This window comes from Cydia amplana, chromosome 13, assembly GCF_948474715.1.
Source record: "Cydia amplana chromosome 13, ilCydAmpl1.1, whole genome shotgun sequence".
Lineage (NCBI taxonomy): Eukaryota > Metazoa > Arthropoda > Insecta > Lepidoptera > Tortricidae > Cydia > Cydia amplana.
The window spans coordinates 5646705-5893915 of NC_086081.1; the positions used below are offsets into that span (position 1 = coordinate 5646705).

General features: G+C 37.2%; 1 protein-coding gene across 3 annotated transcripts; it reads right to left on the reverse strand.

Annotated features, from left to right (window-relative positions):
- Positions 1 to 10661: 10661 nt before the first annotated feature.
- LOC134653408 (amyloid-beta-like protein) lies at positions 10662 to 218974 on the reverse strand. 3 transcript variants are annotated; one of them, XM_063508761.1, is made up of 18 exons: positions 218817 to 218971; positions 83933 to 83980; positions 28113 to 28274; positions 24910 to 25045; positions 24079 to 24297; positions 23480 to 23671; positions 22195 to 22349; positions 21254 to 21361; positions 20746 to 20871; positions 20257 to 20394; positions 19173 to 19319; positions 18702 to 18797; positions 17883 to 18065; positions 16645 to 16836; positions 16144 to 16239; positions 15506 to 15607; positions 14336 to 14485; positions 10662 to 12970 (listed from the first exon to the last, which is right to left on the reverse strand). In XM_063508761.1, the coding sequence occupies exons 1-18, from the start codon at positions 218880 to 218882 to the stop codon at positions 12860 to 12862; spliced, it is 2427 nt and encodes an 808-aa protein (XP_063364831.1). In that variant the 5' UTR covers positions 218883 to 218971; the 3' UTR covers positions 10662 to 12859. The 3 variants fall into 3 exon arrangements, with proteins under 3 accessions (XP_063364831.1, XP_063364830.1, XP_063364832.1); XM_063508760.1 differs by having other exon boundaries at positions 24079 to 24300; XM_063508762.1 differs by lacking the exon at positions 83933 to 83980 and having other exon boundaries at positions 24079 to 24300; positions 218817 to 218974.
- Between the last annotated feature and the right edge of the window lie 28237 nt (positions 218975 to 247211).

The following is a 247211-nucleotide window of genomic DNA, read 5'->3' on the forward strand; positions in this document are numbered from 1 at the left end:
ATGTACCACTAGTCAAACTGGTGATTACCAACCATTGCCAATAGATCAAGTGAAATTAGGTATAGAGCTAACTGAAACTGACAAACGTGCATTCTATAATTTACTAGACAGGTATAGGGATTGTTTTGCGTTGAATCTCAAGGAACTAGGAAGGACCGACTTATCAAAAATGCACATAACTTTAAATGACAATGTACCAGTAGTACATAATCCTTATAGAATGTCACAACTTGAACGCGAACAGTTGTCGAAAATAATCGAAGATCTGTTGTCAAACGATATTATACGGGAAAGTACGTCTTCCTATTCAAGCCCGGTAATATTGGTGAAAAAGAAAAATGGTGAGAAACGCTTGTGTATTGACTACAGAGCTTTGAATAGGAAAACTCTAAAGGACAAATATCCGTTGCCTCGAATTGAAGACCAGTTAGACAGTTTAGGAGGCAACGCTTATTTTTGTAGTCTCGACTTGGCGTCGGGATATTATCAGGTGCCAATGGATGAGGAAAGTAGGCATCTCACAGCGTTCGTTACACCTGACGGATTGTATGAGTTTAATCGCATGCCGGTTGGGTTGGCGAACGCTCCGAGTGTTTTTCAGAGAACTATTAATGCTATGCTGAGAGGTTTTGGTCGGAATTTGGCTTTGGCCTACATGGATGACTTATTAGTTGCTTCCAAAACCGTAAGCGAAGGTCTAGATAAATTGGAAAAGGTGTTTCAATTAATACGATCCGCTAAACTCACGTTAAATTTGAATAAGTGCCACTTTTTCCAGACCCGTATCGACTATCTGGGGTATGAGATTAGCTCAGAGGGGGTACGACCGGGTTTAGGCAAAATCCAAGCTGTACACGACTTTCCGGTACCGACAAACGTACATGAGGTTCGTCAATTTATTGGGCTCACGAGCTACTTCAGGCGCTTCATCAAAAACTTTTCAGTCATAGCGAGGCCATTGACGTCCCTTACAAAAAAAGACACGGTTTGGAATTTTGGTGAATCTCAAATTAACGCTTTTACGGAGCTTAAACAAAAGTTGACTAGTCGCCCAGTATTAGCATTGTACGATCCAAGTGCTGAATTAGAAATTCATACAGATGCTAGTAAGTTAGGCCTTGCAGCTATACTTATGCAACGTCACCCTACAGCGGGGCTGCAACCTATATCGTATTACAGCCGCCAGACCACTCCTGACGAGAGCAAATTACACTCCTATGAGTTAGAAACGCTGGCAGTGGTCTGTGCTTTGGATCGGTTTAGGGTATATGTACTCGGTAAGGCCTTTAAAGTAGTTACAGACTGTATTGCCATTCGTAGCACAATGACCAAACGTGATTTGATACCGAGAGTGGCGCGATGGTATATTCTTATGCAAGAGTACGACCTGGTTATAGAGCATAGGGAGGGTACTAAGATGCTTCATGTAGACGCTTTATCCCGAAACCCAATACAGTCCGAATCAAATGAAATTACGGAAGTAGTAGATATTTTATCAATTGACGATGATACATGGCTTCAAACAGTACAGCAACAGGACTCTGAAATACAACGTATTATGAACATACTGAGCGATCCAAATACTAAAGAGATTGTTGAGGTCCATAAAAATTTTACTCTGAAAAACGGACGTTTATATCGAATAATAAACAAGAACGAGGAAATAAATCTCAAATGGGTAGTCCCAAAAACAGTTCGATGGCAAATAGTTCGTATGAACCACGATGATTTAGGTCACGTAGGATTCGACAAAACTTACGAAAAAGTCAGTCGCGTGTATTGGTTCCCAAAAATGAGACGCTTCATCAAAAAGTATTGTAAGGCGTGTCTTAACTGTGCGCATAATAAAGTACCAGCTGGGCCCAAGGAAGGGTATCTTCATCCGATACCCAAAGTAAATAAACCGTTCGATACTTTGCATACAGACCACTGTGGCCCATTCCCCATGAGTACATCCAAAAATTGTTACATACTTTGTATAATTGACGCATTCACAAAGTTTATTTACATTAAAGCTGTGAAAAACACTAAAACTAGTACTACCATAAAAGTGTTCAATGAATATTTTTCTCTCTATGCCGTACCGCGACGAATTATCTCAGACCGTGGAACTAGTTTTACCAGTAAAGAATTTGCCGAGTTCCTGAAACAAAGAGGTGTCATGGAACATGTGTTAAATGCTGTCGCCAGTCCTCGCGCGAATGGACAAATCGAGAGATATAATCGTACAATTGTAGACTCGTTAACAGCCGTTAATCATGATAAACCGGATAACTTATGGGATTTAGCTGTACCTCAAGTTCAATGGGCAATAAATAACACGGTTAACAAGACGACAGGTCGCACGCCTGCTGAAGTGTTATTTAGTTTGAGGCCTACTGGGTGTTCAGATGGGGTCATGAATACTGTAGTATCAGAGTTTGAGCAACCTCAAGACATCGACAAGATAAGAGAAGAAGTTGCCCAAAATATAGAAGAAAGTCAAAAACAGCAGAAGGAACATTTTGACAAATCCCGGAAAAAACCTGAAATATACAAAGTAGGCGATTTAGTACGCGTTCAGAGAGAAGCTCGTGGTGAACCAGGGCAAAGTAAAAAGTTAGTTCAAAAATGCGCTGGTCCGTATAGGATCAGTAAAGTATTAGGTAACGACCGGTACGAAGTGGAGGATACTCCCATCACACGTAAACAAGGTGCTAAAGCGTACAAGGGAACTTATGCGGTAGATAAGTTGCACCCTTGGTTAGTTTTCAGTAATGATGTTATTTCTAGTGATTCAGAGTGAAGACAAAGGTTAAATTTAGAGCAATTGATGTTGAGTGAATTAATAGTTAATAAAAAAAAAGAGAAAAAAAACCACGAATGTGAAAACTTATTAGTTTCAGAGCTATTGTAAAGTTTTAATGTTTAGTAAACATAATTAATTACAGTTGTGATAATAACTTGGGAAACAAGAGACTGGTGTGAATAGTATATTATATTGCTAAGAATACTATCTGATTACTTTTGTGATGTGTGAATAGATTAGAGAAAGTCAATGTGTGATATATAATTAAAACGTTAAAATGTATGTTACTACAACAGATGCGTAGTTGTAACAATTTAATATTCAGCGAATAAGAGAGTTTTGTGATACTATTATAAACATGATAATGTCTAAAATGAGCCAGAGAATTTAGTGAATAAAAAAAAAAAGAGAAGTTTATTTTATAATTGTTTATAATACTGAAACCTAAGTGAATTTATATTGAAAAGTGTATTTTTGAATGTCTTTGATTATTTGATAAAAGAGCGAATCATTACAAAAGTCATGTAATGATGTGCCAGAGAATTTAGTGATAAGAAAAAAAAAAGTATAAATATAATTGTAATTCAGAAGTCTAAGTGACATGTGAATCAATATTGAAAAGTGAAAACTTCTGAATATCCTTGATTATTTGATATGAAAGAGCGAATCATTACAGAAGTCATGTAATGATGAAAATTAAGAGTGAGTTATGTATAAGTTATAAAGTGAGTCATTGTAGATGCAATGATGTAAGATAACAGTGAGTCAATGACATGAATGACATGCATTGATGTAGTCGTTAAGAGTGAGTCGTTACAGGTATTGGAGATATGCCTGTAGTGATGTAGTTGAGTTTTTTATTTTTTATGGTTTTCTATTGTTCATTATTTGGTTGTGCAGTATGCGTAATGTAGATTATTTCTGTTTAACTTTAAAAAAAAACGCAGAGTCGCGTTTTATGTCAGGATTAGCCGAGTATTAGCTTTTATATTTTCTGTACTCATTTCATTCTGTATTAATCCAGGCTTGACAATGTAACACCCTAATATTATATCTAGTATTTCTTAATAAACTGGATGATTAATACAGTGTACCAACATTAGGTTATGGTAATAATGACAGTTCGCGTAAGCCCGCCGAAACATCAGTTTTGGCGCGTAGAACGTATATATGTTGTCTGTGGTAATATATTTTCTGGCTGTCAAGCATTTTTGTAACACGAAGAGAGAAACGTTTGTAAAAGTTACCGATTAAAACCACTGAAGAAGTACTACGTTTTCATATTTCAAGCATCTTACGAAACCCCAGAAGAGGCTCACGAGGTGAGCTTTCACTAGTGATCAAACAAATGTTTCTTTTTCATTTTTTATTTTTAAGTTACAGTTACCTCGGTTATTATTTAGGTAATCCTAATGAGTGTTTTTGCAACAGCGAATGTTTTACGAAATGCAAGCGCATTCGTTAAAGTTTAAAAAACATTCCTGATTTTATATTAGCTCAATGCATTACCTATTAACTTCGCAGATAATTTGATAGAAGATATTGCTAGTGAAGTACCTAAGTCAAATTATTAATTTTTTTCTTCTCTGAGAAACAACTGAAGTCGGTATGAGTTAATACATGACTGTGTTATCTAATCTAATCTATCTATCTATCTAATACCTTTAAACGAGCAATTCTTGCATATTTATTTATTTATTTATATGTATACTTACCTATATATTTCGGGGATCTCGGGAACGACTCTAACGATTTCGATGAAATTTGCTAAATTGAGGTTTTTGGGGGCGAAAAATCGATCTAGCTAGGTTTTATCTCTGGGAAAACGCGCATTTTCGAGTTTTTATATGTTTTCCGAGCAAAACTCGGTCTCCCAGATTTTCATTTATTACGCAGCAGCAGGTACTTAGACAAGGTAAGTTATTATACATTTTGGAAATACTGACAGTTAACTGGAAATTCGTAAACCGTATTCCAAAAACAGTAAAGTCCAATATGTCCATTCGTCAGTTAAAGTGAATCTAGGAGAAAAACTGCAACTTCCAAAATTTTCGCTTAAAACGATTGAATATCCGTCTAGGATCTATATTTTCTATATTGCTTCAGTATTTGAGTTATATCACTCTATACGCTGAAGAAATTTATTTATTAAACAACATAATAACAGCATAGGTAGCTTCAGATCCACAGTGCAGGCTTCGTCATCATACAGAAAGCTCATCCACCTCATGCAGGTTTCGTCAAAATAAAATTCTCTTCTTTATTTATTAATTTACCCTTCGTAAGTCGGGTACAAAAATAAGTACGGCGAAGGGTCACCCAGGTACATCTGCATTGTGCCACAAAAGTGAGGCAACATCAACTCGGTACAAATAAAGTAAAACATCGCGGTTGCAAAACTGCTCCGCTGTATAACGGAGAATAATACTAAACCGCTTTCTCTACTAAAGCAGAACTAATAACCTTTCAACATAACATAACATATCAAACGATTAAAGACCCACGCCGAACTATAAAGATTCTACGTAAAAAGGCAATAGGTAGGTAGTACCGATACGCACAGTGCATGCAAGATTGTTATGCCTATGTTTAATACGACATATACATTATACAAGTACGTGATATAATAGATTTCTACAATTATACATATTATAATCACGATAACACATGTTTTTTGTGTGACACATATGACCCAGAAACGAGCTTTAAAACACTCAAATAAAAAAAGAAACTGATAAATTATTTTACATACTATGTTGACTTTTGTATGAGTTCTACATTTCCTGCTACCCAAAGGTTGTCTGGAAGAGATCGCTTTTTAGCGATAAGAACCCCTGTTGTTACCTGGTTCTATTTTCCTTTAAAATTTCTTTGTAGTTTTACATGTATGTTAAATGTATAATTATTGGTGGAATAAAGAATATTTACTTACATTACATAGACTTAGTGCTGCTCGCTTGCACCAATGCAATGAAAGTGTGCGCGAGATGAGATATAAGTAAGTACCTACTGCGAATAATATAAATCGACGTCAAATCAGGGTCAGACTTTTTTAAACTAGAATGGCGCTTGTAACTCTCGTTTACATTACAGAATTTGCCTTCTGAGTAGTTTCTACGTATGTACATCTTATACGAACCATCAAGGACATATCAAGTACCAAGATATACGGGCAGCGTAGTTAAGTATTTCGGTTTCGTAATTCGTACAATAGCGGGGCTCTGTGACGCAAAGGGTTACTTTCCCGTAAACTTGCACTTCCAGGCTGTAGCAATGAATGGCCTTCGTTTTATCATGCGGTACTAGAGTAAGACTGACTTTATTTACTTAAATAACTTGTAGAAGGACCGAAAATCTCACTGAAAACGTCATAAATATGAAGAGTTGTGACGAATAATAGGTAACTTAAAATTACACTGAACAAACATATTTTTCGTACTTTTTGTTGTGTCATACTTACTTATCAGCTCAAAAATTCCGTGTTCATTTTCAAAAATTATCATTGAATATAGATTTCAAACTCGATGTACCTATGTAATTAGGTATCTACCTACTCACACTGGAATCGAGAAAAGGTATGTGTATTTACTACACTGCAATGCCAATGGATATGCCAATGTTATTCTTTATCTTTAGGTATATTATTAACTATCAATTTACGAAACTAGCCATAATCTACAGGACTAGTTATTATAAACACTTTAAAGAAAGCAGGAAAGGTCAAAAATAAAGGTAGATTACATTATAAAGGTTAAAATAAGTATAGGTAGCTATTGAGAATGTTATCGCTACCTACACAGCACACTTAATTCTTCCCATGTCCCTCATTATTTTTAAACAAACAAGATGGCTGCCACATGTGACAAGTATGGAACAAACCACACACGACAATCTCGTAGCCATTCATATAGGAAAGTGGCATTACGTCGCCGTGACACGGCAGACGGGTCTTCATCCAAATGCTTCGCTGATGCGGGCCTAGATAAACCAGTATTTGCATGTTCTCCGATTCCACAAAGTTAAGGAGCTTAAGGCTCAAGTTACGCTGGGTTTTTCGTGATCTCGACTTGTGTTTGTGAGGGAATGATAACAAACGGCACAGTTCCGTGTCCATTAGCAATTCGCCATGGGCCATACAAATAATAAAAAGGACACAATCCGATAAAGTTAGAACGTATATACGTTTTTTGGAGTCGATTGTAAAGTTTAATTAATATTATGACAGGATGTTTTTGGCTAACTTGTGCCATCATTAATTTAAATTTTATGCTCTCCAGCGTTATCGTCACTGGTGTCACTTTAAATGTTTTATGGACTCGTGAAAAAGCCCTCGAGACCTACCTACTTACAAATAAGTTTCAGAATTTTTGTAAAAAATTATAAGAGCTATTTATTTGTTGTGAACGCAAGTTCAAGGTAACGTACCTTTTATTGACTTGATTTACGTGTTGACTCTGATGAAACAACGCAATAAAAGTATCTGTTTGCTCGAAATTGAGATATATCTCTAGATTCCGCACTCAAAAGTATCTGCCACAGTCTAATAATTAGATAATAGCGCATAGTCTGATACGCTACTTTTGATGCTGACTGTTTATCTAAACAGATAAAAAAAAAATTTAGTCTGGGGACCGATTTTTGAAATTCGACCGCTCGATTTCGTGTTTTTCGTTCAGTAATAACCCACTACTAGGCATGTAAATTCTACTAATATAATTGAAAACGAGTGGTCAATACCACTAGATTCCCAATGTCTATCGCTTCAATTTCAAAAATTACCATTTCGCCGTTTTCCACCGATTTTCGAGTGACAAAATCGAGCGATCGAAATTCAAAAATCGGCCCCCTGCATGGGTGAAGTAGGTTTTCAACATTTTGTACTGAAAACACTCATCTTCATGTTCACTGTTGAAATGCAAAACCATGTCGAACGCTGTGAATGTGGAATTCCTAAAGCTAAAGATATCATGAATACGCCTCCACGTGTCGTTTGCTTCTGAATTAACTCGAATGAAAATTACTGGAATTACAAGCATTGTATAACTTTTTGATTTTTATTAAATATAAAGTAGCGGGTTCAAGCCTCGTTTGACGCTCAATTATCCTAATGATTCCAGTTTGGAAAATAAATCTAAAAGAGGGTCAAAAGTTATGTTGTTACTAACCTACATTATGTAATAAAGGGTCAAAAGTTATGTTGTTACTAATAACCTACATTATGTAATAAAGGGTCAAAAGTTATGATGTTACTAACCTACATTATAAACATAAACACATTAACATTAACATTAGAAACAGAAACGACTAGAATAGAACCAATCTACACAACCAGGCTGTTGTTTTTTTAATATAAATATATTTCGTATTATATTTTGATAGCTTGGTTCACCGGTTGACAACGAAACGAGGATCCTTTATTCTCAACCTTCGGGAACAATTATTTCCAAATTCGTTATTCTTAGAAAACCTGTACAAACTTAAATAAAGTAGGTACTAGTCAAATCAGGTGACTTTGTTTTTTTATTGCTAAAACTAATAAGAATTTAAGAACTAGGTAGGTACTTAATTTCAAAGTGCATAGCCACTGTATGAATGAATTCCGCTCATTTTGTGTTCATGTAATTTTGCAGCTTGCTGTACATGCTCTTAGAAGAAAACAATTTAAGTTTGTAAAATCCTTATAGCTTTTTACTTTTTATTTATGTAACAAGGGAACAAGAAAAAAAGGTTCTGAGCACCCACTTGTAAAACAAAATATACCTAAAAAACCGGCCAAGTGCGAGTCGGACTTGCGCACGGAGGGTTCCGCACCATCAATGAAAAATAGAGCAAAACACTATTAGTTATTCTGTGGCAAAACAAGCAAAAAAAACGGTCACCCATCCAAGTACTGACCCCGCCCGACGTTGCTTAACTTCGGTCAAAAATCACATTTGTTGTATCCCCCACTGGAGCCCCACTTAAATCTTTATTTTATTCTGTTTTTAGTATTTGTTGTTATAGAGGCAACAGAAATACATCATCTGTGAAAATTTCAACTGTCTAGCTATCACGGTTCGTGAGATACAGCCTGGTGACAGACGGACGGACGGACGGACAGCAGAGTCTTAGTAATAGGGTCCCGTTTTTACCCTTTGGGTACGGAACCCTAAAAACTAAAGTTCGCCGTTCGTCCTCCTCTCAATATCAATGAAAACAGGTGCTCACTTTGTGTGGAAATTTTATTCGAAATGGCCCGTTTTCTTTGTTCTTGAGTGTACGTACGTTCAGTCACGTAGACGCGCCCCACTTCTTGTCTTTCCCTAGGCATAGTATACTTTACATACATACTTTCTTGCCTACCAATAAAATCGTACCTACCCATTAGTGTAGAAAAACGGAGTTTTGTTTTACTGGATGACTGTGTCATAGACTACGCAGTTTCCATGTTTTTCGGCTACACGAGATACTTGTTTTTGTTTAGGTATCACAGTAAAATGCGTCTGAAGCTGTTTACAGACCAAATGACGCATAATTACGTCTACGTCCCAAGAATGCGTGATTAGGACCGAAACGTCACAAGCTCGAACAAAAACACAACAATCAACTCGAACAAGCCTCCTTACCTTACGCTTTGCCACGCTTTGCCTTACGTAACAGGTTACCTGTTTTAATATTAAATTTTAACTAACAAAAAAAGTTGTTCCAAAACAGGGAATATTCCGAACTCGGTATAAGTTGTTAGGAGTAGCTAGTTTCCTAACTTTGCTTAAACAGTTATTAACAGGCAATTATTAAAATCTAATTAAGTTTATGGTGCTATGAAACCAGTTAGCATCTGCTGTTAACAGTGGCGCCATCTAGTTTAGATGTGATAAATTAAATTGTTACCAGACGAAGGAAGTTCCTATTAGCATTAGATACGTTTGGGAGTACAATTAATTCCGCCTAATTCCAATAGATGTCTCTAAAAGTCCAAATTAAAATTTCAGGTAGAATAGGTAGGTACATTGTATTCTAAATAAAGCGCCTTGAAATCGGTAGATGTCGCGAGACCGAATGATGAATCGGAAATTCGGAAGTATGGATTATTTAGTGACATCTATGTTCCTATTAGAAAACTTCAGTAAAGAGCACTTCCGTACCAAATATTCGAAAATTTCAACCAAGTCAATCTTAACAGTTTAGTCATCTACTCAACCCTGCACTAGATGACGATATCAAAGGGGTTTAAAAAATTTTACGTTGTAATGTTGGCGCCAACAACTTATATTGAAAGCCAAGATGTTTACTAATATTACGTCGGATTTCCAAAATTATCTAATTTCCACATGGAAAATAATCGGAAATTTCTAATATTTTTGTATCGGAAATTTCCACTTCCAAAATGAAAGTATCCTTCATTTCCTATGAAACTTTCCTGATATATCCGAGAATTTTCCCAACTTTTTGGAAACTATCCGCAACTTGCACACTGTTGTAAAGGTGCCAAAGCTGATGAGAGCTCGTTTCGTAGAGTAGGCACTGTACCTATGTAGTAAATGTTTGGGCCCAAAAATAGCCAAAAAATTGGTAATAATTGTTACAGAATCATAGCCAATTTAATAAAACTTATACCTTTTTGCGTACCTATATTTATTTGCTGGTAGGAATTAATATTCTCTTTGGACGTGTAGGTAAAGTACGAAAAAATCTAAGGTTAAAGTTATTCGGGTTATTCGGACTTACCGTAACTCGTGATTATAATATTTATAATTTGCCATGCCTTACGTCTCTTGTGTTGTCTTGAAGAAAACTGTTTTTTAGCGTCTACCGCCAATAACAACACCATTTTTTTAAATTTCTATTTATTGATTCAATTTGAACTTCGAACTCACAATAAAATGCAGCACAGTAAACACAAAAATCATCAAACCATTTATTATAATGTACTTATTTAAAATACATGAAAGTGACAAGGAAAGGTACAGAAACCAGGTATTCTACCAACATCAAATATTATTGACGAACCACGAATATACAATACTTGTTCAATTTAAAACACCCGATATTTAACGGTGACAGCTGGATTTTGAGCAAAAACTTTCCAATAAAAAAATATGTGGTCGACTTGTAAGTTCCAGTTTATTAAAAATACACAGCGATTGATGCGGGATTAACTTACGTTTTAAACAGTGAGTAACTTATGTAAATGCGGTAAGACAAGCCGCGGGCGCTTTGCCTACTCGCCGCGCGCGGCGCTGCCGTCGCCTCACACCCGGCCGTCCTGCTGCTACACTCGTCCTCGGACTATGCGGCGCGCATCGAGTAGCGCCGTGGCGCTTCTGATATGACTTCCTTATGTAGTAACGCCACTACGCCCGAAACGAATAGAAATAGTGTATATAAATTAGCTTATGTAACAAATAAGCTTAAATGTATATAATACTGAGGCAGAATTACATCTTAACTACGGCGTAACATTAAGTGTGGTACGTGGGATTAGACACGAGCGCAAGCCCTTACTTTAAACGGACGAATGCGATATATAATTATATTTTGCTTTATATCTATGTATCTGACGCTAAAACATCTATAATAATGTATTACTTTTTGTACATCTACTTATATAATAACCGTACATACACTTACTAAGCTTATTTGCTTCGCGACCGAGTACCCAAAGTGTGTACACAACCGTAGCCGAAAAATGCCGAATTATTCTAGATGCCTCTATGTTGTTGACTAGATAAACGAAGCTTCACTTTATGATTTCGCAAAATTGTTACAATAATCAAAAATTTCGAGCGGATGATTGGTCCGCCTATATAAACACACGTTGAGTACAGGGCGCTCGGGAACTGTGAGTATTGTCCCGCGGGCGAGCAGGAAGGGGAGAGCGGAGACTCGAAGGGTCCGAGGGAGACAGAGAGAGGACAAGACTAGAAGAGACACGGTGACTAGAAGGAGACTAGAGTGAGCTCTCGCCCGCGCCGGCTTGGCCGCCCGTCCCTTCGCTAAGTACACATATTATTAAAATATATCTTCGCACTTTATTACATAAAATTCACGTTATGTTCTACCTACGTTAAAAAAGTAAAGGAAAGCGGGCTTTAAGAGTAAGTAATTTAGGTTCGAATTTGTACGCGGAGCCTATTTACACAGCGTACCATGGACGTTTATTCCACTGACCCCGGTGACAATGTTCAACGGGAAAAAGACATTATTACTAAACTAATATTACGTGAAAACGGAAAAAATGAGATCAATCATGAAATGTATCAAGAAGTCTTAGAATTACAAAAGAAGATCTAAAGTAAGTTACTCATTGGACACTGTCGCCGAGGCTGCGGCCTCGAAAACTTAAATTTAAAACTCCACTACAAGGTGACACTTATGAGTATCTAGGACACTAGACAAAAACTTAGTCTAACCTTATGAAATAATAATAAATATTTTGGTGCAAAAATAACTACACATACCAAATGATACTCGATAATATCCTGTAAAATTGCGAGTAACCGCAAACCAATGTTCACTAAATCACGCAAGCTTTGCAATATCAACTCAAGTAACCAAAGAATAAAGCTGGTATTGATTAAATCCTACATCTCTCAAGTGAAAATCTCTTGTAAAATGAACCCTACTGTGATGTTGTTAAAGTTTACTTTACAAAAGCCGTCGTGTTGTTGTTGGATGAACCTCCCACCGGGCATAAAGTACTAAAGGGACACACACATTCATTCCATAAATAATTAAAGGGCAAAGATTTAGGTGTGAAGGGCGAAAAACCCTGTATAGGGATAACTAGCACACGCCACAACAAATCGGAAAATACGAAACACACTCGGCTCAACGAGACCTTGTATCGAGATATGTACAGGTCTGATCCTTGCAGTGGTTGAAACTGCGTTTACAATGCCATATTTAGCCGTCCGACCGCCTGACACGACGGCCCGTCTGAAACAAATGACAATCTAGTAGTCTTGTCGACAGACGTTTGACCGGTCGGATCAAGCGATCGGATCATAAATATGGCACGGGCTAAAACGTATAAGCTACTGATACGATCCACGAGACGGTGCGACCCGGGCGGGAGGGGATGTCGGCCGCTTACTCCTTGACCTCGAAGTACTTGTAGGTCGGGTTCTCGTAGCCGTTGATCTGCATGTTGGCCACGTGCCGCTCCTCGGGGGTCGGGGCCACGGCGCCGGTCTGCTCCACCTGCAGGAACATTAGTATCTGTGGTCAATCATGTTGTGCCGGTGTCAGTCTGTATGGACGTATGTTTTAAGATAAGAAGGCTCAAATTTAATTGCAGTCATGTCAAATGAGATAACGAGGACAGACGGGTAACATTACCAATATATAGACAAAGGAAATGATTCGACTGACAGTACTTTACGATTTAGAATTTAAAGAAAATAACATTGAGAAAGAGATTCAACCAAAGATAAAAACGGCCGATGATAGAAGTTGGTGCGTAAAGTGATCGTAATTCCACAAGTCACAAGGATAGACAATATTCTGAGGATAAGTGGAAACTACCGAGCAAGGGAGGCCTGCATGCTGTTCTGTGATATGTGAGCAACCTGTAGTGTGTAGCGTGTAGACTAGGGTGGAGTGAAAGTGCCCAAATTTTTTTTTCTTTTTTTTTAATTTCCTGTATCATTAATCGATGATCCTAAGTAAAACCTCTATTCATACCAAAAATCAGACATCTAGGACTTAATCTTCAGGTGGCGCACCTTGAAGGTAGTTTACAAAAAACTTTAATTTTTACGCTTAAGTGGCTCCCACTATTCGAAGTCGATTCACGATTTAACTTTATAAACGCGGTGTTTTTAATTATATCGAAGTGTCATCTCATATATGAATCGGTTTTATTTGAAGTAAATACAATTAATTGCTTGTGGCGAAGAAGTGAAAATTGAAAGTAAAGTGTTACAAAATGGCAAAAACTCGAAAAGATTTGAGGCGTCCTGTGTTTGGCGATCCACAAAAATTAAGTGGTAATATGTTGCCGACGTATAGTGATGTGATTAAATATTACTTATGGCACAGAAACCATCTACTCGAGTTGAATAATGGAAAAGATCCTTCAGTCAAAGATATTTGTCTACACTGTAGACCAGGGATGTTGCGGATGCAGATTTTTTGACATCCGCGGATGCGGATGCGGATGCGGATATTTAAAGGCTCACATCCGCGGATGCGGATGCGGATGCGGATGTCAAGATTAGGTACTTAGAAAACGTCAAATATTACATTTTTAGTATTTTTTTATTTAAAAAAAACGAAACGTTTAGTATTTGAGCAAGAATATAGGAGCGTTATATTTAATAAAAGGTAACTTGGCCGACTTTTCTGGATCTAGACGATTTCGTTATAGGTAATGACGAAATTACATAGCACTTTCGCCGCCGCTAAGACGTTCCTGTACCGACTTGTCCGACATCCGCATCCGCATAAGCTCCGCATCGATTTTATGCGGATGCGGATGCAGATGCGGATGTTGAAAATAATGCGGAAGGTCCGCGGTTGCGGATGCGGATGCGGATGTTCGCAACATCCCTGCTGTAGACTAACCTGCACGAAGCCCTGCGGGGCTTGCCGGTCGCGGCGGCGCGCCACGGCCAGCGCGACGGCCGCCGCGGCCGCCAGCGCGGCGCCGCCCACGCACAGCGCCGGGTACAGCGCGCCGCTGCCGCCGTTGCCCGAGCTGCGGATCGTGTATCCCTGCGAACACAACACGATATTATTACTCTGTAGATCTATGGTGTTATTTATTAATCAAAAATACACAAAACACACAAACACAAAGAAGAGATAATAAAATTAATACCTTAAATCTAAACCTTAAAACCTAAAGGGACTAAAAACTAAAATACTACTAAATATAAAACACCTCTCCCAAATCCCCTGCTTCTGGCATAGACCCCAGAATGCTGGCGGCATTACCTCTCTGCACAGCCAGACTCAACCTCTGCGCAAAGAAGGAGCCCGCTCTGAGGTCCCCCGAGACACCTATCAAACGTTCCGACACCTTTTTAATAAATTTTTTGGTGTCGGACGACCAAGGACCCATAGTTTCCATAGCAAGCGCCGCAAACTCATACTCATTCATTAAGAAAGAGTATTTGCGGCGCTTCACTGTTTGGGCTTGGTCAGCGGCAGTCCCAGGTTTCCGATCTATGGTTGATTATTCACTTCAGGTAAATTCGACTTCGAGAAGGATGTTAATCACTGAATTAGATTAGGTACATTAGACTCGGCCGGTCGACGTCCCGAATACTTTGATCTGTCTTTCGATCCGCCGATTTAAATTTCAGCAGTGATTTGTCCCACAGATATTTTGACCTTTTAAACATTGTAATAAACAGACAGTTGAAACGGTTATAGTTTGTAGCTTTCTAGTAGACCCCGAAGGCTTATCCTATTGTCTATTGTTCAGTAAAACCGCACGTGCTACTTACCTGCAAAAAAGGGTCCTAAGTATTCTATTTGGCACCTGAGCGCGGGCTAGTCCAACGCTCAAAAAACCAGTGTAGGTGCGCTCTCCGATAACGCGCCTTTGTTACGCATCTCGACGACACATTTTAGACTGGTTCTGTAGCGTTCGACTCGCCGGCACTCAGTAACCGAAGTACCGATTTTTTATGCAGGTGGTTGTGGCACGTGGCACGAGCGGTTTTTCTTAACAATAGACAATAGGATTAGCCTTCGGGGTCTATTAGAAAGCTACAAACTATAACTTACAGGTTGAGAATGCGACACCTCGTGCTTGAGCGCGTGCGCCTGCGGCGGCGGCGCGTGCTCCTCCGCCTGTTCCAACGCTGCCCGCAGTCCCTCGCCTTCCGTCTGCGAACATCGATTAGGTAATCAGAATTAATTTGATTTCCAAATGATTAACATAGACTTTAACCAGAATGAAAAGACAATAAAGATTTGGAAATTACATTATGCAACATATAGAGCGCTGCTTGAGAGCTCTCGTACACGGCCACGGAACACACTCATTTGTTTTAACTTGGTTTTATCACTGTATTTAAGCGTGTATCTACGCTCAGAGCGTTGTGGGGCCAAGGCGTTACCTACTTGTGTGCTGAACTTACAATAGGCATGACGAACTAATGTAGTATCTTCCTGTCGCTTGCCTGTGATCTGACTGCGGCACTCTAACTTCTCATGAGCTCTAATTTTTCGTAACTAGCTAAGTAGGTTACTATGAATGATTTAATTAAGAACAAGTGTAGAGCAGGATAGCCAAATGGTAAGGCCACGGAGACCGAACGCGCCCGCAGTTTTTGACACACCTAGCACCTACTGGAGTAGGTACTAAGGACGGAATAGAAGGGATAGGGTGGAGCTTAAGTTAAAATTTCTCTATTTCGTACCTCGCTAGTGGATCGTCGGCTGGATGTCTCGCCCACAACGTCGGTCTCGCCAGTCTCGACCTCGGGTACCTCCGTGACCGTGCTGGTAATGACCTCCTGCAAAATAAATTGTAAGTATCGTAGTTCACTGCTGAGTGACATAGATCAGTCCGCTAATAGTGGTCGGTGCAACTGGACTAGCCCTAACCATAGAGAAATATAGTAAGACAAAAGTGCTCACTCCATACATCAGTTTAGACTATTAATTTCAGTGTCTACATCTAGCATCGAGTAGCGGAACTATCAGTACTGCTACTTGACAATAGATGTAGCACCGACCGGAAAGTCTTATGCTGTTGAGATAAGACTTTCCGGTCGGTGCTACATCTATTGGCAAGTAGCAGTACTGATAGTTCCGCTACTCGATGCTAGATGCCAATAGTCTTTTTGGTACTAAAACTGATGTATGGAGTGAGCACTCTATGTATTTTTTTCTCTATGCCCTAACACTGGTAAACTTACAGTAGTGGTTGTCTCCTGTGTGTAGGCAGCACGGGTGGTGATGTCGTGGACAGAGACGGACGACGCGGCCGGGGCGTGCGAGGAGGACGGCAGCGGCGCCTGCGTGGTGGGCGCGAGGGTAGTCTCCTCCGAGTCGACGACCTCGCTCGCTTCGTCGTCGGTCTCTTCTATCTCTTTCACGCCGTTGGAGGTCTGGAAAATTGAATTGGTTGCCGTTTAATGGATGTAGATGGTCAATAAAATCTTGTCAGTAGCAATGTACTGCAAATTAAAGTAGGGTAACACCATGTAACACTCAAAGAGCAGAATTGCGCTAAGAAAAGCAGCAATGGACATCGAACCAAAACGTGTTTATTTTTCCGCCCTTCATACGTCAGTTCGAGTGAATTATCATAACCTCAAATTTTAGTAATGTTTACCGTCAACGAGCATGATTGTACATTGTAGGCACCTTAGCTTGAGGTCATGCATAATCTTGGTATTTAATGGTGACAGCAGGAATATCTCTTCAAATAGAAACAATTCAGAATGTAAACAATAAGATGATGGCTGTCATTCACGATCCACATTAGATAACACAAAGATGACACGCGATTTTGGAATTATTCGAACACAGTGTTGCTAACCCGCGATTTTTCAAATTTGCCGCCTTTTACTACTGACAAGATTTGGTTGATCCAGTATAGATGGTCAATCAAATCTTGTCAGTAGAAAAAGGCGGCAAATTTGAAAAATGTAGGCGCGAAAGGATATTCCTATAGAAAATTTGAATTTCGCGCCTTTTTTTACTGACAAGATTTGGTTGACCAAGTATAGTTGCTAATGTACAGAACAAAATTAACAAATGCTGGACGTAGTTCTTCTGAGCGTCTGCATATGATCAGATGGGACAAATCCAGTTTATTTACTGGGGAAAGTGCAATCACGGTGGATGTGTTTCTAACCCTTATTTCGCCATATCTACTTGTACTCTATTGTAGGCACGTCACTCGTTTAAATTGACTTAATGCATGTACGTCTACTGTCTACTGCCAAATTTGGGTGGTCTTTTTATAGGCCCCTGTACGGATATGATGGTCGTTCTTGTCTACGTGACAGCGTGATAAAACGGTGTCCGTCACTTTCTTTCCCACGGTGTTAAACAGTGACAGTTATTTTATCACGTGGATAAAGATGGATAAAGCTATCCATAATAGGCTGGCTGGGCGGCTAGAGGATATTTAAGTGTCGGTACTAACCCTAGCCCTTTCTTCTTGAATATCTTGTCGCTGACGGGTGCGCTGGTCTCTCTTGGCGCTCAGCTGTTCCCTGGCGGCTTGTTCCCTTTGCACTTCGGCCTCGATGCGGTCCAGAAGCAGCTCTTCGGCCTCGGGGGTCATTGACATAAGAGATACGGCCATGTCGTCTTTGGATTGCATGGACTATGGGAAAACAAAAAAAAAATTATAAATCGCCAAATATGTTTAACTAAAAGAGTAAGGGTAGTTTTATAAATTCATTCTGTCTACAATCTGTAGACAATTTGGGTTTTCAGTTGCTTTAGCTATACGGTTCTATTGTTACATTAACAACTTAAATTAAAAGCGAAACCTTGCTTGCTTCCCAATTCTTCCAAGCACTTATATCATTCGCTTTTTAGGGTTCCGTACCCAAAAGGGTAAAAACGGGACCCTATTACTAAGACTCCGCTGTCCGTCCGTCTGTCACCAGGCTGTATCTCACGAACCGTGATAGCTAGACAGTTGAAATTTTCACAGATGATGTATTTCTGTTGCCGCTATAACAACAAATACTAAAAACAGAATAAAATAAAGATTTAAGTGGGGCTCCCATACAACAAACGTGATTTTTGACCGAAGTTAAGCAACGTCGGGCGGAGTCAGTACTTGGATGGATGACCGTTTTTTTGCTTGTTTTGCTCTATTTTTTGTTGATGGTGCGGAACCCTCCGTGCGCGAGTATGACTCGCACTTGGCCGGTTTTTTCAACTTCTGAATCCTCGGGTCTGGTGCTGGTTAGTTTGTATACAGTAAAAATAGGTAGAACATGAGACTAACCTGAACGTAATCCTCAATTGCAGTGCCAATGTTGTTGTACAGATGTGGGCGTCGGCGCAGGGAGGATAAAGCGCGTTGCAGGGCTCGGTCGGCGTCCTGGAAAAAGTATTTTGTTTATTGTAATTTTATTTTCTTAGGCCGTGGCCTATGATCGCGGTCGTTAAAAAGGTCGATGTCTATACAATGTAATAATGATGTACCAAGACTGTCCAAGACATATACCAAAGTCTTGTTAACTAACAATTTACTCGTATGATAGCTGATAGCACACATTACCTACATAACAAAGCAGTACACAGTGTGTAACGGTTAACCGCAGTAAAACATTTTTCACAAACTTTTTGGCACCCCGAGTCTCGAACACGACCTCTCGAGTCGAGGCAGCAGACGATTAGTTTCTATAAAGTTTGGGCACAGCTAGTATGCAGCTTTGTTATGCAGTGATTGTTAGTATAGTAGTTGTAGCTTGACCTGTAGCCTGTCGGCGGCGCTGGCGCGCTCGGCGGCGGCGGCCTCGCGGCCCGCGGCGGCGGCGCGGCGCCACGCGGCCAGCGCGCCGCTGCGCTCGGCCGCCAGCGCGCGCACGAGGCGCTGCAGGCACTTCTGGACGCGGTGGGCCTGTCAACGTTCAAGGTTGAGTCGTTTGAAGGTTAGATTAGTGCTGGTTTGAGCGGAGCAAATTAGACGCTGATTTGCGTACGTATTCAACTGCGGAAAAATGCGATGCATAAACCAAACTATGTTAAAATGTCAAAACAAGACCAAGTGCGGGTAGTTCGAAAAACTCGCGCGGTTAGACGATGCTGATGTCAACTTAAGCCAGTCTTCTCCGAGACCACGGGGACAACGCCGTCCTCGAAACGTCCGAGGTAAATCTTAAAACTTAGATACGCGATTAAGTCCCGTTGTATAATTTAATAATGTCAAAACAAGTATTTTCACACCGACTGTTTTTATTTTATATGGGCTAAAACTGTCAGATTTACCTGCCCACTGTGTCTACATAATACATTATAGGTATATATATATATTATATTATTGTTAGAGATCCACAGTGCAGGATGAAGTCAAAGGCACTAATTAGAAAGCAAATCACCAATGGGGTAGAATTAATATAAGCGCGGAATACAGAAACTGGTCGACGTTTTTCTACGCAATGCACATTTACAAAAAAAGTGCGGGAATTCAAGAACAGTGGTGATGGCATCGCGTCCGCAACCACGTGTAACGCTGATGAAACTGTTTCGATTGATCAAGTTGGCAGGAGTCGATAAGTATACCAGTGGGGAGACACTCCAGACTTCGGGCAAACTCGGCTCCGTTCGGCTCAGCATTGCTCCGAGCAATTATTAGGGTTGAAACAACTTGACGTCCCTTTGCGTGCACGACCACAGATAAGATAATGACTTGAATTTTGACAACCCTAAATAACCTAAAAGGATAGTGCCATAAGTTAGAAAGGGATATCATGATTCGACCCTGAATCGCTGTCAAACTTCGGTTTTGTAGGAAGTGTACTTTCTGTACGGTAATACTATTATGTGATTATACTTACATTGGGTGGCGTGTCTCGCAATGAGCGCGTGTAGCAGGCAAGAGCGGTGCGCCGGCGCTGTGCGAGATGCGCTAAGACACGCTGCTGATGCAGGGCTGCAAGCCGACGGCGCTCGGCCACGCCTTCTTCCTCGAGAGCCTGCAAAGGCATCAGCAGGTATTTTTAAATGGAGAATGCAAGTGTAAGACTAAATAATAAATTAAAAAGAAGCACGCATTGTGATTCATTATTTGCCACCTTACCCTTTTAGTAGTATTTTTAGAAATAGAAAATATGTATTCGTAAGCACAAACATAGAATATAAAAAAAGAGAAAAAACGTAGGAAGGAGTGCCATATCTCAGCGTGATGCTGGCGACTTCCAGCGCTAATCTTCCGATGCGACCATCCGGTGAAACAATCACGACAAACAAAAACAATAAAAAAAAGAAGAATCATACAATAGACAGAAACAAAGTTAGATATGATGATTAGTTCACGTAATAAATACCTGCACGTTAGCCTGGAACTTAGCGGTCATGCGTTGCCGGAAAGTCTGCGCGGAGCTGGGGTCCGAAGTCATCATCTGCTGGTATCGCTCTTCAAGTTCAGACCACTCCTTCATCACTTTGGTGATCTGATAAAATTAGGATAACTTTGCAATATAACGGTATCGAAGTGCAACTGCTAAGTGGCAGGGAACATTTATAGCAGGGTCTAACTAAACATACTCAGTCAGATAAGTAGGTATGTAGGTCATACTCAAACACATACTATGAGATGCAGAAACCAACACTGATATCGCGAAAAAAATTAACTGTCCGTCAGGAAACATCTACAGCGATTTTAATAAGGTTTGTCTCTTAAATGGTTCGGTTATGACGATCTAGGTACAATATAATACTCAGTTGGAAGAAAAAATTGCGTTCGTAATAGACTCTGTATACAAGACAAGTGGAAAATTTTCCTGATAATCCCTTGAAACCATTGTATACAACTCTTTGTAAAGACCAGCCTACCTTTTCACGATGGGTCTCCTCAAGGCGCTGCTGAGCATCCTTGTAGCTTTGGTGTTCGGTGCGCGGATCGAAGTGAGAGAAGTACGGGTCAGATGTTGCCGTAGACGCCTGGAATATTACATCGTATGGATAAGTTTAAGAAATTTCTGATACAGTTAAACATGGAACTCATTAAATAAGCGAACTGTAATTGTAACCGAATAGATATACAGCAGCGGTCGGCAACCCGCGGCCCGCGGGCCGCATGCGGCCCGTGAACCTGTCACTTGCGGTCCGCGAGCCTCCCTGGCTATTTTGTATGTAATATTGACAAACGACTAGGCATAAATATTAACAAAGTGCGGCCCGCGTCAACTTCGTTAACTACTATGTGGCCCTTGGCTGCTAAAAGGTTGCTGACCCCTGATATACAGTAACAAGTTCTAGTGTTAAGTACATGGGGGTGTTTTTTTTGTTGTCCCCTACACTTTTTTTTCAAATTTGGGATTTTTTATATTATTTCTACTCAGAATCACGAGCTCTTTCTATCCTAATAGAAGAAAAAAAGTGTCCCAAAATTTCCATACATTTTTCGATCTTTCCATTTCGCGACCGCCATACAAAGTCTATATGAAAAATGGTGACGTAATGGAAACAAAAACCTTAGGACACTTTTTTTCTCCTATTAGGATAGAAAGAGCTTGTGATCTGAGTAGAAATAACATAAAAAATCCCAAATTTGAAAAAAAAATTGTAGGGGACAACAAAAAAAAAACGCCCACATAACAGTTTCTATTGTCTATCGACACTATTAAAAGACAATTCATAAACTGATGTCCAGGGTGCTTGGTGATTCAGGCCGAGGCTAGGCGTTGGCTCCAGGGATGTTGTGTACCAAGTAGACTATTTATTGAGGGGTTCGCAACCCTAATCCTATTAGTTGTCTCTAGACAAGTTCTTACCGTGGTGGTGGTAGTGGTAGTAGTAGTAGTGGGGGTGGTGGATGGTGCGGACGAGGACTCGGGCCGTGGCCAGGCGTTGTCGTCACCGTCTGTATAATCATCGTCCTCATTGTCATCGTCTCTAGATAGATCCGCGTCTTCATCTTCATCCATGTCTGAAACAGTATTGGGACGGAATGAGATTTAATTAAATATTGTTATGCCGGACAGCAGATTATTATTAGCGCGTGACTATAAACTCGACAGAAGTTAGCGAATGCGCTGATCCAGTTAAGATAATGTTTGAATCGCCGTAGATAAAGTAAAATGTAAAATTATGATTGCACGAATGTATATAAGCACTAGTTAACACGGAATAAATTAGTATAAGTTTATCCGCCAAAGATAACTTATCACCCGGCCGCTGTCGCTAAAATTGTGTATTATATCATTAATTTGGCCCAGAAATGGAAGGTAGTGAGTGTGTTAAAGCTTACACAACTTTCCTGAGATTAACTTTATCTACTGAATTCATAATACAAGCGGACCATTCGCATTACATTTTTTATAATTACTTTTTATATATTATAGTTTGATATAACGTTATTTCGAATAACGTAATGAATGGCATACTACCGTAATACCTAATTAACGGTACACATAATGTTATTATTGGTATAATGGTCATAATCATAAGGTATATTTACACTTCGTCTAATATACATTGCCATAATTATTACATACTCTAAAGCATATTATTTGTTATAACAAGTGATGTCGTATAATTATTTGTGTGGCATAATAGTTGCATGACATAAATGGGTTAGGTTAGGTTGGAACTGCGACTCCACAAAAACAAATAAGTACCTAGCAAAAGGAGGGTTAGGTTAGGTTAGAACTTTGACCCTCCGTAAAATGAAATACCTAGCAAAAAAGTGGTTTAGGTTAGGTTTGAACTTCGGCCCCCGCAGAATCGAAATCCATGAAAAAATTGGTTAGGTTAGGTTAGAACTGCGACCCCCCTAGAATAAAATATGTAGCAAAAGAAGTAATATGTAAATTTTTATGTTATTATTAAATGATATATGACAAAAAAATTATACAATATATGTATTTATACTTGATAAAATTGTATAAAGTATTACGTTATACAAAAATATAATATAACAAATGTCATTATAGCACATGTGTATATGTTATTTAAAAATTATATTACAATAGGCATTATATCAATGACAGTTTAGATGAAATTACAATATAACAAAGGAAATGTATAATAAAAATTACACTTTAACTATAAACTCACCGTCATCAGCATCGTCATCATCGTCATCGCTCAGGTTCAGAGTGTCGTCATCGTCATCATCATCAAGCGCGTCATCGTCGTCCAACAAGTCATCGTCCCGCTCGTCCATGGCCGCTGAGGCCGCCAGCATCTCCTCGCCTCCCGGGCTCACGGGCACGCCGACGTCCATGGGCTTATGCATTTTCACGTTCTCTGTAATAGAAAAAGAAGATATTACAAGCGAAATAGCAAGACAAAATTCAGTCTCAAATTTATTGATACTTAAAATATTTTTTATTTGCAATTGCAATGCAATGCAATTGAAAGGTCACACTACCTTACCATGGATAATTAGACCTTTTGTTGCTTAAACTACATTTGCACGAAACCTAGACAACTTAGAAGGTTTCATCAGATTGTGGAGAACAATAGTTAGTTATTTTATAATAATAAAATGCTTAGAACAACAAAAAATAAACGAGAATCAAGCTGATTTGGCATTGTGAAATTCCTTAGTCGCGGTCGCGTTCCAATGGGCGCAGCCAGCAGCAGCTTTTGTTGTGGATCTGGTCGAACAGGATGACAGTCGTGGTAGGTAGTCAAAGAAACAAGGATCTTACCCTTGAAGTGCTTCGGGCAGCACACAAACTCGACTCCAGAGAACAAGCTGATCCCACAAGGCAGGAGCATAGCGAAGGTCCTCAGGCGGAGACCACGCTGCGCGCAGGCGCGGCCTGCAGTGGCGTTCCAGCGGGCGAACTGCCAGCAGCGGCTCTGGTTGTGAATGTGGTCGAAGAGACAGCTCTCCGGAACCAGCAGAGCATCCGATTGGAATGGACCTTCTGCCACCAAATTGGTAGTTAACAAAGTCCAACGCACAATGTTAGTTAACAATATGTTACTTGATTATTAAACGTTATGCGTATTTATGATTGCAAACTATATCACGTAAATGTTGTCTATGATTTTTATCTTAGCATGCAATCTTTAAGTCTCTTTTAATGATTACTCCTAGAGTTCGTCTAAACTAACTTTTCACGGACTATGAAGTGACAAAGTGTGGACGTGCTACTGCAAAGTCTGTGTAGATAGTTCAAATCACTCTTCTCAGTAGGCAATATTAGTATTATCGAACCACCTAAACTATGAAGGTTTTCGCGATTTATTTTATAGATTTGGTATCCATAAATTACAGAGGTCTAAAGTCTATTTTTTTATTCGGTAGACTGAAATGACAGTTAATAGTATGAACATGAAATGTCATTTCATACTATTAACTGTCATTTCAGTCTACCGAATAAAAAAATAGACTTTACGTTATTCCAATTTTCTATTTATTATTTTATTTATTAGTGATAAATCACTTCAGTCATCATCCTAATTCCAAAGATCAGGTAAAATTACTTATTTAGAGCAAAATAAAATTGATTGATTGATAAAGCATCACGTACCAAGACAACGGAAAGGCTTGACCCATCTGGTGACCTTGCACTTGGCGGCGTTGCCGGAGCCCAGCTTGCACCAGTTGCTGACCTTCACGTAGTGGGACGCCTCCACGATGTTCGTGATGTCGTGGCTTGGGTACACCTGGAATTGAAGAATGATGATTGAGAACACAAATCAGCTGTATGACTCATTTTTATTAATCAGTATATAGACACTCCTTTAGAACCAAAACAATAGTCACTTCACTACCTTTAAGGTGCAGTGGGTTCAGCCAGCGGAGTTATTGAAAATTCGTCGCGCTTGTTTAGATCATAATACTATTGCCATAAAAAGTGGCTTTCCAACACAAAAGCGCCCTTACGCTTCAAGTGCAATACGGACGTTTCCATCAGAAATACCAATAGAAATAAAAAGGTCCTTATTGGAGATGAAGCATAAGGACCTTTCACCGATGGAAAGCCACAAATATGAACAGTCTTGAGGCATTTCTCTAGTAACAATGATATCCGCGATCCCGGGCACGCACGGCCGTCCGCTCAGTGCTCAGCCAGCTATTTCGGAGAAGGATCTGAACTCACTTCACCTAAAGGTTACGTCTTCGGATTTCGACAGCAGCAGCAGCGAGAATCAGGCTACGTCACGATGCAATGGCAAGGATATCCCATTATCGCAATTTTATCAAAAACTAAAACCTGAACGCGAATGCTTTGAAGTTGATTCCGATTTTATAAATAGAAATTCAGTGACCCGTTTTAATATTTGTCCGTCTAGGGTGTTTTGTATTTAAATGGAAACAGAATTGATTGAAATTTATTGCTGTTTTCGTTTTGCTACAATATCCCGATTATTCAAAATTAAAGTTATTCTAAAATATGCAGCTTAACAGAAAATGCCCGTATTAATCCTGCGGGCTCAGCACGGTTCCATTTTATATCGACTATCACTATGCCCGTCACTTTCGCACTTACATACTTGTTAGAACGTGACAGGCGTGGTGATAGATATGGGAGAAAGGGATTATATGCGGTAAAACACCAAAATAAAATAAATACATTATTACTTTATTAAAAGATATACCTACTTAACAAGAGACACAAGGGTTCATGAAAATCTTTTTGTTACATTTTTTCCAGAAAAAGGCTCTGAACCCGATAAAAAAGACGTTTAGTAAAAATCCAGTCTTGTTGAAATCATGAGGTAAATTAATGCAAAAAGTTATGAACTCTAGTTAAAACTCGCAACGGGGTCAACTCGTTATTCAAGTTGTTTCGACTAAAGGCTTCCAGTTCTGAGGTTTAAACACAATTTACTCGGCCCAGGTAGAGGGGTTTTTACAAACTTTTATCCTTTAAATTAAAGTTTGGCCTGTGATGTTTCTAGTCGACGGGAGAACTTGGAGAACGATGCTCCTTTGTTTCTTGACGGGATAAAATGAACTTTATTTATCCGTTACGATAAAAATCAAAGGCTTGCAACTCTTGTAAGAATATCGAGAGTACACTTTGTTCTTTATCCTAGACACTTGGTAGTTGTAACCAAAGACATTCTTGTTACATTATACCTATACATACTTGTTACGAAATAATCAAAGGCTTCAAGAAGAGTACACTTTGTTCTTCATGTAGACACTTGTTAGTTGTAATGGAAGACATTTTTGTTAGGTAACTAGAATCTTAAAGGGTTTAACGGTTTACCTAAAAAGCTAAAAAAAGCCTAAGGGTGGAATCACATCTGTCAGCATCGAGCCGCATTTTATATATGAGAAATCGCTCGTTAGTATGAAGATGCGTACGCATCGGAAAGCTGAAAGCATGCGTACGCATCTTCATACTAACGAGCAATTTCTCATATATAAAATGTGGCTCGATGCTGACAGATGTGATTCCACCCTAATGTGCTAATGCTAACCGTTGTTAATAGCTGAATGTAAAAAAACTTTGCCCGAGATTCTTATACTTGGTCAACCAGATCTTGACAGTAGAAAAAGGCGGCAAATTTGAAAAATGTAGGCGCGAAGGGATATCGTCCCATAGAAAATTTGAATTTCGCGCCTTTTTAAACTGACAAGATTTGGTTGACCAGCTATATTTAGGTATATAGTGCATTCGCTTCTGACGGATTTATTGTTTTTACTACATCGTGTTGCCTTATGCAATATATAAATAAATACACATTGTTCTTACTATTGTTGATAGAAGCTATTGTTTCCAAAGCTACTTGTATAAACCCGAATATTTCATGCGGCTCAAACTTCGAGCTCGTTAGTTGACGTCGAGTAGACTTGATTGGATTTAGACAGAAACCATCGAGTTGGAAGCTCCCACAGCGGAGGAGTCGATAGTTTGCATCCACCGCGCTCCAGTTACGCTTACATTTCTCCCAAACTACCTAATACTTGAGAAATTACTAATGTTGTAATACTAGAGTCTGTGCGGAAAGAAAAGAGTCGTAGATTGTATTGGGCCCAATACATTCCACGACTCTTCTCTTTCCACAGAAACTCTATATATTATGGGTAGCGTGGGTAGCTTATGCGCTTCACGAAGTCACATTAACTTAAATCCTTTAGGGTGCCGTACCTCAAAAGAAAAAAACGGAAACCTTAATAGGATCACTTTGTTGTCCGTAAGTCCGTCCAATTGTCTGTCTGTCAAGACCCTTTATCTCGGGAACTCGTGGTATAACAAAAATTGCAACGATACTAGTAACTATCAAAAATATTTTTTGATAAGTACACACTTTTATTGCCGACTGTACTTTGTATGTATATCAAGTACGTGTCAAGACCTTTCAAATGAGCCTAAACTCAATGTGTTTGTCTTCCCATCGAAGAGTTCCGTTTGCTACCTTCCGACTGCATCATCAGATCAGCTCCATGTTAGCATTTATTATTGCATTCTCATCGCAAATACGGAAGTATGTAAAATTTCAACTCAATCAGACACCGGGAAGTGGTTCAAATTTAAGTTACAAGATTTGAAGCACCATAAATACAAAGGGATATACGCAGTGAAGCTATATAAGGGACGTTATCTATGAAAAGGGACCTTATTGTCGATGGCGCTTACGCCATTATTAACGCTGCTCCGATATAAATAAAATGCCGCGCGACGCTGTGCGGCGTAAGCGCCATCGACAATAAGGTCCCTTTACATAGATAATTCCCCATTAAAGTGTGTAATAAAAGTGTGTAAAAAGCACACCTCACCTTCTTGCAGTAGTCGAGAATCTCCATCTTGTCCTTCAAGCAGTTGTGCGGTTTGGTGGTGAGATCGGGCGTCCACCGGCCAGCAGCGGACATGTACTGCGGGTGGTACGTCGAGCTGGCCTCGCAGAGGACCGCCACTTGCGGCTCCGCCCCGCTGCTTGCCTGCAACAAGGGACATATAGTTTGTAGCTTTCTAGTAGACCCCGAAGGCTTATCCTATTGTCTATTGTTCAGTAAAACCGCACGTGCTACTTACCTGCAAAAAAGGGTCCTAATTATTCTATTCGGCACCTGAGCGCGGGCTAGTCCAACGCTCAAAAAACCAGTGTAGGTGCTCTCTCCGATAACGCGCCTTTGTTACGCATCTCGATGACACATTTTAGACTGGTTCTGTAGCGTTCGACTCGCCGGCACTCAGTAACCGAAGTACCGATTTTTTATGCAGGTGGTTGTGGCACGTGGCACGAGCGGTTTTTCTTAACAATAGACAATAGGATTAGCCTTCGGGGTCTATTAGAAAGCTACAAACTATACTATCGTAAACTACCAGTTTTCTAATTCAGTCATGCGGTAGAATGAGATAGCAATATCACTTGCTCCCTCTAACGCATAAATGCGTCCCTTGGAGTGGCCGGTGAGTGGCCGGCGCTGGCCCATCGTGTAGAGGAGCCATTACATATTGAGGGGGGATTTAAGTCTTCTTGAGGCAGAGGTAGGGTTGGAGCCGGTGTAGCTTTATTTGACGTTCATAAGCGCATTGTAATATGCCTATGCCTACTTAAATAAACTATCTTTCATCTTATCTTCTATCTTTATTTTAGTCTAGCCAACCGTTTCTGTGAAGCGCCAAATTTGTAAAATACAGGTGTAAAAGTTTTATCGTTGGTAGAAATTTAGAATTGTCATCCTTTCTCACTTGGCTGTCCCATCCCGCGAATTCGGGTGACATAGATTTTTTGTTTAGCATGGTTAAAAATATTATACAATATGAGTAGGTATAATAATACCTACTCATATTTGCGCCAATAGTTCTTCAATAGCAAAGCGAAAAACTGCAACTTCAATCGTTTTGAAAATATACGAAAGATACGTAACAAAATACCTAAAGACCAATTGACTGATGCAAATAATAAATCAATAAGGCCAATAAATGATATGGATAAATGTATGTATCAGCTCATTACTGGCGTCAATACATTTTAAGAGATGCGTGACGTATTTTTTACATAAATAGGTAATTTTATCAATAATAAGTAGGTATTTTTAATATTATTATTCTTTATTGTCCACCATAAAGTAAAAATATTTATACACAGAAAGCGAGATACAAGTTTAAGACTAGCTAACAACACAGGCGGTCTTATCGCTAAAAAGCGATCTTTTCCAGACAAACTGTAATAATACCTTTACCTTTACAATATTCAAGGAACTTATGTTAACATAATTCGTCAGCCCACTTCCAACATTTCGAGAAACTTCCGTAGGTAAGTAGTTGTCAAGAATCCAAACTACTCGACTGAATGGACCCAAAGTTGGTGCATAAGTTAGTATGACAGAAATGCCTGATTGGTCTAGACTCTAGACTAGGGGAAGTCCGATTACCTTGCAGTTTTCGAATAAAGGAAATGCTACCGGAGAGGTCACTCACCGGGCAACGGGTTGTCTGGAGTGCCACTACTTATTGCAACAATTTTGCTTGGCAGGTTTATAGTTATTGCTCCAGTGGAATAATATACAAATTTCTATTTTCTACAATGTATACAAAGGCGAAACTTTTCATAGCACGAAATCAAAATATCTTAAAATTTCACTTGTAGGTACTTCTATCCAAAATTTCGTAAAACTTTTTACAGTACATATTGGGCTATACTTTTCCGCACTAGTGCGTAAAATAGCACTTTTCGTGCGTATGTCGCAACTTTAAAGTGCCATATCTACTGTAAAACGTTGTTCGATACACGTGCGAATAGGTAATTCGCAACTCGTGTCGATTTAAAACACTCCCTTCGGTCGTGTTTTAAATTATCGCCACTCGTTTCAAATTTCCTCTTTTTCGCACTTGTATCGAAGATAACTATTCTAGCCCACTTGTATCGAAAATAACTATACTAGCCCACTTTTAAAATTTTATTATGGTAGGCACATAATAGGAAAAAGATTTAGAGACAAATTTTCAGTTATAAATTCGTCGTGTGTCTACAAAAAACTTTTTATTTCAACTGCTAATTGGCAAACGAATGATTTTTTTTAATGGAAATAGCAGCGTTGCTTGGCAATTTTACGAGGCCATTTAAGTTTTTCTACTTCGCCGTATGCTTGCAAGACCAGTGTTTCAATACTTTCCAGAAGTACAAGATTTTAGCAAAAAGGTTTGAAAAATTAAAGCAGTGCAGCAGTTTATATTATAATTATATTGTACTAGTCACATTGTGTGAACAAAGGGAAAAGCTAATGGCCGAACCTTGTTGCATTTGTAGCACTTAAGAAAATATTTTAGTAGTAAAACTATACAGCGAAAACAAATTTTTGTTCTATTTAACATATGAATCTCTTCAACGTATTTACTAAACTTAAAAGAAATGCAGGTGTATAATAAATAATTACCTAATGTTTAATATAGTAACGTTTGATGTAGAGTAAACAAAATACTGTAAATTAGTTTGTTTATCTTCAATGTAATACATTTTCGATATTGCTTATTTATTGAAGATCCGAGTATTACCATGTCTACCTAAGCTATTTTCTGTAAACATTTTCAATAGCGTGCTCAAACCTAATCCTCCACGAACCTTTTTCCACATGCTCCGTACTCAAAGTACGTTGAACCCGATAAATTCAAAGTACATTTGATGCAGTCACATGATCCAGCAAATAAAGCCGGCAAACAGATTGATCGAGTACGAAAAAGGAATCGAGTTTTACAGGCGGCACGGATTGGAAAAAAATAGGAAAAGAAAATGGGAATAGGAAACAGGCAAATACCTTGTGGAGCCTAGAAACTAGATAGGTGTTGTGTGTTGGAAAGTTCTTTGTCAGTTTTAATGATAAAGCCGATGTGCAGTGCAAAAAAGGATGCTGATAGCAATATATTTCGGTACAACCGCTGCAAAAATATGAATGCACGCCAATACAAAGCAAACAATACATATTGTATTGTTGTACAGGACACGGACGATGCGAGTGCCGTACCTATGTACAATTATACAGGTAAATAACTTCTACTTTGTGATTGACAGTGGGTTTTATACATTTTGTTTTTTTTTACCGTATAGGCTTCAAGACATCGTACATAGTTCCCAAATTAAAAAAAAATCCCGCCGAAATCCAGGTGCGACTTAAATTTTATTCGACAGAACATAAGATAAACTCGACAACGAAATAGCAAGTTTTGGGTAAATACAGCAAATTAGCCAAGTAGTGGCTGGCGGAGCGAAAAGTCCTTAATTAACAGAGTCGTTCTGCCGGTAAGCGAGTTCGCTAAATGGGCTGACTGGCTTGGGATCGACTGAACAAGGCTGATTTCGAAAATCTTTGCACAAAAACAGTCGCAGATAAGTGTAGGTACCTACGGTAAATTGTGTTTTATTTGGTGCGTAAAGCACGTGCAAAATTTTAAAGTACATAAACGTGAAGATCCGAATATGACAAGTTTGTTAATTAGGTACAAATGTGTATAATTTTTAACAAATGTAATAGTTAAAGTTAGGTAAGTATATTGTTCATGTTCAATGCGTAATTCATCAAACACTTGAACTAGATGTACTTAATCATTGAACGAGTAAGATACACTATAAACATTACATTTGTGGTGATGATGATGATTGTATTTTATTACTAACAAATTTTGTAAATTCACGGTCACGCGGTCTAACGATCGGCCATCGGCTGCAGCGCTGACAGCCATATGTAGGTACCTACCTATATTACACACGCCGCCCGTAGGCGCACTGAGTCCCTAGAGACAGATGGTTGTTATTCTTGCTGTCAATATAAAATATTTAATTCCGCTAGTTTTGATTTCGCTCATTCTCCTTCCCAATTTTATTATTTGAAGTATATTAAAGGCACGTTTACCTTCCACTTCTACACATTCTAAGATTGAAATAAACTCGGATTGTAATTTGCAACAGTCAATAACCATTATAAACGATTCTGCGAGGTTCTAAGGTCTGTTAAAAATTGCAGTTTCTAAATGACACCATAAAACAAAAGCCACATCAACAGTTGCGAGCTCGCGCAGGGTGCTAAGTGCAAACTCGAGTCGCAACACGAACTTCGCGCGTCCGACGTTACACATAATGCCTCTTAGCTCGCCGACTGTCCCGCAACTTCGGAGTTATGGGTAAATAAACATATAGGTAGTTGGATACAGTCGCCATTAGACATATCGGAGCGGCCGAGGTGCTCAAAAATATCTGAACACGCACTCTAACGCCTTGACAATAGAGGCGTGTTCGGATATTTGTCGGCCGCTCCTATATATCTGATAGCGACTGTACCACACATAGACAACCAAAAATTAAATATCTGTAGGTACCTACTTGATGAAAGGATACTGAAACCAAATGTACTTATGGTTGTGAATTACATACTGCCCATAAACTGGTCCCGATGTAGTTTTGGGTAAGTAAATCAAAATAATGCCAAATAATTTTGCGTAATAAGTATAACCCAGAAAACAACCTAAAACGCTCCAAAGAAATCAATTCAATCAAAAATTCCATAATATTCAACGCAAGCTGTTATCGTGTATTTGTCTCTTTCTGTGATAGTCATCTAATTCTCATAACGACTCTTTGTCTTCTGTTCTAAATACATATCACTGTTGTATAATCAACTTGATTTCCATTTTCAGTAGCTCCCAGCAACAGTGAGTATTCTCAATATTAATCCACTACAGTAATAAACAGTGGAGAGATGAACACTTTAGAAACGCAATATTCCATTACGCCCGTGCTCAAGAACCAATCCTTAATAAACTCAAAATGGAACTCCAAACTATGCCTAATACGATCTCGAATGCGAACTGCCGTCAGTCTCTAACGAGGCAACTTGTAGTTATGTCTGTGTTGCAGTTATTGCTGTGGTTGTAATGTACTCGTAGGTATAGAACAATTGGAATCGTGCCGCTATATACCACCGCACTAGAACTAACTATTACAACGCCTACAATTGCCGGCGAAACAATAGGTAAATTGAATTTAAAGCCGCAAAAAGTCTAATTAAAGTAGACAATAATTACTTGGAGAGTTTATTTGGATATTCTGGGAATTTTCGAAACCAAAGCATACAGCGTTTATGGAGTGTCATACAGCGCTTTTTTGCTGCTTGAGATTACAACTTATTTGAGTTCATTCGTTTTATTATGAAGAGCTTAATATTTCCAGGCATTGTGATAAATCACATCACGATTGCTGCGTAAATAAGCTGGGCGAAATTAATCGGCGCTGATGATAGCCAATTATTACTCAATCTGTCTTCATTATGTCCAATGTTGAGAGCCAACGTTTTGGCTTGTACTGTGAAACCGTCAACTTTGCTCTGATGTCCGTCAAATGTTGCCACCCATCAAACATTTATCATTATCAAGAGAAAATGAGAGAACTGTGTTAACCATTATAATTACCTATAATGAAAACCACAGATGGATACTTATCCTAGAACTGTCAAAGTGATTTCGTAAATGAAACGGCACTGGAAAAAGGACAAATATCAAGTTTACGAGAGCATCTACAATTGTTTACAATAAAAGGAGGCTTAGCAGCTTAACGTAGTAAGTACGCGAAAAAACCCCAAGGGGACTTTCATAGACAAGTCTTATTCTCAGAACGTTTTCTATTTTAATTCCCAGTTTGTCAAATCAAGTGATCACTGATCACTAAAGTGTTTGTTGGTACAGTTATCGACTCGATAAAGTACAGCTTGCTCATCCTCAACAGTACTCCAAGATTTAATATTAACGCAAACAGTGGCCGCACACACTTGTGGCGATATTGCGAAACTTGGAGAACGGAGACTTCACACGATTCCTAAACGAATGTACTTCAAACTTTCCTAGTTTCGGTCAAGTTAATGTTATTGCGACGGCAATAAATAAGAGATTGATATATCAAGGTGATGAGTAATGTCGTCATCATATTATCAGTTTGTCTATACATATAGGTACAACCAAGATTGTAACATCACGAGGAGGCTATTTGTTGCACTGGAAGAGAATGTAGGTATTTTTGATAATTTTATTATGGTTTAGTCTTCTAAATCAAGACAATTCTGTTTTAGGTAGTTCGTCATTCCCAATTGGCCTAAAAAAAGTAAAGGCATGCTTTTATAAAATATTGCAATACCTCTCGCCTAAGCCAACTAAAAATCGATCTCGTACCGTCAAAGTGATTTTGATAATAATTTGTGAATGTTATATAAGCGAATTAGGTGATAACATGATTTTTAGGGTTCCATACTCCGTACCCAAAGGGTAAAACCGGGACCCTATTACTAAGACTCCACTGTCCGTTTGTCACCAGGCTGTATAGACAGTTGAAATTTTCACAGATGATGCCGCTATAACAACAAATACTAAAAAGTACGGAACCCTCGGCGGGCGAGTCCGACTCGTCCGATTTTTTTTCCATTGCATCCAAATTTATCGAAATTTTATTTTATACTCGGGACGTCCTCATTTTTCTTTAACGTGACCCGTCTATGTCAACATAAAACCTATCGAAGGTTATATTAGAGGTTAATATGGCGTACAATTAATTATAATAACCCGCCAACAAACCAGGGCACGTAAAAGCGCGTTTACAACGTCGTTCGCCCCCAAGATTAATGGTAACATTGATAAATACAAGCATAAATTGATAAGCTTGAGACGCATGGAGGGAAGCAGATTTTTACTTTTTGTCCACTGTTGAAGTAGGTAACGTAATGTTTTTCGAGTACAGTCACAGTTTGAAAAGTTTTAAGCACACATAGTATAAAGTGTCATTCAATGGAACTTGCTAACTATGTAAACAAAAGTTACTAGTAATTTGACATTCAGTGTCAATTTTAGTATGGCGGTTTGTTTACATAGTTAGCAAGTTCTATTGAATGACACTTTAGTGTTTGAATGTTCTATAGACCTAAAAAAAAGAAAAAGCTTACGCGAAATCAGGCATCGAGAATCGTCTTTCTGCTTTCTCTCATAGGGCCCATTTAGACGGCGCGCGAACTCGTATACGATTTTAGTTACATTGCGGACCATTGAGGTTACGTCAATTCAGCCGACCGATCAAATGACGCAATGTAATGAAACTCGCATGCGAGTTCTCGCACCGTCTAAATGAGCCCTTACGATCTGACGGTGAATCTTGTCTCTATGATAAACAAAATATAAAGAACGCAAGTGAATTTGTCTAACTTCACTTATCTTCCTGGGGTTTAGTTAGTCAAAAGATAAAATCACCTAGGCAAATTCCTAGATGTAATCTAAAGGCACTTTGTCTTATAGTTGCCTTATGCTAACAGTAGAAGTGTCTAAAGTGTCTTTAAGATTATCCTTAAACTGAACCGAGTTTGTTGCGGGTCCCATATTGGGATACCCTTCTCCAATTGAGGGGGGACTTAAATCTTCTCGGGGCAGAGGTGTAGGGTTGGAGCCGGTCTACCTAGCTTTATTTGACGTTCATAAGCGCATTGTAATTATGCCTACTTGAATAAACTATCTTTTATCTTATCTTATATTATCTGAATATACAATAGGTACCAAAAAAAATCTTACTCTGAGTGTGCGACCGCCGTAAGGCTTTTACGATAAGAAGGCAACATGCATCGAGTATTTATGACGTGCATGTATGTTGCGGCTATTTAATATAATGACTCTTATATTAGCGGCTTAGAAACTTCATGCATTTTATTAAGGCTTTCATAGTTAATAGGTACCTACTTATTTTAAAATAGGTTTTTTTGTTTAAAGCTTTACCATATTGTACCTACATAAGTAACGATCTATTTTACAACATCGTTTTATCGTAGTTGTGAATGCAACGACTTTTAATGATAAACTGATTTTCATTTGATATGGGTATCTCTTTTGGGTGGACAAAATACCTACAACTTATATTTTAGGAAATCACGTAAGTCGACTAAAGACTGATAAAAACTAGACACTTAGTATGAAAAAATCTGGTTAAAGTGATTTGATATTAAAGATATTAACTTAAAGTAACAGCGCAATAAATACAATATTCTTATGTTGCCGAATATAATTATGTGAGAATGTATGTTTAACAATAAAATCCAAACTCACGCGAACGGAACGACTTCTGCAAGCTTTGGCAAGCTTCATACTGCTGTAGTTCGATAAAGTACTTGAACATGCAAGCAGCAAGGTGTTACAGCTACCTACCCTACAGTAAAATAGCACCTTGTCAAAATAACATTATGCCCTGTCTAGACGTTCCGCATTGGATTTGCCTGCACTCGAATCTAAATAACCATTCCATTTCGAAGTGCCGTCGGTATTTCGGTTTATAAGTTTTGGTTCATATTTTAGTACCTACTTCGAATGGAGCTATATAAATTGTAAACTAGTTAGATTGTACAAGGTACGTAATGGTTTGTTACAACTTTAAGAGTAAAGACTTCTACAACGTTAGGTTTTATATTTTTAAAATTGTTATAAAACGCGAACACCAGTTTCTGGATGTCTTTTGCTGGTTTGCGTTTGAGAGTGAGGCTTACACAACATTTTGAACATTGTTATAAAACTCTCTAAACAGTGTCGATGTAGTTTTAAATATAAAAGACAAAACCGTCTTTTAAGTAAACATTTTAAGGTTTACTTTTTTAGGTGTTTAATGAAGAGTTTTGCTCATTGACTACTTCTTATAGACTCCGTATTTTGAAGCGTCCACGTATGCAACATACATAATTTTTATATTACCTGCAGCAGCGCATGTTAACTTTCATGATGCTCGCTATGATGCACTTCTTGCGTCACTTTCATCTGCCATATGAAGGAAATAAATGTAACACGAATGATTGGGCAAAAATTCGGCATTAAGATTTCAACCAAACTACATTTTGAGTCTTCGCCTTAATTAATTAAGTCCTAACCTTGGACGCAACGCCGGTTTTGCGGTCGCCATTTGTCTTAAAATATGGTGTATTTATTCTGCAAATCTGTGGTGTCGCTGCAGTAAAGAGTGTCCTAAGCGGCGATTATAGCAACTGTTGCAGCCGTTTCGTGCTGATATTACTAAAACTTTACTAAATATGCTATAAGTTACAAGATATAACCACTAAAATGGAAGTTTGTAAATTAATATACTCCTGTTGCTAAAAGTCAGCTAGTTGAGAATACATTTAATTAATATGAAAAGCGGATTTCCTTTTTTTAATAAAATTATACATACTATACAGAGTGAGTCTTTTATATAACTGACGTATTTATTGTATTGCTTTCAACATAGCTTCAGTGGTACTCCAAAATGGTACTTAAATCTGCCATTTTATACCTACCCATTTTTAGGAGAAAAAGCATGTTATTACCAAATATTAAACATAAACAGTCCTTGTTTGCTTGATTCAATCAAACTTTCACGATTTTCACATTTAGAATAGTTGTGTTTCGTATTACGTGTCGGGATTGTAACGTATTTTCTTTCTTTTTCCTTTGCAACACACTTCCATTTTCGCATTTCCGCCCCCAACTACCCAAATTAACGAAGTTAACATCACCAAGAAGGCTAGGAAATAAAACCTTTTTAACGGCATTCAACAGTCAAGGCCGGTGGGCTAGAGCTCGCTGTAGAACTCTCTGGAACCTTGTAGAACACTTTAACGGTTGCCAACTGGCAGCCGGAATGCTTCGGCAGCCCTGTTGAATAAAATAGTGCCGCATTTTACGGGCTATGTTAAAAGTCAACAGTTTTAACTGCATTGCAACACAGGGAACTTAACTTGCAAAAGTAACAACGACACGGCTACCGTTTAGGTACAGATCATTTCTCAATTTGACGACTTTTTGGAATACTAAGAAAACGAATTCTTAAGGGGCCCACAGATTACCAGTTCGCCGGACGATATCAGCCTGTCAGTTGTTCGGAATTTGATTCGAACTGGTAATCTGTGGGCCCTTTTAGGTACCTAGGTACATATTAAATTTACATTTTATGTAGGGCTATGTTATCTATCTATACATATAATAAAGCTGAAGAGGGTCGAAAGTCTGTACATGGAAGATATTCGAAAAAAAGTTGGCTGAGGATACTTAGAATCGATAACAGAACACGTTCCAACAGTTTTTAGAATTTTTGTCTGTTTGTCTGTTTATCTGTTTATCTGTTTATCTGTTTGTCTGTTTATTCGACCGCGCATCACGCGAAAACGGCTGAACGGATTTAGATGAAAACTTAACTAATCTGTCGAGAAAACCCCCGGCCTTATTTTAGGCTATAAAAATTCAACCCCTAAAAGGGGGGGCAGCCACCACACTCGATTGAGTTAAGTTTGCACCTGAATCTTATGGCGCTAACTAAGGAAAGAGGTGCAAACTTTTTTGTTGTGTACTTTGAAAAAGGAACATTTTTCTCAGTCAATGTCAAACATCTTTGTAAATACATATTAACTCACATTTACATACGGGTCTATCGCGGGTCTATTGACAATAATTAACATTATGTGTAGTGGGTGGTTTAAAAATGTGATGTCTACCCCAAACTTTTTCATACATTCATTTTCGTCAGGTAGTTGCACAAATCTCTGTTTTGACATTTTGCTGGGATATCAGTTAGCCGCTACCACGACCAGTGAAACCTGTGTCGAAACGTCGGTAAATAAAGGTAATAAAATAAATTTCGAGTTAGACCCGTTTATAAATGTGTCTATCACACATTAACCTACATTAATACTACGAGTATTGTTTACATGGAGCTCGGCCTTTGGCTTTCGCATTAGACATCCACATCAAAATTTCACGTAAACCATTGCGGGTGTGTCCCTGACGTAGGAAGCCTCTCAATTTTTTTTTCTATCAAAAAAATTTCGCGCTCGCTACGCTCGCGTTTTTAATACGATTTTAAGGGTTAACCCTACTTTGATAAAGGTGACATTCTGGGCACCCTACCGAGCGACTACTAACTACGACTTAAGCACTGACATCCTGGACGCTTCGGGCCTTAGGCCCTACGCGGAGCTCGGCCTTCGCATTTAGACACGTATACTATTGTTCTGTGTTTAAGCACTGACAGCCTGGACGCTTCGGCCCTACATGGAGCTCGGCCTTCGGCTTTCGCATTAGACATCCACACCAAAATTTCATGTAAACCATTGCGGCTGTGTCCCTGCATAGCCTCTCAATTTTTTTTTCTGTCAAAAAAATTTCGCGCTCGCTACGCTCGCGTTTTTTATACAATTTTAAGGGTTAAGCCTACTTTGATAAAGGTGGCATTCTGGGCACCCTACCGAGCGACTACTAGGTACTACGACTTAAGCACTGACATCCTGGACGCTTCGGGCCTTGGGCCCTACGCGGAGCTCGGCCTTCGGCCTCCGCATTTAGACACATACCATTGTTCTGTGTTTAAGCACTGACAGCCTGGACGCTTCGGGCCTTCGGCCCTACATGGAGCTCGGCCTTCGGCTTTCGCATTAGATATTCACTGACATATAGTCCTCTCTCTCCTCTTTTATATTAAAAAAAATTCGCGCTCGCTGCGCTCGCGTTTTTAATACGACTTTAAGGGCTAAGACTACTTTTATAAAGGTGGCATTCTGGGCACCCTACCGAGCGACTACGACTTAGGCCAAATTTTTTAATTACGTTTTTAATTTAAGTGTTATTAATTATGTTTAGACTATAACAATAAGAATAAGGTTCCTCTCTCTGCGGCCCTGACCACCGGTAGCTTGGGCCTTGCCCCGCTGCCGGCGGCACCCTAGGTTAGGTTTTTTTATAATGTGTTTATATATGTATTTTTTATTGTTTTGTAAGTGTTTTTATATTTTACTTTTATATTAATATTATAAATAACCTAACTTATGATGAAAAATAAACAAAGTTAAAGAATAAGAATAATATTTATATCCTTTTAATTGTATCCATCTGTCAACTTTACTTCAAGTTCCGCCTCCAATTAGGGATGAATTAGCTTACTGACACAGACCGAATTCAACGCGGGCGGAGCCGCGGGCACAGCTAGTGTACAATAAAGTGATTACTACTACTAAATTGTACATATCTTATTACCTATAGACATGAAGCTACTGGGCACAAATTAAATTAGATGTTAATTAACAAAGCTAGGACTTAAGCAGGCAGGCGAATTAAAATCCACCTAACTTTCCTTTTTATGTTAATGCATGTAGATGGCGCCACCACTCGTGAGGCTGACACGGGCTAGGGTCGCTGTCAGCACTTTATAGGAAATAATGAAACCGCGCTGATAATTAATTTATTCAAGATATTATCAAAAGAAGAGAGGAGACGATTGATGACAAAAAACTGGGACAATTAAGTACAAGTAAGTACTTTTTATTAGTCTGAGGGTGTTGTTTTTTTCATCGAAGTTATTTTTTTTTACGTCTCTCCCCCTTAATGTTCAAAAACTTGCCTTGATCTGATCTGTATCAAGTACTTACTTGCCTATCTATAGTCGTATTTTTCCTATTTTTCAAAAGCCTTGCTTATTGCTTGCCCTTTACTTTGATTTTTTTACTATAAAAGGTATTTAAAGCTTCAACATAAGGATTGATTTGATATTCCACGCCATGCATTTTGCTTTTGCATGCATATTTTATACATATAATCGATACCTATTAAAAAATATTCGATAAGATTCTCATAACTTCTTCCACTTAGGTAAAGGCAGCGGAAAAGATAAAAGGGTACTTCAAACCCGTTCCACAGGCGGATGAACGAATTAAAAAAGAAACCTTAATGAAGTGACAGCCCTACAGCATCACTTGGCAAGTCTAGTGGCGCGCCGCACTTAATGTTCGTAAAACTCTTTTACTTTGTCTCCGGTTACTACCGTTTTATATATGCAATTAATTTAAGTCGTACGTATTTGTTCAAATGGATTTACCTGCTGCAGGAACTGTTTTTCAGTATACTAAATTGCATAACCAGTTTTAAAAATTGCTATCCATCTATAAAATCGATGATAAAACCTGTGCTATGCAATACTAGGTATATAGCGAGAAACGTTAGGATTGATGTTATTATAGTTATCATGTATTTTTAGTGTCCGACCGAAGGTTCGGTTTCGGTTTCGGCCAGTTTCGGCCAAAAAATCATGTTTCGGCTGTAGTTTCGGTTTCGGCCAAAAAACGGCCGAACCTTTCGGCCGGGCCGAAACTTACGAAATGGTACTTCGGACAAAGACCAAAAGTTGGGGAATAAGTAGGACAACAATATTAATACCTACATATACTGATTCATGTATATTAGGTACAGACATTAATTGGTTTATTATAAAACACAATTCCACTAATGAGGACGCCACTGGACGGTTGACGCAGTCTTAAGAGGCTGTCAATACCTATAAGTGAATGAGATAGCACTGTCGCATGTTACTGGGCCCTGGGCAAGATAATAATAAGAAAACTAGCCTCACTTTTTACCTCAATTTACCATTGGTTTGTGTTCCACATGTCCTCTACTTCAGCTTAGCCTTTGGCCTCGCTGCGCCATGCTCGGCCTGCGGTCTCGCTTTTGAATACAATGGACATTGGTTGGAGTCTGTGCTCAACTACTTATCCTGAAGCCTTAAGCACGGCTTTGAGTTCGCATGAAAGTTCGCCTCAATGGGGCACTTCGGACTTTTCGGCCCAGGTGAAGATCGGTACCCGGCCTTGCGATATTGTTAACAAAAAATTTCGCGCTCGCTGCGCTCGCGTTTTTGGTTGACCCTGTGTCTACATGTTAGCTTGACTGGTGAATGAATATAGTTAGACCAAGAAAATTCTGCAATGATTTTGATAGCATACGTCATAATTTCATAAAAGTTTTGACGTTTAAAATAACACTTGCACTGCGTGTGTTATCAACTTATCAAAATCGTTGCAGAATTATCTTGGTCTACCTCTAGTAATTTTCATAAAAAACTGCTTAAGTAACATCAATTTCAAGGACATTGGGTGTTGACAGCCCCATAATATGTGTGTAAAAGCGGTTTTATGACATTTTTTCAACGATTTTAACAAGTCTACAAAAGTTTCGGTTTCGGTTTGGGTTTCGGCCGAAACTAGAGCCAAAGCCGAATATTCGGTTTCGGTTTCGGTTTCGGCAAAAAAACATGTTTCGGTCGGACACTATGTATTTTATCGCTTATTTTTATACTTATTTTTTTTTTTAAATACTTAAATGAATATTAATCTAAAACTTAATTCGATGGATAACGGCATTTCAAGCTTTTTTTAGACACAAATAAAATGTGTGCACAAATGAGTCCATACAAAATGTAATGAATTGGCAACCCTAGAACCTCACTTGGCAAGTCTAGACTCTAGAGGCGCAGCACTTAATACTCGCAGCTGTCCTTACACTCAATTCTACTTTTTACTTACCATACTAAGCATGGAATTTACGGGAACAATATTTTTCAAGAGTTCAAATTAGCATCCGAACAAATTGTGCACGTTTTATGAAAATCCTCGGAAATAAAAGAGATTAAGAGATTCATTTCTTCAAAGGAATGTCACATGCTTTCGTGCACAGACATACATTTCTTTTTTACATGTTGTTTCAGTAGTCAAGTTAAGCGGTACATTGCAGATATTTATATTGAAAGAAGCAAGAATATGTTATGTACATAGTGTCTTTTCGCGTTCAGTATTATGTATTATCAGTACATATTTTACCAATCAATCAGCCATTTATTTGCAATAATAAATACTGTAACAAAAGGTGTTAGAACTATTCAGGTACAGTCACCACACGGGATTGTTACGCCATTCCTAGAGTACTAACTAAATTGGTTGTTCCATACTTACGCTATGGAATGTCCAATTTAGTAAGAATCCTAAATGGCGTAACAATCACGGAGCGTGACTGTACAATGTGTATTTTGCTTGCAAGCAAGTGTGCAAATATAATTTCAAACTCTAAGCATAACTTAAATAATAAACCTCTCTCTACAAGACACAGGTGCTTGAATATCGATCGTAGTGAGCGTTTTCGATATGTAGTGAATGTTTTCGTAACTCTCCTACGGATTTTTCGCCACGATATTATAGACGGAGCTGTGTACGGTGTAGGTAGCTCTCGCTACAAAAGGTGGAAATAAGCTAAGGGAGTTCAGTAAAAGCGAAAAGTTTAATTTTAACCTATTTCAGTAAATACATAGTAACGGTATTCGGGCCAAGCTAAATTTGCCTTCTTCTTCTTCTTCTTCTTCTTCTCAGCATATTTGCGTCCACTGCTGAACATATGCCTCTTTCATGGATTTCCATGTTGTTCTGTACGCGGCGGTTCTATGCCAGGTCGGCCCTGCCGTCTTTCTAATGTCGTCCGACCATCTGGCTCGTGGTTTTCCGTCACTCCGGCTTCCCAGTCGAGGTCTCCAGAGCAGTACTCGCTGGCGCCATCGGTCGTCATCCCTTCGACAGATATGGCCGGCCCATTCCCACTTCAGTTGCGCAATTCATTGGCAAATTTGCCTTAACAGTGTCAAAACGTCAACTTCCTATGAACATATGACGTTTATAATGACACGCTACACTATTTCTGTCACCTATATAAAATACTTATATAACATCTTAGAAAACTTTTTTCAACTCGTTGATAATATCGAATCTTATATTAATAACATTTCCATGTCCCTAAAGATAAAAGTTTCTGCAAATCCAGTTTGCAAATTAACCTATTAATCTAATAATCAAAATAATTTAGCTTAAATATAGTTGCAAGAAAACACAACTTTTGTATCTCATTTAAACTCTTAGAAGTTTTCCCCGGCATTTTCAACTTAGATAGTTCAACTAACCAGGTTTCATTTTCCAGCTCAGACGTTTAAAAGGCTTTGTAAGATAATACGCATTAGATTTAAAATTGCAAATTACTTTGTGAAAGACATTGTTTGTTCTGCAAAGAAGTAAAAAATGTGGCTGGAATTTGCACAATTTTGTACAAATTTGAATAATATATTCTCTTACATAAAATATGTATAGGGGCACGAACTTTGTATGTAGGTATTACGTGTTTATTCCGTCCTACACACACTTTCTGCTTTAATTAAATTAGCTAGAATGCACGAATGTTTATAACATGCGTAAATATACATTTTATTTTGTACCCTTGTAATATGTGACTCGTTTTCTTTGTTCTTGATAAAATACTATCTATAACTTTAATTTACAAGAGTCAAAATCTCAAAATGCTAATATTGGACATCATTGAAAATTCCTCCGTAAACCGGAATACGCCTCGAATTCGTGGATTTTTTACATATTTCACTGGAACCTAATGATATTAAATTCCTACGGCTCGTCGGTAAATTAATCGGATTGGGTCGTAAATCTATCGGTAGCACACCACATTACGGCGGATTAAACAGATTTAAATATGCGATATATCGGTAAACAGATTGAACTACCGTATTGGATGCACTTTTATTGCATATCGTGAACTTACACACAATACACACACTCGTTTAAAAGTGACAGCCACTATGACAGATAAAACAGATGAATAGTTGTTGCGTGAGTCCAAAGAGACTCCACTCCAACCACGCTAAGTTTGCATTTGTACCAACTCTTAAGTGACAATGTATGGCCACGCTATACTTCACGTAAAATTTGGCAAGCGACTAGCGTGTATACGGTTTCTATTTATCAGTAGAGTGTCATTCAATAGAACTTGCTAACTATGTAAACAAACCGCCATACTAAAATTGACACTGAATGTCAATTTACTAGTAACTTTTGTTTACATAGTTAGCAAGTTCTATTGAATGACACTTTAGGTATAACGATGAGGTCAAAGTTATGATAATTTTAATAGCGTAAGAGCCTACTACTACTGCCTAATACTGAACCTTTAGGGTTTTGAGGATTCGTCGTGATGACAACTTCGTGTTACCCTTTAGAGACATATACGTTCCTTATTTTGATGATAACGGATCCCAAGCGACTTTCATAGTTCCGGCGGAGCCACGCGTATTGTTATTAAAATTTTAGTAGATAGTTTATTCAAGAAAAAACTCTAATTATATATGAAAGAAATCTAGTTATATATGTATGTGTGTGTTATTTTAGTTCGAAAAGTCTACCTGTTTTGAAATAAATACCTATAAATTCCTTACTAAAACTTACTCAGTTCAAGAGAATCAACTACGCTCAAACAAGAGCACCGTTAACCAAAACGGCTTCATAACAAGGCCACGTACTTCTCATAGTTACAGCAAGTAAACACTAATAATTAGAAATGCCCCGAATAGTGGTTTTGGCCGAATACCGAATACCGAATATTCGGCCCCTCTCTCGGCCGAATACTGAATATTCGGCGACCGAATATTCGGCATGACAAGCGAACATTTTGAGTCACAATTATTATGAAAACTGATCGCCAACAAATCTCAACGTTAGATGACGTTAGCTAAGATATATTTTTGTTGACAAAATCAATGAATAGAGTCAAACAAATCAGACTCATGATAAAAATAAAATGTTTTTCAACCAACAAATGCTCAAAAAATGGTCTTCGTATTTAACAACTTTCCAAGAACACATTCTAAATATACATCCATAGTTTTTGGTTATTTTTATTCTGCAATTTTTCTTTTTAAGTAGATGCAACAGATATTCGGTATTCGGCCGAATAGTAGGCAACATTCGGCCGAATACCGAATATTCGGCAAAGTGGCTGAATAGGCCGAATACCGAATAGTTGCCGAATATTCGTGGCATCTCTACTAATAATGGCCGGCAAACAATTAGTGCCGTTGGCGTGTTCAAGCAGCAATAACCTCAACTAATTTGTATTCCCGGCTCGAGTGGCAATTTATTCACAACTTCCTTCAACATGCTTCGATAGCCTATTAATAATGAGAAAATAAGGGCGTCACTTCATTTTGGTAGGTACAAATGATATCAGTAATAATCAGGCCTCGGAGTTTTTTTAGCACGGTAAGACTAAGGAGAGCTATGGAGTCTTTGTTAACATTAAAATTAAGTTCATACTCATACTCATCCTCATTAATTAAGTACAAGTAAATTATGTACAGCTCTAGACCTAATAAATATCAGCGATCATCACAATAACGAAATACGTAACTATATATTCATGACATAATGTGACATCTGATTTACTCATACACATATTTAGGTAAAGAGGTTTAATCATAAGTGGCCTATCACTTAAAAAAGTACTTAAGACATGCAACCTATGATTATAAACATTGGTAATACGTATTCGACATATTAAAACGATATTCCATAGATATTAAAACTGTTTATTATTCATTAAGGTTGATATAGAGCTACAATATTTTAGAATAGTTATGCGTTACTCTTCCTTACGTCTACAAAACAGTTCGTTCACACATAATGGGCAGTATAAACGTCGTAAGTCGCATTCATGGGCATCATTTACAAGACACCAATAGTGACGGCAGCAATCTTCACAATATCCAGTTGATTTCATCCCTTCATCTTTAAGAGATATAGCCTCACGAGGTAGTCCTTTGACAGTGCATTAAGTGCATTATCTAAAGCGGCCAGTGACAACGTATAGTTCCTTATCTTAACAGTAATTATAGTATGTAGGTACGTTAAGTACTTAAATAAAATATTGGAGCGATGACACTGCAATATGGGTAATATAATAATATTAACATACACATATACATATTATTACTTTTTTATAATATAACATTTAATTAAATATATGTAAACAGAATTAATTACATATAAGTAGTCTAAGTATTTATAAAACGATTCGGACGAACTTAATTAATGAGGATGAGTATGAGTATGAATTTAATTTTAATGTTAACAAAGACTCCATAGCTCTCCTTAGTCTTACCGTGCTAAAAAAACTCCGAGGCCTGGTAATAATAATAAGTTTACAGTACATATGGGGCTACTTTTCCGCACTAGTGCGTAAAATAGCACTTTTCGTGCGTATGTCGAAATTTTAAAGTGCCATATGTACTGTAAAACGTTGTTCGATACACGTGCGAATAGGTAATTCGCAACTCGTGTCGATTTAAAACACTCCCTTCGGTCGTGTTTTAATTTATCGCCACTCGTTTCGAATATCCTCTTTTTCGCACTTGTATCGAAAATAACTATTTCTGATCATTGTATTTTCTAATGGTGTTATTCATTAGAAAAGGACAAAAGAGTATGTTCATTATTCGGTATTTCTATAAGATTCCCACGATACAGGCTGTGCCTAGTGTGGGGATCACTGTACTGTTTTTATTGATACTTCTGTATTTCCTGAAATAAATACGAGGGGTGTTCAAAATATTCTCGGTATGAGAATTAAAACAAACAAGTACGAAAAGTTTGATATTTTTATTTTTCAATATACTCCCCCCCTATGTTCATACACTTAAAAGATCGATCAATTATTTTTTTTAATCCTGCATAAAAATATTTTTTATCTTTGGTGTAAAAATGCTCCTCCACTGCCGCCTTCAATGCTTCATCATCGGAAAATTTATTTCCACGCAGATCCTTTTTAAGATTGGGGAACAAAAAGAAGTCGCTGGGGGCTAAGTCCGGACTATACGGTGGGTGAGTAACAGTTTCAAACCCACATTCAACAATAGCTGCCTTGGCAATATGAACAGTATGGACGGGGGCGTTGTCATGCAGAAGCATAACACCTTTGGTTAACTTTCCTCGCCTCTTTTCTTTGATTGCATCCTTTAATTGACGTAGAATGTTAGCGTAGTACTGTCCTGTGATATTTACACCTTTTTCTTTATAATCGATCAGTAATACTCCTTCAAAATCCCAAAATATCGTGGCCATGACCTTGCCAGCTGAAGGGATGACCTTGAACTTCTTGGGATGAGCTGAACCCTTAATGTGCCACTGCATGGACTCTTGTTTACTCTCTGGGTCATAATGATGAACCCAGGTTTCATCTCCAGTAACTATTCTTTGCAGCACCTCATCAGGATTTTCACCGCACAGGTCAATAAAATCGGAACAACAAGCTACACGCATGTCTTTTTGAAGCCGAGTCAGCATTCGCGGAACCCATCTTGCACTTACTTTTGACATATTAAGATGGTCATGGATAATATCATGTACGGTACCAATAGAGAGATTGGTTACTTGTGCTATAGATTTTACCTTCACTCGACCATCTTCCAATATAAGTTTTTCCACTTTATCAATATTTTCTTGTGAAGTAGCTACTACAGGCCGGCCAGGTCTAGGGTCGTCTTCAACACTCTCCCTTCCACGTTTAAACTCGCTTGACCACTTTTGAATGGTAGATAAAGAAGGAGCAGACTCACGGTAAACACAATCCATTTCCTCTTTTATGGTTTTTTGATTTTTACCCTGTTTTGTCAAGAATTTTATCACGCATCGATGTTCTAATTTAGTTAACATTGTCAATTCCCACATGATGTTCATGTTTGTTCAGCAATTGCAGAAAAACAAAAGAACATCTCGGTTCGAATTATACTTTTTTTTAATGTCAATGAATAAACCTTAGCGGCCAGTAACGAAAGAAATTTTAGAAGAGGTTGTAAGATATCAATACCGAGAATATTTTGAACGCCCCTCGTATATTTTGTTTTTTTGTTTTTTTTTTTCATTTAGTAATTAAGATTAAGATTAGAGGTATCTAACACGCTCACTGTGGCGTGAGGGTCAATTCGACCCGTTGAAAGTATTCTTTGTTAAAAGTTACAATAATTACCGCGGCAAATTTTATTTTCAGTCATATTTATAAATCGGTTTTAGTAACTAACTATACTAGTACTTTATGGATTTAAAATTTTATTATTATGAGTCATAATGACATTATATTACGATCTTCATCTTATCCCACTAATTCATTCTGAAATCAAATAGTCAAATAATGAATTATTTTTAGCACTTCAAATTCTCATGAATCTCAATGGAGCTGGCTTTCGGTCAACATTACTTTTTACACTGCAGAGTAAAAAACTGATTTAAACCCAATTTTAACTGAGTCTGTCTCGCTGTGCTCGCTGGGCAAGGAACGTAGTTTATCTTCGTTTAAACGTCGACTGCGAAAAAGCTGTTTAAGTTAAACTTTAAACTCGGGACGTTCCTAGTCATTCATAAAGTAAATTCTAGTTTGGTTTGAAGAGGGTACTGCGGCCGGAGGCGCAAAAAGGGACTGTGCCGGAACAGTGATCGATGGAGGCTTAGCTAGATTGTAAAAATTATGACAGCGGTAGTCTGAAATTATGAAATTATTCTGTCATTCAGTGCGGTAATTAATGTTCAATTCATCAGCATTTAAATATTATCATGATATATTTATAACGATGATACCGTCAACGTATATTGATCTTCGACCGGCGCAGTGAACTACAATAGAAAAATTTACTCGGGAAAAATCTAAAAGAAAAGACGAAACTAACATTTATAATACTGTATTTAAAATAAATTAAGTGGCTCTTTCGAGACCTGGCTCCTTCATGCCACTTCTACCTGTCCTTGGATGTAAACTCTTAAGTACTGTATGTACATACTCATGTTAAATTCGGTGAAATTCCACAGTATTCATAACCATGCAGTTAACAATAATCAGAATAAGCCTCCGGACATCCACAAAAACGTCCCAGCCACGGAAATGATGTCCACAAAAATGAGCATAGCCCTTTCGCGAAAGTAATAAAGATAAGATACTATACAAGCATTACCAGTTTGATTCAATAACGCGAAATCTCAAGCTTATCGCAAACCATACCGTGGTTAGGGTTCCGGTATCCGCCCGGGTAAGGACCCGGATTAACACTTGAGAGATTTATTTACCCTACAAGACGTCCCGTGCCGGCTCCTTTACCCTTTCAAGTGTGGTACACACGAGTGTAGTTTGTAAATTTCAAGGATGTGATGTATACCATATTTTATTACAATTACAAATCACTATATACATAATGATGAGGTGACAAAGGCCAATTTAGCACAAATTCAAGTATTAAAATCTATCTTTATTTAAGTTGAAGAAGTTATAGACAAGCGGTGTCAGCCAGAATGTCAATTAGCCAGTCTTGTTCGAGACCACTGGCACTGGCACGTGTCGTTCTCGGTATTTTGTAGGTAATTTCAATGCTTAAGTATAGGCAATTAAGATGAAAAATTATAATTATAATACTAGATAAGCCTATCTGGGTTAGGTGCCGCGTAGGACGCTGCCAGTAGGTAACTTAATACAAGACTAGAATTACAAAGTCTGTTAAATTGCGTGAAAGATAACTTTTACGTAGGTTATTATAATTACAAAGATAATAAATAACAAATGAAAACAATGAAAGATAAAGAATGGATGTACAAAAATAAAGTTCAAAACTAAATCACTGGATCACTCGTGTAAAAATACTGGTATTAAATAGACTTACTCACCTACTATTAACATGGATCATGAACATACTTAACGAGAACAAGAACGAAAAGTTAAAGTAACTATAACTACTTTAGAATTAGGTCAAATAAACCTCGAAGATTTTGATCACTTCCTTGTCCTCAACTTCCTCTTGTGTGTAAAAACCTTTACCCTTACTCCGTATCTGCCGGTTAATGGAACTTTTTGTCATTTTAATCACGTCTCCGCCGGAGGGGATTTTGTTCTGAATATTCCGGTTAAATTAATTGGATCTAGCGTCCTTCATAACATTCTTCTCGTTTCGACAATTAAATTAACAATCAGGCTTTATTGCAATATACGATTATCGATACAATCGGCTTTGATTACGACGAAATACTTTGAACAAAACCCCGAGAACATGAATCAAATAATTCGTTACTTTAACCAGGCGTGTCTCACTCCGCGATTTCCACGCTTTGCTACAGGTAGCTAAAAGTACATCCGTTCGGCCCCAATTTTGGGGAAGGCCATAAGCCGCGTGTGGCGCTGTCGCCACCTAGCGGCCATATCTGTACTGATCGTAACAGATGCGTTTTGTTAGAGAGTGAGTCTTCTGTACTTAGTACTATTATTTATTCTGTGCTTTAACCAAAGATTTATTGATTGTATTAAGATATGTAACCTCAATGTAATGCCGTTATTCATAAACGTTTGTAAAATCTAACAAACTGTTGATAATCGTTTGTCCAATTCGTCATTTTGATATTTATGTTTGTTAGAAAGAAATGAAAATCAAGAGAGGTTTAAAATTTAACACCATTAAAATTAGCTGTCAAATTTGTAAGAAGAGAGCACGAATTTGTCATCTATAAACTTTAAAGGGTTCTTGTGTATTGTTTATCTATAACTAGGAGGAAAATCTAATTTCAATATGAATATGAAGTTTGAGGCCTGTCTATCAAGTGCCAGTTAGTGCTATCATTCATAAGATCGTAAACAAACAATAATGTGGTTTCAAAATAATAGATTCTCATATTTCTGATATAAACATTAACTAGTTTGATTAAAATGATTAAATGGTATGTATTATTTTACACACTGCATATAAAATTAATTATGTGCGATACAAGATAAACACAATAGACTAGATTTGATAGTTTTAGTCACGAAACTACGACAATAATTCGATTTAAAGGCTATTACAGCATATCATGATGATATTAACTGAGAACAATGGCCGGGAGCAGCATTCGAATAAAAATAATCTCATCTTGGATTGATACGAATATCAGTGCATCTCGTCCATACTCATAAACAGGTGCAAGCAAGATGCACCGAGAACAATATTAAATCATGGCAAATCAATATCAAAACTAAATGTATTTTCTTGAAATCGGAATGCCGCTGGGCGATACCGGCAGCGGACAGGCTATATCGGTTTTACGTTCATTATTTTACAGATGATTAAAGCTTGATGGAGATTACCGTTCAATTTACTTTAAAACAATATTGCAATCGAATTTCCGATGCGGCTTAAATGTACACATTTAAATGTAAAAAATAAATAAATAAAACTCAGCTCATATAACCCAGCGGCGTTCCCTCGGTATTTTTAATTAAAAATAATTAATTTACTAACGCATAAAAACCAGCATTTTTAAATGGAAATATTATTTCTCTCTTTCCGCAAACTGAAAATATCTACGGTTGTAGGACCAAATTAAAGACTAGGGAAAATTCGAAAGTAGCTACAGATTACTGATAGTAGGTAATTTGTTTAGCAATTAATTAAATATGTATGATTAACTTAATTGTGGTATATTTCTCTATTTAAAAAGTTTACACTTGGATGGTGTAAAGTAAAACAGGTGGTGGTAGCTTAGCCCGCGGCCGCCTGCACTACCAAGAGTGTCAAATGGGGCTCGCCGACGCCGAACCCTTAAACATTTGTTAATTTTTTTTTCAGTTGCATAGAATACGTTAGATATTCTCGGGAAAAAAATTGGCAAGGGTGTATTGTCTCTTTTCTTTACTTTGGAAAAGTGTGGGTTCAGTTTATTTTACTGTAACAAAACTATTTTATATTTTTGCTGTGTGTACATTGTATACCTTCGAGGTGTTGTGTAAATATGTAAGGAATCATGCTTTGCTATCAGTGTATCGCACAAAATATAGGGATGCTACCTAATGATTAAAAATTACAAATGAGTAGGCAAGTCACCACCTGTTTTACACAATTTTGAGACTGATTGTCACGGCCGGTGTCCCCTAGTCTCCTCCCATAGCCCATTATCCAGTCCATCCAATATTCAAATCTATAGCCCATGACATGACCTTAGTTCCCATCGCAGCACAAAAGTGCTGCACTGCAATAGTCTGCACCTGGCGGGGACCATCTCCGTATGTATCACATTGTGCGTTCGGGGATGGTATCCGCCACGTGTATCCCTTGCTTTTAGATTAAAGTTTCCTAAAGGGCCTCTGCGCTGTTGGCTTCGGCCCCACGCACGCCTCCTAAAGGTCCGGGACCCCACGGTCCCGAGACATGGAAAAGACACAAATAATAATAATAAATACCTATATTTTATAAATTAACAATATCATATCATACTTCAACCAGTAATTATAAATGTGACCGTGACACCAGCCCGTATTTGTGCGTAACACGGTCGTATTGATTTTAGAGGCGCGCGCATCTTTGCCCCCACCCATAGGGAGGGGTAAAAAAGGAGGGTTCGGAATCGAACCTTTTTATGGGGGCACAGGAATCTGAGGTTAATGCTGTGTGTCAGCTACTGACAAAGTGAGATGTCTGGAGTTTTTAAAATTATCTTTATGTTTGTGGAAGCTGATGTGTTATATGATTAATTAAATAATTTTTTGAAATTTACATTTTTTGTTTTGTACTAAAGCGCGACTTAGGGCGATTGTGCACTACAATGAAGTTTACTGTCCGGCAGTCCGAGTTTTTACGGTCCGATATGGCACGCCATTAAATGTATATAGTAGCTTGTGCACTAGACGTAATTTTACCGTCCGACATTTTACTTTTCCCCATTCCGGACAGTTTTTTTCCGGTCCGAGATGACAGCCATGAAAAACGTGTTTATGCTTGTGCACTGCGTCTGGAATTCATGGCTTGGCCGAGCGGGGGCGGGCCTCTCTTTTAGTAAAAAGACGGACAAGTGCACAAGCCAATCATCCGTTTTTTTCATGACACTGCGCCGCACCCGCGAGTAAAAAGACGGACAAGTGCACAAGCCAATCATCCGTTTTTTTCAAGGCAAAACTTACCATGAAAACTCGGACTGCCGGACAGTAAAATTCATTGTAGTGCACAATCGCCCTTAGGTTGTGTTTAAGTCACGGCTAACTGTCACGGTTTGACATTGACTGCTAGTTTAGTGAAGATTGCTAACCCGCCGATAAGCAATATATGTATGCCATACCGCTGGTATACAGTTAGTTATAAGTGAAAAGTAATTATGTGCGTACCTATTTTGTTAATGCAAATTAATTTGTATATTCAGTCACTTTCATTCTTTTTTTTATGGAACGCTAACGATAGCTGCCTATTAATAGATAGTTACAATACATTATAAATTAAAACTTCTATTTTTATTATATTTTTTACGTCGGCTGTCATAAATAGTCATAATTCAACAAAAATCAGTAAATTTTTTGAACCTTAATTACAGACAAAATTATGCTAAGTAAAAAAGCATTTTTTTTTTAATTCTTTTATTTATTTATTATTTAACCGTTTTATACTTCCCACGATTTTTTTGTTGACTCTAAAACACAAAAGCATAAATGCGAGCGCGACACACATTCTTACTAAATCAGTAGGTTCTCTCTCAAATTATATATTCCTTGGCGGCCGTCAAGTTAAGCCAAAAACTTAAAATTTAAAATCAAAGATACAAAGATTAAATAAAGGTTAAAATGTCTGCAAAATTGAAGGAAAATGCTTATTGGAGACACCGGCCATTCCTATTACAATAGGTGCCGTGCCCGTCATCCTTTGGTCACAGATCACTTCCATAAAATGGATCATAATAAGACTATACTCGCGGTGGTATTTGATAGTCGAATTTAAACTGTTGTGAGACATACTAACATTGAATAATTTTACGGCATTTGATACGTACGGGTCTCGGTAGCTCGGTACATTTGTGCTCCCAGTACCTACATAAATACATTGTTTAATTTGAGAGTGCAAACTACAAACTAATTGCCGTTGCGTCTACGTGAGGATCATAAACAGATCCAGATTCTAATTTCCCTTTCTTGTTACCGAAAATTAGAGACTGAGTTTAGAACTAAATATCTCCACAATTTTAGTACAGGCCAAAATTCCGATTATGACTACGACATATCCTTGGTGCATGCGAAATGAAGTGAAAGTTGTGCGTGCATAGTGCATCTCGCACGGCAATTATCAAGGTCGTATCGAAACCAGTTCAAAACCATAAGAAGCGGTTAAATCCGAGTCGGGCTCACGGAGTCTGCAAGACATAATCTCCGTCCTCAACATTACCATTCCTCACCCCGAGGCCCGCGAACCTATTCCTTCCGCCTGGCGCCCACCCTTCCATCCATCGCTTATTACCTATTTCAACCTTAATTTATTCAATGATAAGGCCTATTTTACTTTGCATAAACTGTTTTATAAATAAGCTACGGCCACAGAATAAATTTGGAAAAAATGGGCATTATTTTCTTTATTTATTGCGAGACACTGTTATTTATAAGTCCATCTTGGGAGCGAATACGGCTATTAGCTGGCTTTTTCTCGATTGGAGAAGGAAGATATCGTAAAGCCAAAAAATAATACGTTTTTAGATAAAGGTAAGTAAGTACTTATTATTTACAAGGTTTCGTAATGTCTTATAACTGTCACGCTTATTAGAGCATTTAGTAACTGGAGACGCTATTTCTGTCACTTTCTGTATATAAAAGTCTGCCGATTTTTGCGGGGGAGGGACACGTCAAATGTATGGCTATTTGTACGTAACGTATAAAGTTTCAGATACACGTCAGTCCAAACAAACGTTTGCACAATTGTGCAAGATTTTCGATAGAGGGATAAGCTCTTAAAGGCGACTCCGGTTATTAAATGCTCTAAGCTGTCATGAGAACACTCGTTAAACCTATTTAGCCTTGGAGGATATAATCAAACGGAGACGCCATGTCTGTAATTTTCTGTACAAAACAGTCTGCCGATTTTTGCGGGGGAGGGGAACGTCAAATGTATGCGTAACGTAAAAATAGCCATGTCAGATAAACGTCAGTCCATACATTGTGTATGACCGTTGGCCGCCTATTTTCGACAGAGGGGAAAGCCTGTTAATGGCTACTCCGTTTAGTTGTATCCTCCAAGTATTTAGCGCTAATCAGAATTATGAAACGGTTTTGCGACATCTACATACTATGAAAACTATGCTATGAGCTACGGCGTAGCACAAAGCTCGTAGCTTGGCAGTGATTGAGTAGTAAAATTAAACTTATTTGGAAATTATACATAACATATTAATTTTTATGAATGTCCTGTTGTCGCGCTTGCTCGAAAGAGATTTCAAAGTATTTTTGAATACTGTTTAACAAATAATGTCAAAATATTTAATTTGGAATGACGGTTTTTTCTGCTTTACACAAGCACACTGTGCCTAGGACATTTGTCAAAAGTATGGTAGTGTTTTTTTTTTACATTAAGTTGTTTTTTTCTAATAACCTACACACTACACATGTCCCGTGTTTGTATAGTAAGTGGAATTTACGCTGATTTAAACTTTCACGATTTTTACTCATTATTATTCACAGCGACGGGACTTAATCCCGTAAGTTTTAAATGTAAGTGGAATTTAGGCATGTAATCACGCAAAGCCCAGTTCTACATTATTTAAATAAGAGCCATCCATCCCATATTTTGATAAATTCGTGTTATGAATACCAACCTGACGCTTAATGAATATTGAACAAACTTGAGCAATTATATAAAACCTCTGCTTAGAGTGCTCGAGGATACTTCGTAAAATAATATTTGTTTTTGAGAATTATTAAGAAAACCTGTTAAATATATCAATCTACGTAAATATTCTAGAACAATAATGTAATTATGCAATAACCTAACCATAACAGCTAACCATAACATTGAGGTAGGTACCTACTTTAATTTTGATTTACCCATAGGTTAATATTTATTAATTATGTACTTATTTAAGATTACAATGTATTATGCACGTGTATTATTTTCAATTTCAATATAATTTATTCCACATATAATAGTTTGGAGATGGAGGAGCACATTTTAGTTTAATATCCTACTGGGTTCTCTATCACACAATCCTAGCTCTTTCTAATTTAGTTAATATGTAAATATTTCCAATATTTTTCTGTAGCACGAAATAACAATTCTTTTGTAACACAAAGAAGAGTAGGCGTAAGTCTTCTTATACTCGTAAACTGGTAAAATGATGCCAAAAAGAATATTTACATCTACGAAATTGCTAGATTTTTTGACGGTTTAATTTTTCGAAGCTGTATTCAAGCCAGCCTAATAGCTGTTCAGTAAATACAGCGTCATTTAACACAGCCGCGGAGCGATTAAATCTAGATTTTACATGTAAAGCCTAAATTTATAGCCGGATCTGATCTGATACAGGCGATATATCGCGTTAATTGAATTGCCTTCTGCCACGTAGCTGTGGAGGTAGTGCTTAGTTATTCACACATACTTACCTACTGGATGTAGCATTTATTATCCCGGTTTGACGGGTGCAATTTGGTTTGACATTTACACATTGGGGCCTATTTACACATTGATTAGTGTTTATCGCGAGTTTATGTATTTGCTACTTACGTTTAGTGGCAAATGTCATAAAAGTAACTAACTTAATATTACCCAGACCGAATCGTACCCGGCTCGTTGAGCTTGGGGCCCTTTGGTCCTCATTATTTCCGCTGCGTTACCCGTCTGAACCGCAATGGAGACCTACTGAACCAGATCAAAGATCGCAGCTTCTTTCTATGTCACAATCTTTAAATACCTACGTCATTTAGTACTAGCACCCTAGGATTTTTCACCACACCAACTGGTAAAGACTCTCTTGATTGTTCAAAAACTGAAAGCAAAGTTGCATTTTATTCACATGTGAGGCAAAGTAATCAAATGCAAATTTTGAGTTGTTTTCTTATTTTTGCTGGTAGAATTGAATTTTAAATGATGGTTTTGAATGATAAATATTTAACAACATTAATTTGGATTTGATTTGGTTTGAATTTGTTTGATATCTTACAGTTAATATTTTCTTCGGGTTGGTGAGGTGAAAAATGTTATGTTTCACTCGGGGCAAATTTTGTTTAACCTCGTGCTTTGAAATCCTCGCAACGCTCAAGATTCCATTTTTCGAACCACTCGCATCGCTCGTGGTTCAATTTTGGAATCTTTCGCTTGCTCCGGCATCAATATTAGCCCAACAACAACTTTGCTCCCTTGTAAAACAAATAACTATTGATCTACTTTTAATATGTAACTACTTGACACCATTTTTTCGACTTCAAGAGAAAGGTAAATAGCGTGTTCTATCTATTATAGATGACAAAGTGGGTTACATTCGCCAACATTGTAGGGACAGTATACTGATTGATTTGTATTATTCACGGGAGCTCGTATCACGGCACATCTAACGTCAGACCAGATTTACGATCGCCATATTGCTTTCAGTGTATTGTGCCTTTATCGCTGCTACAATCTCGTGTATCAGAGAGCAATTGGACGAAGTGGGGGCTTTAATAATAATAATAATAATTTATTTATAAACATCATATTACAGTGATTGCCTTAAAGACTAGAAACTCTGCTTCCTAAATAGGTATAACCTGTACTTTAGGGTAAACAGCGCTCGAAGTGGGGGCTTTAAAGAAAATAACTGTGTTAATATTATATTATAATAATATATCTTCTTGTGTATAATTTAAAAAAAAAACAATAATTTATAAGATTTTAACTAGCGACCCGCCCTGGCTTCGCACGGGTTAGCAAATTATACATAAACCTTCCTCTTGAATCACTCTATTTAAAAAAAAACACGCATCAAAATCCGTTGCGTAGTTTTAAAGATCTAAGCATACATAGGGACAGACAGACAGCGGGCAACTTTGTTTTATATTATGTATAGTTCGTTTTTTTTTGCATTAGAAAGAACTTGAAAGAAGGTAAGCGATTTTGACATGTCTTTTAATTGAAAAACACTTTTTAAAAATCAATAACTATTACTTAAGAAAGCAGAAGACTATAAAAGATCGTATTACATTCATAATTGTTACATATTTACCGTAGCTTATTTTTAAAATGTGTTTTTCAATTAAAAGACACATCATAAGATTGTTTACCTTATTTCTAATGCTAAAAAAACGAACTATAGTGATTAAAGAACGCATCGTGACATATATTTCGCAAATGGTCCTTTGAGCCGAAAATCTCCAGCTTAAAATTGGTCACGTGCAATCAGTACGGATATGATGGTCGTTCTTATCTACGTGACAGCGTGATAAGTATTTTATTTTTCATGTGGATAAAACCGTCCATAATACGCCTGCTGTACCAGATATAATGGGCGCATTTGTCTACGTGACAGCGTGATAATGGCAGGGTCTGTCTCTTTCAATTGCGTGGTGTTAAAAAGTGACACTTATTTTATCATGTACATAAAGCCAACCATAATACGCCTGCAGCATGTGAGAATGTCTAGTGAAATTGCAATGTACCTTATATATTATGTCAAAGTCAAAATAAAAATACGTTTCGATTTTCAAACATTGGCAATATCGGCTGTATTCGAACTTTAAGATATATAAGATATATATGTTTGTGCAAAGTATCAAAAAGATAGCTGATAAAAATTGTTGCTGTCTAATTTATGAAAGTTAGTAAAATAGTTGTGGTGATGCTTTAAACTAAATAAACAAAGCAGCTTCAAATAAATTGATTATTTCGTCAGTGATAATTTAAATTAATGAAATTTCTTCTCCTATTTAAAGTGCCTAATACATACGTACATATACACACAAATTTCTTACACGTGGTTTATACAGCAGGCGTCCTAACTGGAAAGGTCTCACGGGTACCATAAATTCGTTTATATTTAGCCATCTTATCTGCAAAATGTAACGAACGATATTAGACTCTTTATCAATGTGATAAGAGCCTAGTCGTGCCTACGATAAATTGGTCTCAAGGAGGGTTTGAATCGATATAGGTATGTTGTGGATCTTGCAGCAAACTGTCACTAAACTATCAAGTATCTATCAGTCCTATCGTTGCGAGTAAAACGTTTCCGAACACAAATATTAATGATTCCTATTTCTACTTGTTTACAAATATTCATAAAACTAAAAGCAACAGGTTTTCAGGAGTATTACATTCGATTTTATTCTAATTTTAAAGAATTTACGTAACGTTTTTTTGTGTTTGTTGTGGAATAACAAAAGAGTGTATTTTACGCTTAGCGCCCATTTTAAGCAAATACTATATTATTGATTGAATCATAGCAAAGACAAAATATTAAATGGTATTATACAGGGTGCTTCCTGTAACATGAGCAATAAATTAAACTAAAGGCTGTACTCCTCAAACTGACCAACATTAGATCAGCAAGTTTTAAAAATTATGAATCCTTTAGACTTCCACTTTTTCATACAAAAGTTGCTGAACAAATGTTGGTCAGTTTGAGGAGTACAGCCTACAGTTTAATTTATTGCTCCTGTTACAGGAAGCATCCTGTATACCTATGACCGTCCGTTATCCCTTCTCTTTATAATTTAACACGCAACGACTCGATAGTACTCGTAGTACATTACGCATACCAAACAACATTCTTCGGTAACCCACTACAACCACTAGGGCCACTAGCATTCCACAATGTGGCAGCATTAAGGATTCACGCATGCACTGCAGTGCGGGGCCAAGTTTGCGCAGTGGGAGCCGCAGGGGCACGTGCGCCGACTAGGAACTAAGAATTTGGTGCGCTCACGAAAATCTGACTAAAGTTCATTAAAATCTCATTTTGGAACGGAGCAGATTGAATTTAGTGCTGGAGCTAGGAACATGATAAACAACTTATGGAAGCGAGCTAAATGGATCATTTAAAGGATAACATTTTTTTTTAGCCAAAGTAATGTTATAACAAGCTTTAATTAAAACTAGAACAAAATACACGTTAGCTTTTCGATAGTGAGTTAAAAGATATACGCTAATAAGTGTTACTACAAACTTAATCTACATATATATATATATATATATATTTTATAGTATGTAATGATGTAACATTAATCAAGGTATAGATTTTAGTTATTTTTTAGGTTAGATGGAAGAGATCTCTCATAGGGATAAAAGTACTTTCTAATGTATATTATCTTCTGTTATTCACCCTTGTTTATGTACTTACAGTAAAAACAGTAAAAAACTTACTATTTACTAACTTAAATTATGAGTTACATTGCAAAATTATTTTTAAAAAATTTCATTGTATCAGTTCATGAAACAATGAACGAATTGATATATCTCTATTAAGATATTCAAGTAAAAATCGAGGAACTAATTCTCGGACTGCAATGCGGACTACAATTGGCACGGATGCATGTTTAGAATGCTAATTTTACGCGAGAAACATAATATGAACCATTACAACAACCACATTCATTCACATACTATCTATATCTTAACATTACCTACAATTAAATAATATATCACAGAAGAAAACTGCTACAGAAAAATATTATCTTGTCCCCAGAAAATGAATGAATCGTGGCACATAATTATTGCGTGGCATTTCAGAGCTACGCCATGAACAACATATTAATGACCTTACCAACCTTTCATACCCAATACACCGTAAAATTCATAGGTTAGTAAGCACGAGGCGAAGCGTGTGACCAGTTATTAAACCGGCCAGGCGCCATATCGACTTCACTTTCCCACCCCTACAACTCTCTACTTATTGTCCTGAAAGGTAGACCTTATTTTATATACAACACGATTGCTTTTGAAATAAAACGTTTGGGAAAAATGGGAGGTTAGCAACCTAAGCTATGGATACGTGATGCGAATGTGCTAAGCGTATCGTGTTAAAATTGAGCGGGGTTACTTTGATATAACGCAAACACAGACATAATATTTGGCAGACATAATCTTTTTTTTTTGTATGCATATAAATGGAACCGCCTACATGTGTCCATCCCACGTTGTTTGTCCAAAAGAAATCTTATATACAACTAATACATCTTAAACATCAACATGCTTATATTAATTAACAGCGAAAAACATTTTTGCAGATGATGACATCCCCCGTCCAACAAAACTTCACTCACATGGAATAAATATATGTACATGATTTGTCGAATATTTGCGTAAAGTGGCGTCGAGAAAAAGTACGCAAATTTGTTTCCAGGCGATAAATCTCCTCCAATAGGTGTTTGCGTAACTTATTTTGCGTATTTAGGCGATTCGCAGCATGAAGTCGGTGTATATGAGAATTAATGTAGGATTTATATTCCATTGTGCCACTTTGTGTCGCTGTCACAAAGAGAGGGAAAATATAGCTGTCAGCAGAATATACTTAAAACATTTACAGTGACAGTAAAAGTATTATACTCTAACAGGTAAATTTCTACGACAAAGTGCCGTTTCACATATCAACAGGGCTCGAACAATTCATGCGGATGACGTAAAAATTACGTAATTTTGCACACATGATGATGTTTCTATTTAAACTTCCGTGTGACATGTCGCACGAAGTAACAAAATAATCGGGAGTAAATCCATGAAATTTATATCCTAGTAAATATGACATTTTATAACGTCTTTTTATACATAAGTAAAAAAAAATTCGAGCTACATATAATTGTGAAGATACAATAGCTAAACAATTACAAACATAATTTATTGTTCATCTGAATGACAATGTCAGTCAAAGAGGCGTTATGTACTCGGCTAATTTCAAGTGACGATATCATTAAAAAGACTGATAAATGATAAGTGGTCATTGTTTGTGAAAATACTATTTGAAATCATCCTATGAGTGGCTTGACGTCATCTGCATGAATTGTTCGAGCCCTGTATATCAATAATAAATGCATATTTTATTGGGGATCTAATTATTTTAGTTCAAATAGAAACAACAACTATAAACTTGCGATTAAGTACATCAAGAAAATTCAACGTTCAATAAATTCATGACACTAATTTTAAGAGTGACGTCAATTAAGATAATTTAACAGGACTTGGCTGCGGCACTTCCAAAGCTGAATGCATTTTCGCAAATCAGCATGAGCTTACCAAAGGTCTACTTTGTTGAATTTTGTGTAGTTCGCGAGCTCTGACCAGAATTCGCTGAAATTCAACTCCTAATTAAGAAAGTCCGGAATCATGAGGGTTTACTTTGAGAAGTACTGTTCGTGCCGTCGTTACTTGAGCATTAACCCTTTCACTGCGAGAATGTACACGGACGCATGTACTCTGCTATCTATGTGTGAACCACTGATATGATAAAACACGCCATCATAAATGTAATGTTCTTTAATTATAAATGCGTGTATTATATATAATTAAAATATTTATTCAAAAATATGTTATAATTTATTAATTTTATTATAAGTCCCTGATAAACAAACTAATAATAATCACTGACAAATATGTAATATCGATTGGTTTTTCATTTAGATTCATTAATTTACTTTGTAACTTCAGGTCCCAATTGTTACTCCCGTCAATATTACAAACGTCAAATACAATTGACGCCAAAACAAGTGATTCCAAATACAATACCAATACCTAACTTAAATGAATTTGAAATTGAAATCATGAGATTTCAACTTACTTGAGTTACAACTGTGACTCCCTACATTTGGTTAAAATTTACTAAACTGGCTTTCATTCATGAAACGCGCTTGCAAAATAATAAATTATTTGATGATAGCTTTATTTGATGATATTTGTTTCTATATTTTTAATTATTATTGAATTTTTAATGTTTTAATGTTCTTAATATAATAAATGTGTAAGTGTTTTCGTCCAGCACTGTATACTTGGCATATGGCATTAAATAAATAAGATCATAAAAAATCATGTTCTTTAATTTTAAATCTCACTCTAATACTACAAAGATCATAAATCTCATGAAATTATTCAGCGAGAAAAAATGCTCGCTACCCAAAACAGAGAGTCTACGAGTATCCAATTGCGTTTTTTTATTTTACAACTTATCGCAATAAAGATAAGATTCAAAATCCCTTGAAATTAAACGGTCGCCACCGGTTAGGTAACCGTTTTAATAAAACGGCCGCGGCTCCCGACCTGTCAAACTGTCATCGGCAGGGTCACGTCAAATTACGATACATTTACTGAAGTTTGCTACGAGCTAGTTTGGAAACTGTGTATACGTGTTTACATAAAAGGTTCCTATGGTAAAGGTAGGAGTATTCTAAGTGCTGTTAAGGTCAATGGGATAAAAAATATGTGGACGAGAATTTCTTTGTCATGCGCGTAAGAGCCTTAATATCCTTTTAGCACGCATTTGGATGTGTATGATGTATATGTAAATACCTATATATGGCATACTGAGTATCTTTTACTCGAACAAACCTCATCATCCTCGCGTTGTCCCGGCATTTTACCACGGATCTTGGGAGCCTGCCCTAGTAGCACGGTCGCATTTTTATCATTTATCACCATGCCTGTCACGTTCTAACAAGTATGTAAGTGCGAAAGTGACGGGCTTAGTGATAGTGGATAAAAAATGGAACCGTGCTGAGCCCGCTGGGGTCCGCTTGGCAACTAATTCCAGGAATTGGCACTAGTTTTTACGAAAGCGACTGCCATCTGACCTCCCAACCCAGAGGGTAAACTAGGCCCTTATTGGGATTAGTCCGGTTTCCTCACGATGTTTTCCTTCACCGAAAAGCGACTGGTTTAATATCAAATTGACTGAATTTGAAATGACGTAATTTATGAATAGCCCCTAGGTACGCGACAATTTACTTATAGCATTAAAAATACAAGCTTACGTATAAGTATTTACGGGTTCACAACAAACGCCGTTTTCAGAAATCATCTTATCTGATTGTTATTGACCGCCATTTCAATGTTACAGTAATTACCTGAAACAAAACGTAAATATAATTAATATTAAATATTTATCATAAGTAAAACGATTAAATTATTAGTAGGGCATTTCTATTTAAAGTTGTACCATGACTCACTTGACGAGTTGAAAATATATTTTGGATTATTTGGTACTTTTTCATGTAATTCTATGAGTAAATATTCTAGTTTACCAAACACTAAAGAGAATCGTCATATTTTTAGGATAAACCAGTTAAAATTAATATTTATTAGGATGAGGGAGGTTTTTTGTGGTCCGTTTGGTTACAAATGGTTTTTGATGTAGTAAATAAACGACATACTTGATGCAAATGTTTTTATGTTCAAAGCTTAGAACTGTTAATAAACAAACTAAAAACAATCATCATTGACCGATTAAGAACAAACATTTACCATAAAAGGGAATTTTAGGTGGTTTGGTTACGAGGTGACCCCAAATCGTACCTTATTTTTAGGTTTATTAAATAGTTATTGGTATTACTGCCATGTGACGAATAACAATCATTAGAATTATCAAAACATGTGATTATTGTCAAAAAAATTAAATATTTTAGCTTTTAAACATTAAATAAACAATAATAAATACTTTTGAAAACAAGGGGACATTTCCAAATGGACACCCATGTAACTTAATGGACAAAGTAAAGACGAGATCACAATAATCAAAAATTTACACAAATACTCAGTGAATAATAAAGGACTACAATATATGTACTAAAATCAGTAGATAGAGTTTTAAACATAAAATAACTCAATATTACTTCATAAAATATTACTTATTAATTGCACATGAATTAAATAAGTACAGACAAAGTCACGGTAAAAACTACATATACTCAATGTGCGTGCGACTTTACCGTGTCCGTTTGGTTACATTTTTCTAGTCCGGCTATATGTTACGCTTCAAATTGTTACCAAACGGACGTAACGATTTGTCTGGGCCAGAATTAAATATATTAAATATAATACAAAACTAACCACAATATTCAACTTATTTACTTGAAAAATAACTGTATGAGACATAGTTTTATTTAGTAACCAACCCGGACTATGTCCGATTCGCGATTTCGGCGGGACAACGGTTTTATCGAATTTAGACCCTATTATTGATGTTTTTAAAGCTGTTTTTCATCAATTACACATTTTTCAACATTTAAACTATGCCAGGAATGCATTACTTGGTGTTGCCTTCATAGAAAAAATATGTGTAAAAGTCCATCAAAGGTTGAAGTCGGTGAAGGGGACAGTACTACGGGGTGATTTTATCATATCTAAAAACCTGATTTTAAGTAAGAAAAAAGTGATTTATAGAGCATTAAACTTGATAAATGATGTGTCCATATAATATATTTCAATAAAAAACATCATTTGCCCAGTTAAAAAATTCGTCTTAAGAGTAAATCGCAAAAAATGTAAGGGGACATGCGAAAAACTCGAGGGTACAACTTTAAATAGAAATGCCCAGTATTACTTATAGGTAGTCACATTATGTGTTAGGCAATGACTTATTTGTATTTTTAGGGTTCCGTACCTCAAAAGGAAAAAAAACTGAACCTTTATAGGATGATAAGATCACTCGTGCGCACCTATAGATGACAGGAAAACCTATGAAATGTGCAGGTAAGCGTGAGTCGGACTTAATGTACAGAACCCTTGGATCCCACTTGGCTGGTTTTTAGTGTAGGTAGTAGGTACCGCACAAAACTGTTCGCGGTACACTTATGGGATCACTTCGGTCTTGCAAATCAGTTAAATGTGTTTTTCTCAGAGACCGTTTGACGTAGATAGGAGATAGCTAAAATTTGGAACAGTTATAGCAATTACCACCACTAACATTATTAATAAGTCAAAACCGCTTACTAATTATTTTCATTAGGCATAGCAGATATCAAATCGATGTCAATCGTAAAATTCGAATGCTCCGTCTGTAGAAGGATAATTATTTTAAAATTACTAGCAAATAGGTCGCAGTAGCCTTCAATCTTTATGCGAATCTTCACTATCAGCCTTGAGGCTCGTCCTCGTCCTATATAGCATTTAATAGTGTTTGAGCGAAGTTTCAAGGAGCCACATTCGTTTTGTGAGCGTGCACTTTAATTGGAGGTAAAGGCACTCACTGGCACTCAGAGGTTAACTCAGTTACGGGTACCTTTACCTTACATTACGGTTGCAAGTGATATTTAAAGCTACTGTGTGTTCCTATTGCTACAGCGAGAGCGGGTGAGTGATTCTTGTGTATCCAGTATTATGTGACCCAAGACCAGGGGCGCTACCGCCAAAATCGAAATTCGCAAATTGCGAGCATCTGTCTCTGTGTCTCTAATTACGCCTTCATTGGAGTAAAAGAGAAAGATCCCCGCAATTTGCAAAAATCGGTTTTCGCGGTAGCCCCTCAGTAACAACGAGTGTACAAAAGTTTTCTAAAGCATATTGTCTCCATATGAAATTCATGGGTTAAGTACACATTATTCAATTATTTACGCCTAAATATTTTCTTCAGTGCTCATTTAGATAAAACCTATAAAAATGTTGCAAAATACTCAAAAAAGGGCTCGACTCAGTACCTACTTGGAAGTTTTTAAGCGCAGAGTCGAGTTCTTCAAATTTGGACTTGAACAGTCTGTCTGGTCTTGGTGGCTTTCCGTCGTGAACTGGTATTATTCTGTCGTGTCGTTGTCATGTATAATTTTGAATTTAAATGTCCGTTGTTCCAAATATGCATGTCAGGCAGCCAGTCAGTCAGCTGGTCTATGTCAGGTCGCCACGGAGGTTGGAAGCCACGACAGGACTCAAAAGACTCGAGTCCTACCAACACTGTCTTACTCGTACATAATAATTATGTTACACGCTGATTCGGTTGAGACTTGAGAGCTCTACTCGCCTGAACTTGGCAAGCGATTGCAACAATGCCCCAGGTAATGTGATATGTGCTGTCTAATGAAGGAAGAGGTTATAATGAAGAGACATTCATAAAATATCAATGCAAAATACATATAAAATGCGCCTTTAATAGAACCTGCACATAGGTGGATAATTTTTTGTTGGAGAATAATTTTGACAAATAAGTACCTACCTAATAAGCAATAACTTGAAAAAAAAAACGAGTGATGATACGTCAATTCAGTTGACTCCTGAATGACGGGATCAGTTACAGTTAAGTAACCAGCCCGCATACGGCATAGCCATCGTGCATCGTGCTAATCGCTTACGCTCCGTAGGTAGCGATCGAAACGCAACAGTCACCGTTGCACTAATGTGGAAGAGTGATAGCTAGAGACAGAGCGTTTCGTTGTGGAAGCGATAGCGATTGTCAACTTGGCTAGGCCGACAGGACGTGGGTTTTAATCCAGCTTGAGTTAATATTTCTTTCATGTATTTCCGTTTAACTCTTTAACTCGACATTAACAAATTAACCAAGGAAAGAGAATCCACGCGTCTTTGACTCTCCATTATCCTTAAGATTTTGGTTAGGTAAAAGAGGCAAAAAGACGATCAAAAGTCCTGACCTACATACCTATTAACCCGTTAATATAAAATCACAATAAACGCTTCGAAGTTTTATCCAAGCGTATAGGTATGTACTTGATTTTTATTATTCAAATATTCGCATATTACTTGTAAATATAAATCCCCCTATACTAAAATATAATATACAAGTATTGTCCCAGCGAACAGAACGACTAGGTATGTAATATCGGCAAACTCATTCAAATTTATAACCTAAATCAAATAAAGCGCACTAAAGTACGGGTTTGAACTGGTTTTCCAATGTAACATAAGGTTGTTATGCGTTACACGCCAGTTATAGCACCATGCATTTTACTTCAATTAACGAATCAACAAACCGTTATTAAAAAATCTATTGAAGCATGAATGTGAATAACGATGTTCAAATGCTGTGACGACCGAAATAAAATTTGAAAAAGAATTATTGGATTAATAAATGTATGAAAACTAGTATTTGGCTTACTTTCATATTTTTTACAGACTGTTAAAACTTCACTTCTTTTATTTACCTCTATTTAAGCAAATTTGTAACTAACATGCGTCGATAACTAGGCTACGGCCGATATTGGTATACTTAAAAGATTTCTGTCGAAAATAAAGTTCTTAATAAATACTTTTATTGCAGTCTGTACATTGCTTTGCCAATTTCCTTGCAGTTTCTATTACTTAGTCGAATCATAAAGCCCAAACTCGACGAATGAGTATGATTCATACAAGAAACAAAACAATAACTTACCCAATAAATAAACAATTTCCTTTAAAAACAATTGTTCTCCTAATGCTAAGAGTTATTATTTCCTCTCAGACGAGCGTCTGTTGGAACTTGGAGTCTAGTCTAGACAACAAAGATTTATGATATTGCAGTAATAATGTCGTTAACTGAACCTTGCTAATGGCAAAAACAATTTTACAATGCACTTTGTCTTAAAGTACTTTTTAATATGGATCGACATAGCCACAAGAAGCAAAACATAACTAAGCATACGCATGCGGGAAAGTAGGTAAGTACCTAACTTTAATACGTTGTTTAATGTACAGTCAGTAGCAGAAGTTACTAAGCGTGCCAGGTGTTCAAAATGATCTTGACACGACTTTATTGTTAAGACAATAAGAGCGTGTACGATTTTGAACACCTCGCCCGCTTAGCAACTTCTGTTGCTGACTGTACACGCGGCAACCCAATGAGCCCAATGGCTAAAATATTTTACAGATGGCGTGGCGCCAGCATAGGTTCTACCTGTCAAACGAAAACTGTCAAATTGTTAACCTTTAGAATTTGTATGGCAATTTCCATAAAAAGATTTGTTTCCATCGCTCTTTTATATATAAACAACATACGCAAACTCGATATATAATAACAATATCCTATTATCGGTATCGTGCAAACCCCTTTCACCTTTACCTTATACATTATAATTCGAGTAGCTGAATTGTATGTTTTACAAAGCAATTTGCTAAAGCCATTAATTTCAGGATTAGGTCTCAGCTTAGGGCTTGTAGTCATTATTCAGCGTACCTGTAGGTCTGAAACGGATTGCCCCGTCTACTCCAAACCCGTTTTACATTCAGTTCGTAAGGCATCTTTGAGAAATTATTAACTAAGGGCCACTTGCACCATTCACCAACCTGGGGTTAAACGGTTAAACTTGGAGTTACCAGTACAATTTGACACTGGGTTAACGGTTTAACAGCTTAGTGGAATGGTGCAAGTCTAAGAGATTGACTGTAGGAGAAAAATTTTGGAAACAGTTATTTTCCTATGGACTTTGCAGTGCAAATTCTCTTTTTGTAGAATGATTCTCTTGAAATAATTAATTTAATTATATTTCTGATTACACTAAAGTGGACATAAGGCATCCTCGTAACGACCTAGCTGTTCTCTTAACTCAAATAGGTCCCCAGCAGGGGCCTAGCTACCTAGTAACAAACATTTATAGAAAACTCCCATCTAAAATTACGTTATTTAAATTGGAATGATGAGGTGAGGTGTCATTTCGTCACATCTATCATGCCAATACATTTTTATTTTTCGACTGACATTTGCCGATAAACGATTATCATACTACGATTCAGCTACGGCTCCGGCCCAAGAACGTTTTTGTTCTACCCTGATATACCAAAAACCTCACATCAACGTAGCTTTACAGATATCATTTCGGTTACAACAGATATTGCTAAACAATAGGCCCGATGGTCCGATTTGCGCTACCGAGCGCTATCGCGTTTAACATCCTAAATAGATTTGATTTATTCCGCAACAAAGCTTATTGAACCAGATTTCGTACCGTGTAGATTGCGGTGGATATTATTTACCGCTAAACAATAGGCCGTTGCTGGTTCCCCGCTAATCGAGCCATTGGCGTTGACTGCTTCCCTACTCATGAAACGGTTACTACTCGTCTGAATGCTCAACCAGTAAAATAATTAGACTACTATAATTGTAACGACTAACCACCTCAACATAATAGGATGTCAGAGATATCAAACACCCACTTAAAAAATACATTTATCCTTTGTAGAACCACCATATATGTTGGGGATTAATGTCGGCCAATAAAATAGCTGTTTGCATCATCCTCATCATCATCATCATCATCATCATATCAGCCTTTTATCGCCCACTGCTGAGCATAGGCCTCTCTTCGAGTACGCCACTTATCCCGGTCCTGAGCCAATCTCATCCACAAGTAACCCGCAATCGTCCAAATATCGTTCACCCAACGAGCCAACGGACTGCAGGCACTCCTTTCGTCTGTAAGCGGCCACCATTCCGTTAACATTTTGGCCCACCTGCCATCACTCTGCCTGGCGACATGTCCCGCCCAGCTCCATTTAAGTTTGGTAATTACGTATCCGATGTTGCATCATCCTAGAGTGTCAAAAGTGGAGAATCCTAGAGGAGCTATATAATGGGCTGAAATCCTCGATACACCGAGGTCACTTCGAAAAGCCTTCGTAGTCGCTAGGTATATAAGGACTTAACAACTGCGGTGACCTCTTGGCAAGGGTATAGGAGGATTCTGCTTTTCTGGATGGAGTTTAACTGGCTATACCTATCCCTAGTTTTAACATACGTGCCATGGATATTTTTTCGTAACTTATTTGCTAGGAAACCCAAAGTCCATAAAGGCCCAGATGAAGCAGAGTGCGAATTTCGTTACATTGCGACTACTGAAGTAACATGAATGCGAGTTCACGCACCGTCTAAATGAGCCTTAACACATTTACTTGCCAGCGCGAGCTACGCGCTACGAACGTAGCCGATGATACACGTATTTTCCGCCTTGTAGAGAAAAGGGTCCACGAGCAGAGAACACTGCACTTAGCGGATCGCTGGCACTGAATGTGTTAACTACGAGGTCAGAGTTAAGCTGGTCGGCTTAACGCAGCCGTAGAAAAGTTCTTATGAATTGTAGCTTGCTATCGCTTTTCCGCCCGCCATTAATGTAGCTAATAGCTAATAATATCACGCGTTTGGTTAACGCTGCTATAAAGCAAAAATACTATAAATATTATTTATAGCATTTTTGCTTGCTTATTGATGTTTTAAGTCGTTAAAATATTATATTGATAAAATCTTGTGGGGTAGAACTTGCAGTTTTATTACTTTCGCAAAAAATCATTTTAAATTGTTTTGCTTCATAGAGGCCCTTATACATTGTTGCTGAAATTTACTAATGTAATACTGTAGGTAATAAGAATTCTGAGCACCTTATTCTTCACATTTGACCCCAACAACCCAACTGGAATGTTGTTTAAACTAAATTTATAACTATCAAATACTGCTGGCATATTCTAAAATGTTTAAATTGTTCAAATCATTATTTTCATTTCAAAAACATCGAATCGGCGAGGCTTGAAACAATAACAAAACTAACCGCCGCAATGGTCGTTTTATTCGAAAACCTAAAAATGTAACATTGGGAAGGAAATGTAAGCTAAATAAACTATCGTAATAAAACTAAAGCTTCCGCAAATACAATCCGAATAATCGAAATAAATCCAACGATCGCAAACACATTAAGGCGCAATAGATTGCTCGCAATTAGCGCCGGTGCGAGCAATGCGAGCAAAACGGCGATGCAATTTCCGAACGAGTGCTGGTGAAGTCTCGTATCGCTATAGCTAGCTAGTTGCAGCTTGGTGGATCCGAGCTACTAAAACAATGTTAAAGTAATGGTAGCTTATGTCAACAGTCTAGATTCAAATTATATTTAAATGTATTACTATTTAGCTAGAATAGCTTATATTTAAGTACATATATACCTAGTTTGTACGTATTATTTCAAAAATAAAAAAATACTTTTTTGGCTCTACGACTTTCGAATGAGTGTGGGTGTAGTTTCGTGTCGACAGAGCTAGCTGCAGCTTGGTGGATCCAACAAAAACAATGTTGTGAAAGTAATGACTTGTGTAATCCTTTGGAATTCAACTTGTATTTTAGAGTTTTTCCGATCAAGTGCGAAGTCTGATCGTATCGGTAATTGGAGATGAGATAAATTCATTTAGAACAATGTGAAAAAAGCAAAGGTATAATTCGCGTGAACCTTCTTCTCTCCTTGTCTTTATCCCTATTCGGGGTCGGCCCCTAATTCGCGTGAACCTTATGGATTTAAAATGTATTTCAACCCAACAAACTAAAAAGGGTAATTTTTAAGAATGTGTACCTACGTATTTTTTTTTAAGATTCGCCCATGGACCGCAACACCAGGGGGGTTGTAAGTGCGTCCCTGGTACCTACCTATTTAAGATGGGATTAGGCCCGGAAATACCACATAACTTGGCATGCCCTGCATCCCTCGAAAAAATTACTTTGTACCTAACTTACGGAAATAATTTAAAAATACCTTATACCTCTTCTACTATCTAATCGACATCCTACGTTTATATATAGAATGCACTTCTCTTAAAAATGTTCTGCTATTTCTCGCAAAGAAAAGGTACAAACTGTATGAGCAAAGGCGGAATGCATAATTCCCCAAATCACGCATTTATAATCATAGCGTTGCCATAAAAATGTGTGCGCAACCACGAAATATATGATAATACGAACCAAACGCTGCTTTTATGACATATGCTAGTGGAATAAAGTGGTTTGTTTAAATAAAACATCACACGGAAATTGAAACGGTCGACGATAAAACTATAATCGTTACAATTTTCCAGCGTTTATTCGTCAATTTGGATTTTACGGATTAATTTCGGTGATGACTTCATTGCGCAAAAATAGGAATATACATGTGACAAATCGAATTGTTTTATTTTATTTAGGTTAGGATGGCCGGTACCACCGTGGCCGGGTGGTTAGCGCGTAAGTTGAAGACGCCGGTTCGATTCCGGCCTCGGCTACCGGATTTACCGGGATTCGGCTTGGTCACTTTTTTTTAAATACCACATCGGTGGCGAATAAGCATACGGGCCGCCTGATGGTTTAGTATGTATGTATATGACATCTATTTCAGTTTATAAGGTATAGTAAGAACATTACATTCAAAAACAATTGCAATGGGTCACCTTAAATGGGATTTTTTTCTTTAAAGTGTACTATTGATTATCTGCTTTTCATTACAATTATATTACTTATAGGAGTAACAGTTCTATGAACTATATTGTTTAAAAATAAAAGACCAAAGAAAGCTTTGCAGCAATTTAAAAGGAGTGTGCTAATTAAGAAAGTTAAGGTACCTATTCATTTCATTCGTTAGTTCAGTTTTCATTTAAACTTTAAACTTAATTTAATTTCTACGGCTGAAGCCGCTAGCACTGATCAAGTGATCAGGTACCTATAGTTAATTACCAATTAATTTGAAATCCAAGATTATAACACGCCTGTGATCGAGCTTTCATCGTTAGTCAACGTGATCGTCACTTTCTAACAAGTACAGGAGGTACAATACCTACCTAAAGGTTGTCTGGAAGAGATCGCTCTTTAGCGATAAGACCGCCTGTTGTTTACCTCTGTCTTCATGTATTATTTGTGTTTCCATGTACATTTATTTTGAGGTTGTGTATTGTATTGTACAATCACCCTAATCACTGTTTTTAAGTACCTACATCGTAGAAGTACACACACTAAAATAAAAATATTAAAGAAAATGCGAAGGTTATCTGCTTTTAGGCATTTATAAAGAGAAGGCAGTGTGAAAATGTAAGCGCAGAGAGTAAATGTGGACCCGATGATCACTTGCACCTCCATTTTTAGGGTTCCGTAGCCAAATGGCAAAAAACGGAACCCTTATAGATTCGTCATGTCTGTCTGTCTGTCTGTCTGTCCGTCCGTATGTCACAGCCACTTTTCTCCGAAACTATAAGAACTATACTGTTGAAACTTGGTAAGTAGATGTATTCTGTGAACCGCATTAAGATTTTCACACAAAAATAGAAAAAAAACAATACATTTTGAGGGTTCCCCATATTTAGAACTGAAACTCAAAAATTTCATAATTATTGATTATCTAGCGACATTCATAATTATTGTCGCCGTAACAAGGTACGAAATGGGTCGGAAATTCAATTTCAAGTGCAAGAGCAAGTGGCGGAAATTTCCAAAAAGTTGGAAACAAGGAACACTTTCATTTTGAAAATGAAAAAGTTCAAATCCTATACAAAAATATGAGAAGTGTCCGATACATTTCGCAATTTTGGAAACTTTTCGACGGCACGTAGTAACCGTAACTCTTGAATCAAAAAACCTGAACTCAGTCGTATACTGTCGGAGCATTGTCAGAAAAATTGGTACGACCATAAACCGAATGATTGAAACGTACAATCGAGTGCAAGCCCATCGATTGAGCCGTGCACCCGATGAGAGCCTGTGTTTTATTTCCCCGATTTTATTGGGTTCCGAGCCACTGCTAACGCGGTATCGAATGCCATCATACTATGCCAAATATTCACTACAAAACACAACCTTACTGTATTGACATAAAAGTTATGGTTGCGTTAAAAAAATCATTCGTGGTTTCGACAGTTTGCCTTACAATAAAATATATCTGTATGACGGGAAAAGCTCAATTTGATGAAAAATATGGACTGGAGTCCAGATTCAAGCTATATTTTATTTTGAAGCGATATTGCTCAAGTAGAAATTCCATGTTTTCAAATTTCTGAAACAAAACAAAAGCGTTCTAATAAAAGGAACAAACAGTAGCGTAGTAGCCTGACTTTTTTTTACAAAACAACACACCTCGTGTTGAAGGAACATACTTTATGCGACAGAGAGTAAAATAATGATTCGTGTTGATTTGCTGTTCATCGGGTTTCTTATTAGTAAGAGATCCGGCATATATGGTCGACCTTCACCGATATGTCTGACGGATGAAACTTGGGGTGTCGTTGGATAGGTCTTTAAAAATAAATAGGGGTCTGCAAACAACATTTTTTGATAAAGTGAATCATTTCGGAAATAATAATTTAGAAAGAACAAAAAACGGTTATTCCTTCTAACTTTTGAAAAATCGATCCAAAAAATATGAAAACAAAAATCATAAAAATAGTGCTAAAAAAACTCATTCAAACAAAATTAAAACAAACTAGATAAGTTAAGCCGTTTATGAGTTATCGCTAAAAGTCTTCCCTTCTTATTTTATTTAAAAGCCTGGCAACCCTTATTTGTGACTGGATTTTCGCAGGCAACCCTATGCCACTGTATTCGCAATAAAAATACCATCATTTTGATGTATAATTCAAGCGTCAGACAGATGAGTGCAATTATCGATAAAAACTCACCTGTTTAAACACGGCAACCACATAATAGTGACCGGAAAAAGATAGGCAACCTAGTTGATTTAGGTATGTTGTACAAGTTGTATACTTTCCATTGGAACTTATTTCGTTTGTCAGACAGATCGGTGCCATTTGAAGAAAAAAAATTTTTTCAAAAAATAATTAAAAATAGTCTTGACCATATTTCTTTAGGCAACCCTATTTATTTATGTTCAGGAACATATTTTCTTTCATAATATGTAAGTTTCGTCCGTCAGACATATCGGTGAAGGTCGACCATATATCCGGATCTTAGACTATATTAATCGAAGGAAGTATTAATTATTTTAGGTAAGTAATGTCAATGCTCTGTTTCACTTCGGTGATTTCGGGGATTTAGGCCGTTTATAGTCTATAGACGAAGGTTTAAAAAAATGTAATGCTGAGAAAATATGATAAACAGTTTTTTTTACGAAAATCAAAACACTGTAATTTACTGTATTTTTAAACTTGAACGATATATTTTATAGAATTAATTTAATAAAAATAAAAAGATTTTAAACCCAAAACGTCTGGAAATTCGTAAAACAATCTAAAAAGTTACCTACGAAATGGAAAACATAAATAATCAAACGGAATATTAATTGAGTTCCCGAGAGAAAACTGATGAAAATTTACGAACTATTAAACCAAACGACTGAGAATGGTTACAACCACTCTAGCGACCTCGTCTACCATAACAGACCTTATTTCTTGTTGTACAAAACTGAATATTCATTGAAGCACGTGGACACTCATTTTACGAACGTCACTGGTCAAATAATCCACAACTTTAAAATAGCTGTTCTGATTTTGAACCTTAAAACAAATATTTTCTAAGTTGCTATTTCAATAACGCCAGAATAGTCCAGGAGTTGCCGGGGCTAGCCGTTTCCGCTCCTCGCCGTGAGAGGGCGGGCCAGGTCAATTAGTAGCTAAAATTGCAGGGGATGACTAAACTTGTGTCCGGTTAACCTTTAGTAGTGCTAAATGTTTCGTTGTGTATCATTTGCATTTTTCTGGATAAGCTGGCTGAATTTGCTTAACTCACTCAGTGCCTGAGCGATGTTAGTTTTTTCTAATACTGCATTCAAATGTCGATTTGCCCTCTACCTAAACTTTTTGCGTAATAAGCTCATAAGGCATCCTAATAATACCTGATCACCACCAGCTGACGCAAGTGTAATCCACCCTTATAATTATAACCAACTACATTTTTCATCACGTAGGCTTCAACCGGGGTATGACTTTTTTACATGTTTGGGTAACTCCCGCTCCTTCAGCCAACAACGCATCGTCAGCTGACCGTCTCAAGGTTTCATTACATCTGCCTCAACTACTTATCGCCCAGGAAAAATAACAAATAACCAATAATCTATTTACAGAAAAAGGGTAAAGATTAATCTTTACCCTTTTTCTGTAAATAGATTATTGGTTATTTGTTTAGGTACTGTTTGTTTAAATCTGTTGGAAATAGTGAATGTAATTACATATATTAGTGTAAAATATTATTTCACTATTTCCAACAGATTTAAACAAACAGTACCTATGCAAAAGTTACAAAAAGTTAGTAATAATAGTTATGACTAACGAAAATCAGACCTGATTCGGGGTCTATTGTCGTATCTTTTGAAATCAAACAATGGGAAAAACGCCGCGAAGAAATCTTTGTAAAATAGTTGATAAAGAATCTGAGCGCCCGAATCGTTATCCAAATGACCTCTGTTTAAGCCCTCACAAACTTGCAATGTCAAAAAAAACGCCCGGAGTTATTGGTTGGAACTATATAATAAATTACCTGAACATCTCAAAAAGGAATCAAGATTGACATTGTTTCGTGCTCAAGTGAAAGACCTATTATTAACAAAGACTATGTATAGCATAAAATTTAAGAATTTAATGAAGTGTAAATGTTACAAATTATGACATGCATGCACCTTAGTTTAATAATTAATTTTTGACTAGTCGCACTTGTTAGTAGTAGGTACCTATAGATATTGTGTACATTATGTATATTTTAAATGTACCTATTACCATGTGTGACGAATAAACTATTATCTATCTATCTATCTAAACACCATACCAGCCTTGTCACGGAGATAGGCTGTCAGTTGTTCCGAAGCGCACACAACTAATGTAGGGCAAACTTGTATCACTCAGCGAAGGAGGCCAAACCGCCACGGAGCATATCGCAAGTTCCAGTTACTCGACAATGGGATGTTTTCTATTCTAGTGGAGGAAATAAGCTGCTTACTCGCAGAGAGTGTGACATGTCCTAGATATGCGTAAAGGGGTCCAAAATCCTTCCTAACTTATGTCTAAAACACTAGCTGATACCTTTCTCATTCAAATTTTCTAAATGGATATCAGCTACCAGGCTGCTGCCTGGTACACAATAAGTGCTCTTAAAGAGTAATTTCAGGAGTGCTAAAGTAAATAAAGAAAAGAAATTAATGAATGTGGCATCCTCTAGATTTACGAGTATTCATAAAGGCCTTATTTATGAGGTTTTCGAGCTAAATTATACGCGAAATGGCCGTGAAGCAGTGTTCTTAAATATAGATTATTTGCGAACAAAATTACGATCACAGTTTACAATAATTATATCTCGGCAGAATTTTATTTTTATAAACAGTGGGCGTTTTGAACTTGCGCTAGGCTTGAAACCAAGAAAGATACTCACATTGCTAAAGACAGATTATTAATCAACTCTTATCTTAAATATAATAGAATCAAAACGTTGATGTCTAAAAGCAAATGAATAAGAAGTATTGGGAATTAGGTTGAAAACTATTTATTCGGTGTCCAACCATGAAATGCAATATATAGGTCATTTAATACTGCGGTAACCCCATCAAATACATTTGATGGGGTTACCGCAAAGTATAGTTTGCTTTTTTTAACTCACTCAATATATTTTTTCTCTCTGCACCAATTGAAGGTATCTCTGTTTGGCCCTATGGTTGACTGGTAGAGAATGCCATTTGGCATTAAGTCCGCCATTTGTACATTGTTGTATATATTTTGTGCAGTAAAGTTTAAATAAATAAATAAATAAATACATTTCCCCAATCGTTACACTGGGCCCGATTCGGATTTTGTAATAGACATCTATTAGATATCTTTTAGACATCGCCAAGATACGATAACGATATGTTTAAGATATAACCTGTCAAATTTGACATTTCCGCGATTCTGGAGATACTCTTGAACGATTTCCACGAGATATACTTAGAGTTCTAATTCACATCTAATAGATATCTAACACGATCTATCGTAAATGTGACATTGGTTGCCCGAATTGCGCTGCAAAAGAGAACTAGTTGAAATCTAAACTATAACGTATCTAGAATGGATCTAGTACGTGTCGTCTCTTGTGAAGATCTTGAAGTTCGAATACGGCAGACTATCTAATTCTGGATGCCACTTTAAGTGAACATGTCTAGAAGCTGACTGCCGTTCGGCCTAATAGATACCTACTATTAATTTGAATCACGTTTAATTATCAAAAATGTAAAATTATAAAAAAAACAGATTAAGCAACAACAAAAACATGGCGCTAGTGCAGGGTGGAGGTAGACGGGCTAGGTATGGCTGCACCGTTATTGAGACCGAAGAAATCTTGGATGGGTTTGAATTTGTGCCTACTATTAATAGCTGAATTATGGGATTGAATTTCTCTTACTCTCAGACTTGATTATATAATCCATAACTTGCAAAGCCTTTGTTTCGCACAGTGGGGTTGAAATATTCTACAGACCACATAGTTTACACTTACACTCTATTCCCTTGTAATAAAGGCAAAAATAGTGTAGCAATTTACGTTGACCGTACGTCACCGTGGCGTGTAAAACCCCATTACGGAGAGTACTTACGTACACGACGGATCACGAACGCCCCCTGCGCCGGCTCCCGACGTAATTACACAGGACATGCACATACAAAGTGCGCGTCCAAGGACTGGGTTTTTTACATGATTCATAGATTATCTTGAATTTTTCTGCTTAAGAAACTTTAATGTTTAAACTCGTATTTTCACTGTGAATTGGAAAATAAAAGGCTGGTGACCATGAATTTGACACCCCTCCTTATGTTTAGGGAGGTCAAATCGCGTGAGATTTTTCTTGTAATTGTTGGTACTTATCTCAATTAGACCTCTACTTCCGTTCATTGCGTTCTCCCTTTTAACGAAATTATTCTAGCAACGTAGGTATGTTATAACATGTTAATAATATTAGGTACTCCTAAGGCTTTCAGAAACCTTAAATGGAATATACGATATCGTATTAAACGAAAACTGTTTTATTTTTTAGTATTGTAAAATAGTGGCCCTAACACGTCTTTTTGGAACAACTATATATCACTACATAGTATAAAACAAAGTCGCTTCCCGCTGTCTGTCTGTATGTCTGTCTGTCTGTAGGCTTAGATCTTTAAAACTACGCAACAGATTTTGATGCGGTTTTTTTTAAATAAATAGAGTGATTCAAGAGGAAGGTTTATGTATAATTTGTGACACCGCGGGGTCCCGTTGTCTCCCATAAAGTTTTAAGTCATAATGTATTGTTTGTTAATGTATTACTCATAAAACTGAAACCGTTAACATTTCAGGATTTTCGTTAGGTTATCCTTTAGATAGGTTAGGTTAGGTTAGGTTTGTTTCATAGCAATCCTGAAAAGTGACGCGTTTCTGAACCAAATGAATTATGACTAATGAAAATGCGGGCAAACAATACATTATGGCTTAAAACTATTTTCACCTCAGCAGCTTGAACAAGGGTACTTTGCTACTTAAAAACAGTGAGCAAAATCGCATTTTGCTCACTGAGTGAGACAAAATGAGCAAAATGCGATTTTGCTCACTCAGTGAGCAAAATACGATTTTGCTCACTGTTTTTAAGTATCAAAGTACCCTTGTTCGAGCTGCTGAGGTGAAAACTTAATTGTTGGTATATCTTAAGAAAACATGAGTGAATAGGTAAGTGATGAAGAAGGAATAAATTTTTCGGGTTCTCTAATATGTTCTCACTGCTGAGGTGAAAAGTTTTGTGAACTACACGAGATCAAAGTTATTTACATCTCGTGCGCTTTTGAGTCCCTTACTACGCTCAAGATTCTAAATTAGATTCACTCGCTACGCTCGTGAATCTATTATAGAATCTTTCGCTTGCACGGGACTCAAAATAAGCACTCGAAAAAATATCAAACTTTGATCTCTTGTTGTACAAATAACTATTGGGAAACAATAGAGACCCATACACCGCACATATGTTATGTTCATTGCAAACCAGCATCGCGATCTCGCCAACATGTAGTTTCCCGTGATTGGCCAGATTAAGAGGCACGTTTAAACCGCAGCCCACCATTTGCAAGCGTCATTATCGGAAATTGCCTGTTCCTATGTCATTGCGTCAAATTTATTGAGCTTTTACCATAGAGGTACAATAATATAGAGATGAAACGAGGGAGGGGTCAAATGACCGAACGAGATACACTTATACAACTTTCAGTAGGAGTAGCAGAGAAAGCGGTACTATTGCTTGTCCTTGTCACAGTCTTACTTTTTGTTTGTTCCCCACCATAAATTTAATATGGTTTATGGTGGGCAACAAATAACCCGACCGAATTGTGTAGATTGTTTTTGGTATATTGTCAGAAATGTGAAAACGTGTTTTTAATATTGTCGCACTCCGTATGTTTTGTCCCTCAGGCGGCACGCGGACACCACTTCTATAGGATGCTACCTTCTATGGCCTTTACCGACCCTGGTGAAAATCGCTTGCGCTTCGCCATCGAATCGCTGTGTCTCTCTATCACTTTCTTCCATATTAGTGCGTTTCGTTCGCTACGGAGCGTTAGCGATTGGTACGTTGTATACGGGGCCAGATTACGTTGGTCCACGATTAAAAAAATATTAAAAGCTACGAAGTGATTTGGTTTTCAAAAATTATTCAAACATCAACATTTAGGTTTTTATGAGTAAGTATCAAAATACAAGATGCGTCATTTTAGAATTTTACCTACTATTCACAATTTTTGTTTCTTTAACATAAAACTACCAATGTGATAATATAGGATTACAAGCATTAATAATTATTCCAACAATATTTTGAAGCGCTGGTGGCCTAGCGGTAAGAGCGTGCGACTTGCAATACGGAGGTCGCGGGTTCGAACCCTGGCTGGCAATGAGTTTTTCGGAACTTATATACGGAATATCATTTGATATTTACCAGTCGCTTTACGGTGAAGGAAAACATCGTGAGGAAACCGGACTTATCACAATACGGGCCTAGTTTACCCTCTGGGTTGGAAGGTCAGATGGTAGTCGCTTTCGTAAAAACTAGTGCCCACGCCAATTACTGGGATTAGTTGCCAAGCGGACCCCAGGCTCCCATGAGCCGTGGCAAAATGCCGGGACAACGCGAGGAAGATGATGAACAATATTTCCGCCAAGCCACCCAACAACAAGACGAGCGTAACATTAGCTCGTGTGCATATGACAGAAGCTAACTAACTTGATAAAATCCCGCAGTGATTCGATTGTCATAATAAGGGATATAAATGAATTAAAAAAAGATCCTACTATTACATACTATCGTTATCGTGTATTATAAATTATAGCGTGTATACTCTCTAGATTCTAGTTATTTTTTAAATGGAAGCTATTAATATTTCGTAACAGTATACATTTTCTTACCAAAAACCAACAACAGCGCTCAGCCGCATATACGAGTAAGCTTAATGCGTGACAGAAGCTAACAGTTGGGTCAATCAACTATTTCTTGTCGTTATTCTGTCCCATCAGCGAGGAGACAATAAAATAGTAGCATAGATTGTTAGAAGAACTGCTGTACCATATTCTACTTACATGCTCAGTAGATGTCTCATTATGAAAAGGTCTTATAACTACCATAAAATGCAAGTTTGGTTCATTTAAATACGAAAAACCTAGAGTTTTAAAAGTGACTCAGGAGATTGTAGCAACGTGTGACAAGAAAAAGTTGATTAACCCAGTGTTTTTCAAAGTGTGGGTCGCGACCCCCAGGGGGTCGCGGCATTTGTCCAAGGGGGTCGCGAAGTTCAGCTTTGAGAGAAACTTATATGGAAAGCAATTTCATTTTTTAAACTTAAAAATAATCCAATCCTTTAAAATTTAAATTTAAAGTTTAAATTTTAAAGGTCGTTAATGTACTAATAAAACAAATCACTATTAGATAGGTAAACTGTATTTTAAAAGTAAAGGTTTAACTATATTCAGTGTGAAGAATGAGCTTGTTTCATTTTGACTAATTTGTCAAACCGTGGTTCCTGCCGCGACACGCAGGCGATTAAATAATTTTCCAAATTCAATCTATTCCTTTTTTTTTGTTTTGATATCGACCATTTATGAAAACGTCAGCTCGCATAAATATGAAGTAGCAAATGGGATCAAAACTTTAAGTGCTTCTTTTGCTAGATGGGGATATTCAGCCAAAACGCATATGTAACTGAGTGAATGATAGAAAGGTGCGTTCCAAAACGCATATGTAACTGAGTGAATGATAGAAAGGTGCTTTCCAAACACTGGTCTGTGGTTCCAAATTTGTTACTTATAGGTACTAGATAGAAAAACGTAGAAACGGGGTTTGGGGGTAGCGAAAAAAATTTAGTGGTCATAAAGGGCCGTGACACCATAAAGTTTGAAAAACACTGGATTAACCCAACTGATAAAAATGAGTTACTTGTGTTATACGGTATATTCATACATCATTATTTACGTTCTATATGATAATATTTTACAACTAAAACTAAGTAAATATTTTAAAACAACAATGTTCCTGCAAAGCCATCCACTCCATCCAGCAACATTTAGCTTGTGTGCGTGACAGAAGCCAACAGTTGATAAAAGTCCGCAGTTACCTGTGTGCGGGCGGTAGTCGAAGGGTTGCCCCCGCTCGGCTCACTCACCTGTAACAATGGAGAGGGTTAATTATGTGGCCATACTGGTTAGCCTACCTATATCTGAGTCATGCTTCAGTGATTCATTTCAATTGTCTCCCTTATCATGGGATAAAGGAGCAACAGAACAACAGAACAGAATAATGGTATTCTGTTTCCTATTTATACATTTCTAAAGGAAATTTTAAAAGGACAATTAGTTAATTTGTATTAGTTAAATAAACCAATTGATGATTAAAAGTAATAAAATGGTTTTTAAAAGGATTCATTGTTTTAATAATATAATATATTAGTGGGTATACTGATTAATCTTAAAATATACCTGGTATGGCGATTATTTCAGGGTTTAAGGCGTTGTAAACTTTCAAAAGAAATAATAACATAATTATTTATTGCGCGTATATATATATAAAATATAGAAAAAACAAATTAAATATGCAGTGTCATAACGCGGGTAAAAATACCTATTATATATTTTTAGCTATAAACATCTGAATATTCTGAACCAAACTAGATTCTCAAACTCAACAGCATTTATTGCGCACATATTATATGTAATATGTATGCTACTACGTAGGTAAATAAGAATATGGTATGGACCCTGCAAGAGCAACCGTGTAATAAAATAATAATTTATTAATATACAGCTAAATCAGGTAAAGCCTGCGTTGCGTGTATAAGGCCTGAGCGGATGCTCGAGTTGGGCGTGCAGCGGGGCGGGGCGTGCGGCGTGCATGTTAAACAAATGCAAGCGTATAGGAGCGGCCTTAGTGCACGCTGCTCAAATCACGCGTGAGCCCGACGCCACGCTGCACGCCCCGCCGAACGCTCCGCTTCGAGCGTCCACTCAGGCCTTACACTTAGGCTCACCTATCATAAACTTTAACATCGGCCACAAAGGAGTGGCCGAGCTCGTCCTTGGACCACCCTCCACGAACTACTCATACCCTCTCGGTCACGCAACCCCTATCCCGTTATATCTAAGCGGTTTTATTACTAATGCGGTAATAAATTACACATGCCTCATGTTTAGATAAAATTGGATTTACGGTTCCATTCGATCTGTAAATAAATATTGGCTGGAATGGAATTGGGTCACGTTGTGGGGAATTTCTCATATCTATTTACTTGCCAGTTTTGTACAATAGTAAAATTGTCATTTAATTTAAGGATTGAAATGCTTTTGCATGTAGTACTTCTACTTAAACCTGTATACGATTGTTTGTGGTTCGAGATATGGAATATGTATATGGAATAAAGAGATACAATATTCTAATATAAAACATGTATTCAGTAGTTACCTACTATACTTCCTTTTGGCATTAAGTCCGCCATTTGTACATTATTCTTGTATTTGTGCAATAAAGATTAAATAAATAAATATACTGAACCGATAGTTGGGTACATAAGACCCAACTCACCAAAACCTAAACCAAGCCTGAAACTGGCAACAATGCCCGCCATCCATCAACCGACACGTCCCGAGGTGCAATGACAAATGCTCGAACCCGACCGACACGTATTTATGCCCTACCCGCCTCAAAAACGCCCGAAACACCTTCAACTCCTCACACACATAAGACTTTATTCAACTAGTCACGTAACTAACCAGCGCTCAAGCAAAAAGAACGTAAGTCTGTATGAGTATCAACTAAACATGTAACTTTTCGAATCGGCCCAGTTACGAGTTACCACTAAACGCCACTTCAACCCGCATTATTAACTCGTCCGAGCGTTGCAAAATGAAAGCTATTCGGAGGGATGAAGATCGATTATGCTTTGTTAATTGTGCGCTCGTTATTGAATGCTTCTGTTTGTAAATTACCGTTTTGCGAAATATGTTAACGGTAGGTACACGGGTAAAAAATATTGCTGCCGACACTGGTAAAAATTATTTTAAAATTCTCGGAGAATATTCTCGATTCGCCGGGATCTTAGTCTTGACAAATTTGTTTTTTTTTTTTACTTACAAATGGCAGTTGGTACCAATGTCATCACGTTATGATCTGATCTTGGAGCAGTAGAGAGAACTCTTCAAATTTTATAGGAACAACTTTAAGTATAGTGATTTGGATTTTTTGAACAAACTAGTCCATCATGAAGTGAAACTACTGATGAAGATCATACAATCAATACACAATCAATGTAATGTAATGTAAATCTATTTTATGGAGTCAGTTAATTTTGGTAAAAAAGTAGGTAGTTTGATTTATTTGTAAGTACCTACTAAATAAAAAGAGATTATATTTCTAGTCTAATATAGCGTCATGTGAAGTTTCAGAGAATGTATTTAATTTGTATCAAGTTTCGTATGTATAAAAACCTATGCCATTTTTCTCGTCACCCGCGCGCGTTAACAACTTTTGAAAGATATAAACTAAGATTAATATCAAGTCGGACTGTTTGTAAGTCCGCCCGTTACTCATAACTTCGCTCTGCAAGTAAATGGTGTTAGTAATCATAAATTATGTTATAACTTAAGAGGAAGTAAACTTAATTGTATTACGAGGGGCGTTCAAAATATTCTCGGTATTGATATCTTACAACCTCTTCTAAAATTTCTTTCGTTACTGGCCGCTAAGGTTTATTCATTGACATTAAAAAAAAGTATAATTCGAACCGAGATGTTCTTTTGTTTTTCTGCAATTGCTGAACAAATATGAACATCATGTGGGAATTGACAATGTTAACTAAATTAGAACATCGATGCGTGATAAAATTCTTGACAAAACAGGGTAAAAATCAAAAAACCATAAAAGAGGAAATGGATTGTGTTTACCGTGAGTCTGCTCCTTCTTTATCTACCATTCAAAAGTGGTCAAGCGAGTTTAAACGTGGAAGGGAGAGTGTTGAAGACGACCCTAGACCTGGCCGGCCTGTAGTAGCTACTTCACAAGAAAATATTGATAAAGTGGAAAAACTTATATTGGAAGATGGTCGAGTGAAGGTAAAATCTATAGCACAAGTAACCAATCTCTCTATTGGTACCGTACATGATATTATCCATGACCATCTTAATATGTCAAAAGTAAGTGCAAGATGGGTTCCGCGAATGCTGACTCGGCTTCAAAAAGACATGCGTGTAGCTTGTTGTTCCGATTTTATTGACCTGTGCGGTGAAAATCCTGATGAGGTGCTGCAAAGAATAGTTACTGGAGATGAAACCTGGGTTCATCATTATGACCCAGAGAGTAAACAAGAGTCCATGCAGTGGCACATTAAGGGTTCAGCTCATTCCAAGAAGTTCAAGGTCATCCCTTCAGCTGGCAAGGTCATGGCCACGATATTTTGGGATTGTGAAGGAGTATTACTGATCGATTATAAAGAAAAAGGTGTAAATATCACAGGACAGTACTACGCTAACATTCTACGTCAATTAAAGGATGCAATCAAAGAAAAGAGGCGAGGAAAGTTAACCAAAGGTGTTATGCTTCTGCATGACAACGCCCCCGTCCATACTGCTCATATTGCCAAGGCAGCTATTGTTGAATGTGGGTTTGAAACTATTACTCACCCACCGTATAGTCCGGACTTAGCCCCCAGCGACTTCTTTTTGTTCCCCAATCTTAAAAAGGATCTGCGTGGAAATAAATTTTCCGATGATGAAGCATTGAAGGCGGCAGTGGAGGAGCATTTTTACACCAAAGATAAAAAATATTTTTATGCAGGATTAAAAAAAATAATTGATCGATCTTTTAAGTGTATGAACATAGGGGGGGAGTATATTGAAAAATAAAAATATCAAACTTTTCGTACTTGTTTGTTTTCATTCTCATACCGAGAATATTTTGAACACCCCTCGTATTATTAAAACTTGTTTTTGTTTGGCCGAATTCGTTCTCAAACTGTAGGAGCATGGTGAATAAAACGGGACACGCCATACATCAAAAAATCATTTGCGTTTATACGAGGGGTATTCAAAATATTCTCGGTATGAGAATGAAAACAAACAAGTACGAAAAGTTTGATATTTTTATTTTTCAATATACTCCCCCCCTATGTTCATACACTTAAAAGATCGATCAATTTTTTTTTTAATCCCTCGTAAAAATATTTTTTATCTTTCGTGTAAAAATGCTCCTCCACTGCCGCCTTCAATGCTTCATCGTCAGAAAATTTATTTCCACGCAGATCCTTTTTAAGATTGGGGAGCAAAAAGAAGTCGCTGGGGGCTAAGTCCGGACTATACGGTGGGTGAGTAACAGTTTTAAACCCACATTCAACAATAGCTGCCTTGGCAATATGAGCAGTATGGACGGGGGCGTTGTCATGCAGAAGCAGAATACCTTTGGTTAACTTTCCTCGCCTCTTTTCTTTAATTACATCCTTTAATTGACGTAAAATGTTAGCGTAGTACTGTCCTGTGATATTTACACCTTTTTCTTTATAATCGATTAGTAATACTCCTTCACAATCCCAAAATATCGTGGCCATGACCTTGCCAGCTGAAGGGATGACCTTGAACTTCTTGGGATGAGCTGAACCCTTAATGTGCCACTGCATGGACTCTTGTTTACTCTCTGGGTCATAATGATGAACCCAGGTTTCATCTCCAGTAACTATTCTTTGCAGCACCTCATCAGGATTTTCACCGCACAGGTCAATAAAATCGGAACAACAAGCTACACGCATGTCTTTTTGAAGCCGAGTCAGCATTCGCGGAACCCATCTTGCACTTACTTTTGACATATTAAGATGGTCATGTATAATATCATGTACGGTACCAATTGAGAGATTGGTTACTTGTGCTATAGATTTTACCTTCACTCGACCATCTTCCAATATAAGTTTTTCCACTTTATCAATATTTTCTTGTGAAGTAGCTACTACAGGCCGGCCAGGTCTAGGGTCATCTTCAATACTCTCCCTTCCGCGTTTAAACTCGCTTGACCACTTTTGAATGGTAGATAAAGAAGGAGCAGACTCACGGTAAACACAATCCATTTCCTCTTTTATGGTTTTTTGATTTTTACCCTGTTTTGTCAAGAATTTTATCACGCATCGATGTTCTAATTTAGTTAACATTGTCAATTCGCACATGATGTTCATGTTTGTTCAGCAATTGCAGAAAAACAAAAGACTATCTCGGTTCGAATTATACTTTTTTTTAATGTCAATGAATAAACCTTAGCGGCCAGTAACGAAAGAAATTTTAGAAGAGGTCGTAAGATATCAATACCGAGAATATTTTGAACGCCCCTCGTATGTGTGCACGGCACGTCTGTACACGCGTCATTGGGTACGTGTGGGTAAGTCGCTTTACTGAGGGCACGCCAGAAGTCCGCCAGATTCACGTCCCGTAGCGAGCACGGGGCGAGGTAATGCGAGTCGGGGCGGGGCGGTGCGTGGCCGTTCTGTATGATAATACTATTAAGGCGAAAACACACTTATCCCATGTACGCAACGTATGCAATACATTATGACAATCAGTACAGCTACCATCAGCTTGTCACTGACTTTATGTCGCTATCGAGAACGTAATTTACTTTCTATACATCTCGCTCGTACTCGCATATTAGTGCAAACGAGATGTATAGAAAGTAAATTACGTTCTCGACGGCGTTTATGTCAGTGCCATACTGATGGTAGCCGTACTGAACCCTGAAAGTTGTATGCTTAGAACCATACTTGTCATGCGTTGTGTTGCGTATGACAAGTATGTTTCTAAGCATACACATTTCATCAGGGTTCAGGTGTCATAATGCGTTGCATACGTTGCGTACGTGGGATAAGTGTGTTTTCGCCTTTACTTATTCTGTGATGGAGCCTAAAATCTCGATTTCACTGCATTAAAAGCTACCGAAACTTTTACGATGGAGCAATAAACAAAGGCCAAGCAACACTTTTCACTTGCAAGGCTAATAAATTTACCCGGCCCTTTATCCGCTTATCTGATGAAGCCGTTCAAGGATTTCTTTCCCGAGCACAGTAACAATACAGCTGGAACAATGCTCAGCCGCTGGGGCGGACACCAGATAACGACGGGAACGGATTATTTACACACTAGTAGCCTTAACACGAGTTTGACACTGCCCTGACACTGACATATTAGCTAGCGTGTGCGTAACTTACTTTCTATGCATCTCGCTCGTACTGGCGTATATTACTGACTTTAAGATATTTTTTACAATTTAAATTTCTAGTAATTATTGTAATATGTATCTAAATTTGAGGAGTTGTAAGGTGCAGAGATAACTGACCCCCCGCAAACAAGTATAAACTTGTTTGTCAAATAATTGCAGCAGGGGGTCAAATATATCTGCGTCTTACTGTACTTTACGAGATAAGATATACCTACTGCACCTGCTATCCAATTAGGGTTGCCAGATCGAAAGGCGCTATTATCGGGAAAAAATATCAATTTTTCGGGATTTTGAGGCTTAAATCGGGAAAAAGAAAACATTCAAATTAAAGTAATTGTATTAAAAACAACGATATTATTTTACATTATTGGCACTACATCAGTTGCTCTGCCCATAGACGTTTTTATAACGCTGCGCTGACGCGCTCGACACGGGTCGGTCGCTCGCTCGACGACAGTTCGGAACTTGAAATTATTGTTTTATAACGTGCAGCTGTTTTTCGGGACAATTTCCACTCTGTCGGGAATCGGGAACACATGCTAAAAATCGGGAGAATCCCGCCAAATCCCGACCATCTGGCAACCCTATATCCAATGGATAATGTAGAAACTGTAGGAAGCAACAGTTGTCACCAATGTCAAAAATGTTGAACCGCACCTAGACTTGGGCAGGCCTTGGTAGGTATTTTAATTTAATTTTATGAAAAAAAAAATATTTCAGAGAAAAATATTAACTGTTAGAGTACTTACCTATAAAATAGTAGGTACAACTATTGTGCGACTTAGGTACAGTCTGCAAGACGCCTACGATGCGGTATATTTTGTTTGATAATGCTCTGTCTATTAGAGCTAGCCTATTAATTAGTCTAGTTAATAGCTGTATTACCTATATCATTATGTTCACTATACAACGTATCGAGTAATCAGCGAATGTAAACAGCTTTGATGGGATTAATTTCTGAATAGCACTAAACGCGGTTAGTGTTTACAAGCAATACATTTGGTCCCCATGTAATAAGTTTATTATCATAGGCAAAACTAACGGAAATAGGTTATATTTCGCAATACGAAATGTATTTATTTATTTATTTTGAGAGTCTGATAGTGGGGTTTTCTACCGTGTAACCACTTCAAAATTCCAATCGGAAATTTGATAAAATTGGCATGTACGCGCGGCTACCATCAGTTTGACACTGACATAAACGCCGTCGAGAACGTAATTTACTTTCTATACATCTCGCTTGTACTCGCATATTAGTGCAAACGAGATGTATAGAAAGTAAATTACGTTCTCGATAGCGTAAATATCAGTTTTGACACTGTTAGTGACTCATGGTAAGGGCTCTAGGCTAACCGTGCCTAAACTAGTGCTGTCACTAGTTTAGGACGTGGTAATAGATAACTTTATTTTTAGTTAAATATACCCTGACCTCTGGCGGGAGCAGAAAGCACAATAATACTGACATGGGCTGCTGCGGTTGTCTAATTTACATATGGTAGGCAATGTAGGTATTCTACTGTATCCATTTACTAAACGATGGTAAGTAATTACCGTAGCCCATAGACACCTCAACACAAGAACGGTTTCAAGTGAGTTGCCCCCAAAGTTGGCCCCACATTGGGCGCCATGTGAAACGTTCTATTTTTAAAGGGTAAATTAAATTGCAAAGCTCCGGCTTGTTCAGGAAAAGCTATAGCACGTTAACACAGAAAATAAAGTGAATTTAAATAGCTAAAAAATGTGGTGTCTAAAACGTTTCACGGGGGAAACCAGCCTGTCACCCCGCAGCACCAGAGGAAGGTTTTCACACTGAGGTCGGTCTTTTCCATGTTATAATTTTAAAGGGCATCAGCGCCAGCTGCAAATAAGAGTCAATTTAGAATCATGAGCAACCATTAATGTAGCAACTTTGAGGTGGGAAAACGCTCTTTTCTTGAAGGCCATATCGCTCCGCATTGCCTGCTAACGCATTGTCTGGCTTGACTTTACAAAACTCGAAAACAGAGTTTCAAAAATGGCGATTTAACAAACATATGCCTAAATAATATTTACGTGTTAATAATGGAAGAAAGGTGATAAAGCGACTATTCAAAAGTTTACAATTCAATTCATAGCGTTTTGTAGCAGCAGAATAGATTGGTAAAATAACAATTTCACAGGATAACTCCCTTCTTTAAATAAGGTACAAAAGTCTGATTTACGAGACTTATAATAAACAAATGCTTCCATTTGAATCCAGTCGGCATGATAAAGTAAATATTCAGGATAATTTTCACGAAGGATTTTAATAATTCTTCAAAGAGATCAAAGTTTCCTCGTAACATGAGCCTTCTTGTAAACAGCTGTGGAAACATTTCAACGAAAGTATTTCTAATATCCATTTATAAATGTAGAATTTTTCAACCCTAACTTTTTCTCAATTTAAGGTATACAAAGACAAAAAAAACTTCCGCTTAAATAGTCGTACTTTATCACTAAATGATTTCTAAGAAAGTTAATTGATAAATATTAGGTTAAAGCAACCTCTTGAAGACTGATAATTGGTTACAAGTCCAAAAAGACATTAAACCCTATAGGTACTTAATTGTATCAAAAACTTATTGCCTATTATTTTACGTAGGTGCAGAGTTATTGATTATAGAAGAGGTAAGTATAAGATAAGTAAGTCTACAGAAACGTACCTCCGAATTTGACACCGACAACTTAATGGTGCCATATGTTTTGTGCTAGGTAAGAACTGATTTGTCAAACGTAAATTTTCGACATATCAATTACCACAAAACAGCGGACAAATTTGAGGCACGCATTTTTCGTTTACTTTTAGACCTCTTAGGCTCTTATACAGTTAATAACTATTTGCAAAATAACACACATACTAGAGTCTGTGCGGAAAGAGAACAGTCGTAGAATGTATTGGACCCCATACATTTCACGACTCTTCTCATTCCGCACAGACTTTACCTACTATGCGGTACATTCTAAGCTATATATTCGTACGTAGAACCGAACAGAGCAGCCAGTGTGGAAGAGCGATAACACACATGAAAACACGGAGCTGTCGGCCGGAACGTCCGTGATCGAGTTCTTCTCATTAGTCAGGCGAGGCTGCCCGCAGGTCCGTACAGGGAAAACTGCATACTACAACTTTTCTTTTATATTTGTGTAGTACAGTCGGTTTCATTAAATATCTTTACAAGCCAACGTTACAAAAATATATTTATCTACACGACTCTAAGACATTGACAATAAGGTAGTGTATATTTTTGGAACGTTGCCTTGTAAATATGCTTGTGAACTTGACCAAATCGCATCGCATATGTTAGCGATAACATACCTAGAAACACATACTCGCTAGGTTGTGAGGGAGGATACCTACACAAAGTTCATGTAATAGAAATATTTATGAAAACTTGAAAAATAGGCCTCAGTACATCTTAATTCATATATAGGTTTATAAGTTACACGTATAAAACGCTTTTAAGTCTTTTAACACTATAAAATTCTTAATACCTATATGTGCCGAAAGAGAATCTAGCATGGTTTTTCGGCAATTTATTTATTTATTTAACGTCATCGTAAAAAGGGTTAAATCAATAACTATTGAGATTACTTCCTTAAACAGATAATTATTTCTATGTAACATTTTTTTACAATAGATTTGCTTTGAATTATGTATGTTATTTTTATAAAGATGACATAACATACAAAGTCATAACCGTACTAATGGATCTAGACGGTCCATTGTCTGCAAGAACCTTAAATAGGTCGTAAAGCTTTGTAAGAAACATTAGAACAAATAAACCCGTTCGAGAGGGCTGTTTTATTTTCAGAGCGGAGGGACTTTCCGTGTGTAAAGGGATTTATTAACTAATTAAAGAACTCTGTAAATTACACTGCACCAATTTTACAGGAAATTTTGTGTTTTTTTACTTAATCGTTTTTAAATTAGGTACTTCAAACACGATAGGTATGCAACAACCATAATAGAAATTCAGAATATCCTAACAGGTACTTTGAAAAAAAATTGATAATTTGCCAAAATCATTCAATTTAGGTACCAAGAATTTTATTCTGTTTTTTTTTTGTAATATCATGGCCTATCATTTACATTCAAATTCAGTAGGCACATAAACAAACCAAACATGACAAGGGACCTCTCACATCCTCAAAAATATTTCATGCTCAGGCGCTAACTTTTAGAAGAAAGAAAGAAGACGAAAGAAAATACATTTATTTAACGCCACAACATATTACATATACCTAGAAATGAAAACATACAGGCATAAAAAAAACATTGGACGCTAAAATAGGACCCCACTCAGCATAATGCCGCGGCAATCCGTGGCGCTGGTTTTCCTGACTTAAAAGTCTTAAAACTATGTGACGACACATACGCCAACGACACTCAAAAAAACACACATTTTGATACAGTAATCCTTTCAACACCATCGATCGAGTGACGTTAACATGGCTATAATGATAGCGAATACACTTAAGCTACTATACGGCCCATACCATTAATCAAAGTAACCGCTGTCAGAGGATTCTTTATGCTGTTTCCGTTATAGTTATTGCATTTAAGCATACTAACTGTTACCATTACGAGTATGATATTAAGGTTTAATTTTGTTGAATCGTCGAAAAGTTGTCTGTCTTCAATAACCATCAGATATAAACTATCATTTGAAAAGATAATCTATAAAATGTCATTTTTACACCTATATATTTATTTAAATTGTATGTTTTCGTTGATTTTAGGACGTGATAATAATGAGTAATAGTTATCAACTTTTTTTTGGATATAAGTAGTATTTTACACGTATTGCCTCTCGCTCTTTAAGACCCATATACCACAGTCTCTTATATTTTTAAAAGTGATAAAGTTTGTACATTGGAACTTTTATTTTATCCACACTTATGCCATTTTCATACCTCAACACCTAATACATCTTTTTATATAATATCAGCCCTGACACCCGCTCAGCCGCGAATGTGAGCCGCTTGGGTTTTTCATCAGAATATCGGGCGCGATTAAGGCCAAGCATTATACACACATTTATACCTCACGTTATATTAAGGGTAGGACGTGACGCGCGGCACAATAGGTAGGTAACGAATATCGAAGGCACTGAAGAGGGTTCTCCGGTTAAATACGTGTACCTATTTCTGGAAAAAACGATATTACCGATTCTTTGAAAGATTTATTTTAGTAGACTGTATCTGTTTTTACAAGCTTTTATTTACTTTCACCTGTCCCGTTGTCTGTCAGTCTGTAATCAAATCTTGCAAGTTAAATTTGATCCACTTCCCGGTTTCCGATTGAGCTGAAATTTTGCATGCATGTATAAATCGGATGACAATGCAATATTATGGTACCATCGAGCTGATCTGATGATGGAGACAGGAGGTGGCCATAGGAACTCTGTGATGAAATAACGCAACCTAATTGTGTTAGGGGTTTTTAGAATTGTCTCGATGAGTATTAGTTGTAAGAAAAGTACAGTCAGCGATAAAAGCTTATACCAAAAATGAAATTTTTGCCAAAAACGAAATTTTTGCCAAAAACTTATTCTGGAAAACTTTCTCGATAATAATAACCTAAATATGACGTAATTTGAGAAGATTTTAACAAGAAATATGTCTAATCTAAACAGATACAAAGTAGGAAAGGAAAAGATAGCCCTATTATATTGAAAATCATTTACAATGTGAAGACAGTCTCATTGAGATTAATTAAACATCTATAGAAAATAAAGTAAACAAAAATCTACTTTAAATTAACCAGCGTATCTCTAATAACCTCCACTACTTAATTAATTGATTAAGTCCTCATGATATTTCTTGAGGCACACATAGAATCATGATGCTATTTAATTACTATCTAAGTTAAACTACATTTTGTTATCTTAAGCTTAAGCTATATCATGTTGCTGAGCTCGTATTAATATCTGCCACGGCGTGGAAACCCCACAAGTGCATACACAATGGGGTTAAACTTTTCATTAGTGCAACTGTTACATGAATCAAAGTTCTCCGGGTTTATGTAACATACTTGCCGTTATTGGGTAAGTGGGGAACTTGGCAATTCTGACGCTATTGAACATGGTTTGATTACACACATATAACTTGCTTCAGGCTTTGCATTACCTACACATATATTTTGGCGTGACGTTATGGAGTTGGTTTTGACAAACTGACGTCTTTGGATAGTTATTAGGGTTTATTTATCAAGAGAAAACAGTTATTTTGTAACTTTAACTCAGAACATATTAAGGAAATAAATTTCAAACTTTTTCAAATGACCACCAACCAAAACTTTATAGTAAACCTGCCACTGGTGCGTTTGATATTGAGAGAGAGAATATTCGCAAATATAATGCACAAATTTAAGTGTATCATGCTAAGAGTATAGTTTCGGATTACAACTAAAATTTAAACTAGTGTAACGCCCTTACAAATGATCAGAAATGTCATAACTTTCACATGCTTAACGCTGGAAACTTCAGTGCGGAAGAAATATATAAAACTTTGCCCATAACTTTAACTAACACAATTTCCTGAAGGATATAAATTGCAACAATGTGCGAAAACTATAACTAGTTAATGTGTTTTAGTTTAAAAGCTGCCTATTTTCTAGTACATTAAACTGTACCATATGCCTCACGTGTGCATACAAGCGTAAAAAGGTTTAGGCAAGATATTATTAGATGCTCTGCCGAAATTAAAATTTAGTTTTAACGTGTCTAATCTTTAATGTTTACTAAAAATGTGTATCTAAAATATTTTTTTACTGCTTAGAAAGTGGTGGCGGAAATTATGTACCTGACGAGTAGAATGGAATAATCTGCCATAAGTATTTGATTAAACAAGTCCTTATTAACAAAGGAGCATAAGAAGGTTAAATATAGGCTTTAGGGGCCTTAAACATTTTCATGTAAGTTTGCAACTTCATTAAAAAAGATACTTTAGCTAGTATCATATTTGATTACAAGTAACAAGCTTTAATAGAACGGGACCCAAGTCAGTTTATCAAACTGTTTTACGTGCATCACTTAAACAAATAACAACAAACGAATCTGTCAACTCATCACCCCATGTCATAGACTAGGAATCCTCTAGACTGAGTTTAGAGCAATTATTTCATGAAACCGATGCTGCCAAAAATACGGGGCAGGGGGACGAGGTGAGCGAATCCCTTGCCATGATTGGTCCGTTCAAAGACACGGACCAATCACGGCACGGGATTCTGACACTTTGACTCGAAGATGGAGTAAAACTACCGTATATAGTGGCAGAGGGGGTAACGTTACTATGCTCAGTCTAGAGGATGTCTTGTCTGTGCCCCATGTACAGTCGAAGTCAAAGATATGTTCACATTTTTCGCCTTATCACAAAGGAGTAAGATGCAAAAGTGTAAACGTATATCTGAAGTCGACTGTACGTAATATTTATTATACCCTTAATGCATAGCAATCACAAACGGCGGTGTCATGGCGCCAGTCGTCACGGAGACGGCTTAATAGCTGCCTAGGCGGAATGTTGTATAGCCTATGTATAACCTATAAAGCCTGAACAATATGACGTAAGACCCTAGAGTTATTATAGTATGTCTAAATTTAGATGCGCAGCGTTCAAAGGGTTGAGGAATGGACGTGTGACTTTACTAAGCTACGGTCATAGCCGATAACATGGGTAGTAGCGAAAACACTTCGTACAGATTAAACGACAATGTGTCGTTTAGTGCTTTTTATGAAACAGTACCCAGGCTTTTTGATTACATTTTATTACTTAACAACAGGGATTACTTTAATATGATGTGCATCACATTGATTGAACACGGAGGCGGAGTAATTAACAAATCTGGCAACTCATCCTTATAAATATCATTTGTTATACTCTTAATGTATCGCAGTAACAAACGGCGGTGTCACGGATCCGGTCGTCAACGTCATGCCGACGACTTAATTGCTACCTAGGCGGACTGTTATGTAATATTGTTATTACATATTGGTAGGTACGGATGCGTATTCAGATTTTAATAACAGGTCATGAATTCCATCTGGATTTGTTATGGATAGGTATCTGTCAGTGTCAAAAGTGACGTTTCTGAAAAAAACGGACACGTGACCTGATCGAAAAACTGTTACATGTAATATCATTGAGTTTTTCTTTATGTTTTTCTTTATTGATTTAAACGCCATCTAGTGAGTTTCGCTCTAACTGGTATTAATATAACTCGAGTACTAACCGTGGTGTGCTTAGGGGTTTCAAGTAATTAACGCTAACGCTAGATGGCGTTAACCTCAATTATACATAGTGCATTTTGCACTAGTCATTGAGTTTTCACTTCTGCCGGCACTCCCTGAGTGCAACCCGTTGTTTTTTTTATATAAACTGGCCATGCATATTTGCAGCTAGCTTTACATATCAGTTGATATACACTTGATGCATCGCAATCACAAACGGCGGTGTCACGGCGCCGGTCGTCAGGGCGACGGCTTAATTGCTCCTACTAATTGCTGCCTAGACGGACTGTTGTATAACCCATAATGGCTGAACAACGTGACGTAAGTGCCTAGAGTTACTGATACGAAATAATTTTACAAGCTTTTATTTACTTTCACCTGACCGTTGTCTGTCTGTCGAGGGCCTTGTCCAAGCAGTTGCTGCAGGATAGGGAGGAAAGCGAACTGCAGTTCAAGAAACTGGTCGACACAAATTCAGAGTTAAGAAGGGACCTGGCAGACAATGATGTGCAGTTGATTGATACCCGCGGTGAAGTGGACCGTTTGCAAGAGGCAGTAGACTCATTCAATCAGTGCGCTTCTACACATGAAGTGGCTTTAACCCGCATCACACATCTGGAAGAGGAACTGGGTGCGGCTAACGATGAACTTAATTTGTTTAGGAGAGAGCGGGAGCACTATGATGCTTCGGAACTACAAAATGTGTACCAAGAGTTGGCAAGCGGCAAAAATCAAATTAGTCCGGACTCTAGAAATTTAGTCTTTTTTAATAGTAGCAATAAGTTAAAAAAATATATTAAGATTAATAGGTATATTAGGAGAACCCAGAAGCTTATCAAAGGCCAGGCATGCATTAAAAAATATAGTAAATTAAAACATGCATTATCAGTTGTGAAAAATAGGGTTCAAAATTGTCATTTGGAGCTTGAAATTAAGGAATCAAATTTCCAGAAGTTACATGCCGATATAAATAGGTTAAAAGATGAGCTTCTGGTAATAACCACCATGTATGAAACCACAAAAAAACAAGTTGAGGAGCACATCAAGGCTTTCAATAAATTGTTGCAGGAAAACCAAAATTTAGAGGAGCGATGCAAGTCATTACTTAATGGAAATATTTGTAATTGTGGACAAATGCCACCGGCAAAGGTTATTCAAGCCGATGTGGCCCTCAACACTTCTGGGCCAGCTGTACCAGTAGTCACACAGCCCCCTAGAGCAGTCAGTAAGACTGTTATTTTTTCAGATCAGATTGGGTTAGGAATGGGCCCATTATTAAGCTACAGATTACAGCAAAAAGTCTCAAATTACTGTTATCAAAACATTACTTTGTCTCACTTATGTGACCTTATTTCAAAGGGATGTTATGATAGCAGTACTACACTAGTAATTTTATTAGGAAATAGTCTTAATGTAGATAAGCTTAGCATAGATAAGTTGATGTCTACTTTAAATATTATTGAAAAATCTGGTGTGGGCAAAATCATTCTATGTGCACTGCCTTATGCAGAGAATATGTCTTATGACTATAATAGTAAAATAGCACACTACAATTCTTTGATGTACCATGCCATATCTGTCAATAAAATGTACCATTTCTTTGACTTAAATAAATTCATTGAACGCTTCATGCTAGCTCCAAGGAAGGTATTTTTGCCAAAGAAATATTTTGTATACCTAGTGGATTTATTGGCCTTTAATATTGAGCCAAATAAATTTAGTAGTGTTATAGCTAATTCTCAGTCAGCTGACAAAGTCAAGGACCCCGTGCCACATTTAAACTAGGTTGTAAGACAGCGGAAAAACGCCTGAGTATGAACATTATTCACCAGAATATTCAGGGTTTTTCCAGCAAAGAATTAGAAATAGGTTTATTTTTAGATAATAATAATGTTGAAGTTATGTGTATTACTGAACATTGGCTGAAACATGGACAGTTTTTATTTGATTTTGTTAACTTTAAATTAGTCAGTCTTTTTGCTAGAAAGTCTGCTGTTCATGGTGGTTCCCTGATAATTGTTAAAAATTGCATGAAATCTAAAGAGCGTAAAGATATTGTAAATTATTCCATAGAAAGAGTTATAGAAATTTCCTGTGTAGAATTAGAAAAATATATTATTGTTTGTGTTTATAGACCACCATCAGCTGACTTCAGCACATTTGAAACTACAATGGAAAGTGTGCTGAAGTTAGTATGTAAGGGCCAAAAACATGTTATAGTCTGTGGAGATTTTAATGTTAACTTGCTCGAGTCCTCTAGTAATACTCTTAAAATGCTGTGTTTGTTTAAATCATTCAATTTATTTAACTTGTTTCTTGAACCTACCCGGGTAGGGGTAACTAGTGCAACATGTCTGGATAATATATTTTGTAATTGTGAATGTATAGATAAGCAAATATTTAACTGTTTTCATTCTGATCATAGCGGTCAAAGGGCTGTTTTCTTAAGCGATATTCATGATACTCCACAAACAATAACATACAGACCCATTACTAGTAGTCGCTTGGAATCATTCAAAAATGAAATTCAAAAAAATCTCTGTATGTTACCATTTTCACATTATAACTGTAATAGTCTGTATGAAGATGTTTTTAGTGTAATTCTTTATCATTTTAATCAAAATTTCAAGGAGAAAACTATTAGTGGGTCAAAAACAAAAACTAGAACAAAGTTTAGTGAATGGGCTACTGCAGGCATTTATAAAAGTAGAAAAAGGCTTTATGAACTTTATGGTGAGAGAGAGCTGAACAAAAATTCTGATTTCCTGGACTATGTAAGGAACTACTCAAAAATCTTCAAGAGAGTGTGTGTAACAGCCAAGACAAACTATACAAGTTCTAAACTGAAAGTGTCGGACAACAAAGTGAAGACAACATGGAATATTATAAATAGGGAAGCTGGTAAATGTAAATCACGCGATTGTCAAGTCAACATTGTCTCGGATAAACAACTTACCATGTCAAACAACGATGTTGCCTCGGCATTCGAAGATTATTTTTCTAAAATAGCTATTAATACCACGAAATGTCTACATTCATCTTCGTCTCGAGCTCATTCCTTACTTTGCGCTAATGTTAAGAAATGTAATATTAACTTTGAGTTTAGTCAAGTAGATTCAGCAAATATTGTTAAAACATTCAAGTCACTCAATTTAAAGAAAACGGAAGATTTATGGGGAACATCAGTTCGAGTCATTAGTCATGTCATAGACGTAATAGCGCCTTACTTAGCCGTAATTTATAATATTTCAATTTCACAAGGCGTCTTTCCAGATCTTATGAAATATAGTAAAGTCATTCCTCTTTTTAAATCTGGTGACTCGAGTAATATGGCTAATTTCCGACCAATATCAATACTTCCTGTACTAAGTAAAGTTTTAGAAAAATTAATGTTAAATGATCTACTGGGTCACTTCAACAGACATACTTTACTTACAAGCAATCAGTTTGGTTTCACAAAGGGCCGTTCCACGACCGATGCCGCTTCGGTACTCATTAAACATATTTATAATATTTGGGAAAATTCTTGTGATGCAATTGGCATATTTTGTGATCTTTCTAAAGCATTTGATTGTGTGGATCATGGAACGCTCATTTTGAAATTAGAACACTATGGTCTGTCAGAAAATGCCCTAAACTTTATGTCTTCTTACCTTAGCAATAGAACACAAATAGTTGTTGTAAACAAAACCCAGTCTAGCGGAGCTGTAGTCCAATTAGGAGTGCCGCAAGGTTCTATTTTGGGTCCATTCCTGTTTTTGGTTTATATAAATGATTTGCCATGTATAGTAGAAAATCTTTGTGAAATAGTTCTTTTTGCTGATGACACATCATTACTTTTTAAGGTTGATCGGAAATCTACCGATTATAGTGTAATTAACAGCACACTCGTTAATGTACTTAACTGGTTTACTATGAACAATTTGCTTCTTAATGCTAAGAAAACCAAATGTATTAGATTTTCTTTGCCGAATGTTAAACCAGTCGATACTAAAATACTTTTGAATAATGAATGCTTAGAGATGGTAGATAAAGCTCTGTTTCTTGGTTTAACATTGGACAAAAATCTACAATGGAGTCCTCATATCGGAACACTAGCTAACAAATTAAGTTCGGCCGCTTACGCCGTGAGGAGAATTAGACAACTGACTAATGTTGAAACAGCTCGCCTTGTTTATTATAGTTATTTTCATAGTGTAATGTCATATGGTATTCTGGTTTGGGGCAAAGCAGCTGACATACAGACTATATTTGTCTTACAAAAGAGAGCCATTCGTTCTATATATAACTTAAGAGCGCGAGAATCATTAAGAGAACTTTTCAAAGAAATTAATATTTTAACTGTAGCTTCCCAATACATATATGATAGTATTATTTATGTTATTAAGAATCTAGACTCCTTCACTAAGAATTCTGATGTCCATAACTTTAACACTAGAAATAGAAATAAGCTTGCTATCAGAAAGTTTCGTGTCCGTAAAGTACAAAAGTCATTCGTTGGGCAATGCATTCATTTTTATAACAAGTTACCTGAGAATGCTTTAAGATTACCCTTTCCAGCTCTTAAGAATTACTTAAAAAAGTCATTGATATTAAAAGCTTATTACAGAGTCGAGGACTACTTGACAGACAAACATGCATGGTCCAAACCAGAAACTAACTAATAAAAAGTAGTAGCAATTAAAAACATTGTATTATGTATAGAGTTATAGGTGACACAGCTCAGGTAAGCAGGAAAGCACATCAAATATTATATGTTGGTAATTAATAATAATCAATCAGATTTATATAATATGTTTTCCCATTTCTTTTAATAACTTTATTTTCTTTTCCTTTTGTAAGAATTTGATATGTTTTCTGAAAGAGCTACGATTTTGTATGATTCCATGTACATATGTATATTTTCTAAATCAAATTTCTATTACACCTTATGTGTATAATTGCATGAATTCTATAGTAATTTAAATTGTATTTTTTCCCTTATTTTCTCGTAATGCATGTTAATTATAAGATGTAATTATTTTTGAAAAGATGTGTCCCGCCGAGTTTGTTGCCGGTCCCATATTGGGATACCCTCCTCCAATTGAGGGGGGATTTAAATCTTCTCGGGGCAGAGGTGTAGGGTTGGAGCCGGTCTACCTAGCTTTATTTGACGTTCATAAGCGCATTGTAATTATGCCTACTTGAATAAACTATCTTTTATCTTATCTTATCTGTAATCAAATCTTGCATGTTAAATTTGATCCACTTCCCGGTTTCCGATTGAGCTGAAATTTTGCATGCATGTATAAATCGGATGACAATGCAATATTATGGTACCATCGAGCTGATCTGATGATGGAGACAGGAGGTGGCCATAGGAACTCTGTGATGAAACAACGCAACCTAATTGTGTTAGGGGTTTTTAGAATTGTCTCGATGAGTATTAGTTGTCTGTCGTAAGAAAAGTACAGTCAGCGATAAAAGTTTGTAACAAAAATTAAATTTTTGCCATAAACTTATTTAAGTCTTGATTTAGATACTGCCTGAACAACAGGCCATAACATGTGTGCTTACAGTTACTATAGCAAAATTATTTTTATTTCAGACTAAAAGAAGGAGCCTTCACAGCGTTGACGAATGGACGTATTGTCAGGCGTGTCTCACTCCGCGATTTCGTCGCTTTGCTACAGGTAGCTAAAAGTACATCCGTTCCACACCAATTTTGGGGAAAGCCATAAGCCGCGCGTGGCGCTGTCGCCACCTAGCGGCCATATCTGTGCTGATCGTAACAGACGCGTTTTGTTAGAGAGTGAGTCTTCTGTACTTTGTACTATTATTTATTCTGTAGTATTGAAATCGCGAAGTGATCCATCGCGATTTCATCGCGTCGCTACAAGTACCTACAACTACATGCGGGCCACACCAATTTTGGTGTCTAGCCATAGCATTTACCGCGTACCGCTACGGAACGGACGCCTACTCGCGCTTGCGCCACCTAGTGGTCATATCTGTCGAATAGACGCGTTTTGTTAGAGTGAATCTTCTGTACCTAGTACTATTATTTATTCTGTGGTCGTGCTATTGGTCGTGCGAATACGCGTTTATAGCAAAAATGTTTCGCAGAAGCAAAACGACAATGTAGTGTAATTAGCGCCTGAGGAGTTAAAACATTGCATTACTATCTAGTGAACATTTAAACTTGCTCTTTTTAAAAACACATCATTCTTGTATTATGTAGGATATAACTTTATGATAAATAGCTGTGGCTACTTTTGATGTTTACACCAAATATCATATAGCTATACTCAAATACATTGCACAAGAGTTAGTTGAGTAGTTTGATTTGAAATTTCGCCCATTTTCTTATAATATTTCGAATTCACCTAACACTTCCTTAACATTAACTTTATGATAATTAACAAATTTAGAGTCTGTGCGGAAAGAGAAGAGTCGTGGAATGTATTGGGCCCCATACATTCCACGACTTTTCTCTTTCTGCACAGACTCTAACTACCATCCCATTAGTGCCAGGAAACACTGTAAAGTCTCTAAAGCAATTAAATGTAATCAAGCAAAACGACTTATCAATGATCCGTAGCAGTTGCTACGATCACAAGATCAAGACGTAGCTGTTGCTACGATCACAAGATCACGACGTAGCTGTTGCTACGGCTACGTGCTACGAAGGTCATTGAACTGTGAATGTATTTATAGAGGAACTCCGCTATATTCGACTTTAAGACGTCTTCACATGCAAGGTTTCGTGATATATTATCAGAAAAAAGATTTTAGTAGATATGGCTTATATGAAATGTGGTGAATGACATGATACTTAGACCGTCATGGTACCTACAGTCAGCAGCAGAAGTTGATAAGCGGGCGAGGTGTTCAAAATTACGTTGACACGACTCTTATTCTGTTAACAATAAAGTCGCGTTAAGATCATTTTGAACACCTCGATAGCTTAGCAACTTCTGCTGCTGACTGTACCTATTCATAGAAGAGAACCCTAAGGAGGAACTTGGTCTTGAACAGAAGGATATGATGTCACGATCCTCAGTATTGAGGGATCGACTGAAGAAAAAGAAGATATTCTTTAATACATTCATAATCCAATTCGAAGTTCACAGCTACGTTAACGCAACTCATATAATAAGACCCACAAATTAGCTCCGCTTTTACGTAATTTGTGCAACGGAAAACTCACGTACTGCCCAAATTGGTGGGTACTTTGAAGTCTCGTTTTCCGTGTGCAAGTACATGCTTATTACTAGCAACGGCACTAAAGTAAAGAGCAGATAACAAACACCACAAGCCGACAAACAGCACACACACGCCAGCTAACGCCACACACGCCGTTATTTATTAGTGAGGCCTGAGTGGACGCTAGAGTTGGGCGTGCAGCGGGGCGGGGCGAGCGGCGTGCATGTTAAACAAATGCAAACGTATAGGAGCGGCCTTAGTGCACGCTGCTCAAATTACTCCTGACGCCGATGCCACGCTGCACGCCCCGCCGAACGCTCCGCTTCGAGCGTCCACTCAGGCCTTACACTTAGAGCTGATAGTGCCGCGTTAATATGAACGCCGGCGTCCCAGTTATGTGATGGCTTCCCTTATGACGCCATCAGCATACGGATAATACTAAACCCCCACTCGCAATTAAAGGGAGATTAGACGGAACGACTGTCAATTTGGAGTACGCTTAACCTAATAAAAGTTGACGCTCCCTGCCAAATTACTCACGTTCATTAGACCTAAAGTTCAACAAAATACAGTCAAAAAAGTGTTCTATCAAGCACTTCTCGAGATCTTTCTAATGAGCCTAAACTTAATGTGTTTTCGTTTTTCCATTGAAGAGTTTCTTTGGCTACCTTCCGACCGCATCATCAAATCAGTTCCGTGTTAACATATCAGTATGCCAAACTTCAGCTCAATCAGATACCGGTAAGTAGTTAAAATTTAAGTTACAAGATTTGAAGCAAATACTTATATAAAGAAAGAAATATATACTTAATCAAAAAAGTGTGTAAAAAGTCGACGCTCCCTGCCAAACTACTTACGCTCATTACACCAAAAGTTCAAAAACAAAATCAATTTCAATTTCCGAACAAAAACTAGCCAATAAGAAAACTTTGTCAAAGAAACGCCCCTACAAGTTTCTATAGATTCATTATCGAATTGGCATTTGTACTATCTGTAGGATGCAACCAAAAAGTTTCATTAGCAAAAAGCTAGCTGACAACCAGTTTCTTTGTCGGGGGAAAAAGAAAGGAGACACGTTCCATTTTTAAAAAAAGGCCGAGGAAGGGTTGTGAAGTTGCCAGAGGAAATAATGAAGCTGGGAAAATCGTCTTCTTTCTATACATTGTAGTGGCTTGCATGTTACATGCTCTGTCTGGCAAGCGGCATGGAAATGAAAAGCTATTGCGGCATGTGTATTAAAGATTCATGTGGTGTGTGTGCGGCATCATATTTTCCGTAAATTGCTGAATTAATATGAAATGATCATATTATTAAGACGGGGAATACTCGTATATTATGTTGAGGTTCATCCAACAATCTCTGTATTGGGGTTAATGGCGATAGGAGTGAACAATTATCGTTGTGTTGAAAAATTTAGAGCGGTGTAATTCAAAGCGTTGCTATCTTAATGTTAAACACTTCAAACTCTAGAGTCATAAAGTGAATTTTAGGTCTCACATTGCTGAATTTAACTTATGCCATAAAAAATATAATCAGTACAAAATCGGCTGCCTGGTACTACAATGCAATACAATAACGTTATTGACATTGGATTTTTGTGCCGAATGGGTAATTCTTATTCTTATGCTTTTTTGTGTTACATGTAAGAATAGCATATATTTTTAAGAAAATAAGTAAACTCTATATCAATATACTTAGCAATTTACCTCTAGTTTTAAGTCAACCTAAATGTATTGTCCTAAGAGTATTAAAAACATATTTAAAAAAAATTACAAGTGCGAAATGTCACGGACCGTGTAGTGTGACTTCCCCGGATTTTGTCATATTTTTTTTTTAAATTATGGAGTGCTTTTGCAATAATTTATATACAATATAAAACACTAATCCTGTTCTACAACACTGTTTAACAATTGTATGGATATATAACGACTTTATATAATTTTAAACAACATACATTTTGTGATCAGTTTTCGTGTCACCGCCGTGTGTGGTAAATTAAACATGCGGTACTCGGTAGAAAATTATCTTTACTACTGGCAACTTTATTAAAGTTTTTTTAGAACAGCAACACTTTGTTGTTGTCAGGTTTGCAAATGGCTGAAGCGAGAAGTTTTGTTGAAAATTATTTATTTGTGTTCATTTGAAAAAACAGTCATCCTTAACGCGTCACCGCCGTGTTAGAGTTTTGCAGTTTCAAGTTATTGTTTGTAACATAAGATATACCTCATACATTGCAGAAATGTTTATGTAATATCGAACATGTTCCAAATTATCACGACCGTGGCCTCAAAAATCTGTCACCGCCACGGACTTTTGTGTCCACGTTCGTGACATATAGACACGTGGTCGTGTCATTCTTAATTTGTTTGATTAATTTAGAGGCACATGCACTCTTCAGAAATGCATTTTTATTAGCTACAGATCATTTGCTATTATTGCCCGACTGCCAAAGCAAAAAATATGTTTTTCGCTTGTATGTATGTATGATGTGTATCAAATACTTTGTCACGCTCTACAGCCTTTATAGTTTGACGGATTTCAACGTCTGAGCTGTCATTAGGTTTATCGTAGTCAAGGGAGTGACTTAGGCTATGTTAAAATAACTATATAAATCAAAATAGCCGAGTTGGCCACCAAAATGCCGAAATGTCACGACTGAGGGACACTTTGTCACAACCGTGTTTATGTACTCATTTTATTTACTTTTCCTGAGGGTATTAAGCTTGACCATATGAATCAAAAAATTGCTTTTTGTATGTACTTTTGATATATGTAATAATATGTGAAAAATAAAAACGTTTATGAAAAAAACAATTTTTGGACACAATTTAAGAATCACCCGAATAGTATTCAATTTAGAATTTGTAATTTAACCTTTCACATGTGTGTGGTGGTAAAAAAAACAAAGGGTTGCACTCCGGGAGTGCTGGCAGAAGTGAAAACTCAATCACTATTTCAAAATGTCTGCAGCACTATGTATAATTGAGGTTAACGCCATCTAGCGTTATTTCGTCGCAATACATGAAACCCTTAAGCACATCACTGTTAGTACTCGAGTTATATTAATACCAGTTAGATGGAAACTCACTAGATGGCATTTAAATCAATAAAGAAAAACTCAATGACATTGTAAGTTTTTCGATCAGGTCACGTGTCCGTCTTACGGTCACGTGATCTGTCGCGAGTTTAACATTTTTCTCCACCTCAAAAAGTGCACAGCGCCGCTAAAGAAGTTTTCACTTAAAAATCGTGGATTCAAACCTCGCTTGCTTGGCTAGGTACGCAGGTCCACTTCCATACCACATGGCATTAACTCTAGCAATGATTAAAGAGGGGATTTCATCAGCTAAAAGCCTCATTGACCGCATTGACTATGTATGGTGGGACAGCGAAACGGAAACCTAATTCACAAATGTGTCGACTGTGAGCTCATTTTCAGTATAAATTCAACAGTCGCTTTAGTCTAGCCACTAGGGGCCCGATTCGGATTTTGAACTAGACATCTATTAGATGTCTATTAGACATCACCAAGATACGACAACGATATTTTTAAGATCTAGCCTGTCAAATTTGACATTTCCGCGATTCTGGAGATATATACTCTTGAACGATTTCCACAATGTCTAAAACGTCTCGTTATGTATTTTTAGATCTCAAAATGTTTTTGAAACAATCTTAATACGATAATTTAACGTAAAAGTGAACATTGGTTGCCCGAATTGAGCTGCAAAATATATGTAGTTGAAATCTAAACTACCAGGTATCTAGTACATATCGTAGCGTTCTCTTCTCTAGGACGGATCTTGTTTTCCGAATACCGCGGTAGTGCCTTTGAATTAAAATGCCAAGCGGACATCATGTTCCTGACTTTGGACATTTTAAAGTTTTGTACTCACAATACGAACTTTGTTGAACGTAGCTATATGTCCACCATTTTTGTTCAACCTTTTAGTTCATTGGCTGGCATTTTTAATAATGAAGTATGGCATTCAATGAAATATAATTGTTTCATAATATTTACTTCTTTAAATATTATTTTTATATATTATATAATAACCTTCTAACTATTCATATTGTACGGATTTCGGCAACTACAGCAACTAAAATCAATAAATTCTACGTCAAAGGCTTCAGCTATTTTTAATTAATAAAGTGATCGACTGAAATTACTGAAATTACTCGCGAGCGACAATTTTAATTAATATTCTGAAGCTCCTCACTTTACGTACCTAAGAATTAATACTAAAAGGAGAAAATCGCCGTTATTATATTATTAGCAGTACATTACAAATTTAATTTAAATTTGAAAACTTACCACAAAATTACTTAAACTTGAAATTAGTACATGGTAAATGTGAAATACAAACTAAGGCAAAGAAAGTATACAATACATTTTTTTGTACAGTAACCTTACTTTTTTAAAACAGTGCATAAAAATGCAAGTTTGTCATATAAGTCATATATAAGTTTGCATATATTATTAACATCAGTTTTGAAGTACTTACAGTATTTATATTATTGTTTTTTTTTTTAAGTATTTAAGTGCGTAAACGTAGTACTGTAGGTACATCATTTTAAAATAAAAACAGATAATTAACTCCGCACAAAACAGTCTAGACTACGCCCAACGATTGGTGAACATCAACACTCAGTAACCTTAATAACCCAGAATAAAAACGTGCCAAAAGGTACTAAGACAGTGTCATTATCAGGACAGAGTCGCATTGTGCGACGGGGGTGGGCGTACAAAAGAGCCGGAACAATGGCTGATCAAGACAATACCCAACTTTTCGCGGCCTTGCCCGATCTACTCGATAGTAGAAAATGTTTTTGGCGAAGTTTATTTATTTGCCGTCAAAATACGTCTTTGAAGAATCAGAATTCGCAAGCGCAACGAATTACTTAAAGAAAGTGTAATTCATATCGCTTGCGAATTCTGTCATCCTTTATATGGTATGTAAAGTTTAGAGAAATGTATATCTAGTGTTATAGTTATTTACGATACAAGTGCGAAAAGTAAGAAATTCGCAACGAGTAGTGATAAATTAAAATTAAAACACGACCGAAGAGAGAGGAAAGTGCTTATTCCCGCACTCCATATACTGTAAATAAAGGGTATTATTTTAATTTTCGCAAATCGAGCTCATGTCAGAATTTAAAAGTGCAGCGTCGAATGTGACAGACAATTTAATTCTTGGAAATGACATATTACTTAGTCGTACCATAATGTTTTTGCTGGTTCATGATAGCGATTTGTATGTAATAAACTGAAAGCCTTCTACTGCGAGAAAATTCTGGAAGAATGAAACAGTGACTTGAATAATATCTTAAGTCGTAAATTCAGGACGACGCCTCGCAAAAAATGAGTGAAATAAAACCTTAATGTACCGTATCTAGTATAAACAGTATGTAATTCAGATACTTTCTTCCAAGCACTCTTCTACAAAGTTGTTTGGGGAAAAGGTATTTTATATAATATTTTAGAAATATTTCACGAGAGCGCAAACGAGACAACATTTCAAGTTGTCGTGCCTGTTTTTTCACCTGTATTATTAGGTAAGGAAACAGGGAAAGCCCTTCGAGATTTAAGTCGGAAGAATGCTTCCAATTTGCAGTAATTTAACCTACTTTATGTACGGTGAGGGAGCGGTAATGAAACTGTGGCCCTGTGGCTGCGATTATGTTGATGTTTATTTTCACGTCCTACAACCCCTACTATTTAGGTACGTGGTTTTTGTGAAGCTAAGAGGTTATTCAGGCCTGATTATCTTAACGAATTGTTTTGCATCATTCTTTAAAGCTTCATATCAACTTAAAATAAAAGTTTTGGAACTGCAGATATCTTAAAAGTCCTTTTTGTCAATTTTGAGGAAAGCGCCAGACGTGATCATTTTTAACCGACTTCCAAATCTAAAAGGAGGAGGTTATCAATTCGGTTGTTTTTTTTTTTATTTTTTTTATTTTTTTTTTATGTTTGTTACTCCATATCTCCGTCATTACTGGACCGATTTTGAAAATTTTTTTTTATTGTATGTATATGCATACAGATTGGTCCCGTTTTTGTCAAAACCCAGTTCTGATGATGGGATCCATGAGGAATCGAGGGAACTCCTCAAATCTTAAAGGCATACATATAGTGATTTTTGTGTTTTTAACAACAAATCAAGCATATACATTTAAAAAAGTGACATTTGATGAAGTGGAACTGCTGATGATGATCAGAACGGAACTCTTCAACGACGCATAGTACACGTTTGACGATTTGTCCTCTTCGTTATGTTTGTTAAGCAAGTTAAGTTTTTAAGCCACATTTTTGTCAAGCTCGAGTTCTGATGATGGGATCCACGAGGAATCGAGGGAACTCCTCAAATCTTAAAGGCATGCATATAGAGATTTTTGTATTTTCATCAAAAAATTAAGCATTTTCATTAAAAACTGTCGCATTTGATGCAGTGGAACTGCTGATGATGATCATAACGGAACTCTTCAACGACGCATAGCTCGCATTTGGCGATTTGTCCTTTTCGTTATGTTTGTTAAGCAAGTTAGGTTTTTAGGCACATTTATGTCAATCTCAAGTCCTGAACATGGGATCCATGAGGAATCGAGGGAACTCCTCAAATCTTAAAGGCATACGTATAGAATTTTATATATTTTCATCAGAAAATCAAGCATTTACATTACAAACTGTGGCATTTGATGAAGCGGAACTGCTGATGATAATCAGAACAGAACTCTTCAACGACGCATAGTACACGTTTTGTGATTCTGAATTTCGATTTTGACTTGGACTGGGCCCCGGACTCCGGACTCGGACCCGTACTCGGACTCGGACCCGTACTCGGACTCGGACCCGGATCCGGACACGGACCCGCACCTTGATCCGGAAAACCACTATGATACCTAAACTAAACAAACCACTATGATTACCATAAAATGTATACATATTACCAAATAAAGTATAAGCGCCGTTAAGTAAGTAGTACGACGTATTGGTTTATCTGTAATGTTGTGTAAACGTATTTATAAATAAATAAAATAAAAATTAAGTGGGTCCAGGCTAGTAGTTGGAGAAGTCGGTTTTTTTCTATTAAAGATTATATTACTGTATATTACTGTAAAGCATCTGCAGTACTTACGTATGAGTCGATTTTATGTAGTTTTGTTAGACTTTAAGAAAAAGTTTTTAAGCATAAAGTCGCATTCTGTGCCGCATTTTATTTTTAAGCATATTTATATGAATAATTAATTTTATAAATACTCTTGTGCATTGACTTTCGCAAATCATCTATATGTTAAAGTAATAAAGAGCAATATCATATTTTTCAAATCTCACGGCCGCTTAAAGTTTTTGCAGGAGCGAGATATATTGCATGATGTTATTGAATGTTTTAACCCAATTTTTTGCTACTGTATCAGATGGAGCCATCTTAACGGTCTACAACCACCTTCAGCTTCAAATCTAGGTATCTCAAATTGGTTTGGAACCTTGCAAATGTTTACAGACTTCCATATATATTTGTGTTCCGTGAACTATTTGTTTAGGTAATCCGTATTTGTATGGCGAAACTACGTAACGATGTGAAAACACAAATAGCACCGAGCGATGTTTATTTTAGAACAGCGGAAAAATGGATAAAGAGATTATTATTTAAATTCCGATATAAAAAGTTCCGTTGGTGGTACATTTATCTTGTGTTTTCCTTTCCGATTAAATTAATGAATCCGAAACGAAAAAATGTTTAGCTTGTTAGTCTATTCCTTATTAGCTTGTTGTTCAACCACTAAACTACGAGTTATGTGTAACTACGGATTAGCAACAGATTAATCAGACTAGTGTTTTATTATTACGTACCACGCACAAAGCTGAAAACACAATTCGCCTAGTTTGCCCAAATATTCTCTCTGCATCGCAAATATAAACGAAAAATTATAGGTAAACTTAGGTATTATACCTGTGTGTTGCAGGCATAACATGTACTTCCTTATAAGCTCGTGAACGCAAAACGTTGCGAATGTTTGGCCGCGTCTGAATATTTTTAATACCTACATCTTTGAAATATTTCCAGGATATTCACAAACAGTACAGTTTGCCGGATATGTTCATAATAATATTAACCCATAAAGCCTGCGCTTTACAGTTGTATTTTGATTTCTGGTTTTCTGTGTGTAACTTTTGGATGGGTTTCTACAGAAGGTTCGGGTTAACGCGGAAGCTTTCGGGTGAAAGCTGAGTGAACTTTAGTGATGCCTTTATAATGACATATTTACTTTATACGAATAAGATTGTTTTCACCTCAGCAGCTCGAACAAGGGTACTTTGCTATTTAAAAACAGTGAGCAAAATCGCATTTTGCTCACTGAGTGAGACAAAATGAGCAAAATGCGATTTTGCTCACTGTTTTTAAGTAGCAAAGTACCCTTGTTCGAGCTGCTGAGGTGAAAATTTAATTGTTGGTATATCTTAAGAAAACATGAGAGAATATTTACAAGAAGAAAGTAAAATTTATCAGTAAAGTACTTGTCGTTCGGAACGGTACTCGATCCCGTCCGGAATAATGCTAAACGGCAGTGCGAGACGCCGGGTCGGTAATAGCTCCCCGTAGACGGACGCAGCGTAAACACCGCACCTGAGGGCATTGCCCTGCTGTTTTACTAACTAAATAAACTGTACGATACGAGAGAAGATAGAATATTGAGGAGAAATACGAGTATATAGAGCAGAGTACTGTTATGGATTGGGTTCTCGGAACTTATACAAGACCAACTCTTACTAAGAATCAGTGTTTAGAAGTCTGTACCGTATTTATCAACAAATTTTACTTATCAAATTTTAAATGATGAAGTTATAACTAAAATTAAATTATGTTACCTTTTGCATGGTGCGATTTGCGTCATCTTTTTAATACGAATAGGGAAACTACAAAAATAAAAATAAAAGTTACAATAAAAACAATAATGGAATCACTACGTCTCCCCTAAAGTCATTACTCTAACTGCGATATAGACGGCGTTTTAGATATCTTGAAATGGACAGACAAATTTCAGGGAGCTGTAAAAAGTTTATCATCGACGCGACTTTGGGAATTTGGGAAATGGTAGCGTCAGCGGAACGTGGACTTTGATTCTAAAATAACTAGTTAATGCACGCTTTGGTTTACGAGCAGCGTTCAGCGGAGCGTCTATATAACAAATAGGTAGTGGAATTCTTCTTAACTAGGGCTTGCAATATCCGCCCATTTTTCATATCCGGATATTTCGAATATTTATTATTTTACTATCCGGATATCCGGATAAAACGGATAATTAGAATACTTACTTTTTATCTAATAAAACTCACATGAACTTAATAAAAAGTGTAATATAATAAAATTGTACTGCGTAACAGCAAGTATTAAGCAATTTTTTGGCGTTCTACCTTTTTACCGATGCTTTTAAGTTGATGTGCACGGTTACACCAGCTGTATGTTGCAGCTGGTGTAACCGTGAGGTTAGGTTAGTTAAGTTAGTACGAATTATTGTGTGGAGTTGCCACTTGCCACGTGACGTGATAATGGCAAAATGAAATTTAGTCAACAAAAATGAAAAATAATTTTTGGCACAAAATTTTTAATTTCTAGATTAGATATGTTTATGGGTGACACAAACTATATTTGTAATAATTTACTAGGTTATGGCGATTCTTCAACCCTCCATTTAATATTGGCAGTCGGCGCTGCGAAATTCATTTCTTAATAGTGGTTTTGATCATTTTTAGAGAATCGAATGTCTTCTAACTGTTAGAATAGTCTCTTCTTGTTGAGTCAATGAAGGTTTTCATTACAGATTTATTCAAGTAGAAAATGCTAAAACCTTCTTCATAATATCTGCTAAACCCTACAGCATTTCGTTCGGCAGGTCAATATCAACCGAATTCTTCCTCCGTTGTACTGATTTTAGTTCTGATAGTAGATAAAGTATTCGGACGCTAACGATAATGACAGCGCATCACGTTTAACAAGAACAAGAACACGGTACAAGTACACTCAAAGTTACTTTTACAGAGCTAGGTCGATCTGCATAAGATTATACTCAAATATTAAAAAAATAAGGGAGTAGTCGGCCAGTAATATTTAAATAATCAGTTTTTATAACGTAAAAATGTATCTAAGTAAATAAAATCACCCGACAACGTGATTAACATAAATTTCAACGTTTTTTAAATAGTTTTATTAAAAATAGTAGTATTCGAATTATTCGTTTTATCCGGATACCAACTTAATCTAAATCCGGATAGTAAATTAGACGGATATCCGGATAAAACGGTTATCCGGATATCCGGATTGCAAGCCCTATTCTTAACTTAATGTCTTTTTATCATTTACCTCGACTAACATAGCCTATTGGACTCGTCATACTGACAAGTCGAATGACATGGCTACAAAGTGACCTATATACATTATCTTCTCTATAAAAAGGCTCCATGAGGTGGTCATGTATAGAATTTGTCATTTGGAGTTGAGTGAGTGAGTGAGTGACTAAGCGGAACACTCAACCCTTTCAAAAAAAGTTTATTGTAAATAGAGAATCACGTGTCGGGTCGGCTTCTGAAAACATTTGTCTATCGTATAAAAAGGGCGACTCTGTAAAGCAAACACTTTTTATAAGGCTTTTAATCTTGTTAACAAAAAAACTGTTAAAGAATACCTTTTTTATATACTTAGCATTAGTAGTAAGGTGCAATTTGTTATTTGAAATTATAAATAAACTTATTACATTCTCAGTTTACTAACATAACCACCAAACTACAAAATAGAGAATTGAGAATTACAGACACTTAGGTAGACAATAAGGACAAATCATAATATATATTATATTAAACCAAAATGTACTTGTACATAAGAACAATAATAATATAGGTATAAACCTATATTATTGTTGTCACAAATGTAAACGCAAATTTTAACTTAAAGAAATATTATACTTTTGATTCTGAATGCCGTCCTTTGGCCCTGAACAAATGTATATGCTACTGTAAAGTGAAAACGCGTTATTCCTAGTTAAAACTAGTTTTCTTGAGAAGACTTAGCCTTACTTTATACCTACCATTCTCTGATAACTTAATAAAAAGAATCAGTTCCTGATGAATGTAGAACAATTATATTGTGACAGTTACTTTAGATCGCTAACTGTAGAGATAAATCTCTATTTGGAAAAGAATCCCCGAATGGCAGATACTTTTAGAGCGTTGTATCATCCGCTACTATTCATCAACTGTACCCACATTTTTGAATAAAACTTCTGGCAAAGCTGTCCGCAACATGGCCGGAACACTTATGAATTCAGATCGCTCTCCGACTATCTGTCAAACGGTTTTGTTTCCACTCTATCTAGAGTCCGAATAAGATTGCGAATATGTAAAAATGTGGAAAAGTTTCAAGACTTGTTGAAAGCCTTTGAAAAATGACGCAATTTTTGGCAACCAGAGAAATTGCGAAAATATAACTAACCATTTTATTTTATTGTAATGGTGAAATAACAGAAAGTACTTTTACCTATGTTGGAACGAATTTAAAAACAGAATCAAATAATTCTTGGCAAGAAAAAAAAACATTTTAGTTGTTCTTTTACGAGATTTTTCAGTTAGTTTGTTGTATACAATAAAGATATATTTACTTAAGTAATTTAACCTTATCCACTGACAAATTACTCGCTGTAGTGATTTACTGATTATTTATTAAACATTTTTAATTTTGATTCACGTAAAGTACAATTAAACCGACTTCTAAGGGTTCTAAGAGGTTGTTAAGACTAAGAGTATTGAAGAAAGTCCTGATTGTTAATCTTACAGTGTATTGATGCTACGGGACATTTCACCCCAGAGAAATACCCCTCGGGGGCCAAGTGGACTCCCTTATCGGAGTACAAACGTAATCAAGTAATCATGTTACAAACCAAATTAAATTCTCTACATACTTATTCTCTACATTGATACTTTACACAAAAAGTTACTCAATATTTGCGCCCGATTGAATAGAACAAAGTGAGGGAGCGTCATATTTAAACGTAATATTTTCATAGAAATTTTGACATTAATTAATTACATTGAAATGACGATGTTTTCATTATGATTGAAATTTTCATCAGTCGAGTCTGTGGAATATGAATATACTTAAAAAACCTTTTCCGCATCATACATAATTTGCAAGCTCGACAAATATTCTCAAACGTTCATGTATGCGTATTTCTAAGGTACGGTGTATAAAAAAACCATTACGAAATTAAATTAAATTTTACAACAATAGCACGCAATTACAAACATGTTTTTCTGTGCAAGGATTTCCCTTGTTACAGGACCCAATGACAACGCTAGTACTATGTTATCCTGGTCCCAACTGTGTAATATAAATGAGTACAGTCTAAAAATCGGAGTCAACACAAGCTCATTTAGTGCTTATTACCAGCAGTTTACATTCTATTTTGGCTTATACATTCATCCACACTTAGGTCATTTTGGCAGTCAAATCTAGTTCAACTAAAATGTTTCCCTTAATGTGGTCTCCAAGCGATTATGACCCTCCGCGCAATTAATATAAAAACCAAAAAACATCATCAAATATTCAAATTCGCAATCTCGACTCTGCATCAGGCCCTATAATTCACGTTTTCCTCCTACGTGTGCAGCCAGCGATTTGTTTCGCTTATTGCTTCAGATAAGAGCGGCTCCTATTTCATCCCTAATGGCTTAATAACCCCCGGGGGTGTCGACCCTACGTGCCTTGATGAGTCCGACTCACCTGGGGTCTGAGAGTGTTTGCTCTATGGTAATTGTAACAGTGATAACAAGGAGTGTTTAAGATAGGGTATTACTCAGGGTACTCGTGTCGAAAATTTACTTAGGTGTTATAATTCTAAATTATTGTGATTTTTGTCATTTATATCGGCTGGCGGCAATTACATAAACATGCAGTGTTATTGGACAGTTAAGGTTAAAATGTCAACAAAACTTTCTTTATGATAGACTTTTGTACTTAATTCTTAGTTTACAACTTTTTTTAAGTATTCCATTTTACGGTTTTGGTCTTAAAATATATGTAATAATAAAACCTACGGAACCATGGTCACTATGAGCAGTTTACGACTAAGGTCATAAGTAACGCGTAATCTCGCCCTACTGCATAAAACATTTTGCACACTATTCTACTTGAACTTACATTTTATCATAAGCACGCAATCGTCTTGGGTCCAATCCTGAAGCCCCCAGTGCCATAACATGGTCATAAAACTGTATGTGTTCATACATTCATAAAGTCCCGTTAGGCCGGATGCACGCAATATCATGATGGTCGTACGAAATTTATAAAGCCTTCTTTTTATGTGCGGCCAGATCGCGGGTCCTGCTATGCCCATTGACAGATGGGAGATTAGAGAATGTTTTGTCCACCTCAGGGGGTGGTTTTCAGTTCGTTTCAAGCAATGTCGGAAATGTAAGTAACTTTAGAAATCCGAGTCATGTTTTCCCCAGTCAGTTATGAAAGCGAGTTACGAAAGCGATCGACAGTACTCGAGTTCTGTCATTTTTTATGGTAATTTAATAAAAATCACTTGATCAGGCCTTCCGTTTACCCTTCGTAAATACAGCTTCAAAAAACTCCGAATAAAGTTACACAAAGAAAAATTGATACTGCACACTGTTAAAATATTCGTCAAATTAAAACTTTGAGCCGGCAAGCCGAATAGAAGTACTTCAAAGCTCATTTCGAATTTCAAAATAAATCGTTCGTTCAGAGGGGCCTTTAGAAATGAAGTAAAGTATTCAGTCGAACCTTGCATTGTTCCAAGTTTATTCTTTTAATGGGAAATTCCACTGAAATACTTATGAGTTTTCACTCCACCGGAACATACCTGGAAAAATGAAATGTATTATTAGAAAAGCCTCAGTGAAATTAATACAGGAATAATTTCTATAATTAAGAGTTTTAGTGAGTATTTTAAAAACTCATTTTCATAGCTTTATTAAGACGTGTTAATATAAATCTAATACCTAATAATATCAATTAAAACAAACCAAGGACATTAGGTATGACTTTGATTTCTAACACTTGCATATATGTACCTATACGCAACTCAAGCAATATGTGCTGAAGTTCCCTATGAGTCACCTTCATTCCTCTCTCAATAGTACTTTGGCGTGTTATATAACTAAAGTAGGCACGCAATTTTATTATGAACTAATCCAAAATAAAAAATATCTATACATTAACAGCATAACATGAAAATCGTATTCCCACTAACGGCATTTCCCAATTTTCCACGTAGCGTCAAAGCAACACATGATCGCATCCACATGTCACTGATTTGTACAAAAAATTGCGCCAACTGAACTGAATACCGTATAGCAATAACTATATTACCCGGGAAACGTCGAGGAAAATCCTCCGTATTAAATAATATTACATGACCCAATTCCACTCTTATACAAAATAACACCGGCTATTACTGTCGTAACCTCTCATAAGCCCTTTTTAGACAAGGATTCCAGTGGGTTATGTCATGATCCTACTCTTTTAGGGATTATGCTTTAAGCGGAAAACCAATTAGCAAAGTTAAATTTGTCTTTTGTTCGTCTTTCCTATTGATTACCATGTTATTATTAAATCGGTCGTTCATTGGAAAATTCTTTTCGCGGTGGAGAAAGTTCGCAGTATTTTTTATTTGAAATACATAAATGTAGTAGGTACTCATACGGACTTTAGTAGATACGTCAATGCGTGTCATGTTCCTCGCATCATGATTTCTTTACTCGAATTCCATAACGACGGATATGAACAATTAACATCCGACCAAAATGACATTTTAAAATTACGAGTATAAAGAGTCAATGGGCACCTTTGCACCAGGAACGACATGAAGCGTTTTGTCTTTTTAAATTTATAATTTTTATTTTTATTTGTAATCTTAATTAATTAGTTTGATTTAATAAATGTCTTTTGTAAGAGTCAATTATCTTTTTAACTATCTGAATCTAGTATTTTTATATTTTTTGGTTGATTATATATGCCGAAAATGCATAAGGTCGGATTTCATGATTTTCTGTATTTTCGTGAAGCATAAATCATTATTTTCACATTCGTCTTTTTCCACACTTTCGCCTCTCAAATGTTTCCATTTTGTGATATTATGTACTTAACTAATCAATCATTATTCTAAAATATTAACTACATTATTTTATGTGTCCCTAAAGCTTTGCAGTACCTACCTAGTATTAAAATAATTAACTTATAACATTTGAATGCGAAGACGGAGCAGGAATCCTCTACTGAAAATTATAAGAGTGAAGATGAAGAGAGAATATATCTATATTTTTTATGTAACTCCTACTGTCTCCTCCATATATTGTTTACGTAGAAATAAATCATGTTCTCTCAATGAATATTTTATAAATAATAATGAATATTTTATATACCTACCTAGTATTTCAGTAGATCCACATGTCACATTAAAGTTTAATACAAAGATTTTACTCAAATGGAATGGTATTATATCACAACTTCGGACCTTTTTCTGTACGACAGACGGCAATGACGGCATGGCTGTTAATTATTTTATTACTAATGACAACTCCGTTTGCAGGCCACCATTTCCCTATATAAAAGGTCATATGACTCAACAAACTTGTATAAAGTCTCAACATTTTAGACTCTAGCGTGTGGGTAATATCTCCGCTTTATCACGAGAATGCGTTGTTCGTACTCTAGAAAATTAAGCTATGGTAATTCAAATGCTTTGTTTAGCATTTCAGGCGTGTCGAGTATGGATGTAATCTCAGGTTTATTAACTGTGGTTTAGAATGAGACAGTCGTTCCCTCGCGAGCTATTTTAATTAACTGCCTATTCAACTATAACTTGTTTTGCTGACGGTGATATTAGCACAAATATACTCGGCGTCAGTTAGAAGGATAAATTGAAACTAGGGGCGTATATTATTATTTTAGAAGGATCTCAATCACGAGAATATTATATTAAAAGGGTTAAAGAAAATTAGGTTAAAGAAAAAAGGGTTACGGAGATTATTCAAAATGTCTGACGATACATAACGCAAGTCAGAGATACATTCATCATCAAAAGTAGCGAATAAGACTACACGTCAAAACTATCAAACACATAGCTTAACAAAAAGATGTATGTATCTATGTGTAGAACCATAAGACTGTGACATATACTTTTGAACGCGAACTGTATTAGATATACAGATCTGTTGGAAAAGTATTCCATAGTGGCAAATACTTATGACGTTTTGTTTCTTCCACATTATTGACCTGACTGTACTAACAACAACACTTATAACTGACCATTGGTAGACCTTGATGCCTAGCCAAGATGATAATCGCACATCGACAAACGCCGAACGAAAAGTAAACATTTATCAGAAATACATAAGAAGACATAAAGTCATTGAAATATATCCATACATTATTTAAGTTTTGATTGGCGATTCCTATCAACAATAAAACTGTCATCTTTGCAAGGCACTCTTACATATCTCATTGCAATATCAATATCAAGTTTTACGATTAGTCAATTAACAATGCGAACGAGGGTACAAGATGTTTCTCCAAAACATTACCCTAATTAGGGCCCTACTTCTCCCCGCCATGACTGAAGACTCACACGGGACCGGGATTAAAACTTTTCTCAACCAAACTTAACGAAATTTATATGATAACATTAATATCCTGAGATCCCAATTTGTTTACGGAGTAGGGAAACAGGTGAAAATGCGGAAATTGAAAAATTACGCTTTTGTTTTCACTTAACTAAGCCTAAGGAAGTACTTATTTTAAGCAGTGCTTTTATATAGGTACCTATGTATACCTTCCATATTCTACGGGGTAAGTTCAATAAGACGAATGTTATCCACAACTATTTACTTACCTACTGAAATGTTATACATTTAATAAATGGACGGATTGGTAATATTTATAGCCCGGGATGATAATGGGTACATTTTAACCGACTTTTCAAAAAAGAAGAGGTTGTATCTAAAAATGTACTTTATTGGGGATGTGACGAGTATGGCAGCCACTTTAATAACCTGCAGAAATCTGATTAAATACCGGTGAATTTAAAGCAATGTTACGAAATCATCATTATCATCAATGGCGGCTTCTTAACTTTAACAGAAGTGTTAAAATATCAATACCCGACACTTTTCTTGAATGGCCCCTGCGCTAGTTTTTATGTACCTAACATATCATTTCATACGAAATATTGTTTTTTCTGTTCCTAAAAGCATTTAACATCCCCGATATCACATATGTAATGGTGTAATATATCAAGCGAGCTGAATATTTCATAGGCGGCATCATTCCCTCACATTAACACGACCTTAGGAATGTAATTGGATCACGAAATCTAGATCAACATTCTTTACAGTATACTTACTGCTTTATAAAAGATAAAATATACTGATGTTCCTAATGTATATGACCTAGAATAATATACTCGTACTTCACTTACCTCTCTCTTCCTCTTATTTATTTATTAATTTTATTTATTGGAGAAACAACAGAAGTATGCGACAGGATAATAGCTTACATTGTTAGGTACATATATTATTGAGATGAATACCTCCTCCTGTATTATAATCATTATTATACATTCGTTGGTATTTTGACGTCCCTTTTAACAATCGGTAGGATTTCCTAACAAAATTAACTCCAAGTCTCTATCTCAAGACGCAAAGTATTCCTATTCAATAAGAAAAAGGGATCTCTAGTAAACTGCCAGTCATTTATTCACTCAGTACTTGAGCCGCACGTTACTTCTTGATCTCGTTACGTCATCCGACCTCCGACACCATACGCTTCCGTTCCCCTTTCTCCCCCGTTCGATACACCACCTCCTGTTTTAGAAAATCGTTTTTCCGTCATATAAATTCGATCAACCCGCCTTACCCTGCGCCCTATAAAAAACATTAGCATACACTAGCGGGTAGCGACACAGGCTTCAGCCATATTTTATTACCGACACAAAACACGCTGCGAACTAAACTTCACATACAACCTTACAAACTACTATCTCCGAAACACTACCTTATAGTTTGTATATAAAGTTCAAATTACTTTACGAAACAGCGGCTTTTGTCTGTCAACCGCTGTGAACTATAATAAACCCTGGTACGGTAGCTTAGCGTCTGTATTTCAACGCCGCCGTCTGTAGGGATTTATCGGCGTGATCGATTACAAATTGTTTGATTATGTACCTAATTACGGTTGTCTAAGGTAGCTTTTGCCCTGGTTATGTGTAGAGTGATGAAAATTGGATCTTATCGCTTTGTCGTTAGGGTGTGAAACGATGTGGGAGGGCGGCGATGAGTCACGGCGGGTCTCGGTGCTTGAAGGTTGTTCGGGCGCGGCGCCTGTGAGGTCAAATGCAAACTTTACCTTTGCCCAACGGAGGGAGCTGTTGCGTCGTTTTATTGGCTTAAGATAAGAGCTGTAGTGGGTAATTCACACGGCTACTGTGCCCGCTGTTTATGTCGCAATAAGCACGAGGAACAATGCGCAGCACCGCGAGTTTATATTGCCAATATCCTACAATGAAGTTAGGTACGTGAACTACACGAAATATATTGGTATCGGAGGACATTGTAGTTTCTCCATGATACAGTAGAAATGTACATAACTATCATCGTTATTTTATTTTATAATATTATTTATGTATTTTATTTACTTTTGGACATTTTGGTTAAGTAGTTTACTTTTAAATTGTTACTGTGCATTCCGTAAGTTTGTCTATCTAATTTGAATTCTCCCCTCATCTACTCGAAGGTTAGCTGGAAGAGATCCCTTACAGGGATAAGTTCGCCTTTGAACCTTTATTTTTGTAAATATTATGTAAACCTGTGTTGTGTACAATAAAGTGATTACTACTACTACTACTACTACGTTATACCTGTTATACAACGTACCCGGAAAACTTTACTAACACGATCAAAAGTCGATATTCGAAATATTTCGCAAATTATATCTTACGTCTCAAAAGGACAAAAGAGCCCGATATACCCAAGGGTCTAAAATGGCGTTCTTTTGACACCGTAAAATGTAACGAGTTGGTAGCATTGTCCGTTTTGGCGGATGTCAATTCAGCAAGACGTGAAGCCATTCATGTAATCATGTTTTATGAGAAGCCTTCGTACACTCTATAGAGAAGATTGACGAGTTCTCCAATTGTTGGTACAAGTACTTTACAGACGATTGACTACGAATTTCTTTGACAGACAGTTATTTTCTGATTGCTTGAACTTTAAATGAGCAAATACTTAAAAGGAAAGGTTTGAGAAAATTCATAAGAATAAGTATTTTACCTGTTTCAATTTATGAACGGTTGAGCTAAAAGCTAAACGTTACGTTTCCCGTTTCCGAATACTCTTTATTGGCACACACAAACACATGTTAATGAAACAAGAGGTCACCTACTCACCTACGTGTTGAAAAACTTTATGAAGCGTTTCACACACACAATAGGGATGATGACACATGTTGAATTTTATAACAAAATCTAGTAAAATAGATAGCAAACGAGCAATTTATCACAATAATGTGGATATTAAAATAAAATATTGAAAAATTAGAAAAATACAGGACCTGAAAGTTTCAAAATTTAAGTTTTTTTTTAACTTTCAAAAACCTTCCTTACATTTCTTTTTTTTTCCTGATTCCTTACATTTCATCCAAAAAAATATTGTACAGCAACTATATACATAAACGCAATATTTCACCGACAAAAACGCAATTTTCTTGTTTTGTCCATACTACAAGATGGGCTCCCAGAGACCTTGACGTCACGTTCCCTTGTCGTTTTGTTTAGGGCGTTTCGCGAGTGAAGTGCGACTGTCGGCCTTTGACTACAGTTTCACATTTGGTCCTAATAAAAACAAACCCGATCGATTGATACCATAAATGAAAATTAGTCATGTAGCCTATTAAAGTAAACAAACATTCGCTCGTATACGTATGAGAAAATAAAAATATATACATAAACATAGCAAGTATTTAGTTTCTTGACTGCTGCTAATCAAAGCACCCATTAATGACACTCTTCTAATTAAAACCAGTTTGCCTACCGCGAACCACGTTCGACGTGTTGCCTCCTTGTCACACATACGTACGAATTTACAAGTGCGACAGAGAGGCAACACGTCGAACGTGGTTCGCGGTAGGGCCTCAGAAATGCTATGAATACTAAATAAATGGAATATTACAATATTTGCGAGTTTTATTCATACTTTGAAAAAGATTATTAAATTTACGCGTTTTAAGTGAATCTAGGTCAGTGAATAGAAAATTGCCATCATTTAAAATAGAATTCAACCGCCATTGCGCTGTGGCTTGTGGCCTCCTTATCTAACTTCCATTGTCAGAAAAACCAATTTAACTTTTGAAACTTTTACATTCTCACCACCTGTCTTATCGGAGAAGTAAAGGGCCGATTTATCACTTTGAGAACTCAAATAAAACCTAATAAGAACAGTGAAATGGCAAGATTTCAAATACATTTTAGTAGATAATTAATACATAAGTGGGCCATTTTATTTAAAGATGTCCCCTACACTTTTTTCAAAATTGGGATTTTTTATGTTATTTCTACTCAGAATCATGAGCTCTTTTGATCCTACTAGGAGAAAAAAAGTGTCCCAAGGTTTCCATACATTTCGATCTTTCCATTCCGAAACCGCCATACAAAATCTATGAAAAAATGGCAACGGAATGGGAAAAACCTTGGGACACTTTTTTTCTCCTATTATAGGATAGAAAGAGTTCGTGATTCTGAGTAGAAATCACTACATAGTACAGTGAAACCTGGATAAGTGAGACTTCAAGGGACGAGCAGATTTGTCTCACTTAAAGAGGTATTTCACTTACCCAGGCTCTCAGTTAGCCAGGTACAAATAAATGTCTGTCTCATTTACAGAGGGTCCCATTAATAGAGGTGAGAATAGAGGATATATTTCAGTTATAGAGGTGGTTAATAAGGTATTTTGTAATTATCTTTAAAAATAAATAAGGTAAAATAATCCTCGTCCCTAAATATTTTTTAAGTCTGTTTAAATATTTCTTTGAATTTATTTTGAATGATTCTCCAAAGGATAGATTTGATACGGACTTCATTGCGTCTTAGAAATGTATTAAATGAAAATCTGTTTATTCGTGTTACTTATCAAAATTTCAGCTTTCGTTTCGATAGTTTTAACTACATAAAGTAACTAAATGAAACTTGAAGTCGTTTAGACACAATTAAGCAAATGCGGAATTTGTGCATAGACTAAGAGTTAGTAAGAATCCGGAAATTGATCAATAAAGTCCAAGTTAGAGAGGTCATAGATTGACGTTATCTCAGATATAGAGGTCAATTCCTATACAATTCTAAAAAAACAATTAGAAAAATGTAGTCTTATAAATATAGTCTCAGTAATAGAGGTAAAATACACTCTTTGACTCACTTATAGAGGTAAATGTGGCTATAAAATCACAACAGCTAATCCCAGTTATAGAGGTTCGTTTTTTCTCACTAACAGGGGTAATTCAGTGCTAAAGTGTCGGGACCGCACCATGAGTCCCAGCTATAGAGGTTTCTCACTTATCCAGGTCCCACTTAACCAGGTTTCACTGTATAAAACAAAGTCCCCCCCCCTTCCCTGTCTGTCTGTCTGTCTGTATGCTTAGATCTTTAAAACTACGCCACGGATTTTGATGCGGTTATTTTTAATAGATAGAATGATTCAAGAGGAAGGTTTATGTATAATTTGTTAACCCGTGCGAAGCCGGGGCGGGTCGCTAGTAACATATAAATTCACAAATTAAAAAAAAAGAGTAGGGGACAACTTTAAATAAAATGGCCCAAATACCTACACTGAAAATTAAATATCATTATTTTTTATACGTATGTAGGTACATACCGATTTAAGTACCCAAACGCAAGTTAAATTGAAATGTCACTAATGAAAAATCACGTCTTTTCGATAAAAGCCGATGATTTATTGTCCTTTGTGATAATAATATTGGTTTGTAAAAATAAGAAATCAAAGGAAACTCGAGCAGGAGGAAAACCAATATAAATTGCATTCACAATGAACCATAATAAAGTATTTTCATAATATTTAAGTGGCTTTAATCTTGTTATAATAGCAACTGAATGGATAAGCCCAACTTTATAATTGAAACACCAACTAGGTGCGTGTCGAACCACGCATAATTTATTTTCATACAATACAACCGCTATAAAAACGTAATTAAACATACTATGCCTACTGGAATATGTTTAGCTAATACGAGGGGCGTTCAAAATATTCTCGGTATTGATATCTTACGACCTCTTCTAAAATTTATTTCGTTACTGGCCGCTAAGGTTTATTCATTGACATTAAAAAAAAGTATAATTCGAACCGAGATAGTCTTTTGTTTTTCTGCAATTGCTGAACAAACATGAACATCATGTGCGAATTGACAATGTTAACTAAATTAGAACATCGATGCGTGATAAAATTCTTGACAAAACAGGGTAAAAATCAAAAAAGCGGCCAAGTGCGAGTCGGACTCGCCCATGAAGGGTTCCGTATTTAGGCGATTTATGACGTATTAAAAAAAAACTACTTGCTAGATCTCGTTCAAACCAATTTTCGGTGGAAGTTTACATGGTAATGTACATCATATATTTTTTTTAGTTTTATCATTCTCTTATTTTAGAAGTTAGGGGGGGGGGACACACATTTTACCACTTTGGAAGTGTCTCTCGCGCAAACTATTCAGTTTAGAAAAAAATGATATTAGAAACCTCAATATCATTTTTGAATACCTATCCATAGATACCCCACACGTATGGGTTTGATGAAAAAAAAAATTTGAGTTTCAGTTCGAAGTATGGGGAACCCCAAAAATTTATTGTTTTTTTTCTATTTTTGTGTGAAAATTTTAATGCGGTTCACAGAATACATCTACTTACCAAGTTTCAACAGTATAGTTCTTATAGTTTCGGAGAAAAGTGGCTGTGACATACGGACGGACAGACAGACGGACAGACAGACGGACAGACAGACGGACAGACAGACGGACAGACAGACGGACAGACAGACAGACATGACGAATCTATAAGGGTTCCGTTTTTTGCCATTTGGCTACGGAACCCTAAAAACCATAAAAGAGGAAATGGATTGTGTTTACCGTGAGTCTGCTCCTTCTTTATCTACCATTCAAAAGTGGTCAAGCGAGTTTAAACGCGGAAGGGAGAGTATTGAAGATGACCCTAGACCTGGCCGGCCTGTAGTAGCTACTTCACAAGAAAATATTGATAAAGTGGAAAAACTTATATTGGAAGATGGTCGAGTGAAGGTAAAATCTATAGCACAAGTAACCAATCTCTCTATTGGTACCGTACATGATATTATACATGACCATCTTAATATGTCAAAAGTAAGTGCAAGATGGGTTCCGCGAATGCTGACTCGGCTTCAAAAAGACATGCGTGTAGCTTGTTGTTCCGATTTTATTGACCTGTGCGGTGAAAATCCTGATGAGGTGCTGCAAAGAATAGTTACTGGAGATGAAACCTGGGTTCATCATTATGACCCAGAGAGTAAACAAGAGTCCATGCAGTGGCACATTAAGGGTTCAGCTCATCCCAAGAAGTTCAAGGTCATCCCTTCAGCTGGCAAGGTCATGGCCACGATATTTTGGGATTGTGAAGGAGTATTACTAATCGATTATAAAGAAAAAGGTGTAAATATCACAGGACAGTACTACGCTAACATTCTACGTCAATTAAAGGATGTAATTAAAGAAAAGAGGCGAGGAAAGTTAACCAAAGGTATTCTGCTTCTGCATGACAACGCCCCCGTCCATACTGCTCATATTGCCAAGGCAGCTATTGTTGAATGTGGGTTTAAAACTGTTACTCACCCACCGTATAGTCCGGACTTAGCCCCCAGCGACTTCTTTTTGCTCCCCAATCTTAAAAAGGATCTGCGTGGAAATAAATTTTCTGACGATGAAGCATTGAAGGCGGCAGTGGAGGAGCATTTTTACACGAAAGATAAAAAATATTTTTACGAGGGATTAAAAAAAATAATTGATCGATCTTTTAAGTGTATGAACATAGGGGGGGAGTATATTGAAAAATAAAAATATCAAACTTTTCGTACTTGTTTGTTTTCATTCTCATACCGAGAATATTTTGAACACCCCTCGTACATAACGTTTAGTCAAATATTAAACGTTTAATTTCGTTGTTCGTTACATAAATTCAACCGTTTCTGTAGAGATACTGGAAAATAATTGACTTCCATTCAATTCCTCTCGAATAGCCACGTTTTAATGATGAAACCCGGTTTGATTGATTTCATTCATCGAAATAAATTAAACGTAAAGTTATTAACTAAGTTTAATAGTAACAGGTTTGTTTACGACTGTATTAGCTTTGTACGTGATTGGAAACACAAATTAAACGATTATTAAAGTTCTACGAACACATATTAATTGGGTATCATATGCATTATAATTACTACATGATATTTCATTATAAAATAAATATTAGACACTAGCCTATGTTGAGAATTGATAAATGCTATGTATATTTTTTAGTACCTAGTTATAATTGTTTCCAGTGGCGGCTGGTAGCTATGTGTTATGGGTGTTCACTCACAATAAAAAACAAAAACTAAACCTACACATTCAATTAACCGTCGCAAAGTACCTAGATGTCGGTTTCCGTCCACCCGGTCATTGAACTCTCTCATAGATTTTCGGTATTACCATTGATATAGTATAAAGAACTGGATACCCAATCAGCCGCCAAAAATGGCCCCACAAAAGTGATGTCAAAACAGATCATGCATTACTTTTTCGTTTAGTCTTGTTTGAAACGCTCAAATGTGAAGTTGTCAACAATTACGAAATGTGCCGTTAAAATATGTAAAAATAACAATGATAAAGCAAGGAAAAAGGATGGAATGTATTTCTTTCGGTTAGTTCTTTGGATAGCATTACATAATTTATGTAATCTGGTGGTAATTTTATGGTTTGAATAAATTAATTTGTTAGTACCAAAGAAGGGATGTCAAGGAACAAAATTCTAATGAGTCGATGTGAGGTCAATATTTATTTTTATATGGAATTCATAAGAAATAATATTATGATTAAATTGAAGATTTCCAAGAAAACCTATGCGACGTGCAAAGTGGACTGCTATTTAATTATAGCAAGAGATAGGGGTGATGCAGTTTTAATCAAGGCAAAACGGCACTTGTGTGTTCGGCCCATTTCCCTGTTTCCGACATATACACCACCAATAAGGGCTTATATCGACTAACTGTAAATGCTAAACCTGTCGGAACACAGTGACAACCACAGGATTTTTTTTATAAAGTATAGGTAGACTTTATAAAAAAATCCAATCAGTATCTAAATTTCCCCGTGCACCCGTGCTATGAGTAAATGTAGATCTTAAATAGGTACACAGTTATTTAATAAGTAGAATTTATTTCAAGGAAATTAGTATTTAAAGACGTATACTTACGAATTAAAAATTTAATTTGTTTGAATTTGAACCACGAATTAATTTTATTTGAGCTCCCGATTAAATTAAATTTGTTTTATTTATTACTTCAATTGGTTTTCCTGTACAGTAATACATATTAAAGTGTACCAAAGTGGCTCCATTCGTTCATTATTCTCGTTTGACGTTGTTTGACGTAAATACGTTACGTTTAGTGCCATCGGACTAAATTTTTTAACAGTGTTGGTACTTATGTTTGCAAATTTGACACTTAATGCTTACGACATTAAGCTCTTTTCTGTACGAAACATTTATCTTGACTCAAAATTTACGTAAGCGTTTTTATCATCAATGCAAATGGTGCGAAACGTCATTGGGATCCACATTTCTTGACGTTTTTGTTCTGCTTTGTGTGTCTATTTCTTTTATATTAAGTCAGTGGGTATTACGAATATCTTGACGACCGATAGACGCCAACTGCAGTTCATTTTACAAATGGATGTAATGTTTTTATTTAAATTTTATGGAAAGATGTACTAAATTGTTAACACACCTACTTACTTATTTCGCTCCAAACAAACTCACCGCACGTCGCCCGCGCCCGAGCCAAACACAAAACATATACTTTAAGACCTTTAAGTAACACGAAAAACATAATAAGCTAGTTACTTTTATCACATTCACACAACACAACCACGGTGTTTTTGCATATTGATCTGAATAGTAAATATATAAGTTTTTGTTTTTGACTAACATTGTTACGAAAGTTCAAGGTCGTCCACAATTGAACTCGAGTCGATTTTGTAAACTTTTTCACATTCTCACGTTAAATTCATTTATTTTTAAACACCTCACAACAAACAAATTATGTGCTTTCGCTGTTTAAACTCTTGTTATCATATACTTTTTTATATTTTTTATTAATCAAAAATACACAAAACACACAAACACAAAGAAGACATAATGAAATGACATAATGAATGACATGATGATGATGATGATGATGATGAACACTTGTTTCATTATTTATAATGAAAAAAAAGCCAAAATTGCATTCCCGCCTTTAAACTTTGACTAAGGTCTGTTTAGAAACAAGTGACTACAACAACATCAACATGGCGCGCGGGATGCGCGCGCAAGGTCAACCGGGCTCGGAGCGCCGCACCGATTTTGCCTGTTCCCTCATAGAAAATGTTCTGTTTCACGCGCGGACCTGTGTCGAAACTTCTCTTTCGCTCTTATTGAATTTCCTATTGATCGAATGTACTAAATCTTTTTCCATAGGAGCGCAATACAAAGCGCTCCGCTTCGCGCGTTACCTTTGATTTCTATGAAATTACGCCGAGTAGGTAGTGGTGAGCTGTCTACAAACTTATAATGAATAAAGGTTATTATTTAATTGGTATTGAGTTTTTTACGATAGATCTTAAATAGTAATATATTAAATAGGTGGTATAATTACATTTTGATTATTTATGGGAGTGCACCGCACAAGCGCTCCTTAAGGCCAGCCGCGCCTGATTGTTTCTACATAAAAATAACTGCAAAAGTACTCAACTTTAAACATTTTCAAAAAAATAGTTTTATCACGTCATTTGAAATCATATAAGGCATTGTAATTAAAATGTATTTTTTTTTATTATGAAGTGCTTTATAGATTGATAGAATAGGATAATTATTAGTTTTACATTACGGAGTATTTATTTAAGTAGAAATGAAAGCTTAAGAGATCACAATTAAAAACCAGTAAGGTATGTAATTGAGAACCATACTTAAAACTAAATCCGGCCTTGTAAAACATTTGAATTTTTATCAACCATTAACCTACGATATAAAAGTTATTATAACTTTCCGCAATATTCGAGTTTCGTGTGAAACCCTAATAAAGTATGCGGAATTACCTTTGCCATACGCACCTTCGTATTATCACCCCGTTTAAAACTCCGGAATAATAAGAGATCAGAGCCATTAACCGTGATACCCTATTTATAATGTCGTCTTTATCCTTCCTATCGGAAAAGAGTCAGACAAAAGAGTTGAATTTCCACGTCGATCAACAATGAATACTTGGAGTTTTCGCATATCGTCGCTATACTTACTCAACCTCATATCTGCAACAATCATTTGATGGAAATGTCGCTTTTCTTTCATTCAGAATACGGGTGTTTTTGTCATCAAATGAGTGTTGCAGATACGAGGTTGAGTAAGTATAGCGGCGATATTCGACTTAACCCAAGCCTCGGTTGAGGGAGCATAAAAAATAAATCATACGGGAGGAGATTTGGCCCGCATTACCCGGGTCTAGGGTTTGCACGACGGATCCGAAATGTATGGGAAGATCCGCGGATCCGGATCCAGATCCGGATAATTTCATACATTCCGGATCCGGATTGCAAACCCTACCCGGGTCCCAATTTATTTAACCCATTGCGCGTGAAAGGAACGTATTCCGGACAGGAATCGAACTGATCGTGTAATTGTGATACTTGTCGAGCATTGACGAATCAAAACCAAATGCTAACCAGACGACGCGCCACGTTGTAAAGAATTTCCATACAAAATAACCCTCTGTTATTGCTCTAGAGTCTAGATAAGTAATTAGAGTTGTTTTGTCCTTGATGTAGATATTTTTTTGCAGGTTCAAGGAGGAAGGTTTTGAACTCTGCATATTTTAAATTGTTTGCATGTCTCATCATATTCCTTACGTTGTCCCTCTTTTTGCCACGGCTCGTGGGATACTAGGGTCTGCTTGGCAACGAGTCTCAAGATTTGGTGCAGATACGAGTTTTAAAAAAGCGACTGCCAACTGACCATCCAATCCAGAGGGGAAACTAGGCCTTGTTGGGATTAGACCACACCATTTAAAGGTGTTAGCAAGTCTAGATAGCATATATTAATAATTTTAATAGGGCGATTTGACCTATTTAAGTATATTAAATAGGTCAAATCGCCCTCCCTTGGTGTCTATGAAGTAACGTAAATTACGTCAAAATGAGCTTACTCATTAAAAGGCATTAATCAATACTCTTGTAATTGAATACTACGTTTATATACAGGTTCAACTCCTGTTTTCGGTAAGCAATCGGAACGTCCCCGGTAATCGTTACCGACCGGTGGCTAAATACGCAATGCGATTTCGGTACCGTTTTGTACGGCTTTGTTTCTCAGGGTACGAATATCGGAGTATCGGACCACATTTGTTTAGCACCTAAATGGATTCCGGCCATTTTGTCCTCTCATAATGGATGTATATGTGTGTTTGCGAGCAAGGATGTTGCGATTATCCGCATCCGCATCCGCAACCGCAGAACTTCTGCATTATTTTCAACATCCGCATCTGCATCCGCATCCGCATAAAATCGATGCGGAGTTTAATGCGGATGCGGATGTGGAACAGGTCGGTACAGGAACGTCTTAGCATCAGCGTAAGTGCTAGACTGCTAGGTAATTTAGTCATTAACCAAAAAACCTATTAGAAATGAGCAGTCAAGCGTGAGTGGGACTTAATGTACGGAACCCTTGGAACGCGAGTCCGACTCGCACTTGGCCGGTTTTTAGGGTTCCGTAGCCAAATGGCAAAAAACGGAACCCTTATAGATTCGTCATGTCTGACTGTCTGTCTGTCTGTCCGTCTGTCCGTCTGTCCGTCTGTCTGTCCATCCGTATGTCACAGCCACTTTTCTCCGAAACTATAAGAACTATACTGTTGAAACTTGGTAAGTAGATGTATTCTGTGAACCGCATTAAGATTTTCACACAAAAATAGAAAAACAACAATAAATTTTTGGGGTTCCCCATACTTCGAATTGAAACTCAAAAATTTTTTTTTCATCAAACCCATACGTGTGGGGTATCTATGGATAGGTCTTCAAAAATGATATTGAGGTTTCTAATATCATTTTTTTCTAAACTGAATATAGTTTGCGCGAGAGACACTTCCAAAGTGGTAAAATGTGTGTGTCCCCCCCCCCCCTGTAACTTCTAAAATAAGAGAATGATAAAACTAAAAAAAATATATGATGTACATTACCATGTAAACTTCCACCGAAAATTGGTTTGAACGAGATCTAGTAAGTAGTTTTTTTTTATACGTCATAAATCGCCTAAATACGGATGGGCGAGTCCGACTCGCACTTGGCCGCTTTTTGAAATAAAAATTACTAAAATGTAATATTTGACGTTTTTTTATATATGTACCTATCTTGACATCCGCATCCGCGTCCGCGGATGTGAGCCTCTAAAAAGCCGCATCCGCATCCGCATCCGCGGATGTCAAAAAATCGGCATCCGCAACATCCCTGCTTGTCAGCTTTGCTTTATTCATTTACACGGGACGTCGGTTAGATGGTCGATGAATGTGTTCACGATACTCCTACGCGAGATATTATAATGCGCCTATTTATAGTCTGTTTATTGTACAGTAACCTAGAGTTAATGATACTGAATACGTATTTTTTATGGAAAAGTAATCGTTAGTAAGGATTTTTGTACTCTATGTATAAGATTGGTAGTTGGTCAATATTTACCATATTTTTCATATGTGTACTAAAACTTGTTTCTGTTGTTGTCAAAATATGATTTTTGTCAAAATCAAACGTCAAAGACAAAGACAAAGATAGAGACAAAGTCTTCGAAGCATAAGCCTATAAGCATATCAAATTAAATTTATCGAACTCGAATCCTATTATATATCCTATTCGAATTCACATGTTTATAGGTACTAGTTGTTCTCCTACTTTTTAGGGTTCCGTAGCCAAATGGCAAAAAACGGAACCCTTATAGATTCGTCATGTCTGTCTGTCTGTCCGTCCGTCTGTCCGTCTGTCTGTCCGTCCGTATGTCACAGCCACTTTTTTCCGAAACTATAAGAACTATACTGTTGAAACTTGGTAAGTAGATGTATTCTGCGAACCGCATTACAAATTTTCATACAAAAATAGAAAAAAAACAATAGATTTTGGGGGTTCCCCATACTGTGAACTGAAACTCAAATTTTTTTTTTCATCAAACCCATACGTGTGGGGTATCTATGGATAGGTCTTCAAAAATGATATTGAGGTTTCTAATATCATTTTTTTCTAAAATGAATAGTTTGCGCGAGAGACACTTCCAAAGTGGTAAAATGTGTGGCCCCCCCCCGCCCCTGTAACTTCTAAAATAAGAGAATGATAAAACTAAAAAAAATATATGATGTACGTTACCATGAAAACTTCCACCGAAAATTGGTTTGAACGAGATCTAGTAAGTAGTTTTTTTTTAATACGTCATAAATCCCCTCAATACGGAACCCTTCATGGGCGAGTCCGACTCGCACTTGGCCGCTTTTATAGCAATCGTATTCTCGAGTACGTACAACTTTTATTGCCTCTTCCTTATTTATTTACATTGTCCTAGCTCCACGAATGTGTAAATACGTCCTCTCGAGACGATCGTAAATGGCAAACACGAATCTACATAAAAGTTCAAGCATCCCAACAATGTTGTCGACTGTATCTGCATAAAATCGATATCGAACTAGGTTCACTTGTTGCTTATGTGCCTAATAATAAGGTTTAGAATGTTTGATCGAGTTTAAAGTTTGCTCACGCGTCTCCCACACGGGTAGACGTCCGTGCTAAGTAAAAGGCGGCATCGTCAAACAGCGGTCTTGACATCACTACGAGAACCGGGGATAGAGCAACACTATGACGTCTGTCATCTAGAGATCGGTTTTTGCGCGTGATCAGCGTCGCGTATTACCTAAGTCCAAAACTCTGATTATTATTGTGATTCCCTAATAAATATTGTTTAAAATGGTGCTCTGGTGTTTTTACCCTTACAGCTTCAGAAGTGCGATAATGGATTCCCGCCTACTACGATATAATTTGTCGAAATTGACATTACGAAATTTACCGCGCGTAGTCCTTCCTTGTTTCATTGTTCTGATCGTTAATCTGATTGTAATGAGTAAATGCACCAACACCACTCATGAGAGTCAGACTTAAATATACAAAGTCCAAGATTGGTGTCAAAATTATATCTAAAAGGATACTTAACCTACAAAACTAACCTGTGCCGGCTATTGGCTGCTGGCGTACCTATCGTGTCTTTGCCTTGTTTTGTGTTTGATTTCAGATACCTATTTCAGTTTATGTACATCAGTGATCATGACTGTCAAAAATAATACATATTGACAGTGTAATAAAGCTGCTGGCATGTATGTATTACAATATTCACAGCAGAAGATCACAAGACATAAGCTGACAGATACCATTAGGTACAATTGAATTTTGATATTGGTATGAATGAAATAAATCCTTGGGATTACAGAGTAACTCAGGTAAAAGTTAACTCAGGTAAGAAGTCTGTCGATCCAACACCTAACAGTGCTCCGGGGCCATAGTGGTAAATATTCACTGCCTCACTTATATGTTGTGTTATTTTTGTAATCCATGTGTTTTCAGATACATAACATAATGTGATTAAGTATGTCTACATGACATATTAACAAAATGCTATGAACATTTTCTAAAGTTTGTGTCGTGGTAAAATTTACATTCAAGTAAAAAGCATATAAAACAAGTTTGGTAATGTAAATTTAGCCTTGATTGATGCTATATGTATGGTGGTATTATGCTTTCATGATTAACAATGAGTGCTATTTAATACTTTATCCTTTCAGTCAAAATAAAATAGATTACAAGTTTTCAAAAACACTGGAATATTGGTTACAACAACGATAAGGAGAAATTACTTGTTGTTTCACATGTGTGTGTGTGTGATATTACACATGCTTATTGCAACTGAAATAATGCTTTGTTGGTATGTTTTTGGTTTGTGTAATTTCCAGAAATTTGACAGCAATGATTCTTGAATTGAACGACCATACCGTCGTTGAACGCACTAGAGTGACTATCGGGTCAGGCCTCTATAATGAACCCAAATGGACATGGGTAATATTTCAAAGTTAATTGGTTATGGATGCCAGGTATATTATGTCCTAGTGCTCATAATTATATATGGAGAAAATATGTTGATAAGTGGCTATTCTCCAATGTCATGGAAAATGAGGTATTTATTTAGAAATAAAATGTTTGTTCATGTTGTACATGTATACTAACGGTCAGTATGTGTTACATTGACTGTGTGTGGTTAGTAAAATGCGCTTTGTGAATAAGCGAAAGGTGACATTTATTTGTAGCTGGTTAGTATTGTCTGTGACAAATGTAGTTGCTCCATGTTTCCGGAGCCTCCTCGGACGGAATATTTTAAAAGACAGTTCATATCACATATAACCTCCTGCATCTTTGCAATTAACATTAAGCTGCAGACATACTGATAAATACGGCAGTAAATCATTTGAAATGTTGAGAAAATTTCTGTCTGTACATATTATTGATTGGTTCTATGTATGAAAAATCTTATGAATGTTCATATACAAATTAATTGCATACAGCTTATAGTATGTTGTGGTTGTTGTTTTCTTCATTGGGATGTTGGTTTAAGTTTGCATTGCAAATATTTTTCACAAAATGTCATGTTATAAAATGAACCAAAGACATATATTTAAACAGACTTACCAAACTAATGAAAGTTATTGGCATGACATTGTCAAGTGTTTGAGTTATTGACAATGATAATCATTTGTGTTCTAACAGTATGTTTCAGATGCATTTCCTTATAACAAAACTTTATTGCTGGTGAAGTTTTGACTATAATTTTATAATAGGTACTTGCACCGATGAAGTATGATTACAGGTGTTTCCAAGGTTTAATCCTGTCAAAGAGATGGACATATTGAACAAGATATTTACTGAGCTGAGTATGACACTGGTAAAGCAGGTTGTTGCTAATGGTAAGCGAGGTAAATACTTTCAGGAGTCAATATGGATATTGACGGTCTACATGATACATGTCTTTTACATACAAGTGCGACTGGACTCTAAACGTTCCAGTCCGATAAGTGTTTATTGGGTGAATATTAAACGAAGGTAAATAGCTTGGTTAAAGCTTTCCAAATAACTATTTTAACCCATTCACTGCTAATGAACATTGACCGAAGAATATCATGTCATGAGCTACTGTTTGAAGTTATTGACGGTTTTCGTCTGAACTTGTAGTGTGTTATGGTACCGTTTGCATTAATAAACAGTACACTTTTATTACTTCTGGGTTTCATAAATCAGAAGTTATAAATAATAATATGTTTCACAAATTTTGTGGGTTCACTAAGTATGTATTTCATTGTTTTGAAAAATGCATAAATTGTGGTTTATTATGTTATGAACTCATTTATCTTACAATGTGTGCTTGCATGGCATTTAACAAAATTATTTAGTTTTGTGCAGGTATAAGTTAACCTGGATGATGATGTGTTGAGTTATCTACACATAAAATGCACATGCACAGCTGGAGAAAATCAACCATGTGTGTCTTGGGATTGGAAGCTTTATGGTTTAAGCATATGTGCCATGATTTGACTGATTGGTCATTATCAATATACACTTCATGATGGTTGAAAAATACAATTTGTGAAACCTCGATAAGGCGAACCTGGGTAAGAGAGGAACCTCGATAACATGAACTTCTGTTCAGGCTCTACTGTAGTTCAATGTGGTATAGTAAGAGTGTTGCCTTTATTTAGGGGCACGGAAGAGGCAAGCCAAGTTGCACATGATCATTTACAATTGGTTGCATAGTAGCAACTGCTTATTATTTTATATTTCCCATGTTAAGGGCAAATGCTGTTATTTCAGGTACCGTTTTCAGATTAAGAACTGAGTGATTATTTTATTTATATTACTTACTCTCGAGTTTGGAATCGAGTTGTGATTTTGTTTATCCCGGATTTAGAACTGGGTTACTGTTGTCATACTTATGTGTTTTGTTAACAGGTTTGGCGACTAAAATAAACACATTGTGCTTGATTAATTTTATTAGACACTCGGATTGAGAACTGAGTGATTATTTTATTTATATTACTTACTCTCGAGTTTGGAATCGAGTTGTGATTTTGTTTATCCCGGATTTAGAACTGGGTTACTGTTGTCATACTTATGTGTTTTGTTAACAGGTTTGGCGACTAAAATAAACACATTGTGCTTGATTAATTTTATTAGACACTCGGATTGAGAACTGAGTGATTATTTTATTTATATTACTTACTCTCGAGTTTGGAATCGAGTTGTGATTTTGTTTTATCCTAGATTTAGAACTGGGTTACTGTTGTCATACTTATGTGTTTTGTTAACGGGTTTGCCGACTAAAATAAACACATTGTGCTTGATTAATTTTATTAGACACTCGGATTGAGAACTGAGTGATTATTTTATTTATATTACTTACTCTCTTCAATGTCTGCTATAGAGCTTTAATTATTATGTGCTCTTTAAGAAGGGCTGTTACTTTAGTCTTGGCAAGGGATGCTATCCTTAATAGGCTACTTCCTGGCGCCGGTAATCGCAACAGAGGCTTTAAGGAGCGGCCTGTTGCTTGTCACTATCCTTGAGAGGGTGGTTGTTGCTGATATTTGCAGTGTAGGCCTTAAGAGGCGGACCATTGCATGTGATATAAGACTATCCTTCAGAGGATGGTTGTTACAGGTATTTGCAGTGTAGGCTTTAAGAGGCGGACCATTGCATGTCATATAAGACTATCTTTAAGAGGATGGTTGTTACTGGTATTTGCTGCAATGCAGGCCTTAAAAGGCGGACCGTTGCATGTGAGCTTAGATTATCCTTAATAGGCTAATTTTGTTACTGGTATATCTGCAGTGCAGGCCTTAAACGGCGGACCATTGCATGTGATATAAGACTATCCTTAAGAGGATGGTTGTTTACTGGTATTTGCAGTGTAGGCTTTAAGAGGCGGACCATTGCATGTGATATAAGACTTTCCTTAAGAGGATGGTTGTTACTTGTATTTGCAGTGTAGGCCTTAAGAGGTGGACCATTGCATGTGATATAAGGCTATCCTTAAGAGGATGGTTGTTACTTGTATTTGCAGTGTAGGCCTTAAGAGGTGGACCATTGCATGTGATATAAGACTTTCCTTAAGAGGATGGTTGTTACTTGTATTTGCAGTGTAGGCCTTAAGAGGCGGACCATTGCATGTGATATAAGACTATCCTTAAGAGGATGGTTGTTACTTGTATTTGCAGTGTAGGCCTTAAGAGGTGGACCATTGCATATGATATAAGACTATCCTTAAGAGGATGGTTGTTACTGGTATTTGCTGCAGTGCAGGCCTTAAAAGGCGGACCATTGCATGTGATATAAGACTATCCTTAAGAGGATGGTTGTTCCTGGTATCTGCAGTGCAGGCTTTAAGAGGCGGACCATTGCATGTGATAATTCCTTAAGAGGACCATTATTTCTACTACCGATAAATGTTTTATCTATATCGTATCGTACTATTTGTTGTTGACCTTGAGAGGTTGGCTTGAGACCTTGTTTACAAAAGGATATTTTAATGACCTTAAGACTGATGATCTCAAGGTTACCTTGAAAGGGTTGCTTGCACTTATACCTTCTAGGGATCGCTGGCGAAGTACCGGATCCAGTAGAGTTGGAGGGAGTGCCTGTTCGAAATACCCAGTTGGAGCGAGTGCGTGCACCGGGCTCCGTGACAACCTTATCGTGAAGGGCCGACTTCTACGGTCGTTGCGCCTACAAGGGCAGTGGTGTCCTAGCCTAGGCAGCTCCGCACATGCATGAGACGTGTCCCATGTTAGCCTCTCACGAGTTGTACGCATTTTTGTGCGTGCATGCGAGGGAGTCTTACATCCTACAACGGAGAAGCCAATTGTGAGTTTGTTCCAAGTCTTTGCTTTTAAAACGACACAAATAGTCATTGTTACGTTAAGCGGTCAGTATGAACGCACCGCTCAATGGAAGGTTTGGGTTAGCTGCATGGGTATACATGCTAGAAATTTATCAAAATCTAATAAATCCTTCAAAGTTATATGACGTTATTCACAAGAAAATAATTTATGTTAGATGGTGTTACAAAAAAAAGGGGGTGGTTTATCTACCTGCCGCTAGATGTCACGCTCATCGCAATATTTTATTATTTTGCATAATTAATTAATTGGTATTTATATCCTCTTGGTGTCATATGCACGTAAATTAAGCCTTTTGTGTATTTCAAGCAAGTGCTGAGCAGACTTGCATATCCTAACACCTCTCATACCACGGATTATTTGGTACCTAGCCTGGTCATGCTTTCTTACATTTGGTTCAGTCGGCTTAAGCCCTTACTCCAATTCGACTGAAATAGAACTAAATATCTTGGTGTAAGTTGACAATAACGAAATAGACCGTTTCAACGGAACTCGAGTCGAATTACTCAAAAGGACCAAGGCTTGTATATCGGCTGAGCGTAAAAGGTGCTTGTTCAATTCGCAGAATATTGAACTGGTGGAGGCTACATCCACCTGGTGAAGACCCAGCTTGCTGCGACTGCGTTGGCTGTGGCAGACTTCAGTGGCTGCACTGATGACAGTGACCTGCGGGGCGCTGGTCGGGTCAGGCGATGGCCGAGCTAAAAGGCGGCATCGTCAAACAGCGGTCTTGACATCACTACGAGAACCGGGGATAGAGCAACACTATGACGTCTGTCATCTAGAGATCGGTTTTTGCGCGTGATCAGCGTCGCGTATTACCTAAGTCCAAAACTCTGATTATTATTGTGATTCCCTAATAAATATTGTTTAAAATGGTGCTCTGGTGTTTTTACCCTTACATAAGATAAAAGGTCATAACCGTCGCCGAAACTAAAACCATTTTGGCTCTTTTCAACTACAGCTGATAAATTTCCAAACATATGACGCATGCTTTAAAAGACTTATCCTGTCGATATAAGATTTAGAATCGCACGTTTCCTAGTGTGGATAAATTGGTGTTTTGTATCGTGATCCTGTAGACGGTCCATTGATTGCCCAGCGGCTGGATGCTGGAGGTATATATCGTGGCAGTGAATGTGGGTGCAGTTGCAATTGATTATATGCTGTACTATGGATTATCGTGGTAAATCTGTTTGCCTGGGCAGTAATAATAGTTCGCATTACAATGGTAAATAACGGATTTATACGTAAGATCTTGGATGTAATAATTATGATACCGATTTTTTTTCGATATGAGACGACTGGTCGTGTTTACGTTTATAATCCAATTCCGTCTCATATTTTAAGTTTCTTACAGCTGACCTAACTGTCACAATTAATAACTTAATAAATTAATTATAGTAACGTACGATACGGAACCCTACACACAGCATGGCCCGACACGAATCACGAAATCAACATTCCGAACTACCCATACGAGTAATTTAACTTCAACTCACCATTTGTTAGATAGAGTTAATAAAAGTTTAGACCTGGAGAGCTAAAATGTTTAATAAAGTTTAAAGCCAGCAATACCGTGTTGTTTTAAACTATAAAACTGCTAAACAGCAACCTTACCTATACAGCTACCATCAGTTTGGCACTGAAACGCCGTCGAGAACGTAATTTACTTTCTGTACATCTCGCTCGTACTCGCATATTAGTGCAAACGAGATGTATAGAAAGTAAATTACGTTCTCGATAGCGTAAATGTCAGTTTTGACACTGTTAGTGACTCATGGTACGGGCTCTGAGCTCTTATTGCAACTGTTGAATTCTAGAGTTTATTTGACAGTAAGTAGAGTTTAGTTTAAGTGACAAACTTTACAGACACAATTACATCAGCCTTAAGGTGACAGTCCATTTCCAACCGCAGCTGCACTACTGTTCATTTTACTATGGAAATTGACAGTAACAGCGACGCGTTCAGTACCAGTAGTGCAGCTGCGGTCAGAAATGGAATGTTACCCTTAGAAAACTAATTACACTACCTAAGTATATTAAGTTTGTTTTCTGTACCTAATAAAATAAAATACTTATTACACTTACGCAAACTAAACATCGTTATTTATTTATTTTAAATGTGAAAAAATACAAAGGCTTAATTCCATAAGGTTCCTTACCAGTCAATTTTAAGTTTGAATAAAATGCATCATGGACAGTACGTTGGAGAAGGATAACGGTATTACAATTAAAGAACCTATAACTACTTATAATAGCAAATTAAAATTACAGTAGCATAAATAGTAGTTTATGCAACAGTGATATAATAAGGGTTCTTAAAATTCAAGGGTCGAAGTTACAAAACGAGACGTAGTCGAGTTTTGTAAAAAAAGACTCGAGAATTTTAAGAACCAATTATGAGCTGTTGCATACATTACTTTTTCTATGACAGCTGCAGAAAAAAAAAATTATTAAAAAAAAAGAGTTATTATTAAAAAAAAGAGTTATTATTTAAAAAAAAAGAGTAATTATTTAAAAAAAATTGAGTTATTATTTTAAAAAAAAAAGAGTTATTATTGTAAATGAAAACATACCTCTTTCAATCAAGATGATCGGAACTTGTATCTTTAAAAAAAATAAAGCAGTTGTATTATACTCATAAGATGACTGCTAGCAGTCATCTTATGAGCCTATAGACAAAGCATTCAAATGACATTGCTTTAGATATCACTGTCAGTCATTTAATTGACACATTTAAGTGCTGGAGTAGAAAAAATACATTATGAAATAGTTACATAAACCCCCCAAAAGTCTCTACATATAAGTAGGAAAAGTGTGCGAACGGTCGTTACTATTTCAGAGGTAGACGCACAACCTAAGCAATCGCATTTATCTGGACACTTCCGAAGTGAACTTTGCGATGTTTTGTATGACGAGAACCCGCCGTCAAAAAGTCGCTCTCATACAATCTAAGTTCTCATTATAAAACGGCATTCTTAAATTACACGTAACTACGAGCTTAGTTACGCTCTCGTCGATCAAGTATGTCTGGAATGTCGTAGTATTTTTTGTGAACTATGCACTAACTGGATCAAAAAATCCGATCATCCCATACCAAGAACTAGAAATCATGGGAACCTATTAAAGCATCCAATCTTGCCTTAAAAGATCGTTAGATTCTTGTGTTACCTTTTAAGGGTTGTAGCTAGCTAAACTAGAAAAGGCTTATCTCTATTTACTGTGCAAATGAAAATTTATAATTTAATTATAGGTGTGTATAAGTGGTGCTAGTAGAAACGGGTTGGAGAATGCTGATCTAATTTCTAGGCCTAACCAGTTCGCGCTTATAGCGATGTTGATGTACCTACTGTATATTATTGCCACTTATTTTTATTACTGGTTCGTTAAAAACGGGAGGGTTGTAAATTTTCCCACATATGGAATGGCTTAAACTTTATAAAATTAAATAAATGTCATACATATACTATACAAAAATTTACCAAGCCCTCCGGTCCGGTAGCCGAGATAACCGGAGTCTTCAGCTTACGCAGCTAACACAAATAAAAATATATTTCTACTTAATTTGACGATCATTACGAGATACTTACCTAGGTATAATTAGCCATATTGACATCTTTTCCGTAATAATACTATCATTTGACATTGTATACCTATTTATTTCCCAATATTTATTTGACTTTGTGATGAATTTATTTTGCTACTTATTGATATTTGATGATGATTTTTATCTGTATTGACATTTGTAAATAATAAATAGTTGACGATCATAATATAAATTCGTATAGATTAGCTTAGAATAATTTATAATGTAATTTCATATTATGAAATAAAAAAAATTAAATCTAAATCTATAATAAAATAATTCGATATCTTCCCCAAGTAGTTGGTTTACATTTTCACAAATACCTAAAGACAATTCAAAAGATGGCCAGTTGTTTTTAAACCATTTTGAAACTCCAACTTTTAACCTTAATAACTTATTTAAATCTTACCACAAAGGGCACCAAGCACCGCTTGATATACCTACTCATAATTTATAATCAAAAAATATCGTAACATTATACCTACGAAACTTTTTTAAATTCCACCGTATTGAGTATGTATGTTGTACGCGCGATCAGATTTCACTGGCACGTAACCACTGGCCGATACGACACGTATTGACCGGAGGTATTGACCGGAAACTGATCGGATCGTCATTTATTGCAGTAGGTACATATTTATTTACCACGTCCGTTCGTTTTTTTAGTTTCAGATTTTTTGGAATGTGTATTTGTTGAGTAGACAAATAATAAAAGCGGTGACACTGTGGGTCGAAGCACAAAAAGGCTAGATTGCTGCTGATAAACATCATGTAGATACTGGCAGAAACTAATATATAGTTACAGAAATATATATCTGTCTGCTGGACTAATTTACCACTTTCTTATTTCATGACAAGCTAATACAAAACTTTCGTTTCGTAATTAGTCCCAAAACGCTAAGTGTAATGCCTGAGTGGACGCTCGAGTTGGGCGTGCAGCGGGGCGGGGCGTGCGGCGTGCATGTTAAACAAATGCAAACGTATAGGAGCGGCCTTAGTACACGCTGCTCAAATTACTCCTGACCCCGACGCCACGCTGCACGCCCCGCCGAACGCTCCGCTTCGAGCGTCCACTCAGGCCTTACACTTAGGTTTATAAGTTACTGATACTAATAAAAGCGCAAAATTAGCAAATTTATCGTAACACTCTAATCTTGTCTGGACCTTCAAATGCCTAAGTTCACCTTCCAGACCGAGAATGACAAAGGTGAATGATCCAGATTGATATAAGAGCGTTTTCCAAAAAAAGTGTACATTTCATTCATGTCTTCAAAATATTGACTTCTTGGGCTCATTTTACTCAGAATCATTTGTACATTCACGCCTCATACATAAAAAAATGTGTCCAAAAATTTAATTTAAATAATCATCTAATGATTGTGTATCTGAGAAACTGATATTGGACATTAGCTATTATTATGTTATTATTATGTTGGTATTATTATGTTATTGGATTAGTAGGTACCATAATTTTTTTTTTTTTTGATAATATGAAACAAATTTTTTTTTGACGCGCGCGGGGCCCCCTAACCGAGGCGGGGCCCCCTAGCCGAGGCGGGGCCCATAGGCAGTTGCCTACTCTGCCTTAGGGTTAATCCGGCCCTGCTCCTGAGCAAGGCTCGGAAAAACGCCCGTCATTTTGAAAATATAACCCTGTTGCGTACAACAGAGACTTCCTTATGGGCATTTTCACTTAAAAGTGTACCATTTACTTTTTCTAAAATCCATCAACTTTTGGGGTTATTTCTACTCAGAGTCACGAGGACTATCGATTTAAAAAGAAAAAAAACTGTCCCCAAAAAAATTACAGTTTTGTCGTTACAAAACTTTTTGGGTACATTTTCACATACATTTTGTATGGACCGTTATAAAACTGACACCCAAAATTTTTATGAAAAACTGGAGACACTTTTCTTTGTCTCATTCAATAGTACTCGTGCTTCTGATTGGGAGTCTAAATAACCCAAAAGTTGATGATTTTTCGAAAAGTGTAAATGGTACCATTTTTTCCGAAAACCCCCTTATACCAATGTCTATGATAAAATATGCCACAATAACGTCCGTAGACTGTGAACGAACATTTTCGTCTCATAAATGAGTCCTAAATTATGGTCATATTTTCAAAATGACGGGCGTTTTTCACCCTTGCTCCTGAGTGAGGTGACTCCTTAGCTTAGACTGCATAGATACATGTAACGTTAATGTTCATGAAAAAATCATATAATTTAACTTCTACGTCAAACCTTGCCAAGCAAAAAGAAATTTTATTTTGTCAACACAAAGTTCAAATTAGAATGGAACAGGAGACCTTTTTATAGGTCTCTGGGCGGCTAGAGGTTAAGCATGTCGTTAAATGAAAGTGTACCTTCTATTGTATGGGGGCGGCTTTTTGGCGGCGCGTTTGTGTGACTTTTAAGTAATCAAATCATTCCATGATTACATTTGACGTTAGGAGACGTGACACGCACATCCTCAACTTTTATTCCGCTAAAAACATTCGATAACAATGACTAAAGAAATCCAACAGATACTCGTAGCTATCAATAGCCAAGTGACGGCTATTCATTGGAGCCGAAGTCCCATCCACTTATCGTGACGTCACCTCGCTCGATATCTAATACCCCCTCCAAGAGTAATGGATTCCGTCACGACACCGGCTATTACCAGTCGGCTTTGTCGACTTCCAAATCGATACGTGATGTTAATAAAGCCGGTTTTAAATGTGAAGCGAGCGAATAAAGTAATCTAATACCTAGGTGTTATTTGGTTTGGGATTTGTTATTGCAGAATGTACCTTAATTTATGATATGAGAGATAACAAGAAATCGTTTTTCACGTAAATCTTCATTGCAAACCATGACACATGCAGTTCATAGCAAACAGAATCACATTGTACCCTGGTAGGGTATGGCAATTCTTCTTAATACTATTTAATTTAAAAATATATCTGTGGCAAATCACATTAAATTTAGGCGTATTTTACAGTAAACTTTAAGGCAATGCCCCAAGTTTCAAATATTAATTAAAATTGACTACTCAGCAATTAAAGTTCCATTATGTTTGTTGTCAGACTTTATGAGCGTTTTCCAAAAAAAGTGTACATTTCATTCATGTCTTCAAAATATTGACTTCTTGGGCTCATTTTACTCAGAATCATTTGTACATTCACGCCTCATACATAAAAAAATGTGTCCAAAAATTTCCTTTCCTGATCGTCACATTCTTGTATGAATTTTTTTTTATTTGTATGAACGTGACGCACTGGAAAAAAAAATTTCATACAAAATTTTGGGACACATTTTGTCATGTCATAAATTAAGGTACATTCTGCAATAACAAATCCCAAACCAAATAACACCTAGGTATTAGATTACTTTATTCGCTCGCTTCACATTTAAAACCGGCTTTATTAACATCACGTATCGATTTGGAAGTCGACAAAGCCGACTGGTAATAGCCGGTGTCGTGACGGAATCCATTACTCTTGGAGGGGGTATTAGATATCGAGCGAGGTGACGTCACGATAAGTGGATGGGACTTCGGCTCCAATGAATAGCCGTCACTTGGCTATTGATAGCTACGAGTATCTGTTGGATTTCTTTAGTCATTGTTATCGAATGTTTTTAGCGGAATAAAAGTTGAGGATGTGCGTGTCACGTCTCCTAACGTCAAATGTAATCATGGAATGATTTGATTACTTAAAAGTCACACAAACGCGCCGCCAAAAAGCCGCCCCCATACAATAGAAGGTACACTTTCATTTAACGACATGCTTAACCTCTAGCCGCCCAGAGACCTATAAAAAGGTCTCCTGTTCCATTCTAATTTGAACTTTGTGTTGACAAAATAAAATTTCTTTTTGCTTGGCAAGGTTTGACGTAGAAGTTAAATTATATGATTTTTTCATGAACATTAACGTTACATGTATCTATGCAGTCTAAGCTAAGGAGTCACCTCACTCAGGAGCAAGGGTGAAAAACGCCCGTCATTTTGAAAATATGACCATAATTTAGGACTCATTTATGAGACGAAAATGTTCGTTCACAGTCTACGGACGTTATTGTGGCATATTTTATCATAGACATTGGTATAAGGGGGTTTTCGGAAAAAATGGTACCATTTACACTTTTCGAAAAATCATCAACTTTTGGGTTATTTAGACTCCCAATCAGAAGCACGAGTACTATTGAATGAGACAAAGAAAAGTGTCTCCAGTTTTTCATAAAAATTTTGGGTGTCAGTTTTATAACGGTCCATACAAAATGTATGTGAAAATGTACCCAAAAAGTTTTGTAACGACAAAACTGTAATTTTTTTGGGGACATTTTTTTTTCTTTTTAAATCGATAGTCCTCGTGACTCTGAGTAGAAATAACCCCAAAAGTTGATGGATTTTATAAAAAGTAAATGGTACACTTTTAAGTGAAAATGCCCATAAGGAAGACTCTGTTGTACGCAACAGGGTTATATTTTCAAAATGACGGGCGTTTTTCCGAGCCTTGCTCAGGAGCAGGGCCGGATTAACCCTAAGGCAGAGTAGGCAACTGCCTATGGGCCCCGCCTCGGCTAGGGGGCCCCGCGCGCGTCAAAAAAAAATTTGTTTCATATGGTCAAAAAAAAAAAAATTATGGTACCTACTTATAGCTAATGTCCAATATCAGTTTCTCAGATACACAATCATTAGATGATTATATAAATTATGTTATTTTATAGCTTTTAAAGTCTCTAATGTCGAGCACGAATTTCAGGCTCCTGAGGGCCTAAAACCTCATCAATGGAACTTCGGCCCTCCGAGTAACTCTTGTACATATGACACATATTATTGTTGAGTAACATTTGACGATTGGTTCGTGTCAGAGCGCTGCACGCTACTTTCTTACAGCTCGATCCTCAGCGTTACTTTTTAACAAATATCAATATTGATTTCAGAAGCTTGGCCTTTTGCCTCGCATGAAAGCTCACCTCGCTGGTTATAAGTACGCTTTGGGCTTGTTAAGTAATGTGGAGATTGCTGAGCTCGACCTTCAGCCAAAAGTGAGGCTACCTCACATTTTGGTTTGTCTTCCGAATCTCCTCTTCTTCAGCTTAGCCTTTAGTCTCGCTGCGCCAAGCTCGGCCTGCGGTCTCGCTTTTTAATATAATGGACATTCGTTGGCGTCTGTGCTCTAGCTGAGCTTATCCTGAAGCACGGCTTTGACCTCGCATGAAAGCTCGCCTTACTGGGGAACTTCGAATTTTTAGGGCCGGCCCGGCCTTTCTAACACGCTCTCACAATTTTTTTACAAAAAATTTCGCGCTCGCTACGCTCGCGTTTTTTGCTGGTTGACCACACCTACATGGTAGCTTAACTGGTCAATGAATACATGGAAAATCATTATTAGTAGTTTAATTACTTATCTTTTAGTTCTGACACTTAGAGACATTTACACCTCTAAATAAGTTTAGATTTTTTTTCTCCATGTATCTGTTTTGTTTTTATTTTAATATTCTCTTTATTTATTTTTGGTCTTAAGTTAGGTTATTTTATAATATGGATATAAAAATAAAATACAAAAACACTTACAAAAACAATACAAAATACTTATAAACATATTATAAAAAACTTAACCTAGGGTGCCGCCAGCAGCGGGGCAAGGCCCAAGCTGCCGGTGGTCAGGGCTGCAGAGAGAGGAACCGGCGGACTATCCGCGCCGTGTCCAAGATCACCGCCTTCTGCATCTGACCCTTGATCCAACCACCTAGCGAGAGTCTCTCAAGATGTTGGTCGAGACTCTTCGCTATTAGACCGTTCACTGAAACGACTATCGGGACAATGATCGTCGAATCAACATCCCACATGGCGGTTATCTCGTGAGCCAAGTCTAGGTACTTGCTGGACTTGTCCTTCTCGGCTTTCACGAGATTCTCATCATGAGGGATGGTGATGTCAACGAGCACGGCCCGGCGTTGCGATCGATCTATTATCACAATGTCAGGCTTATTGGCTACAATAGTCCTGTCAGTGATGACAGATCGATCCCAATAGAGCGTGGCACGACCATTCTCGAGAACTGGCGCAGGTGAATACTTGTAGTACGGTACTTCGCGGTCCACAAGGCCGTATAGAAGAGCAAGCTGCTGGTGTATAATCCTGGCTACGAGATTATGTCTGTGCAAGTACTCGCCGTTAGCAAGATGAGAACAACCGGAAATGATATGCCTGAGTGACTCTCCGGGACGACGGCATGCCCGACAGATGTCGACCGTACCGTCCTTCAGGATATATTTCCGATAGTTGTTCGTCATCATTACTTCGTCCGCAATTGCACAGGCAAAACCCTCGGTTTCTCCGAAGAGGTCCCCGAATCGTAACCAGTTCACCGACGCGAGCAGGTCCACATCGGGTCCCGTGAGGGCCTTGTAGAACCGCCCGTGTAGCACCTTACTCTCCCATGCCGCCTTGCGATCCGCAGTACTTAGTACCACAGGTTTGCGCCAGTTCTCGTTTGCCAAGGAGAGCGGCGTGAGGTTCCTGTCTACTGCCACCACATCACGATGCATCCCACAGTCGTTGTTAAGGAAATAATTCCTGAGATTGTACACCTCGCGGTTGTGGAGATCCTTGGCGTTTAGGAAGCCTCGGCCTCCACATTTCCGTGGGATGTACAATCTCATAACTGACGAGCGTGGGTGTAGCATGCGATGCGCGGTGAGCAGTGATCGGACCCTCCGATCCAGGGCATCCAGCTCGGTCTGAGTCCACCTTAGTATGCCAAAGGAGTATGTGAGTAGGGGCATTACCCAGGCGTTGAAGGCGCGCACTTTGTTGCCTCCTGACAAAAGACTGTTAAGGACTTTTGTGAGCCGACTGAAAAAGCGCTCCTTCACCGACCGTCTAATACCCTCGTCCTCAATACCCAACGACTGTGACATACCAAGGTATTTATAGGTTTCTGACTCAGAGATAGATCTGAAAGACATTGTCTCAGAAGGTTGTAAATTTGTTGAATTTACAACCCTCCCCCGCTGTACATGCATAACCGCACATTTATCGACACCAAACTCCATGTTGATGGCACTACTGAAGACGTCGGTGGTTTTCAGTAGCTCCAACAAGTCTCGGCTATTTGGTGCAAATAATTTGAGGTCATCCATGTACAGAAGGTGAGAAATGACTTCACCCCCACTCCGGAGCCGGCAACCTAGTCCCAAATCCTTCAGCAGGGTGCTGAGGGGATTCAAAGCTAGGCAGAACCACAGGGGACTCAGACTGTCGCTCTGAAAGATTCCTCGCTCAATCCTTATAAAATCCTGCGGGCCAGGGCGGTCATCTCCGCCTCCTGGTTGACGAAGGACTGTGGTCCACTGCCTCATACACGCGCTTAGGAAGGCTCTCAAAGCTGTATCAACTTTATAAAGCTCTAAGACCCTCCCCAGCCATGAATGAGGCACCGAATCATAGGCCTTCTTATAGTCAATCCAAGCGACTGAGAGGGCACCCCTGTTCCGCCGGACTTGTTGGCAGATGGTCATGTCTATGAGGAGGAGCTCTTTAGTACCACGGGACCCAACCCTACATCCATTTTGAGCGGAAGCCAGAATATTGTTTGCGACAATGTGCGCGTTGATTTTTGCTCTCAAAATGGATGTAAGGAGCTTGTATAGTGTAGGCAAGCATGTGATGGGTCTGTAGTTCTTCGCTTCCGTGGTACTACCGGACTTATAGAGCAGGAAGGTGACACCAGTTGTTAAGGAAGGTGGGAGAGAACCAAGCTCGAGGGCTTGTTGAAATTGTGCTGCCAAGCGCGAGTGCGAGCATCGGAACCACTTTAGCCAGAAGTTGTGCAATCCATCCGGCCCAGGACTTTTCCAGTTCTGGGCCGTGCGGATGGCACAACTCACGTCATCGGGGCTGATGGTGACTGCCCCCATTTGGATTTGGATTCGATGGACTCGCACTCACGCTCGACAACACTCATCCAACCCCCCTCGGTGTGTCCGACAGGCACCGACCAGATGCTACGCCAGAAGTCAGTCATGGCAGTAGCATCCGGTGGCTGCATTTTAATATTATTATTATAGTTTTTTTATGTAATTCGACATTAAGAGACCTTATACATCTCTAATTGTATTACGTTAGTTTGATTTGGTAGTTGTATTTTATAATTGTTGGTGTATTATTATTATTTTTTTGCTTGTATGTAAATTCAATGTTGACGTGTAAAAGTGCCCTTGTGGCCTATTTGTTGAATAAATGTTGAAGTTTGAAGTTCGGATCGTCTCAACCGACACCTGAAGGTTGAAATTAAAACCGAAAACTTACTTCCCTGTACTGAACATTATGTATGCAGAATTGACTATAAGGGGGCCCCGAGCATTGCACTGCCTAGGGGCCCCGACACGCTTAATCCGGCCCTGCTCAGGAGTCATAAATATTAGCTCAATACAGCCACCCCGTACCTATAACATCACGTATGTATAACAGTGGAAACGCATCCACGTGTACCATATCGACCGCAGCCGATCTGGCGCTTCTCAGGCAAATTATAGCTTGCGCTAACGGAGCGCTATGGGTGTTATTATGCGGCCATAGACCGCGTCACAGAGACCCCACATTCTTAAACGTTAACAATACAGTACGGCTACCATCAGTTTGTCACTGACATAAACGTCGTGGAGAACGTAATTTACTTTCTATACATCTCGCTCGTACTCGCATGTTAGTGCAAACGAGATGTATAGAAAGTAAATTATTTTCTCGATAGCGTAAATGTCAGTTTTGACATTGTCAGTGACTCATGGTACGGGTTCAGAGGTGCAATTGTGCAAATAGTGGAAAAATTCCGACTAGTTGGTAAAGTTCTCGACGATTCCAGGAAAAAATAACAGGCAACAAAGCTAACTTTCATTTTGAAAAATGCACATTTCTATTCCTATACGAAAATATGAGAAGGTTCCAAAATGTTCCCAAGTGTACATTTTTTCGCGATTTTGGAACCTTTCCGACGGCACATCAGTAGTTAAATTACATAAAACTTGACATGAACCTTTACTTAACATACATGTATGTTTTTGTTGCTAAAATTGTTATACAAAGAACTAGGTAGGTACGAACGACTCATACGGGCCGCGAGTTTTTTTTTTTTTAATGTTCGGTGTATGGAGTAAGTGATCCTGTTATACAGCTAATATATCTTGTCGACAGGTAACGGTAACACCGATTATAAAACATGCACCGAAGCTTAGCTAAGCTTAGGGCATAGTAGTTTTTTATGAAAGGTGTAGGTACTCAAGAATGTTTTATTAATTAAGCTTTTATGTAATTATTTACTCGTTTTATGACGCATAATGAAATCCCACATAACGTTAGACTTTTTCGATTTGTGTATTTTGTTTTGTGAATTTTATAATAATTAATAAATCAAAAGCGAAGGGACATAGATGTGGTTAATATTGTTATTTATTACACATCAAATTGTGATAAAAAAAATGTTTCCAAGCGGAAATCCCAAAAAACTTTACCTTGGAAATAAGTACGAGTAATAAGGAGTAAGGTAAGTGTGCCAAACACCGACCCAGAGGGGCGAGATTGACGGGCTTGTAAAAACCTTAATAAAGTCCCCATTACCTGATCCTCGAATTAATGCTCGTGCGGCATCTCAGGTTACTAGGGAAGAGAAAATTGTAGATTTTTATCATTCTCTTATTATGATTTTTACACCTCGATACTAAACTTTACAAAAGAATTGCCATTGAATAATTATAGAATAAAACAAATGATTGTTGTAAAGTTGTTTTTATAAAAAAAACCGGCCAAGTGCGAGTCGGACTCGCGCGGAGAGGGTTCCGCACCATCAACAAAAAATAGAGCAAAAAAATCGTGTTTGTTATATGGGAGCCCCCTTAAATATTTATTTTATTTTATTTTTAGTATTTGTTGTTATAGCGGCAACAGAGATACATCATTTGTGAAAATTTCAACTGCCTAAGCTATCGCGGTTCATGAGATACAGCCTTAAGTCAATAAAAAATAAAAAAAAGCCGAAGTCTTAGTAATAGGGTCCCGTTTTTTACCCTTTGGGTACGGAACCCTAAAAAAGAACACAGTGATACACTGGTGATTTAGGACCCCCTGCATCAACCACAATAGACGAACATCAGCGATAATCAGCAGTGAACTATGAAATTTCCCATAATACATACAATAACATTTTGCGAATGGACGTTTTAACATTGTTTAACACAGGAGGTTTGGTGCAACCCATTCACGATTTTTACACATTATTATTAACAATGTCGCCTTCGAAAAGTGGGAGGTAATCAACTATACACCCCCGTTCCCCGTAAAAATCCCGTTTTAATTAACAATTCAACCCGGTGATACTGTTAAACTAAGGTGATGAAGCATGTTTTATACTTAATTAGTTAATTACCTACACTTTTAGCATAATCTGCATAATATATATATATATCTTCTTTTCCAATAGTCATGCTAGGTATATCCACGATAATCAATCGTCGCGTCAAACTAATCTCGACTAGAACTCAATTCATCGTGAGTAATCGAGTGGAGTCGATTCAGTCGTTATCGGCGTGACCGGCGGGTTGGCGTGTCGATGTCGGCGCGGAGTCACGCGGCACCAGCACGTACAGGAATTTCTCATTTGCTGCTAACAGTACGACGCCTTGGCGCAAAACTATCGATTTACAAAATCCCAGGACTCCGTTTTTGTGTTAGGAAATATTGAATGATTTGATTAAACTGATGTATAACTTAACATTATGTTCATAAAAGGCGAATACTACAGATAAGTATTATAGATGACAAAATGTGAATATTGCTTCATGACAGATAGGGGGTAAGATGCAAAATAGAAAATTACATACAATGGAAAATAGTACCGCATTATGTCTATTTTATACACGCAATGTTCGCTTACCATCAATATACAGATATCTATTGTAGTGTTTTAATACAGTTGGACCCTCAACCATATTATATGGTTGATTGACACGTAGCTAATAGGTAAGTACGTATGTTTATTCCCAACAATATACCACAAGTTCTTTTCATGGCACCGTTATTTAAACTTCCTCCGCTAGTCTGAAACTCGGAACTCATCGGTAACACATTAAAGCGCAAACTCTAAACAATTTTAAATCCCACAAGCGAAGTTTTCAAGTTATTTTTCGCTCCGGCTAGCACGTCAGTTCTTTCATTTCAGCGGGGAAATCCACGGCTCCACACATTAGTGAGTCCGCGCTGTGCTTCGACACTGAAATTGGACTAAGTTCCGATCGGAATGCTGGTGGAATTCCTGTCTAGATTGAACTAGTTTTGAGTGAGAGCCTTCAAGCGAAACAATACTGATGCTGGATTTAACGCTAAGATTGAAGATAGTTTCATTGGAAATTGTAATAGAAATACTTTGACCAAAACAAATAAATGAAAGCTACAAAATAAATAAATTTACATCACTACAATTTGAATAACTGAGAGATACTAAAGTATGGAAAACATGCATATGTCATTTAACATATGAACTTTACTGTTTTCATGCTTTTCAAAATGCTATGACACCATATTTTGGCCTTCTGTTTACGAGCGTCGCTTAGTGTCTTAGCTTAATGAACTGTAAATGCCAAACAGGGCCACGTAATACCAGAGAAATCAAGGAAGGGTTTCAATATCGAATCATTTAACCATAATAAATAGTAACGATGGATTCAAATTTAAAGTTCATCAAAGTTACGTTCAAATTGTACCTATAAGAAATCGGACATAAACAAATAAGCCTGAGTTCAGACCAGAGCTCGGACAGGTTATCGTAAAAGCAATTAAATTTATGGCAATAGAAAACATGCAAAATTGGACAATTTTGGAATGCGGTTATAAATAAAATGTAAATACTCGTAATTAAACATACAAAATACGACCATGTAATTGTTTCGCGATGACCCATCAAACAGATTCTAAAAACTGACCAATATTTAACCTTTCAACGTATGGTGCTCACAATAATCGTTAGTTCAAACCTTGGTTGTGCTGTACCTATAGGTACCCCAGCCGAAAATATCGTTCTAGAAAAAAATGCAAAAAGATAATGAAACATTCCGCCTGGATTCTTATTATATACAGAGTTACAGACTAGACATTAAAAGCCCCAGCACTTCGGAAGCACAAGGAACAAGTAGTATTTATATGAGCGAATATTCAAAGTGACTTGAAGTGAAGGCGGATTTGCCGAGTAATCTCACGGAATGCTTTGATCTCGTAGTTCCAGTTTGATTAAGTGAAACTTGGCGTAGGCTTATTGGATTTCTTGCTAGTTCTCGGCGTTGGCTGAATCGATCGCCTTATCCCACTCAATGCACTTCCGCACATGATATTGTATGACTTGATTTCAATATAATATCTTATTTTTAGGCAGGATCAAGTCTCAAGATAAATCGACGACCGATACAAAAATAAGTAATATTAATTCGGAAAAAATAACTTTGCTAATTGTTGAAACGAATCATCGAAAAACCCATTTATATTTACATATTGAAACCAAAAAAGAAATTAAAATAAGATCAATGTGGATAAGCCCGTTAAAGTTTCGTGCAAAAATGACAAAACAAATGTTTACCGACGTATCCAAATATCGTTGATTATAATTGTAACGTACCTGAAACAATAACATGCATTTATTAGTAAATAAAATACAAAAATCTACTTTATACTTAATTTATATTTTTTATTATAATGCTACTTAAAGCACTTTTTAGTCAAGAAAAACCATAACAATTACATTATAGTGTAGTACCTACTATCATATTATATATTTTTTATTACAACTACCATTTTTTTTAAACAATGACAGCGTCGGCAACTATATTGCAACTTTGTTTCCAAAAAAATCGTTTATATTAATTTTGCACTACGTACCCTTGAACAATTATTATTTTAGAGTAAACCCACATTATATTAATTGTCAAGCTTTATTTTAAATGGCTATTTAGTATCAGCAAATTGGCGACCCACTCAACCCAGTCTGAATTATGTCGATCTACTTACAAAGCATCCGACTGTAAGCTGGTCTATTATAACTTGACCCAAAGATTCGTCATATAGTTCCATAATCAGAGATCAGGATTGTTCTGGTCCCCATGCGATGCGATCGGTAACCGAAGGTAAAACAAACGAATGTAAATTACGCGACCACGAGAGCGGCAGACTGAAAGAGACAGCGTTCTACGTGTGATGAATGTGTCTGGTGGTTGTTCAGGCAGCAGAAGTAAAAACCTGGAGATGCCTTTGAACTTTAAACTCATAATACTATATAAACGAATTATATTGCGAATAGCGAATTTCATAAAATACATCCCAATATTACCGATGTAAAAAACTCTTTACCTACAGCATTCGTGGTCAACGGGAAACTGAGCAAAAGTTTAATCTCTGTCAAAACTACAATGTGTACCAACAGCGCCGCTTGAATATAATTGACGACACGTCACTTTCCTACATTTAATATGAAAACGTTTTGAAGTGGCATCATGCCTGCGCCACACTTTCCCCTTACGCCGTCTTTGTATAATTCACGCCTTATGGCAGCCTTGCGTAGATACAGTTTGGGAATTGAAAACATAGAAACATAGCAAGCCTCCAAATGTGTCTTTCCATACAAATGGGACCTTATGCTTCAAGTGCAATTCGGTCCTTTCTATCTGAAATTCCAATAGAACTTTTGATAAAAAGGTCCTTATTGCACATTAATCAAAAGAACCCTTTAAGCATGGAACGCCACAAATGTTTTAATTATTGAATTGACTAATCGGGATGTTTACAGGTAAGAACAGAGAATAACTTCAACTTGTTTAAATATAGATAAAGAAAACTATCATATTTTGTCGGCTAGGTATAATCATACTCAAACATTACATAAACAGACATCATCAAAGTGTAATATTCTACCTTCATTCAACTCTATTCCCTACATCACAACAACGCTCACACATATTTGCCAAAACGATATATCCTGGCCGTCCAGGTATATTACGTTAAATTATGTCTAGTTACAGATGTATTTTCCCCAATATTAACTGGGACATAATTCCAGTTGCTTACCAGGCAACAGTTTCGACTCAACCAGTATAAGAACGCTTTCCGGTAACGCAGAGTTATTACGGATATCGGTCCTGTTACTCTGGCTAGCCTGTGAACTAGTCTTGACCCTACTCGGGACAGCAATAGGAATAAAGCATGGGCAGAGTGGACAGTGGACGCAAACGATAACGTATAGCCCATTACCTGTCATCATCAGGACCAAACGACTGCATTTATTGTCCGTGGCCCATGTTGGGAGTTGGGACCATTGGGACGTCTCTGATGTTTTCATATCTTTGGTGTGGCTAAATGAACCGACGACATGTAGTTTTTGATTTGAGCTCCGTCCTGGTTTATAACTCCCTAACTATTTCAGTGCATAGGTTTAGAGGGCCTAAAGTTGTTGTTGTTGTTGAGGGGGTTGAAAGTTAGGAGTTGCGAATGTTGAGGGGGTTCCTCGGCTAAATTATCTTGTAAAAAGCTGGCTTTTGGATTTCCTGTTTAAGGACGGATTATTTACATGTTCTGACAGTGAAATAGGGCTCAGGATTGATTTAGAAAGTAAAGATAACTAGGTAGATTGTAACACACAACAACCTAAGTCTTACAGGCAATACGTAGGGCGCACTCAGTGGGTAGACGTGGGTGGGCGAATGTAGCAAGATTTGTAAGCAAAATATCCATGCGCTACAAAAGGAAGATGATAAAAATAAAAACCCGTTGACCTTTTAGCGCTTGATAAAATTCAATATGAACCCAATAAAACGCTCGTATTTTTCGCGAGCATTTCAAATTCAACTAAATCTACTCCAACGCTAACAGAAACAAACGGGTGAGAAAAAGCGCTGGAAACAGAAACAGAGTGGAAATAAAAGCATTGGACATGGGACATAGCTTCCGCGCGGTTGACTTTTCGAAACCTTTTGTGACAACAGCTGCACTTGGGATACCTGCGCTTGTTTCAAAATAGTTTACCGCGTAATCTCATTCGTATCGCATCTCGCCCACGCTAATATGTATAGGCCGCGATGTGAGGGACTGCTGGCCGAGTAAAATATAAACTAATGAGCATAAGCGAAGACGTTTAAGCAAATAGAAGCAGGCAATGCCGGTTTCAGAAAATAACTTCAAGCGAATATCAATTTCAATTTAATAATAGAATATCAGCTTAACTAGTTAGGTATATCGTGCATGCACATATACAATTACAGCTATTTAAAGCGCAATACACGTAAAACAATATAGGTGCCAGATACTTATTTCTCCTCTTTCTCATTATTGCAATGCCTAGGCTATTAAACTAAAATACAATGGAGCGAGTCCAATAATATCAGAGCTCGGTTTAGTCATGAATCGTATATAAAACCGTGATTAAATCAACCACTTCATAAACCAATATCCTAAATGGCCTTACATAGGCACAACTACACAGATGGCGCTATTGTGCTCGTGATATATACCATGGCGGTCGTAATGAAATGTTTCAGATACCAGAGACAGGTGAATAGTAATGAATGTCGATCTCCATATAAAGCCTGGCTCTGAATTATTTTTGAAGATAGCGCATACAATCGCCACATGGTGCACTTATTGAATTTTGTACGGAGACAAAAACACTGATGTCGCAGCGGAGGTTTAAAAGCATTTTTGTATGTAGAATTGAGACCTCAGTCACTCCTCTCACAAGGGCTCGCAGCCTAAACCGCCCTACAACACAATCGAAGTTTTGCTCCCGTTTTAAAACGATATGCTGAAATAACACGAAACTTTGCATTGAGCATTATACCCTATGTCTGGTATTACATTTAAAGGAATAAAGCGAGTAGAAGTTTTATCTACATACATAACTGTATGTTATAGGACAGTAGTTATGTTTTTGTGACATTTATAAAATTACGAGTACCTATACAGGATAAGTACACTATTATATACCTCGCTAAACTCAACCAAGATACCAATGATGAGGAAAGCTGTATGAAAAGACCAGTCTTTATCGTTATTGTGTCTCTACAGATTCTGAAATATAGCGTGGTAATATGTGAACGCTCTTGTAGGCAAGCCATCAAGTCATTGGTTTTATTGAAGCATCGACCCTTTTTATCGGCGAAAGCATCTATGTTAACTATAATGGATTCTCTAACAAAACATTTGCCGTTTAGTGTACGGTCAACAATGTAAATTTGTAATTGATAACAGTTATTTTTTAAACTGTACGGCTACCATCAGTTTGTCACTGACATAAACGCCGTCGAGAACGTAATTTACTTTATATACATCTCGCTCGTACTCGCATATTAGTGCAAACGAGATGTATAGAAAGTAAATTACGTTCTCGATAGCGTAAATGTCAGTTTTGACACTGTTAGTGACTCATGGTACGGGCTCTGCTGCTGTATGTGAAAAATATATCCACGCGTTTTTACGTGTGATTTTCTAAAATACTATGCGTTGGAATAACTTCGAAAACTTGAAATTTTGAAAATGGCACTTATTTATCTATAAAACCAGAAGCGCTTAAAACTTTAGCCTCACTAACGATTCTGCAACACTTATAATATTTATAAACGCTTTATTTATACCAAGAAATCTTGCTAAAGATCTTTGCAATATAAAGGAAGTGCTTTTAGTTTAGAAGACTATTTTCATAATTATTTTTACCCTGCTTTCAAAGTTACCCAAATATGGAAACGAATGGATTTTGCTTGTCATATAAAATATTCTCGAACACAACTAATGAATATTTTTTGAAGTGAAAACTTCTTTAGCGGCGCTGTGCACTTTTTGAGGTGGGGAAAAAATGTTAAACTCGAGACAGCGTAACACGATCACGTTACCGTAAGATTTAGATGGCCACTCATTTAGATGGCATTTAAATCAATAATGAAAAACTGTTACATGTAATGTCATTTATGTCATTGAGTTTTTCTTTATTCATTTAAATGCCATCTAGTTAGTTTCGCTCTAACTGGTATTAATATAACTCGAGTACTAACAGTGATGTGCTTAGGGGTTTCAAGTACCTAATCAACGCTAACGCTAGATGGCGTTAACCTCAATTATACATAGTGCATTTTGCACTAGTCATTGAGTTTTCACTTTTGCCGGCACTCCCTGAGTACAACCCGTTGTTTTTTTTTTATAAAAATAGGTTTAAATACAAAAGGGGTAAAAAGACACTGCATATTTAAATCTTCCGCATTGTGAAGCGGTAAGAAGCCTGCTCTTGTCACTCCTTTTATTATACAAGAGCCAAGAGCCTACTAGTACTTCCCCTCTCGTAAGGCACTCCGTGCTCTGCCTTTAAAATGTTGTTAAGGTCAATGTGGCTAAATTACGTCGTTGGGGCTATTCCGTCCACGAGCGTATATTTCTTTGATTTGCAATCGTAGGAAAAAACCCATTTGCTTTTGATTGTCGAAACTAAAAGCAATCACTGCTTTGTCGATGAATTTATTAATTTTGTTTGTTGTTCGAGAAAAACGCTAATGGATGGAATAGTCCCTATGACGAAATTAGCCACATTGACCTTAAAAAGAAACATCTATTCATTTAATGCGAATTTAAACTGTTGTGAGACATAGGTAAGGTACTAACATTGAATAATTTTTGAGTGAGTCTAAACCGTAAAATTATTCAATCTATTCATTTGTCACGGGACTGCTTAAAATAAGCTGTAAATCGGAGAAAAATTATTTCCAAATTTACTTTTTTTTACTGAGTGTGAGCGAGTCGAGAACAAAGCGTACCCGTTTCAACTTGAAAAAATGCTTCTCCTCTTGAGGTTGCATTTTTCAAACGTATCTCGTGAATTCTGGTGAGTAGATAATGGGGTGTTTTATCAATTCAGTTTACGATTTTATTTTTCAAAATGACGGTGCTACTTGCTTACCGTTCCTACGCAAGATCTTACAGATTAGCACACAAAAATTAATGAATGACAGCAACTTAATGGAAATGAGGATGAATATTTGTTTTTCGTTATATCAAATGGATAATGCACAAATAATTTTGTATGACCGACTAATTAAACGTAAAGCGGGAAGCAGGCAGGTTTAGTTTTAAATTTAAGGGCCAAGTGCAAACTTTTTGTCGCCCTAGCGGAGCAGGCAAGTGCGCTCCATGCTGATAAAGGGAGAGTCCTTCAGATAAGGCAGGCGGGTGTGGATGGGACTGGGCGCAAATGAAAAGCTGACAGCGATTTAAAAAAAACGAATCTATAGTTCTGTTCACTTGCAACCTAACCAAACACCAACGAATGCAGTTTCAAAAAACCGATTCCAAATTTCCGGCAGCAACAGATTGTTGAACCTACTTTAGAGATGCATTTTATATTGAGCAATAGGGAATATTACGCGAAAGTCTGCGTAAGGGGCGCTACTCCCACAACAAGTAAACAATCTAAGGCTCTACCGCAAACGAGAGAGTCGACATTTTGTTATCTAACCTCTCTATCACTATTGCATATTCGAGCGATAAAGAGGCAGATAGCTGAGTTTCGATTTCGCGTTTCCTGGTAGGCCCTTTGTAAACAAACCGCCTTGATGTATCAATGTCATATTTGATTTTCTGTGAAAACTTGTCAAAAAACAGTTGAAGGTACAGTAGGTATAAGTTACTCTCTATGGGCTCCTCTACACGATGGGCCAGCGCCGGTCACTCCAAGGGACGCATTTATGCGTTAGAGGGAGCAAGTGATATTGCTATCTCATTCTACCGCATGGCTGCGTCCCTTGGAGTGTCCGGCGCTGGCCCATCATGTAGAGGAGCCATATGATATACTTAAGTCACTAGTGCTGCAATCTGGCGGCAAAACATTGCAGTAATACTCCCTATAGTCAGTTCGTAACCATGTTCAATATTTTGCTAAAAGCGATATCTATTTTTTGACCCATATCAAACTCAGGTAGAGTTTAAAGAATTCGGCTGAAATGTAGATGTAATACCTACACTAATTTAACATTCTCTTAATTGACATATCTGACACGTCTTATGGCGTTATTCATAAACGCGCTAAAACGCGCATTTGTCTTTATCTATCATTTGAACCCTTGTTTTGTAAGAAAGGGATAAAACATAAATTAACTAATTAAACTAAACTTGTAAAGTCTAAGTAATAAGGGAGTTATAGCTGGTCAAGCAAATATTGTCAGTAAAAAAAGGCGCGAAATTCAAATTTTCTATGGGACAACTTCCATTATCGCCTACATTTTTCAAATTTGCCGCCTTTTTCTACTGGCCTGACCAAGTATATATGTCGCAGGGAAATGATCAAAACAGAGATTTGAACAAATCTCTAAGGGATATGATCAAATCACGCAGGATGTTAAAATGGCAGATCCATATCATCATTTCCCTAGAAAAATTCAGTCATTTGACCAAATCACTGACTCTGTTTAGTGAAAAGACAAAATCGGCCAATAAACGCGAAACGCTTTTTCATTTCACTAGATTTGTTTAGGAATTTGACAAAATCCCTAACCACGACAGTAAGTTAACGAAACGAACTTAAAAAGTCAACTATAGTTTTATCATTTCGCTAAACAGGTTTAGTGAAATGTTAAAGTCTCAACTGGAAGATGGTATATGGTGATTTGATTAAATCTCTAAACGGTTTAGTGAAATGTCGAAAGCAAGTACAGAATAAAACAGTTTACTCTCTACAGTTAAGCGTTTTGATCAAATCTCTGAAATTTTTCTAGGGAAATGATATATGGATTCGCCATTTTAACATCCTGCGTGATTTGATCATATCCCTTAGAGATTTGTTCAAATCTCTGTTTTGATCATTTCCCTGCGACATATACATGTTTCCGGTGACTTGCACCAATATTCCCCTAAGTAGCCGGGCGTCTTAATGAATACAATCTGGCATCTTGGCCTTTCGGCTAAATATTTAATTAGCGCCAGGTCCCTAATGATTTAATTGTTGAAATATTACGTTTTGATAAGTCCCTGTTGGAGGGTGGAATTTGATAATTAGTTTTACGGATTACGGTCCAGGGTTGAGTATTATTACTTATGTTATTAAAATATATTCTGAGGCCTGTGCATTCAAAAACGAAGATATGTTTGATATGGTTTTGAGCTTTGAGCAAAAAATATGTCGATATAATTATTGACGGAGATCCTACAAAGTACAGGCCGCGTAGGCAACATGCCAATCGCTTACGCTCTTTAGCGATCGAAACGCAACTGTTACTGTCACACTAATATGGAAGAGTGATAGAGAGACACAAAGCGTTTCGTTGGCGAGGCGATAGTAATTTGTCCTCTTGTCTAGGCCGGCTGTCTTCGCATGGTAACAATATTTCTCAGGAATGGAAGAGATTGTTATTTATTTCGAATTTATTTTCCTTAACAAATTTTATTCTTTGGTGTTTTTGGGCGTTTTTTTTTAAGTTGTCCCCTACACTTTTTTTTCTAATTTGGGATTTTTTATGTCATTTCTACTCAGAATCACGAGCTCTTTCTATCCTAATAGGAGAAAAAAAGTGTCCCTAGGTTTTTATTTCCATTCCGTCACCATTTTTCATAGACTTTGTATGGCGGTCGCGGAATGGAAAGATTTTATTTACGAATTTTGAGACACTTTTTTTTTCTCCTTAACAACTTAAAAAAAAGGCCCTTTTGCAAAATAATACGGCTAACTCTATACAAAAAGGTCTGTTTTTTTATATAGCTTCTTTAAGCTGGTAGTTACTAACCATTTTTTTGTTTTTCTCCGACATCTATGATAAGTAATGCTCATTTTATTATTTTAAATTCAACTTAAAACCATAAACAAATATCTAACACATTTCAGTCCTTGAAGACATTTATGACGATTAAACCCAAGATAACCGAGATTCAGTTCGTTAAATCTAAAAGTGGGAACATTTCAAGACATTCGCCAAAGTTGGAATGTCAAAGTTAAAGTTTGACCGTCGAGATAGGCGCCTTAATGAGGTTGTACGGCTAGGGGAATGTCCTAACTGGCGTGTATAATCGTACACTAACTATAAAAAATAATTAAATAGGTACCTAACATATACTTGTACTTGAATTCAATTTTATTCCGAAGAAACCACTATTTCACCACGGTGACAGGTTCGACAATTATGAAACATCATTGTTGCTGACGTCACATGCATCCATGGACTACAGTTACCGCTTACCCTCAGGCGGGCCGTATTCCTGTTTGCCACGATCATCGCAAAAAAACGATATTTCTCTTGCGAAGTTTATGAAAATTGTCACAAGATTTAAAATCATTTTCAGTCATTCTTGACAGGAAATGAGTTCTGTGTCGGAATTTCGTGACAATTGTCGTGTTTCTTGTGGCAAGATTAAACTATTTATTATGGGTTTAAATTAAACTACTTTTGATACGGCCTTGACGATTGTCTTGGTGATTGGAGCGCATCTCACGCACGAAATTGACTTCATTTCGCACGCACTAATCATCGTGAGCGATCTTCATGATCGTGTCAAAATAAAATCAAAACCGTAAAAAGTTGTCAAATCTGAATCGGGCTCCAGATCAAATAAAGCGACAAAGTGAGATAAATTTGTCCGAATGCCGCCAGGACGTGTTTGCTGCCGGAAGTGAGGCAGTATGTCGGCCCCCGCCCTCAAGATAAGCCGCGCCCTAATGAGCAGGGCTAGGTTCGTTAGGTCCGGGTAAGTGGATTAGGCTAAACCATAGAGACTCAAATTAGTTTAGCTAGATGTCTGTGCTAATCTACACTGGGAATTGAGATAGATAAATTATTTTAATATTTTAGGTTGTGTGTAACAGTGACAGTAAATATTATACGTTTTATCGAACCGAATTTGTGACAATAAACAACTACGCCAGATTTAATTGAACATTTTTAATCGTTTTCATAATATTTTTTATTTGATTCACATCACAATAAGTCATTTAATATCCTTTTGTGGCATAGATTATTGGACTTTGGGAAAAATTATTTAAAGGTATAGCAACTAGCTACGCACTACGATATACAAATGCATAATACACAGTGTGTATTACAAACATGTGTAAAAAAATGAAAATAGATGGCATATGCAAAAGAAAAGGTGACCCAGGCATCTAGTGCCTAGGGCAGGCATTTCATCCGCGTCTTCCCGCAGAAGACACCATAAACGCAATTTATTCAATTTAAATTAAGTTATATTAATTTGTCGCCTAGTTGTAGTATTATTTATGTATCTACGTTGACAGCTTTGAGGACCGAAAATATTTAATTGTTTCAGGTATTACCAACCCCTACAAACTTAACGCGCAATTTCAGCAAAAATAATGATCATAATGATATAATCAGTCAGTCCGTGTTACTAATGATGCCGCTTGCTGTTCCATATTGAATAGAGTGAGATACATTACAAGTCTTGTAAGTAATATCACGTGTAGACAGACCTTGACCTAGCCGTTAGTCTTACCCTCTAATATTTAAGATCGAAATAACCACTTAATAACGCTCTACGCCCAGCCCTCCGTAAACAATTCTGTTTTAATAATTTGATATGGTTTTTGTTTCATTTCAATATGACCTTGAGTCAGAATGAGAAGCCCTATAGTTCGTTTTTTTAGCATTAGAAAAAAGGTAATCAATCTTGACGTGTCTTTTAATTGAAAAACACTTTTTAAAAATAAGGCACGGCAAGTATGTAACAATTATGAATCTAATACGATCATTTATATTATTTTGCTTTCATACCTAAGTATTCATAGTTATTAACCGACTTCCAAATCTAAAAGGAGGAGGTTATCAATTCGGTTGTATGTTTTTTTTTATTTTTGATTTTTAAAAAGCGTTTTTCAATTATAAGACATATTAAGATCGCTTACCTTCTTTCTAATTCTAAAAACTATAGTAGTGTAAATTTCATTCGATAGCGTGACGAGCGTTCGCGTTTGCGTTTTGTCTATTTTTGTACGGGATAGAACAGCGCGCCAAGCGGGACGTAGGAAACTCAAAATCCCATACAAAATGACATTTAATGCAAACGCGTACGTCACGTCACGCTATCAAATGAAATTTACACTAGGGGCACAAGCATCTCACGCGCGCCAATACGTAAGAGCGGGATGCCTGATGAGACGACTCCTAATTGCAGTTCATGAGGACCAATCAGTTTTATTGGGCCACGCTGATTTATACAGGGAGCGTGCTCTACCTCAGAGTCGTATCAAAATAATATTGAAGTGTTCAACGAGAATCGGCCTCTAGCCAACCGTAGGCGTAATTTAGAAAGACGAGACGTTTTCACAAGTATAACGAAGGACAATTTATTTATTTCTTTTGTTTTTGCTGTAGCTAACTTGAGCATGATGTTAATCACAAGTGAGCTCTTTGCGAAAACGGTGTTATACCAAATTTTTAATTTTACCTGAAAAGTCCTACGTAGTAACTAAAATATTCTGTCATAAATAATACATTTTAAGCATGTTTTAGTAAAACTCAACGTAGGTCTGACAGGAAAATTTACGTCAGGCCACACTTATCACATATAAACCTCTATTTTTATTTAAAATCCCGTGAAACCTAGTTCGCGTCCTCGCAACAAAAGGCCAGAGGTGCAAATAAAATTCTCATAAAAAGTGAATGAATAATGTACGCGCGGGGCGACGAAAAGAGGCGACTTTATTAAGTCAAATGACCTATTTTCATGTAATTTACACGTCCGGGGCTTGAGGCTAGGCTATTTTTGCGAGGCATTGATTGGTTTTCCTGAAAAGATTTTGTTATAAAGCTGTGTTAATTAAATTCTGGTGCTATACATCTAATTGACAACCGGTCTGGCCTAGTGAGTAGTGACCCTGTGAAACCGATGGTCCTGGGTTCGAATGCCGGTAAGGGCATTTATATGTGTGATGAACACAGATATTTGTTCCTGAGTCATGGGTGTTTTCTATGTATATAAGTATGTATTTATCTATATAAGTATGTATATCGTCGCCTAGAATCCATAGTACAAGCTTTGCTTAGTTTGGGGCTAGGTCGATCTGTGTAAGATGTGTATATTATACGTACGACATTCAACATTTCAGATATTGGATAATTCTCCTATTTCACTGTTAAGCTATAAAGCTAAGCATAAAACTCTACGCCGTAGCACGTAGCACAGTTTTACAAATGTATAGCGAAAATGTTTCTTAAGGGGCCCACTGATTAACAGTCCGCCGGACGGTATCGACCTGTCAGTTGTTCGGAACTGTCAACTTTTTGTTCTAACTGACAGACCGATACCGTCCAGCGGACTGTTAATCAGTGGGCCCCTTTAGAGGCGTAAAGATGTCCGGTAAGACAAATACGAATAATACCTACACACAAATTCAACACTTGACTATTATGAGATAGATATTATTAGATATGTCTGTAAATAATATAGCTATTCCATTAGACAAACTAATCGACTGCTCGGTCTTGCACGAAATGGAAACCGGACTTAATCCTACTGGAGTATTGTCTACGGGACACTTCCTCCTAAAACGGACTTTGGTTTAATCGGATTTGTGAGTTGTAGCAGAGTAAGATTGGAGATGTATTGGAGTCGCGCCTTTATATGTATTTACGTAAACGCGCGTATATGTCAAGTAAACGATGGAATTTGAATCGATATAATAGCCACTTCCATGCTCTTTACATCGGCGCAATACTGGTTGTTTTATCTACTGCGAGCGAGCACGTTACGTGTACCTGCGCTTGTACTTACCGCACAGCGCGATGCGCTCCTAGCAACCACACTAAACTTCTATCAAACTTGTTTGCATGTTTTGTTTCTACCTGACACCCACCGCTTTTGTTTGGTATAATTAGATTGTATTTTCACTACGTACATACTTACTTACTAGCGTGGCACGATCATATTTATAAGTTTGCTCACTAATTTAATTTAATTTTGTAATTGATTGTTGTATTTTTCTCATGTAAGCGAATAATTGTTATTCTTATGAGAAAATAAAGATCTTTAAACCGATATAATGTACCCTTGTAGGAAGTTTAACACTCTCTAAAATGGTGGTTTATTTACATATGTCCATTCTGAATTTTTGTCTTAATTAAGTACACTAAATGTTTGTTAAGTATAAAAGTTAAGTTAGTTAGATTTTGCCACAAAAGTATGAGTACTTACCTAAGCAAGGCAACTCATTTAATGGTTTTTAGCCATTTACCTAAAAACTCATACCTCATTTTAATCTTCAAGTAAATTAAGCGCTGCCCCAAACAATAGGTTACACTAAATGTTATTGTAGTTTAATCGCAAATTACTAACAAAATCCTCCCAGGAAAATTCGAGCTCGAACATAGCTTCAAACTAAGCAACATGCAAGCTTCGGCTTCAGCAGTTTAATTGTTATGTTAACCAGCAAACTCACAAAAACGAGTAGAACTACGCGCGTGAGCAGGAGTTGAATCCACTACCCCTACCACGGTTTTCACGCTTGGCACGCTTAAGGTAACCATATAGGTTCACCATTAAATGAGGCGGTTGGTAATAATACATACGTAGGGAGGTGAATTCGTGAATGCCCCAGATCGCAGGCCATAAATATGCGATCTGGGGCTTTACGAATTAGCGCCCGTAGTTTGTCTAAAGTTTTACGTCTTGCCTTGGCCAGGAAGTGATATTTTCTCCTCGCGTAGCGGGGAGAAAATTCCACTTACGGGCTTAGGGTGACGTAAAAGTTATTATGGTACTAGCTTCTGCTCGTGACTTCGTCTGCTTGGAATGACGATGATAATGATTGATATAAACTATCCTATGTCTTTCCCCGGGCCTCAAACTATCTCCATGCCAAATTTCATATAAATAGGTTCAGCGGTTACAACGTAGAGGCAACAGACAGACGTTATCTTCACGCTTTAACCGAAAAATATATATATATGAAATTTGATTTAGAGAAATGGAAGAAACTGCCTCGAAATGTCCTCATCTCAGCCTGATGCTGGCAACTTTGCGCGCTGACCTTCCAATGAGACCCAATGAGAGATTTCGCTCCTCAACACGGAACGATCACGACAAGTCCATGGGATGTTATATTCTTGGAGCTATCTAACGCTAGCAAGCGACTACGTACAGTCGTGGTTCATACTCGTAGTAAGGGACCTGGATAAACTGAAATGCAATTCATTAGAAAGTTTAAATAGTAAACCGTGTGTAAGCGAGTCGGGGTGACGTCGCGCAAGTTCCCGAAGCGGCAAATGAACTCCGGATTAAGTTGGAAAACTTTAGCGGTTTAATCGTTGTTGGATTTGTCTATATTTGTTGTTGTAGGCCGTGATAATCTACACATGCTGATTTTAAGACTAAAATAAATATTACACGATAAGTTTCCTTATTTAAGTTATAAACTGAAATTGATATCAAATATTAAAGAAAAAAAAACCGGCCAAGTGCGAGTCGGACTCGCGCACGGAGGGTTCCGCACCATCAACAAAAAATAGAGCAAAACAAGCAAAAAAACGGTCACCCATCCAAGTACTGACCCCGCCCGACGTTGCTTAACTTCGGTCAAAAATCACGTTTGTTGTATGGGAGCCCCACTTAAATCTTTATTTTATTCTGTTTTTAGTATTTGTCGTTATAGCGGCAACAGAAATACATCATCTGTGAAAATTTCAACTGTCTAGCTATCACGGTTCGTGAGATACAGCCTGGTGACAGACGGACGGACGGACGGACGGACGGACAGCGGAGTCTTAGTAATAGGGTCCCGTTTTTACCCTTTGGGTACGGAACCCTAAAAATGACGAAGCCCTCCAGTGATGAAGGCCGGATTCAAACCGGCGTTTTTAGCAACCCGGGATATCGCCTTAAACCCCTTGGCCACCCCAAGCCCATAGTTCCCATAGTCGTGTTCCTTATTTAAGGTTTTATTCTTCGCCCCAAAAGTAGAAAAACACTTGGAATAGGTACTTTATCGGGCTACAATAAACTACTATACAATGTACCTTAAACGATATAAATCGGATAAAAATCTAAAATGTTGTTAAATGAGGTATTTTTATGTAACTGTTATCGACACTGAAGCAGAATATCACAACTTTTCACAAGTGACGCAAGCTGTCATTAAAACAAGTCTCATTCCCGGGAGCAGCAATATCACGACTTCTGAAGTCTCGGGTCATTATAAAGGTCACGCAAGTTTTAATGAGGGCGGGAGTGTAATCCGCACTTAATTGATTCCAGTTCCAAGGAGAGGACGGGCGTTAGACATGCTTGCCGAGCCAGGCGTAGCTCACTCCGCGATTTCGTCGCTTTGCTACAGGTAGCTAAAAGTACATCCGTTCCACACCAATTTTGAGGAAAGCCATAAGCCGCGCGTGGCGCTGTCGCCACCTAGCGACCATATCTGTGCTGATCGTAACAGACGCGTTTTGTTAGAGAGTGAGTCTTCTGTACCTAGTACTATTATTTATTCTGTGGCCGAGCTGAGACTTCAACGGCCAGGCGACCAGGATAACAGGGTTAACTGAGAGCTTCTGAGATTAAATAGAAGCAACTATATTGCTACCAAATTTATTACAAGCCAGATGCACCAGCCACAATAGGGTATTTGACTATATTTAAAATAAATTATTTTACACCAGAAAGAAGTTAATTTTAGACACAATCTCTATTTTAAAACCCGTATAAAACTATAAAGAGTAGATAAATTCCATAGTAGCAAAATCGTTTTGACAGATCGAAAAAAGAAACTAATTTGACTAGTAGTCAAATACCCTATTAGATTTTATTTAAAATAGAAATATTCGCAATAGGTAGATTATTAATATTAAGTTTAGAAATAAAAAAAATCGTTTGTGAACCTTTTTTATCTCTCAAATATGCTTCGTGGACCTCGTGGTCTCTTATAAGAACATGTATCTATCTATATCTATCTATATGAGAGTTTATTTTCTCATTTTAACTAAACAGCCTGTATAAATCTACTGTGTTTATATTGGTTCACCTAGTTGAAAGTGAAAGTCTTTATACTTCAATTTAGGCATATTCCAATGCACTGTCAAAAACTACCACCGATTCTAAACCTACACTACAGCCCCAAATAGCTACTTATCGCAAAAAACTTTTTTGAAGTGAAAACTTCTTTAGCGGCGCTGGGCACTTTTTGAGGTGGGGAAAAATGATACGAGACAGCATAAGGCGATCACGTGACCGTAAGGTTTAGATGGCCACTCATTTAGATGGCATTTAAATCAATAAAGAAAAACTCGATGACATAATTCAATAAAGCTACATCTAATAAAAATGAACTCTAACTGGTGAATAAAACTCAAAATATCATGACCAATATTTAGATGCGAGGTCCGCAAGGTAACTTTACAATTTTTATTCGAATTTTAAACAATTCTCGTAACGCTACAAATTTTTAATTTCGAATTTTAAACGAGCTCACTGACCAGCAATTTTGGAACTAAAGTTTTTCAATAGAAAGGAGGATGGGTCAATTATACATAGTGCTGCAGACATTTTGGACTAGTCATTGAGTTTTCACTTCTGTCGACACTCCCGGAGTGCAACCCGTTGTTAGGGTTCCGTAGCCAAATGGCAAAAAACGGAACCCTTATAGATTCGTCATGTCTGTCTGTCTGTCTGTCTGTCTGTCCGTCTGTCCGTCTGTCCGTCTGTCTGTCCGTCCGTATGTCACAGCCACTTTTCTCCGAAACTATAAGAACTATACTCTTCAAACTTGGTAAGTAGATGTATTCTGTGAACCGCATTAAGATTTTCACACAAAAATAGAAAAAAAAACAATAAATTTTTGGGGTTCCCCATACTTCGAACTGAAACTCAAAAAAATTTTTTTCATCAAACCCATACGTGTGGGGTATCTATGGATAGGTCTTCAAAAATGATATTGAGGTTTCTAATATCATTTTTTTCTAAACTGAATAGTTTGCGCGAGAGACACTTCCAAAATGGTAAAATGTGTGTCCCCCCCTGTAACTTCTAAAATAAGAGAATGATAAAACTAAAAAAAATATATGATGTACATTACCATGTAAACTTCCACCGAAAATTGGTTTGAACGAGATCTAGTAAGTAGTTTTTTTTTATACGTCATAAATCGCCTAAATACGGAGCCCTTCATGGGCGAGTCCGACTCGCACTTGGCCGCTTTTTTTTAAATAGTCACATTAATTCAAGCGATGAGTATACCTAACCCGCAGTAACGGACATCGCGGGAAGGTAACGTAGGCCTCTGGGATTCATACATGAATGAGTTATGGCATTAGGCGTGTAAAAATGACCGCGCGGTGTGAAAATGGATGTTAGCAGCCGCTATTGCCGGTAATTTTTCACGAATTTACTTTGTTTTGCGAAAATATGGTTTATAGGTCGATTAATTCCCAGGAAAAGGTGGATGGACTGTGTGGGAAATTATAATATATGCAAAGTAAACAGGTGAATGATGAGATGTCGAACGATAGAGAGGTATGGAGGAGAAAGATATGCTGCGCCGATCCCAAGTGATGACAAAAGGGCATTTGAATGATAACATATACACATTTATATATTTCCTTGGTCTCCGATTGGTTTAACGCCGATTGTACATCACGCTATATAGGCATATTGCTGTCTTCAATACAAGGTGACGCCTTACGATGTCAACTACTAAAGACCAAAGTCTTAACTATTCGTAAAAATATTTTACGACAATAGACCTCAACTGTATCAGCAGTGTTCCAAAAATAAACGGATTCTATTCTGAGTTTAGAACCATCGATATGTTTTACTTTGATCCCTTCCCCACGAGCTTATTTTTATCAACGAGTCCCTTTGATTTTAAAGTGAATATTTAATTTCGTCGTCGAGATTTCCTTGCCAGTGATTTTGTGATGGTTTTGAAGAAATTATGGAAATTTTCGTTGTTGTTTACGTCTCAAGATTATAAAGGGGAGATGCTTTTTGCAACTTTATTTACTTGAACACTTTTCCCCTTCAGAAATTTGTTAAGCTACTAAAGGAAAAGGGACACCTACTCCCTACTCGTAAATAAAATACTCTCTTTTCAAAACAGGTATTATAAAGTGGGCTTACATTGTAAAACCCATTTTCCATTCCTCATTGTTTCAGGATTAAAATTTAAGCTATAAATGGAAATATAACGTCATAACCAGCAACAAACCATTTTAATACATTCTCTCTGTCCCAAACGAAAGAACTAAAAATATGCATCGCATTTTACTCCCAAAATACCGGCAAAACTGAGCTTAAATGCCCGCACCTTTTAAATTCCGTGCAAAATGCCTGACAACACCGGACGAGTGACAAGAGGAATGGCCAGCATGTGTCCATTAAATAACGGTAAAATACTTAAATAGAGAACGGTGGAGTATTCCAGTGGATGCTCGAAATGTCCAAAGTTTTCGCATCTCTCAACTAGATTATGAGTTTGCGGAAAAATGTGATAATTAAAGATGTCCATCGTCTTCTGCGAAATGATACTTAAGAGACGAGTATTTTTCTTTCTTTAAATAATTATTTTGTTAGCTCATGTATTACCCGTAATGCGAACTTAGATTTGACGTGTAAAGATGGTGACCTGGAACGTATACAAACGTATATAATCTTGAAAACACAAGGTAGACTTAGAGCAATCCGAGATATTTAGTAAAGTGACGAAATCTTGATCAATGAATGCAAACCGTCTGTCTCCATACCTCAAACACTCGCCAAACAGCCCAATTGGAGCATGCAATCAAAGCGATTCAAACATGCGTCCGAAACGAACCGGAACGCAGCCCCGCAGATGTCCCCATAAAACTGTATCGTTCGCTTTAGCATTGCCCAGGCCACCGACCGCGCTCAAGCCATAAAGGCGTATAGAGCGTCCGAGCGACCAAACTCATAGGGCGTTCTAGATTAGCATAGCAGTGGTTCCAAACGATCGCAGCTTAATCACCGGGCCAGTGGATTCCATTTTATCCGGCACAATACACTGGTGGAGCGGAAACTGGAACATTCCACGCTTGGAAGTAAATAGCGAGTTCCTCGGAAAATTTAGTTTTTCAACTCCGAACTGTAGTAGCAACATCTGTAGCGGATCTGTTCTTGAACAGCTGTTTTATATAGATTTTGTTATATTAAAAATCACCTTACCGGAGATATTTTAGAATACAATATCGTTGTTATACTGCTAGCAACCAGCCGTATGCTTGTGAACCATAATTGTAACCACTGCCTATTAGTTTGTTGTGTTTTTTTACTTCCACCGCTTTTTTTGGTGGAGCAAACGTCAGACGATCTTATTATGTTCCACCGTTTTGGTATTCCTCGGTAATTTATACATTTTATACGAATATCCCCACTATAATACTGATATATAAACCTACATACAGAAGACCACCAAAGACTTGATAAATGGTAATTTCAAACTTACAAAATAAACTCGCTCTAAAACTCGTTCCACAACTGGAGAATCACGCACAAAACACATCGCTCAAAAGTCAAAACCAACAGTCATCTAAAATTAAACGTCAAACGAAACGCAAACTCAGAAACTTGGTCGGCTTTAGTTGAAATGGCTAAATCTCTACGTTCTCGGTATCACAATAGCTCGCCGTATATTCCAATTGGTTTGGTTCTATATACCGTCATACCAATTCCGTGTAACGTCATACAACCAACAGAACCACATAAGTGGATTGAGCTGTACGGCGCATTGTGTCAATTTATTTGTCAACCACCAGTTTTTGACAACCTAGTTAAGTAGTTACCACATAATGTAAACTAGTACCTGCGGGACCGTTTAGCGGCATCTACCTCAGCTAAATAAGAAAGCGACTTCAATATTTAGCTCTATTTAGGGGTCTCAATATTGCAGAGAGAGAGAGAGAGAGAGAGAGATGTCTATGAACAATGCGTGTGCACTTATTTAAACTTGATAGCATTAATCACAGTATCCGCAAACGCAAACCTAGGTAATATTTACGATACGTGTAAATCGTGCGGCCTGTAGGTAGTCAGTTTGGTTTGCGGATATTCTAATAAGCCTACTCGCCCGTATCCCGTAAGCGTAGGGAATAAGGGCACTGCACAAAATGTAGTGCACGCGTAAAGAGCTTTATCCCGCGTCAGCCCGTCACCGGCGTCCACTCGCATATATCAACACAAGTTCATAATACGACCACACTATTTAGCGTTGTTAGCAATCATCACATCGAGTGCGACCGTAATGAGATTAAGTTGACATTATTAAAGTTCGAATAACCAGGTATCTTGATACAGAGGATTAATTGAAAGCTACCTAATCAAGTTAAAGCATGCTCTAGGTATTTCGTGACAGGGTTGAAGTTTTCAACGAATCACTTTATTACTCGATGAGCGGTAAGTGATTGGCTGCCATGCGTTGGCCCGCAGTGGGTACTATAATGTATTGACTTCGACACGTGTTTCGATCTATATTAAGCCGAACGGTTTGTTATGTTATGTCTGACCATACTCTGTCGGATGTAGGTTATACGTAACAATTTTTACTGTAAAGCTAACCCCGAAAACGCAAAAAAAATGGCTATTCCAATGGCTGTGGCCAGCTCTATAGGGTCCCGTAAACAAAGATAACATAACTAAGCCTACATGGTCCAACCAACTTTTAGAATGAGGATTCAAACCACTACAAACCATACCCATACGATACATGCTAAAAGTGAATAGTTTAGAATTTTGGTTATATTTTGAAATGGATGTAGGTATTTTTGTAACCATAATATGTATATGGTTAAACTGTTGACATAATATGCGTAGTGTGATATTACTACCTAATAGGTATTAAATAAATCATTCAAAGTAACAGTCAAATAACTTAATTCACTCATTGAGGATTGTAGCAGGACTGCCCTTTCGAGTATTTCTGTAAGCTATATTTAGTTCGGACCCTTATCGACCTCCACCCAATACCTACTCGAATGCCAGAGACATTGGTATGGTATAAGTTTTTGAACATGGGTCATAGGTATAGCTCGGACAGATCAACGAAAAACCATCACAAAATACCACCACACCTGCTAGCGACGACGCTAGCCCAATGCGGATTGGGGACTTCACATACACCTTTGCATTTCTTCATAGATGTATGCAGGTTTCCTCACGATGTTTTCCTTCACCGAAAAGCTGGTGGTAAATATCAAATGATATTTCGTACATAAGTTCCGAAAAACTCATTGGTACGAACCAGGATTTGAACCCTCGACCTCCAGATTGAAAGTCGGACGTCATAATATCTATTCGGCCACCACCGCTTTTTTACTACCTACGCAACGGATTTTGATGTGGTTTAATAGATAGAGTGATTGAAGAGGAAGGTTTATGTATACATAATTTGTTAACCCGTGCGAAGCCAGGGCGGGTCGCTATTACTTAATAAAAATGTTCTTTGAGCATGTGTAATTTCAGCTAATTCTAATGCCGTATTCCCCCGCAGCTCTCAAGGTCGCGACCACTCGTGCCTGCGGCCCTGCATTGTTCTGGCGGTAAGGGTATATTCAGGCGACCACGTTTATTTTTAACTCTGAAAGCGCTGGAGTCGTGGTTTGAGAGTAATTGGCACTAGCGTCGTGTCTACACCAACAAGCCTGAACTAAAGCTACAAAAAATTGACTTTATAACTATTGCTCACGATAAAATCCTGGCAGTATGTAGAAAGCATCGTCATTTCTGGATAAGTTTTTACCTTTAAGTGGGTTATTATAACTCCTTATTTTTGCTGTTTCTTTTGTCTAAATGCATTATTTAAAAGACCGTTCTTTTTTGTTTATAATATAACAACAGTGAACAACAGATATACTAAGCTTTTTAACCGACTTCCAAATCTAAAAGGAGGAGGTTATCAATTCGGTTGTTTTTTAACCGACTTCCAAATCTAAAAGGAGGAGGTTATCAATTCGGTTGTGTTTTTTTTTATTTTTTTTATTTTTTTTTTTATTTTTTTTTATGTTTGTTACTCCATATCTCCGTCATTACTGGACCGATTTTGAAAATTATTTTTTTGATTGTATGTATATGCATACAGATTGGTCCCGTTTTTGTCAAAACCCAGTTCTGATGATGGGATCCATGAGGAATCGAGGGAACTCCTCAAATCTTAAAGGCACACATATAGTGATTTTTGTATTTTTATCAACAAATCAAGCATATACATTCAAAAAAGTGACATTTGATGAAGTGGAACTGCTGATGATAATCAGAACGGAACTCTTCAACGATGCATAGCACACGTCTGACGATTTGTCCTCTTCGTTATGTTTGTTAAGCAAGTTAAGTTTTTAAGCTACATTTTTGTCAAGCTCGAGTGCTGATGATGGGATCCATGAGGAATCGAGGGAACTCCTCAAATCTTAAAGGCATGCGTATAGAGATTTTTGTATTTTCATCAACAAATCAAGCATATACATAAAAAAAGTGACATTTGATGAAGTGGAACTGCTGATGATGATCAGAACAGAACTCTTCAACGACGCATAGTTCACGTTTGGCGATTTGTCCTCTTCGTTATGTTTGTTAAGCAAGTTAAGTTTTTAAGCCACAATTTTGTCAAGCTCGAGTTCTGATGATGGGATCCACGAGGAATCGAGGGAACTCCTCCAATCTTAAAGGCATGCGTATAGAGATTTTTGTATTTTCATCAGAAAATCGAGCATTTTCATTAAAAACTGTCGCATTTGATGAAGTGGAACTGCTGATGATGATCATAACGGAACTCTTCAACGACGCATAGCTCGCATTTGGCGATTTGTCCTTTTCGTTATGTTTGTTAAGCAAGTTAGGTTTTTAGGCACATTTATGTCAATATCAAGTCCTGAACATGGTATCCATGAGGAATCGAGGGAACTTCTCAAATCTTAAAGGCATCCGTATAGAATTTTATATATTTTCATCAGAAAATCAAGCATTTACATTAAAAACTGTGGCATTTGATGAAGTGGAACTGCTGATGATGATCAGAACAGAACTCCTCAACGACGCATAGTACACGTTTTGTGATTTTCAATTTCGATTTTGACTTGGATTGGGCCCCGGACTCCGGACTCGGACCCGTACTCGGACTCGGACCCAGACCCGGACCTTGACCCGGAAAACCACTATGATACCTAAACTAAATCAACCACTATGACTACCATAAAATGTATACATATTATCAAATAAAGTATAAGCACCGTTAAGTGGGTTAGGCTAGTAGTTAGAGAAGTCGGTTTTTAGGGTTCCGTAGCCAAATGGCAAAAAACGGAACCCTTATAGATTCGTCATGTCTGTCTGTCTGTCTGTCCGTCTGTCTGTCCGTCCGTATGTCACAGCCACTTTTCTCCGAAACTATAAGAACTATACTGTTGAAACTTGGTAAGTAGATGTATTATGTGAACCGCATTAAGATTTTCACACAAAAATAGAAAAAAAACAATAAATTTTTGGGGTTCCCCATACTTCGAACTGAAACTCAAAAATTTTTTTTTCATCAAACCCATACGTGTGGGGTATCTATGGATAGGTCTTCAAAAATGATATTGAGGTTTCTAATATCATTTTTTTCTAAACTGAATAGTTTGCGCGAGAGACACTTCCAAAGTGGTAAAATGTGTGTCCCCCCCCTGTAACTTCTAAAATAAGAGAATGATAAAACTAAAAAAAATATATGATGTACATTACCATGTAAACTTCCACCGAAAATTGGTTTGAACGAGATCTAGTAAGTAGTTTTTTTTTATACGTCATAAATCGCCTAAATACGGAACCCTTCATGGGCGAGTCCGACTCGCACTTGGCCGCTTTTTTTTCTATTAAAGATTATTTTTATTTTTTTTATTTTTTTTTTATGTTTGTTACTCCATATCTCCGTCATTACTGGACCGATTTTGAAAATTATTTTTTTGATTGTATGTATATACATACAGATTGGTCCCGTTTTTGTCAAAACCCAGTTCTGATGATGGGATCCATGAGGAATCGAGGGAACTCCTCAAATCTTAAAGGCACACATATAGTGATTTTTGTATTTTTATCAACAAATCAAGCATATACATTAAAAAAAGTGACATTTGATGAAGTGGAACTGCTGATGATGATCAGAACGGAACTCTTCAACGATGCATAGCACACGTCTGACGATTTGTCCCCTTCGTTATGTTTGTTAAGCAAGTTAAGTTTTTAAGCTACATTTTTGTCAAGCTCGAGTGCTGATGATGGGATCCATGAGGAATCGAGGGAACTCCTCAAATCTTAAAGGCATGCGTATAGAGATTTTTGTATTTTCATCAACAAATCAAGCATATACATAAAAAAAAGTGACATTTGATGAAGTGGAACTGCTGATGATGATCAGAACAGAACTCTTCAACGACGCATAGTTCACGTTTGGCGATTTGTCCTCTTCGTTATGTTTGTTAAGCAAGTTAAGTTTTTAAGCCACAATTTTGTCAAGCTCGAGTTCTGATGATGGGATCCACGAGGAATCGAGGGAACTCCTCCAATCTTAAAGGCATGCGTATAGAGATTTTTGTATTTTCATCAGAAAATCGAGCATTTTCATTAAAAACTGTCGCATTTGATGAAGTGGAACTGCTGATGATGATCATAACGGAACTCTTCAACGACGCATAGCTCGCATTTGGCGATTTGTCCTTTTCGTTATGTTTGTTAAGCAAGTTAGGTTTTTAGGCACATTTATGTCAATCTCAAGTCCTGAACATGGTATCCATGAGGAATCGAGGGAACTTCTCAAATCTTAAATCCGTATAGAATTTTATATATTTTCATCAAAAAATCAAGCATTTACATTAAAAACTGTGGCATTTGATGAAGTGGAACTGCTGATGATGATCAGAACAGAACTCCTCAACGACGCATAGTACACGTTTTGTGATTTTCAATTTCGATTTTGACTTGGATTGGGCCCCGGACTCCGGACTCGGACCCGTACTCGGACTCGGACCCAGACCCGGACCTTGACCCGGAAAACCACTATGATACCTAAACTAAATCAACCACTATGATTACCATAAAATGTATACATATTACCAAATAAAGTATAAGCACCGTTAAGTGGGTTAGGCTAGTAGTTAGAGAAGTCGGTTTTTTTCTATTAAAGATTATTTAAATAAATATTGTTAACCTACAAAGTTTTGCGGGTATTGTGAGACAATAATAACAATAAAGGTGGGTGTCCAAAGACAAAGGTGGCATTGATGTGACGCTTAAAATATCATATTGTTTTATCGCCATTTGTATAAAGTCCACGTGTAACCTTGATAAAGAGACGGGACAGTTAAAAATAATATTAATTGAAATCACTCATGTACAAGTTAAGCGGGTTCCATTTGTTTTGCGAGAGAACAATATTCAAATTTAATTAATTAATCAATACTTCAAAAAGCCCGGCCTCAACGGCATTCCGATCGATTCGGCAACTCGCACAAAGCTAAGTTATTTAATATTCGCCACACTCACGAGCCCTATATCCGGGTGTTCCAATGGGAAATACCCGGGCAACAGGCACACATGCCTAGTTTGCCGTTCAAACATTTCATAAGGCAATAAAAAGCTTTATGTAACATGCGTTACGTTGCGTAGTTGCCGGTTGATAACGGTTAAAGCGCTTTATATGTTGACTGTCATTTGGCAGAACTTCTGCGCATTACTAAAGGGTACGATCTCCTCTCAGAAACTTTTAAACTAAGGTCCTCATTAGCAATATCCAAACATTTAAGCATGATTAACCCTCATCGTAGTCGAATGTCGACATGACTCATGTTGGTTATAAAAACATTTTCGCGACTAAAAAAATTGATTTAGATTGAATTGAATTTGAATTAGTATCAAATTGATTTGTATTCTACTAATAGGTAAGTTAAATATGTACCGACTGTGCATACATATTTCAGGATTCACGCTTTCAGTTCTCTATAGAGAGCATCACTTGATCATCGATCACCTGTCATAGAAAACAATGTGTCGGAAATATCGGAAGCCTCGGCACGGACCCGTACCTTACTAGCATAAGTCATCCTTTCAGCCATCCACTGTCAGTTTTTGTTATGCTTTGGAGCTACTGGGTAAAAATATACACTAAAATAGTGATATTCTGCTCAAATTTACTTCTTAAAAAATACAGATCCGTACAAAGACAGTCCATAGCTCATTCTAATCATATAAAAAGCTGCCCTTGTCCTAGTCTTTCAGCATATTATGCAACGGGCGGTGATAAATGCCCGGGTCAGTGTCCTTCATCTGTATTCACCCGGCCGGTCTCATCAGACCGCGCGGTGCCCGGGCGCCCTGGCGTTGGTGTCGGGATAACTAAGGTTAGATAAATGATGGACACAGATTTTTGGACGTTATTGGTGCGCTTTGGCTTGGCTTATCGTCAGCTTTTTTGTCTAGGTTAAATGGAATGGGACTTATGGGACAGACTATCATTTCTGTATTTCCCATGTACATGAACATCGTTCGCAAATACGTAATTTCATCCAGTTATTAAAGCCAGTCAAACGTGTGGTGTGTGCCTGTACTATACACGAGTGTTTTGTGCATTAGCTAAAAGCCAAATATTTTTTATTAATTTTATATTGGCTGTAAAATGTGAAAAAAGTTCATTTTACAAATTTCATAACGAAAATATGCATCAGCAGATCTAAAAAACTTCTTAATTCAAATCAGCACCCTTTTAAAAATTGGGTTGATATATTACGAGTATAACGTGCGAAAATGACCTGACGTTTTCGTGATAAAAGGATGAGGAATTGTGGGATTATTCAGAAGTTAAAATCACGATACCAATGTCATACCAATCTCAGCGCGTCCTGGGTTATCCCGATTTTTTCCTACTTTGGAGCCCTTCCGGTAATGTCTGGGTGACGTGTTAAATTAAAAAAGGCCCAAAAAGGGTAAATTCCGGACAAATTTGGAGCATTCCACTATTAACGCTACCCTTTGAACATTTCCGAAAATCCTAGGATTTTTTTTGGCCTTTTAATATATTGTTTATTTTTTTATAAATTCTTTGTTTAACATAATTTACAAGGTACGTACTTAATCTAGTGTAAAATAAGCTACAGTTACTGTACATTTTCATCCTAGATGACAGTAATAACAATAAATTAAATATTCCTTAAATATGTACTATATTCTATGTATATGCTTACACTTTGGTACTTTCATAGGTATTCAAATGTCCATTTACGATCCTCATACAAAAATATGATAAGTATTCGATTTTTTTTGCAATGTGGAAAGTTCGTAAATTTTTAAACTTTCCGAAAGCACTTCAGTAGATGTGCGTCAAAGATGTGTTTACATATTTTGCCTTATTACGAAGGAGTAAGGCGCAATAGTGTAAGCATATCTTTGACGTCGAATGTACCTATACTTATATTGATATCATATATTTTACATCTGAATATGCCAGTAGGAGTTCACCCGCCTGATTAATGTCCGGATCGCATCACTCAAGCAATATCCGGGTTCCCGGTACGTTACCCGTCGCAGGTAACGGAAATGGAATAATTTTTCATTCTCTCGCGTGATTAATTAACGGTTGCGTTCATTTTTAGATGGGTTGTCGTCCGTTTTGCGAACACACTAACTAGAATTTTGAAGTCTTTAGGTAACTCGGTTTTAATTTAGAACAATCCCGTTATTTTGTAAAGGTAATAAATATAAAGTGCTGTAAGCTACGTATATGCAGGCCTGATGGTAAGCGGTAACCGCAGTCTGGACGCTTGAAATGCTAGAGGTGTCACACTCACACCTAAAGGTGGTACACCCCATTTTCGAAAAAAAAACAACGGGTTGCACTCAGGGAGTGCCGGCAAAAGTGAAAACTCAATGACTAGTGCAAAATGCACTATGTATAATTGAGGTTAAAGCCATCTAGCGTTAGCGTTAATTACTTGCACCCCTAAGCTAGCACATCACTATTAGTACTCGAGTTATATTAATACCAGTTAGAGAGCGAAACTCACTAGATGGCATTTAAATGATTTAAATTGATGGATGGATTTTATTGATTTAAATGCCATCTAAATGAGTAGCCATCTAAATCTTACGGTCACGTGATCATCTTACGCTGTCTCGAGTTTAACATTTATTCCCTCAAATAGTGCACAGCGCCGTTAAAGAAGTTTTCACTTCAAAAACCTGTACAGATCGTAAATTACCCTGTCTTTTTAATGTCTTGCCATCTTATTGTACATATATTGTTCCAGGATTGGCCAAGCAAACGGATATGTAGATAAATATGTTTAACTTTTGAAAGACTCAAGATTCTCCAAATGGCGTGACATAAGACAAACGTCCGCGTGACAAACGACATCTGTAACGAGATCTTAAGGGCGTAGCCGAGTTGGTGTGTGAAACGTGATCTTTATGTTAGCAAAGTTTACTATTAGGGAAATATTTGCCTGCCTTTCTTGTAACAAGTGGATGTTGTCTGTTTATGGAGAGGAATGCAAAAATCATTATAGGTAGTATGGTATTTTGCTAGCGAACTATTTTATTTTAATCATCATCATTGGCCTTAAAGTCTTTTACAGACTATATAGAAACAGTGTCTGGTAGCGACAACGTTTTTCGTGCCAATACGGGAGCGGTAAATAAATACGCCCACAAGCCTGGCAGGTGTAATTTGCTCGTATCATGTAACTAATATTTAGATTATTTAGTTGTGTGTCGCTAGATCGTAATTTTACCGAAATTGTTAATCCTTACAAATTTTGATAAAAAAAATGATAAATCACAAAGCTTCTCGGGTAATCTAACCTTGTTAGATAAAAAAAATAAGTATTTAACTCTATTCACCCACTGTAGAAGTTAAAGGATTCTTCTATGTGAGGTACGCCATTCCTTGGCTCGGCTCTTCGCTTATCCTCATAAATTTAATTCCTGCGATATTTTATACCACTAATAATAACAATTTAAGCACAGTAAGCACCGCTACAAGTGCCTGCAAATTACCATATAATTTGTGCTCAGCCCGTATAGAAACGTCGCTTTGTCCTTTTTCCGAGCCGCTTTTCCCTCATTACTCAGAATTAGCTTAAACTCCAGAAAAATAATGCGGGAACCTTCACAGAATGAATATTCAAGATGGCACCGACACGGGCACGCTGTAGCCGGGATAATTAAAAATAATTTCAAACCCCTGACCTTATATTAAATTAATAATTCAACGCGTTTTTGAAAAATCTCAAAGGAATTAATTTGAACAGCGATACGCCGGGCTGCCGTTCAAGCTTTTATGCTATACTTAGCTGATTAGATTATTATCCAATTTGGCGTCGAGCATAACGTACCTGAAACGAGAACGTGCATGTATTAGTAGAGAACAAAAACTAACAAAAAATATTAAATGACAAAATAACATGACATTAATTGATAACAATCATGAAAAGGACGCATCAGAACAAATAACGATTCATATCCATTATCGAATAAACTGAAAACCGGTTATTGTGTTGGAAATCGTTTAATCCGGCGAGTCGAGCCATCAAGCGATAATCACCGTCCGAATTTAAATGGAGCTGTTCGCGAGTCCGATTATCTTCCAAGTCCACTCCCGAAATGTCACGGGTCACAACATACGCCCCCTGAATTCGCAATCTTCCTAATAAACTCCCGGCCATTTAATGTTCGAGCGAGTGAACTTGTTACTACGGCTTCAATCTCGTTATCGTAGCAAGATTGTAAAGTTGTTTGTTTTTCGGAAGCAGTTCAGAGATTTAAATTATATTAAGCAGGTAAGCTCCAGAAGTGCCGTGAACGCTTTTCCTTTATAGTTTTTTGCGATCTCTAAGAACTAAGCAGCCATTTTCTCTGTCCCGGGTCTGTGCGAGGCAAGCGAGGGAGATAACTTTGTTCGCGCCGAGCGAACATACTCCGCAAAGCTGCATAACAAAATAAACCATTGCAAAGATGTGACATAGTATCGCTCGCTAGCGCGGTTGGGCTCTCAGACGGAAAAGCGGAAAATATATGTTTTTCTCTTTTTTATCGTTTTAAAAAGCATTCAAAGGCGGTGCGGAATCATCCCATCGGCTACGAGAAAATAGTTGCGAGAATCTTCAATTCAGATTTTATGAAACGTGACTTGGAACAGTTTTATTCGACTACGATATTTTTTTTACTCCAATTCAATGTGGCGATAAAGCTATTTAATTCTCTGGAAAATTAGAAAAATTTTCATTGTGGTTTTTCTGTGTGACTCGTAATAAAAAGCAAAACAGTCGTAAAGTAAAAGTCCTCGAGAAATATTCTTATAAAATCATAGACATCGCTCGGAATTTCATCTCCTTTGTAACTCGAGTAGAATAAACAGAAACAAGGTTAACAGGATTTGTGCGAAATCTTCAAGGGCTTGAATATCAGTATTTGGGGTCTTGCTTTCGCTTAACATACATCAGAAGTCGGCATAACAAAATGCTAAGTAGGTATAATACCAGTAAGGTAAACAAAATTGGGAATACTCCCAGGGAAACATTTAAAGAAACATTTCACGCGGAAGCTTCGATATCCTTGTTCAGGGAAATAATACTTGGAGTCATGCATTGTAGTCGTCTTTCTTAAGGGCTATGACATAGCTCAGCCTAAGGTAAAATTTTCCCAGGCTTGTTAACTTTTCAAGAGCTGGTAACTCCCACAGCTATTAAGTATAATGATAGCCTTAGACCGAAAGACCCTGCGGCCGTAGGGACGCCTCCTTAATTAAAAAAGGGACCTAATAAAATTTCTTGGCGCAGTCCCGCAAATTGAGACTGAATTTCATCACGGCCTAGACGCGGAGGCATTAAAAATGTAAAAGGAGTATATTAATTTAATATAGAATGAGGGTATCATCTTGGGTCGTCCCATTCGTTTTTCGTCAAGTTCTTAAATTAGTCCTATTCTGCTTTCGTCACTCATTCTACATTGAAAGCCACTGACGATTGTGACGAATGTAGAAAGAGTGACGAAAGCAGAATAGGACTAATTTAAGAACATGACGAAAAACAAATGGAACGACTCAAGATGATACCAGAATGAGGCATGCTGCAAATCTTTATGATGCTTACACGGTTTTTGTATTACTTATAACAAAATACACGTTTTAATATTATTATATTGTGAATTTCGTATATCCTCCACTTGTACAGATTCACATTATAATATTTACAACACATCATGCTTATGACCACGCATTGGTAATTTTTGGCAACGTTTTTATAGAAATACTTTTATTTCAAATACAATCTCAAATTCAATTACTTACCTATATGTATAGGTAATAATCAAAACAGAAAATTCTTACGAACTAAAATCTAACACAAAATACACCATGTATAAAAAACGTAAGTAAATATGTATTCAATATTTAAACAAAAACAAAAACAGATAAATAAACATACTCGTATACCACAAAATGTTCAACTAATGTATAACCATTAGAACCAAATTAATATACTTCAAAACAACAGATAACCAGCAAAACAGGGATGCCAATTACGTAGACTAGAAAAAAAACCTCCAGCTAAACTAGGGCGGGCATAACCGGGAGTTGGCGTCCTATATGTGTTGTTGGCAACCCTGGCCCGATGCCAGGACAGTCCGACCTGGATGCTGTTTTGCCAAAAAATAGGCTTTTGCGCATTGGGACCAAATCGAAATGGTTTCGAGGAGATTAGTCGGTTTGATTTAGATAACTGTGTTATACGTTGGTACCAATTAGACAAGTTAACAGAAATATAAACAGTTTAGTAATAGTACGATCAGCGATGCGATCAATTCATAATATTTATTATTGTAACGAACAATATAAATTACTCATTCTTAAGTTTTTAAGAGATCTTTTGCCTTGAATTGAAAGTATTTTCGAATACCTAATGTTCATTTATTTTTATAATATTTACTCGTATGTATTTCGTTGTGTGAGTAGTGAGTACCCACAACACAAGACGAGTCTTCTTAGGCTTACCGTGGGTCATTTGTGTAAAAAATGTCCGATTTTTTTTAAAGATGGTTGAAAGTTATATAACAAAGCTGTATTTTATGTTTTCTCACAGTAGCATAAATTGCAAACCTGTCCGTATGGCAGTAAAAAATACTAAAATCGAAGTACCTAAACAGAAACAGAACTCATCAATTCAAACGATCGACGTCGTCGTACAACAAAACAAGGAAATATAAAATTACGCTTTAAAAGAGTACGAGTGACTTCTGAATCCATTTTTTTCTTATTGGCCGGTCTCCTTCCGTCGCGGCGGAAATGAGTTGCCGTCTTGCCCCCACCTCCCCCGGGACGAGCAAACCGCACCTCATTATTAGCCTGTCGGAAAATCCATTTGAACCCATTTTCCCCGCTAGAATATACACTTGACGGTTTTAAACGAATTTTCAAGTAGAAATGGCGGCAGAAAGGGTGCAACAGTGTTTAGTAGTCTGGGTGTAGTTCCGTGTCTAAGTTGGCATGAACTTTCGAACACGCTTGTCGACTTTTAGCTGTAGCTTGTCTGAGCTTGAAGTAGCCATGTTAGTCGAGTCTGTATAGTTTGTTACATATTAAGATTCCAGAAAAAATGGGGAAACGGTGAATAATGCAGTCAAATATTTACAATGATTTTAAGTATTTTAACGTATCATTGTTGAAATAACATAACGCACGAACAAACGTAATTGTCAAAAGTTTAGCAAAAAGCGTACAGCAATAAATACTTCCCGCCCACGGGATACCGTAAAAAAGCTTCGAACGCGCCAGACGAGAGCTCTCGCGAAATCCAATTACAAATTCAAAGCACGGTCAACGCCGTCCATATAAATTCTGCCAAAACAATAATAGATGCGAGGTCCTTCAGCTGTATCACCCGATACCCTCGCGCCGCTACACCATTGCAAACCTTATCACCTCCACCACGTCCAATTTTCTCCAAAAACCACTAAATTCCGGTTGTCAAATCTAACTTGGTAGTTTCACGCCCTTGTTAATCCAAAAAAATATGGCGCAGCGATTTGGTGAAATTAAAAGCGTACCTTGGATTGTGTCCAGCCCCGTCGCTGCCAAATCCGGGCATAAAGTCTATTTAGATTTATAGGGTTTTTTGTAATTTTATGGCGCTGCAAATCTTTTGAATTATGCGCCGTAGCAGGAGGGCATAGGAAGTGAGTGAGATAGGCGAGGAGGAGGCACAAAACGCTAGTGCCACGAGCCCTCGAGTCGCGTGCCGTCGAGGGCCGGCAGTGATTAGAGCGCGCTAACAAAGCGCCGAGGGCTCTTAACCTACATGCTCCGTTTCACAGCGCCGTGCGACACTCCGCGAGACCGCTGCGAGCCTGGTAGCCAGCCACTCGCCGGCGGCTAATCTCACTTACACCACATTCTTTTTTCCTTATAGAATCATTCGCTATCTTGATCCTCGAGTGCCAGTTTGTACCACACTTCCATTCCCTTAAAAAGACGTTTACGAGACGACCCAGATATAAGGCAGAACAAGGAATATTATATTTAATATATGGCATCCAAAAACCTAAGGCATAGTCGTATTCAACTAAAAGGGCGTTCATCACCCAAACGACTTCTCATAAAGCGATACATAAAACAGCAGATAGACGAGCAGCTGGAGTTATCCTTGAAACATATTTTCCGTTTTATTTTACAAAAGTAGGAGTAGCTTTATGGGTGCGAGTCTGGCACCAGACAGCCGCCGACACAAACACGAGTATATCGATTTGTTCATTTGCAGTATCGAGTCACAATATTGATTCACGCTGGCAAGTCGTCAAGCAATAAAGCTGTTATCTCGCTCGTTTGCGACGGCGGATCCGCGATATGCGCGCTCGTCAGCTCCCTACGTCTTCAACTACCCGTAATTACAAGTCGAAGGTGCGAGGCAACTTTACGCCCGTAATTTGTTCCCAAACTTGCCTAACGTTCCCTCTGACAAGATAAATTCATTAAAGCTTCCCTGTTCGTAATAGAATACGCGGATCGTTACCTAAACTCGTTGATGTGCATTGAGTGTAATAATTGTACGTCTTATCTTTATTAGTGTAATAATTTACGTCAATAAAGTGTAATAATGAATAACTATTTCGTGCCATCGTGTAATTAAAAGCATTTGATGGCATTCATGAAAATGTCTTGTAGTTTTGAGCGATTTTCTCGACCTCGGAAAGCAACGGTATCCGTACTGATAATTTGAGAGAGGCCAGGGTGATTAGTGTGGGTTATTTCCGATTCTATTCCTATCGAGAACATTTATGTAACCATGTAACCCAATCGAAAACATCTCTAATCTACCGTGACTTAAAAGTTACCTACTATAGTTAGATATACGAGAATAAAAAGTGATGTTTATGACAACATATATTGCAACAATTAAGAGTGTCAGATAGTAAACACACAAATAAATAATGCGTACTTATTTATCACAGATAAGCTAGAAACATTTCAAGCTGGAATCCAATTAACTAGTTAATTAACTACCCCTAACCCTTTCCTTCCCCCTTTAAAAGGTATTTATTCTGCTTTCGCGCTGTAGTTTTTCTAGTATTTAGCCTCCTGCCTTGTCGTTCCGCTAAGAAGTTCTTAAAAGGATTTAAATAGCTCTTATCCGAAGAAGAATTAAGCCAGGCGAGCTTCATACAGCTATAACACTATCCTTTATGTACTTTTTGCGATAACAAATAACATATTTGTTGAGATATATTTCTTACACATCTCCCATAAAAAATAGTTTTTATTACATGCATAATACAGGGTGTCCCAAGAAGTAGTGATATACTGAAGCTGGGAGGTAGAGGACCTAGAGGGCTATCTGAATCACCCCCATGTATGTTCCGCGATTTTTCGTATTTTCGAAGTTATGATTTTTTTTTAATTTTTCACCTATCGCCGAGTACGATGAGATTTTTATTTATGGTGACGTGAATTATTGCGGTAGATACTTGATTTTTTTTGTGTGCTAAGCTGATAGATAGGCCAATTCAGTATGGTAACATTTACTATCGTTAGATCTCTGAATGGACTTAAAAAAAATTTAATGCCAAGAAAGATAAAATTACCCAGTATGTTTTATTTTTCTAAGCGCCCTTGAAGTTGTGAACATACTGGGTAATTTTATCTTTCTTGGCATTAATTTTTTTTATTTCCATTCAAAGATCTAACGATAGTAAATGTTACCATACTGAATTGGCCTATCTATCAGCGTAGCACACAAAAAAATTCAAGCATCTACCGCAATAATTCACGTCACCATAAATAAAAATCTCATCGTACTCGGCGATAGGTGAAAAATTAAAAAAAATCATAACTCCGAAAATACGAAAAATCGCGGAACATACATGGGGGTGATTCAGATAGCCCTCTAGGTCCTCTACCTCCCAGCTTCAGTATATCACTACTTCTTGGGACACCCTGTATACGTTTTATTTTTTAATACCATTGGGAGGAGGGGTAAAATCAGGTTCCCTAGTTAGTCATAGGGGTGACCGGACTGAAAAGGTTAGGAACCACTGCACTACGTCATATGTTTACGTAGGGGGCGGCCACATTTACATTGGACAGTACTAAAATAGAGTGTGGGCTACTGGACTGGTCACCGGGGACGGGAACTAGCTTTATTTCAAGTTTGGAATACCTCGTTTTGAAGTTTTAAGTGGGTACCTAAATTGAGGTGCGGTTTGTTTGACGGTGTTAGCAGAAAAGGTATACAAATTAATTCAGGGATGTTTGCTCTATACACAAATTTTAGACTGGAAGCTATTTTGCTGAACTAAGACTACCTACGTAAATCCTAGTAGGTATATTTACGGAGAATGTATGTTGCTTGTGCTTTATATTATATTAAGTAGAATATTTGCCTACACAACATACAGCATACCTCCAGTTAGCGCACGTAGTTCGTGGATTTGAAAGCTGAGAAAGTGGGAGAGGGTAAGCTTGAATGAGCGCCAGGGTACAAAGATGTGGTTGATAAGGAAAGTTTTATTTTGTTTCCTCGAACTTCGTGTGCGAACTGTACGAATGTTGATAGCTTGTTGATGGATTATACTAGGTAAGTATGATACTATAAATCTATGTGGTGGCTTGCTTTCAAACCGACTTATTTTTAAAACAAACACATAAAGAGAATATTATACAGGCCACAAAATTCAGGACGAAAGCTGTACTAATATAATTGGCCACCTGAGATGAGAGTCCTGAGACTCGAATTGCCTAACAGATGAACAAGTTTTGTATGAATATAATTTGGTGAAACTACTTTTCTAGCGTCGTGGAAAGCATTTAAAATAGTCTGGATAGAGCAGAGGACTTTACGACGGGCGTAAAACTACCTTCCACGTTGAAATGCTTCTTTATGATTTGAAATGTCTCTTACAGTTTATTAGCGAGTAGTGGAATTATGTTGTCTTGGAAATGAGGATTCCTTTGAAAATTGACGCACGTGTTGATATTACACATTAATTGAGAAATCAAAGAAGATGTTATCAGCTCAGCTCGGTGAACTATATAAATAAATCTATGTTAGGTTTAATTCACGACTGTCAACATCAAAATTTAAATGGCCTTGCCGGAAGGTCAAAAAACGTGCAAAACCAGAATTATTTGCATTTTGTGTTGTTGCTTAAACCCAAACATTAAAAGCAATTGGTGTCATACCAACATTACCTACTCCAAGATAATTAAAAAACCTTAAGTAAATTCGCGCAACAATGATTTATATAAGTAGGTTTGCTTATTTTTTCTAAGCAGATATCTAACCAGCGGCGATCAACAAAAAGCCAGTATCGATGATCGAGATTTTTCACTGCAGGCAGTTTCTACATCAACACAAACGATCTTGCGCGATTAAATAGTTGATTGCTGGTTGCTGCTCTCCACCGGTCATATATTATTTATTTAATCATACAATTTTTGCTCTAACATGCCGCCACAGACAAGACATCCTCTAGACTGAGCATAGTAACGCTACCCCCTCTGTCACAAATATACGGTAGTTTTATTCCATCTTCGAGTCAAGTGTCAGAATCCCATGCCGTGATTGGTCCGTGTCTTTGAACGGACCAATCACGGCACGGGATTCGCTCACCTCGTCCCCCGCATCCCAGTATTTTTGGCAGCATCGGTTTCATGAAATAATTGCTCTAAACTCCGTCTAGAGGATTCCTAGTCTATGCACGCCGCTAACATCAAAAACCCCGCTTCGTTTCCTCGCCAGTTAAAAAGCAGCTTTCCTAATAAATAGCACAGGTAAAATAAGCCTAAATATGGCAATTTGGCGGCAAAATATGTACATCTATAAAAAAATAGTTTATTACCTTTATCTTGCCACTAGAAATGAGGATCTACCGAGTCCTATCAACATTTAGGCGTCCTAACCCCTTTTTGGGGGGGTATGAGCAGGGGGTTCATTTAAAAACAATCACGTTTCACAAACTAGGCAGGTGAGGTATCGTTTTCGTGTATTTTTTTGCGCTGAATCGAATGAGACCACACTCATACTTATACGATCAGTATTTTGCAAGATATTTATGATTTATGTTGAAAAAATGGAAAAAACACGTTTGTGTTTTATTATTTTGAGTACCTAAGTATTCTTTTTTTCATATTTCATGCTCTGAAATTAAGTCATTGTTGTTAAAAGCCAATAGAATGTTTCTTGTAGCGGTTGATCTAATGGATCCCACCTAGCCCACCTCCGCTTCAATCACGGCCTGCGCTTGTTCCGGCGATTATGTCGGCTAAATTAAATCGCAATCGCGCTGTAATCTGATTGGACCGAGTGGGCCGACCCTGGCCGGCTGATCCTGAAGGATCTAATACGTGAGAGATTTATTTTAAACTACCTTTTAGCTTTTATTTAGCTTCCGGTTATTTTGGGTTAGTTTTAATAGTTACTTGCTCAGAGAGTAGTAGCAAGAAAACCTTAATTTAGTTGTACAAATTTTGTTACACTATTACACTATTGATCAAAATGAATGTATGCATATGCATAGGTATAACGCATGTACAGTTAAAAAATAACGATCAGAGTATGTGAGTCAAAATAATATGTGAATACACGACAACATGTCCATATTCATCACTTAAATGTATGGCAGTCGTCAACTGTGCGCTTCTCCAGAAACTCCCTTTTCGCTCTAAAAAATGGTGTATAAAATATTAATTAACAAAAACCTTGAATAATGCAGTCCTTAAATCAACTTTATCAAGCGAACCTATTCAAATTCAAAGGCTTCTACTTCAAAACAAGATTGACAAGACGTCAAACTTTGAAACATTTTCTTATTTATCGACCTGTTTTCCGGCTTAAAAGTACTGGAGCAGATAATTAATTACCTACTTTCCTTCGGAAATACCTTATCAAGCGTAATTATTTATATGTTGTGCATTGTGTTTGAAGGTAATTCTTGTAAATTAAGAAAACACGAATTAGTACTGACAACCAAAGTTGAACTATTAGCAGTGGAATCTAACATTTTTATTACATTTCTTTTCCTTCCACATAATATTCCAGTCGTAAATGTAGATTTACAATATGAACTTTTATTGGGGCATATTTAATGTAATTTCTACTCATTAACCAAGATCTCAGTAGTTTCGACAGCTCGGTGGACAGACACAAAATAAGAATACCTCAGACCTCCTTTTTGGTACACGGGTAAAAAGCTTGGCACACAATTCATGAACCCACATTCCTTTGTTAGCTAATTTAAACTTGCGAGGCGACTCGTATATCGATTAAATTATTCTCATCCACTTATCGGCCGGCCTTCATTTCCACTGGTTCTGCTGATCGAAGGGCATTTGTTAATATTTATACATATCTTTCTAGATACCTATAATTTTACGGTTTCACTCGCAAACTGTGTATTACCTACTGTTACAGAAAGCCCATAAGTATCCATTTTCGAGCACAGAGACTGGTATAATTATAGAGAGCTGTAGTTAATATGAACGATATTAGTATTATCCACGGAAGTTAAATACCTACAATGAGTTTGAATAATAAGAGTAAGAAACTTAATACATAATTTTAATCTCAAAAAAGGTGAAATTTACTACATTAAATACAAATGTTTAAGAAAGCACCAAACTGTAAAAAATTACAAACCTCTATTTATTGACCAATCCTATAAATTCTCAAAAGCAATCGGTTGGTAAAGACATGTCTGCAGCAGTCGTGGGCAGCCATTGGCCGCGCTGGCAATGGCTTGTCCTGGACATGAACGATAATTGGTAAACTCGGCCATTGGTCATTTCAAAGTCAAAGTGATAGCTTAAACCTTATAGGGGTTCATCAATTATTTGTATGTATGACGAATTCAGGACGTTCTAGTACAGATCATCCGTCTTTACTTTAATCAGTTTAGGGTTATTGATTTACATAGAAATGTATACCTATTATAGTAGAATTAATCTGTAATCTAAAAAAACATTAGTTGGTTTAAGTACCTACTTAAAAATATAGAGCAGATAATTACGTGAAATAAACTCTTATGTAGAAACGTTAAAATAAGTTTAAATAGTTATTTTCGATATAAGTGCGAAAAAGAGGAAATTCGAAACGAGTGGCGATAAATTAAAACACGACCGAAGGGAGTGTTTTAAATCGACACGAGTTGCGAATTACCTATTCGCACGTGTATCGAACAACGTTTTACAGTACATATGGCACTTTAAAGTTTCGACATACGCACGAAAAGTGCTATTTTACGCACTAGTGCGGAAAAGTAGCCCCATATGTACTGTAATAAAGTTTTTAACTCACGAAAGTAGAGTTAATCTCGAGTTAAAATCGAGTAAAATTTAACGAGTCTAGTATACATAATTCTTAGAACCTAAAAATATGATACTTAAAGAATTTAATCAAATAACCCAAAACAGATATATGTGTTCTTCTAAAATAATTCTCAAAGGCATAATTTTTTTTTTTTTTTTTTATTAAAAATGGGCTTACTCATGGCCACAGACTAGCCGGGGCGAAGACGTGGCCTACGATGGAGCGAGTCTGCCCAGAAGGTGCCTGTTCACCCTTGATTTGAAGGTTGCCGGGTTATATGAGCTCGGAAATATAGACGCCGGCAAGGAATTCCATTCCTTACAATATCACCTACTTTAACAAATGTAATACAATAACTTATGAAGAAGTTGTAGAAGTGTCTCAATACCTACTCGTCTATCCTTTTGCTCAACTACACTTACTACGGGTATATGTATATTAATTTTAAACCGCATATCCCAAAGTACCCTCCAAGCGTATTTCAAACAAAACCGTGAAATTTCTACGTAGCGACGCTAACTCGGTAAAGTAATTCCACAATGCACGTAAACCGCGTTCGCGAAGGGAAATTATTTAGCGCAATTTTCTTTTCAAGTGGCGTGGTTTGAATTCATTTTTCAGGCCTTAGAATGATCGCACGGGGAGAGGGTGTGTGGGTTGGCTTGTAAGTACGCGTGATTGTTACTTGGTACTTACTTGATAAATTGTTGTATTCATTATTTAAAGGGTTCTAACTCGTTTTTAGGGTTCCGTAGCCAAATGGCAAAAAACGGAACCCTTATAGATTCGTCATGTCTGTCTGTCTGTCCGTCTGTCCGTCTGTCTGTCCGTCCGTATGTCACAGCCACTTTTCTCCGAAACTATAAGAACTATACAGTTGAAACTTGGTAAGTAGATGTATTCTGTGAACCGCATTAAGATTTTCACACAAAAATAGAAAAAAACAATAAATTTTTGGGGTTCCCCATACTTCGAACTGAAACTCAAAATTTTTTTTTTCATCAAACCCATACGTGTGGGGTATCTATGGATAGGTCTTCAAAAATTATATTGAGGTTTCTAATATCATTTTTTTCTAAACTGAATAGTTTGCACGAGAGACACTTCCAAAGTGGTAAAATGTGTGTCCCCCCCCCCCCCCTGTAACTTCTATAATAAGAGAATGATAAAACTAAAAAAAATATATGATGTACATTACCATGTAAACTTCCACCGAAAATTGGTTTAAACGAGATCTAGTAAGTAGTTTTTTTTTATACGTCATAAATCGCCTAAATACGGAACCCTTCATGGGCGAGTCCGACTCGCACTTGGCCGCTTTTTTTATATAATTCACGTTAAAACAGACACCCCTGCACCTTCTCCTCTATTGCCAATGACTTAAGTTTAAAGGTGACATGTCAGGAAGCTGCGAAATTGCATGGATATATTACGAATGAATTCATTCATAAATTGGCCATACAATTATGCCGTTATACGGCTGGGTGTACTGAGACTCGCACTTTAATATAAGTAAATTAGGCATCATACGTCATCATTTGTATCGATTGGGAGAGCTGCATGCGCTATTTCAAAACCACAAATTTGATGATTTGATTTTTTATGTGTCCATTTAAATCATATACTTTACTCAAAATATGTAAAATCATCATCATCGATACCAATATTGTCCCACTATATTACCTCAAATGATAAAACACCGAAATCCGTTCAAGTCCGATTCCATTTACCATCCAGTCCAGTCCAGTCCAGTCCAGTCCATAACCCTGCCATTAGCGTCAGCGGAACACGCACGTATTAATTACCCGTGTTGGCGGATTGCCTCAACATTTACTGGGCCGCCCGCCAAACCAGATCGATAGCTGTGGATCCGTTATTTATTTACGGCTCTGTATAGTAATAGATTGACTACTTAACTACCTAGTAGAGGTCTGATTATAATAGTAACCTCTTGGAAACCAAACATAAAGGCAAATGAACCACACAAAATGAAAGGGTTCTGGTTATGGACTTTTTCACCAGACCAGATACAATACAATACTCTTTATTGCACGCCTCAATAAAAGAAAACAATACAAAAAGAAAACAGACACACAAGCAGAGGTAAACAACAGGCGGTCTCATCGCTAAAAAGCAATCTCTTCCAGACAATCTTTGGAAGATACCTAAATAAATAAAATTAAGTCTCTTATGACTGTTCCGACAGTCGTGATACACTGACGGACGGTTGTTAATCATCAATAGGAAATGTGGGTGGAGTGATCGAATTGCTAATTATTAAAAAACCGGCCAAGTGCGAGTCGGACTCGCGCACGGAGGGTTCCGCACCATCAACAAAAAATAGAGCAAAACAAGCAAAAAAACGGTCACCCATCCAAATACTGACCCCGCCCGACGTTGCTTAACTTCGGTCAAAAATCACATTTGTTGTATGGGAGCCCCACTTAAATCTTTATTTTATTCTGTTTTTAGTATTTGTTGTTATAGCGGCAACAGAAATACATCATCTGTGAAAATTTTAACTATCTAGCTATCACGGTTCGTGAGATACAGCCTGGTGACAGACGGACAGCGGAGTCTTAGTAATAGGGTCCCGTTTTTACCCTTTGGGTACGGAACCCTAAAAAACCGTGTCTCTTAATATTCTGCATGGACTTGAGTTGTCCGCAACAATCACCGAACAAACTTATGTCGAAATGTCGAAATTGTAAAAGTAAACAAATTCGCGACCGATTAGACCGATTTATTCCATTCAACGAAGTATACTTACTCGAGTTACACGTTACACGTGTAGTGTACTATCAGTACTATTTCATTTTGTGTACGTGTCATTTGTGTGCTGTTGACGACAAAGCTTTGTCGTAAAGCTTGCCTATGAGGCTTGTGGTCCTAGGTTTAAAATTAAATTCTGGTAATATCACGTAGCATAGTTAGGAATTTACAAGTACCCAGAGCCTTCATAAGCTGTTTGTGTCTCTCTATGTTCGTGTATATACATGTATAGGAGTATTTATTTACTTTAACTATTTAGATATAGCTTAATGTATATCCAATTGGCTAAACTACAATTTGTGGCAATTAGGTTACGGAATTCGGAACACAGAAATGATTAACCGAAAAAAACATACAACCAAAACTAGATCTTTAAAACTACGCAACGGATTTTGCAGCGGTTTTTTAAATAGATAGAGTGGTTCAAGAGGAAGGTTTATGTATAATTTGTTAACCCGAGCGAAGCCGGAGCGGGTCGCTAGTTTAAGATATAAGAGGGCTACAATCTAAGATAAAAGCGTAGCATCTTTAAGGTCTCAATTTTTATTTTACTCTACTCTATATAGGTAGTTACTCGTTGATAGCGCAGTCTAAAAATAAAACGCGTCTTGCCTTAGTCGTTGTTTAGGGCAGCCAGTAACTAGGGCAGAAGGACCCATTTGCCGCTCCATTGGGCGTTTTGATGTGGCTTAACATATGACTGTATTGTTGATAGCGAGTTTTTATAGCCATGCTTACCCGCCCGTGTCGAAAGTGAGCGGAATTGGTGAATGAGCTGTTGTTTTGTTGGTTAACCGCGTGTTCGTACAAAACAGTATTGTTTAGCAGAATAAGCTCAAGTATGTAGTAAATACTCTTAAACATATTGAAAATGGAAAATAAAAATTAATGTGGAAGATAAAATCTGAAACCAATTATCCAAAAAATTTTTTGCAATAAGGTTTCCGAATTGTCAGTTAAGTGTTATTTTTTTCTAACACCTCTAGTCTCTCTTTAGTAATTTTATTCAGCCATATTTCCTTTATAGCATTTACCATTTTAAATCATAATTATAATATACCATTGACAAAAAGGTTTGTTAATGTCTATTGGCTACTCACATCACACTACAAAATCAGCAAACGTAAAAAGATACCCCCGTTACATTTTGCCGTGACCTATGAAATAAAAGATACTACAACACACAGGCTTTAAATGCACATACTTCCATTTTCTTTCAAACGACCAAAGACCGGTTATGCGTGCACGCATACGTCAATGCCGTCACATATGGTCCTTCGAGACCGGATCGCGATCCTGCACCGTTAACTGCGTAGGCATTCACATTGCTAACTCGCGGGCGACTTGGCGATCCAGTGTAAAGTTACCTTTACGGCTACCATCAGTTTGGCACTGACATAAACGCCGTCGAGAACGTAATTTACTTTGTATACATCTCGCTCGTACTCGCATATTAGTGCAAACGAGATGTACTTATAGAAAGTAAATTACGTTCTCGATAGCGTAAATGTCAGTTTTGACACTGTCAGTGACTCATGGTACGGGCTCTAGAGATTCGTGACAACTGTGATCTATAGTGCGTGAGATGCGCTCCAATCACCAAGACGATTGTTAAGGTCGTATCAAAATCATAACAAATAGTTAAATTAAAATCGCAATTTTTCCAAAAATGAATGAGCTAAAATAATTATTTATGTAATAATGTATAGTCAGTAAAAAACTTTCTTTTTGTGAGGTCTCATAAACTGAATTATTACAGTAATTTAAATATCTCAAAAACCGTTTTAAATTGTATAAATCCCAAATAATTAATAATGTTCATACAAAAACAACATCTGGTTACCGGACACCAAAACCAAATAAGTTCCCAGTAACCTGAAACCAGTGAGTGAGGTTTTAGGAGCATCTGTTCGGTACAATCACCCGCAGTGCGCTACTGCATGCATTACAGTTAAGTGCATACTTGCATAGGTGGTGCGATGGCTAGTGGCTACCTACATACTCGTACGTAGTGTGACAAAAAGATGAATAATTATACTTATGTAGTTAACATTTTTAAGACGTCCGCATTCGTTCGTTATAAATCTTAGTAACATTCGTACATACAGAATAGATTGTCTAACCTACTAGACACTATAATTAAGAGTTGCCAGACACATTGGATATATCAGAATCACGGGACTTTTCTTATAATTTTTTTGCCTAAATCACAATTTATCGACCATTGTAAAATTACGCGTAAACATTTTTAAATGAATTTTAACGCTCTATCAAAACATTACACCGAAAAAAATATATTCGCGAAGATATCCCACAAAAATCTGAAGCGTAGTTGCTCCGGCAAGTTTCCGGGATAATCCTCTTACCGTAATCCCGCGGGAGCTGGAAGTGTGGATAGCCTACACTACATTTAATATAGCGAGGCCATAGAGAACCAAACTGACAGGAGGCTATTGGTGCGGCTATTTGTTGTTTTCTTTTTCACAAATTGGATTATGTTTAGCCTTAGTTTGACTTTTGTATCTATGACTGACCTGTGAACCACATATGCACTAAAGTATGAATTAAGATTGACTTTAAATACACCATTAGTAGCGAAAATACTTCATGTTACGACCTACATATTTATACTTGTCTGTACATTAAACAAAGGTATCCAGTATGCACCCCAGCATAGAAGTTTGTAACCAAGGCAGGGGCCCGGGAAGCTGGGCGTTGTTTAGATACGCCAAGTTAGCATTCGCAATTTTCAACATATTGTGAAATGAAATGACATTTGTCCAACAAAGTAACAGACAAAACTACTAACTTAGTGTCGACTGTCGACGTGCAGGTACAAATATGGGGGCCTTAACAAAAACTAAGTAAGTTTTCGCTCCATCCCAAAGTAAAGGGGTGGGTAACTACGTAACTTTAAAAGGCGGGTAGGAACGTTACCTGCCAACTCGTAATGGAGGGAGATGTGTGGTATAATGGGGCACATCTGGGACGTAATGGAATATCATTATTGGCGTAAGGTGAGGGATCAAAAGTGTGTTACAGGAGCGGAACTAGACGCCTCACCCTTTATTGCCTTAGACAGTTCGGCGTTTCGTATGTGCTAGGTAAAAGGCCCTATGTTGGGACTTTCACAATAATTGGCACGTGTTCAATATTGTTACAAGGTAAATTGAGTCATTTTAACTACTTCTCTTCTAATCATTACATTTTCGTTTGGGTTCTTTTATTAGGAGAGGCCGCGTTTAGACTATTTGTAGACTTTTATGTTAATGTTAGGTCTATCTACCTACTCGTATTTCTAGACCAATTACAATGTCCTTCAGTCAGACTGAACAAATTAGGTTTACTTGGTGAAGATGGATGTAGCATTTGAGGCACGTATTTGATGGGCTAAATTAATTTTACCTACCTGTATGTAATTCAAAATTGTAGACCCTCAATTCATGGTTACAATTCGCGCACGAGCTCATTGGAATTGTAGGGAAGCTGGCTCCCCTATAATTCCAAGACGCTCAGTGCATGGCACTAAACATTATTATTAAGCATAAGAAACGAAATTTCCCTCTAAAACCAAATTCACAGTAAAAACAGCAAAATACTCTAAACTAAACATATAGGTAGAAATCTCGTATAAAAAACCTACTTTTGATCCTGAGGATCACTCGAAAATTAAAATGGGAGGTAAAAACTATAACGGAAATACTAAAGGAGGCAGAAGTTAATATAAAAACGTAGTACAGAAAGATTCTTATCTAGAAACAATCAAACACCAAGATAAGTGTCAAAAACCCTAGTAAAAACAAACTCAAATTCATCAAACAAAAGATAGTCGCACTAGTTCTGGAAATTTTCCGCTAAAAACTGTGAAGTCTTTGAATCCCGAACAGGCCGCAGAACACATCACATTTACAGTAAATAATATGTTACTCCTCGAAGGCCGCAAAAATATGTGACACGCTTTTATGGCTCTACAAATAAGATCATGCCAGATATATTTGCGACCTTCGAAGAATATCATATTATTACAGGTGACGGTACAATAAATTCCTATCCTCGTTGACGTTTCCCGGCAACGTCATCATGGTTATTCGCTTTAACTAGTCCCATTTATTTACGGTCGGCGCAGCGAAGGATGTGTTTTCATCTGTTCTTACCTCTCTGCCACTTGCTCTATTCATGTTTATTTGATTATATTATTTTGCACACTATCACAAAACTGTAATGAGACAAAAGGGCCTACCGCCAACATTGAAAAATCAAAAAACGTTATCTGCCTCTCTATAGCGCGCGCATATAAGAAATATCGCATTTCAAGTTTCGCGGTAGAGCTACAGAGGCTCCTATAAATAAATCTCTCACACAACGGTTCATCTACTTTTCTCTCTACCACACTAACGTACTAATAACACAATATAATCTATGTACTGCGGCGAGGCTTAGCTCGAACGTAATATGGTGGCGCCATCTTGCGGCCGAGGGATTAGATTCCAAAGAGTTCCCATCGTAGCTAAGTGAAATCTGGCGCACTCGCTGGCACCTCAGCGACTTGGCACAGTTGTAAATAACAATAAGGCTTAGCTCTTAGTTGATTGTGATGTAGTTTGGCCAAAGATCACTGTTACTCGATCATAGACAGAGATAATCATAGCTACTGGTTTTATTTATAATATCTGGGAGACCGAGCTATGCCACAGAATAAATAATAGTACTAAGTACAGAAGACTCACTCTCTAACAAAACGCGTCTGTTACGAATTTACGATCAGCACAGATATGGACGCTAGGTGGCGACATCGCCACGCGCGGCTTATGGCTTTCCCCAAAATTGGGGCCGAACAGATATACTTTTAGCTACCTGTAGCAAAGCGACGAAATCGCGGAGTGAGACACACCTGGCTATGCTCGGAAAACATATAAACTCAAAAATTCGCGTTATCTCAGAGATAAGTCCTAGCTAGATCGATTTTTCGCCCCCGAAAACCCCCATATAGTAAATTTCATCGAAATCGTTAGAGCCGTTCGCGAGATCCCCGAAATATATATGTATAAAAATAAATATGTAAATAAATATATATAAATAAATAAATAAGAATTGCTCGTTTAAAGGTATTAATATTATTACCTCAAAATAAGTAAAATTAAACAAATGCTGGAGTGAAAAAGCCTGATAGGCGCTCCACTCCACCAATATATTTTTATGGCACGTTATACAACCGTGATTATTAGTGAATCTATTTTCCGGACTAAACCTAAATCTCGAATATTTCAATGTATATATTGTCAGACTAATTTCCTGGTTCTCGTAAAAACCTGTCAAAACTTTATGAAACTCCAAGCACTGCCAAAGCACTTACAAATTATGAATTCTTTAACGAGATTTTTGCTCGTCTTTTACAGTTTGGCTGTAACTTTTGTTCATTAATGCAGAATAAAAGAACAGTTGTCTCCCTAGTTGATGAACCAACTGTGTCTGTTTTCTCGTTTATTTTGTAAGATGTTTCAAGAATAAAATAATAATATAGTACACAGCAACATCAAAATCCAGTAAAATCTATTTAGAAAACACATTTTCTTTTCAAATTAATCTTGGGTAGGTAATTAAACACTAGTATAGTGGTGAAACAATTATTCCGTGGGATTTCAATATCTACATTCAGTGGAAGAAATCGGATACATTTGGGGATGGGGATAACTTCAAACTTAAATGGGTCATATCATATGGTTAACCATATTGAAAAGGTTACGAACCACTGATGTAAATCACCATCTTCCACTACTTTTAAACCCATCAGAACAAAGCCGACTTTAACAAAATTTGCATATCATTAGTTATAAACAATACTTGACAAAAAACACCTCGCCGCTGTTTTCATAATAGTTTAAGTTTAACTTAATATTCTTATATAATAGTGGGTGAGATAGTTCGGCGTGGAAGCCGTTTAGCGGCGAGTCCTAATCTCTCGAGTGAGGTCAACGGCCGGCTGAGCGCATTAATTTAATTAAACAACAGTCTCATTAATTTCGCTTGCGGCGCACACTTCTTAATTTTTCGGTTGGAAGAAGTCAAAAAATTCATTCGAATTTTAAAGGTACTCTGTTGGTTACTTTTCGTTATTGGCACCTATTCTACTCTTTATTCTTCGACGCGAATCTTATCATTAACGTAATTATTGATACTATATTTTTTACGAAATAATAGGCAACCTAACCAGCAATTTAAATTTGATACGCCTGGAATAAAATCTCTAGTCACTCTGACCTAAGTGCACCTTATAGACGTAGCATCGCCTCGAGCGTAAAACGATGCAGTCACTATTATTTTCGTCTGTGGCAAAATTACACCCCGTTCTAGAAATTGTCGTGATATTCTTTCCCGAGCATCACAATCATCATTACGAATAAGTATTCGGACAGGTAATAAAAAAATATCCTCCTCAAAGGTATCCTCAAATCAGCCTCGTCGAACAATTCATCCAAGCTATTACTAGTATCCAGGGACAAATGCGCACCCATGAATCCCCGAACATGCTCGCAATTAAATCCAGAAAAGCCCGCTTTAAAAGAGTTATTGGACTCTTGGCTGTAAAGTTGCAGTCATTTGTTAGTTTTGTTACTAGCTGCATACCGTAGCAGGAGGGTTTTGTGTATCTGCATTGTTGCACGTCGTTCTTGTATTTTTAGGATACGAAATTGGTTCGTGTAAGGCTGGTTTGTATTATAAAAGAAATGGAATCGAGTGTCTTTGGGTCCTTTACTGTCTAAAACTGAATTATGGCATTTTCTTACATTTAATATGCCAACGTTTTCACTTTTTTTAAGCTGCTATTTTTTCTTTACAGGTAGGACGTGTCAGTCGCCAATGACACGAGACGCAGTTGATCTTACCTGCTTTAGTGATAATAATTATTTAGTGGCAATTTTATGCATTTAAACAAAACATAGCATGCTACACTGTAGCAAACCAAAATATATTGATCGAAGTTTCTAAATATAGCGTTTAATGGCTCGTAACAGTGTTCTGATTCACTGAATTAAAAATAGTGCGGCCACACGGCAGAGAAGATAAAAATTACCAAAACACAATGATTTATACTTTAGAAAGTGCATTTGAATAGGCAAGTAACTCAACTGAACAGAACAAAACTATAGGTCTACCATATCCTTCCTATAAATAAGTTGACTGAGGCTGTTGGTAAGAAGTTATTACCTATGATCAACTGCGGGTTGGTTGAAGGCTTGGATGAAGTTGGTTGGTTCACCATCCAGGGCAAGAGCCACTAACTTGGGTTAAATGGTTAACCCGGAGTTACCAATACAATTTAACCAATTTAACGCATACATTTCAGATCCGTCGTACAAACCCTACGTGGAACTCTAGAGGATAAACTGGTTTTAGTCTCAAAACTCAGTTCCTACTAGAAAATGAACGCACAACTTCTTTACACACCACCTGAGATAAGTAAGTATACATACATGTAAATACATACGGAGCTAAATAAGTTATAATTTACCCACTCCACACATGAATCTAAACAATGCGAATCCCACAGGCAGTTTCCTTATCACTTGTCCTGAATGAGGCTTTGGCTAAGCCAGGTCCTGCCAGACCGCTTTCTCAGTTGTCCTAAGTTTACTCGTTCTGTTGGATTTTCGACGGTTTAACGTTTGCCGGATTTCGTATCCATCCTAATGTAGACAGTCATTGTTCTTAAAATATCTACCAATAAAACTAGCACCGATGTTAAGTGGTTATGGCAAAAATTATCGTTAAAGTAGTATAGTCAAAATTACATCTCCAATTTAACCACTTGAAACGACACACCATTAAGAAAATCTCCCCGGCTCATCCTAAAAACCTCCAAACCTAACCGACTCTAAAACACAAAAGCACTCCATAACGATTTAGAAACAATACCCTTCCAAAGCCTTTCGGAATCCCGAAATCCTCAGAAAGAAACGCCATTACAACCGCAACCCGACAATTGTCGAATATATCCCGAAAATAGCCGAAAATTTATTTTAATCCGGAATCTTCGCTTAGCGCCAACGCCCGGCGGTAATTAAAAATGTATGTAAATACTCTTTCACTTTTCTCGATTTAATCCTCCTTTGAACAAAAGAGCCGGGATAGTTCAGACAGATTTACAGAGGTCAGAGGAAGGGGATCCTAAAATGCGACATTTTCCGTTTGCGTTATTTTTCCGTATGCTTCGCCGGCGTGGATAGAGTATGGATCATAAATATAGTCCGGGATTAAATATATTTTATTTAAAAATATCCGAAATAACCTGGCTTTAAAGAATTGTAGAGACTAAAGAGAGAGGGATTGTTAGTCTATAAGGTATGTACCTATATGGGCCTGTTGCCATTGTTGCCTGAATTACATTTTAAAATAAATAAATACGGCCATATTCGAACTTTAAGATACGTCAAATACTAGAGATTGAAACGATATGGAATGGATATGTCAGTGTCAAACAAGTGTCAAAAGTGACGTTTCTTCAAACAAACGCGCTACTTTTGACACTTGTTTGACACTGACATATCCAATCCATATCGTTTCAATCTCTAGTATTTGACGTATCTTAAAGTTCGAATATGGCCGATAAAATCAATGAACCTCTTTCAGAATTGTTACTATACTCGTTTACTAATTAATAAAGTATATTTTAATGAATCACACAGTAATAATATACCTATACTCTAATTCAATTTACGCGAGAGATTTGTAAAAATGTTTACTAGTAGGTACTTTATTATTTTAAGAAATAATTCAAACTGCAGGAATCGCTTAAATATCTTTGTAGCAAACGATTCGCCGATTCCAGAAAACTACGTCCATGTTCCCAAGTGAGATACAAAGCAAAAATACTATTAAACGGTTAACAATTTAAACCGATTTAGTGTCTTTAGAACGGTAATTCTACTTTAAGGAGCTTTGTATTTAAATTGAAAATGTACTTGGACAGTTTTGACCGCCGACAGTCTGAGCTTTGATTTAGGTAAACGGGAATTATAGGCGGGGGTTAATGATTTAAGAAACCTAATGTAAAACCTATAATGTTATTAAAGAAACGTACGTTTATATAAGCTATTTAAAGGTCTACATTAATTTGTACCTATGGAGTTCAAACGTATTACTTCAATGTGATCGCTTGCGTTTTCTTTAATTCCAAAAATACACCTCTCGGTTTGTTATCACGGTTTATGGCTGCTTTAATTTCGTTTGGAATTTTAAAGGAAGAGATGCAACACGGCCAAATACGGCCAGGTGTGTTGCTTGCATCAATGGAACAAAATATAAATAAAAAGTTAACATTTAAATGTTAATATCTTGGACTAACAGAACATTGAGAATACGCTACACATATGCATAGAAAATACACAACAGTTTAAGTTCGTCATTCAAATTGTTTGACTCCGTTATGATTATAATATGTACATATTTAGCTTGGGCTGCTATTTTCTTTCTATATTATTTTCTTCTCTTTATTACTAAAAATTAGTATTTGTATTGTACATGATTAATATGACAGAGTTCGTCTAAATAAGCTAACTTTGCAGAGACTATGCAGTGAGAAAAGATAAGACGGGTCGTTGTCACTATAAACGTCATGTTGTCATAGAAGTTTGCCGTTTATGATGATATTTCCACTGTTTTTTTAAAAAAAATGGCTCGCTTACACTATATCCGGTGGCTTCTTCCGTAAAAGATAGTATCTTAATGCACGAATCATGTTTAGCGTACCATATCCACTTTCCTATCCAATTCAGTAATTCATTACATTTAAAACTTTCAGTTCTAATCTACATACTACGATTATGCCAGCAAAATACGCAAAGTACAGTGTAGAAATTAAATATTGGTTAGCTGATGTTTGCTGAATACATTAATTACTAATCAGCGATCAACTGATCATGTCTGTTATCCCATGGTGACGGTAGAGGTGGGTAAATTTTCAGATTCTGTCAATTTACCCCATTTCACACACAAGCGCACTTCACGCACACTACCTCACTTTACTGGGACAGGTCATTGACCCATCAAGTTTTTTTAAGATTGCGTTTTGAGTTTAGTGTTAACCACTGACCTCTTTTGAGGAACAGAAACTGTAAAAACGTTCCATTGAAAGAAGAAAGAGAAACAATACATTAAATCTTGCTCTCCTTGTCTGTTCATGTCACACGTGACGTATTTAAATTCTAATTTAATTCATTTGATTGTTAACTATTTTCTGCATATTATGGCTTTGTCGAGATACGCGTTTTGTAAAGTTAAACCGAATAAACCCAGATGTCATTAAGTCAGATGTAAAATGTTATTTACTACTCTATACGGTTATTCATAAGGCGAAAAATCAATTCAATTAAAAATTTAAATAAATAAAGTTTCGGCAGGGTGGAAATTTAATTAAGGCCGACAAAATAAAATTTAATAATATATGTCGGCTGATGTACCCCTAAGATCTTTACAGATTTACTTGTACGAGTATCCTATATTCGCTATTTATTTTGCTATTAAATTTATAAAATTAAAATAAATAATTAAATATTATACTGGCATTCCACCGCTATTATTTCAGTGCTGAACTGATTATCTTCGATCGTAGCCTTGATGATGTAGTTGTACTTACACTTACGGCGGTAGGAGCGGCAATGAACCCCGCGCAGCGTAGAACGAGAGGTGCGTTGGGATAAGTGCATATACATATAATTCTTCGTGCGTCTGTCTGTCTGTCCGTCCGTCTGTCACAGTCTATTTTCTCCGAAACTACTGGACCAATTCAGTTGAAATTTGGCACACATATGTAAATTTGGCACACAAATGTAAATTTGTGACCCAAAGATGGACGTGTAACGTAAATAAAATGTATTTTAGAGAATTTGAAATACGGTAGCCATTTTTGGGGGGGGTAAATGAAAAAATTAAAAAAATATGTTTTTTAAACTATATAGTGTTACATATCAAATAAAAGAGCTCATTGTAAGAATCTCAAACATAACTTTTTTTATAATTTTAGGATTAATAGTTCAGCAGTTATTCATGAAAATAGGCAAAAAATGATCATTCTCCGCCCACTTTCTCCGAAACAACTGGATCTAAAATTTTGAAAAAAATACACAAAGTAGTTCTTTACCTATATATGTCAGGAAAATCTATAAGAAATGTGCAGTCAAGCGTGAGACGGACTTAATATACGGAACCCTTAGAATGCGAGTCCGACTCGCACTTGTTTTTGTTTAGCTCTTATTAGGTTTAAGGAGTTTTATGAGTGAAAAAAGAAGTTTTTTGTTTTATGTGCCCGCGTTATTGCCGATCGATTGTGTTTTAAACGATAATTAGACAAAAAAACTTGTTTTTCACCCAACGAATATAGATCCCCATGACACATCTTCCAAGTCGCCTTTGGATAGGCTTAATTTTAAAAATAATTGAAATAATGTTCTATATCATTCATACTTGCAAAAAAAGACTAAAAATAATTTACGTGACCAATGCTTATTATTAGTAAATATCTTACAATTTAATATCTGATATATCACACGATACAAAAAAATGGCCGCAAAGTTAAAAGTTTATTTATTTACGTTACTAGTCCATCTTTGGATCACCGACTCTTTGTCATATGTGAAAAATGTGTACCAAATTTCAATTGAATTAGTCTATTAGGGGCAGACACACGAGTGATCTTAAAAGGGATTTTTTTCTTGAATGATTTGTATGTACTTACCCCAACGCACCTCACGTTCCACGCGGCGCAGCGTAATCAGTAAGTACCTAATAATTAGTGTCCGACCGAAACACAAATTTCTGTATATATAAATATTGTTGTCCTACTTGCTCGCCAACTTTTGGTCTTTGTCACATAGTTTAGTTTCATAATACGAAGTACTATTTCGTATGTTTCGGCCAGGCCGAAAGATTCGGCCGTTTTTTGGCCGAAACCGAAACTACGGCCGAAACATGATTTTATGGCCGAAACCGAAACCGAAACCGAATCTTCGGTCGGACACTACGAATAATCACAATGGTCTTAAGTACCACAGACCCTACTGTCGCTTAAGTCCTTTATGCCAATCTCTGCCTATTAGAACTTATAAAAAAAAAGAAACCGAGTAATTATATCCAACTACCGAACCTGCTTACAAATTTTCTCGAGATATTTGAGAAATGTGATATGCAAAGGAGAACATTCGAACAAACGAAAGTATTTTTGCCCAAGCTGAAACGGAGACCTTCGCCTACGCTCGGTCAGTGATGGTTTAGGTACAGTCAGCTGCAGGTCACCCCTGCATAGAAGATTGTATGCAGGGGTGGTACCTTTTCTCTGCAGCTGACTGTACACCTATAAAAAATTGTTGTACCTGCTGCAATTTTATACCGGTACCGTACTTTATATTTCAACAGGTATAGTACCTTCAAAACGAAGCGGTATTGATAAATAATAACGGTACCGTACCGCCTATAAATAATAATAATAATTCAGCCTATATACAGGGTGGTCCAAACCTTGACGTCCAAAAATTTTTTTTTAGATTCCTCACGTCGTGGGCTATCAGAATATACCCCATGTATGTTAGCCGATTTTTCGTAGTTATCGAGTTATGATTTTTTTTTACTTTTAACTTTTCATATGAAATTCCGGGGTTCCCATACAGAGTGGCTAAAAAATAACTGCATTTCCGTTGCCAGGGAGGTTTTGGGATTATACTGAGCAACTTTTACAATGGGGCCAACCCCGAAACCGCGAAAAAAAATTACCCTTCCATAGAAAATGGACTAGCCAAAATGTATAAAAAGCCAATTTTTTTTTCGCGATTTCGGGGTTGGTCCCATAATAAAAGTTGCTCAGTATAATCCCAACACCTCCCTGGCAACGGAATGCAGTTATTTTTCAGCCACTCTGTATGGGAACCCCGGAATTTCATAGGAATAAGAATAAGAATAGAATAAGAATAAGAATTGTTTATTGCCACATACATGAACATAAAATAGAGTTAGAATTACTTACATAATAAAATAAAACAGTTGTTATCATATACAAAACAAAAGTGAGAAGATCTTTGTATTAGGCACAGGGTTCCAGTCTCAGCGTGTGCCGGGCCTAGGTGCCCGGCGCTGGTTTTCAGACCGGTCCCAGACTAAGGACGGTCGGAGAATATTACCTACATAGGAAAAGTTAAAAGCTTAAAAAATCATAACTTGAAAACTACGAAAAATCGGCTAACATACATATGGGGTACATTATGATAGCCCACGATTTTTGGACGTCACGGTTTGGACCACCCTGTATAGACAATAATCTCAACGCTAGCCCAATGCGGATTGGGGACTTCACACACAGCTTTGAATTTCTTCGCAAATGTATGCACTACGAGTATGCAGGTTTCCTCACGATGTTTCCTCCTTCACCGAAAAGCTAGTGGTAAATATCAAATGATATTTCGTACATAAGTTCCGAAAAACTCATTGGTACGAGCCAGGATACCAATGAGTTTTTCCTTACCGCTTATACCGTAAAGAAATAATGCAGTCTCTGCTTTGCACGATTATTGTGTGGACATAATTCTTATAATCACCGAAACATACATACCTCTACGCACAGAATGTCATTGAAATAAAACATTGTTTTTTATAGTAAATTAATATAACATTCGATTTATACACATAACAATAAGCAGGCCAGGCCGCAGCGATATTGGCCTGTAAGCTTCATCTCGGTCTCCAAATCCGCAAAACTCGCTGGTACTAAATGCTGGTCTTGCCGTTATTAATTATCTTGATTCTTGAAGATTATCAGAACAGCACGTTACGTAATCGCATACATAGACGGAACGAACGTCAACAAAGTAGGTGTAGACACTGCAAGTCTTTAGGTATTAAACGAATTACGCTTCGTATTAATAGATGAGTAATATTTAAATGAACATATAATATTCTCTAACATAAATACAAGATTACAATTAATTGACATCAAAAGTCATTGACGTACAGAAGTCATATACATTTTTATAATGACGCAAAATTGATACCAGCATAATGAAAATCAATCCCAATCAGTAAAACGAGTCTTTAAACTTTTTTCATTTTAAGCGGGTTTTGAAGGAACAAGTTACTTAAATTCGATTGTAATCGTATTGTTTTAGGATAATTTACTGCTGTTTTCGACCGTTACGACCCGTAAATAACAACAACTCACATTTAAAATTTGACTGGAGCTCGACGTGATTATATTTATTTACCCTATTTTATGAAATACAATTTATCTACTGGTATACATTTTCGTATGCGTATATGATGAAATGTCTTTATTAATGTCAAAAACGAGCTATGACGATGTACACGTCTGCTTCGATGCAAGGCCAACGGCCATCTGACTCGAAGAAGAGTTTTGAGTGATGTCGTCAATGTATGGAAATTATACGAAAGTTTACATTTGGGATTGAATTTCTGTGTTGTATTTGTGAGTAAAAATATAAGTAGATAATAATCTGGTAGTTTAGTTATCTAGCCTTCAAAATCCCACAACAACTCAATTACTGTCAAAGACAAAACTGTAATGCGTCTTGCTCAAACGGAACTCCATATTTTGATTTTTGGACACTTTTAGTGTCGATTTGTAGAGAATTACAGGAAATAAAAAAAAATATGGCGTGAAGAGCCGGTACACGGCTTCTTCGTGAACAGATTTGCGTATAATTTAATGCAGTTATTAATCATTCATTGAACAAATTGATTGCACAAAGTGAGGTCTAAATCGAAAACGTCATATACCGTCCCCTTAACATCGGTCATGTGATTCACTGTATGTACTTACAAAAATAGATCCTTGTTAACTAGATCCTGTAAAATGCCACTTCTGATATAAATTACGTACACAAACTAGCCATCTGTCTGTCTCTCTGTTGCCTCTTCACGCTTAAACCGCTGAACCAATGAATTTTGGTATGGCGTTAGTTTGAGGCCGCAGGCTGGTTTTTATCATCATCATCTCACGCTAACGAAGTTGCGGCAGAAGCTAGTAGTATATATTTTGAACTGAAATGTAGGTAGGTATTTAACACAAAACTCTCAATTGCGCTAATTGTCCGTTTCCTGTCAAATGTTTATTTGCTTCATTTTCAGCGTTGCATTTTAGCATTGTTTTGCTTTTCCAGATCTATTACTGTTACTATCAAGTAATGGAGTCATGAGTAACTTTTTATTGAAGTCCTTCTCTTATTAAATCGATATAATATTAGATTAATTATGAAAAACGACATGTAATATGAATATTATGAATATACGAATATGAATATGAATATGAATATGAATATGATTTCCACAAGAGGAAAATTGTGACTCCAAATTGTTAGCGCCGCTCCATTATTTTATTTAGTATACAGTAACTGCGAACTAAATTCGTTTATTATAATTATAAGTATTTCACCGACCTTCACACTCACTGGTTAAATGAGTACCGAAAGTAGCTATCTGCAATTAAATCACCACCTTCACGCAATATCGTAACTTGTTATAAAATGTTCAAGTAATCTGATGTATAATATCGTTCTGCACATCAACGGTAGTCGTAATATAATGTGCTGCAATATGAATAATGCTCGCCATTCATTAACTTTTCATATGGGTGCGGTGGTCAAAAACGTGGGTTCAAACCTAGATTGTGCTAAATAGGTAGAGCAAAAAAATGTTTACGAAATGCGAAAAGATGATTAAAAATGACTTTTAGAGGACCAACGTGTCTTTGATCCGTCCACCTGATTTTCCACCTGGTGATAACACTCAGTGAATTAATAGCAGTATCCCTTTAATGATTGATACGTTGAACCACATTTAAATTCTACATAAAATGCGTGCCAAACACTTATCAGTGTCTTGTCTATTTGACGTTCAATAGGTAACTTACCAAACTAAAACCCATTGATAGGACCAAATTAATACAAGCAAAAGTCAACGCAAAAATTGGACGAGCACCAATGCTTTCGAGGGATAAAACATTTGTTCCACACCTACTGCAATATTCGAACTATTCGAAGTCAGAACTTATTCTTATAGTTCCAGGGGGAAACACAGTAAGTAGGCTACCTAGTCGTTCCACTTGGCAGCTGTAGCCAGTATTGCCTGCGTCAATTTTTACGATCTGCTGTATCACTGTAGTTTCTTCGCCGCATTATGACGATTCTTATTTCTGTTCTATTTTTGCACTTTCGCAGCATTTTAATAAAACAAATTCATTCGCTTACTTTGTTTTAAGTACGAGTATGTCCACAGAAAAATTGTGCCTTTGATTTGTGTTGTCATATGTTAATTTAAATATCTCCCAAGATTATAATTAACTGATACGATCGATTTTCGCTATGACTGGTGGGTAGATAAGGGCAAGGTATTGTACAGTCAGCAGCAGAAGTTGCTAAGCGGGCGAGGTGTTCAAAAACTTCAAAATTATCTTGTGGCGACTTTATTGTTAAGAGAATAAGAGTGAGTCAAAGTAATTTTGAAGTCCTCGCCAGCTTAGCAACTTCTGCTGCTAACTGTACAATATTAAATCCAACAGATCAGAGATAATCGTGTCATGAACATTATGTCAGTGCCTGACATCAACCCGAAACGTCGCCGTGCGCAAAATGTTTGAGAACATCATCCAAAACTTGAAACTCCTAATCTACATGCTGCGAGCACTTTGCGAAGTATTTTTACGCATTGCGCATTTGTTTCTCATTGTTTTCCTCTTTTGCGACCAGAAAGAAATCGCGCTTCCACGCAAGTATAGGTAATAAATTACGTCACTAACACGGACGAGGGTTGCCTTGACTTGGTAACACTTGGATACTCGTACTTGATACCATTCGGCTGTACTTGGCGGCGTTGGGTTGACAATGCTCCTAGGCATTGCAACCTCAGGAGTACTTTATAGAATTATCGAGTTTGTAGAGGCTTAGGTAGTTTATATCCTCCCCTATATATTGTAGGATTAATCTTCGTCTACAAAAGATTAAATACTTGTAAAACGAATCAGATATTCGTCAAAGTGCAGCGCTTCTTGTCGTTTTTTATTAGATACTTATATCCAAAAACTCTTAGGATATACATATACCAATTTCATACATATTGCGAGCTCTTCAATGTCATATGTAATCGATGTAGACTCTAAAAAAACTCCCGTTCCCCAAAACTCGACTTAATTATAAGGCCGGAACCCGATACATGCATGTAGACTTTTTTCGCGGACGTAGAGCAAAAAGCCTCTTTTCTTAATGTCATCATAATAAAGTTAGTACCAATTTTCTGTTACGTAAAAAGCTCCATCTAGCTGCCTTTAATCTCGGGGTAGAAAGACAATAAATTAGGTGAGCTAAGACACGCGAGGCTAGGAGGGTGCTTACAGACTAAAAGACTTGGCAGCGTTCCTCCCCAAGCTTCATTTACAGCCTCATGAGCCCGTAATAGAATTATCAAGCATGTAAGTCTTGTGAAACTACAAGGTTCTAGTTTTTAGGTCGCTTATTTAGTTTTTTGAAGAACATTGTTGTAAGGCTCTACCTTTTAGTCGTTATTTTTTGCAAAACATCGTTACTGGCCGTTTTGAGTAAATCTGTAGATACAGACATGCAGAGTTTTTGGGTTAAATGGTTAATTAATACCTAATTATGTATGAAATGATATAACAGGTACGCACAGTCAATATGTTACACAACGAAGGTCACAAAAAATTCACACGATCTTATCTGTAGAACCATAAGAGCGTGTCACATATTTTTGCGGCCTTCGAAGAGTAACATGTTATTGCAGGTGACTGTACTTGTCAACAACAAATCGTTTTGTAAATGTAACAATGATTTAGGCACGTTGTTGATGTCTCTCTATTTTTTGTTCTTCCGTTATTGTGGTTTGCTTTAACAATAAATCAAGTACTCGTAAAACAATAAATCTTACTGTTTCAGGCGGCCAGCCCTCCCGTTTTGTAACCAAAGATCTCGTCAGCAGTTAAATGATACGATAGCATTAAATATATAGCGCTATAAAGGCAAGCTATTGTTCTACCCTGTAAGCATTGTCAAATATTGCCCATCGCTGAGTTTTACGTTTTACGGCCCAATGAAAGTCGGGCAGTTAACGTTAGCGTAGAAAGTGCTGACGTTTTGGACACAGTTTACACATAAAAAACGTTTGATGTCTGAAATATATTTATAAACTTATAGTATAAACATTGTCTAGATAGCTCGCCAATCTTTGTAGAGCTGTGTAGTTAACTATTTGTCTCGTATATTTGTTAATGATAACTGTAATTATAAACTGATTAGCAAAAACGCCTCGTGTTTATAAGCAGATACCTATTACAGTCTTACGTTAGTACCTACCTAAACTAAAAGTAAACATGAAAATATAAACTGATAATCACTATAATTTCAACAGAATTTGCTAATTGAAGTTAAACAGTTCCGTTAATTTATTCGCGGTTATTGCTATAATGCTTATTATGCAAGGGCATAATATTTAATCATGTTCATCTTCAATAAAAAGTGCGTAAAGAATCGCAAATTGTTCATGGCATATGTTTTTTACAGTTACGCAATCTGTTTTAAGTTTTTTTTTTTAAAGAACGCCGATTTTCATTAACAACGCTATTAAAATACAAGAATTTCACGGCCGAGGCGTCTCTATCAATCGTTCGACTCCTTTCATCTACTATTTTACACCCGACGTGAAAACAAATTCGAACGCGTCCAATCGATTTTCGACTTAGTGGCTTCGGCATTCGCCGACACAGAATTACGTAGAAAATACACAGAATAAGGGTAGGACTGGTGTCGACTTACCTGGCCAGCATGGAGGACGTCCAAAAATATGGTAAAAACACTAATAAAAAGCACGGCGCGCGACATTATTGCGGCCGCGGGGAGCGTTCCGTTGCCAAACTGCCGACTGGCGTTTAAGTGTGACGCGAGAAACCTGCGTACTAACGACGGTACAGCACCATGCCGTAGCCGTACCTAGCGTCGTATAGATCGACCCTCTGGGAGTGAGAGGGACGGGGCCCGTGCGCCAGGGGAGGGAAAGAGACGCACGTGGGAGGATAACGCACGCGCACTGCCGCTCGCGTAAGCACTATATCCGAATGTTGTCTTCGTCTGGCTTTGTCCGGATTTCCCAATGATGCATCAGTTTTTGACAAGCAATGCGAATTTCGAGTGTGATAGAGTACCTACACGGCTCGGACAAATTGATAGCGACGTGTTAACTCAATTCTCACTGCCCACTAACTGCACGACAGCAGACAGAATGATATTTTTGAGTGGGAGTGCGAGTGGGAGCGCGTATGTGCAAATTAAATGCAATGAGTCAGCCTGAATGACATTAGGGGAAAAATGAAATGATTGGAAATGGAATACGAAATGAAACGTTGTCTTGCTAACAATTTCGAGGGTTAATTTTAGATTGATTCTATCATGAAGTTGATTACCTGGCAACATGAAAAATAACATAACGAGCTTATGATGTAGTAGGTACATAAAAGGGCCCACTGATTAACAGTCCGCTGGCCGGTATCGGCCTGTCAGTTGTTCGGAGCTGTCAACTTTTTGTTCTAACTGACAGGCCGATACCGTCCGGCGGACTGGTAATCTGTGGGCCCCTTTAAGTGATTACTCAGCGGCTAAGCAAATCTGATAGGTACATGTATCAAACATCAACAAACAGTTAGAAACCAAATTTTCCCAATGGAAAATGGAACAATAGTCTATTCTAAGATAGGCTATTGTTCCATGAAGAAGGCTGAATCAGCATATTGAAGTCAGCCAACTTCGAGATGACGTTTCCAATATATGCATATGTCGTCCACCGTGAAGGGGTACATTGAGATTCTACCGAACCTAGATTCAAATAGCCCTACAGAGCCAAATGCAGCAAACCAAATACCGCGGTATTCGGAAAACAAAATCCGTTCTAGAGAAGAGAACGATACGATATGTACTAGATACCTGGTAGTTGAGATTTCAACTAGATATCTTTTGCAGCTCAATTCGGGCAACCAATGTCATATTTACGTTAAATTATGGTAGTAAGATCGTTTCAAAATCATTTTGATATCTAAAAATACATAACGAGACGTTTTAGACATTGTGGAAATCGTTCAAGAGTGTCTCCAGAATAGCGGAAATGTCAAATTTGACAGGCTAGATCTTAAAAATATCGTTGTCGTATCTTGGTGACAAAGAAAATAAATGAACATAACAAACACCTTAAACTATCTAAAATTAAAAACTAGAATTAAAACTAAAATTAAAAACTAAAATTAAAACTAAAATTAAAAACTAAACTACTCTAAATTAAAATAAATCTAAAAAAGGCCCCCGCGGCATTGTGCCAAAGATGCTGGCAGCATTCCCTCGCCGAATGGCAATACTGATGCGCTGCGAGAGAAAGCTGCCAGCTCTCTGGTCACCGGTGGTATCGACCAGCTTTTTGCACAGTTCTTTGAAAAGAATTTGTGCGCTTGGACCCCACGGCCCCAGTGTCTCGACACCGAATGCCACAAAATGGTATTGGGGGCCGAGACCCTGATATTTTGAGAACTTTTTGCTTTCCGCCGCGTCGGCAGCTGCCCCAGCCCTGGTCGAAGTTCTTGGTAGATGGTAGATGGGACGGTGCCAGTGTATCGACGCATGTGGCGTCCCAGACTATCTTGGTGATGTCTAATAGATATCTAGTTCAAAATCCGAATCGGGCCCTTATGCTCTACTCGTAAAATAATTCGTCTGCCGCCAGTCCGACGCATATATTATAGTTTGGTGTTTGGCTTGGCACTGCATGCATTTGATGCGTGCCATATATCCTGCGGCTTGGAACCGCAACCACCGGCTTTCATGGGACGCCATCTCTTTATGTATCTAACCACTATGGGGCTACCGCGAAAACCGAATTTCGCAAATTGTGGGCATTTTTCTCTGTCACTCTAATTACGCCTTCATTGGAGTAAAAGCACAGAATAAATAATAGTACTAAATACAGAAGACTCACTCTCTGACAAAACGCGTCTATTACGATCAACACAGATATGGCCGCTAGGTGGCGACAGCGCCACGCGCGGCTTATGGCTTTCCCCAAAATTGGGGCCGAACGAATGTACTTTTAGCTACCTGTTGCAAAGCGACGAAATCGCGGAGTGAGACACGCCTAGTAAAAGCGAAAGATCCCCGCAATTTGCGAAATTCGGTTTTCGCGGTAGCCCCTCTGATGTGCCGTCGGTAAGCTTAAAAATTCGGAAACTGTTTTATATCGTCAATGTAAAATTGAATTCGAATTAATAAATGGCGATTACAAATACCTAGATAAAATGATACCTTTATACATAACTTCCTCAAGAACTTACCCATAATAACACGAATAGTTAAAATTTTAAGACAATTTAGATTTGCATTCCAATTCCCAAAATCCCCGTTCGATCTTTGATCTCCAAACTTGGCCTTTGATTTTAACGTGTCACCATTCTGAAACTGCAACCATTTTGACAACAAATCCAAAGACAACCTCTTATCTGGAGCTATTTAAAATGTACTTTACTGACACCTAATTAAAGTTCAAATTACAACGCAAAACCAAATATGAAATCGAGGAAGCGAGGAGCCTTATTGCTTAACAAATGCAGGCGAATCGAATCCTCAACCCAGTATAATACTGACCTCTAGTTCCATAACAACTGAGTGTACTGGGAGAGCTCTCTTATACTGGTTTGTGAGTATCGGGACCGCCTAGGGAAAACCGAGCCAAGTCCTTCGAGCCACTCAGAGGGGAAGCGAACCCTTATTTTATTTCCTCGCAAATTTATTTGTTATGTAAATACACGCGCCCCGAGACTGTATGTAGCAAAGAATATGATAAAAATAAAATTATGCAAACAAAATAATAATATGTCACCATGAAAACAACTTGCCCTGAATTTTTTAAAGAGGAACATAAGATATGAAGCGATAATTGTTTAACTTAAAAAATACATACATTTTATAAGCCAGATGTTATTATCATAACTTGCTGCTTCTTTGTTCTATTACAAAAAAGAAATTGTGATAGTTTAAGGACTTTTAACTACCAATATCCCCTTTTTCAAACAAATGGGGACGAACCCTTTTGTTAAGAAATTTTCATCCTCCGTTTCACCCGACTTAAGTTTAAGAAGGCCTTCCTTCCTACAGACACGTCGTAGTGGAAATGAAAAATTTTGAAACAAATATCGAAAATATATAAAAAAATTGCTGTTTCCTTATCATTACATACCCCGGCCGGCGAGAGCAAAAATGCGTTGACAGCTTAATAGTGCGAGGACACACACTTTGGTCGATGTCGATAAAAACAACACGATGTACTGGACCACCGTTATGATATGCAGAAGTATTAATTATTGTTGTAAAAAAAATTAAAACCGAGTGTTTGTATTTATTCAGTTTAAAATTGTTTTAGGGTTATTCTTAGAAACGCGTGGAGGTATCAAGTTGAAATAAATAACAAATACTAATGGCTCAGTTTAAAAAAAAAATTGTGCTTAATTAAAAGTCGACTATTCTATCGACATCCATATGTCGATAGAATAGTCGATATTTAATTAAGCACTAGGAGCAGACGCACCTGCATCATCTGTTAGCTCAAGGCAGTCACAGTATATAAAGAGTCCAAGGAAAAAAGAGGGTCTTTTAATCTTTTTTCTCAAAATTTGTTTTATGGTCATACTTTAAAGCTCATAAAAGGGTCGAATTCAACTCAATCTCCAAAAAAAAGTTATAGCACAGTAAGTACATTACTCAAGAGCAATGAAAATTAGTCAATTTCTAAGGAAATATGCACAGTAGGTAAGGCGCTTTGAATGAAAAAGTCAATCAACGAAAATGTCATTAAAATGGGCTCATCGTTTCCCCTGAACTCATCAAAGGTTAGGCGTATACCAAATATTCGGTAACATATATCTATATTTCCTGAGTCACACTCCATCAATTCAAAACACCCTTCGCGTGACGTCACCGTTATGGAAATTTCTGGAACATAAGCTGTCTGGCCGAGCATCGGACGAGGGTTTAATACTGCGGTATCGATGCGAGTGCAACGCGGTGCCTTTACTAATGGCTTAGTGTTTCAGTTGCCTAAAAAAATATTTTCTCTCTTTTACTGTCTTATTTTTCTTGTATATCATATCATAGAATTGCAATACAGTTATTTTTCATGGAATCAGACGATGGAAACTAAATATTTGATTTAAACCGAATAAGCCGGTTATTTAATATAAGTTAGGCGTGTAAAAGAAAATATCTGGGAGACCGACCTTTGCTCGGAAAACATATACCAAAATACTCAAAAATGCGCGTTTTCCCAGGGATAAGACCTAGCTAAATCGATTTTTCGCCCCCGAAAACCCCCATATAGTAAATTTTATCGAAATCGTTAGAGCCGTTTCCGTGATTCCCGAAATATATATCAATAAATATGCAAGAATTGCTCGTTTAAAGGTATTACGAATAGGTAGATAAGAATGTAATGTGATGGAAATATCCATTAGCCCCAATCGGGTCAACGACGGTAGCTCGATCTTAGTAGAGCGATGGGCTAGTGTCACAAAGCTGCGAGTCCTAATAAATTTATTTCATAAATAAAAAAGGTAAAGGGAGGAGGAGGAAGGGAGGCGAATAATATCAGCAAAAAGACGCTCTAAGGAGGCCATTATGGAACTATTTGTTTAGTGTAGTAGAACATATGGACAGGTCCTTATCAGAATAGAGTATTTGACTACTAGTCAAATCAGTTTCTTTTTTCGAACTGTCGAAACGATTTTGCTACTATAAAATTTATATGAAACAATAGCATGTGACGTCACAATCAAATTACCTGTTCTTTATAGTTTTATATCGGTTTTAAAATATAAATTGTCTAAAAATAACTGTTGTCTACGTGTTTCTATTAATCTTCTGGTGCTTTATTTCATGCACCGTGTAAAATTATTTATTTTAAATACAGTCAAATACTTCGTTTGACAGAGCATAACATGTAACTCAACAGAAAGAAGACCCATTTCGTGAGTCGTGTATTAAGTATGAATAAGTTACACAAAGACAATGTAATATGCTAAATCTGGAGGATATTCGACACGTGCCAGAGTGATTTTTTAACCTGTCCTTTTAACCAAATATAAAAGAGACTGAACGTGTTACGTTACGGCACTATCGCGATTACGAAGCCATGGAAACGACATTGCATTGGCGTGTGGTGAACAACTTTACTATGAAGTTAATTTTTAGATCTTTGTTTGGAAAATGTATTTGCTGTTTGAATGTAACAATTTTGTGTAATTGGAGAGAGGAAATGGAAGCGACAACACCGTAATTATCAAGAATAAAAGCAGTTAAAGGAAGACAATTGTTCGAGTTGTTTAAACAAGAGAAAAAGGAACAAGCAACATCATTAACATCAAAGATGAATTCAGTAATATTGTCAGCTCAAATTGGCTATGCCGATTCCTCTAACTCAAATTTGCTGCCCTAATAAGTAAAAACCGGCCAAGTGCGAGTCGGACTCGCGCACGGAGGGTTCCGCACCATCAACAAAAAATAGAGCAAAACAAGCAAAAAAACGGTCACCCATCCAAGTACTGACGCCGCCCGACGTTGCTTAACTTCGGTCAAAAATCACGTTTGTTGTATGGGAGCCCCACTTAAATCTTTCTTTTATTCTGTTTTTAGTATTTTTTGTTATAGCGGCAACAGAAATACATCATCTGTGAAAATTTCAACTGTCTAGCTATCACGGTTCGTGAGATACAGCCTGGTGACAGACGGACGGACGGAGGACGGACGGACGGACGGACGGACAGCGGAGTCTTAGTAATAGGGTCCCGTTTTTACCCTTTGGGTACGGAACCCTAAAAAGACTAAGTACCTATCACTAGTCATTACAGTTGCGAAAAACTTGGACTTGGACGTGCTCGGATCTGTGTCGCACTAACTAAAATTACTTTTCAAAACATCATTAGCAATCGGCTTTAGAAGCTTCGAGGTTTATCCAATACATTTCTAATTTTCTACTAACCAATCCCGAAAAATGGCCGAACCGCATGCAACAGCAATATTTTCATTAAACTCGGTAAGCCTAAAACGTGAGGGATTAAAATAACCCAGGCATAATTGTCTTAATGGAAGGCCCATCGTCCCAGGGGTCGAAGGGCTTTTAAAAGTGCCCTGGAAATATGTTGATTAACATGCGTGTGTCATATAAGGCACAAAATTTGCGCACATTTTCAAACAGGTCGCAAGAGAGTATTAAAATGTTTTGATGTGATTCACCGAAGTCGAAGTATAAAACAGCAGAATTAAATAATTGCTTAAAAGCCCATTTAGATTCAATCCAGCGTTGCTATTCTGGATTTCATTTGATCAGTAAATTCTGCCCCACCATTAAAGAACCAGGTCGTATTTGGCATTTTTGGCACCAGTGCATAATTGGCAGAAGTAAGCAAATAATTCTACTTAATCACTTTTCAAATGCATTTCATCTATCTTTGCTAATAACGTAATAACCGTAGGTATTTATTTATTCACACTAGATTTTTATTTTGGAATAGGTACCTACTTTATTTATTCTCCCGGGAATAGCTCCAGGAGGTTCTTTATCCACCGGTGAAGTTCACCCTTAAAAAAGTAAAAGTAAAAAAAAAAGTAAGTTTTATATGTATTATTGTGTATAGTGCCCATTTTAGTTCAATTGATTTCTAGAACAATCGTGTAATCATTTGCGGTACGTAGTACGTACCTACCTACATAAAATACTATTTTATATTTATACTACCTACTATTCGACGTCCAACGCAGGGATGTTGCGGATGCCGATTTTTTGACATCCGCGGATGCGGATGCGGATGTCAAGATAGGTACATAAAAAACGTCAAATATTACACTTTAGTAATTTTTATAAAAAAAAACCGGCCAAGTGCGAGTCGGACTCGCGGTCCAAGGGTTCCGTACATTAAGTCCCACTCACGCTTGACTGCTAATTTCTAATAGGTTTTTTTGGCTAATGACTAAATTACCTAGCAGTCTATACGCCGATGCTAAGACGTTCCTCTGTACCGACCTGTTCCACATCCGCATCCGCATTAAATCCGCATCGATTTTATGCGGATGCGGATGCAGATGCGGACGTTGAAAACAATGCGGAAGTTCCGCGGTTGCGGATGCGGATATTCGCAACATCCCTGGTCCAACGCCCGGCGCTCCAGAGGTCAGAATATAGGCAGCTAGCTAATAGCTCTTAGCGTTATTTACCCAAAGGGATTTTTAATAAGAATTAAGGTTCCTAAAATAGGCGTAGTGTTGACTGCGACTACTTGCGGTGATATAAAAAAACTATATGACATTCTGAATTAATATAATCGCCAGTGAAGGGGGGATTTTTTGGCAGGTTTATGAATGAATGAATGATGAAAAATATTTTGTAAAAACTCTGACCCCCCCCCCCCCCCCCCTAATCATTAAAAGGTATACCTTTTAATGATTAGCCACGTACAAGACCAAACAGTAAAGTAAGTACTTATTTCAAGACCATCACCATATGGATTATATAATTCTTTGACAGTTATCAGATGTGAAAAATATGTGGATTAGTTCCCCACAGCTTTCCACACGGCCAATATTTCAGCTCGTTAGCCAACCACCTAATTGACATGTTACTTGCAGACCAAGATTGACACTAGACGGCCTATGTAAATGCATCCCTCATTCAGTTGACATCCACTGATTCGCCAAACCAATCAAATCGAGTAACGCAAACACTCCGGCCGGTTACAAATCAATTAAGACATAGTGCCACTGCAAACCATTTTCGACCTTGTCGACTATCCGATTCCACAAGTTCCTTACAATTTAGTGTACAATGCAAAAGCGACCTTTGCAGTTTAAGGATACGTTTCAAATTTCAAAAGCGCGAAAGTGAGTTATAAGGTTGATGAGTTAACGATATTCACTATGAACGTAGCTACGTAGCTACCTACTAGCTATTATATTACCAGTACTACATATTTTAAACCGGAACTCGAACGAAACCGAATAGAGTCAGACCAAGAAAAGTCTGCAGCGGATTTGATAGCCCACGCAGTGCAAGTGTTATTTACACGTCATAATTTCATAGAAGTTTGACGTTTATAATAATACTGGCACTGCGAGGGCTGTCAAATCCGCTGCAGACTTTTCTTGGTCTGACTCTATCGGCTAAGACATAGAAGGTAGCATCCTATAGAAGTGGTCTACGCGTGCCTCCGTGAGGGACAAAACATATAAATTCGACCAATCATCCATACTAATTTATGGTGGGGAATAAAAAAAAATGTGAGACTGTGACAAGGACAAACAATAATAGCGCTTGCGCTGCTACTCTTAGCAGCGAAAGCGCTATTACTGTTTGTCCTTGTCACAGTCTCACATTTTTTTTTATTCCACAACTGAAAGATACATAAGACTATCCCGTTCTGTCAGTTATCCCCACCACTCATGCCCAATCCAGTTTAATACTAGATTCATGGGCTAAGAGCACAGCTAAGAGCATGTCGGGCCATGGTCAGATAGGATTCTGTAGTTACCCGTTCGTTACAATAGGCAGCCTTGAACGCCTGAACGGGGGCTATGTTGATATTAAACCTACATTAGGTATATAGGTAGGTACTTAATTACATAATGCATAAGGGCGTAGGTATATTCGTAGCACTAAGCACTACCTTACATCTTTTTAGTCAGAGTAAAATCCTTCTTGCGAAAATTCAAAAACGGCTTAACCGCATTTTCATTGAAAGTTTTTAAGTATACTTAACACTACCCATGCCATGGTTCAAAAGTTACAGGGGGAGGGGGGACATTTTTTTTTCTTTCGGAACGTTCTTTATGACCCATATTCGTTTTGAAAGACTTATCCAACGACGCCGCACACCATAAATAAGCGTAAAATCCAAGTCGCAAAAAAGGTTGATAACCCCTGTTATAGATGGAAATCAGCATATTTGTATGATTCACGCTTTAACCTGTAGCATGAGTCACGTTACAGCCCTTACAGGGCTGGTATTTCACCCCTTTGGGGTATTTTTAGACTGACGCCAGATTTATGCGTCCCTAGGGCCCTTTCCGTCACGCTGCCTGTCTATTTGAGGTTATTGCCGCGGAATGGTCGGAAAACACAGACTTTGACCTTGGTAAAATTATGCTCATAAAGTAAATTTAAACCTCTTATGTATGAAATAAATAAGGAAATAATAAAATTTTAGACGATGATTTGTTTTTTACATGTGGTTGTAAAATGTTTTATGAGCAAGTGTAATGAAAAATTATTTAACTACCACCTCCCTAAAGTTAGTCTGTTAAAATACCAAATTAAATCTCCAAAAGCAGTGGGCCAAGAACAGCTAAAGTAGCTAAACTTATTGAGCGGGGTCAGGCGTCAGACCTGACTGCCAAGCCGGACTTGGCAGCGCCTTACTTACGTACAAATCACGTTTCTGGGTTAAGATGGAATTTCTCGGCAGCGTGTAGGTAGATGTCCTTGAATGCATACTTTATGATTAATTTTGAGAAGAAATAAGTACCTACTTAAAAATATAAAAACACATTTAATCGATCCTGAACAAAGTTTTGTACGGGACACTAAAAACTGATAATCTATCTAATACCTTTAAACGAGCAATTCTTGTTTATTTATTTATTTATTTATATATATATATATATTTCGGGGATCTCGGAAACGGCTCTAACGATTTCGATGAAATTTGCTATATGGTGGTTTTCGGGGGCGAAAAATCGATCTAGCTAGGTCTTATCTCTGGGGAAACGCGCATTTTCGAGTTTTTGTATGTTTTCCGAGCGAAGCTAGGTCACCCAGATATTATGTTTAATACTACTATGGGAATTACTACCACTTAGGACACGGTGGTTTTATGGCACAGAAAAACATTCTTGAGATCGAATTAAATTTAAGACAATAACAAAATCCTACCCGGACGCAATATTAGATATGAAAGTTGAATTATATGGCCTTATATTCAAACCAGCACATAATACGGAAACGTTGTGAAAATGGTGTTATAAATTCACCTATAAAAGACCGATCCCAATTCCCCATCCCATGAGCTCTCCTAAAATAGGAAGAAAAATAAATCGTTAAGGCGACAGTAGAGGTGGGTAAATTTTCAGATTCTGTCAATTTACCCCATTTCACACACAAGCGCACTTCACGCACACTACCTCACTTTACTGGGACAGGTCATTGACCCATCAAGTTTTTTTTAAGATAGCGTTTTGAGTTTAGTGATAACCACTGACCTCTTTTGAGGAACAGAAACTGTAAAAACGTTCCATTGAAAGAAGAAAGAGAAACAATACATTAAATCTTGCTCTCCTTGTCTGTTCATGTCACACGTGACGTATTTAAATTCTAATTTAATTCATTTGATTGTTAACTATTTTCTGCATATTACGGCTTTGTCGAGATACGCGTTTTGTAAAGTTAAACCGAATAAACCCAAAGCCTCTACCATCAGTTGACTGAGTATTTCTCACTTACTTTATGTGAATAAACGTGCCTTATGTCACGTTTTACGTTTCTTTACGGTCTAATGTGCCTAACTTCACTCCACTAGAAACGATGCTGTCCCTTTCTAAGTATACTAAAAAACAGTGCAAGAATTATATCGGAGGATTGTACAGCGCCCCTAGGAGTCACCTAAAGAACTAAATATCAAAGTAACCTACCGAAAACATCGAAGTTTGCAAATTGCGGGCATCTTTCTCTGTCAGTCTAATTATACTCCTTAATTAGAGTAAAAGAGAAGCATGCCCGCATATTGCGAACTGTGAAATGTTTTAGCTGTTTCTATGGTTTCTAATAGGGTGATCAAAAACATAAATGTGAAATGAGAGCCAAGTCCAATATTTAGAATATGCCTCGGTGTTGATTTTGCGGAAAAAAGAATTGATATCTATATGGGTGCCAAGTTCTAGTTCGCTTGTGATGTAATTAAAGTTCAGGATTTTACTTGACTAGTTTTTACGTACACGCTATATTATATTTGTCTATGTTACTTTTTTAAGAATTTAGTTTGTTGGTATAAAAACTAGACAAGACAAATCCTGAACTTTAATTTCATCCCAAGCGAACTAGGACTTGCACCCAGGGTAATTCGCCAGTGACTGGCCAGCTGGCCACCTTAAACTAATGATGAATTCTATTCATCTATAAACAGAATTCAATTTAGTATAGTTTCAATAACTGGTCAGCTTTCAATAACTGGCCACCTAATACTAAAATGAATTCTGTTTATACGAGAATATAATTCATTTTTAGTTTAGGGCCAGTAACTGGCAAAATACCCCGTATAGGTATAGATTTCAATTCGTTTTCCGGCGAAGTCAACAACGACGCGTATTTTTTATAAGTACTTAGTATTGAACTTGACTTTCATTTCAAATTATTTTATGTTTTTGATGCATTATCATTACTTTTTGTACAGAAATTATTAGTATTCATCATAATTGATTTCGAAACTAACATTTATTTCTATTTAACAATTATTTCTAGTTAATATAACACATAGCCGCTGAGTCGCCAGTTCTCTTTTAAACTTGGCTTGACACGCTACCCGCCATTCTTGAATTTGTGCGAGCTATTTTGTCACTTTTTACAGATTCAACATTCATTCTACAATTTTTAAAGATTTGACGTTGCCATAGTTACGAAAATATTAAACATATCAATGTTAGTAAACAATGTATAAACAGTGCTGTGTTCAAGAAAAAAATGCAAAATAATATATGATAAATACGTAAACACCATTAATAATCGTGTTAGAATTATACCTTTGCGTGTTAAAAAATATGAAGCAAATTATACGGGCTACTTTTGGCTACATAAATAAGATTATTATGTACTTATGTTGAAAATAGTACACACGTGAGAAGAAATCTGTATTAAAATAGGTATGTATATATGTTAGGTCTTGCCCTGGCCTCGCTTTGTGTAGGTTGCTGTACGTGCCGGCGTACTAAGTAAGTAACATTATACGGCCTTAACAGCGATCTAAATTTTATGGTACCTAAATGATCTCGATCTTAGCACTTTCAGTGCCAAGCGCCCCTTCCCAATACAAAATGAACCCACTCAGCGGGTTTTTGGGCAGTGAATGTGTTAAACCTTATTTTAATTTTCAGATTGTGAACTACCAGCAAAAAATGTTAAGTTTTATATTTCCTGTTGCCAAACTGACGAGACATGAAACATCATCACCACACACATGAAACATCGAACTGAACTTGAACATCGGGAAATAATATATAGGTAGTAAAGAAAAATAAATAAACTCACAGAACATTTGTATGTTTTATTTTATTTAAGATATAAAATAATAGGTAATAATATAAAATCTCTCTCTCTGTGTACATATAAACAACAGTTCTTGCAGTAAGTATGTATATTGTGTTACTATGTGGTATGTGCACCCGGCAACAACAACACAACATGTCTATGTACCGCTCCTTGACATCATCATCTTCCTCAAGTTGTTGTCCCGGCATTTAGCCACTTGCCAACTAATCACTTCTACAATGCATACAACAATGAACGATTTGCTTGCACGCATGTACCGCTGGATGCCATCCGGGTTTGTATGGAAATGTTGTTTTCAATCATAGGTTCATGCCTAAAAGCAAAAACTGCTCGTAAGTAATGTGATCTTTGCAAATGTACTTAACTAAACAGTAGAAATAGGAGTAAATATAACTCATTACCTTTGTATCAAATCAGCCTTTTTTCGAGCTACTAATTGATTTATTCCGTATTAGTTTTGCCTGGAGTTCACGTAACTCTTATAAATAAATACATACTACGTTGAAAATTGCAAAGATAATCGTGAAAAATATGTTTATTTGTTGTGTTTACAAGTTGACAGAAATGTAACGTCGAAAACGCACGTATTTTTCGATGACATCTGTCACGTTTATTCGCGTAAACGGCGTAAAGACCGTAAAGTAATTAACTTGTATAATTCTGGCTCAGTTTTCTTTATATAGTTAGAAAGAGAGCGTTTTAGGTGTGAAGTTAGGCATGGATAGAAAACTTACGTAAAAACGTTAGGAACTCATGGTACCAGTTGAAATTTTTAGTTCTTTAAGTGACCGGTAGAGGCACTGTACAAATACTCCATACATTTTCCTTAACGTTCTCACTATCGACTGTCATTTACGGAACTCATGGTAGTGCTTCAAATGTCATTAAGTCAGATGTAAAATGTTATTTACTACTCTATACGGTTATTCATAAGGCGAAAAATCAATTCAATTAGAAATTTAAATAAATAAAGTTTCGGCAGGGTGGAAATTTAATTAAGGCGGACAAAATAAAATTTAATAATATATGTCGGCTGATGTACCCCTAAGATCTTTACAGATTTACTTGTACGAGCATCGTATATTCACTATTTATTTTGCTATTAAATTTATAAAATTAAAATAAATAATTAAATATTATACTGGCATTCCACCGCTATTATTTCAGTGCTGAACTGATTATCTTCGATCGTAGCCTTGATGATGTAGTTGTACTTACACTTACGGCGGTAGGAGCGGCAATGAACCCCGCGCAGCGTAGAACGAGAGGTGCGTTGGGATAAGTGCATATACATATAATTCTTCGTGCGTCTATCTGTCTGTCCGTCCGTCTGTCACAGTCTATTTTCTCCGAAACTACTGGACCAATTCAGTTGAAATTTGGCACACATATGTAAATTTGGCACACAAATGTAAATTTGTGACCCAAAGATGGACGTGTAACGTAAATAAAATTTATTTTAGAGAATTTGAAATACGGCAGCCATTTTGGGGGGGGGGGGCTAAATGAAAAAATTAAAAAATAATGTTTTTTAAACTATATAGTGTTACATATCAAATAAAAGAGCTCATTGTAAGAATATCAAATATTTTTTTTTATAATTTTAGGATTAATAGTTCAGCAGTTATTCATGAAAATAGGCAAAAAATGATCATTCTCCGCCCACCTTCTCCGAAACTACTGGATCTAACATTTTGAAAAAAATACACAAAGTAGTTCTTTACCTATATATGTCAGGAAAATCTATAAGAAATATGCAGTCAAGCGTGAGACGGACTTAATATATGGAACCCTTGGAATGCGAGTCCGACTCGCACTTGTTTTTGTTTAGCTCTTATTAGGTTTAAGGAGTTTTATGAGTGAAAAAAGAAGTTTTTTGTTTTATGTGCCCGCGTTATTGCCGATCGATTGAGTTTTAAACCATAATTAGACAAAAAAACTTGTTTTTCACCCAACGAATGTAGATCCCCATGACACTTCTTCCAAGTCGCCTTTGGATAGGCTTAATTTTAAAAATAATTGAAATAATGTTCTATATCATACTTGCAAAAAAAATCTAAAAATAATTTACGTGACCAATGCTTATTATTAGTAAATATCTTATAATTTAATATCTGATATATCACACGATACAAAAAATGGCCGCAAAGTTAAAAGTTCATTTATTTACGTTACTAGTCCATCTTTGGATCACCGACTCTTTGTCATATGTGACAAATGTGTACCAAATTTCAATTGAATTAGTCTATTAGGGGCAGACACACGAGTGATCTTAAAAGGGATTTTTTTCTTGAATGATTTGTATGCACTAACCTAACCTAACCTAACCCCAACGCACCTCACGTTCCACGCGGCGCAGCGTAATCAGTAAGTACCTAATAATTAGTGTCCGACCGAAACACAAATTTCTGTATATATAAATATTGTTGTCCTACTTGCTCCCCAACTTTTGGTCTTTGTCACATAGTTTAGTTTCATAATAGGGCATTTCTCAGGAGGGCCATTTTTACGTGTCCGGAGCAAAAAGTTATTGAATTTACTGTTCAATAAATCTGAATTAATTCAGGCATGATTTTCAGCATGTATTCTGCCTGGGACACTATCAAACTATTTATTTATTATTTATATATAACATTAAAAAAATATCCAAATGCGAAAAATGATGTTCGGTGGGCCTGTCCCGCGCCCAGATTTTTTGGAACAAAAAATTATTACTCAAGATGGGGCATTATATCGGAGTTATTATCGGTGTTCACGCATAAGGTATTAGTTAACTGATCATATTCTTTATATCAAAGTAATGTGTTTGCTCAACACATTGAATAAAACCAAATTTACGATGTGTCCCGGGCTATTGACTGATTTCGGTGTAATTTACAAACCATGTCGGTACTCTTACAAAGTTGTAGACCAGGAACTCAGTGGCTCAAACAAAGTATGCTTTAGTTGTGCCTTAACCGTTGAATAAAGTAGAGGTGCAGTCACAGTATACTAAGGTAGTTTTTTAAATGTTTCTCTGTCATTCGGTGGATTTGGTTCTATGTTTTTTTGAGATCGGTGGTGCAATATTCTCCCACAGTTTTAGTGCATTTATCGTTATGCAAGTGATTAAGAAATCCTCGAAAGTACCTAAACCCGTCATTATTACGTCTCCTCTGTATCATTCATACTATTTCTGTAATTGCTAAAAAGCGATTAATTTTGACATCACTGGTGTTGATTTCCTTGGTTTCGGTGGATTTTTTGACCACCGATATCAAGAAAGTGATCACCGAATTCAAATCCTGCTTTGTATACTAGTTTGTTGTACTTTATTTTCTAACTTATCACACATAAAAAGTTCAAGATACGCTTTATAAACGTAAAACTATGCTTGTACGTAAATTAAGTCATAGTATAAGTAAACAAAATCACTAGTTTACAATGAGTAGTGTTTTTTTTCACGAGACGTATGTTGAAAATCGTAGACCCAATGTTTCTTTCTCTCTTTTCGCTGTTGTCTTGATTTATCTTCAAACCAATTGAGTATATTATGTGAATTTGTCCTCTGTATCACTTGAGACCCTACACCACGATACCTTTAAACGTGTCAGCCATATTAAATAAATGCAGTTAATCCCACTTCGTTTAAAATAACTTGTGTTTTACATACTATGCAAGGTGCACCCACAAAACAAGGGATTACAAATAAAGTGGCCTTCTATTGTCGATATCGCTTCAAAGGCACTGAACGTACCTACTGATCAATGTTTCTAAAGCATAGCCATGAACACAAATTCAACATAGCCAATGTTTTAACAATCCTCAATGTCTGATGTATTTATGTTTAAATATCGGAGTTACAATTTAGCTCAAGTGTGTGAGGGTGCAGGAGATCATAATTAATAGGTGATTTTATCTTTAAGCATTAGTCAACAACTTCAAATAGTTCTAAATTGAGGGAGTTCACACTTTAAACCTCTGTCATTCAAAAATACTACATACCTATTTATAAGTCTAGCAAAATACTTGTTTTCCGTATTGTTTACATTGTTTTATAAGTGCATTAAATATTTCTGAGCATTGAATACCACTCAAAAGTATCTTGTTTATCGGGTGTAGGTAACATAAGTTTCTTTTTGATGAGTGTGCCGTTGGATTGTGTGAAACAAACATTTTCTTCTTCATAGCACTTATGTGCGAATTTGTGGTCGACATGTCTGAAACTCGTTTCAGGACCATACATCGCCCTATTGTATAAGGATAGTCAATTAGTGTGGGATATCTTCTAGAGATGTTGTTTCATAAGCCGCAACTTGATTATTTTAAAATCTTGAGTAAACAAAGGTACTATTTATTAAATTTATGTAAGCTATGCTATATCATTAGCCTCGCTACATCGCTTATCATAGTTATCATCAAATAAGAATAAAAAATATTAATAAATTATAATATAATTTAGACATAAAACTGAAGTGTGATTTCTGTGTAAGCATTTTTGAATTCGGTGACGCAAATTGATTTCAGTGCCTGCACATGATTTCGGTGTTTTTTAAATCTCAAATATCAAAGAAACTATAAGGTTCTAATGGAGGCTTCCACTGCCAATATTTTTTATATTAAGGCTAGATTTTAGGAAATAAAGTTGTGTATCAAATAAGTAAAAAATAAAATTCGGCACCGAAGTCAGGCACCGAACGTCATCTCTGAGAATCGCCCAATACGAAGTACTATTTCGTATGTTTCGGCCCGGCCGAAAGATTCGGCCGTTTTTTGGCCGAAACCGAAACTACGGCCGAAACATGATTTTATGGCCGAAACTGGCCGAAACCGAAACCGAATCTTCGGTCGGACACTACTAATAATCACAATGGTCTTAAGTATCACAGACCCTACTGTCGCTTAAGTCCTTTATGGCAATCTCTGCCTATTAGAACTTATAAAAAAAAAGAAACCGAGCAATTATATCCAACTACCGAACCTGCTTACAAATTTTCTCGAGATATTTGTGAAATGTGATATGCAAAGGAGAACATTCGAACAAACGAAAGTATTTTTGCCCAAGCTGAAACGGAGACCTTCGCCTACGCTCGGTCAGTGATGGTTTAGGTACAGTCAGCTGCAGGTCACCCCTGCATAGAAGATTGTATGCAGGGGTGGTACTTTTTCTCTGCAGCTGACTGTACACCTATAAAAAATAGTTGTACCTGCTGCAATTTTATACCGGTACCTACCGTACTTTATATTTCAACAGGTATAGTACCTTCAAAACGAAGCGGTATTGATAAATAATAACGTTACCGTACCGCCTATAAATAATAATAATAATTCAGCCTATATACAGGTGGTCCAAACCTTGACGTCCAAAAATTTTTTTTAGATTCCTCACGTCGTGGGCTATCAGAATATACCCCATGTATGTTAGCCGATTTTTCGTAGTTATCGAGTTATGATTTTTTTTTTACTTTTAACTTTTCTTATGAAATTCCGGGGTTCCCATACAGAGTGGCTAAAAAATAACTGCATTTCCGTTGCCAGGGAGGTTTTGGGATTATACTGAGCAACTTTTACAATGGGGCCAACCCCGAAACCGCGAAAAAAAAATTACCCTTCCATAGAAAATCTTGGAGGATATAATCAAACGGAGACGCCATGTCTGTAATTTTCTGTACAAAACAGTCTGCCAATTTTTGCGGGGGAGGGGAACGTCAAATGTATGCGTAACGTAAAAATAGCCATGTCAGATAAACGTCAGTCCATACATAGTGTATGACCGTTGGCCGCCTATTTTCGACAGAGGGGAAAGCCTGTTAATGGCTACTCCGTTTAGTTGTATCCTCCAAGTAGAAAATGGACTAGCCAAAATGTATAAAAAACCAATTTTTTTTTCGCGATTTCGGGGTTGGTCCCATAATAAAAGTTGCTCAGTATAATCCCAACACCTCCCTGGCAACGGAATGCAGTTATTTTTCAGCCACTCTGTATGGGAACCCCGGAATTTCATAGGAAAAGTTAAAAGCTTAAAAAATCATAACTTCAAAACTACGAAAAATCGGCTAACATACATATGGGGTACATTCTGATAGCCCACGAGTTTTGGACGTCAAGGTTTGGACCACCCTGTATAGACAATAATCTCAACGCTAGCCCAATGCGCATTGGGGACTTCACACACAGCTTTGAATTTCTTCGCAAATGTATCCACTACGAGTATGCAGGTTTCCTCACGATGTTTCCTCCTTCACAGAAAAGCTAGTGGTAAATATCAAATGATATTTCGTACATAAGTTCCGAAAAACTCATTGGTACGAGCCAGGATACCAATGAGTTTTTCCTTACCGCTTATACCGTAAAGAAATAATGCAGTCTCTGCTTTGCACGATTATTGTGAGGACATAATTCTTATAATCACCGAAACATACATACCTCTACGCACAGAATGTCATTGAAATAAAACATTGTTTTTTATAGTAAATTTATATAACATTCGATTTATACACATAACAATAAGCAGGCCGGGCCGCAGCGATATTGGCCTGTAAGCTTCATCTCGGTCTCCAAATCCGCAAAACTTGCTGGTACTAAATGCTGGTCTTGCCGTTATTAATTATCTTGATTCTTGAAGATTATCAGAACAGCACGTTACGTAATCGCATACATAGACGGAACGAACGTCAACAAAGTAGGTGTAGACACTGCAAGCCTTTAGGTATTAAACGAATTACGCTTCGTATTAATAGATGAGTAATATTTAAATGAACATATAATATTCTCTAACATAAATACAAGATTACAATTAATTGACATCAAAAGTCATTGACGTACAGAAGTCATATACATTTTTATAATGACGCAAAATTGATACCAGCATAATGAAAATCAATCCCAATCAGTAAAACGAGTCTTTAAACTTTTTTCATTTTAAGCGGGTTTTGAAGGAACAAGTTACTTAAATTCGATTGTAATCGTATTGTTTTAGGATAATTTACTGCTGTTTTCGACCGTTACGACCCGTAAATAACAACAACTCACATTTAAAATTTGACTCGAGCTCGACGTGATTATATTTATTTACCCTATTTTATGAAATACAATTTATCTACTGGTATACATTTTCGTATACGTATATGATGAAATGTCTATAATAATGTCAAAAACGAGCTACGACGAAGTACACGTCTGCTTCGATGCAAGGCCAACGGCCATCTGACTCGAAGAAGAGTTTTGAGTGATGTCGTCAATGTATGGAAATTTTACGAAAGTTTACATTTGGGATTGAATTTCTGTGTTCTATTTGTGAGTAAAAATATAAGTAGATAATAATTTGGTAGTTTAGTTATCTAGCCTTCAAAATCCCACAACAACTCAATTACTGTCAAAGACAAAACTGTAATGCGTCTTGCTCAAACGGAACTCCATATTTTGATTTTTGGACACTTTTAGTGTTGATTTGTAGAGAATTACAGCAAATAAAAAATATTATGGCGTGAAGCGCCGGTACACGGCTTCTTCGTGAACAGATTTACGTATAATTTAATGCAGTTATTAATCATTCATTGAACAAATTGATTGCACAAAGTGAGGTCTAAATCGAAAACGTCATATACCGTCCCCTTAATAAGTTAATTTCATTTTTAGGGTTCCGTAGCCAAATGGCAAAAAACGGAACCCTTATAGATTCGTCATGTCTGTCTGTCTGTCCGTCTGTCTGTCCGTCTGTCTGTCCGTCCGTATGTCACTTTTCTCCGAAACTATAAGAACTATACTGTTGAAACTTGGTAAGTAGATGTATTCTGTGAACCGCATTAAGATTTTCACACAAAAATAGAAAAAAAAAACAATAAATTTTTGGGGTTCCCCATACTTCGAACTGAAACTCAAATTTTTTTTTTATCAAACCCATACGTGTGGGGTATCTATGAATAGGTCTTCAAAAATGATATTGAGGTTTCTAATATCATTTTTTTCTAAACTGAATAGTTTGCGCGAGAGACACTTCCAAAGTGGTAAAATGTGTGTCCCCCCCCCCGTAACTTCTAAAATAACAGAATGATAAAACTAAAAAAAATATATGATGTACATTACCATGTAAACTTCCACCGAAAATTGGTTTGAACGAGATCTAGTAAGTATTTTTTTTTTTATACGTCATAAACCGCCTAAATACGGAACCCTTCATGGGCGAGTCCGACTCGCACTTGGCCGCTTTTTGGTACTTTTATCACTGGCTGTACCTACTATTCTTTCCACAAGCAATCGAATCGAGATAATTTTAAAAACCCCAAACACAAATAGGTTTCGTTGTTTTATCACAGAGTTCCTATGGCCTCCTGTCTCCATCAGTAATATTGCATTGTCGTGCCCGACTTACATTATGTATTTATGTACTTACCTATACAAATTTTCAGCTTCATTGGAAGTCGAGAAGTGGGTCAAATTTAACTTGCAGGATTTGATCAACACAGCTACATACATACGTATATAGATACATACGTATGTACATTGCAAGTTAATAAAAAGCTTGTAATAAAATTATCATTTATATCAGTCTACCCTACCTCGCATAGGTGCAGGGCCGGATTAACCCTAAGGCAGAGTAGGCAACTGCCTATGGGCCCCGCCTCGGCTAGGGGGCCCCGCCTCGGCTAGGGGGCCCCGCCTCGGCTAGGGGGCCCCGGCGGCCCCGCGCTCGCTAAAAAAAAAATGTGTTTGCCAAGTTTGGCATATGGCCAAAATTCATAAATATTTTTTTATGTTCTTAATGTCCAATATCAGTTTCTCAGACACACAATCATCAAAAGATTATGTAAATTATGTTATTTTATAGCTTTTAAAGTCTGTAAATCGAGCTCAAATATCAGGCTCCGAGGGCCTAAAACCTCATTAATGAAACTTTGGCCCTCCGAGTAACTCTTGTATGACACATATATTATTGTTGTACTCAACAATAATATATGTGTCATACAAGAGTTACTACATTTGACGATTGGTTCGTATCAGAGCGCTGCTTTGATTCATTGATTTCAGAAGCTTAGCGTTTTGCCTCGCATGAATGCTCACCGCGCTGGTTATAAGTACGCTTCGGGCTTGTTAACTATGTGAAGATTCCTGAGCTCGACCTTCAGCTTCACTTTTTACCTCAATTTTTGCTTCGCCTACCAAATCTCTTCTTCAGCTTAGACTTTGGCCTCGCTGCGCCAAGCTCGGCCTGCGGTCTCGCTTTTTAATACAATGGACATTGGTTGTCGTCTGTGATCTAGTTGAGCTTATCCTGAAGCACGGCTTTGACCTCGCATGAAAGCTCACCTCACTGGGTAACTTCGGATTTTTAGACCTTTTTAACACGCTTTCACAAATTTTTTACAAAAAATTTTTATTACTTTTCCGATTTACCCTGTACTTACATGCTAGTTTGACTGGTTTATGAATAATCATTTAAACACATGTAAAATCTTTATTATTAAGTTAATTTTAATCATGTGGCTCATATGGTCGGACAATCGCTGTTCAGCCTCGCAAAATATTTAACTACTTATTGAGAAAAAAGAGCTCTCCCCACATTGGACGCAAGGAGGAATCGGCAAAAACTAATATAAAAAACCTTTATGTCCACGCAAGAACGAAAAAAACATTCGGCATGTTCGGATCGGCTCAACCGACACCTGAAGGTTGAAATTAAAACCGCAAACTTACTTGCCTGTACTGAACAACTGAACTTATGTATGCAGAATTAACTGTACGGGGGCCCCGAGCATTGCACTGCCTAGGGGCCCCGACATGCTTAATCCGGCCCTGCATAGGTGTACGTGTCCTGGTAATTTTTCACACTTCCCAACGTCCCATTGGTAAGATCTGATTTATTACTAAATGCACGTTGCACATTTGAATTCTTATTCAATTCCATCGATACTTTATCGTTCGATTGACACATGGTACCATGGAGAAACTATTGCCACCCCCGCCTTATCGCCCGCAGTGTCGAGATATAACTCGTAAAGCCCGGTCTCGTGACATTTCCAAATGGCATCAAGATTGCCGTTCTTTAAAATCGATATTTACCTATATGAATAACATACATGGCAAAGTTATACCAGATATTTGAACGAACTCTTCTTATCCACGGGTATATTTAATTATTTATTACCAATCGAGCATCATTTTTAACCAGATTAGCATCTGGATAACAGTAGTCAGGCACAATACAACTGGATTTTGTTCTAAAACTGGGATAAGTAGATAAGTAATTGTCGCTGTACGCTAAGATGAAAATGTAGCTGTCATCAACCGAAGTCCAAACGCTTTACTGACCCAGTCTTATTTCAGCATGAAATGGAAGGAAACTTACCCTCGATATTAAACTTTCGTGAGACATAATTATTTTAAACTGTTTAAGTATACGATAACGGTTACGGCAACGAGCGACGAGGCGGGCGGCGCGATCAGTGCACAAGTTGCAGTCGCCGCGAGCACTCGAGCCTGAGGATGGACCCCCGAAGGGCCCGAAACATGTCGCCAATAGCGACTAAAAATTCAAGTTAGTGAAACCGTTGTCGTATAAACAGTTTGAAACTTACCCTATACGATATTCGTGTGGCTCAGTCTTCATAAGCTGAAGAATATCCTCTGTGTCGCAGGCAAACATTCGACACATTCTTGTGGATAGGGTAGGATAGTTCACATATCACAACATCAGTTCAAATACGTTAGTCTTTAACGCTCGCCGCTTTTATTTAAGAAACAGCTAATATTTTAGACACCTTCTCTTTTTTTGTTTTGACATTGTCATCTGCCTTAAAGCAGGTTTTTTCTTAAATCATTGCATTCAGCTATGTGCAAGAAAATACATTAAAAAAAGTTTTACAACTTAAGCAGGGGCGTATTTACCCTAGGGCCAAGGGGGCCATGGCCCGGGGCGGCAGACCACGGGGGGGCGGCGAAGCCGCCCCCTCGCGGCTTTTTCTGGGCGCCTTTTATAATCAAACTTAGCTATATATTTTATCATATTTTAATTGACATTTAAATTAATAAACAAACGAACACTTCAAACTCCACCAATTGCTTAAAATATCTACCAACAAGTACCTAAATTAAGCAACATTTTCGTTCAAGAAGTATTAGTACGGCGTAACTAAAATAAAATGTTACGCGGCAGTCTAGTCCACGTCTAGTCTAGTCAAAAATTTTTGGACTTCAATTTCATTTCAATGAATTTAACCGCAAGTTGTTACAAGTCCATATTTTGTTGGTTTCCACGTTTTGATATTTTTACACAGTACGCAAACACGTAGTAAACGCCAGTACCAAATGTATGGGATAGCATTTTCTTAAATTTTGTATGGACATCAAAAACGCAGTAATCCACCTGAATATGACAAAAGATATGCGTAACAAAGTTTCAAACGTTGCGGTTTAGAAAATTTGGGTGAACAAAATGCTGTAACAGTATTTGTTTTCTTCTTGTAAGCAATTTAGAATGCATTAAATGTATTGCCAAAAATTTTACCACACCCTTAAAAATGACTTTAATGGCATCTTGTAAATTCTTGTAAAAAAAAAAGTAAATTGCACGACATTTCAAATGTATACTATAAAATGTGAAGATATTTCCGGGATTCATAAACGAAAATAAAACATCTATTATGATGATTTGAATTATTAAAATCAATATGAGCATTCTTAAGACCAAACAAAACACATAATCTTTGTTTAATATTCAAGAACATAATTAAATCTTATAATGTTATTGTAAAACCAACTAAAAAATAAGAAGTACATTTTGGAAAAGACATAACGTAATGGGAGATCAAAAGTTAACCAAAGTATATCAAAGTAGTTTGGTTAAAAAAGTGGTTTCTACATTTTCTTATAAAATAAAAGTCCACTTTAGACAAAACAAACTTTCACCAGATACCATAATAAGACCAAATTTTATTTAAGTACCATAAAATCGATACACACACCGTAAAATATTGCAATTTCACATGCTTACAATTGAAAATAAAATACTTTTCTTAAATAAGAACAATCACTTTAACCAAAATCCCCGTAATATTTTACTTAATTATAAACATGTCGACTCACTTTTCACCCCCCGAACCGCACTGAGCGACGGCGCAAACGTTGGAGTAATATCCGCCATAGCCGCGTTAAAACGAAATAAGGCGCAGGAGTTTAAACCTTACGCCCTACAACAGTGAAGTAATTATTAAGTGGTAGTTTTACTTGATCCTTGTAAACGTAGTTAAAATCATGTCTCTCAAATTTTTATAGTATGTGAATTTGTGTTAAACCACTACTCGACTAAACATTATTTCCCGCCAAATAGCGTAACTGCAAAACATTTACATTTATGAGCGGCAAACACGTAGTTAGTAACCTACATTTGCGTCAGAACAACGGAGGTTGTAAATGACAAAACTAGAAATTGTATGGAATTCAAAGTGCTGTAAATACAATGATTTAAATTATTGAGTTTTTTTGCTATTTACTGCGTGTTTGCAGAGTAAATTTAAGAAAAACGAGAAAATTTGTGTTCCTATTTTCCCCATTTTTCATCATATTGGCACGTGGTTTTGACCTATCGACGCAGAAAAAATTGGAGATTCCAAAAATGCAATAAACATTTTTTGACCTTGTGTGGGTTACTACGTGTTTGCTTTTCGGCGTCGATATGTAGAAATTGCATTGCGCATTTTTCTTTGCACCGCAGTGACTAATTGCAGTGCAGAACGATCATTTTCTGTACTCAAAAGAATAAAAAATTATCTACGTTCCACTATCAGCGAAGAGCGCCTGAATAGTTTAACTCTTCTTAATATAGAAGCTGAGCTGACAAACGTTTTATTTAAATTACGACAGCGTCAATGATGATTTTGTCAACCAATTTGTACATAGGAAAACAATGTAAATGCCTATGTGAGTAAATGGTAAAAGTTTAGTTTTTTTTTTCACACCCCATAGGTACTTGTTGCAGGTTTTTCTTCTTAAATAAAATACTTTATCGTCACTGATGAAGGGGGGCGGCAAATCAAAATGGCCCGGGGCGCCAAATTTGTAAATACGCCTCTGAACTTAAGCACAGACCAACCACCTAGGCGGTTTTCTGTGAACTTAAGTGAATCAATTCACAAGAACATACCTTCGAATTAACTGAATCACAGATTGCTAAAATCAGAGCATTCGGACCAAGCTAGGCAATTGAGGCACTTTCTATGAAAATACTTCCTCACTATGGTGTCAGTATGGTGGTCAGTTCAAGTCGGTGCAAACTTGCAAAGTGTGAGCTGTACTTACTGAACATATTTTTATCTTATGCTTACTATACTGTAACGTCTGTAACATCGTGAACAGCCTTTACCTTGCCCATAAGTATTGAATAAGAAGTCACGGTATAAATGAGTGGACCAATAAGTCCACGCCTCGCTTATGCGCAGTCTCGGCCGTCGCATGGCATTAGCAAAATGTCGCGGGGATCAAACTAATGGTAACAACGGCACTGCGTTCGATAGGGGGGCAAAATGTCGTATACCTACTGTAGTCGGGCTGCCTTGATGCGACGAAAGAGGGTAGTGTCGTATGAACAAACTAAATTGTTTCTCATCAATCGATTCTTAATCTAATACGGAACCCTAATAAAATGAGCCGAGGGTCAAGGTCAATTTTATTTATGAGTTTGAAGAGATTGTTACATTAGGAACAACTAATATGAATTGGCAAGAAACTAAAAATATATTCAAACAGCCTGTTAGTACATTTTTCAGCACTTCCAACCTAGTTTGAACGTTAAATCGAGATCGAACCAACCTTAAATTCTAGTTTGAAATACTTATTACTCAGAAAAGGGCAATTATGGTATGGTAAGTGGTCTGTTTATGCCTACATTTCATTATATTACCTACTCGCTGGAGTATTAACGAATCAAAAATTCACGAAGTACAAATATTTAGGGTGTCGAGGTGTCGAACGACTTGAGCCAATACAGGCAAAAAGTCGAAAGGAGACGCGAAATATAAAGGGGGATAAGAGTAATAGCTGATGCACTGCGTTTGATAGCTTGCGTATAGATCGTCTCTGTACACAAATATAAACTCTATTTTAAGGAGATAAAGTTGAAATATAAGTGATAGGTAGATGTGCACCCTAAGAAAGATATATGACCCGAAGAGCGCCGTCATTCCTATGCGTTTCTGTACGTATACGGATTGATTAAAATGTTCACTGCCAAGAACCCGCTAGGTGGGTTCATTTTGTGTTAGGAATGGGGCGCTTGGCACTGAAAGTGATTAAACACGTTTTTCAAGAGGAAGTTTCTTATTGACTGATATGGTATGTCGATGGCTTCTTGTGTAGAAAATAAATATTGACAAATTAGTACAAATCGTCGCTTATGTGAAACGTGAAACGAATCGATCGAATATTTATCAAAACATATTTTATTCTTAGAACAAAACGCCAAGATATAGTCACCTTATAAGATATAATCTAATACCTAATACCTTTAATATACAATACATACCTAAAAACAAAACATAATTAAATAACTATAACCTACAAAACTTAAAAACTAAATCTAAAAATAAATAAAACTAATCTTAAAATAAATTATTACAAAATATCCCCCTGTATACCTTTAAACGAGCAATTCTTGTATATTTATTTATTTATTCATATATATGTCGGAGCGAGACACCAGAAGGACGAATTGCAGCGTTACAGTTCATAGTTAGACGCCTGTATAAAGTAGATTAGCAAAGTTTGGCTACGTATTATTTGCTTGTAACGGAATAATAAAGATGCGTAGTGAGTAACGCCACCATCTATTGGCGTATTGTGGAACTAAGATGACAGGTAGAAGGCTTTGGAACGTCAAGAGGTGTGTATCTTGAGTGAACGTAGGCACGAGTGGGCATTTTTGTCGTTATGTTGGTAGACTGGTCAGGCAGATTTACCAACTTGAATTGGAGGCGGGAGCGGTTGGCTCCGCCGCTGGAACTGGCTTCCTTCTTCTTGATCGGATCGCGCTAGAGATCGGACGTTAGCCAAGCTCGTGCCTAATTCGCTACGTTCCTGAAGGCTTATACCTGAAGGATTATTCTGAAAGCTTATAGATTCTGACGTTCTTTAACCGTTTAGCTAAGTGTTTATTTCCAAGTGTTATTTGATTTCTTATGTGCCATTAGAAGCTTACTTTTGTAAAATAAAGATTTTAACGATTTCAAGTGATCTTTTTATTTTAAATCAAATCATTTTGGAATAGTGATTGGTCGTTTTGATTATTTAGTACTGAAATATAGTAGGCACTAGTATGGTTAAAAAGTCTGAATGTTTATTTCATGCGTTGGTAGCATACCTACTATTTTGGCTGTGAAGTAATACATCGAAGTACCATGCCCACCACCCGCTATCAATAGCCCCCACACAATTAGCCTTCATCCCTCTTCGACATATATATTTCGGGGATCTCGGAAACGGCTCTAACGATTTCGATGAAATTCGGTATATGGTGGTTTTAGGGGGCGAAAAATCGATCTAGCTAGGTCTTATCTCTGGGAAAACGCTAATTTTTGTGATTTTATATGTTTTCCGAGCAAAGCTCGGTCACCCAGATATTATAAGCTAATAATCGACGTTTTGTGATAACTATAGGATACCTTAGGTAGGCAATAATACTACAGAGTACTGCATGTTATTTTATTTACATAAAGAATAATATTAAACAACAAACCGTAGCAAAAAATCTCTTAGTTCTAATGTTTCTTTGTTATTATTTATTATTATATCTAATTTACTATCTCTTTTATAGTAACTTTTAGTTCGAGTTTCACAATATATTCCCAACTTAT

Coding starts and splice junctions, on each gene's coding strand:
- LOC134653408 (XM_063508760.1), bottom strand. CDS start 218,882: ATGTCGCGCGCCGTGCTTTTTATTAGTGTTTTTACCATATTTTTGGAC. Junction 18,798..19,172: donor GCGCCGCCGACAGGCTACAG/GTCAAGCTACAA, acceptor TACTTTTTCCAG/GACGCCGACCGAGCCCTGCA. Junction 16,240..16,644: donor CACAGGAGACAACCACTACT/GTAAGTTTACCA, acceptor TTTATTTTGCAG/GAGGTCATTACCAGCACGGT.